The sequence below is a fragment of the Microcebus murinus genome, chromosome 16 (assembly GCF_040939455.1).
Source record: "Microcebus murinus isolate Inina chromosome 16, M.murinus_Inina_mat1.0, whole genome shotgun sequence".
NCBI classification, from domain to species: domain Eukaryota; kingdom Metazoa; phylum Chordata; class Mammalia; order Primates; family Cheirogaleidae; genus Microcebus; species Microcebus murinus.
This window is the reverse complement of record NC_134119.1, coordinates 34329396-34604659: the sequence shown is the minus strand read 5'-3', so window position 1 is coordinate 34604659 and position 275264 is coordinate 34329396. Positions and strand designations below refer to the sequence as shown.

General features: G+C 45.4%; 2 protein-coding genes across 4 annotated transcripts; both read right to left on the bottom strand.

Moving 5' to 3' along the window:
- Positions 1 to 19386: 19386 nt before the first annotated feature.
- VSTM2L (V-set and transmembrane domain containing 2 like) lies at positions 19387 to 55736 on the bottom strand. Its single transcript, XM_012755294.2, has 4 exons — positions 55616 to 55736; positions 31866 to 32035; positions 30420 to 30470; positions 19387 to 20737 (listed from the first exon to the last, which is right to left on the bottom strand). The coding sequence occupies exons 1-4, from the start codon at positions 55734 to 55736 to the stop codon at positions 20465 to 20467; spliced, it is 615 nt and encodes a 204-aa protein (XP_012610748.1). The 3' UTR covers positions 19387 to 20464.
- A 24660-nt stretch (positions 55737 to 80396) lies between these two features.
- Positions 80397 to 245340, bottom strand: CTNNBL1 (catenin beta like 1). Of its 3 annotated transcripts, none has more exons than XM_076011114.1 (17): positions 245209 to 245340; positions 217217 to 217365; positions 211548 to 211736; positions 207714 to 207820; positions 198580 to 198719; positions 190377 to 190474; positions 182397 to 182490; positions 179329 to 179420; positions 169739 to 169811; positions 169444 to 169502; positions 167888 to 168036; positions 144050 to 144231; positions 111112 to 111209; positions 108576 to 108656; positions 92641 to 92778; positions 92341 to 92413; positions 80397 to 80590 (listed from the first exon to the last, which is right to left on the bottom strand). In XM_076011114.1, exons 3-17 carry the CDS (start codon positions 211683 to 211685, stop codon positions 80502 to 80504), a joined length of 1611 nt encoding a protein of 536 aa, XP_075867229.1. In that variant the 5' UTR covers positions 211686 to 211736; positions 217217 to 217365; positions 245209 to 245340; the 3' UTR covers positions 80397 to 80501. The 3 variants fall into 3 exon arrangements, with proteins under 3 accessions (XP_075867229.1, XP_012610329.1, XP_012610328.1); XM_012754875.2 differs by having other exon boundaries at positions 217217 to 217332; XM_012754874.2 differs by lacking the exon at positions 217217 to 217365.
- Positions 245341 to 275264: the final 29924 nt, after the last annotated feature.

Below are 275264 nucleotides of genomic sequence, written 5' to 3'. Positions count from 1 at the left end.
AGGTCTTGCCTGGAGCCACTCATTCCTTAGGGGTTGCAAAGTCCTGCTGTTCCACTCCCTCCACACTTGCTGTTAGCCAGAGTATTTGTGTAAAGAGAACCTTCCCTTAATCAACCATTGGGTAACCTGGTGGTATAGTTTATGTAGGCAAGGCTGGATAAATACTTGATTCTTTTCTAGGTGGGAACTTTAAAACACAGATTATGTAAATTCAGGTATGCAGTGTCCCCACCACCAACACACGCAGGCAGAAGGATCCCAGGAATGGTGAATGCAGCAAGGTAACTTCCTTGGACTTGAGTCATCCCCAGATTAAAAGCCCACAGGGTGGTTGGCCAGGGGGCAGATTGAAGAAAGGGCCCCAGCCAACTCCAGGGAGGCCCCATTGTTTCCTTTTCAGCTGCGCCTTGCCAGGGTGGTGGAAAGTCCAGCTGGGTGGCAGCAGCCTGGCTCAGGTCTGGCCCTGCAACGAGTCCTCAGGGGGCTCCTCTTCTCTTTGGGCTTCAGTCCTCCAGCCTATAAAGTGCAGGGATTGGGCCAGGGGGGTTCTGGGCCCTTCTAGGCATCTAGTGAAATCTAAGGACCCACTCCCCAGAAACATGCTTCTACTCCTTCCCTGTCACCCCCAGGAGGGCACTGCAGCCAGGCACTGGCACTGATTGGAGTTCATCTGCTGGATCTGCTTAGCTGACCTCACAAAATTCTATGTACAATTCCAGAGGCTTCACCTGTGACCCTGCAGGGACCCCAGGTTTAAGACCCTCTGAAAGAGCGATATAATCACTTAACTCTCTTCCGGCTTTAAAATTCTGGGATGATTTCCTTTGGGAGCAGGAGGGAAGTGCCCTCTAATTGAGGAGATTGTAAAAGGATTCACAGCATTGTTCCTAATGCCACTGGGGACACAAAGTGATAGGCTAATTCAGGCTCCAGGTTCTGACAAATGACAAAACAGGTCGGAGAGGTGGCGTGACTTGTGGAGCATTACTTAGCCGCTCCTGGTGAGATTAAAGTAGCCTGCCTTCCCAGAGCATCTGGGCGTGGCAGGCCTGGACGGGGTCCTGAGAGGCCGGGGCAGATGCACACACACGTGATGAAACTTGGGCTCTGGGAAAGCTCTCCAGGAGATGATCCGCATGGGAGGATTTGCCATGCTGTTTCAAACCCACCATCAAAGAGTTAAGATATCCTGAGTTGCTTTTAGATTCCTGCAGGCAGATTGTTGTGCTTGATTAAAAAAAAAAAAAAAAAAAGCTAATTAGAGCACCTCTCCAGTTATTATTATATTCAGGCAACTTTAATTTTGAACCTGTCCAGCTAACTCAAGCTAGTCCTTGTTAACGTAGGCTTTGCAAAGTGATCCTTTCAGTCTTTTACAACTCGCTGGTGCAGTGAGGGTTTCTCCTGTCATTCAGGGTATAGCGGCACCTCAGGTAAGTATTGGTTTGTCTGGTCTGGGGTTAGGGGTAGGTAGAGGATGAAGAGGCTGATGCTGAAGGCCTAGAATGAAGGTGGAGGTATTTGAGCTGTGATCTGCAGGCAATAAAAGGTTCCTGGTGGGTGCAGGAAGTGTAGACCGGGCTCCAGGGGATCCTGTGCAGTTGGCTGGAGAAGGGTCGGCTGTGGTCCCCGGAGGCACCATATCGTGGGAAGGACATGGATGATTTGGAGTTCGTCAGAGCTGGGATTGATTCCTGACTCTACCTCTTAATAACTGTGTGAACTTGGACAAGTCACTTTACCTCTGCTCCATTTTCCCATCTCTGAAATGGAGCTGTTGCCTCTGCCTGTTCAGGCAGCTGCATCAGGAGGAATCAATGCTGTAGGTTTTTTTAAAGCAGCTAGCACAGTGCCTGGGGCTCCAGCAACTCCTTTCCCTCCCGCCTTTTGACCCATTACCCGTGGCTTTGTTAGGAAGTGCATACTGTTATGCAGTACATACTCCTCCAGACAGTTAGTTATAGCTGAGGAAATTTATGCTTAAATCTGAGCATGAACCACCTGGAAACTAAAGGGAATCATAGTAGGGAGAGGGAATCAAAGAAGGCTTCCAGGAGGAGGTGAGGTCCTGTTGGATAAGTAGACTTTTGGCAGGCAGAGAAGATAGAGGGCATTCCAAATGGAAAACAACATCCCCAAAGGCATCCGGGCATACCTGCCCATGTCTGCACTCATCATATCTCTTTCAGTTGGAAGTGACAGGAGACCCAGCTCAAACTGGCTTGAGCAAAAAGAAATGTCTTGGGTTGAAGTACACGGGTTCAAAAAAAGAGGCGGAAAGAAAACAAAGAAATGTCTTGGCAAACAGAACCGAAAGACCCAGCTGGCTCCAGATGCCCCAGCATGTCTGTCTTTTGTTTCTACTTTCCCTAGTGGTGGCTTCATCCTCCAGCTGCCTCTCACTGTAAAGTGTCAGAGATGGCCTCTGGTAGTTCCACGATTCTATTCTTTCGGTTTAGCACACCTAGGCAACTGTGTACCTCCTGTCAGCTCCAGCTGAAGTCCTAGGGTTGGCTCTTCTTTCACCCGGTCCTTTGCCCAGCCCCAAACCAAGCATTGTCTGTCTATAACTGGTGCTGGCCAGGGGCCTTTTTTTTCTTTTTGCTCTTGGTCTTTTGTGTGCCAACTCCCGATCTACAGCATTCTCATGGGCAGGCGTGGAAACAGGGGTCAGGTCAGCTCTCCCAAACCATATGGAGAGAGTTGGGGTAGAGTGGTTTTCCCTAAGAGGAAGCTGTACTTGGTTACCAGGAAAAGAGATACCAGATTGGGAAGGGGCAAAAGTGACAGGCATTCACTTCCCCATATTTGCAGCCTGTGACAGGAGTGGCCTGGCAGTCTGGGAGGGTGTGTGTTGGGGGGCCACATTGATGGAGGGTCTTGAATGTCAATCTGAGAGCATCCCAGCCTTAAGGGATCAAGAAGTGGCCTGGGAGGTTCTTGAGCAGGTGAGTAATGTATTGAAAGCAGCATTTTAGGAATATTCATCTCGTGGCGGCGGGCCGGAGAAATTGGAAGGGAGAGAGACTGGCAGTGAAATTGTGTTTCTGAAAGTCCCAGGACGAGGAAATGTACCTATTCCATCAACCCCAAACTGTTTGACGTGCCGTGGTTCATGGGCACCTTGAGGCACATAAATATGTGCTTTAAAGTTTAAAAGTAAAAAGTGAGATGAATGGGACCTCTGATGAGGCTTCCTCCGGCTCGTTCCAGAGAGTTGAGGAGCCCTCGAAATGATTTTCCGCAGCCCCGACTGTGATGAACAATGCACGGGCCTCTCCCTTTGTGTGGCTTACCCCGTCCTCTGCGTCTGCCGTGATTGGAAGCCAAGTGCCCGTATTGCCTTCCCTCCAGAGCAAGGAAGAGAGGCCAAATTTCGGAAAATAATTCTGAGTGATGGTGGACTGTGTGGAGGCGTTGATTGCTTTATAAATGGCATTCTTCCCTCTGCACCCCCAGCCCCTCCCTTCCACCACTGAAGTTTGGAGGCAGAGGCTTTTCAAATTATGCTTGAAAAGCAGCCTGATTTCCCACAGGAATCATCTCCTAGATGAGGAGCCGTTCTACCTTTTCTGACACTTTTACCCCGAGTACAAAGCCTGTCTGAAAGGACACGGAGGGAGCAGTGCCTCCTCGCTTCAAAGCTTTCATTCAGCACCAACCGTTTAGGAAAATGTCTCCGCAGCCGTAGCCCAGCGTCTGGGGCTGCCTGCTTTTGCAGCAGGAAAGGGTTAAAAAGCACTGGAGAATGGCTGTCTCCACCACCCCCTTCCGTTTTCCCTCCTTATATAATTTGCCATTCTTTTTGCACAACAGCTCCCGGGTCTCCACCTGCTCTCTCAATCAGTACCCTCACGTCCTCAGCTTCCTCCCACACAGGCGGGCTCAGAAGTAAGGAAAGCACCTTTCAGAATCTCGGAGGCCGTTTCCAAGGGAAAGGATGGGCGGGGGGAGGCGGGCGGAAGAAGTAGTAGAGAAGAGTCAGAAGTTTCCTCATGAAATAAAACATGTTGCATCCCCCGGGCGCAGGTGTAGGGTGGAGAAGATCTGGTGCAGCCCACCTTCCGTTGACCCATCCTGTCTCACTTCGTGGACCCCACCTGTGCCCTAATGCCTTCCACCCTGATGGCCCTGCCCCAGTTCCCTGGAGCAGGCCAGAGAGGCCAGAAATGCAAGTCGAACTATGCCACAGCTCACAAGTGACCTCGGACACTCCCCTCCCTGGGCCTCAGTTTGTCCGTCTGCTAGGTGAAGGGTTTGAACCAATCAGTCCCCAAGCATCATCCGCCTCCTCAAACATCTGTGATTTGATAATACAGTGATGACAAGTATGTGGAGAGACAGTGCGTACATTGGTACAAGGTCTCTGGAGGTCACTTGGGCAGTATCTACCAAATTTAAATGTACATAGCTTTTGAGCAGCGATTCTGCCTCTTAAGTATTTAATACTCGCATTTGTGCACAAAGATGAACATGCATAGGCAATTCACTGCAGCGTTGTCCCGAATTTATAAAAACCACCAATATTGAATGCCCAGTATGTGCTAGGTATTGTGCTTATGCTTTACATTAATGTCAAAGACTGGAGGCAAAAGATAGGAAATAACTTAATCACGGTACTTAACCATTCCCGCAGAGGAGACTGAAACACCCCCATCTCTCCCTCACAACAGACACTCTACTGAACTATACTGAAGAGTGGTACATCAAAAGTCATGAAATGTTACTATTTCCTAAAAGTAAACATAAAATTAAAAAGAAAATGAGAGAAGGGATCTGGGGAGGGAGGAAGGAATGGACTCGTTAAATGAACTGTGGTACACCCATATAGCAAAATGTTGTGCAGCATTTTAAAAGAATAAAACAGCAATAGCTATCAGAGTTTTAAATGCACATAGAATTTGACTCAGCATTCCTGCTTTGAGTAATTTACTTGCCCGTGTGCAAAACTGAAGTGTAAAGTGTTCATTGATATATTGTTTGCATCAGCAAAAGATTGGAAACAACCTAAAAGTCCATCCAGAGAGAACTGGCTGAATAAGTGCCACACAGACATGTGTAGTGTACCACGTAGCCTTTCAAGAAGAATGAGGTGGTTCTCTGCGTATAGCTCCAAGACATATTATTAAAGAAAAAGACAAGCAGGACAAAGCTACTACTTATGGGGGGTGGAGATACTTTGTGTGGAATCGCTCTGAGAGGACACCCAAGTGGCAGCCTCTAGGAAGGGTAACAGGATCCATGATAAAAAGTCCTTTTCACAAAATACTCTTTACACTCTTGAGATTTGTTTACCCTGTTTATTCACAAAAAAAGTGTATTCAAAGACAGTTGTGACTCTATAATTCTATGGTAAACTCACATTTGGTGTTAGGGACCTAATATCTGGGATGCCTCGCTTGTGCTTTGCATTTCTCAAGGGGATCCTGGGCTAGGGGAAGGGGAGGCCATGCTTCATGCAGATAAGCAAGGGGATGACCCTCGGGGGACGGGTCATGCCCTACGCAGGGAGCCCACCATGGCCCTTGTGGGCATGCAATCAGATGGTCGCTTGCCCATGCCCTAGTTCATCTGAGCCCCCTCAGAGCCCCAAGACAGGCAGGTCGAGCCTCAGAGGTTCTCCTGACTACCTGCACTGAATTCAGGGCTCTCACTCAGTGCCCTCAGGGCACTGTAATGCCACCCTCTGCCCCAGCCCCCTCCATGGCTCTGTCTGGGGCTTGGCGGCCTTTTCCTCATGGAGGAATCATATTCCTGTCTGTGTCTTCAGCACCTTGGACAGGGCCTCGGGTTGCCTCTCTGCCTGTGACTGAGATAACAAGTGTCTGGCCCAGAGGCATTAAGAGCAAAGACAGGATTCCACCCCGAGGTCTTTAATATAACCTGCTTGGTTACGTGATCAGTTACAACAGGGTTTATGGAACAGCATCTGAAATCTGCTGGTTGGAAACTTAAACAAGTGTTTCTCGAGGCTTCCTATGTGCCAGCTCCAGAAACAAAAAGACATATGTATGTATGTATACATTGCATACGTATGTATGTATGGAGCTGGGCCAGAGGAGAGCTAAACAGGACAAGTCAGCCTGAGAAGACAGCAGTACAAGTCTGCACTGGGAGGAGCTGGGGAGCAGCAGTGAAGCTCGTAGGCTGGAGACAGACGACCTGGGTTTGAATCCTGACTCTGCTGTGTGGCCTTGTGCAAGCCTCTTCATCACTCTGAGCCTTGATGGACTGGGAATAAAAACAGTACATCCTGGCTGGGCACAGTGGCTCATGCCTGTAATCCTAGCACTCTGGGAGGCTGGGACAGGCGGATTATTTGAGCTCAGGAGTTCGAGACCAGCCTAAGCAAGAGCAAGACCCCAGCTCTACTAAAAATAGAAAGACATTAGCTGGACAACTAAATATATACATATATATATATATAATTAGCTGGGCATGGTGGTGCATGCCTATAGTCCCAGTTACTCAGGAGGTTGAGGCAGGGTTGCTTGAGCCCAGGAGTTTGAGGTTGCTGTGAGCTAGGCTCACGCCACGGCACTCTAGCCTAGGCAACAGAGTGAGACTCTGTCTCAAAAAAAAAAAAAAAAAAAAACAAAAAACAGAACCTCCCTGAAAGCATGGTAGACCGATAAAGTGCCTGACTCGGGGCCGGCTGGCCCCTGGGAAGTACTCTGCAGGAGTTGGCCGCCCCCGTGAAGATGATGATAGTCAGGGGTACAAAGGCAGCACAGAGGTTGAACTGAAGGGACACTGGGAGGCTTCGTGGAGGAGGTCATCAAGTGGGCATTGCGGCATCTGCTCATCAAGCACACAAGGGAAGTGGCCCCTGGGCGGAGGAGACAGCAGGGACGGAGGCTCATGCAGCATGTCCAGGCAGTTGCTGGTGTGGATGCGAGGTGGGAGCAGTGGGCAGTGAAGACAAAGAAACGGGGAAGGCTTCAGAAGGGAGGCTGGTCTGTTCAGCCCCCCAAAGCTGGGCCTGGGCTCTGTCTGCTGGGCACCCCAAAGGTGCCTGAGGAATAGGTGGGTGGCAGTGCCATAAAGAAGTTGCTCTCTGGGGCTTGTCTGCAGGGTGGAATGGGGCGGATGAGGGCTGGGGGGCGGAGCTCACCCTTGTCAGGCCACTCTGGGCCACAGCTGACAGGGCGGTTCCCCAGGCCCCACTGGGAGGGAGGACTGGGGTCCTCCCCCAGGGTGCTCCCAGCTTGTGAGCACCTGCTGTACCAACTTCTGGGAAGTCTACACAAAAGATGGGGCACAGCCCTTGAGTTTACACTCCAGTGTGGGAGGCCAGACTTCTCTGAGAAACGTTTTCATTTACTAATGGATTTAATGAGTGCAGAACTTCCTGTTTTAAACAAACAAGTGATTAGCATTGACTATAGACGTGAAAATGGATCCTAATGAATTGCTAATTAGCCTCCTCCTCTTCTTGGGATCTTTTCCTGGTAAATTCCCTCTCTGGCTACTTGGAGGCCTTAGTCGATCAGGATGGACTTCATTCATGATTCATTCATTCATTCACTCAACATACATTTCTTGAGTTCCTACTATGTGTCACTGTGTACAAGACAAGCAAGATCCCTTCCCCACAGTCTGACGGAGGAGACAGCATTAATCAACTACACGTACAAACACATATTGACACGCTTACAGGACAGGGAGCTGAGTGTACAACAGGAGGACTTACCTAGTTCTAGGGTGGAGCTGTGGTGTCCCTCATGGAAGGCTACCTACAGGAAGGTACATTTGAGCCAAGATCTGAAGAATAAGTAAAACTTAACTAGACGAAGGGGGAATGGAAAGAGTAGAAGAGTGGGTGAGATATCCAGAATAATATATGCAAAGGTCCTGTGGTGAGAGGGAGCAAGATGGGTCTAAGAAAAATGGAAGAGGCCAGTGTGGGTGTGTGTACATGAGTGTGTGTGGTGAGGCTGGGGGCCAAGGATGTTAGTCTTCCTCCTTTGTAGCAGGCAGTGCCAAGTGCCCAGCTCAGGTCCCTCTTCGGTGTGCTCCAGCCAACTTCCGGCTTCCCTCTGTTTGCCTTCTTTGCCAGAAAGTAAGGAAGGCCTTCTGTCTCCACACCTGGCAGGCTGGAAGTCCTGACAAACCATGCAGCACCTGGGAGCAGCCCTCAGCCAATGGCTACGGAAGCTGATGTATAAAAGCCCCAACTGCCCAAGCCCTTGGGCAGGGTCACTTTGAGGTGCATGTTCTAGGCTGCCTCCCAGAGCTCCCCAGGAGGGCTGAGCCCCACTTGTGCACAGTGGTGTGACTTCCCTGACCACATTCTCCCTGTCCCACTTCCCACCCTCCTGCTTCCTGGCATCACCTACCAGATAAACTACTTGCCCTCAAATCTTTGTCCCAGCATCTGCTTCTGGAGGGACCCACACTGAGACCTCCTGGGAACCAGACATGGATTTTCAAGCCCCCTACACATCCTTCCTGGATGCCTTCCTCTCTCTTGTTTGCTTCCTTCAAGGAGTGTCGGTCTGGGAACCACGGTGGCCCAGCTGGGGTCTGTTTACACAGCCATCTCGGGTGTGCTAAGCAAGTGAAATTTGGGGAAGGAGAAAAAAGGGTCCCCAAAACTTCCTTTAATTAAATAGAATGCAGTAGATCCAAACTTTGACCCAACCCTTATAAGCTGTTAATGTCCGCCAGAGACAAATCTTTTATTCATTGATTCGTTTATTGGGCGGGTGCCAGGAGCCAAGGCCTGTGCTAGGCTTTGGGATGCAGCAGAAAACAGCACGTTCGCAGTCTGTGCCCTCCGGAACCTTCATTAGCATTCCTGGCAATTTATTCTAAAGTGTTGTTGCAGTCACCTGCAGTCAAGATGGCATTGAGTTCATGCTTTAAAAATAACCTCTGTTCCTCAACTGGAACTCTCATACATTGCAGATGGGAATGCAAAATGGTACGGCGGCTTTGAGAAATTGTTTGGAAGTTTCATATAAAGTTAAACGTACACTTACCATACCAGCCAGCAGTCCCACTCTCGGGTATTTACCCGGGAGAAATGAGAACATGTGCACAGAAAGACTTGCGTATGAATGCTCATAGCAGATTTATAGACAGCAGCCCCAAACTGGAAACAATTCAAATGTCCATCAGTAGAATGGCATAAAATTATGTCACATCCATGCAACAGAATACTATTCAAAAAGGAACGAACTATGGATATACACGGCAACATGAATTTCAGAATCACTATGTTTAGTGAAATAAGCCAAACACAAAAGAATACTTGCTGCATGATACCATTTACGTGACATGCTAGGAAAGGCAAACTGATCTATAGAAAGCAGATCAGTGGTTACCTGGGGTTGGGGTTGGAGAAGGGGATTAGCTGCAAAGGGCACAAGAGAAGTTTTTGGGGTGATGAAAATATTCTTTTCCTGATTGTAATGGTGGTTATATGACTGTCCATGAATTCATGGGGAAAAATAACTTTTGCTTATATACTGTAATAACAGATAGTTTTTATTTTTTAAATAAGTAAAACTACATTCATAGACAAGACAGACTTCTCTTTGGGACAGAAAAGAAACGGAAACACATGGATAAATGGAGGTTGAAACCTCAAGGCCTACTAGATCCAAGGCTCTGGGTCTAGACACATGCTAGAAATGACCAGCAATTCACTTACACAGTAAATGGGGAGACTTAAAGAGACTTACCCATATCTTTATGAAAGGATCACTAAAGCATGTATTCAGCAGAAGGGAAAGTGAAAGAGGGAAAACATTAAGTCCAGAAAGTGATCAAATATATTGGTAAATCTAATTTCTGATTTCTGAATCATAAAGATTCAATTTTGTTATAAGTAGTGGAACTAAAACTCTAGACAATAACAAGAAACATGGGGTGGGTGCAGTTCAATTGGTAGTTAAATAATGTTCAAAGGCCGGGCGCTGTGGCTCACGCCTGTAATCCTAGCTCTTGGGAGGCCGAGGCGGGCGGATTGCTCAAGGTCAGGAGTTCAAAACCAGCCTGAGCAAGAGCGAGACCCCGTCTCTAAAAAAAAAAAAAAAAAAAAAAAAAAAAAAAAAAAAAAAAAAAATAATGTTCAAAGGATTGTCTTGTCAGGAGGAAAATAGAGATACTGAATAACTTTACCCTGTTAGGAAAACATAATTAAGTAACTATGTTAAAAATTCAAATGAAACCACAAAAATAAATGTGTTTTATAGTCTTCAAATCAGTGGAGAGGAAAAGGGATGGGGTGATAAAGAACTCTATCCATCAGAAGTCAAGAAAGAAGAAAAAAATTAAAGTAATCACATGTGCTTCCTATCCTCCCCCACCCCCAAAAAAAATCTCATGGTAATAGGAAATACACATACACACACACACGCATAATAAGATGGTAGAAAATAAGTCCAAACATATCAGTAATCACAATAAATGTAAATGGGTTAAACTTACCTATTAAAGACAGAGACTATCAGATAAGATTTTTTCAAAGAAATAAAAATCCAGCTATAAGCTGTGTATAAAAGATACACCTAAGATAATGACACAGAAATGTTGAAAATAGGCAGAAAAAGATATCCCAGGAAAATACTAACCAAAGAAAACTTGTCTAACAATGTTAATATCAGGCAAAATAGAATATAATGCAAAAAGCCTGGCTAGGGATAAAGTAGGTTATTATGTTTATGATAAAACAAGAATCCCACAAAGAACATAAAAAATGACGAGCTTACAGCATTCTCTAGCATTTGGGTGGAGTCTTTTTGCAGCTACACTTATTCAAGGATTGATTGTTCATTAAACTGAGTCTTCATGCAGGCCTAAGTCCCTTAATGTGGAAAAGGATGAAGCATGAGGACAAAGGGAGATTAAAAAATAAGGTTGCTTACTAAATTATTAACCATAAAGCTATGGGCTAAATCAACATAACTGCAACTAGAACAATAAAGGCCCAGCACATCCTAAATCACTTGTGGTACATTTGCATATTAAATTGGAACATTTATGTAGATATGGCCTAGAAAATGGCCTTTATTAAAATGTGCCCACAGTTAACACTTTCAGATACCAAATTCATTTGGCTCCAAAGGCAATTCAGCAAGCCTGGCCTTCTCCTGTCTGGGGGCAGGGGTGGGGCAGTGAAAGGACTGAGTTGCAGATGAAGCAGATATTGGAGGTTCGAGAAACCTGGGGTATTTGACAAAAATCACATGTGATGATGACCTTGTAGACAAGAAAGACAAAGGAGCTGGATGAGGCACAATTAGGTAAATTCATCTTGAGCCTCAAAGGGAAGCTGATTAGTAGATGCTGTTAAGCAGGAGGAGTGTTGTCAATTGCAGAGTTCTATAACCCAGACTCCAACCAGGTGGATGATCTTGGTAAATTTTTTGTATCATTTTTATAGTCATCAGTCTCTCCAGAAAGAGACCATTGCCTATTTCAAAGGTTACCGTGAGGATTAAATGATACAACTCATTAAAGCCCTCAGCACGCAGTAAGCACTCAATAAGTGATACATCCCATTTAAAGACTAGGGAGAGGGTTTACAAGCCTTGTGTGTGAAATTGGTTTCAGAGTTTTGATTGACATAGATTTCAATGGTATGAGAAAGCAGTTTGTAATTTGGGCTGCAATAATAGGTGCATGTTGTCCATATTGAGGGAGGTGATAGTTCCACTCTGCTTACCTTGAGCAGTGATTGCATTTGCAAGAGCTACATGTTCATAGGGACCTAGACCAATGGTTCTCAAACTGTGGCCCCCAAGACCAGCAGCATCGACACCATGTGCGGATTTGTTAGAAATGCAAATTATTGGGCACCGCTCCAGTTCTACTAAATCAGAAAACTCTGGGCTTCAAACCAGAAGTTTGCATTTGAACATGCTAATTTAACAAACACTAGCATGATTTTGATGCATGCTAAAGTTTGAAAACCACTGACCTAGATAAACAGACATGTTAGGAATGGATAAAGTTCTCAAAACCATGCCTCTTGAGTTAAGTTGAAGGGCCTGAAGATGTTCAACCAATCTAAGTAATTAGAGTCAGATGGAAGAAGGAGCCAGCTTGTTTCTCTCTGTCACCCCAGTGATAGCTAGGACCACGTGTGGAAAACATGAGGGAACAAAAATAGCATGGTGGATTAGAGAAGGTGCTCTAGGCTGCAAGTAACAGACAACTAACCCAATGGCCTCAGTCGTAAGGCATTTAGCGATTGACAACAGGAGTCCAGAGGTAGGGTGGTTCCACATTTGGCTAAACCACCAGCTCAACTGCATCCTCAAAGACCCAGGCTTTTCCCTTCGATCATCTCTGCCGTCTCAAGTCGGTCGGCAGCTGCCCTCGTGGATGCCCAGTGGTGGAAGGAATTCCCAGCCTCACATGCTCAGACACCCAGAAGGAGAGGAAGAGAGTATGTCTTCCTTATGTCTCCTTGTGAGTCAGGAAACCTTTCCCAGGAGGGACTCCCCTTTCCCTCCAACAGGTGTCCCCTCAGTCTCATTGGCCATCACCAGGTCACCACATTTGCTAAGCCAGTCCTTGGAATTGTCAGGACTGGCTTAGATCAGTGGTCATCAGCCTCTTCAGTTCCACGTTCCCTTTTGGGAATCTGGTGAAGCCTGTGGTCCCCGTCTCAGCATACTGTTTTTAACTACATAAAATAAAAGGATAGGATTGCAAAGGAAACCAGTTATACTGAAATGCAGTTTTCAAAATATATTTTTTAAGGCATGACATAGGAATAAATGTGCTTCTTTATTAACACATTAAATAAAATCTAGCAGCTGGTCTAATAACAACCATAATTTCAAAACAGCAATGAGTGTAAACAATGTTCTCAGACACATGCAACAATTGTTTTGTGCTAAGAAAAAAAAATATTTGTAATTTTATTTCTATTGGTGACAAAGTCACCAGTCCTGCTAATGCTACTGTGATTTGTTCCTTACATTCGTAGCAGAAGGAAATGCTAAGTCTCAGTTATCAATTGATAAATCCCTTACTGAAACTCAATGAAAATAAAGATGTACGGTTTCCCGTGCCCTCTCCATCCAAGTTTGCAAATCCTATGCATTCTGTCCACAGACCCTTGGCTGGGGTGATCTATGGATGTCATGTTAAGAGGCCCTGGCTTAGACTAATCAAGATTCACACACTGAGGTCATTTCTCAGATAAGCGATCTGAGTGTGGAAACTCAAACTAATTCAGAACTAAGAAGCAGAAATAAAGAAGAAATAGGCTTGGGAAGAGGGTAGGAGAGGCTGGAGGCAGAGTGGGAGGACATAGCTCCAGGGTCTGCTCAGTGTAGGGTCAACAGGGCTTCCTTCAGACAGAGAACGCCTCTCGTCACTGGAGGAAGAGACATTGTCAGGGGGACTCAGACACCAGATGGTGTACATGCTAGATAGCATTCCTGCCAACCTTGGCATTCTTTCATCTCCCCCATTTTATTTACTTTCGGTGTCCTGATTGGTTCTCTTTAAATATTTATATATGTTTCAAGTTACAGATGTAATCTTTGCCCTTTACAAATAGCCCATTAGGATGTATTTCTTCCATGCCACTTCTCAGAAATGATCACAGCTCTCAGGTTGGTGTCTATCTTTTCAGACAACTTGTTATGCAAGAGTGATATCCCAAACTCACAAACTCTTGCGTGCAGGAAACTTGTCAGTAACGCAGATGCCTCAGACCCTGCACCCCCCACCATGCTGGTAAATGAGAACAGCATCACCGAGCAGATGCTGAGCTCATATGATGCCCTTCAGTTCTCCAAGGAAACTTTGAGGTTCAGGGAAAGGAGGCAGATCTAATGTCATATGCCTCAGAGGTAGCAGAGCTTGGATTTGAACCCATGTCTATAAGACCCCAAAGCCCGTGCTTTAAATGTGATACCTATTGGCTTCTGGAGCTGTGCCTAAAGGTGACTAAAGCAAGGCACTTAGCGTCACTCCAGACATCCTTTCTTTTTGTGGGGAGGTGGTGGCGGCATATCTCTGGAACCTGGCTGGGATGGTGCCAACTTGGAATGAGCATTCACGTTGAGGTGTTTGGGTGCCTCATCAATAAGCTTTGAGTCTTCTAGAACATTCCCAGGAGACTCCAGAAGTATAATATATTCAAAGCCAGCATTGGACACAAAGGAAGCTTTCACAAAGCAAGACAAAGGTGTTCTCTAGCATTGTGGTCCCCAGTCCTTGGGCCAGTACCAGAAATCTCCACCACCACCACCACCACCCCGTCCCCATCTCCCCAGTCCGTGAAAAAATTATGTTCCATGAAACTTAGGAATGCAGATGCCTCAGAAAACTATAATAATTAGGACAGCACAGCAGGAGGTGAGCAGCCTGCCAGTGAAGCTTCATCTGTATTTACAACTGCTCCCCTCCCCATGCCTGGAATCATAGCCTGGGTTCCATCCACCCCCCACCCTCACCCCCACCCCATCTATGGAAAAATTGTCTTTCATGTAACCTGTCCCTGGTGTCAGAAAGGTTGGAGACTGCTGCTAGCAAGTTAACATTGTCTTGGAAATACTGGGCAATGCAATTGGACAAAAGAAAGAAGTAAGAAGTATACATGTTGGAAAGAAATGAAGAAGACAACCTTGCTTGCAGTATCTTGACCTGGTGGGGGAGGATGGACTCAAGTGAAAAAATATTACAAGCAATAAAAATTCAATAAAATAGATGGATACAAAAGTTAAAATACAGAAACCAATAGCCTTCACATTTACACAAACAGCACCTAGTTAGAAGACATTACAGAAGATAGTAACAACAACAAAAAGTGTTTAGGAATTGCTTCAACAAAAATATGCAAGGTCTATAGAAAGAAAATTTCTAAATGCTCCCTCCTCCCTCATCACCTTATAAAAAATGTTAAACATACATAAAAGTTAAAATAATTGTATGAAGAACACCCATATACCTACCACCTTTATTCTATAATTAACATTTTTCTATATTTCATGAATACTATCTATATCAACTTGTAAATCTGTCACATATCTGTGCATAAATGCATCCTTCTATTCAGATAAAAATTCATCTTATTTTTTTAAATACTCTTTGGAGAAGCACACAAGAGAAGTCTTAAAATGAGAGGGGATTGTTGAGACAACAGAAAGACATCATCATAAATGTGTAAGTTTTCACTGTGTTAATTTACGAATTTAACATGATGCTAATTAAAATAACAATAGAGTTTTTAAAACTAGATAAAATTATTGTGATTCACATGGAAAAGCAAAGAAGAATCCAGGCAAGTTCTGGAAACAAAAATTAAACAGAGAGGGGAGTAAAAAAATAGCCTTAGCATATATTAAAATATGCTATAAAACTATAATAATTAAAACAGTATTGTAGTGACCCATGGGTGAGATCAAGGGAGCAGGAAAGAAAGTTGAGAAGTAGTATGTGTATGTGCAAGAGTTTGGACTGTAACAATGGTGGCATTTCAAATCAGTGGGGGGGGGGTGAATAAATGGGCTTAAGATGAGATAGAAAAAAATAAAAAATCTAGAATATACTAAAATTAGGACTCTGTATATTTTAGTTGGCAAAAAAGCACCAAAGCAAAGACAATATAAAATTTTAAAAAAAAGACTGAGAAAAATATTTGCAATTCATCACACAAATAGCGCCCACAAATCAATAAGATGGCAATCAATGAGCCAACAGGAAAACAGGTGGAGATTATGAGCCATCCATTCACAGAAAAGCAAACACAAATGGTTCTTAAACAAGCAAAAAGATGCTCAGTCTCCTCGTAAGAAAAATGCACATTGTAACCATGATTGGATTCTATTTGACCAATAGATTGACAGAGATCATGTTTGACCCCGGGGTTGGCAAGCCTGGGGAACGGGGGGCCAGGTGCACATTGTCACCCACAGCTTGTAGGAGCGTAAACTGGCCTCACTTCTGTGGAGAATAATTTGGCAGTATTTACCAAACTTTAAAATGCACAAACTCTTTGACCCAGCAATTCTAACTTCCAGATATCTACCCTACAAATATATTTTGCATATGTATGAACATGTTTATAATCTAAAAATATTCACTGCAACATTGCTTATAATAGCACAAGATTGGAAACAGCCTAAAAGTTCATCGTTTGGGTACTGGCTAAATAAATCATCATTCATCTAGATAATGGGATATTCTACAACAATTAAAAAGCTCATGTGGGCCAGGCACAGTGACTCACACCTGTAATCCCAGCACTTTGGGAGGCCCAGGTGGGAGGATCACTTGAGGCCAGGAATTCGAGGTTACAGTGAGCTATGATCGTGCCACTGCGCTCCAGGTTGGGTGACAGAATGAGATCCTGTCTCTAAAAATAAATAAATAATAAAATAACATTTAAAAAACCCATGTGGACCATCACCAACACCAAGATATATTGTTATCCTGGGGTCACTAGCTGACTATAGACGCTGGCAGGTGGGAGTTTGAAGGCTAGGAGGGGGTCTGGACATTTCAAATTATAAGAAGCCCCCCTCCCCCATGCTATTCTTACACTGGGCACAAAGGGGAAAGTGGCCTGCAACTACCCTGGGGGTGCACTGAGGTTTTTCTGAGCCTTCTGAGCAGAACCTAGGTACCCCCTTTAGGAACTCCCCTCCCCCAGCCTGCTGTTTCTCTACTGCCCCTCACCCCCAACAGCTGTGCCCTGAGGTCAAGCGTAGCCTGGCTCTGGCTTCACCTAAAAATCACAGCAATATTATTATAATAGGGGCCAGAATTTCCTGATGCCTCCCATGTGCCTGGTGTGGGCATGAGGGCACCGTGTTGGGGTTAGGAGCATCTTGTTTCTTTTAACAGCTTTATTGAGATATTACTCACATACCACCCAATTATTCACCCACTTAGAGTATGCATTCAGTGGCTTTCTGGATATTCACACGATTGTGCAACCATCACCACAATCCATTTTAGAACATTTCCATCACGCTGAAAAGAAACCCATACCCAGTAGCAACCACTTCCCACTGTCCTCTCCCCCCAGCCCCGGGCAGTCTGATTTCTGTCCCTGGGGATTTGCCTATTCTGGGCATTGCATGTAAATGGAATCATGCCATCTGTGGCTCTTCGTGTCTGGCTGCTTTCACGTGGCACAATGTTTTCAAGGTCCATCCGTGGTGTGGCATGCATCAGAACGTCACTCCATTTTATTACCAAATTATGTCCCATTGTCTGGGTAGCCGTTCGGCAGCTGGTGGGCATTTGGGTTGTTTCCACTTTGGGGTATCATGAACGAGGCTGCCGTAAACACTCACGCGCGAGTTTTCACGTGGACGTATGTTTTCAGTTCTCTTGGGTAGAGACCTAGGAGTGGAATGGCTGGGCCGTGCGGGAACTCTATGTTTCACATAGGGAGGAACTGCCAGACTTTTCCAAAGCAGCCGCATCATGTCACATTCCCACCAGCAGCGTATGAGGGTTCCAGTTTCTCCACATCCTTGCCAACACTGGTATGTCTTTCTGAGTCTAGCCTCCTCGTGTGTATGAAGCGGTATCTCATTGTGCTTGTGATTTGCGTTTCCTGGGCACATCCCCATTATACAGAAAAGGAAACTGAGGCTCAGACAGGCAAAGAGCCCAGCCAGAGGCCATGCAGCTAGGACGGGCAAAGGCAGTATTCTAACCCAGACACTCTCCTCTCGCCTCGCCTGTCTTCCCAGCGGAACAGGAAAAACCCCTCCAAGGAGATGGGGGACCCCTCTATGGAAGAAGGGGGCCAGAGACAGGACACAGGCTCTTGGAAGGGTTAGATGAGACCCTGTGGCATCTCAGAGCTTACCCCGGAAAGCCCTTCACTAGTGCCTGGTGCATAGTGGGTGCTCAGGACTGGTGAGTGCTGTTATCACTGGGACCTGGGCCATCCAGGGCCAGCCTTGCACTTGGACATTTCTGGACTGGACCAAAAGTCGTTGAATAAAGGCTAGCTACTGGACTGGGAGAGCCACAGGTCACAGACCATCCAGCCCTGGCACACCTGCATTCCGAGGCAGGCCCAGAGCCCTGCCTGCTTCATGGCCTGGTTAGTTCATGTCCCCATCCCTCCCTTCATCCGTCCTCCAACCCACCTGTCTCTGAACCTCAGTGTCCTCATCTGAAAGCTGACTCCGCAGCGCCTGCTTCTGGGCTGCTGTGGTGTACGAGGCCCGAGGTCTAGGGACCCAGGGCCAGCATCCACCACTGTCTCAACAACTCCCAGCCCCCACGTGGTGCCCACCGTGTCTGCAGGTGCCCAGGGGAGGGACCAGCTGGTGACGCAGGCTATGAGGGCTTGACCTGAGAGTCCAACGTCCACACGCCCTCAGTCAGATTCTCCGCAGGACCGTGGCCGGCAGGACCCCGTGCTGGGATGGGCCCTCCTCCCATGGTGGGAGGTGGGGGGGGTCCGAGCCCGGCAGGACAGGACAAACAGCCTTCAGGGCTTAGGGAGGTCTGAGTTCAACAACCGCATGACCTTGGGCAAGTTATGTGACCACTCTGAGCCTGTTTCCCCAACTATAGTAAGGGGACGATGCTACTCCACGGGAGAAAATGAGACCCTAAAATAAAGTGCTCAAACCTCCAACCTCCTCCCCTCCCGAGACTCCCGTGCTCAGGTGCGCAGAGACAAAGACTGGTGCGCCGATAGCCGCGCTGCCGGCAACGGCGCTCGCTCGGAGCACACTCCAAATGCTTGTCAAACAGGATGGATAAATAAATTGATAAGTCGTAGGATATTCATGCAGTAAGACATTACGCAGCAATAAAAGTGAACAAATTAGACACATGTAGCAACATGGATTCATCTCACAAACATAATATTGCCTGAAAACTAGATACAGTGTGGCTCCATGCATATGCGGTTGCCAAAAATGGACAAGACTCAAATATATCGTTTGAAATGACATACACATAGGCGGTAAGACTATAAAAAGGACATTAAGAACGGGCTTACCTTAAAAGTCAGGACGGGTGGCTGCCTCTGAGAGAGAGGGAGGAAGGGGAGGGATGGGAAGGGGGGGGTGTTCTGCTCTGGGAGCCGTGTGTGGTAGCTGGTGGCTACACAAGTAGTCACTTCATCATTATTCACGAAACTCTGTAAGCATGTTGCATGCACTCATCTGTCGGTGTGGTTATCTCAGAATCAAAGAATAATGCAAGTGCCTGGTAACCAGCTTGGAGCTAAACAAAGGCTGGTTGTTTGTCGCCTGCCCCTGTGCCCCCCCAGCTCTGGTCCCGGCACTGCTGGGGGTGGGGGGCAGAGCAGGAGCAGCAGCTGCTGAGGGAGGCTTGGTGCAGCTGGCCCCCTCCCTCCTCCCGCCACCCGGAGCCTAGGCATACACGCTCCCAGGCACAGAAAGACACTGCCCAGAGGGGTTTTTTAAACCGCTTTATTCAGGTTGGCTGGTAGTCACGGATTCGATCATGTATACAGGGCAAACCCACGCACCCCGAGGCAAAACCCTGGCCCGCCCACCTCCCCCACTCCATCGCTGAGGGGTGGCCAGAGGTTGGAGCCAGTTTGAGGGGGTGTTGGGTGCAATAGAAATATTTACAAATCACCAGGGGGTGAGCAGACCCCTGATCAGGAATTGTGAGGGGGTTGGTACAGGGGGCCGCGGCTCCCAACAGCCCCAGGCCCTTGGGTGGACTTGGCAGGGGCCCCAAGAGGGGGCTGAGACACTGGGGGCTGGCAGAGGGGGGCTCCTGGGAGAGCCTTGAAGACCCCTGAGGGGGTCCTGCTGGTGCGAAACTCTGCACGGGGCGTGGGGCAGAGGGGCAGGGGGGCAGGGGGGCAGGGCCGTCCCTCTGACGGGCGGTGTGCCAGGCGGAGAGTCCCGTCCTCCGCGCCCCCGCTGGCCAGATGGGAGCTGCTCCCAGGTGTACGAAGGCTGAGCAGGAGGGACCCACGGGAGGCACGGCGCATCCTCTCCTCCCACGCCTGTGCACGACCTGCCGCCGGCTACGCCCCAGAAAGGCCCCCGGGAGCTGCGCACCCCAGTCGGTCGCCAACGGAACGGCCCTAGCTCCGCTCAGAAGACTCAAGTCCACGTCCTGGGAGGGGCCACTGTCCGCACCCGCAGGTCCAAGCGGGGGCTGGTGGGAAGGAGGGAGGTAAGGCTGGGAGGCCCCGGCTCAGGACAGGGTGGGGACAAGCAAGCAAAGCAAAACACTGGACTCCACGGAAGCTGGTGACAGAAAGGGGGGCGGCCCGGGCCCCACACGGTCCTCGCCCCAGCCTTCAGGGCGGTTGTCCCCTTGGTGCCCAGGGCCACCTTCTCCGAGCCAGGTAACCACAGGGGTCTGAGAGGGGAGGGGCGGGGGCTTACATGCTGAGCAAGGGGTGGCGGGCAGAGGCCGGCGTGGTGGCCCCGGCGGCCCGGGGTGGGAGGGCGGCTGGACGCAGGCAGTCCGGTCCCCGCGGGCCAGCGGCTCCTCATGCACTCTGTACAGCAGCGCGGGCGCCAGTCTAGGGGCTGCAGGCCTCCTGCTCCAGCGAGCGCTTCCTCAGCTCCTTGCCCGGCTTGGGCGGGGGCGGGGCGGGGGCGGCGGGAGGGGCTTCGGGCAGGTGCAGGACGGAGTTCTCTCCTGGCTGCACCCGCAGGTAGGCCTTGACCTTGTGGTGCCGGGCCTTGCCGTCGCTGAAGTCGATGACCCTGCACTCGTAGGTACCTTCGTCCGTGGGCTTCACCCGGGACAAGCGCAGCTTGTGGGAGATGTTGCTGCCCACCACCTTGACCACCTGGAGGCGACAGAGAGACCGTGACCTGTCTGCCCATGGGGGGCCGGTGAGGGGCAAGTGGGGGGGAGGTGGGGGGAGGGGGGTGGGGCAGGGGGGAGTGGGGGTGGGGCAGGGGCGGGAGGGGGTCCCAGGATCACATCTTAGGGCTGAGGTCCCAGAGACACTCCCGCAAGGGCACGCCAGGTTTGCACGAGAGTGAGTTAAGTAGCAAAAACAGTAGAAGCAACTTAAATGTCCATCAAATGGGCAAATACACAGTGGCTGGTTCAGCAGTGGAGGACTGCAGAGCTGTCAGAAAGGCGGCCTCAGAACCGGCATGGGAGAGCTCAGTGGCGAGGAGGGAAGAGGCCTCCCTGCGAAACTGCCCCAGTGTGATGCCATTTATGTAAATAAACACACGGGAATACTCTACACTTGTTTGCGGTCTTCTGTGTGCAGAAGTTTAAAATAGACAGGAGGGAACACAGTGGATGTCTCTGGGGGAAGGGTCTGGAGCTAGGGTAGAAAAGTGAAGTCTTGGCTTAGTCTGAAAGTTACATTTCTTTCTTTTTTTTTTTTGAGGCAGAGTCTCACTCTCTTGCCCAGGCTAGAGTGCTGTGGCATCAGCCTAGCTCACAGCAACCTCAAACTCCTGGGCTCAAGCAATCCTCCTGCCTCAGCCTCCCGAGTAGCTGGGACTACAGGCATGTGCCACCATGCCCAGTTAATTTTTTTCTATATATTTTTAGTTAGCCAATTAATTTCTTTTTATTTTTAGTAGAGACGGGATCTCAATCTTGCTCAGGTTGGTCTCGAACTCCTGAGCTCAAACGATCCGCCCACCTCGGCCTCCCAGAGTGCTAGGATTACAGGCGTGAGCCACCGGGCCCAGCCTGAAAGTTATATTTCTTAAAAAAAAAAAAGACTGATTACATACATTGCTAGTAACTTATTGCAGTTGGGGGAGCAGAAGTGTTTATTATGTTTATCTTTGTACTTTGGCTTTTTGTTTGTCTGTTTTATTTGATTGGGTTTAAAATGTTTTATTTTAACATGGAAGTTTAACTTACATACGGTCAAGTGCACACAGCCTGATGACCCTTCACTGTCACGTACACCCGACTGACCACCATCCAGAGCGAGGCGTGGAACAGTGATAAGCCTTCCTTGGCCCCACACCCATCAATACCCCAACCCCCCGGGGTTAACCACATTCTGGCTCCTGTCCCCAGAGATTAGCTTTCTTCTGTTTTGGAACTCTACACGTGTGGCTTCTTGCACTGTATGACATCAGTGAGATTCCTCCGTGTTGCTGCCCTTATCCATTTATTCTTATTCCTTGCTGTGTAGTATTCCATCACACGAATACACCGCGATTTGCTTATCTACTCCACCTATTGATGGACACTGGTGTGGTTTCCAGATTAAAGCTCTTATGAATAAATCTGCCCTGACTATAAAGCCACTGTGAACTTCTTTCAATGGAAACAGACAAGACAGTTGGATAGTTAAATAAGATACACCAGTGGGGACGCTGGGTAAAGGGCATGGGTGACTCAATGAGCTATTTTTGCAACTTCTGATGAGACTATAATTCAAAACGAAAAGTTTTTTTTAACAACTTCGGTACGAGCGTCGACTATAGTGGATAGCCACAGATGAACCGAGCATCGACTTTAGCCCACAGCCGTGATATGAAGGTGCACAGCCGAGCGTTGACTTTAGTGTTAATAACAAAACTTCTACAACAGAACTCTGAATCGGGGCAATACAACCTTTGTACTGCATCAGAAAATCTCATGCGTTTTAGAGAAAGACATTTTCCAGCACCTTACAATAGTGATAAAACAAAAAGGAAAAATCTATTAAGAAGATGTATTGTATGCTCAAAAAATAATAAAAGGCGTAGTACTAGATACTATTGTAAACAATGTAATGTTGGCCTATGTGTAGCCCCATGCTTTGAAATTTATCATACCAAAGAATAAAATTTATTTTACCATTCAAAAACTTGCCTTATTTCTTTATGATATGAATGAAATAAACCTATAATTTTGGATTGACTTTTCTAATTTTTCATTTATCAAAATAAAATTGTGAACATTTAAAAATAACGTAATAAAAACATATATGTATGTGTTACCTATTCTGATTTACATTACAAATAAAGCTGCCTGTAACGTAAAACAAGCTTTCAGTGCTTTAAGGCTATCCTCATCACACAAGGGCAAAACGGATTCGTGGTCAATGCACAGCACAAACCGAAGTGGTTAACAAGGGAGGGAGCTGGGCCTACGGAGTGAGGCAGTGGTGGGGGCAGGGGGCGTCCATCCATCCTGTCCCTTCTTTCTTAGAGCCAAAAAGCCCAGCTGCAGGTCCTACAGCCCCCGAACCACCTGGACAGGACATGGGGAGCAGTCCCCGGCTGCCAGCTGGCGATCGCCTTCCCAAACGGCTTTGTTCCCTGATCTTACACCTGCTGGTATCACAGGCTCACCAGGCCCAGGTGAGAGGGCTCAGACCTGTGGCCCCAGAGCTGAGACCTGCTGGTCCCTTTCAGCTGGAGGGACAAGAAGCTGGCCTGTTCCTGCCACGCCCAACTCCTGGAGGCGGAAGCCCTGGCCCTGGCCTCCCTAGGAGGCCTCTGTTCATCAGCTCCGAACGTGAACCTCCGGCCTTTGCACGCGCCGCCTCCTGCCCGGCGCTGCTCCCCGTCTGTCTCCACTGACTCCCGTTCGTCCCAAATGGCGCCTCCTCCAAGGATGCGACTCCCCTGTTGCAACCCCCATTCCCTGCATGGCCGTCGTCTCATTTTGAATTATTTAGTTTATTTGTCTGTGAACTTGATTTTGGTTTCCCTCCCTGGCTAAACCCTGCCCTCTGTGAGGGCAGAGACAATATCTATTTCGTTTGTGTGAGTGGCCATCACAGAGCCCACCCAGCACTTTGTAAATAAAGGTAAACATTTGTTGAATGAATGGACCCACCCCATTACCTCCTTTCTCCAACTGAAGTGGACCCAGCTGTCATGCTGCCCGATTGTAAGTCACCTACACTAGTATGCCCCCTTTGCAGATGGTGAAACTGAGGCTCCAAAGGCAGAAATGACTCGCCCAGGGGTCTGAGCCAGGGAGTGGCAGAACCGGGAACTGAACCCAGGCTTGACTCCACGCACTCTCCCCCTCCCCGTGGTGTGACGGGCTCCCAGAGGGTCACCCAGAGCTGGCAGGGCTCCAGAGGGAGGGGTGCGGGGCGGGCAGCACCAGGGAACCTGGCCCCTCCTCCCTATGCTGGGCTTCCCGGCTGGTCACCGTCCCCACAAAGCAGGAAGCACGGGCAGCAGGAGGCACCGAGGTGGGACACAGGCTGAACTTCCCAAGGCGAGCAGTGGGGCCTCCTCCAGCCGCCCCTGTGGGTGCGGGGCGCCCCCTCCCCAGTGCCAGGCCCAGCTGGGCACCCCCTCCATCCTGCTGGCTCCCTCGCCTCTGACCAAGGGCGCTCAGAGGCCCGTGGTCCTGCCACGCTCTCGGCGCGTGGGGAGATGCTGCTGCAATCCCGCAGCGGGAGCGAATTGCCTCAACATCTGTTTCCCTCACGGATATTAATTATCCTTCATTTGTCAACCCTACAAGGCGCTAATGGAGTAATGATGCAGAGCTCTGGGAGCACATGCGCCTAGGGAGGGGGCCCCGAGTGCAGCCCGCCCCGCCCCCGCGTCCCTCCCATCCGCCAGACGGGACCACCACGGCCTGGACAGTCCCCAGCAGCAGCCGGCTCCCTCCCACTCTGTCACCTCCTCTGCCACCAGACAGATGTGGCCTCTTCCCCTCTCAGAGAGGAGGAGGGCAGGGAGCGCTGCAGGGGGTGGTGGGACGCCAGGCTCTGACCCGGACAAGTCACCAGCACCCTGGCCTCAGTTTCCCTGGGCTAGAATCATCCGTGCATTCAACAGGCATTCAGCAAGCGCCTCCTCTGAGCTGGCCGCCGGGATACACCCAGGAGCCAGCCAGACCCCAGCCATGCCCGACGGCTGAAGGTCTGAGGGAGAACCCAGACCTCACCCCGAACTCCAGCAGCGCAGTGGGCCAGCGTCCGACAGGACGGAGGGTGAGGAGGGTGAGGACGCACACACACGCTGCTGCCTCCCAGCCCCAGGGCTCTATGTCTCCAGGCACAGTCTGGAGAAGGCAAATAACAATGCTTTTAACAAAAACCATAACAGCAGCAATAGAGTGCTAGTAGCTAATGTTTATGGAGCACTCAGCCACTGTGAGATAATATGCTAAAGCTTCATCAATCTTATTAGTATTATTTTTTTTTAAAGAGACAGGGTCTCGCTCTGTTGCCCAGGCTGGAGTGCAGTGGCGCGATCATAGCTCCAGGCTCCATGGATCCTCCTTCCTCAGCCTCTGGAGTAGCTGGAACTACAGGCATGCACCACCATGCCTGGCTAATTTTATTTATTTTTTGTAGAGAGGGGGGTCTGGCTATGTTGCCCAGGCTGGTTTTGAACTCCTGGCTTCAAGCGATCCTCCCACCTCGGCCTCCCAAAGTGCTGGAATTATAAGCATGAGCCGCCACACACCCAGCCCATCAATCTTATCTAAATCTCACAATAACCCCATGATATAGTAGGTATCTGCTAAGATACCCATTGTATGGCTGGGGAAACTGAGGCTCAGAGAGGTGAAGTGATTTTCCCTAGGCCACCCAGCTGGTGACAGAGACTAGACCTTAACCACATCTCTGAGGAGCCTCCTATGAACAGCAAACTACAGGTCTGGCTTCTCACCTTGCCCCCAGGTCCTCGACCCTCCATATCTCGGGGGAGGGAGCTCAGCCCCAAACCTCATCAGAGGCCTCTCCCTGGGAGGGGCCCCACGTCCCACCCTAGCTTCTTGGGGGTGGCAGGAGCAGCCTGCGTGATGTCACCATTCACACATGTACAGAAAGCCCATGGGCCCAGCCCTCCCGTGCGACCGGAGAGCCTGGGAAGAGAGGAGACCCCACACGCGGCCACGGCGGCCGGCTGTAAATCATAATCACCTGGCACGGGCATCGGGCATCGACAGGCCCTAGCAGTGCAATTAAGCACCTAATTACGCTGAAAGAGACAAGGCCAAGTCCTCGCCGTGGCCAAGTTCAGCCTCCTCCCTGCCGCCGTGGCCTGGGCCTTTCCGGCATGGCAGGGGCACCCCTGGGCCAGGTCGCGGTGGGCAGGCTGGGATCTTCCCTGCCGGCCAGGCCAGGAAGAGTGGGTGGTGCCAGTCGGTGCCCTCGCGTGGCCTCCTGGCTGGGGTGGCGGCCCCAGCGAAGGTGCTGGGCTGGGGAACAGGGCTCAGATGGCCCCGCCCCAGGCTGGGCTCTGCTCTGGGCCTCCATCAGCTCAGCCGCTGCCCCGCCTGCCCCTCAGCGAGTTCAGAACCCAGCTTGGCCACACCACACCCTGCACGTCGCCGTCCCTGTTTCCTTCCACTCTCTGCACGCCCCATCCCTGAATCCCTCTGGTCTTCCCTCTAAACTCCACGACCCCTTCCCCTTCTTTCCAGAATCTGCAGCCCCCAGCGCTGGCCAAGGCCAGTCCTGGCTTCTCTCATCCGGGCCATCACCCCGGCCTCCTCCTTCGGACTCCCCAAGCCGCTCTGGCTCCTTCCAACCTCTTCTTCCGTGACAGCCAGACACACCTTTCTGAAATGCCCTCAACTCGAACCCCCAACTTGTCCCCTACCATGGCAGACAGCCACACCGGCCCCCAGCAATTCCTCCGACATGCACACCCAGCCAACACCCTTACTCCTCGGCAACTCCACCACACTTCAGTGCTCACTTCAAACAGCACCTCCTCCAGGAAGCCCTCCCGGCCCCCAGGCTAGGTCAGGTCCTCTCTCATTTGGATGGTCAGGGTTGTAATTCTGCTTTTTCTCATGCATGATGACTGGAGTAACACCCACCTCGCACGCTGGGCTGGGAGCTCCCCGTGTGTGTGTGTGTGTGTGTGTGTGTGTGTGTGTGTGTGTGGCCTTCCCAGAGACCCCTTCCGTTTGGCTCAGCCACCAAGCACAGTAATGACGTCCCCTGGGAAGGCGGCTATGTGTGGAGAATGTCACCTTGTCTGAAAATTAGGAAGTTGGGGGCCATCTCTACTTGCAAAACTGGTAAAGGGAAATTAACCTCAATTCTAGCACAAAGGGCTTTAGTTAGATAAAAAGAAAAACTTCTAGAACTTGCAGATGGCCAGTAAGCAGACACGTTTGCCCGAGCCGCAGGAAAGAGGCCCTGCGGCGGGACCCTCAGCATATGCCAACCACCCAGGGGGACATCTGTAGGCCAGGGGTCCTCCCCAGGCCCCCAGTTAAAGGACATAATTCATGTTAAGTGCTCATCACGGTTCCTAACATATGGGAGGCACTCAATAAATGTTAGCGGCTATATTATTATTATTACTATTATTTTATCCCAGATGCCCGTCCTACCACATATACCATCTCCCTGTGAGATGCTGAGCTCGTTTCCTTTCCTGCCCTCCTGCTAGGAAGGGGAGTCTTACGATTCACCAGTTCACACTAATACATTTCCACCCCAGCAACCACGGTCATTCACACGGCCGAACCCACGGCACTTTACAGTTTCCCACGTGCTTTCATGTGTGCCTTGGACACCAGTGAATGGGGAGACGCAGGGAAGTGGCAGAGCCGCCACCAGGACTCGGGTCCCTGGATGGTAAGTGCTGGCCTCACTGTGTCCTCACAGTCCCCACCCGGCCGTCAGCACAGCTGACTCTGAACCTTCCCAAGGTCAACCTGGCCACCCCGATGGGGTCACGGAGCCCTCCCCACACCCAGCCTCTCCAAGCTGACAGCACTTCCTTCTCCTGGAGCCTGAAACCCCACGGGCTGCGGGGCTCACACAGTGTTTTTCGAAAGATCAAATCGGGTCCCCACCGTTAAAAGTCAGGAGCTATTCCGTGAGAACTGGAATTGTTAGCAGACATGGGAGTCTTGGGGCTGGATTCCTGCCTGGTTCAGTCGCCCCCTGTGGACAAAGGGTCTGGGGCTTCCCAGGGCCCCACTGTCCCCACACGAGCTCCTGCACCCACATCACCCGTCCACACCTGTGTACAGGCGTGGGCTCTACGACGTGGTGGCATGTCCATGTACAAAAACCCATGTACGGGGGTACACACACATTGGCCTGGGCGTTGCATTTGTGTGCGTGATACTTACTCAGTAAATACATACTGGGCACTGACTGCGCCGTGCCAGGCTCTGTGCTGGGCCTGGAAAGGCCAGGGTGAGTCAGGCAGGCACCGTCCTGGCCCCACCGTCTCTGGGGGAGACAGTCGTGAAGCAAATAACGCAAATGCATAGTGACTACAGGAATGCGGCCGGTGGGGGAAAGTGAGGCACAGGGCTGGGTCACCGGGTCAGAGGAGGCTTCACTGAGCTGTGCTCGGAGGGGGAGAGAGAGGAACAGCTTTCCAGGCTGGGGGTCTGGCCGGGGCAAAGTCCTGGAGGGAGGGAGGCAGCCAGGGCTGTGATGGGAGTGGAGTGAGCTTGAGCGAGGTGAGCTGAGCCCGGAGCATGGGCAGAGCAATTGGACAGAGCCTTGAAGGCCACAGAGGAAAGTTTGAGCAGCCCTCCCAGACTGCAGGAGCCCAGGGAGTGCATCTGCATACAGGTGTCTGTGCCCGGTTCTTCAATCCTTTGAGTAGCGTCGTCTGCATGCGGGGCCTGGCGCATGCCTGCGTGTTTGCTTCCCACCCAGACCCTCGGAGCCCCAGCTGGTGCAGGAATTGCAGGGGCTGGGGGTGGGCGAGTGGGGGAGATTGCACAATCACGCTGAGCACGTTTATTTTATTCAACTAATTAGCATCGTTGCATTCCCCTCACGTGGGACCCAGCAGCCTTGAATTCTAATCCCCTAACTCAATTAGATTATTCTCTCCTTTGCCTCTGCCACTCCTGAAACCCCAAACAAAATCACAGGAGAGTTGCCATGGATGGGGTGTGTTAATACGCACACAGATCGCTGCCTGCCCGGGCTTACTTGATGGGTGTTTGGGCAAGAAACGGGGCATTGGATATGGACGTGCCCCTGGCAGGGGGTGGGGCTGGACCCACAGCTGCCCTGAGCTGGAAATGGCTTGAATTTCCAGCCCCAACCGTGCCCCAGGCCAGACGGCACAAATGATGCTCTGAAGGTCCCTCCTCTCCCATCTGCTGGCCCCCTGCATGAGCGGCTGCAAGAGCCTCCCCCCAGCCTCCCCACCTCCGCTGCCACAATGATGCCTGACCCGGCACACCCTGTGTCCCCTGGTGCCCACTGTCTACACCACTGCCTCTGGTTTGAGGGTGGGGCTCCTCTGCTCATCTGTGTTCAATCTGCCTTGGAGTCCTGAGCTCCCTCACAAGTCCTTGAAAAGCTGTGGAAGAGCCATGCATAAAAGAGTGAATTTGGGCCAGGCGCGGTGGCTCACGCCTATAATCCTAGCACTCTGGGAGGCCGAGGTGGGAGGATCGCTTACAGTCAGGAGTTCAAACCAGCATGAGCAAGAGCGAGACGCCCCCCGCCTCCTACTAAAATAAGAAAGAAATTGGCTGGACAGCTAAAAATATATAGAAAAAATTAGCCGGGCACAGTGGCGCATGTCTGTAGTCCCAGCTACTCGGGAGGCTGAGGCACTAGGATCGCTTGAGCCCAGGAGTTTGAGGTTGCTGTGAACTAGGCTAACGCCACGGCACTCACTCTAGCCTGGGCAACAAAGCGAGACTGTGTCTCAAAAAACAAAACAAAAATGAGTGACTTTGGAGAGGTCACTGCCCCAGCACACATGCTCATTCAGCCCCCCACGGGCACCTGCCTTGTCTGAGCATGTTGCTGGTGGACGTCTAGCCTCCTGGCAGGCTGATCTCTCGCCCATGTGCAACTCCCACCTGGTTGCATGGCCACATGCATGTCCAGGCCAGTCCCCTCCATTCCGTGTTCTCACCTCCTTTCTCAATCCTGTCTGCCTCTTCCAGGACCGGCTTTGGGTGCCCCCCTTCACAAAACCATTACTCCCTGAGCTCTCCTGGGCCCCCAGCCACAGTGGGCTCCTGCACAGCTCTGAAGCCAGGCAGCTCGGCAACACCAATCACTCTTGCTGTGACCTCCAGCAAGTCCTTGACCCCTCTGAGCCTCAGTTGCTCCACCCGTAAAATGGGTGAATGCTTGGCCCTGCCTATAGAGCGTGGCTATGACACAATGAATCAATGCATAAGAAGGCCTGGCCAGCTGGGATGCCCTTTGGCTGGAGAGCCCCTGACCTGTCCCTGGGGCCAGATCACAGGGTGACCATGAGATGCTGCAGCCATCCGTCATGATGGGCCAAAAAAAAGCCGGCTCAGTCTCATTAGACCTGTTGTTTCCCCAACAAAAAATGCTGCTGAGATAGGCAGGAAGCATCGGGGCGCGCATAGCCTTGGCCCCGACAGGAGAGAATGCATCTTCTCTCTCCTGTCATTTTTTTGTGCCTGTGATTCACCGAACTTGAAAAATCTCTGGCTTTGAAAAAACAGAGCAAGGCCATATTTTCCCCTTCTGTTTTTCTTCTCTTCCATCTTCTTGCCCAAGCTCCCTGCTGAACTGGACCCCCAAAATTGTTTTAAAGTCACAGCTGTGCCCTCCATTAGAGCCCTTGCAAGAAATCATTTTCAAAACTCACACTTATTTTGGTCGCGTCCTTCCCTGTGTCTTCCTGCTGAGATGCTTTTAGCTGTTGGGAGCGGGGAGGGGCGGAGAGAGCAGAGACACGGTGTTAGCACGGGGTGGCGGGAGACCCACGGGGGTACAGACCACAGCGAAGATTCTAGCTGCGGCAGAGGGCACTCAGGGGCCCGGGGCCTGGAGTCGGGGTCCCTCGGCTCTCTGTGTCTACTCAGGGCATGGAGGGGGCTGGTCAGAGCAATAGATAAAGGAGATGCATGTCAAACTGTACGTGCTGTGCATTTAGGAACGTGGGGTGATTCAGTATATAAGGGGTGTGTCTTGTGAACAGGCAAAAACCTACGTGTCAGTGGGAGTGTGTCTGTCTGCACCCTTCCTTGACTCTGCGTGAGCGTGTGTATGCTCTCAGGTATGTCCCGCGTGTGGACCTGTGGACCTTTGCAGCAGATGCTGTCGGGATCCAGCCCACATGTCCTTCCCCACACACCTGTGGCCGTGGGACCCCGGAGGCTTCGAGCTGCGAATACCTACAGCTCTTTGCCTAAGGGCTGTCTCTGCCCACCGAGTCCCCGCTGAACCTGCGGGTGGCAGGCTGGAGAAGGGCTGGGGCGCTGACACGCCAAGAGCGAGGCGGAGTGGTAGGTTCCTGTCTAAGAGGCTCTTTCATGAGCGCGGGGGCAGTGCAGGACACGCGTGAGTCCTGCCATCGGAGCGCCGGGGAAATCGGGCCTTATCCTCCAGCTCTTGGCGGCTGTTGGTTGGGGCTCCGCCCGCCCACCGTGCCGCCCCAGGCTCTGCTGTCCAGAGGCGACCCGAGGGCAGAGTCACCTCGGGGCTGGTGCACGCCCGGCATGTGGCAGGGCACCCATGGCATCTGCTCTTCGGGTGCACGTGAGAGCAGTGCGTGTGGAGAGGCGGGCGTGCGTGCGGTGACGGGAGCGCTGGGAGCCCGCCTGCACACCTCGTGCGTGCGTGTGGATGAACTTGGGAATGAACTTGGGAATGAACTCAGAACAATGCCGCCCGGGTTCGCGCAGCCCGGCACAAAATGACTGCCTGCCCGTGCAGCCCGGAGAAGTGGTGGAAATGGAGTCACGAGACCCCACCTGACCCCACAGCCTGGAGCCAGCTTGTCCCTCTGGCCTCAGTTTCCCCACCTGTACATGAAGGGGGACCTTTTTGCTCTTCGGAGCACAGCCCTTCTTGCTGTGGCCCTCTCAGGTGCTAGCCTAGCGCAGTCTCCCACCCCCGCCCCAAATAAGCCTCCATTCTGGGGACGGTGGTGTCAGCCACCATCATCCCATAAAACCGCCGCCGCAAGGGCGCAGGGGGAGGAGGGCAGACAGCGGTGTGCTGCGGAGGACAAGGAGCTGGAGCCTGTACCCGCGCCCAGCCTGGGGACCGGGACTCCCCAGCCCAACCGGCGTCTCCCCGGGGCTGTTACCTGGCCGGAGGCCCAGGCCTGCTTGTCAGTCCAGTCCCGGTGGCTGCGCACGTACCACCACTGGATCTCCAGCGAGTAGGAGGGGGAGCCGCTGCCGCGGAAGGAGCAGGCCATCTCCACGTCCTCGCCCGTCCGCGCCGTCATGTCGTGGGGGGTCTCCGTGAACAAGGCTGTGCGAGAAACGGGGGAGTGAGCGGCGGGGCTCAGGAAAGAGCAGGGCGGTGGGGGACCGAGGGCTGGGGGGCGGAGGGGGGAGCGGCGGGGCCTGCAGGGTGGAGCAGGGAGAGGCAGGTGCCCACCGGGAGGCCCAGAGGGCCCGTGTGCAGCAGCGGAGACGGGGAGGAGCAGGTCCCGGGCCCTGAAGGCCACATGGTGACGCCTGGCGGGTCAGGGGAGGGCAGGGCTGGCAGCCGTAGCCAGGGGACAGAGGCCCCGGAGGAGGCTGCCTCCTCAGTTCTTCCCGATCCCTCCAGAAGCCCACTCGGCTCCCTGCCGGATCTTCCCAGCCCCTGTGCGCAGCAGCCAACGCCGTCTTTGTAAAAGCAAGTCAGACACGGCCTCTCCCCTGCTCAGAACCCTCCCGTGGCTCCCGGCGCCCCTGGGATAAAACCCAGACTCCCCTGGTTCCCTCTCTGTCCTGTGATCGTGCCTCGATTTCCCACACCACCTCTGCCCCGCTGTTCCCCGCCACCTGGAACGTCCCTCCCTGACCCCTCTTTGCCCAGCTGGCTCCCCCAGCCCCGGCAAAGGGCAGGGCACACACTGCCCCCCCCAGGGACCGCTGTCCCAGCGAGGCGGGCCCTGCCATTCCCCTCTTCTCACCGGAGGTGGGAGCCACCCCCGCCCCACCCCCACAGATCCCAGGGCAGGCGGTCCGACCCTGAAGGGCCCGCCCCACGCGCTGTCCTGCCACACCGCCAGGTAAATGAGAAAACAAATCCCTACTTAATACGGCCCAGCGCCCCTCCCCGCCATATGTTCTGTCTCTCGTCTCCCCAAACAAATATTGTCCTGAGATGTAATTAGAATTCTTCCCTCTTCTCGGGAGAGATTATCTCGCCCTGGAAAGATGCCTGGCAACGTGCAGGTCACCCAGGGAACACTGTGGCTGTCAGTCCCATCCCCCACTGTGCCCCCTCTGGCTGCCGCAACCGACAGGCACCCCCTGCCCGGAGGGGCAGCTGTGCCGCCTCCCAGCCCCAGGGTCGCTCCTGCCCCAGCCCAGCTCAGCAGGGGGAAGGGGAGCCCTGGGCGGGGAGGCAGAGGTCCTGGATTCGAGCCTCGCTCTGAGGCTACCTGCCTTGTCCCCAGGAAACCGAGGGCTTTGAGCGGTGGGGACGGACCAACGCCTGCACCAGGAAGCTTTGCCCGTGTCTGCTCTGCCCACAGGGCTCCGCGTGCAGCTCTGCTGGAGCAGTGGGCTTCTGGGCTACGAGAAAGTTTGAAATGTCCCTGATCCCCAAGGTCAAAGGTTCATAAAACACTTCACGGAGACGCGCCCTGTCCTCTGAGGTTTGGGGGTTCGGCCACTGTCACGTAAACGGAGCCTGTTTCATAAGAATAAATGCTGTCGTGTTACTGAACACACACCGGGGACGGCGGAGCTGCCCTGACACAGTCAATCAACCTGAAAGCTGTGACTGTCCGTGCCCCACGGGCAGGTGGCAGCACCCGCAGCTGGAGGGAAGGACCTCGCCCACCCCCACCCCCCTCGCAGCGAGGGCCCGGGCTCCCAGGAGTTCAGGCCAGAAACTCCAGCCATCCGTCTCCCTCTTATACCCACGCGGTCTCCGGGGAGTCCTGCGGGCTTCTCCCCACCTCCCTGGCCACCGTAGCGGGGCCACCTCCTCACTGGCCGCCCGGGTCCACTCTTCCTCCTCCATGACCTGATTTCAACACAGCAGCCAGAGGCCACTTGGCAATACACAAATCGGCCCCTGTCCCTTCTCTATTCCAAACCCTCCCATGCACCCGGAGTAAAAGCCGAAGTCTCTAAAATGGTTGACCAGGCCCTCTGCGTGGGGCCGCTCCCCTCTGACGTCCACTGTCTACCTGATCCCTTGCTCACTCTCTTCCTGCCACAATGGCCTCCTCGAGCACTCCAGCAGAGATCCTACCGCAGGACCTTTGCACTTGCTGAGCCCTCTGTCTGGAAGCCTCTTCCCCCAGATTCCCATGGAGCTCCCTCCCTCCTATGCCTCAGGACTCTGCTCGAAGGCCACCTCCTCCAGGGAGCCCACCCAGACCACCTCCCTTAAACCCAGCACTCTAAATCACCCTTCCCTTCCAACACCATCGGTGCCGGCCTATTGCTGTGATGAAGAGGATGTTCTAGACTGAGCTGGTACAGTAGCCACCAGCCACATACATCTACTGAGCACTTGAAATGCGGCCGGTGTGACTGAGGACCTGAATTTTAAATTTTATTTAATTTACTTCATTTAAACTTAGATGTTAATAGCCACTTGTAGGTAATGGCTGCTGCACTGGACAGCACAGCTAATGTGCTTGTTTATTTGTGCTTATTGTCAGCCCTGCCTTCCGGGAGGCAGGGACCGTCCCTGTCTTGTCCACTGATATAGCCCCAGCTCCTAGAATAGCGCCCGGAACATAGCAGGTGCTCAGGAAATACTTTCTGAATGAAGGAAGGAAGGAATGCACATGCATGGCTGGGCAGCAGTGAGCTGGGTCCAGAGCGGGGCCACCCTGAGAGTCCTGGGCCAGGCCCAGCCCTTGGAGCGTTCCCTGACGGGCCTGAACTCGAGGGGGCTGTGCAGAGCCTGAGCCACCAGCAGGGCCAGAGTGATCAGAGTGGGCCGTTGGCCCTGTGCCCCGGGACAGTGGCTTCTGTCTTGACTCACGCCCCTCCTGCCCAGCGCAAGGGCCCCTTTGCAAACAGGGGAAGGAGGGGAGTGGCGAGGCCCCCAGTTGGACCCGAGGTGACCAGCAGTGTGACGCTGGCTGGCCAAAGACAGTGGGCGGGACACAGCGATGACCTCCTCCAGCTGCTGTTGCCTGAGCCACAGAAATCAGAAAGTGCCACACTGCGCCGCTCTGGAGCGCTTGGGGGCTTGCTCGACCTGGGGCACAGCGCCAGGAAGGGCGGTGTCGCCCCTGCAGCCAGGCCTGCGTGACTCGGCCACCGTACTGCCCTGCCCCGGAAACAGGCAAAGGGATGGAAGGAGCTCGTGTGGGGCTCGTGGGTGGAAGGAAGGGCAGGGTGGGCTGTCCTTGGGCAGGGGAGGGGGGTTCCGCCACAGCTATCTGGGGAGGGGCTGGGCCTCCATCTGTCCTCAGTTTCCCCCCACCCCCACGTCCCCCCAAAACTGATGGAAAACCCTGGCTCTGGGCCACCAGCTCTTTTTACTGATGTAGAAAGCAAAGCCCAGAGAGGGCAGTGTGTCTGGGGTGACCCAGCAGCCAGGGCTCAGCGAGGCGAGTCCCCGGGCCCTGAGTCCTTGCCAGGCCCTCTCAGCCCCAAACAGACCTGAGCCTGGAGCCTGCAGGGGACAAGCACATGGGGGGGACCCCAGCACACGGCCGCCCTCCCCAGTGACGGCCACCGAGGGCGGGGCCGCCCAGCAGAGACAGGACTCACGAGGCACATGCAGAACTTTCCATCTTCTGGTAGCCACACGAAAAAAAGTAAAAAAACAAACCAAACCGAAAAAAAAAAAAAAAAAGACAGGTGAAATTAATTTTAATGACGTATTTTATTTAACCTCAGGTATCAAACATTATTATTTCAGCATGTAATGAAAATTACTAATGAGATGTTCCATTCTTTTCTGGTGTCAGCTGTGGGAAACCGGAGTGCATGGCACCTGCTCGCGCACCTCCGGGTCCCCACTGGCCACTTTCCCGGGCTCAGCGGCCATGCGGGGCAGGCGTCCCGGCAGGGGGTGCGCTTGCCAGCCTCAGGTCCCCCCACCACCCCATGGCCCAGAGGAGGCCCAGTGCAGGGAGACACCCTCCACGGCCCGTTTGGCTCCCAAGTCCCTGTTCTTCCCAGACCATTCATGCTCTTTCTGCTTGTAGAGCTCTTTCTGCAAAAGGCACAGTCCCCGGTGGCCAACCTTGCAGAGTCCTGCCAGACAGGGTGGGGAGTCGTTCCATTCTGAGCACAAAGACCTGGAGAAGAGGCATTTCACCCCACCGGGGGCAATCAGGGGAGGCTTCCCTGAGGAGGTGTTGCCCCTGCCTCAGCCCCAGCTGTGCAGGTAGTCCTGAGCTGGGAGCAGGGAGGGGCTTCGGGTTGGGGGACATAGAGGATCAGGTCCAAGGCTGGTGGGAGCCAGGTAAGGCGGCTGTGGGTGCGGCCACCAGCTCTCCCTCCCACAGGGGGCTCTGGACCCGGGGTCTCTCTGATCCCCTCAGACCCTGCCAGGAACTGCCTAGGCAGGGTGGGGAGGTCCCCGCAGGTGAAGGGGACAGCGTGTCCATAGGACAAGTGGGGAAACTGAAGCTCTGGGCATTTGATGGTGAATCTGAGTCCCTCTGGCCACAGGTCTATCCCGGGCCCTGCCCCAAGCAGCCCCAGAGGGAGAAGCCTGTGGGTGCAGGTAAGCACCAGGAGCATCAGACTGGGGCCGGGGTGGAAGACAGAGCCTGTTTCTGCCAGCAGACTCGCTGTGTGGCCTGGGGAGGATTTCTCCCCTCTCTGAGCCTCAGTTTGCTCCTCCATACAATGGGGTCAGTCCTGATGTCCCAAGAGCCCCACCAGCTCAGACGATCTGCAGGACAAGGTGTGTGTCCCGTCCTTGGGCACGGGAAAGGGGAGGGCCACTTCCACTTGGGGGAGAAGAGGAATCTGCGAAGGCTTCGGAGAGGTGTAGGCAACAGGCCAGGCCTTGAAGGATGGGCGGAAACCAACAAGCAGAGGCCAGTAGGAAAGTGTGTCAGGTGGCAGGAACCTTGTGCGCAAAGACGGGAGGAGGGAAACGCCGAGAGTTTTGTTTAAACAAACCCAGTCCAATTACTGAGCGCCCACCACGTGCCCTGCACCAGGCAGACATTGGCTCTGACGCTCTCTGGTCCACGCCCATTTGACAGATGAGGAAAGTGAGGTTCAGAAAGTGACATGACTTGCCCAAGATTCACACACTGCAGGATTTTAAACCTAGGTCTGACCAGCAGCTGTGACCAAGATCCATCGGTCTGTCGGCCCCAATTTGGTCTGAATTATCGGGAAAGTTCAGCCAACAGGCTTCACACTTCTGCATCCCACTTGCACACCTCCAGAGACGGGCAGCTCAGTGGCTCTCACCTCCACAGAAAGTGGGCGGCCCTAACTGGCAAGCAGTTCTTCCTCCCTCTCCTAACCCTGTGAATGAGGACACTGTATCAGCACCAGAAACTGGAAGGTGATCGATATCTATCCTGATGATGATGATGATGATGATGTAATAAGTGTGTAATCTACACGTTTGTGCCGGGCACTGTGCCAAGCTCTTTATGAGCCTTCCTCACGCTCCCACCATGATGCCATGGGCTAGATGTGATTACCATTGAACCCATTTTTCAGAAGAGGAAGCTGAGGCTCCAAGAGGTTAAGTGACCTGCCCAAGGCCACAGAATGAGTAAACAGGTCCATTGACCCCTGTTCTAGAAGGCTCTAGAGTGGGAACCTGTAAGCCAGTCCCCCACCCCCACCCCTTCCCTCCAGCCAGCAGACCCCTAATCCCCGTGTTAGCATCATGGGGCTCAGGACAGAAAGCCCATCTGTCCTCCTCGACTTCCCTGCCCCTGAGCTCCCCTCCCTGCTCAGGTAACCCCCAAGCCCGTCCCCAGGGAGGCTGGTATAATTAGAGATTTTTGAGAAGGATGCAATTGTCTTCTCCAGCCTGAGGGCCTGAGCCGGGCTGGGCTCGCTGGGAAGACAATTAAAACCGGTATCCACAAATTAGGATTCTGCGGGAGAAGGAGAAAGGGGCTTGATTGAATGCAACATCTTCTTCCTTTCTGCTTTTAATTGGGGGAGCGATGTATTAATTAACCCCAGGCTGGTTATCGGTGCGTCAGCGGCAGGAGATGGTTCTGTGGCCCCGGCCCGAGTCACGGGGTTTGGCTTATGGGAAAGGCAGGAGGTGACCCAGGGGACCTCGCCTGCCTTTCGAGACCAGGACCCGGACTCCTTCCTGAGCTCCCAGGCCCTGGCTCAGCACAAACAGCTGGGGATTTGCTTTCGGGCCCGAGTTCGAGTCCTGCTACCCCTAGCTGGGTGACCTGGGCAAGCCCCTTTCCTCTCGGGGCCTCAGTTTCTCTATCTGAAAAAGGGGGAGAAAGAGAAGGCCGGCGAGAGGCTCACACAAGGCAGCATACGCCACATGCCTGGCACACAGTAGGTGCTCAGCAAACAGCACTCCCTTCTCTCCCCTTCTAGCTCAAGGAGTCTATCATCTCCAGAAAGATTTTTAGAGATGTTCCCTGTTGCCCCGTCGCATTAGGCAGCGGTCGCCGCATCTGCATTTATCCTCACGCTTGGGCCCCGCGACGGCTCACCCGCCAGTCCGCCTCCTCTCCGTGCGCATTGGCTCCACGGCGCCACCCCAAAGCCAGGGGACTCAGGCAGGCCTGGGGGGCTTCTCCTGCACAGGCAGCCCCAGCCGCGCCCCCAGCGGCCCCCCAGCTCCAAGCCCAGCTTCCCCACCCCGCTCTCGGGTCCTGCCCGGATCTCCTGTCTCCCTCTGCACAAGCCTCCCTGCCCTTCCCACCTTCAGGTCCCTGGCGCGAGGCCGCCTCCTCCAGGGAGCCCGCCCCTCAGTCTCCGCCAAAGCGACAGCAGGGCTCCCCTTGGGGACTGGCGCCAGGGGCAGCTCCTAGTCAGGAAAACTGAGGCAGAGCTGGGGCTGGAGAGAGGCGAAGGGGACAGAGGAGAGAGAACCAGTGAGGCCCCAGTGGGCCCCTGCTCAGCCCTCGGCCCGGGCCCCCATCTCAGGCTGGATCACACTGCGACACCTGCCGCTCCGAAACCCCCAGTGGCGAGCGGACAAGTGTGGCCCCTGCGTACGGTGGGGTGTCACTCAGCCTTAAGAGGGAATGCAACCCCGGCACACGCTACGACACGGATGAGCCCCGAGGACACCACGGCTAAGTGAAACAAGCCGGTCACGGAACGGCCAACACCGCCGGGTCTGCCCTGCCAGCTGCCTGGCGCTCAGAGCGGCAGACGCGGACAGAGCCGTCGCGGCCGCCCGGGGCTGGGCGGGCGGACGGGAGCTGTTGCTTCACTAGGATGCAGTTTCCGTTTGGGACGATGAGAAATTTCTGGGGCCGGACGGGGGCGATGGTCGCACAGCAACCTGAACGTACTTGATGCCGCTGAGCCGTACCCTGAAAAATGGGGAACACGGTCACCTTTATGTTATGTAGATTTTACAATTTGGAAAATAAGCCTCCGATGGCTGCCCTGGGCTCACGGCAGCAGTGGAGTCACAGCGAAAATCTCCTGGATTGTGCCGAGTGCCCCCAGTACCTGCACGGTGCTCCTCACCTGCCTCACGCTTGGCTGCAAAGTCACCTCCTCAGTGAGACCTTCCCTGCCCCCACCCCCCTTTTCCCTACTCCTTTTTTCCTTACCCCTTGTCACTAACCTATTGTATTTTTGCTTATTTATTGCATTTATTGTCTATCTTCCCACCAGACTGCAAGCTCCATGGAGGTAGGCGATTGGAGTCTGTTTGCTGCTGTATCCTGGGAGCTCGAACAATCAGGCACATAGTAGGTGTTCAGGGAATACCCTGCTGTTCTTGTGCAGACGGATACAGCGGCTCCATGGCAGGAGGAAGGAGGTCCCACTTTCCCTGCTCCGGGGTGCCTTGGGGCCTCAGGAAGCTCCCATTCTTTGGGCCAGGTGGGAAACTGCCAGCCCCCAGGGTCAAGGTTAGGGTCCCAGGCTGGGCATCCAAAGCCTGCAGGCTCTGGCCCTGCCCGGACCCCAACTGCGGCCCCTGCCGGCCACGTACATGTGTCCCTCTTGGGGCACGGCCTGTGCACAGTCCCTGGAATCCCGCTGGCAGTGGCCTCTGCCTGGACGTGCCCTCCCTCCTTGGTGCCCCTCAACGGTCTTTGAGTCTTCCTGTCGCTGCCCTGGAATGTGATAGGTGACAGGGACTGAGGTGTCTGTGTCTCTCCAAGCTGGGGACCCCCAGGGCAGGGGCCCTGCATTGCTGGGCATGCAGCAGACGTGCAGGAGGTGGTAAAGCACGTGCTGAATGAATGAGTGAATGAATGAAGTGAGAAGGGAAGGTCGGACAAAAACCCAAGGGGCTGAAATTAGAAACTGTAGGGAAAAGAACAAGAGCCATGGAGATCATTCATTCACTCCCTATGTATTGGGTACCTACTATGTGCCAGATTGGAGTTTCCAGGCAATTGCGCCCACAAGAGCCGGGAGGGGGACAGACGTATGGACAGTATGGACACAGGCAAACACGGGGGGCCTGAGTCAGGCCCAGCAGGCCAGCACCCCCTTCTTCTGGCCCTCAGGACCACCGGCTGCCCAAGGCCAGCCAAGGGGACACCCAGCCCGACTGACAGGCAGGCTGGAGGCTCCCCCAAGACGGCACATGAAGTCGTCTCGTGAAACGTGACCAAGAATGAAACGGGGATGACAGCGCCAGGAGGCGTGGCTGCTTCACCGCGGCTCCCCGACCCTTGCCGGCCCGGCCAGCACCCCAACCCTGCGGGTCGTCCTCCCGATTAGCCGCCCATGATGCACCAGAAGGTTGATGTGCCTGATTCCACATGACACCCGCAGTGACCCTGCAGGGCGGGGGTCACTGTCCCTTTATTACAGGCAGGGAAACTGAGGCTCAGAGAGTTGCCATAAGGCCACACAGTAAGTCAGGGCAGGAGTTAGGATTTGAACCCAGGCCTTGGGACTCCAGAGTTCACACAGTCCTCCTGTTTCTGCTGGCGCCACTGCTGAGTGAAGACAGAGCAAGGGTGGCCGTGGTCCCTGCGGCCGCCACCCCATCCATACCTGGCCTTTCCCAGCAGCCTGGGAAACCAAAACTCAGAGAGTGTGGAGGCCATCCGGGTGAGCCCCGGCCCCGGCGCTGGAGGGCGGAAACCCTCCTGTATGCCAGGCACCGTACACAGGAGCCTCTTCATCCTCTGGCTTGATGAGGCGGTACTGTTTTCAGCCCCATTTCCCAGGGGGAACACCAAGGCTCAGAGAGGGAGCATCAGTGCCTGAGGTCACACAGCATGAAGGGACTAAGTCAGATCTCAACCCCAGAGCCGACTGCAAAATTTCCCAACAAAAGCCCGAGTCTTCTCTACGCCCTGTCCTTTTCAGCTTGAAAAAGTGTGACTCTCTGGGGCTGTTTCCAGAAGCCCGCTGGGTGCTGGGGCCCCAGGGGAGTGTGGCCCAGGTTCAGCGAGACCTGTGGCCACCTGTACAGTCCGGAAGCGGAAGAGGGGTCCTCCCGAGGAAAAGGCTATGGAAAGAGTACGTAGTGAGGCTCCAGCTCAACCGCATGCACATCTCACCTGGCGCCTAAAATCGGGAGATGCAAGACGCCCAGCCGGGGAGAACCCAGAGGAACCGGATGGAGCCCTCCAGGAACCGGGAAGGCTGGCCGGGAGGGCGAGCCCGCACGCCCCATCCTCCCTGGGGTGGTGCAGGCGCCTGGGACGGCCCAGGTTCTCTCTGCTCTTCCTGGCCAGCCCTTGGCCGACAGGCTGCCTGCAGCACGCGGTGCTGAGGCGCCACTTGACGAAGGGTGTCTCCTCTCGGAGCGGGCAAGCAGGAGCGGACAAGCTTGCTCTGCTCCAGCTGCGGAAAGGAAGGCGTTTGGCAAGAACGAGTAAGGAACTGCAGCGTGCCTGGGTGGCAAGATGGCTGCCTAGGTATGCAGTAGGGGCTTAAGTCCTCCCTGCTGGAAGGAATGAAAGAGATCCGCCCTGATGGACTCCCCCACCCCGGGCCAGGCCCTGTGCCAGGCTGAAGATGCTGCAGACCAGGCCCCGGCTCAGGAGCCTGCAGTACACAGAGGGGACAGACAGACACACCGATGACTATCATATGAACGGTGGCTGGGATCGAGCCTGGACTGCCATGGACAGTTGTTCAGAGCGTGCACTGTTCACACGGCCATGAATCGGAGGGCTCCCGGGGTTGTGCAGGGCAAACCGTATGTAGAAGCTCTGGAAGGAGGTGCAAGTTCTGGGAGGTCCTGGGAAAAGGCAGGCCCACGTCTGCTTGGAGAGTCACGGAAGGCTTCTAGGAGGAGGGGACATGCTTGGACTCCAAGGCTGACTGGGGTTTGGACTCGGGACAAGAACAGGCATGTCAGAGAGAGGTTTCCCAACTCCAACCTTTCAGGGACCACCTTCACCATTTATGCAGGATCTCTGCACCACCTGCACTATTATTTACTTAATATTTATTTTCAAAGCATCTTTCCCTTTTTACTTAAATAAATTCAGCTTAAAAGAAGACTTTTATTACTGCCATAAACGAAAAATCAGCCTCACTTGCCATAAATAGAGGGTAACTGTAAAAATAAACGCTATGAAAATCACACAGCATTCGTAAATTCCAGCCGGAGAACGTTGCCTGCTGGAGTCTATGAGCCCCAGTCTCCATCTTCTCTCATTAACAAGGGAGCTTGGCGAGGGTTAGGTGTTACATTCAGAAAAGCACCAAGCTGAGACTTTCTTCTTGATCAGAAGGGGCTTGGGGCCGAGTTCGGTGGCTCAAGCCAGTAATGCCAGCAAGAGGATCCCTTGAGGCCAGGAGTTCAAGACCAGCCTGGACAACATAGCAAGACCCTACATCTAAAAAACAATTTTAAAAATTAGCTGGGCGTTGTGGTACATGCCTGTCGTCCCAGCTACTCAGGAGGCTGAGGCAGGAGGATCGCTTGTGCCCAGGAGTTTGAGGCTGCCGTGACGTGAGCTATAATTGTGCCACTATACTCTAACCTGAGTGATGGAGCAAGACCTTGTTTCTAAAAAAAAAGATCCTAAAAAAACAAATAAAAAAAAGCAGGGAAGGGGCTAGGGATGCAGGTCCTGCTGAAGTGTGGATGCCAGTGGGCACCCACCACCACCCGCCCTGGCTTCCTATGGCCACATCCAATCCCACAATTCGTCCCGAGTCCCCAGCTCCAGGGCCTCGGTGCTGGGCCATGCACTTGCACCCCACTTGCACGTGGGGAGAACTAACACCCATTTAAGGAGGCAAGAGGCCCAGCTGCACACGTGGAGAGTGAACGAACAGAGAGAGGAATGGACGGCTCCTCTAGGGTCTGTGCCGCTCAAACCTGGGAAGCAGCTTGCTGAGGCATCGGCGTCACTCCAGGAAAATGGGGAAAGAACATTATTTTTGTATTAAAACACACATGAATATATTATGGAATAGAATACTGGAGTCATGAATTTTGAATGAAATAGGAGACTTCAAAGAAACATCGCCCCTGGTGGGCAGCGGTGTGCTCTCTGCGTGGGGCGCACGCCCCTCTTCTCTGCAGCCACGGGCTCCCCAAACCTTCCCCAAACCCCAGAGCCCCCTCTGCCCACGGGAGGGGTTGCGTGTTGGCTACAGTGGGAAGGAGCCGGGAGGAAGGCGAGGATGGAAGTGGCAGCTCCCCTGACCTGCTGGCGGCATCTGTCAGCTACTTGGCTTCTCTGAGCTTCGGTTCCCCCCACCCCCGCCCCTCGTCACTGGTTAAAAGGCGTATTTCCAGGATGCAATGAATGGATGCGGGCGAGGAGCCCGTTTCAGTGTGAGGGAAACAGTAGGTCCACGACGCCCGCTGTCCCTTGGTGGCACCCACCCAGTGCCGAGTCTGAGGCACGCACCAGCACTTTCGGCCTAGGTGAGGGCCCTGCCCGGCCCTGGCTATTGGGGGAGTGGGGGCCGCCTGCCTAATATAAACTTAAATAGCTAACGGTTTTAAGTACTCACTATACGCTAAGTGGTTGGTGATACAGTGCCTCGGTTTCCTCATCTGCAAAATGGGGCTACTAATAGCAACTACCTCAAAAGATTGCTGTAAGGCTTGAAATGTGGGGACATGGGCAAGTCCCCACCCTCTCCACCGTGCTATTTATACAGCAGACTGCCTGGCACATGCTACAGAGGTGTTTCCTATTTATTCATTTACCTTTAATTGAAGTGGAATTCAGAAAACATAATTCAACGGCATTTAACGCATTCACAGTGTTGTACAATCACCGTCTTTATCTGGTCCCCAGACGTTTTCAACATCCCAAGAGGAAACCCCCCACTTCCCTCTCCCACCCCACCAACCACAGACCTGCTTTCTGCCTCTATGGATTTGTCTCTTTTGGACTTTTCATGTAAATTGAATCATATACTGTGTAGTCTTTTGTGACTGGCTTCTTTCACTTAGCATAAAGTTTTCGGGGTTCATCCACCGTTGGTAGCATATATAAGTATTTCATTACTTTTTATCGAGGTGTTTATTTAATATAATAAAACATCCCAACTCATCCCCAAACAATCTGGGAGGCGGCCACTATCATTCTCCTCTTCTTACAGATGAGGAAACTGAGGCACGGTGGAGCGGGTGGGGACTTGCCCATGTCCCCAGCCCAGGCAGCCCCGACAGAGCCCGGCAGACAGTGCTGGCACCAGCAGCTGGGGGCAGGGCGCCTCCCAAGGCCACCAGCACATATTGAGGGAGACAGCAGTGGAATTACAAATCTAGGGAGATTTAAGGAGAACGAAAATATTCTGGCACTTGCAGGATTGTGGGAGTCGAGCAGGTTTCCCCAGTGGAATTCCCGCCTCCTCTGCCCACACTTCTGGGCCACAGCAGGGAGTGAGAGGGTGTGGGAGGGAGAGAGGCAAGCGTGGCAGTGTGCGGGGGGGGGGGGCAGAGCAGACACACAGGCACCCCGATATCTGTGTGGGTGCCATTTCCTCCCACCCTCACCTGCACATCCTGCGAAGTCAGGGGGACGAGCCCACCCCCGATGCATAACGAAGGTAAGAGAGCTTGAGTGGGGGCTGGGATTGGAGCCCCAGTGTCTGACCCAGAGCCCAGCCGTACCCCTCCCTGCTCCCAGCTGGGGCAGAGAGGGAGGGCGATGGAGGTCGCCCCAGAGCCCCAGGAAGGAGCAGCCCCGGCTCCACTGGGAAGGAGGGAGCAGAGGAAGGGCGGGGGCGGGGGGCTGGCAAGAAGGAGAATAGAGCAGAAAGGGGGCCAGACAAGGGCACCCGAAAGCAGGGTGCAGAGACCCGCGGGAGGGAGACAGAGACACTGAGGCACACACTTGGGATGCTCCAAAGCAGAGGTTCTGGAGTGCCCAGTGGGCAGGGACAGAGGGCAGGGTGCCCACGGCCCCACCACTGCCGGACCAAGCCTGGCCCCCACCACGAGCAAGTGCCTGCCCCAGCCCCGCCGCCCCCGCCCAACTGGGTTGGGAGATCAACTCGGGGGCTCTGGGCTCCGGAGTGGGGCTGACCTGGATTGAACCCCAGCTGCACTTGCTCATGGTGGGCAAGTCTCTGAGCCACGGTTTCCTCATCTATAAAATGGGTATTGTGGGGATTCAGTGGGATCCAGTGGGCTGGCAGGGCACTACCGCGACAGGGGGGATTAGGCTGCTACTCCCGCCGCTTCTCACAGCCTGGCCTTGCTCCAGCTCCCCCTCTCCAAGCCTCCATCTCCCTTTCCCTACCAAGAAGACTGGCCTGGCCTGGACTTTTCAAACAGGAGGACTATTCTAGAACCAAAGAATCCCCAGCCAAAGGGGTTCCAACCCCCCACCGGCACCCCCCAGGGCCTTCGCACTTATGTTTCCGCTGCTTTGGGATTTATCATGCCCGAAGGCACGGAGCTGAGATCAGCAAAGGGATCTGGGCTTGGGGCTCCCGCGCCTAGCAGGAGTCCAGGGACCTGCTGCCGGGGTGCCTGGGGGCACAGGAGACCTCTGGCGTTTGAGCCCCGCCCAGCGAGGTCAGCCCTCGCTCTCCCCGCCTGCCGAGCCCATTAGTGCAGCTTTGTTTTGAGCGCTATTTCCACTCCCGTGCGCTCTGGCCGCCCGGCCTCCATTAGGGACCCTTTTCTGGGGCCGATGACAGGCGGCAAACAGCTCCCTAGTGAGCTGGCCGTAATTGCTGCCGCCTCCACGGCCGGAAATGATTTTTTTTAAACCTCACAAAGCAAAACAGACACCCCACCGTCCGCTCTCCGCCTTCTTCCCTGTCGCTGCTGCTGGGGACGCAACCTGAAGGCTCCTAGAAAGGGGGTTAGGTCAAGGCCCCACCCCCACCCCAAGAAGCCCCCTTAAAACGCTGGGCTGGGGGGAGAAAGCAAAGTCTGGGTTCCGCTCTCTTGCTTTGAGCTAGACGTGGGGCCGGAGCTCACGGCACCTCTCTAAGCCTCAGTTTCCACCTCTGCAAGGTGGGCACGTTGCCTGGGGGCCTGCTGCCTGCTGCAGGGCTTGTGGCACTCAGGAGGTCGTGGGCTTCTCTGAGGGGCACCAGGAGCACAGGGACACAGCCAGGGGGCCATGGGGCAGGAAGAGAGGCTGCCAGGCAGAGGGAACAGCTGGGGAAAGGGCGGAGGAGGGAAGGGGCTTGATGTGCTCAAGGACTAGAAAGGAGGTCAGTGTGCAAACACACACACACAGACACACACATACGCCCAATTGTCCCCTCCTTCTGAGCCCACGTCCCCACCCTGCCTGGATACCACCACCAACCTGAGCATCCCGAGAGCCCAGGCACTCAGCGGGGCTCAGACCAAACTCAGCGCCTCCTCTAGAAACAGCCTTCCAGCCTCCCCGTCCTGCCTGGGCTGCCCTCTCCTCTCCCCACAGCCGCACCCCCTACTGCCTCTGCCCTGGGCTGAGACCAAACTCCGCAGCCCGATCCGGGAGGCTCCTCTCACCCCTGCCAGACCCGGGCAGCCAGGCGCAGCTCCACACCGGCCTCTGGAGTCCCCCTCTCAGCCCTCGCGGGCCCTGGACACAGGCCCAGAAGGAGCCCGCCTCCCCCGAGAAGTCTTCCCTGACTGCACCTGGACTCGCTGACCTCCCTCGGGATGGCCGGCCAGCCTGCCTAGCCCCGTCCCCTGGGCGACAGCCCGTCCCTGTTTCACTGTCCGCCTTCTCTCTCCCCTCCCCACGCCCAAAGACGTTCAGCAAGGACTTGTTGGGAAAAGAGAATGAAGCTTTGTGCAGGCGGCCCCGGGTCACGTGAAGGGCTGCAGGGAGGGCAAAGTACTGGGATCCAAGCTCCGCTTTGCCACGGACTTGTCCTGCGTCCTAAGGCCAGCCCTGGCACGTCTCTGGGCCTCAGTTTCCTCACCAGTGAAATGAAAGCTGTTTCCCTTAAACCCTCTGAAACTGTGGGGCAAAACCATGTGGCATTTTTTTTCTGAGGAAATGATCCATAGTTTCCATCGGAATCTCCAGTGGACTGTGACTCCCAAAAAAATTAGGAGCCACTAGTATAGACAAGCTTCAGTGTCCCTTCCAGCTTCGCCGCTCGGTCACTCATTCATTCCTTCAACTGACATTTATTGAGTGCCTGCTCTGTGTGGGTGTCACCATGATGTACGGGATGTGTGCATGTGTGATCCCCAGATGTCACTTGAAGAGCTGTGCGTGTGCGTGTGCGTGTGTGTGTGCGCGTGCACACGTGTGTGTGTGCGCGTGCACACGTGTGTGTGTGTGTGCGCGTGCGCACGTGTGTGTGTGTGTGTGTGTGCTCGTGCGCACGTGTGTGTGTGTGTGTGTGCGCGCGCGCAGAGGGAGAGAAAGGGAGGAACGGGGTGGGGAAAACAAGAGGAGAAAGGAAGATGGATACAGCAAACGCGGCGAGAGGAACAAAGAGAGATGGAAAGAGATTGAAAGGCAGAAATAGAGAGGGAAAGAGACAGAGAAAGATCTGGAGAGAAAGGGAGACGGGGGAGAGAAAGACCCCGAGGCGGGGCAGGCAGAGAGCGCTTCCCACAGACGGCCACTGCCGCCCCTAACTGGAGGCTCTGAGCGCCCCGTCCGGCCCAGCTCCTGCTCTAACCTTCCAGATGCTCCCAGAGCCTCTGCCTCAGCCCCAAGAACACCCCTGGAGGCAAAGGCTCGGGGCAGAGGCCACCAGCCTGCCCCCAGGCCAGGACGCTACAGGACCACCCAGCCTCCCTCCCTCCCCGCCTGCACAGCCCCTCAGACCACACACAGTCACCCCCCTCGCTCCCGCCAGGGACACACAGGGTCCCACGCAAGCCCCCAGTCTCCCCCCACTCCCCTCTGACAGTGCTGGACCTGGATCCGGAGCCTGGACTTCCCGACCCATGTTCTTTGGGCCAGACGAGGCGTTCTCAGCGTTTTGGCGTGAGAGTCCAGAAGCCAGGAGCGCGCCCGGAACAGCGCTCCTGCCCGCACGCCCAGCTTGGCTCCGGGAGCAGGACAGATGCTCGGGTTACGACCCTGGCTCTGTAGCCCCACAGGCTGGGCTCCAGCCTGGCGTGGCCTTGCAACGTTTGTGTCTTCAGGCCAGTCACGCCACCCCGTGTCTCGGTGTCCTGGTCTGTAAAATGGGAGTGCACGTAAGGGTTGAATGAGAGGAGGGAGAAGTGACCGAAACAGAAAATGCTCGGTGCACCCCGCTGCTGTTGGCTTCACAGACCCCCGAGGGACACCGAGAGTGGAGCGCCACGTGCTGGGTGGAATCCGGCCACTGCTTGCTCATTACAGCACAAAAGACAGGGCTTAGGAAGACACAGGTGGGAGAATCCTAGAGGCTTAGAGCTTAGGCAAACTCGTCATTGTTCTGGGGGGGAAACCGAGGCCCAGAAAGCAGAAGGGACCTGCCAAGTCACCCAGCAAAGCAGAGGCAGGGGGAGGGTGGACCAAACAAGTCAGCATCCACAAGCTCCTTCCTCTACTCTGGCACTTTCATGCAGAGCTGAAGTCCCAAAGGAGCCACTGCCCCCACCTGCCAACTCAGAGGACAGAGAAGGCCCCGTCCCTGCCATGTCCCCTGTGTGGGGCCAGGCGTCTCCAGAGTTGGGAGCTCCACCCACCTGGCCCATCACTGAATTGCAGATCTCTATTAACCACCGTGTTCTGGATTCTCTGCCCACTTCACCCGTCTTCGCTCCTTTGGGAAATAAGGGTAGAAATCCCCTCAATAACACTCCCACCTAGTAACTGATTGAGTCCAGCCTGCACACCTTCTGTGACGGGGAGCTCACTACTGGGTACCTTCATTGCCCCAGGGGTGAATGCCCTTCTCCCTGTCAAACACCATCCCTGCTTCCTAAATCTTATCACTATTTATACTTATGTGGGTTTGGCTTTTTTTTGTCTCCCCCACTAGACCGAGAACTCCAAGAGAGCAAGAACCTTATCTGTCTTCTTCACTGATATGTCCCCAGAGGCTAAGGCAGCCTGGCACATAACAGGTGCCCGATCAGAATGTGTTGAATGAATGAAAGAATGAATGAGTAACCGAGCTTCCCGTATATGGCAGCACGTATAGGCTGTCAGTTTCCAGTGTGAAGAGTCTGAGGTGTGCGGGGACCCCCTGTGGGCTGGCACACCCCAAGTCCCCAAGACATCCCCACACCCCGGATCCCCACCACACGCCTATGTACCACCTGTAACATTATGTCCTTAATGTTTTCCTATAAACTAACCCACTATTTTTTAATGCCCCCATTAGTCTCATCCTAAGCAATCATATCTGTGAAATCACAGTTTTGATGTGCTGGTTATATTTCTCCAATACACATTAAAATAAATGCATAACTATTAAAATGCAAGAGGTTTATCTGAGTTCTGCCTAGAATCCTCTCTCAGGCAGGACCCAATCTTGCTGAGGGCCCTAGGGGGTTGGAAGAAGGGTTTAAACTGGGGATGGTGGAACTGAGTCCCAGAGACTCCTCTGGTGGCTTTGAGGAAGGGGAGGGAGGTCCAGCTGGGGGGACCTGGAAGACCGGCACCCCGCTCTGTGTCCTGCAGCGACCTCCCTGCTCCACAGCTGCGGGCATCAGAGGGGGCAGTGGGGCAGGCCCTGGACCCCAGGGTCACTAGCTGAAGAAAAGGGGACTCGTTCTCCCAGTGAGACCACTGCCCCTTCTTCTGATGTTAGGGTCTCGCTGGGGGTAGGGGGAGGGCATGACCCTTGGACCCCCAACACCCTCCTGGCTGCAATATCTCGTATGCACCCCAAGGGGCTGGGCCTGGGTGCACCCACTGCAGGGTGAAATCAGCCTTACCCACCCCAGGATGTCCTCGCTGTGGTCAGTAAGGATGAGGAAGGGCTCTGATTTTGTGATTTTTTTTTTTTACTGCAAACATGGATTTTTATGACATTAAAATTATCTGAATGCTAAAAGTATGTAAAGTTAGAATAAGCAGAAGTTTAAGAATTTAGACCTCAGACCCCTGCCTTGCCCTCCATGCCATCCTTTCATTCATTCCCTGCCACCTCCCTGGGCCAGGCATTGTGCTGGGTGCCAGGACACAAGGGAACCTGACCCCCGTGTGCCCAGCCGGCCCCAAACTCATTTCCCAGAACCTCCTCAGCAGCTGCTTTGGTCCCTAAAGCCCACGGTCACGGCCAAGCCCCTGGGAGTGGCCTTGGTTCCTAACCACCCTTCCCCTCTTCCTCCTGACATCACCCCTCACGGGGGCGCCTATGTCACCATTCTCTCCGTGCCCCTCCTCTCTCCCCGCCCTCTTCCTCAGCCTGGGGGAGGTGGAGGGCCGAGGACACAGGGTGCTGCTCTGGGGGTGCTACACACCCTCCTGGGTGCGAACCGAGGCGGTCACCTCGCCAGTCCCGAGGCCGAGCCCTGCCCTTCCATCCGGAAGACCTCAGCCTCGCCCTCCTCCTCCCTAGGACCCAACAGCATTGTGCCAGCCCAGAGGCCCATGTTCAAATCCAGGCTCCAACACTTGGTAAGCCTTCTAACCTCAGCTGGTCTCATTTTCCCCATCTGTACATTGGGCTGGGGACAGTCTCTCCTTTTAGGGTCTCTGTAAGGATCAAATGAGACAGTAGCACTTCAGGCCCACTCAGTAAATATTTGCTTCCATGTGTGCTTGTTCCCATGTGCACACAGTTGGGTGCAGTGATCCCCAAAGCCAGGAAATCACCTCCCAGGCAATTTCGTGCGAATTCTCCCTTGTCACTGGGTCTTATTCTTCTCGCTGGGGAAGAGAGGGGCTTGGGGAGGACAGCCCTAGGGGACCCGGCGATCCACTGCAAGTGCTCCATCTCCTGCCTCAGTGGCTGGCGGGTCAGAAGGGCCCTTGCCATGGGCGACCGTGCCCGGCACCCTAGCCATCGCCACAGCACGGCCGGGAGCCAAATTCCCCGCGTCCTGCTGGCCGCCTGCAGCTCCTGTCGTGTGCGGAAGAGGCTGCGGGAGCCGGCTGATGGGCAAGGTGTCAAAACCAATTGGTGTGAAGGACTTGGGGAAAACCGCTTGTGAGGGCCAATTCCCCACAGGAGGCCGGGAAACCCTCAGCCCAAGGCGGAGTGTTTACGGGCGTAATTGATAGAATAATCACCCACGCCCGAGACAAAGGCGAACACATTTTTAACATCATAACCTTCGGAAGACAGGACTCAATTTTCTCCATCTTCCAGCCACCAAACTAGCCGGCTTATTGATGGTGAGATACCAACAGTTCAGTAAGGAACACAAGGAAGCCAGAGTCATTTTTCAGTGCACAGGCTGCTTGCCAAATGGCCCGGTGTCCCCTCCCTCCCCCGGCGCCCCGCTGCTCCCTCCTGGCAACAGAGAGAATCTCAGGACAGTGAATCACTCAATGGACGAAGGCCCAGGCCAAGCCAGGATCTTTGTCTGCATTGGGTGTATTAATAATTGAAGGTGCTGGCCTAGGGTGCGTGTATGTGTGTGTGTGTGCGTGTGTGTGCGTGTGCCTGTGTGTGTCGGGGGGTGGGAGGACGATGTCTGCTGCAGTGTGAGGCTTCCTGGGGCTCCTCTTGGCGTTCACATACTTGCGCCAGTCTGGACCCCTCCCGCCACCCAGGACACCAAACCAGGCCACCCCTACATCAGCCAATTTCCCATCCCTGCGTCTCCCGCCGGGCACAGAGGAAGAAGCAAGGCAGTGACTTCCAAACTCCAGGCTGCACAAGAGCCATCTGAGGTGCTGGTTACTATGCAGATTCCAGGGTCGCAGCAATAACCCTTTTGGCCAGTGGGTTTGGGGGGACTCTGGGATCTGCCTTGTGACAATCTCCCCAGGGGACTCAGAGGCTGGGGGTGTGCAAGGATCCTCACCAAGATCCTGCCTTCCAGACCCCTGCCCTGGATGAGCTCTGGAGAGCACTGGATAAAGAGTCCAGTCCAGCTGCCTGTTTCTAACTGGCATGTACCCTCAGCAAGATCCTGACACCTTTATGAACGGCCGCTTCCTCTTGGTGCCACCCACTGCTTTACTGTTCTCCAGAGAACTAGAAGGGAGCACGCCCGGGTTAGGGCTCTGCAGAAGTAGCTTTGTCACGTGACTGGGCCAAGCCTGCCTCGAGGCTGTCCTGGAGGAGGCAGGCCCAGAACTGCCGAGCACACCTTCCTTCTGAACACAGCTTTCGGCCCTCTGCACAGACTCGGCGACCTTGGGCAAATCACTGGCCCTCTCTGAACCTCAGTTTCTACGTGTATGCAACACCAGCCCTGCACGTATGGTCAGCCAGAGTGAGTTAACACCGGCAAGGGCTTGGCAGCACCTAGCACACAGTAGGCATTTCACAAACGTCGGCTCCCTTTCCTCCCACTCTTGCTGGGCGCATAGCAACAGGCTAACAATTTCTGATATGGAAAAATCAAAATAGCTGCCATTTATCTTGCACCTACTAGGTGCAGACACCAACCCTCACCACCCCGCCTCCAAGTCCCCGGCGCCTGCTCGAGAGGCAGGCTCCACGTGCTCCACGTTCGTCGCTCACACCTCTAAAAAGCCCTCTTCGAAGTGGGTTGAGTGGAGGTAGGAGGGAGGTGGGGAGCGAAACAGATGTCCTTGCTGACCCATCTGGCCGCAGGCTTTCCCTGTGACAAGCTCCAGGGCAGGCAGGCGGGAGGCACTGGCCCCGCGGCGGAGCCGGGCTCAGGTGGAGCTGGAGGGGTGAGCAGCCACCGCGCGGCGCGGCCGGGGTCAGGGGCCTCCCCAGGGACCCCTGCCTCCAGCCCCCACCCCCACCCCCACCCCCAGACACCGAGACACCTTCCCGACCCCGCCACATTTCCTGAATCAGCTGAGGACACACAGAGCCCAGGAATAATGAAACGATCAGGCTCCAATCTGCTAAACAGCAATTTCTGAGCTTTTTCAGCACACACAGCTTTTATCAAATTGGTATTCTCCTCCTGAACACAAATGGCTTATTAGACATGACCCACTTATTCGCCGCGTCTCACTATCATTAATAACAGTTTCTTTTTGTGATTAAGTGAGTGGCTCCAAACCCTTGCTGTGGTGGCGGGCGCTTGGCCCGGCAGAGGGGCAGCTGTGGGGGCTCCTCGGCAGCCACTACTTGGTGACTTTGAACCTGGCAATGTCGAGGGAAGGTGGCCTGGCCCCTGCAGAACAGCCTGGCCTCTTCGTTCTTCAGGACGCCCAGAGGGGTGGCTCGCTTGCCCAGAGCCCCAGGGGGGTCCAGAGAGAAGCCAAGTTCACCAGCAGCTGGTGCTGCCGCCCTTCCACCTGGCCCTGCCCCAGGTCTTGGCTTGCCCTCTCCAGGGTGTGGATGGGAGGTTCTGGCTGGAGGGGCAGAGCTGTGACCCCTCGGCACACCTGGCACCAGGGGGCAGGCAGAGACTGTCACACAAAGGGCAGCCGCTGCTTCCCTCTTGGGTGGGGGCCAGCGTGGGGGCTCAGGAATGATGACAGAGTGGCACCCAAAACCCTGGGGTCTGGTGTTCCCGGGACAAAATGACCATAAACCTCAGGGCCCCACTCCTTGTACCTCTCAGGACCGCAAACTCAGGGAAGTCCTTCCGTGGAAAACCCTCCTAGTTTAAGTTCCAACCGTGCCAAGGAACTGAGTGCAGAGAGGAGGAGGGGGAGGCAGGAATTCCCAGTTTCCCTTGAACGGGAAGGGATGTGACAGGGAGATGAATGTCCTGGACAAAGCGCTGTCTTCGCCCGGCAGATCCTGGGGCCTGTCCTGGCTCAGCCACTCTCTCACTGTGTGACCTTGGGCAACTCCCCTCACCTCTCTGAGCCTTGGTTTCCCCATCTATAAGTTGAAGATCAGAATAACCCTTTCCCTATTTGTCGCCGCTCCCGCCAGGCCGGTAGATACCAGGTAAGGGATGGGAAGGGTGCGTGAATGACGCACGTTACTATCAAACGTGGTGAGGCAGACGGTGCAGGGAGTCGTGGTCCCCAAAAACCAGAGACCCTGAGAATGGCTTGGAAGCTGCTGTCCCCCTGGAACAATCTCTCCTGTGCTCACGGCCCAGCAAAGCCTCCCTGACTATCTACCCCGACACCCCTCCCTCATTCCCATCAGAGTACATCACCCCGTTCTCTGCTCTTCGTGCAAACCTCCCCCAGCCTGGGCCCACAGTGCCCAGCGTTGGTGCTGCAGCCTCCCTGGCAGGACTAGGAGCCCGTGCAGGGAGGGATGGATGGAAGGAGGGTCTACTTGGGTGCCCTCGATGCCCCAGCCCCTGTACCAGAGCCTTGCTCACAGGGGGCAGGCAGAGCCCCCACACCTGCCAGCCCCAGACGACCCAACTCTGCTGCCAACTTGGGCTCCTCTGGGGCTAGAAGGAGCTTCTGCCACTCAAGCAACCGGTGCTGGGACCGCTTGCTCGCTCCCGGCTCCCTCAGCGGCTGGAGTTGAATTTCCCACATTTCAGTCCTCTGGGGCCAAAGCTGAGGATGGAGACGACCCTACGGAGGGATGGTCGGGGCTTCCTGCCCACTCCCAGAGGCAGACAAAAGCACCCAGCATTCCCCTCCCACTCCCGTGCCTTTGGCCGGAAGCAGCCACCGCAACTGTTCCAGTGTCTTCCAGGGGCTCCCACCAAGCCCTGCGATGCCGCCCGCCCAACAGGGAGGCTGCAGCCCCAGGCTACCAGTTCTCAAGAAACAGGGTCTTCTGTCCCTGTGCTATAAGGGGCCAGTGCGGAGAGGGAGGGGACAAGGGCAGCTGTGGGGGCAAACCCACAAAGGGGAAAGGCAGATGGGCAGGGAGGAGTGGGCGAGCAAAGTGTGTTCACAAGTGCGTGTGTGCGTGCATGTGTGTGTGCGCGCCAGCGTGTCTGCAGGTGGGCAGGCAAGAGTTGTGGCAAAGCGTGTGCGCCGGGTGCCAGCTGGCAGAGCGTGAGCCACCAGTGCAGAGCTTGCTGTGTGTGTGTGTGTGTGTGTGTGTGGTGGGCATGAGTGTGCGGGCCTAGGAGTGAGGAGGGGTCTGAGAAGGTGTGTGTCAGGGTGCGTCAGGGCAGGAGTTGTGAGTGTGAGAAGGCAGCGCGGAGCCTCAGTGTCTGTGGCTGTGACTGTCTGTGTGGCCGTGGGGGTGTGCGCACCCGTGCGAGTGTGCGTGTGGCCAGGAGGCTGGGGCATCTCCGCGAGAGCGGGAACCGGGGTGCGCACCGGGTGCCCCCTCCTAGCGCCCGGCTGGCCGGGGGACCAGGGCGGGTCCACCGCGCCGGCAGGGGGCGCCCCGGGATTCTCGCCACGGCTAGCACGGGTTCGAGCCCCGGGGCTGTCAAGTTGGAGCGGCGCCCCCCGGGGTGGGGTTTGGTGGGGAAGTCCGTGGGGGCGGCGACCGAACTCACCGTGGCCGGAGACATGGTTGTCCCAGGGCGCGTGGCCGGCGGCCCGCGTGGCGCCGCCGAGTTGCAGGAAAAGTGCCAGGTAGTGGAGGGCGCCCAGCGCCACCGCGAGCGGGGCCCCCATGGTGCGCGCTCGGGCCGGGGGCGCCGCCGCCTCACATCGGGGCTCGGGAGCCCGCAGACCCTGCGCCCGCCGCCCCCTGCCCTGTGCGGCCTGACTGCCGGCTGCGGCCGCTGCCCCTCGCCCGCTGTCCCCGGCCCGGCCCGGGTCCCCGCCGTCGCCCGGCTCCGGCCCTCCCGGCTGCGGGTAGCGAGCGCACGCCCAGCCGGCCGCCTCTGACTGCGGGACTCTTCCCTTCCGCGGAAGGCCACTCTGCTCGGCGCCGCCGCCGCACCCCTCCCTCCTCGCCCTCCCCCCGCCCAGAGGAGGCGGCGGCGGAGGGATCTGCCGCTTGATTTATCATCAAAGTTTTGCCCAGGCTGGGATTTTTAAAGCGGTACCCGCAACTTTCCCTCGCCTGGGAGCGGGGGCGGGGACGGGGTGGAGTGGCAGAAGCCGCCCCAGGGACACAGTTCCCGCAAAGCATAACACAGCTGGCTTCAGAAACAGACATATTATCCAGCAGGGATAAGGAGAAAGACCAATCCACCTGCGGCCAGACCAGAGCGACTCCAACTTTGCCAGCAGGGGGGCGCCGGGGTCAGGGGATCAGGTGGGGGTGCAAGTGGGGGGGGAGGGGGAGATGAGGAAGGAACTTGGGCTGAGGAAGACACAGGAGACCTGGTTATAGCTCTGCTGCCGCCTTCGACTCCCTGTGTGATCGTGTCCAGGTGTCTACCCCTGTCTGAGCCTCAAGGTCTCACCTGAGAAGTGAGGATAATGGCTGCCACCAGGGGTCATGGTGAGGATTTAAGAAGTCGTGTATACAAAGCGCTTAGCATAATGCTGCCTACGTGGTAGGAGCTCAATACTTTTTGTTCTCCCTGGCACTCAGTTTTCGCGTCTGTATAATGGGAGTGCGGCAGCCCAGCTGGGGAGGCTCCTTCCGGCTTACAGATACTGAGCCTTAGGCAGTGGGTTGGCTCGCCCCCTTCTGGACTGTCGCCTCCCCAAACTGCTGAGCCTAGATGGTTGGGGGTGTGTGTGCGCGCGGTGAGAGAGGGGGATATGGAGCCACTCCCATTCCCAAGAGCAGGACTCCAGCGAGGTCCTCCGACTCCTTCTCTGACCGTTTTGCTGGGGCTGATGAGACGGACCTTCAGTAGGGCGGAACTGTGGTCCCGTTTAAAAGATGAAGAAGTATCTTAAATCAGGGAATTAGCTTCTCCGAGGTCCCACGGAGACTCCTGGGCAGGGTGCCGCCTGCTCTCTTCCTTTGCCCTTCCCCAGGCCTAGTTCCCAACTCGGCCTTGTCTGCTGCGGTTTCAGCACCACGAAGGAGGACAGCGCCGATCAGGGCGCCCGCCCCCGCCTCAACCGGCTGTTTGATGCAAGGGTTCAGCACCGCGGACAGACCCTCTGACTTCCCTCCCACCCCCACCCCACCAACCGAACTAGGTCAACCCATCATGCGGCCCACTCCCCAGCCCAGACTGCGGATGGACCCAGCATCCAGCATTGCGAGCAGCGCCCAAGTTTGAGAGCGAGGTTAGAGCCCGAGGAACGTAACCCCCTCTGTCTTTACTCTGTCTTCTCATCTCCTGCTCTAACATTATGGCAGGTAGCACACCGGAAGGGGCCCGTGGTAGCCAGCAACAATCCAGTTCCTTCAAAATTAAGGACACCCCCACCCTCCAAGCATCGAGCACGTACAATCACCGTTTCAGCACCACGGAAGACTCCGCCGGACCAGCAGGGCCCACGCGCTTCCTTCAGCACCGAGGACAGATCCCGGCATCGTCCCAGCTCCTGGACCACACTCACTAGAGGAAGGGGCTGTTTTTGCCTGATTAACTCACTTCTTTCTTCCACTCAGAGGTGGTACTTAGGTTATCCTGGGATGGCCAGGCATCTCAGACTGTACGAAAGCGTTTTTGCATTTATTAATACACTTGAACCTCACTTCCAGTAAATTGGGCGCTATCGTTCCCATTGTAGAGATGAGAAAACCTGGGAATCTTTGAGATCACCTCGCAGCGCCAAGACTGAGACCCAGGACTCTTTCACCCCCAGCCTGAGGCCTCTCCAGGAGACTGTGGTGACAGAACTGGGGCTCAAACCCAGGGCTTTCTCCTCTTAAAACACAGATTGGAAGGAGGGGACACAGGGAAGGGGACAAAGAGGGAGAGGAGGAAAACAAGAGATGCTTGAGGACTGCAGAGGAGGGGGCTGGCGGGATGCACTGCTGTGGTGCCACTAGCCCCCTGACTGACCTTCAGATATCCTTTCTCCTCGCAGTCTGGAACAAGGTTAAGGTTCCTTCAAGGACAGACCTCCAGGGATCGTATGACTTTGAAAAGGCTCATGATGTGATGTTTCTGCTCAAACCCCTTTGATGGCCATGTTTATTCAAGGAATCCTGACTTCTCTAGTTTGCATTCAAGGTCCTAGTCTCAGCTCCTACGCATAGCCTCCACTCCAGCCACTGTTCCCTCCCTGAGCATGTTTTGGCTTTGTTACATCTTTACCATTCCCAGTGCTTCCCCTACACTTGTATGCTGTCCCCTCTATCTAGCCGAGTCCCCCTTTGGCCTGGGTACAGCCTGAATCCCCCACAGCAAGAAGTGCCTGCTGCCTTATCCCAGTCCCCAAGTCTCTTTGTGGCCATTGCTGTAGCACTGTGCTGAGAACATTAATTATCCCACTTAATTCTCAGAACAACCAGGCTCACTTAGGGTAGGATAGTGTGGTTAGAAGTGTGGACTCTAGAGCTACATTCTCTGAGTTTTAAATCCTGCCACTTGCTAGCTGTGTAACCTTATGCAAGTTGCTTAGCCTTTCTGTGCCTCAGTTTTCTCATCCATAAAATAAGGATAATGATATCCCCTGCACGCAATTATTGTGAGGATTAAATGAGTTGCTACATGGAAAACACTTAGAACAGTGCTTGGCACATAGTAAATATGATACATATTTGTTGTTGTTGTTATCTACAGATGAGAAAACAGGCTCACAAAGGTTAAGTTTCTTGCCCAAAGTCACATAGCAAGGCAGTGGTACAGCCATGATATGTTTGATTCTAGAGCCCATGCTTTCAGGGATAATTCCTGAGCACATCTAGTGCAATTTGCACTCTTAGCATCCTATAACACTAAGACCCAGAGAGGGTGAGTGACTTCCTCAGAGTCACACAGCCAACCATGACAAAACTAGATCCAGGTCCTCTGTCTCCCAGCTCAGGGATCTCCCACTATGCCATACTGTCCCACTTTTATTTCCTGCAGCTCTTAAACTGCACATTATAGTTTACAAATCTCATTCACATCCATGATTTCATATAGTTCATACAACAACCCCCGAGGCCACTATTATTACCTTCCTTCCTTCTTTTATAGATGAGGAATCAGAAGCTCAAAGAGATGAAGTAACCCTCACAAGGTTTCACAGTAAGGCAGGGCAGAGGTTGGATTGAAAGGACGGATCCCAGCCCATACTCCTTCCCTGACTAATTCTGTCTCTTGTCTGCTTCCCAATACAAATGCAAACTGCAGGCACTGTGGAACTGAGAGCCTCGTGGAGGCAGAAGGTAAGCAAAGACTATCCAAGGAAATAGACTTTAGGAATTCACTAGGGTGGGTGATTCTCTCACTCATTTCACTCTGGGAATGCTCCGGGAGACAGAAAACCTCCCATCCCTGGAGGCAACTGAACAAGCATCTCGTGGTCATGTGGATGCCAGGAAGCAAATATCACTGCTATTTCCATTACACAAATGAGGCTCAGAGGTGAACATCACGTCAAGTATTTCAGGTGGGGAAGACGATCTTTTCAAAGTTCCCCCCAAGCACGGGATGTTGCATCGTGCCTCACCTCTGAGCCTGTCTCCTCCCTTCCCTTGACTCAGGGAGGCCACCCTCCCTCCCCTCTTTGGGAGGTGTCACTTGAGCACTGTGGCTCTGTCAGTGGTAACAGCGTAAGATTTGTCCTTTTAATCCAGAATCAATAACAAATTTCATTTAAAAATAAATTAAACCAGGCATTGGAAATCATTCACCGTGTGGGCCGGGGCCCTATATAGCACCGTCTAAATGGCTTCCTTGCGCTCATCTGTCAATGCCAAGAGGGGGAAATACCTAAGCTGCCTGATTCATGGAGAAACTACTTAAATGTATCAGCCCCTAACAATGAGCAATGTAAGCTCGGAGTCGCACCTCTTAACACACCAATAACATGTGGAGCAAGGCTTCATGAGAGCTTATCAGAGACCCCACGGTCACTGGCTTCGAGAGAGCCCATTTACAAGGGGGAACAATGGCTTTAGTATGGAGCCACCTAATTTCCAGAATGCATTACTGAGCTCTGAGGAGCAATGGAATTCTATTAAAGTCTTATCTGCCACGGGAGGGTATGAAACCGGCAGGGAAATCCAGTCTTGGCATAGACATGCCCAGAAAGCACCAGGGCTGACCCTAGGAGGCAGGTGAACAAGCCCAGAGGGAGAAGGGGGGCAGGAGGGGCCCCGGATGTGTGAAAATATGTGCATTAATAGAGCTCCAGTTTCCAGCGATTACGTTTACATCAGCGAATAAAACTTGGCAATAAAACATCGGAGCTGCGTCTCAGACAGCATTTCCTTTTACAGCCCGGTGTATTTCACTCATTATAACAGGAGGCAAGGAGCGCGAGGTGTCCCCATTTCTCCCCCTTTAATTAAATTTCCTAAATTACTGCCTAAGATTTGGATAAAGCGAAAGACTTACGACTCCACTAATCGCCATCGAGGCTCCCGCCCCATCACTGTGGTGGCCCTGACTGTACCAGTTCCCAACATTATTAAAGTGAAATACTGTGGGCATTGCCTGCCTGGGCTCTGGTTTGTAAAAGGAGACATAACGTGGGGAGAGAAATTGGCCCACCGTCAGGAAGGAGGCCTGGGTTTCAGGACTGGCTTGGCCATCACCACCTTGTGTGACCTTGGGCAAGTGACTTCTCCTCTCTGAGCCTCACAACTGCCCGTTTACCCCAGACATCCATCTTGAGGCTCTCAGGATTGATTTGGGGCTGGGGAAGTCCTCAGATGCATACTGGCATGACTTGGGGAGCTTTAAAACAATATTAGTGTGCAGGCCACACCCCAGAGATTCTGACATAATTGGTCTCAGGTAAGGTCTGGGTATGAGGCTTGTACAAAATTCCCCAGGCGATCCCAGTGCACAGGCAGGATTGAGCACAGTGGCCTAGGCACAGAGTTACGAGATATTAAAATCCTCTGGGGAGGCTGGGTGTGCCCAGGCCACACTCCTGGGGGGTTTCTTTCAGTCTGGCTGGGGGGCATCTGGGAATCTGCCCACTCACAACACCCCAGGCATGTCCCATGCAGGGAGCTGGTGGGCCACAGTGAGGATTCCGGCAGGGGTGGGAGGCCGGGAGGTCCTACTCTTCTGTTCCTTGCACTGGGCCCAGCCAGCCCCGTGGAATGAGAAAGCCACTCTGCCCAGCGCTCCTCTGGAGGGCAGCCCAGGGGCCAGCTGTAACCTCCCTGCAAGGTCTGGGATGACTGATTTCCTTATCTGCTCTCCTCTGGGCTGGCAGGAGCCTTGATTAGCCTCTGTTGTCACACCCTGTACCTGTCACAGGAGCCTCCGGGTTCTGACCCTTCTGCCCACACTGTTCACCACTGATGCAGACCCAGGTCCTCCATTGTCATGGATTCTGAGTGTTCATGTGCACGCTGCCTCCATCTGCATGCTGCAGGGCTCGTGAGCTGCCTGGGAAGGCTCCTTCTAGGCTGGGGGCCATGCCCAGGCCAGGGGCCAGACACCAGGGCCCACAGGGAGTTCATCCTGCCTGGCCTCTGTCTCTGCCAGGCTGGTAACCCCAGGGAGACCTACGGGGCCTCCCTGACATTTCTTTTCTTTACGCCAGTCCGGATGGACCACAGAGAGGAAAGACATCATCTACAACCTAAAATTTAAAGTATCTCTTTTTTTAACATCAATCACAGATGTCCCCATTGTGTAGATGGAGGAACCAAGGCCTAGAGAGGGGTGGCAAGAAGCCCAGATCTTGCAGGGAGGGAACAGCAGAGCCAGGCTGAGAACCCGGGTCTCCCGACTCCAGGCTGGGGCTTTTCTACCATATGCCATTGCCTGAGAGGGCAGCTGGGTTCCATCTTCACCTCTGCAGCCAGGCAGCTCCTCCAGACATCCAACTCTGAGGGTTCCCAAGGCTTCAACACATGAATTTGGGGGCGCATGAATATTCAGTCCATAGTACCCCTCTAGGCCTTGGCCCTCAGATTTGAACCTAATCCCCAAAATCGTGCTCTATCAAGGCCTGTAAGAAGTACCCGTGGCACGAATCTGTGCTGGCCCAGCAAGGGGCCTGATGGTAATCCTCATCAAAGGCAATTAATGCACCAGGGAGGGGCCCCCTGGGGCCCTTCGCCCTGCAAACCAGGTGCTTATTAAACACAGCAGGACAGCAGGGTCTCTGCTAATTATAAGGCCCTGCTTGTAGGAATGTTTTTAAAATCCTGAACCGACTTTAATGGCATGGTTAATGCCAGTCTAAATATTCCACGGTTGTGAGTAATTAGCTAGACCAACACTGTCCAACAGAAATAAAATGCAAGCCGCATGTGGAATTTTAAATTTTCTGGTAGCCACATTAAAAAAAAAAAGGTAAAAATAAACAGGTGACATTAACTTTAATAATATATTTTATAGGAACCCAATATATCAAAAATATTACCATTTCAACACATAATCAGTGTAAAACATTACTAATGGGAGAGTTTGCGTTCCCTTGTGCATCCCAAGTCATCAAAATCTGGTTGTGCATTTTATACGTAAGGTACATCTCAGTTGGGACCGGCCACCTCCCCAGTGCTAAGTGGCTCCGTGTCACTCATGACAACCACAGTGGACAGCGCAGAGCTAGCCATTCTAAGGGAGGCCTGAGCTTGGTATCGCCATGGACCCCACACAGGGGAAGGGAATGAGCATTGATTGAGCACTTACTGTGTGCCAGGCATCAGGATGTATCTCATAAAACCCTCATGACAAGCATGGGCTGTTCACCTCATCTTACAGCTGATGCAGCTGAGCTTCACAGAGGTGAAGTGACTGGGCAGACGTCACACAGTGGCTGGGACAAAGGTCCACTGCCCCAGGCTTCTGCCATCAGAGCCCTCGGGTGGAGACTGGCAGAAGACAGGGCCTCAGCCTGGAGCGGACCGGCCGAAACGGCAGGTCAATCTGGGCTGTTTGCAAGAGCCTGCAACCTCAGGGGTCCGTGCCCCTCAGGGACACGATGCCTTTTTGAGATTTCCTGCTGCAGGGCACAGGGAGCCTGTGGAAGGGCTGCCCGGCCTCCTCCCGAGCTTCGGAGGGGAAGCAGGGCCCCAGCTCCAGGGTGGCAGCGAGAGTGAGAACTGCTACCCTTAGCCCAATTTTAATGACATAATTAGTTATGCAACTAGCTGTTTAGTGTCGGTCTCCCCTACTTGTTTGTAAGCGCTATAAGGGCAAAACCGATGTCCCTCTCGTCCCCGCTGCATGCTCAAGGCTAGACGTGGCTCCTGCCACAGCCAGCTGCGCCCCACAGGTCAGCGCTGGCCTCCGCTGGCACTCCGCCAGCCACCAGGAGCCCGGCACCTCCGGAGAGAACTGCTTCCAAGTCTGAAGGGCACTGTCCGTTGCAAAGGGCAGCCCCAGACCTGGGCTCCAAACCCAGCTCTGCCATGGACAGACGGTGTGGCTGTGGCAAGTCACTTAAGCCTTCTGAATCGCAATTTCCTCATCTGTAAAATGGGGAGTAAAAGGGACAAGTCCATGAGGTTGTTTGGGAAGGGGAAGGCACAAGGGAAGAACGTTGTCCTCTGTGCGTGTGTTAGTTGCCGCACATGCCCTCGTTGTTATGGGGCTCAATCTCCCTCCTCACACTGACATCCGCATGTCAGTCCTGCGTGGACCCTCTGGGGCCAGAGAACGGGGGTCGGCGCCAGTCAGATACCTGGTGACAGGGACCAGGCCCCCCGTTTCCTTGTCTGAACCCTGCGTGTCCCCAGCTCCCTCCAGCGCCAGGGGCCTTTGTGGGCGTCCTTCCTTCCCAGCATGTCTGAGGCCACCGCGCTGTGCACGGGCGTGTGCAAGTGGCCGGCTCCCGCCCTGGCACCTCCCTGTGCGGAGACCGTCTCCTTCTCACTCGGGCCCAGGCCAGCGAGCTCACCACATCTCACAAGTCCTGCTGTGACCCGGGCCTGTCACCTCTCTGCCTCTCAAATGCTCCAGGACCATCTCATCTAACACGCAGCCCTCGTCCCTCTGAAGTCCCTTCCCCTTCTGTATTTTTCTCAACGTTTACCTCGTCTGCTGCATTTCATGGTTATTTCTTGGCTTTCTGTCTCCCTCGCCACAGGGCAGACCCCACGAGGACAAGGGCTGTGTCTGCTTGTTCTCTAGCAGAGGTCCTGGCCCAGAGCAGGTGCTCAGAAATAATTATTGAGTGACTACATGAACGTGATTTTTTACACCTTTTTGTGCTGGTCTGACCCTCGCACCCCATCAGACTGAGAGCCCACGAGGAAGAATTGAGTTGGTTTTCTCATCCTTTGCTACTGCAGGCAGGGCCTAGCACATAGTAGGTCCTCAGTTACGACTGGCCGAGTGGCGCTGGACTGTCCACATCTTGATACAGGTTACTGTTTCTGCATTGCAATGACCTGCAGGTGTCATTTGCTGACGGCCTCCAATGTATCAGGTCACGTGCCAAGTGTGTACATGTCTTTTCATTGAATTCTCACAGCACTGAAAGGTAGGTATTTGAATTCCCATTTTACAGATGAGGAGACTGAGGCCCAGAGAGGCATCCAAGGTCTGACAGCTGGCAAGTGGCAGAACCAGGATCCAGTTTGGATCTTCCTGGTTCCAAATAGTCAACAACACTTACTGCATTGGCCGAGTGCTGGTCACCGAACTGAGTCTTTTGCTAATGTCTCTCCTTGAATCCTTACAGTGACCCTATGAGGTCACACATACCATGAACACTCCCATTTTACAGGAGGAGCCCGAGACTCTGAGGGTGCAGAGGTGCCCAAGGTGACACGGCTGCTGGTTACCAGACGACCTGTCTGCCGGGTGGAGGGGAGAGGGTCAGGCTGGCCGACTCCTGATGTTGGGGTGCGGTTCCCCCACTGGGGGATGGGAATCAGGCATGCCGAGCCCTATCCAGTCTCCAAGTTCCCTGAGTCCCTGGTCCCCCCCCGGCAGCCTCCTCTCTGCACTGTGGCCTCCCTGCCTCTGGAATGGGAGGGCACAACTCAGTCATCGCTGGGAGCATTTCCAGCTCAATTCTCCAGGGTGCCAGGGCGAGATGAGAGGACAGAGACTTGACCAAAGTGCCCAAGGTGTCCAACACGGATCTCTGGAGCCCCAAGCTAATGTTCTCCCCACCGAAGCAAAGGCCCTTTGCAATCAGGGTGGGGCATTAAACCAAAGGAATGACATTCTAATGGTGAGATTTCAGGCAAGGGTGAGGACGGTGCTGTCTTCTGAGGGGTCCCTGCCAGAGAGGAGGCATCATCGGGCCGCCCAGGTCCCTCGTATTAATGATCTACTGGTAGAATCTGGACGGAGGTGCCCGGAAATTATATTTAAATGGCTGGAACCTGCTCTGGTCTTTCATGGCACTCACGAAGGCCTGTAAATCATGCCACGGCAGCTCAGGGAGGGGACAGATTCCCTTCTAATCCGGGAAAGTCTCCAGCCGTGGTCACGAACGCGGCGCAGTGTGACATCAGGGGCTCTCCCAGCCTCCGCCCCCACGGGAGCAGACGTGGCCGGGGGACGGCAGCAGCTGGCCAAGCCCACGCCCCTGGAGCCCTCCTGCCCCCGCCTCAAGAAACCGGGTTGGGAACAGGGGCAGCTTTGGAGGGAAGAGGGCTCCCAGAGTGTGTGCACGTTTTCACTTCTCTGTCCGTCCACTCATCCATCCCACCAATATTGATCATCCATCCAATACCTGCTCTTTGCTGGTGTGGGCAGTGGTGAGAGCTCACCGCTGGGTTCACATCTTAACCCCGTGTGGCCCTGGATAACTAACTCCCTTCTCCTGTCTGAGCCAGTTTCCTCACCTCCCTCCCCGGACCCCAGCAGCCGCGAGGAGCGGATGAGATAGAATCCAGGCATGTTCACATGTTTGTCCTCGCTCTCTCTAAGACAATCTATGGCCATCAGGGGTTCTGAATATCATCTTATTTCGTGATCTCATTGTACAGGAGGGGAAACTGAGGCCCAGGGAAGGGCAGGGGCTTCTGAGGCCGCACACCCCATGCACAGGCAGAGCCAGGCCTGGGCCCTGGGGCTCCACTCACTTCCGTCACAGGCCTCTACCTCCTGCCCCCATGGGCACTTCCAGCCAGAGGAACCAGAAGCCCCAGCACTGGCCAGGAAGAGGCTGGAAGCCCGTCCCCAGCGTGTGTCCTGGGAGCCCCGCTTTGCCCGTGGCCTCAGTGTCTCCCGCACCTGCTGCTCGGTCACTTAATCTGTACTTCCTGGTCCCTGGTGTGCTGGAAGCAGGAGCCAGCTGGCAGTTTCTTCTCCTGGGCTCCTGTCCGAGGGCAGGGTGTGAGACGCCCCTCTGTACCCCAGCAGGGCTCTCTCCCATCCCCCACCCCCACCCGGCGGCTGGAGAGGCAGCGGAGGACACCCTGCATGTGTGCTGCGGCGTCTGGGTTTGGATCTGACTCTGCCCCTTCCAGGCTGGGTGACCTTGGGCCTTTTCCCTCTCTGAGTCTCTATTTCTCCATCTGCAAAATGGGAACAACAGGGCCCATGGCAGAAGGCTTTGTACAACGTAAACACCCACCACTCGCAGCACCTGGCTCAGGAAATGGGCGCAGGGATCGCTCACGGCCATCGGCCACCCGCGGCCAGTGGTCAGGGCCCGACTGCCCGCGTCACTGGTCTGATTCTCCAGGGGCGGCTCCAGCCCAGGCGTGGAGGAGTCTGGGGAGTGAGGGAAGCCGGGTCAGGCTGGACTCCAGGGCCTCGGGAGGCCTCGGGCTGCACCGGCTGCAACAGGGACGCGGCGTCCGGTCACACAAGGGCGGGGCGGTCTCGGCTCTGCTCTGTGTGCTCAGCTCTGGTCTCCGCGCCCGGACTCCGCCCCGTTTCGCCAGGGAAGGGAGCACCAGGACGGCTTGTTCTCCCCGGTGAGGTCGTCAGCATCGGGGGACAGTGACTCAAAGTCTGCCGGCTCTTGTCAGCCCTGACCCACGTCCTCCTGAACCTGCCCCAGACGGAACTCCTAACCCTCCCCGCGAGCCTGGGCCTCCTTGGATCCCACCCCCGCCGTCTCAGGAGGGGCTCCCCATCCGTCCGCCCATCCCGAACCCCCAGATCGGATCCTTCCCCAAGCCCTGCCCACGGAACCCGGAACTTCTTTCTCACCATCTGCTTCTCTGCGCTCACCCTGCAGCAGCCGCAGGAACCCCCTGCCTGCCTCCGCCCGCGCCCGCCCCTGGCCGGGCCTCCCACGGCCAGAGCGTCCTCTCCGCAGGTGCGAACCTCACACCCGCCCCTGCTGCGGGTCTAGACGCCTCACTCCCACTGCTCAGAATGAAATCCAAGCAGCGGCCTACACACCCCGGGCTTCCCGATGTGACCTCGCCTCCCGCCAGCTCCCCCTCATGCTGTCTTCCAGCCACTGGCCTTCTGGCAGCTTCTAGAATGTACCGTGCTCCCTCTGCCCGGAACACGCCTGCACCTGGCACAGGGCTTGGCTCCGTGCCCTTCCCGGAGGGGCCATCTCGCCCCTCCTGGGTCTCCTTGCAGCTCTGGCCGTCTGCCCGCCGCCCCCACTGGGCTGGGAGCAGGCCAGGTGTGGGTCTGCGTCCCCACTGTGTACTCTCGGAGCCAGCACCCCGTCAGGCCTCCGCGAATCCTGCGGATGAGGGAGGGAGTGAGGGGAGTGGCGGGCGAACAAAGGAAGAGCTGTGACTTCAGCCTGGGGAGAGGATGTTGGGCATGCAGGGCCTGATCCCTGTATTTTCGCCGTAGAGAGGTCCAACCCCTCAGTGACACTGGCTCGTCACATCTTCTCTGGACCTTGGTTTCCCCTGGAGAATGAGGGATTGGGCAGGGTGACCTCTACGTGTCCCCCTCACCCTGGGGGGCTGTGTGCTGGGATGTGAAGGAGGCAGGCAAGTGGCAGAGCTGGGCCCTGGAGGTGGCACTGGGGGAGTTAGATTAGGTCCACACAAGGACAAACACTCCCATGGTCAGGGCTGTCCTGCCTCCTTGGGAGGGAGTGAGCTCACCGTGCTGGAGGCATGTAAGCAGGGGTGCTGTAGAGAGGGCTCGGGCTGGGGTCTGCCTGGAACGCAGAAAGGCACAGGCTCTAGAGCCTGTCTCGGCACCGTCCTCATTAGCTCTGTGACATGGTGACACTGGTGAGTTGGTTTAGCTCTCCGAATCTTGATGGCCTAATCTGGAAAATGGAGATGCAGCATGAGCCTTGCAAGGGTTTGAGAACATGCATAGGGCCTGGAGCGACATCAATGTTTAATGAGCACTGGCGGCTTCCCCGGCCCAGCCTGCACTTGCAGGATGAAAGCTCTGGCCATACCCGGCGACCCGCCGGCCACTTCCGCCCACGTCCGGCAGGGGCCTGGCCCCCAGTTACGGGTCTCGCCATGTGCTCCTCCTGGGACTTCCTGCCCAGGGTGGAGGGGCCGGTTTGACCCTGAAGCTTCGGAGCAAGGGCAGCCGAGCCGGCCTCCCCGCGCCGGCCCCGCAGGTGAACCTCCGTCTCCCGCATCCCGCGCCGCGCGGCGGGAGCCCGTCCTTTCCACGCCTCCCAATCACGGCGAACTGCCTCATCAATCATGTTCTCTCTAATTAACTTCTAATTTACCTCTTTAGTCAAATCTGTTTACAATCAGAGACAAGAAAACACGCAGCAACTCGAGGTGTGGACGAGGGGCCCAGCTCCAGGGACCGAGGAGGATCGATCGGCCCTTGCCCCGGGCGGCAGTCCCGGCTCCCCGCCCCTCCCAGGGAGGGCTGAGGGTGCTGAGGGCAGGGGTGCGTCCAGCCCCCTTCCCCAGCAGCCCCCTTCCCCCAGCAGCCGGCACCCAGCATCGGAGCCCCCACCCCAGCCCCGAGCAGCCCCTGCCCTCCCCGGGCCTTGCCTGTGCCTGTCTCCCGGCCCCTCTGCCTCTCCGGGGACAGCTCCTCAAGGGCAGGCGTCCTGCCCCTTCCTGCTGTGTGGCCTCAGAAGACGGTGCCACAACTCTGAGCTTCTGTTCCCCGTTTGCCACATGAGGGGTAGAAAAACGCCGCCCACCTTGCAGGGCCAGCAGGCACCCAACGAGTCCCCGTCGGCAGCCCGGCCCGGCCTGTCCCCAGGCTGCACACCGCCCAGCACGGATGGAGCTCTGGCCTTGTCTGTTGTTTGGTGTTGGAATGTTTTAATGTTTTGAGATTTCCAACTAATTGCACTTAGAGAGAAGGTGTGAGCACAGTTTGTGATGCGTCCTCACCTCCCAAATGTTCTAGCGTTTACTTTCTAAAACAAAGACGTAGTCTTACATAATCACAACACGACTGAAGAATCGGGACGTTCGTGTGGAAACGTCGCTGCTGCCTAATCCCAGGGAGGGCCTGGGTGTGTTTCGATCCCACTGCACCACTATCGGCCATGCGACCCTGACGGAGCCCTAGCGACCCTCCTGGGCCCGTTTCCGCACCCTCGAAGCGGGTGGCGGGGTAGGGCCGCTGGGGGTTCAGTGAGCAGGTGCAGGGACAAGCACATGGGGGGGCGGTTCTATTACGACCTCTGTTTTCAGAGGCGGAAAGGGAGGCTCAGGGAGGGGAGTCCCTTGTCCCGTGTCACACGGGAGGCTGCAGACAGAGGAACCCCGGGTCGGGGTGGGCATGCTCTCCAGGGATGGGGAACCCGAGGCCCAGAAAGCCCAGGACTCTTCTCTAGGCCTCTTGGCCAAGGCTCCGGGAGCCAGCAAGTGGTGGACGGTGAGAAAGTGGAGGAAGGTGAGCGATCACGGTTAGTTCTGTTGTTGTTTTTCTGTTTTTTGAGACAGGGTCTGGCTCTGTCACCCAGGCTGGTGTCCAGGGCTGTGACCACAGCTCACTGCAGCCTCAGACTCCTGGGCTCAAGGGGTCCTGCCGCCTCGGCCTCCCACCTGCGGGGACTAAGGTGCGTTTGCCACCATGTCCCCATCGAGGGGCAACGATTATGAACGGCTGAGCGATACCAACACTGAAGAGTGGGCAAAGTCACCTTGGAGGGGGCTGATCGTGGAGGGGGTGGATGGAGGTTGCCCCCGGTGCTGGGGACCCTCTGAGGGGCCTGGGACCCACCAGGAGGGGCGAGGGATGGCTGGGTCCCCCATCTTCTCACAGGGTCACTTTTCCCTTAGCCTGCTGATTGGCTGATACATCCCCTCACTGGTTCATTCAGTTTGCACTCGCCCTTCCCTCTTTCTGGAACGTTCCTCCAGGTCCTCCTCCCACAGTCTTCTCCTCAGAGAGGCCTTCCAGAACCGTCTTATCTCAGAGACCTTCCCCTCACACGCACTCACTGTGCTCTTCAGCCCATCCCTTGTTCATGGCCGCCCTGCCACTCACTTCGAGCAGAAGTTGCATTACGGAATTCTCCTTTTGTTGGTTCATGAGGCTGTGCCTGTCTCTGTCCCTTCCTGAGCTCCTGGAAAGCAGGGCCTCTGTCTGCTCCGTGCTCGTCGGTCTCCCCAGAGCCCGGCATCGTGCCTGGCCAACACGGGGACCGGGGAGTGGAACCAGACAGGGCTCTGCCCCGCCTGCTCACAGTCCCAGCCAGGGGACAGTCACAGTCTCACGGAGGGCAGGGACGGCCCAGCCCAGGCCCCTGCACGTGGCGCTGCTGGATGGGCCAGACCTCGGTGGGCTGGCGCAGCGAGGCGGCACTCCCAGAGGTAGGTGCCCGTGGAGCCCCGTCCCCGGAGCCTGGCAGGCGCGGGCCCAAGCCCAGCTCTGCCCAGCCCCGCCCGGCTGTCAGCCCGGAACAGCATCTGCTTTCCGCGGGTTCTTGGGAAGCCCAGCCCAGCGGCCTGCTGTGGCTGCCGCGGCTGCCATCGGGGCTGCCATCGGGGCTGCGGGGCGGAGGGCAGGCGGTGTGCCAGCCTCTGCCCAGGGATCTTATCCGAGGACCGGGCGGCGCGTCTCCTCCGGAAGCCCGGGGGGGGGGCAGGAGTGACAGCTCTGGGACGGGGAGGGCGCTGCTGCTGCCTGGCTGCGTTGTCTGTTCATACTTCTGTTTCTCTGCCCATGTTTCTCCTCTGGGCTGCTGTGATTAGGTGTCCAGGTGCCCTCAACGCGGTTCCAGCGGAACTTGCCTTGGTGAACGGGCGACGGGATGGCTGCCTCCGACAGCTGTTTCTTCCTGGGGAAAAAACAAAGGCTGTTAGAGACCGAGTGAGCTGGGGGCAGCTGGGAATCCTTGGGTCTACCTGTACCAGACTTTCAGGAGACCTGGTGCTTGTCACTTCCCCTTCTGGGCCTCAGTTTGCCCGTCTGTAAAACAGGGAGGAGCTGAGCCCTGACTCTGGGCACAGGGGCTGGCCGAGCCCCTGCTGCAGCCACGACGGACTGACCGAGCGCGGGAAACGCTCACTCCGGTGCCGGAGGGGAGGAGGCATTTGAATCCAAGGTGGCATTTTTGTCGCTGTGTTCTTAATTGTAATTGCCATTTAATTAGGTTAATGATAATTAATAACACTAATACTGTACTGTCCTTTGTCTGGGCGGCTGACATTGCAGATCCATGGTCCCCAGGTGGAGCTGGGCTGCGCCGGCCCCTCCTTCCTCTCCACTCCCGTGTGCCCCTCCCTCCCGGCTTGGTCTCCCGCTCTCACGTGTCATCCCGGGGCTGTGGTCGCCTCTTACCGTGAGGGCCTCCCCGTCACACCACGAGCTGCCCCTGCAAGGGGACGAGTGCACGCTGGTCAGTGGACAGCGGGGTGGATGGGTGAACGGGAGGGTGGTGGGAGGGACGGATGGACGAACTCACGAGCGGCTTTAGTCTCCAGGGAGGCGAGGTGGCCAAGCTCACTGACCGTCCAGGGCGCCCCACCTCTGCTTTTAGCCCCCTCGTCTGCTCCTCATTCACACACACATCTGGCTGTTCCTCACACACGTCACACGAAGGCCACTCCTACCTCAGGGCCTTTGCATTCACTGCTTCCTCTGCCCGCTCATCCGTCCAGTCTCAGCTCCGACAGGCCGTCCCTGACCCTCCACCTTTGACCCTCCACCCCTGACCCTCCGAGGTTGGTCTGGTCGCCTTCGTTGTCAAGCTGCCCCGTGGGCTCCCTGCCAGGCAGCAGGCTGGAGCGTCCTGCCTGTGTGCTGCGATGTGCCCACCGCCCAGGCTGGGCACGTGGTAAGTGCTCAGAAAATATCTCTGCAGACGTGTTGACCGGTGGCCTACGGGGTGCGCTGCGTGAGCGGGCGCGGTGCAGAGGCGGGGTGGGGGGCGAGGCACAGCCCCGCCTGCAGGCAGCCCGCAGGGGGAGGCCGGGGCTGGGGGCGCAGAGGGAGGGGCCGGGGTCTGGGCTTCTCGGGACCCCTACGGTCATGCTCCGGCTGGCGGTGGGCTCTGTCTGCGTGTGTGTCCCCCTGAGGGCAGGACTTGCGTCCCTGCTTCCCTGAGAGGGCCGCGCCCGGCCCAGACCTGGCCTAGAACTCGAGAGTGCGGGACGTAGGGCAGGCAGGGAGCGGGGACGGCGCGGCAGCCTCACGTGCTGCTTAGGAGCAGGCGCCAGCCGGGCTGAAAGCCGCGCTGGACGGTGGCTCAACGCCCCAGGTCCTTAGAGAGCACCTGCTGTATACACGCACACCGCTCCCTCTGCGCTCCTAAGGGCCCTCGCCTTGGGTGTTTGCTGACGGACAAAGTGCCGTCCTCATGGGCGTGTCCAGTCGCTCCGGCACAAATAGAGGCGAATCACCTCCCAGTCTGGGGAGGTGAAGCCGAAAATACAGTAAGACGAGAACATCGGTCACGATGCGCCCGGCGGTCAGGACCTTACAGCTGGCCCAGCTTTGTGTGTGCGTCAGCTCCTTGCCGGTCTAGGCGGTGAGCGGTCCTGAGCAAACTGTCCCCCCACACTGTAGACGAGGAGACTGAGGCTCGGGGCTGTGAAGCCACTCGCCCAGGGCCACACAGCCAGGGAGTGGCAGGCCCACAGGCCAGCCTGGTCAAGTTCAGTCCGCGTATCTTTTAATCTTCCCCAGTGACAGAGAGACGTCCACTAGCAGCTGCCGAAAGCAGGCCTTGTTCCCAAGGGGGCAGGAGAGAGGTGGGGAGGGAAGGCGGCCCAGGCCATGTCCTGTCTTGGCTACTCAATGAGCTTAGCTGACAACCGTGGGCCCAGGCAGGCTGCCAGTGGGCAGGCCCATTGGCCAGGCTTCCCCGCCTTACGCCCACCGCCTGGCAGAGGGTGGTGCTATGGGGCAAGGGAGGGGCCTGAGGGTCCCAAATTCTTTGAGTGCTGGCAGCTAAGGCCAGCATCGGAGACATAGCTGTGTGACTTCGGGCAAATGCCTTGATTCCTCTGTGCTTCCTCCGTGCCTTTCTTATTTGCAAAATGGAAGTGAGCACTGCGAGCTTGGACGGTGCTGCCGGGAGGAGACGAAGTGCTGAGGACAGGGGCCTTCAGTTCAGAGTTACCTGGTGCATAGGAGGCACTCAGAGAATTTTCCACCCCAGTCCTTTGAAAGACTCAGACTTTGATGAGTTGTAGGCTCAAGAAAACATAATCCCATCCTCACCATGCTTGGGAAAAAAGAGAAAAAGGAAGCTTGTGGTAGGTAGAGACCTGGATGCTCATCTGGCTGTCACTAAGTGATGGGGTGGCCTGGATTCTAGTTCTCTTTGGACCTCAGTGTTGTCATCTGCAAAATGGGCCAGTAATAGTCAGGACTCAGTGAGAAGGTGCGTGTCAAGGGCTTGGTACAGAGTCAGGCATTTAGCCAGTGCTGAAGAACGGAGCCGTGTGATCTCAGGACAGTTACCTACTGTCCCGGGGCCTCTGCTCATTTGTAAACTGGACAGCCCCAAGGTATGCTTTGCCCCAGCTCTCCCACTCCAGGGATCCCTTGGTATTGGACGCTGCTTGTGCGGACACTCGTCTTGTCCCCACTAGATGGGGCAGAAGCTGTCGTGTCCATTTCCAGCGGAGGAGAGGAAAGCCCCTGCTTTTCAGTGACAAGCCACACCTGTCACCACTGCCCACTGCTGCCTCCTGCCTGTGCAGGTGTGGGGGCGGGGCAGGGAAGGGTGAGACTCTCCTGGGCCCCTGAAAGGCCTGGGGAGAAGGGCCTGTTTTTGGACTCCACAGGGAGTGGGCTGAGTTGGCTTGGAGTGGAGGCAGGGCTGAGGGTGGGCGGGCAGATTTATTACAGCCATTCCTCTCCCCTGCAGCGCCTGCTTCTAATGAAATTTTACGGCAGGTGGAAATGATACGACTCCACCAGCCCTAAAAGCACTTCTATTTATTCATTAAAGATATTTATATACTGAGCAGCTCTCTCTGCTGGCCCCACCCGACTCCTGCTGGGCTGGTGAAGTTGCTCCCCGCCCACAGAGCCAGGAGAAAGCTCCCTGGGACAGTGGTCCCTCCCTGCACGGTGACCAGCGGGCTCTGCCTCAGTACCTCCCCAATCCCCTTACGCCAACCCGCCGTCCCTTCCTGGTCCAAAGCACCGGTATCTCCTCCTGGGATTAGAACGCAGCAGCCTCTTCTTGGATTTCTCTGCGTCCACCTGGTCGTCACAGTGTGTCGTCCACAGAGCAGTCACAGGCACCTTTCCTAAATCAAATTGCATCCCTTCCAGGCTTGAAACTCCTCAAGGTCCTGTGGGATCTGGACCCTGCCCTCCTCTCCAGCCTGATTTCCCACTGGCCCTGCCCCACCGCTGGGCCCAGCCACAGGGAACCCTTGGCTGTTTTCCGGGGAGGATGATTCTCTCTCTCCTCTCTCTCTGCCTCGGGACCTTTGCGTTTGTGCCTCTGTTTAGGACCCTGGCCTCCAGCTCTTTGGCTGCCTGGCTCTGTGACATCATTCAGAGCTTACCTTAAGCTCCAAGCCCCTCGTCAGAGAGGACTTTGCAGACCCCTCAACCGGAGGTCGGTTCCCGCTACCTAGTCCCATCGCGGGCTCCTCTGCAGCACTCGGCAGTCACTCTTTGTATTTGTGCACGTTTATTGTCTTGATGTCCGTCCCATGAGGAAGCGAGCTCCTCCAGAGCAGGGACAGCGTCTGTTCTGTTCCCCACGCAGCAGTTTAGGGAAGGACGGAAGGACGGTGGTGGAGGATCGGCTGGGCACCCTGCCCTGGGCACCCGAGGGCCACAGACTCTGGCCTTGTGAGATTCCCTATGTCGGCCCCGCAGAGTCACTCAGTCCCTGACGGAAGGAGGAGCAAGACCCTGGGGGCGTGAGGCACGTGCTCATGGCTCGCACCACCTGTCTGGGCCGGGCCGAGGGCCCAGATCCCTCCCCGTGCTCCTGGCGCCACCCGGACAGGGCTGGCTCCATAGGCCCAGGAGCTGCAGCCGGGCCGGCCCTAGCTCCCGCTGTGTCCATCCCCTGGTGCTTCCCCCCAGTCCCCCCCAGGGCCTTGCAGCACAGCCTCTTCCCAGGGGCTGCGCGGACAGGGCCGCACCCCAGCCCTCCTGCTGATGGGGGTGGTGGCCCTTGCTGGGCCAGATCTTGCCTTAGGGGTCAGAATGTCGCTTTGTCACCTGCAGTGGAATCTGTTTCCCCCTCATTGGAGGACTGAAGGAGCCTGGAAGATGTGGAGACAAAGGCTCTTCCTGGAACAAGCCCTGTGACGCTGGACCTAGTGACCTCCACCTCCTGCAGAGCCTGTCAGTTCTGCCACGGCCAGGAGCTCATTTGCCCCCTGCCATGCCGACCGCCAGTGTGGCGGGGAGGCCCCCACATCCCCAAGTTCATAGTGCCCCGGCCCTTTGCCTGTGCAGCTCCCTCTGCCTCGAATGACTGCCTACCTCTTGCTTTTGAGACTCGTGGCTGTCAGTAAGGCTCCGGTGAAAGGCACTCAAGATAACAGGGCCTGCGAGATTTTGGGGACCACACACGGCGGCTCATGCCTATAGTCCCGGCGCTCTGGGGGGCTAAGCTGGGAGGATGGCTTGAGGCCAGTTCAAGAACAGTTAGGGTGCAGAGTGCTGTCTCCCCGTCCCTCCTCTGTCCCGCAGGCTTTGCTCTCTTCTGTAGCCCGCCGTTGCTGTGTGACGCCCTGTTTGGCTACGAGAGCTCAAAGTGCATCTCAAGCTCTGGTGCCCATCTCCAGCACCCAGCACGGGGCTGGCACGGGCAGGTGCGTGGCCAGTGTCGTGGGAGACGCAGGGAGGAGCGCAGAGTGAACGGGGTGTGGGCGAGAAGGGATTTGAGCTCAGCGGGCATCGTGGGCGAGGGGGAGGTAGGTGACGATGGTTGCTGCAGTCATGCTGGACTGTGGCTCGCCTCACGGCTGCAGATGGAAAGCCTAACCTTCCAGATGTTTCTCAGATGGGAGAGCAGCCAAGGCCACATCCATGTGACGGCCCATCCTCAGCCAGGAATCCTGGGCCCAGGGCCCCCACCCAGTCGGGGCGGGGAGAGGCAGAAGGGAGCTGGGCCCCGCACAGCCACACGGGCAACCCCACCAAAGGCTTCTGGTTCCATCCTGTCCTGTGCCAGCCGTCTCCAGCTCACCCGAGCCCCTCGTACCAGCTAGAAGACAGGGTGGCTCCTAGATTAGGAGCGGGGTTGCGCTTAGGCTCCACTCCCAGCTCTGTCCCTTGGTAAGCCACTGACCCTCTCAGTCTGGTTTCCTCACCTGTGAAATGGGGTTGACGATGAAAGTCCCTGCGCTTCGGGGACGAGGCTGAGACGAGCTACTCTGAGGAAAGGACCGAGCCCACAGAAGGAGCCCAGTGCGTGGCAGCCAACACGCACACGCCCCGTACGTGCGCTCTCCCGACACGCTGAGTGACCACGCACGAGAGCAGTGCAGAGGGCACAAGCAGGATGCGCCGCGCCTGCGGGGCAGAGCCGGCCTGCCCACACTGCCGGCGCGGTGCCTGGGGAGGCGGCGCGCACACGCTGCGCACGGAGGGAGGGGAACGTGGCGGCGCACGTCGCGATGGAAAGGCTCCTTCTCTGTGACTTGGCGATTCTGCTTAGGGATTTAAACTCACACAGGTGTGAAACGACGTCCTGTGCAAGGGTGTTCACCGCAGCGTTGTGATAGCCGATCGTAACAACCTGAACGTCCATTAACGCAATTAGCCACATTACCACGCGGCTGCGACGGAGCCCGGCTACGAAGGGAGCCGGCTGACTCTGCGTTTGGGAGAGGTGGAGGGAAATGCAAGGTGCGCAACGGAGAGCGTGATACGCCACCCTTTGCATTAAAAGTACTTTTATTCACTTGAAAACGTGCACGATTGTCTCTGAAAGGCATTTCAGCTAATTGGCAGTGGGTGCTTCTGGGGAGGGGTGTGAGTGGCCACGAGACGCCACCGGCGGGAGATTGTGCACTGCACGCCCCAGGTACCTGCTGGCGTTTACACCAGGGGCAGGTGTCACCTAACCGAGACAAAGGTGGCTGGAGAGATGCTCCCTATTTTTTCCGGCACAGATAACGAAGGCCCCCCCCGCTGAGAAACCAGCCACTTTCCATGTGTCCCAGGGAACAAGACAGATTGAAAAATGTGGGTCTGCTTTTACCGCTACTGTGGGGGAAGGAAATCTAATCAAGAAGTCTTGCCTTTAGGAAAGCAAGTCTCGTCTCCCTGTTGACACTAAATGGACGCCCTCGGTGACGGCAGAAGATGCCACCTGGGCACCGGTGCTGCCGCGGGGGCGGCTGAAGGATGCCTTCAAGCTTCCCCGGCGATGCGCTCCCCCCAGATAAAGGAGGAACGCAGCCTGCATGCAGATCTCTCTCAATTAGCCACAGCCCGCCCCTTTCCGCGCTGAATCCGGGCGTGCAGACCACCATGGACGGAGCAGCAAGCTGCGAGGGGAGAGAATGAAACCCTCACTTCCCTCATGAGGAATTGCGGCACATACTGCTCAAAGGCTATCTTGTTGCCATGTGCAGATGGGAAAAGGGATGCTGCCTTCTGGGCTGCTATGCTCTGGTGCCACTCAGCTGTGGACACAAGGGTGGACGTGAAGGGCTTTGTTTGAAGGTGTGAATCTGTGAACCCCAAGAGTAGGCAGACACAGAAGTCGGGTTCAGAACCACAGCCCAAGGGCAGCCTTGACTGGGAACCCAAGAAGTCCTCCCTGAGAGGCAGATGGCTCCTCAGCCAGGACCACGCCCTGCGCCGGGGCTAGTTAGTAATGAGGGTCTTTACCTGGGACTTAAAAGCTCCTCAGAGCCTCGTGTGGTGGGTTGTTAGAATTGGGGAGCAGAGGTTACCACTCTCTCCTAATCCCATCTCCTTGGTCCCTCAGCCCCCCGAACTGTGTATTCCTTTGGAATCCTAAGGGATTATACCCCATGTTCCCTCCCGCCCTCCTGCCACAAAGCCCGTGGGAGAGGGCCCTCTTCCTCACTTGTAAAGTGATGAGTTCAAGCTTGCTTTTAGTAGAGGGACAAAGTCTCAAGAGGTACAACAACACAAGCAGCAAGCAGAACAGAGTGACGGTGGCTCTGGGGTGAGGGGCCTAAGCCGTCCCCACCCTTCTCTTCATGTGTTGGCTTTTGGGAAACCTGGGCTTTGGCAGAACTGGAAAACCACTGAACAGAGCTCTGGAAGGATGACCAGGTGGCGGTGGCTGCCTCCAGGACAAGGAGGCCTCGGGGATGGGAGACGGGCAGGGAGAGTCCTAATGGCATACCTTCTAGTTAAATTTTGAACTTCTGTACCATGTGCAACCACTAGCTAGTTAAAAATAAACACAATTTAAAAAGAATAAAGGTGAAGGACTAAACTGATCATCTCTTAAGTACCAACCTAAGCTCCGAGAGCCTGATTCTGTAGGTTAAATCTGGACATGGTCTATTCTCTGCAACTTGTTAAACCACATATCAGTAGAGAAAGATCGAAGCGTAGTGCCCGGCAGTGGTCCGAGACTGTCAGAGGCAGCTTGGCAGAAGGGCGGGCATGGGCTGCGGAGTCAGACAGGCCTGGCTTTGAACGTTGTTTCTGCCACTTATTGTCCGCAGGACCTTGTGCAGTTACACCCTCTGCAACCCCGGCCTTGGCTTCCATGAGTCGGGAGAAAAATGGCAAGGCTGTTGGCAGGTTAGGAAGGATGGATGTAAAGCAAGCAGCATGTAGCAGGCATCCAACACGTGCTATCACAGTTCCAGAAAAGTGAAGTCAGAACTAAATCCAAATGTGAGTGTGTAGCAGATTCTGTGACAGGCCTGTCACACGCTCCTGCCCCCCTCTGCCCCAGTGCCGGGACGCTGACCTCACAGTTATCGGGAGCACTGCCCGTCTTCCCAGCAGGCTGCAGGGGAGCCGGGGGCAGGGCCTACCTTGCCTGCTGTCCCATTGCCAGCCCACGGCCCGGACCGAAGCAGGTGCCACCTTATTCAGGGACCTCTTGGTGGCTGCCTAGGCTGGCAAACAGGTTTCATCTGGCATGCTGACTCTGGCCAGATGGCAGTGGCTGCTTGGAGCCCTGCCCCTCGGGGTTCAGCCAGCAGCGGGAGCACGGGCACAGTGTGGCATCCCCTGCCTATGCGCAACCCTGGGCTACACACGTCATTTGAACAAAACGCTGCTTTGCCAGATTTGGTGGTGGATCCTCCCCCTCGTCCACAGGACTCTATTCTTTGGGGATGGACAAAAACCCGCTAAAGCACCGCTGACTTCTGTGGAGGAGAACAACTTTCTCATAGCCCGTGTGAAGCGAGTGAAGTTGCAATTCTAAGCCACAAACGTGTGTGCAAAGGACAAAGCAAGAGGCACTTCCAACGCACCTCCTGTGTGTTCACCGCTGCGCCGCATGCTTAACTGAGCGTCCCGTCCTCGCGGGCGCCACGTGGGCATTATTAGCCCCACTCAGCAATGGAAGGAAGGGAGACGGAGGGAGGTGGAGGTCACTGAGCTGAAATGCCGAAGCTGGTGACGCCACAGCAGGGATCTGGACCCCAGGCCTGTCTAAAGCAGCGGCTCTCACCCCACCGCACTGACCCCCTGGGAGCTCGAAGCAATGCCAGCGCCAGGGCCCGCTGCGGCTCTGATGCCACTGCTCTGGGCTGGGGCCCACACTGGTGTATATTTAATCCTCCACGACACACCCACCCGGCCCCCGTGGCCAGGGCTCGACACGCGGCTCTGATGCTGCGCTCTGTGGCTGCCCCTGGGAGCTGAGCATGAGGCGCAAGCCTTGGTCCCCCACCCTGACTCTCCACGGCAGGGCTGGAAGCCCCGGGAGGTCCCCAGCCCACACCAGTCACAGATGGGTGGCCTCACAGCTGTCCACCAGAGCAGCCACAGTGGGGATGCGGCCACTGCCACGCTGTCTGGGCCCTGGCTTCCTCACGGGCAGAGGGAGGCTGACCGCTGGCCTTCCGCAGAGTGTGCTGGGGCAGTGCTGTGGGAACGGTCAGTGGCTGAGGCTCCGCTACAGAGAACACCGGTTCAGAGATAGCGAAAGTATTCATGGCTTTAATTTGACCAAAGGCTACACAGAGCGCCCGAACACTGCTTCTGGGAGGAGAGCTGACGGTCTGCGATGCACAAGGCGGGGGCTCTAGAAGTTCTCCAGCAGGCCCAGGATGCGCTTCTGCTCGTTCTCCCGGAACTCCGGGCTCCGGCCGTCCCCGATGTTCTCTGCATACTCTAGGGGGACAAAGGGAGGGTTAGGCGGGGATCCCAGGTATGGGGCCCACCCTGGCTGGGTCCCTTCATACCTCTCCTGGAACCCAGCTCCCACCATGCTGCTCTAATGCCCACGGTGGCAGCTGTGGCCAAACCCTTGGCCTTTGAGGCCCTCAGCGGAAAGGGCCCAACTTAGCTTTCCGTGCTCACACTCTTCTCCTAGCCACCCCCTCTGCTCAACTCCCTCATTCATTCACTCGCTCGGCACATACGTACAGGTGCCACTATGGTTTGAATAACTCATGCTGAGACGTCATCCCCAGCACTGAGAGGCGGGGCCTTAGGAGGTGACACGGCTCTGCCCTGTGGGTGGGTCAGGACCCTATGACAGGGCTCCAGGGAGCTAGCCAGGCCTTTGGCCCTTCCTCCTTCTGCACTGAGGATGCGGCAAGATGTCCCTCACCAGACGCCAATGCTGGTGCCTTGATCTTGGACTTCCCAGCCTCCTGAACTGTGAGGAAGTGAATTTCCGTCTTTATAAATTACCCGGTCTTGGGTATTTTGTGGCAGCAGCACGCATGGACCAAGGTGCCGACGGGGCAGGCAGTGTTCTCGGCGGGCGGCTCTGAGCGTGGACCCTGATCAGCAGCATCAGCACCACGCGAAACTTAACCAGCAATGCAAACCCCTGGGCCACCCTAGACCCTCTCATTAGCAACTCTGGGGGGGAGGGGCAGCGATCTGGGTTTTACCAAGTTCCCCAGGTGATGCTGACGCACACCCCAGTGTGAGAGTGCTCACTCTTTGGGGATGCTGAACAGAGGCAATGAGAACAGGAACAAAGTCATGACCAAAATAGAGGAAAACCTCTGCTCATGTGGCCCCTACTTCCTCCCGAGGGTCACGCACCAGAAAGCAAATAACGTATACAGGGAGGCAGTCAGAGGGCCTCACGGACATGGCGCATCTGCTTAAAGACCCAAAGGGAGCGAGTGTGAAAACATCTGGGAGCAGAGTGAGCAGGAAGCCCGTGCAGGGTGCTGAGGAGGGAGCTTACTGGGCCCATGTGAGGGTCAGCAAGGTCATAGGGCCGGAGCCCAGAGCCAGAGGAGGGGCAGTGCCCAGACTGGTGGGGCCTGTGGGCCACTGAGATGGAGATCTGGAGGATGGCTCTGAGCAGAGCAGTGACATGATTTCACTTTTACCAGGTCACACTGCCGTGGGAGACACCCTGAGGCACAAGGGCAGAGGCAAAGAGATGGGACTTGATGGTGGCCTGGACGAGGTGGGCAAGGGGGAAATGAGAAGTCCTCAGATTCTTGATGCATTCTGAAGGTGGGCTCAACAGGACTCACCGACAGATGGGAAAGGGGTATGAGACAAAGAGATACAGATGCTGAGATCACCAAGAAATACGACAGGAGTAGCAGAGAAGGAGACAGTGAGCCCAGGACTCCTCCAAGGCTGAGGGGACCAGGTGTTGGTGCCAACGAGGGGCCATGGATGGCACAGTCCACTGATGGGAGCTTCAAACAGCCAGGTGTTTCAGGGAGAAGGGAGGGAGGGAGAGTGGCCAAGGCGTGCCCCTGAGGAGCAGGAAGACCCCCTCCCCATTTCCCAGGCAGGAGGGGTGGGAGAAAATGGCCACCTGAGAGGGCTCACCCCAGGGAGGGCGAGGTTTCAGGGTTAGAGCAAGAAGATGAGGGAAATATTCATGAGGATCAGGCTCCTACAGATGACACAGATGACAGAAGACTATCAGGGGACAATCCAAAGAGTATTAGGGTAGGTAATCCTATGTTCCAGTCTATCTACCCTGTTGTTCTGGCACAACAATCAGTAAGACTTCGTTCTCAAGTTTTCTGGTTCCCCCAAATAATGGGGTCACCCTGCTTTTAAGAGATGGGGAGGGGTGAGCTGGAAGCCCTGGACTTCCTGTGGTGACTCCCGAGAGCAGGAAGAAAGAACACGGTGGGAGGGGAAGGAGCACAGATGGGGTGACCCAACTCCATACCACCCCTGCCTGCCCCTGCCCACACCCACAGAGAGGAGACGGCGCCACATCTCGGGCCACATTTGAATCCTGTTTCTGACTCACCATCCTAAGTGCCCTTGGGTGGTCTCCTCTTCAGAAAATGAACAGAAAGTACCTGGCGAATACCACGCTCAGGAAACATCAGGTCCCTCCCCGAGCCTCCTTTGCTCTGCCACGTGGGGAAACCCCGCGCAACCTTCGAGGTCCATCTCTAGAGATGCTGTCTCTGTGACATCCTGCCTGGCCTCCTTGCACTCCTCCCATGCTCAGGCCACTCCGTCTCCACCACACACAGGCCTGCCTTCTGGCCACGCTCCACTTGTCCCCTCTCCCTAGACTGGGAGCCGTAAGAAGGCAGGGGCTTTAGCTGAGCCCGGCTGAGAGCAAGCAGCAGGGTGGGTGGCGGGTGACCTTCAGAGTAGCTGACTCCTCTCAGAGAGCTGACTCTGAGGGCTGTGTGCACTGCTAGTCCCCTGGGCCCTTACTGGGGCCTGGCATGAGAAAGAAAATAGAGAACTCTCTGGTAAGAGGCTTTTGCATAATAAAACACCTGCTGATCCAAATCAGACAAAGCCTGGGGAGAGAGAAGAAAGTGTTGACCTTTCACCTCCTACCCGCCCCCCCTTCTCCCCCCTTCAACCATGCTAGGGAAATAATTTTATTCCTGCCACTTCCTTATTTTTCCTTCCTTCCTTTGGACATGTGCTAGAAAATGGGATCTGGGATTTAGACATGTGCCAGCTGTGTGTCTCCCCCCAGAAATCATCTCTGCTCTTAGGCCCATCCATCACGTCCAACAGCAAATGGCTGCGACACCTCCCACCAAGGTCCCTCAGAGAGCGGGCGGGGCGCAGGGAGAGCAGGAACTGAGCCGCAGGAGGCAGCTCTGGGGTCCTGTGTGAGTGGTGTCTCTTACTCACATGTGAACGATACAGTTGTGCCCCAGGAGAGAGAGAAATGACCATCAAGGCATTTACTATCCCCAGAGGCACGGTCTGGAAGCGAGAGTCTTAATGGATTGAGCTAACACTTTGCTCTCCTAATGTCTTATCAGACCCAGGAGGGAGGGAAGTGGAGAAACAGTGTGATGCTTTGGGGCGGTGATTTTCCAGCAGTACAGCCAGCTTCCCTGGAGGGACCTAATCTCTTTGCAGGGACGCACAGAGCAGAGGAAACCCAAGTCTGTATCAGCCCCCTGTCGAGTCACCTCTGCTAAGGCCTTGGGAACAGCGTACGTCCCTGCTGTACACGGAGCCCCACCCTGTGGATGAGTCTCCCTGTCACTCTAACTGGTAAGGAGCAAAGTCAGACGACGCATTCTCTGGAAAGGGGATGTCCGACGTGCACACAGTGCACGGGTTAGTGTGGCCGGGAAGGGGGACCATCTTACACACAGTGGAGCGGGAACTGGCATGCGGTGAGCAGTGCTTACATGCCAGGCAACATACACGTTTTCTCATTTAGTCTTGGCAGCAATCTTATGGGGTAGAAACACCACCCCTGTTTACAGATGAGGAAACTGAGGCCATTAGAGAACGGAAGCAACTTGCCCAAGTCTAGCATGGTAGAGGAGCAGAATTTAAACTGTAGAACACGTGAATAGTGAAAACAGGCACCTAAAAAGCCATTGGGGTGGGCTGGTCCTCACAGCAGCATCCTCTTACCTAAGCAATATGCTGCCCTGCCTGTCCCTTATCATTTTGGGGAAAAACTCTTGTTCTGTGAGCTTTCCAAAGCAGCCTAGCTCTGTCAGGGTGTCTGACTACAAAGTCCTTGTAAACAATAAGACGGAATGTCTTATGGTAAAGGCGCCTCAGGGGCCAGGAAAGATGTGGAGTGTGCTGGCGGGGGTCAAACTCTCTTATGACAAGTCACCAAATATCAGAGCTGGCAGGGTTCTCAGAAACCTACAGCAGCCCTTAGGGGGCAGGTGACTGGCCGGTGTCTCACAGTGAGCCAGCCACGGAGCTGGCTCAGACCTGGCCTAGAGCTGTCCAGTGCCCTGGCAGCCACTGCCCGGTAGCCTGCACCAGCGGGGCACCTCGCCCTCGCCCACTTACTCATTCTTTGTTTCTAGAGGAGAGTCCTATGTGGAGCAAATCTTGGTGGTGCCAGCTACCTCTGGTTATTATAGCTGCTGCAGCAGTTTATAAATATTGAACAGATTCCTCCCAGAGGTCTTGGGAAAGAGTTCTCTTTGCTGTGTGTGCGTGTGTGTGTAAGAGAGGAAAAGAGGGAATGCAGGAAAAAGAGAGATGCTAGAGGAAGGGAGAACTGTGGGGTGGGGGAGAGGGACGAGGAGAGAGGGCGAGAACGGGAGAGGATGAGTCGGGTGGAGGGTGAGAAAGACAGCACACACATCAACTCCCTTCTCTACTTCCCCAGCATTTTCAAATGCTCTCATAATAAAGGCTTTGATGGAGCTCAGAAACAGGCAGCAGTGCTGAACGCATAAATATTAAAGCAAACTTTAGACAGCAGGTTTACTATTCAGACACGGAATACAAGCTGTTCTGTTTATGTTAAGAGGGAGAGGAGGGGGCAGCAAGGCTGGTGGATGGGGAAAAACTGTCTTCCAGGGCAGGGACCTGGACCAGTGCTCACCAGCCTCGTTCGGATCCCTACACCTTAAGCCTTAATGTGCTCACCCTTTAAAAATGCAGGAGGCAGAGGGAGGGGAGAGAAGAAGAATGTCAATATCTTCACACTGAAAACCCTTGAAGACATATAAATAACCACAAAATAGAAACTGGGAAAGGAAAATCCTTTAGGTCTCACAGAGACCTTAACAACAGATTCCTTAACAACAACAATGAACTTGGAAGGTTTAAAGGTTACACTTCTCTAGGAGAACATTTTGCTGGGCTGAGGGATATAATTTCATCAGAGATGTCATTCAAATGAAACCCACTTAAAAGAGAAGGAACCTGACCCTTTGGTTAGGATGCTAACAGGGTCACGCTCCCATAGTTCTGTGCATGGATATTGTAGCTGGTTGGAAAAGCACCCGCTGACACCCACCCACCTCCTCTACAAGGCCCGGGGGAGTCTAGCCTGGGTGCTGGTCCATGGCTGTCCTGCTTGTCTCTGAGTCCAGGCTGCTGCCAGTTACATGGGAAAAGATAAAGTTAGGGAAGGAAGGAAGGAAGTTAGTTCCATTTACTGGGCACAGTAAATGGTCACAGGCCCCCGACTATATTCCAACCCCAGAACCTTCCTGAGAGGGGCAATATTTATTTTAGTTTTTTTTTTTTTTACAGAGGAGGAAACCAAAACTTAAATATTATTTACTAACTTGTCCAGAGTTACACAGAGATCCAGAATGTATGCTGGTCTATGCATCTCTGTTCTACTTATTACTGGGCTAGCTTGGACACTAATTAGAGCAATAAAGATAGCTAACATTTACCAAGCCCACATGTAAGCACTTTATATACAGTACCTCATCTAACTCTCACAGCAACCTTTCAGGCAGGTTCTCCCCATCTTACAGATGACAGAACTGCAGCTTGCAGAGGGTAAGCCGCTGCCCTAGGTCAGACAGCTAGAAAAAGGCAGAGCTCAGCCGTGAACTCAGGCAGCCTCTCGGCAGACTCTACAACCTCTACACAGCCGGCTCTCCCCTTTCCTCCCTCGTGTAACACTGCACTATCCAAGGCAGCCCTTCCCGAGAGCTCTCCTGGAGAACTGGCTGGAAGCTCGGGGGCAGCAGTCCTAAGGCAAATCTTACATCTTTGCTGAAAACATCCCGACATGTCTGTAAGATGCCTCTGCGCCCCATCGAGGCAGCTGGCTATAGGGCTAACACACAGATGGGCCTCGGGCTGGGATCCTTTCCTGCCTCCAAATACCCCAGTGGGCACAGTAGCTATGACCTGGTGCAAGTCTCTATGTCTGTCTGTCTCTCTCTCTCTGACACACACACACACACACACACACACACACACACACACACACACACACACACAGAGCAAAGTGCCATCAAAGGTAAATCCTATCAGCTTCTGCAGCTTTAAAACCACAGAGACAAACTGTATTACCAAGAGCCCCAAATGACTCTGGAAATACATGCTTATGAGCTTCTAAGAAGAGATTTTAAAGCCATAAAGAACACAAGTAAATCAAAGGGCCATGGGCCAATTTCTAAAAGCATTTTGAAATTTTTGGCTCATTCTTTTTGCCCACCAGTGAAAGAGTTTGCATCTAATTGTCTAAGTGCTCCTCTACAAAAAGCCGCCGTCGCGCAGCCGCCATGGCTGCTCCCAGGCACCCATGGGTCTTCTGACAACTTCTGCCAAGAGACTGAAACGTTTACCAGATGGGCCAGAGGCTTCTGCTGAAACCCTTGGCACAAACACTCACATTAAGAAGTATTCCCAGGTCACAGCTCCTATGCCACGTCCAAGGAGATGACCACTCAATTATGCACGTTCCTATCTGCCTACGGAAACCTTCCACATGCTCCCAGAAGCCACTGCCTCACTCAGAGTCATCAGAGTCATGGAGACAGAAAGTAGAATGGTGGCTGCCGGGGGCTGTGGGGAATGGGGAGTTAGTGTTTAACGGGTCTAGAGTTTTCACTTTTGCAAGATGAAAAACAGTTCTGTGGATAGATGGTGGTGATGGTCGTTAATGGTCAAAATGAAAAAGGAAAAAGACACCTCTTCTGTACACTCTCCCTGGATCTTTGAGCTCCTTTTTTTCAATCTCCAGCAGAATGAACTGTGCCTTCTCCATCCCATCGCATCTGTGTCCCAGCACTGACTGCATTTTGCTTTGTGCTACAGTTCAGTTATTTCGCCAAAGTATGCTCCCTGGGGACAGCACCTCCTAAGCCTCTCAATTATCTTAGAAGCCCATCTGAAGCACCCTGTGATGCCAAGTGGGTGCTCTATAAATGTGGATTCCCTGAATTTTCTTTCTTTCTTAAAAGCCTATAGGAGTGTATGAGCCAATCAGCACAGTTACAACTTTCTTTCCTGCAAGATGGAAATGCCACAGTGTTTAGTACTGAGTTTGAATCCAGTTTCCATTACTAGTGACGCAGGTAACATTACTTAACCTCAGTGAGTCTCAGTTTCCTCATCTGCAGAATGGAGATTATCCTGCTTTCTAGGGTTGTAGGAGGAGCGGAGATAACGTACACTAAAGCCTGGCACAGAGCAAGTGCTCAGTAAGCGCCCAGTCTACCTGCTGGGGTCCTGGATTTCTGGAACAGCACTGAGGATGCCTGGAGCACCACCTGCCTCAGCATGCACCCCTAATCAGCAGTAACTGACTCCTCGTCTGGGCCAGGCACCAGAAAGATAAGAGGCAGGAGGACCGTCGCTGTCCCTGCAGGGCACATGTCTCATCTGACCTCCTCTTTGCAGGCATCTCCGTCCTCAGCCCCAGAGCTGCTGCCAGTTCAGGGAAGGCTGGACTTTGGGAGCGCCAAGTAAGCAGTCTGCAGAAAGAGGGACTTTAATGAGCCATCAATTATTCCCAGCTCTCTTGGCACCTCCAATAGAAAAGGAGGGAGAAAATTGTGAGAAAGGGGACCAAAAAATAACGGGAAAAGTCCCCTGCTGGGCTTGCCTCATCAGCGTTTTCCGGAGACCTCAAGGGATACATCAGCTGTCATTCTGCCAGCAAAACTTAGGAAATATGTAGGCCATAAAATCAAAGAAAAAAGCTTGCATCTAATTAGTATGTTAAAGAAAAAAAGGAAGCAACCCAAAGTGAAAAACAAAATTAAAATCAAAGAGGACAGACTGATGAGCTGGTTTTCTTTATGAGGCTTTGTTTTTTCGGGCTTTTTGATGGAAGGGAAGGGGAGGGGGAGGGGAGAGAGGCAAGAGGAGAGGGGGAAGGAGGGAGGAGGGAAGGAGGAGGGAGTGAAAGGAGAACCAGCTGGGCTTGTAAGAGGTGGGCCTGAGCAGAGCCCAGCCTCCCACCCCCACTATAGCCTTTCAACCTCAACACTGTCCTTCAAACAACGATGACTCCTGAGGGTCCCCGCTGCTGCGCTGTGTTCAGGGGCTGCTCCCAGAGGCAGGTCACACTGCACAGGCTCCAGACCCCACAACACTGCAGAGGGCCTTTCTCTGGCAGTGGATGTGAGTCAGGGCAGGAGCATGCCAGCAGGAGGGGGCCACGAACCCTTATTATAACCTTCCATCTGGAGAAAACTCTTTTTAATGGTCAGTATTGTGTTGAGGGCCTCTTCAACCTGAGCAATGGCATCCAATTCCCAGGCTCTAAATATCACCTGCACACTAATGGCTTCAAATTTCCCAAACTAGCATCTCTCCCAAGCTTTAATGAGAATGTCTACTATCTGCTGGCCAACAAAGGGATGCAGTCACTTTCTGTACCCCAAACTCACTGTGTCCCTAACAGGACTCAAAAGCTCTGCTCGGCAACACCCCCAGCCCCCAATGCTCCAGACTCCCACATCCCCGTTTGGCCTCCCTGGCAGGGCTGGAGTCCTTACCCAGGCCACTGACTCCCGTCCTGCCTCTGAGCCTCTGCTCCCTCTGCCTAGGATGTGCCTTTTCCCCAAATGCCCTTCCTGTGGGACACCATTCCCAGTCCTGGGGAGGAGCAGCCGCTCCCTCCCCTGCCTCCTTGCCACTGCCTTGGCGCACTGTTCCCAGCTCTAAGGCAGCACTTAGCACGACATCATTAGTTCCCGGTGTTTCTCCCCACAAGCCTGTGAAGGCCTCGAGGACAGGGCTCTCGCCTGTTCTTGCATGTCCAGCACTGAACACAGAGCATGGCGCCAAGCGCCGTCAGCTGAGGGGTTACTGGAGCGCGCATTTCATTTAGCTTGAATAACGCCAATCACTTAGACATCTATGTTCTCAGAAGACTGTAACCTCCATGAGGGCAGGTTTGCAGACTCCTTTGTAGCACAGTACTTACACTGTGCCTCACTAGCCCTGGGAGAGTCTAAATAAACGTCTGCCAAATAAATTCATTCAAGAGTAGGGTTTAATTCAACCACGTTTAAAACTTTTATTGGGTTCCATCATGAGCTCAGTGTTGCCCTAGGTGCTGAGGAGACACAGTGAACAAGGCAGACAACGTCCCCTTGTCACAGAGCTTGTATTTTAATATATGAGACGGACAAAACAGGTAAGCAAACACATAAATAAAAATAACTACAGATTGTGATAAGGGCTCAGAAGGAAATAAACAGGGTGCAATGATGGAAAATAACAGATGCAGAGAAGTGGACGGATTCGAGATTGGTTTTGGCGGCTCAGCTGGTGGGATTTACTCATGGACTGGCTGCAAAGGGTGATGGAGGGAGACCTGAAGGCTGGACTTGGGCCTGGAAGGATGGGTACTAGAGTCTGGACGGGGGTTTGGGGTGGGCAAAGCAACAGAGAGCAACAGAGAAGAGGAACAGGGTGGCGGGAGTGAAGACTCACTCTGGGCTCACTTGCGCAGACACACTGGATCAACACGCATGCACTCTGCGTCCAGCGTGCGCCTGGCCCTGGGACAGGCCCTGCAGGAGGCTATGACGGAGGAGAGGCTGGGGCTCGCAACAACAGGAAATAACCAAGGTATACGTGGTAGGGTTTGAGAAAGAACAGTATCCACCTACTACGTGTCACGTGCATTAAAAACACTTTTTCTTTCTTGGAAGATCACTGTTTTGATTACAGGGACGGAGGTATAGGGAGAAGCCCAAATGCGAGACAGTAGAGCTGACAGTAATAAAAAGTTCTAATTGAACATGTGGGTGTTAAAAGTAAATGCCATTTAAAGGCTGGCGTTGCAAATCACCACAGCTACACCTTAGGGAGGAGGCGGAATGACACTCTGAGCAGTAACTCACGAGAATCTGACACTGAGAACCAGAAGGGGGCACCCAGGGTACCCCTAGGCAAGGCAAGATGCTGGGCTAGGTTCCTCAGTGGGCTCCCCTTTCCTCTTTCTCTCTTGGAGGAGAAGACAACAGATTCCAAAGCCTCATATTCTCCATCTACAAAATGGGCACAATGGATTTACCATTCCCCTGCCTGGGACGGCTGTGCTGAACATGCTATACCCTGTGCCTTCACTCATACTGCTCCTTCTTTCTAGAATGTTCTTATCCTAGCCTCTCAGACCAGCTCAATGCCACTTCTCTCACAAGGCTTCCCCACAGGATTTTAGCCATGCCTCACCTAAAATAATGATGATGACAACTGTCATAATATTTCATAATAGTCACACTAACATTTACTGGGAACTTAGCAAGGGTCAGACATTTCCCACATATCTCATTTAATCCTCCTGCCTATTCCATGAGGTCACAGAGCAACTAGTGTCCTGCCTGAGATAACACAGTGAATAGTGGAGTCACCAGGATTCAGATCCGAGAGCCTGATCCCAGGGCCCACATTCTTAACCTCTCTTCACTTTATTATGTTTGTTATTCATCTTCACCATTTGTCTCCCACCTACAATGGGAGCTATAAGCAACTTAAAGGCAAACTCTTTGAGAGCAAATGTAGCCCAATCCTCCATCTTAGAAATGGGCAGAACGAGGGCCAGGGAGGAACATGACTTGTCTGCGGCTACCTAGTCCATCCTGATCCTCGCTGAACTCTGGTGTCATCAGCACTATAGAGTCCAATATGGGCCTCTGCCCGCCATGCCTGTTAGTCTGTGCTCTCCACTTAGTCCCCCCAAGTGGCCCGAGGGAGGGGCTGCACCCCAGAGCTCAGTACAGGGGCCCTGCCCTTTGACTGAGGGCTGGCCAGAGCCACTCCAGCCAGGTCAGGTCCAGCCAAAGATCCAACAGCATTTGGGGGACTCATGGGGTGGGTAAGGGAAGGAGGGAAATTCACAGTGACTGAGCTCTCCTGTGTGCCAGGTAGCAGACCGGACACTGTGTTATGCACTACCTTCCCCTAACCTCTGCAAAACTTCTAGGTAAATATACAACTGTAGCCACGCTCACACAGCGAGGGGAGGCAGAGCTAGAACCGGAGAGTATCCATGCTCTCCCCACTACACTGCTCAGTTCACTACACTGCTCAAATTCACTGCTCAGTGCCAGTTACAGAAGTTCCCCATCTGCGGAGGGTAAGTTCCAAGACCTCCAGTAGATGCCTGAAACCGCACCTAGTACCAGACCCTATGCATTCTATGTTTTTTCCTATAGGTACATATGTATGATAAAGTTTAATTTATAAAGTAGGCACAGTAAGAGATTAATAATAACTAAGAATAAAATGATTATATTAACATATGGTAATATAAGTTATGTGAATGTGGTCTCTGTCTCTCAAAATATCTTATTGTACTGTGCTCACCTATTTTTGGACAGCTGAGCACAGGTAACTGAAACTTTGGAAAGCAAAGCCATGAATAAGGGGGGAATACTGTATTTCTTGTCATTTCCTTATTTTTTTTTTCCCCAAGAAAGCAATTTTCTTCCACTGTATCACTATATGCAGTTTGGAACTGAATTTGGTTTTGCTTCTTTAAAAATTTTTAACAAATACTTCCAAGCTATAGTGGTTCTTGTTTGTTACATATTTAAGTTCTGGAATTGGAGGGTGGGAGGCAGGGAACAACGAGGTTAGTTTTTAGTATGTGACAAAGATGGCCTGGACAGCAGTGAACTGGATAACACACTTCAGCTTTTAGTGCAGGAAATGCTATGCCCTGAATGCCAGGGGCACTGAGGGAGATCAGAAAGAAAGCACCTACTTCCTCCCTGCAGCCCCAGACACAGCAGCATCCAACTCACCCTTGATGATGTGCCTCACAATTTTGATGGAGCTTCCTCGCATGTTTAGGATCTGGTGAACCCTCTGGCGAATCTAATAATGAGAGGAAAGAAAGGGAAAAGAAAGAAAGGACATTTGTCCTGGGAGATTCCAGAATGCACCATCTTGAAATTATTTACCTTACCCTCCTCCCTGAAAAAGAAGGCCACATGGAGTAAAGGAATTCAAGGAGAGCACAATAACTTCTGTGCTTGAGAGTCTCTACCTAAGCAGGTGGCGAGGAAGGATGGACAGATGCACCCAGGGGAAGACCCTCCTACCTGGGGGACGTTGGCATTACAGATCTCAGCCATGATGTAGCAGATGTGCTGGAGAACAAAGAGCCCTGCATCCAGGCGCCGCAGGTAGAACTCATCGTCGATGTCATTGTCTATGATCTCTCCACGCCGGACCATGTCCTTTTATTTGGGAATAAAAGCTGGACAGTGAGTGGGAGAAAAGAATGGGCTTCTAGTCTGGCCATAATACCCAAAAGAAAAGCAACTATAAGAACAACAACAAAAAACCCCACCTCGTCTTGATTTGTCTACTTCTTCCATTATTCTAGTGTCTCAAGTTTCCTACGTTTCCTCATTCTTAATGGACTACAGAGGCCCTAAGAGTCAAGCTTAAAGCTCATTTTTCTCTATCCAATGAACCAGGGCCAAAATGATCTCATCCACATATTCAACCTAAAAAAAGAAGCCGAAGGGACACAAATCTAAGCTATTTATCTGCTTCCACACATTCTTTACTCTGGTACAGGCCTTCATAAATAACCTCTCTGCAAGACACAGATGGTCCTGACTTGCAACAGCTCAACTTACGATTTTTCGACTTTATGATGGTGTGAAAGCGAAACGCATGCAGTGGAAACCACACTTCTTGCGTGATGCGGGGCACCAGCAAGCCACAGCTTCCAGTCAGCCACGCAGTTTTGACTTATGGTATTTTCAATTTACAATAGGTTTATCAGGATGTAATCCTATCATAAATTGAGGAGAAATCTGCATATTGAACTCTCTTTCTCTTCCAAATCAACTTATACATAAGGGAAGAAAGGTCCCCTTTCTCCACAACTCTGTCTTGGTGCCCTGGTAACACTCATGGCACCGGCACCCAACTTTTGACACGCATCCCTCTGTCTTATGTTTTGTCAGGTGCAAAGCCTTTCCACTGCATCTCACGAGTTCAACACCCTACTAGGTAGGCCCTGATGAGTGAGGGGAGTCTGCTCTGTAACCCGGACCTGTCAGACTTGCTGTCCCCATGTCTAGTCTTCTCTGGTGGATTCTTTTCCGTTGTTTTTTTTAAAGGTTTATTGAAATGTAATTCACATGTCATACAATTCACACATTTAAAGTATTCAATTTAATGGCTTTTGGTTTATTCAGAGTCGTGCAATCATCACTGCAATCAATTGCAGAGTATCTTTTATCACCCCTCAACCATCCTCCGCCACCCCATCTAGTGGATTGTTAACACTTCTGCCAAGAGACCTCTTCTCCCCAGCTCAGGGCCCCACTGCCTCCCCTCCTGGGATTCTAGGGTGTCTCTCAAGTCTACACTATTTTTAAACTACCTCTATCCCAGAGCCTTTCCTGATTATTTAAGGCTAACAACTGCTCCTTTCTAAAATTCCTGAGAGCAAGGAGACAAGCCACTCCACAGCACAACCTCTTCTTGCACATCATCTTCACACTGACTCCATGCCATTGTCACACTGACTTCAGTCACCGTCACCTCCCTCTGTCTACAGCCTTTATTGCATTGAGAGTGGACTAGGGGCTATGTGAAGGTGGGACCTTAACTTTGTCTGTCTTCTTATTCCCAGCTCAGCAAACATCCATGCGGTGAATGAGTGAAAAAAGACATCTCTGGTTTGGGCCACGGACTCTCAGGAGTGAGAACTGGGTGTGGGAACTTGTTCTGTGTGACCAGCAGACAGGCCTACAACGGCAGGTGTTTATTTAGCACACGCTCCTGATGGCAGCAATCCATTTCTTAATTCTGTCGGTAGTTTTATGGCCACGATCTCTTCTGACAACTCAGGCTCCTGTCACTGACAGAGGCCCTTGGGACCCTGCTTTCCACTCTCCCCAGCTCGAAGGACTCACCACTGTGGTCATCAATCTCCACCAAGAATCCTTCAGAGACTATTTACACGCAGATAATACACTTCTTTATTTGCCCAAGGGGCCAGGCTGTAGAAACAGAAGGCTACTTTTCATCTCGCTCCTAAAGGTTTCTGACTATGAGGCCAAAGACGGCTGCAGATTGCCAGGCCCTGTACTGCCTGGCAAATCAGCACCACTAATTCCTAGCTTCATTTAGTAGCAAATTCCCTGGTAATTTGGTAATAGTGTTAATGTTCACAAGGTAGTCATGGAGCACTGAACTGATGTCCACAGAGTTTAAAAATAGAAGGTTTTCTTTAGTTTCTCATTTACTCATAATCATAAATTCCTGCTCCAGAACTCCTTAAGTGTACAGCAGTTACTACCAAATTTAAAGAGAGCAGGGATGGGATTATTAATCCCATTTTATGAATTAGAAACAAAAGCACACAGAGGTTAAGTTGTTCAGAATTACCAGTTGCTAAAATACGAATTCCCCAGGGACAGGAGTCTTGTCTGATTCAACGCTGATAAGGAAATGAGTAACGTGGTGCACTGTTCAGACTTCTGGCCCTACTAACTGACTAGTGGCAGGAACACCATCCTAAGCATTGAGTTGAAGCAGAAAAAGAAGGCAAATGGAGGTAAAGAGAAGCCCTGGGCTTAGTCCCTGAAGAGCTGAATGTCTGGAGAGGTCAGAGACATAGGAAATGACCAGAAAGTAAAGGGATACAGTGAGCCCACAGTTAAAAATATAATAATTACAAGTGGGAGGTGATCAGGTTTGGTTGAATGGTAAGGATGTCCTGGACGAAGTGATTTAGGGTAAGTTTCCAGGCTCATGATGGGTAGAAACAGCAGAATGAATGCCTCAAAGATAAGGTCTTTGAGTTGTCTAAGGCCTTATGGGAAAGGCCCCTGCTGTCCTTCTTTCTGCTCACTAGTACCCCGCCCCCTACAGACAGGCCTGCCTCCCTTTTCTGGACTCCTCACTTTGCTGCTAATGTTGGTACTGCCCATCCCCCAGTCTCCATCATAATATACTGAAAGTCTAAAATGTGATGTATGCCTCATAAACATTCCCTGAGATGCCCAAGCAGATATGATTTTTCAGTCCTTAAAACCCTCACAACCTGGATTTGAACCTCTGTTATGCCCCTCCTGTGGCCTGCCGTGTACTGCTTATTCAAGATTTGAGCCTCTTCCCTGTGTATGTTCCTTGGAAGGAAGAGTTGTGTTTTACTCACTCACCTTTATACCCCAGAAAGGTACTTTTTGCTTAGTAGGCTCTCAGAAAGCATTTGCCAAACAGGATTGAAAAAAACATAGGCAGAGGTCCAGAGACATTTAATGAGCTGTGTGTGCTAAGACTTGTGTGGCTGGGGTAGAAGTGGAAATATCAGGAGGGCTAGCTGATGGGAGCCTTAGATCCTGGCCAGAGAAGTTAGATATGACGGCCTGTAGATTGTCAGTAAGCGCCATGCAGGAAAATGCCATGAACAAAAATATGCAAACAGCCACATGAGGGACACAGTGGCTTAAAGTATAGGTAGAGTGCATAGCTGGGGGGGGGGGGGTGTCACAGCACCAGCCTACGTGAGAAGGGGAAGGGGAAAGGAAGGGGAAGAGACAAGACCTTTGGAGGTTGCAAACATGGGAACCTGGAATGGATGCATTCATTCATTCACCTGATAAAGATGTCCTGAACAGGCCGGGCGCGGTGGCTCACGCCTGTAATCCTAGCTCTCTGGGAGGCCGAGCCGGGCGGATCGTTTGAGTTCAGGAGTTCGAAACCAACCTGAGCAAGAGCGAGACCCCGTCTCTACTATAAATAGAAAAATTAATTGGCCAACTAATATATATAGAAAAAATTAGCCGGGCATGGTGGCGAATGCCTGTAGTCCCAGCTACTCGGGAGGCTGAGGCAGGAGGATTGCTTGAGCCCAGGAGTTTGAGGTTGCTGTGAGCTAGGCTGATGCCATGGCACTCACTCTAGCCTGGGCAACAAAGCGAGACTGTCTCAAAAAAAAAAAAAAAAAAAAAAAAAAAAAGATGTCCTGAACACATAACTGTGCCAGGCATTACACAATGCACTGGGACAGCAAAGATAAATAAAACAGTCCACATAATTGAGGAGTTTATAATACAATGAGAATAACGAATATGAGCAAATTACTTTCAAAAAATGTAATAATGACTATCATAAGGGACCTCTCAAACTGTACGAGTGCCGTGGGAACCCGGAAGACAAATGGACTAAGTCCATCTGGAGTAGTCAGGAGAGTTCAAAGGAAATGCAACATTTGAGCTGGATTCTGGAGTTTGACAGGCTGGAAAGGACAGTCCAAGCAGAGGAAATAATAGTGTAGATAAAGGTATAGAAAAGTCAACTTGGCTAGCTTGGGAGACAGTAACAGGATATTAATAGCATCACTAATAAAAACATTAGAAAGGAGTAAGAGCATTTTATTTATTTATTTTGGCTCATTATATCCCAGCTATCAGTAGATCATCTTATTTTCGGTTGATTACTACACACTAGGCATTGTGAGGGGCAGTCTGAATAATCACCACCTATTCGCCAAGGATCAGCTGCTAGTGTCACGGAGGGCTGCTATGTGTCAGGCACAGTGCTGAGTGCTTTCCCTATATCAACTCCTTTAGTTCTCATAAATACTGACAGGCAGGGATTCTACCTCATTTGAGATGAGGAAACTGGCTCAGGCAGAGCAACAACCCCAAGGCTAGTGGACAGGGAACTGGGATTCAAACCCAAGTCAGCGCTCCTTTCACGCCACCAAGTTTGCGTAGGCACAGATTTCAGAGCTGTGTGAAGAACAAAGGAAGATGCTGAATAAGAGTGATAGGAAGGATCAAGAACGGAACCTCGAGAAATTGAGTTTCTCTAGTTAGGTCAGAAGTGCCCCTGGTAATTTTTTCTTTTCTCCACAGTCTGAACTTCTTTTAACCGAGCAAGTACACACTGTACCTTCCAGTTTCTCTATATTGTCACCCAGTAAGGACAGACCCAAGAGAGCAATGTCAAACTCTATTTTTTCCTCTTTCCTCAGAACTTCAAGACTCTGACAATGTTCAATCCGACATTCTACTTTTAGACATACGGCCACATGATTTGAAAGTGAAATTCTCAAATGTAGATCTGAGATACGACTATAGCTCATCGCCAAGAAAGGCATCACCAATGCTGCGTTGAACATGCACAGAGATGAAACAGAGATTGGCTTCTGAAGACGAAGTTTCTGCCCTGACAGTTTTAGAAGCGCCATAGAAACCAGCATGCAGTGAAGCTGACTGCTGTCAAGGTAGCACCTTATCTAGCCTGTTACAACTCTGTGGCATGGAATATTTACTGCTGAATGGATTCAGGGGAGCCGAGCACAAATGTGTACTCGCTCGGAGTTTAAAGGGAAATAAAAGAAGCAGGATGATTATGTATCATTCTGACGGAAAATAACGAAGTGAGAAAGTTTGAGTAGAGTTCTTTTAGGTACATCATCTCAAGTTTTGGTCTGTTTTAAAAAGTAAGATGGCATGTGACCTTTATTTTCCACCCCTGTTTCACTATGTATGGACAGGGTCAACTTATTTTAAATGGATTACTAAATTTTTGACTCCTTTTATGGGTTTCCAATACACTAAATAGTTGATAGTTGATCATGAGACTTGATATGGTTCCTTGGATATCTGTGTGCGATGAAGTAGAACTAGACATCTGAAAGAACTTCTAAGGGTGTCTGAAACTTTAAAATGGCTCTCAGTACAGCTCAACCCATGATCATCTGGCTAGGATTCAGTCTTTGGAGAAGTAATATAAAAGTTCTGAGAATTAAAAAAAATTCACCACAATGAACTGCTGCTCTCTACCTTATTTCTTCCCTCATAAAAAGCTCCAGAAAAACTGAAGGAGTCTGATCTAGAATACTCTGATGGTTATGCACTAGGAACATGCAAGTGGACTTGCTTCTCCAGTGGTAGGGAGAAGCCAAATTATACCCAATTGACCAATGAAATGTTTTAAAAATGACTAGACAAAGAAGAAAAGGAAGCAAGCTGGCCCGTGACTAAACAAATAGATCACAAGTATCCCATTCTAGAGAAGGCACCCAACCTCCCCTTGTTGCCTTCCTTCCTTCTCAAGAGACCCTCTGACAGTGCAAGAAGCATTTAAGTTAGATATTGGAACTTCTCCAAACTATGATGTATAAATTCTAAAAACAAGTTCCTTTGCCAAGGAACAAGGTGGGACAGGGTACTAAGTAAATGAGATCAGATTCCAGCTCTAATCCTAACTTACTAGTGTCCTTAAGCAAGTCATTTAACTTTTCTTGGCCTCAGCTCATTTGCTTGGAAATAAGAAGGCTGCGTTAGATCAGGAAGGCACATAGGGCTCCTCCTGAGTGCAAACTCTAACCCACTGTAGTGGCTGCAGAGTACTATATGGCAAAGGGTTGTGAAGCTCAGTGGGAAAGAGGCCTGAAATGGATTAGCAATGCCTGCACTGATTGCTGGATTGGGAGTGGCAGTGTGCCACACCTTTGTTTCCCTGAAGGTTCGTTTTGGCTTTGATAGTCTATGGCAAATCTAGGACCGAAGCACTTTGAATAAGCAGATGTAATGGATTTCTGCCTGCATATGGGTAGATAGATAGATGGATTTAAGATGATGGCTGATGGCACTCCCAGGAATAAGAGCCACTATGAAAAATGCCTCAAGCTGGAGATACACACCACCACCTCAACAGGACATAGTGGTCAACACCGACAAGTAGCTCATCCTTTCATCAATAAATTAAACTTCCCCGTGACAAAGATACAACCCCTGAGTCTGCTGTTACATTAGGCAGGTCATGTTAAAACAATTCGAGCATGCAAATCAAGTGCTATTCCAATGGGAATATGATTAATAGGGATTAAAGAGAAATTTCCAAGAATCCAGTAACCTCCTTAAGTGCTGTAGGTATTTCTCACTTTACAAAACTTCAGAGTGAAAATGCATATGTACATTGGATTGTATTTGAAATAGGACAAGAGAGTGAAGATTTAAAGGAAGTCTTCTACAAATTCATTCATTTAACTCTCACCTTTGAAGAGAGTGAAGGTGACTGCCTTCTTTGTGAAGCAATGACAACTCAGCATTCACACAGCATTTTTTACTTTTCAAATCGGGACACCTGTATTAACCTCACCTGCTATACACGCCCTATATTGGGTATGCACAGCAAATATCATTTTCAGATTTCACAGATGGAAAAATTGAGACAGATGTAAAATGACTATCACTGAGTTGCAGTTAGAAATAGAAATGGAACATAATTCCATAATCTAAGGCCTTTTCTATTAGTCCTTTCATTCTGGCAAGAGATGGGCAGCAAAAATGGATTAATAACAATAGTAAAATTTCCCAAGTCCTTACTGAGTGCCAGGTATCCAGCTAAGCACTTTCATGGATTTTTCATTTTTCCTCACAAGAACACCAAGTAAGAACTATTACTATTTCCACTTTTCAAATGGGAAACTGAGGCTTAAAGAGATGAATGTGTCATAAGGTCACAAAGCTAATGGTGGCTTAAGTGGTGGAAACAGGACACCACACAAGTTTGGCTCTAAACCTGTGTTTACTTTCATAGTTCAAAGAAGGAAAAAGTCTTTGTTTTATGGACCTTTTCTAGTATTAGCAAATAGATGGGATATTTTTCTTTATGCCAAATCTGGGGACTAATGCAAACCAGTAGCATTAAATGTAAGGTCACCTAGCTTCTTGGCCTGTATTTTCCCTAAAAATTAAAGAAACTTAAAGGGAGAAAAAAATCTATAGTTAGACCAGCAAATTCCACATGTAATCTGAGAGAGTTAAAAAAAAATACTCTGGTAGGTTTTGTTCATTCCATAAGAGAGGGCTAGAATAAAAACTTAGATGGTAATTCAGTGAATGGCGCATTAAGTAGAACAGATTGCAATTCACAGCAGCATAAGCCTGTTTGGGGGCTGCTAAGATAAACAGATTCATCTCCAAAGATACACAAGGAGGTGGTATGTGTAGCGTCAAGGTGCCATTTCTGCAGGGTTGTGTGTGTATGTGTTTTCCCCCCTCCCAGCCACATCCTCACTTTAAATGTTAATCTGTCCTCAGGAGCACTACCAAATCACCGCCTTTCCACATGCCTCTGTCTCTTTCAGCAGTCAAGTCGTAAGCCCTCCAAATAAGCATGTGGATGCCATTTCTAATCTGCCCCCGACAGGCAGTGAGCTGCCCCTCACTGATAGAAGGAGACAGTCATAAAAGAGGCTGCTATGAAGCCAATACGAATCTCTCTTGCCTCAATAAGAGGGACATGACTCAGAGCCTGTAAACCCAAAGCCCCAACAGACGACACAGTTACTGTCTGTAGTCATGGGCAGGAATTGCCCCACCATTCAGAAAACACCAGTGCCTTTTTTTTCCCCCAAAGCAAGGGGAGAAACTTAAACTGCAGGAGAGAGACGTAATTAGAGATGGCAGAGGCACAAACATCAGCAAAATAAAACCTTCCTCCAAAAGCTTCTAAATTAGGGCAGACTGTTAGAGAAGGATTCTAGAGACTGCAAATCTTTTTCAACAAGGGAAACTGAGACTGGAGAATAAGTAAAAGGAATTTTTTTTTTGAGAATGCATAGCTAATTGATGGCAGCTCTGATAAGAATGCAAGACTCTCAGGCTAGAGCTTTAGCCATAAAGAAGACACTGACTACATGTTAAGCCCACTTTAGCACATAAGCATATGCCAGGTTTTTACAAAATATCTCATTAATCTTCAAAATGACCCTATAAGAAAACTACCATGAAAATGACATACATGCAGGGCAAAGCATTTTCCAAGAGAACAGAGTTCCTATGTGGCAGAGCTGGCATTTAACCTTGGGCTTGCATGACCCTATGCTCATGTTCCTTCCATGTGTTACTATGATGCCTCCATCACAGGTGTGTTTTCAATGTTTAAATTTACTTAACAGTCCCCTCCTCCCACCAAAGCCCAGACTGCTCATTTGAATTTTGACAACATATATGCCAGCCTTGAGAACCAGAGCTTCCGTGATAGCAGATACAATAACACAAGCCCAGAAAACGACAATCCTGTTGGACAAACACAGAAAGTAAATAAGATTAGTCCTTACTTGTGAAGACTTACAGTTAGAGGGAGAGACAGACAAGTGAGCAGGCCAAAAATACTTGTAATAAATAACTGCTACCATTCACGGCATACTTCCTTATGCCAGGAACTATTCTAAGTGATTTATATGTATTAACTTATTTAATCCTCCCCACAGTCCTATAAGATAGGAGCTATTATTCTCATCCTTTTACTGATGAGGACACTGAAGCAGAGAGTTTAAGTAACTTGCTTATGATCACCCACCCAGCTGGTAGGAGTCACAGCCAAGATCTGCATCTATGCAGTTTGCTCCAGAGTCCCCAATCTTCACGCTAAGGTTGCAGGGCATGGGATGTGCACAGGGTGCAGAGACGGGCTACCGGTGGTCTCAGGGAAGACCTTCAGCAGACACAAATAGTGAAAGACTAAGCAGCATGCTCGGTACATGGAAGACACTCAAAACATATTTATTGACTAATCTGTTTGCCAAAACCCTAAAGGACACAGAGGAATTAGCCAGCTTCAGGAAGGGGATGTGGAAAAGATGGCACGGAGAGGTAGTTGAGGCAAAGCAAATAGGAATGGGCAAATGTCTAGAAGATTTGAGAAAGCACAAGTTCAGGGAAGCACAAGTGGAGAAGTACGGCTTTTGCACATCACAAGGGCGAAGGAGGCAGCCAGAGAGGCAGGTGGGCACCAGACCGGGGCAAGGCACTGTGGGGTGGAGAAGGAGATCAGACCATATCCTGAGGGTAAGTAAGAACCAGTGTCTACTGTGTTTGGGCACAAAAGTGGCAGAACTAATTTTCATTTTAGAAAAATCTCTGGTTACCATGTAGAAAATGGATTGGAGGGCACAAACCTAGACACAGAGAGACTAGTTAGTTAGGAGGGTGTTGCACTAATGCAAAAAAACCAAAAAAAACCCCAACCCCCCCCCCCCAAAAAAAAAAACACATGATGGTAGCTGAACTTAGGTATTGGTAGCGAGGAGAGACAAAAGTAGAGAGGTTGCACAGATGTCAGAGATCAAGTTTACCAGAAGGATATGTGGTGAGAGGAACAAACAGAGGATGCCCAGGGTTTTGACCTGGTCAAACTGGTGAATGGCCCTGGTTTGGGCAGGAAGGGGAAGAGATTACACATGGTTAAGACCATAATCTGGTTTTGGACTTGCTGAGTCAGAAGAGCCTGTGGGTGAAGTCCAGGTGGCAGCTGGCTATATGAGTCTGCAGAAATTTGGGAGGCCCTGGCACATAGCCCTGATCTTATCAACCCTTGCAACAAGCCTGTAAGGTCAGGAGCGGGAGAGCCTATTAGCCCACTGAATGAGGACAGAAAGAATCAGAAAAGCAAAACAGTGCTCAAGGACATAATGCAGGGTAAATGGCAGAGGTGTGGGACCAGAGCTCAGGTCCTTTGTACTTTTCTTCCAATAATAGAAAGGATGATTGTGATTGGCAAGGGGGTGGGTGGGAGGCAGTAGAGGGTAAATGAGCAAATGGCTGAAACTGTAGGTGTTTGAGAGAGAAAAAAGCACCATGATGCCCCCTCCCCCAACATCACTAGTTTCTGTGGGTTATAACCTGTGTTCTGGCAGTTTGTGGACTGAGGGAGCTTGGGAATCACTGGTTTAAAGAAGAGCTGAGAGGAACTCTCAGCAGGATTCTCTTTTTTAAAGCTTGCCCCAGAATCTTCTAGTATAATTAGCAGAAGAATCAATGGCAGCCTCACATTTCCACCATCTACATCCTCACCTGTGTTTTAGGCTCAAGTACCCCACATGTTCACTCCTGCACTTCACTTCCTTTCACAGAAATTTGTAAATGAGTTTCGAATGCTAAGGATACAAAGTCTGTTTAAGACGTCAAGTCCTGTGGATACTGTTTCATTACACGGAGTCCATCTTTTTCTTTTCCAGGATAAAGCCTAGAATGATTTAACTGTGGCAAAATTAGCATGCAATTTGTAAGTCATTACGGTGCAAAGTATGTGGTGAGAACACTTTATTGAATAAACCTGCTGAGTATAATTTTCCCAGGAACTAAAAAAGGGACAACTTCTCTCCAAGGCTCTCCTCCCTCTTTTAGAAATCCCTGCCAGTACCTATATAATTATGTCTTACTTCTGACGGCCAAAAGCCAGGCATGCTCTGTACATTTAAGCAACAGAAACTAGAAGTAACCAAGGAGAAACTGGGGCATCTTCCCAACAGCAGGCACCTTAGTATTTTCTGGGCTTCATGTTGTCTGGGGAGTCAAGTGAAATCTGCTGAGACAAGAACCCTAGATATTTACAGATCACAAGAACTGCTGTTCACTAGATGAGTCTTCAGAACAACATGCCCTTTAAAAGTTCAGGTCAAATCTTGTTAACCAGAACCCCCTAGGGCATGTCCAGATACACAGTGGCCCTGGAATCTCATGGATTCTGAATATGACATAAAAGCATAATGCCACTGCCAAAGACATGGAAGTCTTTGCTAGTTACGGATTATTGCAATACCGTGATTTCCACTGAATGTGTATAAAATTATCTACCAGTACTATAGATTCTTCCAAATGAAAGTATTTTTCCTTATTGAATATTGCTGCAGTTATGCCGCAGAATCCACACAGTTGTACTTAAATATTTTTAATGATGGGGTTAATCACAGAGAAAACAAGAATTAGGGTTAAAAATTAGCATTAAGGAATAATGTGAAAAGCCCAGGGTAACTCTCTATCATCCTTAATACCCACGGACGGATATTAATTTCACACTAATGAGCAGTGGTCTTTCACTTACTGAATGTCAGGCATGATGTAAGTCCTGGGAATATGATGAACAAGAGAGATTACAGTCCCAGAGATGGAGAGTAAACAAATAAATGAAATAATTACAGGTTATGAAGCAGTGGAGGGGGTTGGTTTCCTTTACACATGGTGATCACTGAAACCTCTCTGAGGAGGTGACATTTAAGCTGAGACCTGATGCGGAAGGAGCACCGGCATGAGAAGATCCAGGGCAGCAGGAGAAGCAGATGCAAAGGCTGTGAGGCAGGAAGGCAGAGCCCAGTGGCCCGAGAGGGGGTTGGAGAAGTAGGGAAGAGTCAGACCGTGCAAAACCTTGCAGTGCTAGGGAATGAGGGCAATGTGTGCTTGCGTATGTGTGTCCTTCCAGAGAAAGGGAAACTAAAGGTTCCCTGACCGCCTCCTGTGCGCCAGGACCTGTGCAAGCAGCTTTCACATATGGTATATCCGTCATCGCCATACCCCTATGCACTATGAAATTTCTCAAAGTACACAGATAGGGACATAAACCTTAAGGAAAACAAAATACCACTAAGAAAAAAAAAGGCTAGGATAGTTAGCTATTTGTTCACAGAGAACCAGGAAAAAGCTTGGCTCTAAAAGCTCACATTCTCCCCCTTACATCCTTCACTCCTGGAATGTAACTCTCCTTTTCCCCCAACCTTAACTTGGCTTCCCACTGCCCCTCCCTTGCTGTTTTGCTCCAGACTGTAAATGCCCTATACATTTCTCTCTTCTTTCTTTTAGAGACAAGGTCTCACTGTGTTGTCCAGGCTGGCCTCAAACTCCTGGGCTCAAACGATCCTCCTACCTCAGCCTCCTGATCAGCTGGGACTACAGGCGTGCACCACCATGCCTGGCTGTCTCTATCTTTTAAGGTCCAGCATGAATGTTGACGCATCCATAAAATTGTTTAGGGTGACTTTAGCTGTAGTCAACCTCTCTCTGCTCCATGTATCTCTAGCCCTCATCAGCAGTACCACTCCTGGGCCCCATTCTTTTATTGGCATTTCTGCCTCTCAACCCCGCCAGTGCCTGGCCCAGTGCCTTGCACAGAGCAGACACCTGGTCAACACTTGCCAAATGGCTGGATTCTCGCCAGTGGATCTTGGTCACTGCAAATCATGGACACTTGTACTGCACCCAGGGAAGTCCAAGTTTACAGGGAAGGTGGCGGCTCTGAGACACTAAAAACGTCAATACTTGAGTCTGTTATCTCAGGTTTTTTGTTGCAGGCTTGGCAAAGTATGTGAGAGATTTATTCATTACTGATCTGATAGTCAATGTCACCAAGATGCCTGAGAAATACGCATTCAATTCGAGCCAACAAATATTTGCTGAGTTCTCAATTGGTGTAAGACATTCAAATTTAATAGGGGTTAGGAGACAAACTGTGACTTAAGAGAGAAGACTGCATGAGGGAGAGGTGAAAAGGAGGTCGTGTTGTTCTAAGTCGCTTTACACCTGTGAGGTGACTTCACTTGCTAGGATGGCGCCTGAGTGCTGGCAGCAAACACTGCTCACAAAGGCATCCCTCACCCCTACCCGCCCTGGCTCTCTGAGTAACACTGAAGCTGCTGAGCACTAATGGCCTTGAAACGTTTGCTAGTGCCCAGCAAAATGGCCTTGGCATCAAGGAGACAGATGTTTGTCAGGGAATGGCAGGGCCCTGGTGCCCATGGCACACAGCAGCTCTGCGAATGCCGGGAGAGTGGCTGCGGTGATTACTCTATGTCAGTGCTAATCAATTTCACACCCTCTTCGATGCTGATAATAGATAATCTTGGGGGAGGCAGGCCAAGTTTCCCAGCAGCTACATGCGAGCTGCTCCCTGATGCCCAACCACTTACCCGATCTCTCTCAAAAAAAAGCCTAAGCTTCACTACAAACAAAGCATCTGATGGTGCCAACACTCTGTTCTGCCAGGTAGAGTCCTTCTGGGACAGCTGGCAAGGAAGATGCTCTCAGAAAAAGGACTGCCTGGCTTACTTAAAAGTTATACAATAATTCCAAAGGATGCTAGGAAAATCTAGCAGCAGCAGCTTCCACTTATTGAGAAAGGTACTTTATATACTTTATGCTTAGTCTTCATAATAACTCTGAAAGGGATATGTTATTATTCTCATTTCACAGATGAGAAAACAAAGCTTAGAGAGGTCAACTCAATTGTCCAAGATCTCGGAGGTAGGAAGTGGCAGAGCTGGAATTTAAATCCAGGGCTATTTGACTCCCCACCTTGTGCATACCTTACTTTTTCTACTAGGCTGCTGCTCTTCTATCTAGAAGGCAACTCAGTCACTGAGCAACCCATCATTGTGCTTTTAATTCATTCCACTGTCCAAAAATGGCAGAGTTACCAAAGAATGTTTAACTGAACCTTAGGGAAAACATTAAGCTTGAGGGGTTAGATCCCCTTGGCTAATATTACCTTATAGCTAAGAAACTGAGGCTAAGTGAGGTACAATAACAAGCCATGGCTGGCAGAGGTTTAAAGATGGTGCCTGCACTAAAATCCCAGGTTCCCTGACTCTCAGGTGCTCCTTCCACCCACCAACTCCCAAGAATCTCCTCCAGCAGATAGCACTGGGGATTATATCAGGGCTGGAGTTCTAACTGTCTCACATCTTTCCTTATGAAAGTCTGTCCAGGGGAATTTCAATTTGTTTCTAATTATTGCTCAACAAAGAGAAAAAATATATTACTCTAGTACTTTAACAATTGCTAAGTGTACATCAAGTACAAATTACTGTATGGGGAATAAAAGATAGAAAAAGAAAGTTTAATCAAAGAACAAAACAAAGGGGTTGGGGTATGTGGTATCAAAGAATTGTGTGTGGAACATGCTAGTATCTAAACTCCAGCCTCAGAATTTAGAGTCTCTGCCTTTTATCTTGCAGTAGTATCACTGTATAAAAGAAGAAAGTCCCAGTTAATCAATTCAATCAATCAACAAAGTTCTGGGAACTTACTAGGTTTAGGGATCATGGGGAAATCGCAATCGCAAGAATGAAAAGCACAGTTACCCATCTGCTGGTGTTTATAAATGAAGGTATATTTGGTGAAAGGGGAAAGGTGGATAAAAAGTGGCAAAGAGAAACAGGACACAGACAACAGAGTCACTGTCTTCCCCCTAGCTTTTGTCTTTCACCCTGGCCTGGGGCTAGCCTAAGGGAAAGTACTAACGCTAGTGTATTTCCCAATGCACACAGCTCTGCCCTAGCTGGACGGTCCCAATGTGGTGGGGTGGGGGTTGGGGGGCGGTGCTGAAACTGGCTCTCTTAGTGAGGTTCAAAAACCTCGAGTGTATCTTTAAGGCAAGAAGACTGAAAAGAGAATAGAGTGATACAGCAAATCAAGATCACAAGGTAAATGAGGTCTACAGCCTTGTAAAAAGGCAAGAGAGGGATCATTTTGTAATGTGACCAAAGACTGAGAAGTGTATTGTAGGGGACAGAATACGAACCAGACATTAAATAGCAGATGTGAAAACTTACCCTGATTAAGGAGTACAGATGAGAAAGCTACAGATGCCAGAGACCAAAATGGAAGAATGTGAAAAATACAGAAGGTAGGATGACACCATAGTAAACACAGCCCCTCAAGGGGAAAAAAAAAATCTGGCAGGTTTCACTCCCTCAGCTACCATCAGCATAAGAAAATGAGGGCCAGCCACTGTATTCGCCTTGGCTGCAGTGCATCTGAGCTTCCCTTCCCTAGGTCTCCAGTTGTCCCCCTGTAAATGGGGGAACTGGATTCAATGGCCACTCAGTAGTGATCACCCTTCCTTAAAATGCCTCCCACAGGATTATAGAAGCCACAAGCATTACCAAGACATGCTCTGCCAACATAGTACCAAGCCAACAGCACTGTACTTTGGCCAGATTTTCTAAGAGAAGTCCTTGTCAAGGGTACTTGTGCTATCCACCCAGACTCCCAGGTCAGACCTGGATCAATGCTACATATCCTTCCTCCTAAGAGACTGTCACTCCTGTCAGAAGAGTAGTTATAACCACTTGGCAGACGGTCATCCACTCTGCTCTTACAACACGTTAGACAGCACCTTTGCCCTTACCTATCCTGTGGGGAGATATGACGTACACAAGGGACCCAAATTGAGTGCAAGTCAATAGCTGGCAAAAGAGAGGCGGGATACGTACGTGTTTTTCCCCTTCAATCTTCTTGTCCGCCACCTGCATTGCACTCAGATACTTAAAATGCAACTCCATTAGTCTGTCAACCTGAAAGAGAGAGATTTCACAGGCCTGAGTGAGAAGGAAAGAGAATACCAAGGCAGGAGAACAGTGGAGCACCTATTCATCTCACTGTCACTCCTTACAAAGAGAGATCCACTCTACCACTTCTTACATCCGATATGAGCTTTGCTTAGGGACACATCAGGAACGGATCAAAGAGCTAGGGTGGAACAAAGCAAACACTTAGGATGGATGCACAGTGTGAACCAACAGGCCCATTCCCAAAAGGAGACTATGCATTCTCAGCCCTTCTCTGACTCCCAGGAATTCAAGTTGTTAAAAACAAATAAATAAATGAAAATTCAAGTCCCTTCCTGCAAAAAGAAGGAGCTTGAAGTTACATACTTGATATTCACTTAGAACTTTATAGAAATTTCTTTTTTCAAACTGAAACCTTTCATGTTCGGATTCTGCCCCAGAGCTGATCTTTTTTTAAAAATGCCTGAGTAAAATCTTTTTAGTTGCTGTCGAGTCAGAGGAGAGTGCAAGAAAAACTCCTTCAGCAACTTGAAAAAAGGCCCTGACTTTTGCTCGGCAATAACTTAAAAATAAGTTTTTAAGTTTAGCAATGTCATGCTTCAAACATGGGCTGAGGAATATTCAAGTAGGTTTGAAAAAGTTTCATTTTTCCCTAAGACTTCCAAAAGACTGCAGGAATACTGTGAAGCTAGCCAAAATTCCTAGCTTATCTTTTTATCAGGCTGGCACCACTATGGCTCTTGGCAACTCTGGTATTTATTTATTCAGGAGCTGATATTTGTAAATAGATGTTGCTTCAACATGGCAACAGATGGTCTGGGAAGACTGTGCCCAAACCCTCTTTAGCCAACAATGATGACCCTAAGACCTTTTACATTTTAGTTTACACAGTATTTTCATGTCCATTCTTTCCTTAAATCTTAAAAAACCTGATAAGGTAGGCAGGGAAGATAGACAGCAATCCACATTTTAAAGATGAGGAAACTGAAACATAGATGTTAAATGATGTCACCAGGGTGACATGACACCTAAGATATTCTGTGTCCTAACCCAATGGCCTCCTCTTCATCATGCTACACTGCTAGTGAGGGTAGAGAAAATCAGAGGTAGGCTCAGAGACACGGTCTTAAACCTCTCTCCAAAGTAAGGAATAGCTTTAGCTTTACCTTGGACACAAGCAGGAAAGAAGTTACTGTAGGTTAAAAAGGGGGTTTTGACCCTTAATTTTTCTCATCTGGAATTGCCTACTTATATCGGGTATGATAAAATACATAGGCTTTCTGGACTCAGCTGCCTGGGTTCAAATCCTAGCTCTATTACTTACTAGTGATGTGTTCTTGTGCAAGTCACATAATGTGTCTAAGCTTCAACGGCCTTATATGTAAATATGAATAATATCCATACAAGGACAAACCACACAGTTTTGTGAGAATATATGCAATAATGAAAGGTACCTGCTCTATTACTCATTTCAAAGCAGTCACTTAGTAAATGGTAGCTCTTGGTTACTGTTAAAAATCTTAGGGTTTGGCAAAATAGATAATGATAGAAAACATCCATCTAATCTCATTGACATGCTCATTCCAACTTCCACAGCCCTTCTAAGGTCAGGCTCTACCATTTCCTTATCATCTTCATTTTTTCATCACCATTCATCTAATTTACCTCCCACTGACTTTCAAGATGGGTATTAATGTCTCCATTTTATTTATTTATTTATTTTTTTGAGACAGAGTCTCGCTTTGTTGTCCAGGCTAGAGTGAGTGCCGTGGCGTCAGCCTAGCTCACAGCAACCTCAAACTCCTGGGCTCGAGCGATCCTTCTGCCTCAGCCTCCCGAGTAGCTGGGACTACAGGCATGCGCCACCATGCCCAGCTAATTTTTTGTATATATATCAGTTGGCCAATTAATTTCTTTCTATTTATAGTAGAGACGGGGTCTCGCTCTTGCTCAGGCTGGTTTTGAACTCCTGACCTTGAGCAATCCACCCGCCTCGGCCTCCCAGAGAGCTAGGATTACAGGCATGAGCCACCGCGCCCGGCCTAATGTCTCCATTTTAAAGCAGAGAAAGTGAGGCTCAGAGTGGCCTGGAAAGTAGCAAAAACAAATTCAAATCTAGATGTCTGAATCCCAAGCCAATGCTCTTAATCACTTTGCTACGCCATGAACCATCCCCGAATCAAAAATCTTATTATAATCCACATTCACTGGGTCTAAAAATCTCCTTAAAGTGCTAGTTAATATCACCTTGAGGTGCTACCATTCCCAGAGGAATGCATTTAAAGATGAAAAGCAGAATAACCAGAAAAACCTTTGAGATCCATGGAAATGGGGCCCAGCTGCTGGAAAAGAGATTTTAGGGCAGGAACATTCAACCCAGTGTCCCTCAGATCACATCAGGTAAAGAGCTTTTCTAGCCCGCCAGTCCTGGTCCCATCCTTACAGTCCAACAATCACCCACCTTCTCACTGTCATTCTCAGTGAATTTATTCAGAAGCCGGGTTCGCTGCTGCCCTCTCAGGTTCCGCAGGAGGGAAGCCAGGATCGAACAGACATGCTCTGGGTTGGAAAGGAGAAAAGAGAACATGCTGAGATCAGAGCAGTAATTATTACCTCTCTTCAAACCTCGTCTGGTTCTTTTGAGGGGGAAATACGCAGGCCTCTCTGACTGCTGCTATTGATTAATACAAGCACCTAAATTGTGTCACTAGAAAACTGAACTGATCTCCACACACTGTACGAAAACATATTCAAAAGGGATGATATCCTCAAGGACAACTTGAGCAAGTGAATCAAAGCTAAGTCAGAATTTCCATTCTGCCTGAGAATTAATTGATTTTTATTGTCCACAACAGAACCTCAAACAAATCCCCCATTTACAGAAATAACCTGTGAATAGAATGTGAATACCAGCCATGACATGGGCATGTAACGAGTAAAACATGTTCTACAGAATTCTCAAATAACCTTATAACTTTGCCAAGTGAATGCCCCTGGAATTAAATAAGAAATATGACAGAGTCCCAGCATGACCACTTACATTCTGGTGTAGCCCAAACCTCCACTTCAAGTTTAAAGGTGGCTTGGACCATGAACACTTCAAAACAGTGAACAATGCTTTCTGAGTTCACATAACCCGGTGGCTTCTCTTATGAAATACTATTCTCCTATTCTTGGAAGAAGAGGGTAATTGAAGGGTATATTATAGGCTTCAGTTATAAAAAGATTCTTTTCTTTAAAAAGAACTTTTAAAAATCAAGAATAATGACCTTGAAAGGGAGGTGACAGAAGCCTACTCATGGAGAAAGGGCAAAGCAAAGTTTATGTTGAAATAAAATGCTCATAGAGTGAACAACATTCTGTTTGAAAACTGAAGAGTATTTTCATATGCTAAAGTTACCTTGAGTTCTCAAAAGGCCACTCGACTATTGAGGCCACATGTAAGTCTCTTACTTCTCTGATCATAGCATAGATGGAATTCTATACTAGTGTTTTTTCTTCACTTCTACCATGAGCATTCCTCACCTCCTCATTTCCCCAATCTCTTAACACCAGAGTGGTTCAGTCCTTAGGCTTCTATTTTCTATCTATATTCACTTCCCTGGTGATCTCATCTTGTCCCATGGCTTTGAAAACCATTTACACACTGACAACTCATAAACGTGAATCTCTAGGTCAGTCCTGTCCTCTGAACGCTGACTCAGACATTCACTTGTCTACCTGCCCTCTCCACTTGGTTGTCTAACAAATTCTTTAAACGTAACATGTCCAGAATCAATCTTCCTCCCAGAACCTGTTTCTCACAGTCTTTTCTGTCTTGTTAATTGCAACCAGGCTCTCCAGATTCTCAAGCCCAATACAGTGAAGATGACCTTGATTCTTTTTTTTTTTTTTTTTTTTTTTGAGACAGAGTCTCACTCTGTTGCTCCAGCTGTAATGCAGTGGCACAATCTAGCTCACAGCAACCTCAAACTCCTGGGCTCAAGTGATCCTTCTGTCTTAGCCTCCCGAGTAGCTGGGACTACAGGCACATACCACCATGCCCAGCTAATTTTTCTATTTTTTTGTAGAGATTGGGTCTCACTCTTGCTCAGACTGATCTTGAACTCCTGGCCTCAACTGATCCTCCCACCTTGGCCTCTCAGAGTGCTAGGATTACAGGTGTGAGCCACCATGCCCGTCCTTATTCTCTTCTTTCTCACATCCCACAGGAAACCTCATCAGCTCCACTTTCAGATTATCTCCAGTATCGCACTGCTTCTTACTACCACCACCACTGCTAGCACCTGGTCCGCACCACCGTCAGTTCTTGCTAGGAATATTCAATAGCCTAGTGGTGAGTCCCCCTGCTCCCACCCTTGCCACCTTTGGCCTAATCTCCACAGAGCAGCCAGAACGATTCTTCAGGCTAAAACCTAGAGCTTCAGAGCTGTTTAAAACCTTCCCATGACTCCCTGACTCAGACTAAATGCTGCTTGTAACGTCAGGCTGTTCCTGCCTTGGGGCCTCTGTATTTACTATTTCCTCTGCCTGAAATGCTCCTCCAGATTATGTGCATGGCTTACTCTTCAAATCTAGTTTTACTCCACTGTCCTCTCAGCAAGGCCTTCCTCTGACTATCCTGCTGAAAAAGGTAATACTCTATGTAGCTATTTTCAAGTCCTATCTGCTTTATTTTTTATCATGTATTACCTTCTAAAATACTATATTATTTATTTTGTTCACCATCTCCCTTCAATTAGAATATAAGTTCCATGAAGGCAAGGATTTTTGTCTGCTTTGCTCAATGCTATATCCCCAGTTTCAAAACAATGGCTGGCACATAGTTGGTATTTTGGAAATACCTGCTGAATAAATGGGAAGAACCTAAGTTTTCAGTGGTGGGGTGTGGGCTGGGGAACAGACCACCTTTGAATTTGCATATCTTTCAAATGCCTTTAAATAGTGTTCACACTTTTGTAATACTGCCTATCACAAATTCAGAGCAATATTATCTTTGCATTGCTAATATTCTTTCAAACTGTCCATTACAAAATAGTCCTTAGAGTTTTGAAGGCTTCTCCCTGGGGAGCTATCAGTTTCAATAAATTATTTCTAATTGGTAGATTCCATTTGTTGAGTATATAAAAATATAAAGTTTTCCTTAAACTATGCTGTGGACAGGGGTATTATACACCTTCTCAGGACTTTGGGTTCATCCCAATATCTTTCTTTAAACTCTTGTGTAAAGCAGGGACTAAGGTGGTATAATCTCCATCTACTGCAATCACCTACAGGGTGGGGTGAGGTGGGATGAAGTAGGGTGGGGTGAAGTTGAAAGTGGAGAGTGGAAAGAACAGGCCCTACCCCCATGGGAAGGCTAAAAACATCATGAACCCAGGGTAAGGACAGTGAACTAAGAGAGCTCAGCTCAGGGTGAGAAAGTAGGATAAGAAAGGGACGTCTTTCGAGGAACACATCAGGGAAAATCTTCTGACATCTGGACATGCCAAGAACAGAAAATTAGAGACAAGGAAGAGTCAGGACATCATCAGTTCTGCAATCTTTGGCCAAGCAAGTTGGGTATGGCTCTGAGCTCTTCAGCTGGTGAACAGACATGAGATAGGCCATAATAAATGCAGGGAATTCTAACATAATCAGTTCTGAAACTTTGAAATTACTTAGCATGACAGCTGGTTAACAACCTCCAGGTATATATATGACAATCTGGCAACTGCAGAAGAAGAAAAAAAACAATCAGAGCCAGCATTCTCAGATTATCTGAGGAAAAATCTCTCACTGTATAGATGAAAAAACAAAGGCCCAAGGAGAAGTGACTTGTCCACACAATTAACTGGTAGAAGTAGAACTCAAACTTCGGATTACTCACTCATTCACCTCTGTGACTGTAAAGTGCAGGGGGTTCAGGGTCCCAAACAAGTAACACAGTATTCCTAACCTAAAGGGGCTCCTTATCTAGTGGAGAAAACAAAACAATAACTATAGTGCTGTGTGGCAAGTTCCATTACTGAGGTAGACAAAAGGGAGTTAGCGAGCACAGAGGAGGGACAACTGACCAGAAGGATTCCTACTGGAGGTAGCAAACAACTGAAAACCTTAAAAAACAAAAAGCACAGCCAACAACTAGGTAGAGAAGAGGAGAGAACATTCCAGGCTGAAGGAACAATATTTGCAAAGGCCAGTTTGGATGGAGTGCCACATATATGTGGGAGAGGGGTCAGATGGGCAAAGGCTGGATCATGGAGAAAAGTGACACAGTTCTACCAGTGAATTTTAAGCTGGGGAGAAACAAGATCAGATATGAGTTTAGACCAATCTCCTTAGAAGCTACATTCCTTTTAGAGATCAAGATCAGGAAAATGTTTCTCTTTCCTAATGAATTTTTTTGTACTTCCTTATCAAGGTTTCCTCTTTGCCTTGGCTATTAGGAAGCTCAAAGATGAATCTATACTCAATCATGAGAAGGAATTTCTTTTATTGTTTTATTACTGATTTCCTTCACTCCTCCACCAATGAATTTTAAAATAAAAGCAATGGATGATGCACATGATAAAAATCAAACTATACAAAAAGGTATAAAATGTACTCAATAAATATTAATTGAGCATCTATACTAATATTTTTCTTTTCCCATACTGCTTCTACTATCCCATTCCTCTCTCCCACGAAAACTACAAAATACCTTGTGTACATTTTCAGGGGAAAATTTATATTTCTCACATATATGTATTTCCTAATATATCTTTCCATATCAGCATCCACACTTTTTTTTTTTACTAGCTATCTATAATTCCACTGAACTTATTTATCATAATTTAACTAGTGCTCCATTCATGGGTATTTTAGGTAGCTGCCAGTTTTTAGTTGTTTGTTTTGTTTTTGCTATTAGAAAAAAAATGCAATGAACATCCAGATTCATGTATTCTGGCATACTTTTGCACATTCCTAATAGTGGAATTCCAACTTACGGTGAGTTGTATAATTATTTCATTATATATTACAATGTAATAGAAATAAAGTGCACAATAAATATAATGGACTTGAATCATTAAGAAAACATGCCCCCACTCCCCAGTCTGTGGAAAAACTGTCTTCTATAAAAATGGTCCCTGGTGCCCGAAAGGTTGGGGACTGCTGAATTAGAGGACCAAGAGAAATTTACATATAAAATGTTGAAAGATACTGACAAATTATCTTCTCAAATGGTTGTAGCAATTACACTTCCACCCTCAGTATGAATATCTGTTTTCCTATATCTTCATGCAGATTGCAAGAAATTATGACAACTCAGATGAAAAATAGGATCTTCTTCCGATTAACATGTTTTTGTTATGAACAAGGTTAGGCAACTCTTCCTATGTGTATTAATCAAGTTCTCCAGAAAAATAGAACCAATAGAATAAATATAAATATTTAATATATACAAAGAGATTTATTATGAGGGATTGGCTCACATGATTATGGGGGTTGAGAAGGCCCATGACCTGTTGTCTGCAAGCTGAAGATCCAGGAAAGCCAGTGGAGTAGTTCCAACATAGCCCAGAGGAATAATGTTTTACCGGTTACCTGGGCATCCCTTAGCCCAATCAAGTTAAAAAGTAAAATTTACCATCGCATTATGTATATTGATTATTTGTTTTGCTTTTTCTGTGAACTGTTTTGGCCTTATCCTTTGCTCAATTTTGATTTCTATGAGCTCTATCTTTTTTTTTTAATTTATTATTATTATTTTTAAGCCAGTCAAATTTAGCAGTGGGGGGTTGAATACCAACTTTAGTGACACTAATGTTAATAAGTTCTGATAACTCACTACCACTGGACCAGCCTATGAGCTCTTTCTAAATTAAGGATATTACTTTTTCCCATATATGTTGCAAATATTTTCCCTAGTTTTACATTTGTCTTTAGACAAATTCTTACTCAAAGCTAAGATTTCGTACCACTATATTGTTTTGCTGTAAGCTGCTTCAAATTCCTATTTGAAAGTAAGTAGGGTATACTAATAACTGTCATCATTTTTATTGTTTATCTATGCCAGTAGGCTTACTTGAGTCTGTATACAATTTTTTCATTGAATACTCACAACTAAGCTACAAGAATGGTACTATCCTCACCTCCATTTTATAAATGTGGAACCTAAAGTTCAGAGAGGTTCATTAACTTATTTAAGGTCACATACTCGAGTAAGTGGTTGGATCTCAGATTTTGATCCAAGTTGTCTGACTTCAAACTGTTAAGCTTTCCCTACCATGGTATAGGTTTCCCACATGTAAAAGGCAATCATCAATGCTGTTGAGATAAGAGACCAGAAACTAAGCCATGGAAAACCTGCAAATATGCCTCATATTTAGGCTCAATGTGCCCAAAGGACAGGCACTATGTAAATATGGATTTAAAAATTAATAGTTTTAATAAGAGTAGAATGAAGTAAAAGGCCATATGGAGAAAGACATGAATAACAAATGCTCCTCTATTTTACTGAATTAGTCTTTGCAGAAGCAATTTCTACCAGACTCTAAACAAAGAGGAGACTTTGGATTTCAGGCAGTTGCACAAATACTGAACCAGAATTTCTCAGTAATTTTCCCTTTTAATCTTGCTGATTAAGATGGATGAGGAAGAGTTGCAAGAGAATGTTTTTTATACACCACTACAAGACCAGGGAGGGAGGGCTGGGTGCTGGTGGAATGGACAGAGGGTATCAGGAACTATAATTTTCAAAAAAGAAAATGTAATAAATAGAAGAATCATCTTTTTTGGCACCAGACCACATTAGCATGCATTTCCACAGCTCACCCCAGCCTGGAGCACGAGATATCTTGATCAATTGGAATGGTATACTAAGAACAAATGACATTTACCTATTTGTTTGGGACTTTAAGTAAAGAATAAGTTGCCAGTTTCAGGAAACCTGAAGCTGCCTATGTCCCTTCCATCTCTCTACCTACCTGGATGTTGCAGCCTGCCATAAGCCACTGGTGCCTGTCAGATAGGAAAACACTTCAGCTACCCCAAGTTTTACACACACACACACACACACACACACACACACACACACACACACACACACACACACACACAGTTTTATTAGCTACTAATAAATGTAGCTTCTCTAAGAACAGATTTCAGCCCAAGGTGGTGTCAATTTTTCATGCACCAAGGAGATGGGGAGAACTGCTGGCACAGAGAGCAGAGGAGATAACAGGTTTATCTGCTGGCCAACACCGCTCAGCTGCTCCGTCATTTCGACAGGATAAAATGGAGGTGAAAGATGGCTATGGAGCTGTCAACACAGACGGGTTGGATGTGGTAGCTCCTACTCCAGAGAACAATCTCTAAGGGAGGACCCAGGAAGTGCAGAACACAGACACACAAACAGAGACAGACAGACAGACAGACAGACACACACACACACACACACACACACACACACACGGCTCCACAGAAGGGAAGGTCAAGCAAATCTATATTTTCAAATTACTAGGCAGAGAGGTAGGCACCCTGGCATCTAGGTGGAGTGTCAGAGAGCCAATATTGAAATTGTGCCAGTGTGAGTCCTGCCTGCTGGGTTCCCTGCTCCACAGTTAAACAATTGGCTGCCTCAGACACTAATTACTGAAACTGCCTGGAGGGGTGGCTCAGGCCCGCCCTTCCCCTAGCTCTCTCTTCAGGGTTTTTCAAGGGTGATTAGCAATGAGTTAGACCCTTGAGTCTATGCAATGGGGCTAAAAGTTTGGTTTTCCTGGGGCAGTTAGAGTTCTATAATTTTCAGAGCTGCAAAGAGAGTTAGAAATCTTTGGTCTGACTCCTCTGGGGTTCTGAGTATAGAAATAATAGCCCAGAGAAGGGACGTGATTTGCCTCAGGTCAAAAGTACCTCTGTGGGCCACTCCCACTCAAATCTAGATCTGCAATTTTTTTCCCATGCAAATCACAATAGATACTTCTGAGAATCTGATGAACACTTATGTATGCTATCCCTCCCAAAATACATACATAAATGTAACAATTTCCATGGAGTTTCAGCATTCTCATCTGTTAGTGAAGGCTCCTTAGTTAAGAACTCTGATTTAATATACCCAAATCAGAGGTCTCTGCAAAACAGCACAACCAGACTGTGACAGTCACTCCAACCTCATAGTATGTGCCATTTTTGTAAGGAATGGGATAAACTAGCATCTTATCCTTACTCTTACAAAAAAAGGTATGGTCCAAATTCCAGTAGATATTTAGTTAATATTACCCTTTCTCTGTGAGAATTGCTTACAAGTAGGCCTTTTGGGATCCCACTTCTGAGACAGACACACAGAGAAGACTAACTCATAGGATCTGCTCCAGATATGCCAATGAGTGAATTAACTAACCTTATGTGAGGCTTTGGGATCAGAGAGACATGGATTCAAATCTTGTCTCTGACACTCACTAGCTGGTTAAGCCACAGGCATGGCACTTAATCTCCAAGTCTCAGTTTTTTTATTTATAAAATGGGGCTGTCCCTCCCATCTATTAAATTGTATTGAAGGAGGTATAGACACAGTAGGCAAGCAACAGACAGTAGTTTGAGATCTGCTGTATTGAAAAAGAGCATAAGAGATTCTCTCACCTACACCTATCATAGATCACCAACTAACTCCTTCCATACTGCATCCTGATCACATACATGTCTGCCACCGAACATGTTTCAGTCTACCTGGGTCATCCTAACTAGTCCCTGCTGAGTAAAACAGGAACCTAGATCACTTGGCTTTCTCAGCCAGTATGGCTATTTTCCATAAATCAAGGTTTGTTCTAACTGTAAAATGGAGTAAGGCCAACTTCACTCAGGCTCATTAATCCCACAATAAATTAAAATAAAGTGCTTGTGTGTAGCTGCCTATAATGCCAAACAATACAAGATTCTGGGAGACCTGCAGACAGCCCCAAGGCCAGTACTGACTATTCACTAGTAAGGTGAAGGACACAGCATATCTCAGCAGAGATGGTCCTACCTTTTAATCAAAATAAATACACTTGGCTATGATAATCATTTTGCCTTTTGATCTTCCTGCAAGAACTGAAAATTTAACACATGATCTGTAGAGGAAATGAAAAATAGCTTCTCTTTCTTGAATTATATAATCTAAGGACAATTAAAGAGCATGAGGTGGTACAAAACAGCAGCCATTTATTTACTCAAAATTCTGAGTACCTACTATGTGCCAGGCATGTAGCAAGTACAGGGACTGTAGAGATGAAAGACAGCCCACTCTGAAATAGCTCATCATCTTATGATTAAGGCTAAGAAATAAACTATAATAAGATACCTAATTAACTGGCACACATGTAATATACATAGCATATATATGAAGGGCCCCTAATTCAGTGCGGGTAGGAAAGAGGAACGCATGAGTAGAGGCAGCTATACACATGGGAGGTTAAGAGATCAGAATTGAGACAAAGGGAAAACATTCTCCTCAGAGACTTCCAGGAGAGATGCAGAGCTGCGTGTGTTACACTGCAAGCGAGTGGCTGTGTGCTCACAGCTTCACGTTTTTGGTGGTAAAGTTGGTAGACAGAAAGAAACCAGGATTTGCGGTTCTATGGGCACAATTAATTCTTGAAGCACGACCTGGACCGTATTCTTGAAGTCACAGATAAATGGAATATATATGGTCCCCAACTTAGGATGGTTTGACTTACAATTTTTGATGTTACAATGGTGCAAAAGCGATATGCATTCAGTAAAAATCATACTAGTACCCATACAACCACTCTGTTTTTCACTTTCAATAGAGTATTCGATAAATTACATGAGATATTCAACACTTTATTATGAAACAGGATTTGTGTCCGATGATTTTGCCTGATTGTAGGCTAATGTAAGTGTTCTGAGCACACTTAAGGTAAGCTAGGCTAAGCTATGATGTTCAGTAGGTAAGGTGTGCTAAATGCATTTTTGACTTATGATATTTTCAACTTATGATGGGTTTACTGGGATGTAACACCGACGTAAGTCAAGGAGCATACGTACTATTTATATTAACAAGTCTTCCAAGGTGAGGAGTGGGCAAACAGAAGGAAGAAGGTAACTAGGTTCATAGCAACAATTCCTAAATTTGACTTCTTCATTCTTCTGTACCAAGAGAGGTACCTCCAGATTTCAGGTATCCTGCTGGAATCTCTGTTGAAGTTTTAGTCTGGCGAACAAGGGATGACTATGTTCATCACCTGGGCCGCAGGAGAAGGCTTCTAGGAATCTTTGGCATAGGATTCACTCATTAATTCATAAAACAGGTATAGGAATACTACAGTGTATAAGACATAGTGTTTGGGGACAGAAATAATCAGATCCTGCCCTCCAGGTGTGGTCTGTTGTATCTAAAATTACATGACAGAAAATACTACATGAGGTGATGGATATGTTAGCTTGATCATGGTGATCATTTCACAAGTACACACGTATCAAAACATCAAGTTGTACACCCTGACATGTACATATAATTTTTATATGTCAATGATAGCTCAATAAATCTGTTAAAAATTTTTTTAAAAAATAAAGTTACAATACAGAAAGTAACAATGAATGGGACAGAGGCAGAAACTACTGATGGAACAAACACTTTCCCAGCCAGGGGAGCTGGGATGACTGGTAGGAAAGGTGGCATTTGAGCTGAGACTTGGAGGATAGGTACAGGGAGAAGGGCCAATAGGAGCATGGGTATTCAAGCAGATGAATCAATAGGAAGCAAAGAAATTAAACTGGAAAGCACAGGATACGAGCAAAGAGCTGGAAAGAGATCTGTGTGGCAGAAGGCAAGGGAGGATGAAAGGCAATGAGGTTGAAAAGATGGGGTACAGATCATAAATGCTGGACTATGAAAAATAGACCCTGACCATCATCCTGATGGCCTGGCATTTCACTACTGGCCCAGCCTGGCTGGCCACTCTGCCCACCCAGCTTCAGAGCCTGCACCTGCCTTCCAGCAGCCCAATGGTTAAGAGAGACACACATGGGTCAGCCTGAATTCTATTCTTAGGATGGAAATGGTCCCTTGTCCTTCAACCATCAGCCCATATCTTGGCAAGATCTTGCAGGGCCACTTTAACATTCAAGGCCATGCTGCAGAGCTGCCTTTGTTTCTACAGAACATCTAAGGCCATTAGCTCTTTTGTTTTAAGGAAATCATACAGCAGTGTTCTCTCACTTCTAAAATTACAACCATCTCTGTGTTACTGTTGAACCTTGCTGCCAACCTCCTCCCAGCTCCCCCAGATGGACAGACATCCTGGTTTCTGATAAGACTCAGAATGCAAACAGGACGTTTAAAATACCCTAATTAGATCGATCTTGACTTCAGCAGTGGAGTACTAGAATACAGATTAATCTGTTCCATGCTTGGCACTGGCAGCTAACGTAGCAGGAGGCCCTGTCAAATCAACCCATAAGATTATACTCCTCTGCCTTTCTTATTATTTTTTCTCTTTTTACATTTCATTATAATGGACATCTGCCTAGCAGGGGATGTGGCAACCCAAGAAGAGTCACATGTGTGTGCTCAGCCACTCCAGTTGAATATTGATGCAAGTCAACTCAAACACTCTTTTCAAGACAGATGGATCTCTGTGAACATCTATATATAGCCTCTTTAACCACACACACGATATATTCCTATTCTTCACAAACATTTACTGAACATTACATATGTGGCAGACACTGGGCTAGAGAGACTGGAGACTTAGAGGCAACATTTATTGCAAACCTACTATGTGCCTGTGTGTGCTTTGTACACATTATCTAATTCTCACAACAATCCTAATAAACACATTTTACTAGTCTCTCCATTTGACAGATAAGGAACTAGAGTCAGTTGAGAAAAGAAATTTGCCTCCCAGGGTCTCACAACCAGGAAGTGACCTAGTTAGTTCCACTATAACAAAACTTGGTCATTTCCCTCAAGAGTCAAAAAATATCCAATACGCATATGAAACAAAAAAGCATTTATTAACCTCACTAGTAATACAAATCAAATCATGACACAGTTTCATTTGATGAAGCTTTCAAAATACTTAATGCCTAGAAGGCTATGCAGAGGTGAGTTCTCATACTGTGCAGCACAAGAGTACTCATATTACAATGAAACTGTGCTGCCACAGCAATCTCCCCCATAGATGGTAAGCTCCTCAAAGGCTGGGCCCATGGCTTAGTCATTTATGTACTTTCAGTAGTTAGTCCTGTGCCCAGGAGTTCAACTAATGCTGAATTTGACATTGTAACAAAACATCATGGTATGAGTTTGCTTTAAGAGGTAACAGATGTATAAAAAAGAGAATGCATGCCTATTCTCTGACTCTTTGAGCGAACAGAGAATAAAAGGAATAGCTGACTCCCTGAGAGGTTTTGGATGAACCAAATCCTGAAGAGTGAGTAGGAATGTATCAGAGAAACAAAGAGGCAACGGCAATGTAGACAAACACAGGAGGTTCAGAGGCAGAGAGATATGAGGGACACAGCACAGGGTAGTGGCAGGTAGTGAGTGGTGGGGTGGAAGATGAGGCAAGAACCGTGTATGCTCGACTGCAGAATCTGGCCTTTACCCTATAGGACTTACAGGACCGATGATGGAGAATAAGCAGTAAGACCAGATATGTGTTTCAAATACTGTTCTGGAAGAGGTGCAGGAATGTACACTGGAGGAGAAGCAGGTCAGATCCAGATATTACAGAAACATAAGCAACAAACAACACACTACATTTAAGGTATATCTAATATTCAATTCTCCCTAAGCAAAACCTGAAATAGTTAAAGACCTTTCAGAAAGAACCCCTATTCCCTTCCTTCTTTCTCAGGGGAAGGAAAGTGTAATATGCTACAGCAGAGTAAGACGACATGGATTTCTAGCATTTAAGAAAAATCTCTGTGACTTTGAACAGGTCTCTTCTCCACCTATTCTTGGGGTCTTGACATCTTTGTCTATAAAATAAGAGAGATGGCCTAGGTGATTGATAAGGTCCTCCCTCAATTCAATTATAAGATTCCAGTTATCATAAAAAGATGTGAACAGCTACTGAATGACTTAGCAATTCCACTCTTGCGTGTTTACCTGAGATCATGAAACATATTACCACAAAGACTTGTATAAGAATGTTTATAGTATCTCTATGCATAATGGCCAAAAACCTGAAACAGCCTGTCAACAGGAAGAATGGAATAATAAATCCATACAATGGAACACTACCCAGCAATAAAAAGGAATTATCAATGCATACAACGGCCATGGATGAATCCTAAAAACAACATGCTGAGTGAAAGCTTAATCCCATAAGAGTATATGTATATATGTATATATATGTGTGTATGTGTGTGTGTGTATACATATATATATATACTGTACAAGTCCACGCATAGGAAGTTCTAGATGAGGCTAACCTAATCTATGGTGAAAACTCAGAACAGTGGTTACCTTTGTGAGGTAGGGGGAGGAATCTGACTAGGGAAGGGCATGAGGGAGCTTTCTGTGGTAGTAATGTTCTGTATCTTGACAGAGTACATATTTGTCAAAACTTATCAAATGGCGTACTCAAGATCTGTGCATTTCACTATGCAATTTTATATAAAATATACATATATATGGAACTCTAAGTTAGTGATATGTATGCTGAAGTGTTTAAGGGTGAAGTGTACTGTTGTTGGCAACTTCTTCCATCAAGAAATAAAATGAATGGATGACAGAGAGATATGGATAAATATGTGATGATACACATACAGCAATATATTAATTATAGAATCTAGGTGGTGGGCACATGAGTATTCAACTTTTCTGTATGTTTGAAATTTTTCTTAAGAAAATGTTGAGAAGGAAGTAAGAAAATAGTGAGTGATGTGAACTTGGAATATAAATGATAAAATTCCCAGGGGCTACTTTTCCAAAAAGCAGTTTTTATATGTCTGTTGTTTGAGATTTTAAATGCCTTTTCCATTGAAATAGGCCCACTGAAACCTATTTAATGTGAAATACAGTCAAAATTAACTCAGCATTCTCATTTTTCAGTTGTGACAACATTCCACAAACATTGTCTAAGCACCTACTGGGTGTAAAGCAGTAAGATAGGTGTTGTCTTTGGTTAACTCACTTATTTTCATCATTCCCATGGGATTCCCTTCTCTCCTTTCAGAATGTTCCAGCAGCATTATGGATTTAAAAAGTGTTTAAGTGCTATCTTAACTAATTTACAGCCCTGTATCTGTGGGAAAATGTGCCTTGCAGCAAAAAGTGGATATGCATGCTCTGGAAATGCTTCTTTGTGCTATATTACTTTTCTTTAAGAGCTTTGAGAGAAAAGACCAGAATGATGTGGCATCTAGCATTCCCTCTCAGGGTGTGGAGTGAAAGCATGAAGTTTCCTAGGTCAAGTGTTCATAAATCAGGGAAAGCCCATATCTCAGATGGGTTGAAGGAGAGGTCCACGAAGCTTTAAGTGCCTGCCATGTATGTATACAACCATCTCTTGTGGAAAATAACTCCAACCTGTACTTTCCTGTCTTGTTTTCTATGGCTCCTGTAATGTGCTTTGTCAGTGAGACCAACCCTATCACTCCAGCAGCAGCAGTGTGGACTGAGGAACGATGCTGGTTCTAGGGAGTACCACTGAAAAATGAGCTGGGCACCAGTGACCCGAGGAACTTGGAGGAGGCCTGGCTACACTCTGCCCAAGAGAGATGTTCTGTATACCAAAGGGCAGCAATCAGACTGGCTGAGATTGCCAGTTGCCTACCCAATACCCATTTCTCCTCTTATTTCTTAATAACAGAACCAATTTTATTTGGAGAAGTAATGTGACCAGCTTTAAAATACAAACAAAACAACAATCACAGTTTTCCTTATAACATGGTATAACCATGTGATTAACTTTGGGTCAGAGATTTAGGCTGAACTGGTATTTGGGACTTCCTGGAGGGGATACATCTTCTTCTGCCTGCCTGTCTCCCCTTTTTGTTTTCCTGCTGTTTGGAATATAGACATAATAACTGGAGCTCTAGTAGCCATCTGGGACCATGTGGCAATCTAGAAAATAGAAGCCAGGCATTTTTATAGGTGCTTGGGGCACATTAAAAAGCAAACAAAGATCCTGGCGCTGTGATAAGAATGGCAGAATAGAATGACAGCAGGAACCTGGGCTCCCGGTGACACCATGAAGCTGCCAGTCTAGACCTGCTGACCTCAGGACTTGTTTCACCTGAGAGAGAAATAAACCTGTATGTGTTCTATTTTGTTTAAATCATCATTATTTCTAGTCTCTGTTACTAGCAATCAACTGCAATTCCTAACTGATATACTTATCCAATAAGTTCTTTTCTAGGAAGTCCAAAGTGGGGTCAAAAGGGAAACTGAGAGTCCTGAGTTCAGGTATCTACTCCAAGCAAAGCTGAACGTATAATCTCACTCATTTCTGGAAGCAGCCACATATTCCAGTAGAGAAAGTTCTAGAACTGAAAGTAACTATTGGTGCAAAGGCACATTCCTTTCTTCTCACCTCACTGTCTCAGGGGTCTCCTTAGAAGACTTTTCTGTTATTATACATAGACTCTGGAGAACCTGGCTGCAAGGACAGTTACAGTTTTTGTTTTTTTTGTTTTTAAATTAACCTTCATCCTTATATTGGCAGAAATAAATGTCTGGAGTTTCAGCACCTTATTTTATCTTTGTATTTCCACAAATACTCACCTTAGCAGCACCTACACCAGCAGCATGTGAAGAACTGCCATGAGACTAGTTTCTGACTCACCAGACTAAGATGTTTAATGAAGACGGCTATACATCAGCATGGCTGGTTCAGTTCAGCTTCCTACAGCATATCACTTTTAGGAGTAGTTCATCTCAATTAATTTAAACTGATTTTGTGGCCTAGAAACCTTTTCAGGAGTTAAAAAGTACATTATGTAGTTACCACTCCTCTCCCTACACCCACCCAACAGAACACATAAAAAATCTTCAGATCCTGAAATGAGACAATCAGCCTGAATATTCATACTGTGATTTTTTTCCTTGTAAAGAGTCCTTTTCAATGATTAACTCACTGTATTCTCAAACAGCCCTAAAAGGCTGGGAAGGCAGAGCAGAACCCTATCAGGGCATGACACACCAGGGCTGGGTCCACACATCATGCCTAAGCACGGATGCCAGGATCTCCCACACTCCAGCCTCATCAGCAATGTCTCTGCTCTCCCGATTTCCCACTTTCCAAGCATCAACCTGCCTTGGTGCAGAAGAGATCAATGCCACAGCCCTTAAAGCAGGCATCCAGGGAGGACTTCTCACACTCCTCTGAAAGTCCTCCCTGGATGCCTGCTTTAGATAGAAATTCAACTGGGGGGGGGGGCTGTTTCCAGGGCTTACTGGGAACGATCTAAACCTACCTCTTCACTGCTTTCATCTTACTCAACAGTCCTGCCTTTGTGCTCTTCAAACAGTCACTACGTATTCTCCTATTCCTCCCACATTAAGCAGCAAAGTCCTTCCAGCCGCTGCAGCCTCACCGACTGTTGAGCTCCACATACACTTCCCTCAGGCTCTAGGGCTTCTGCGGATTTTCACAGAAACCAGAAAAACCTGCTGCAGACCCAAGGCGGCCTTATGTTCATTTTCTTGAAGTCTGACTTCTTGACCCTTCTTCCTTCTGAGTGAAAGGACAGAAGGAATTTCAGTGCTGCACTAACATATTCGTTCATTCCTAGCCTGAAACTAACACACTTAAACCATTCTATAATCTTTCACACAAAAAAACTACTGGAAAAACATGCAGGCATTTCTGTTGTGAAATGCTTTGGGATCATATTCTAACAGGGATCGGACTCGTCGCAGGGAGGAGATAAAAGAACCCAGTTAATCCTAAAAACACACTGCATTTGTGGAGAACGATTCCATGCTCTGTTTCACTGACAGGGCATAGTCAACAGCATATATTGCCAAATACATTAAGTATTTTGTTACCATTTTCTCACAAGTTAATCTTTCTATGCACCCAGTGCAACCATTTCGCAGTTATGCAAATGAAGAACTAAAGGCCTGTGAGATCTACACGCCTTTCCCAATAGGTCTTTCTTAAGAGAAAAAAACATTTATTAGTATTACGTGCCAGATTACCATGCCAAGTGCTTCACATACTCTTTCTCACTGAATATACATGACCACCCTTGGAGTGAATCATTCTCCCCATTTTACAAATGAGGAAAAATAAGGCCCAGAGAGGATATGTGCCTTATTCAAAGTTTCAGAGCTAAAAAGAGCCAGAGACTCATGAATCTGACTCCAAAGGCCAGCCTTCTCTGTACTGCCCGCAATCTGCCATTCTAGTGGTGAACTAAATTTACTAGCACCCAACTTTCCAGGATCCTGCTTAGCCGAATGAATTGTGAGAAATAAGCAGAGAGTCTATTTTGAACAAAGCTATAAACTGAAACTCCAATGTCCCTTTTTTATACAAAACAGATGGTTTCTGGCAAAAACTGACTTCAAAGTAATTTCTGTGAAACAAATCCTACTTGTCTACCACTATGGAATTCGAGATGCATTCCCAAGGAAACAGTTCCCCAGCCTGCTTCATCATAAATATCTGGTAAAGGGGAATGGTGAGCAGCCTCGGCAGATGCTAGGCATGGTGACAAATCAGGAGCAGTGCGCCCTTGCTGGTAGCTGTACTCTACAACTCCCCTCGCCTGGCGACGTAATCTTCCCTGTTCAGGGAGATGCCCCCACCAGGACTAGAACTCTCTGACAACACCCTGCTAGCTCCTAGAGACTACATGTGGTAGAGTGTCCCACACACTGGCTCAGGGAGTAGAAAACACAGACTTTATTCTCCAGCAAGATAATTAAGTGCAGTAATAATCAGAAAGGCACTCTTTCTAGGACTCAGTTTCCCCACCTGTCTACTGAACATTCTTCCCAGATCTCAACAGCTATAAAATTCTTCCCTTTCTCTATGTTTGTGTTTCTCATGAGGGTCAGAGGGCAGGGGGTGGGGGGTGCAGAGGATCCCACTGACTGGGACAGTGTGTGTGTATTTGTGATGACTGGAGGTTGCCACTGGCATGCAGTGGGCACAGACTGCACAGGATAGGCCAGGATTTTGTTATCCTATATAACAAAAAAAAAAAAATACCTGGTTCAAAGTGTCAACAGTGCTAAGGGTGAGAAATTCTGATCTAAGCTATTTCTGATATCTAATGGTGTGGGGCTGAACTATCAACAGATCCTAATGTTACCCTATATATTCCAGCTAGAAAAATGCCCAAATCCAAGGTTCTCATTCATATCAGTTATCAATTTTATAAATTAAAAATTCCACATGAAGTAAAATTACATGATATCTAGGGCTGCCTTAACATATTCCACAAAAAAGGGGGGAGGGGATGAAACAAGATTGGCAAAATGTTAATTATTGAAGTTGGGTGATGGGTACATAAGACTTTAATATACGATTTTTTTCTATCTTTGTATATTTTTGAAATTTTCCATAATAAAAAGTATTTTTTTTTTTTTTTTCTGATTGAGTCTCATTGTGTCTTTTGGGATTAAGATCCCAATTTGTTTAAGAGAAGCTGACCTGGCCCAGATCCTCTGCACGCCGGGTCCCCCTACTAGTCTTGACAAAGACAGCAGTCTGGCTCATTGAGCTTATAGTCAAACTCCAAGACCACAACACTGAATACCTGCTTTTCCCAGACTCCCATCACATTTTCTTTGCCTGTTTATGTGCTTTCCCCCCTGACTACAAGCTCTTGCATTTCCTGTGCACTTAGGAAGTTCCTACTCACTTTCAGTCTTTCTATCTCCCCAGGGAAGCTATTGAAGCCTCTCCCTAAGTAGACTGGAAGTCTACTTTTTCCTTCTGTGCCTCCAATTGCAACTTGTACCTACCTCTTTTATAACCTCTAATGTATTTACTGAAATCATTATTTATATGTTGCCTCCTCACACAAGGGTGAGTGCCTTCATCTGTGTCTCTCAGGGTCTAACACCTTGCCTGGCATCATTAAGTGTCCAACAGATAAGGGCTGAAGCACTGAAGAGTGGATGAATGCATGGAAGAGGTCAGTTGAGGTTCCCTTTGAGCCAACTTACAAAGGTTTTCACTGAGACTTCCTAAATGACTCCTAGCTCTGGGTTAACTTCTTAGGATGAGCCTCCAGTTATCAGGCAGTGTTCAGATGTAGGCATCTTTCATCTTAAAGATTAATCCTCAGCTCATTACTTTCAAAATGCCTTCTGTTATCTGGGACTCTTGACAGAGATAAGGCATGCTAGGAATTGATATTTCCAGATCCTCTCCTTAAATAAAAAGACCATCCCCAAGAGGCTTCTAGGTATGTGAGGAGAGGAGAAGAAGGTTAACACTTGTTAAGCATCTACTACATGCCACAATACATCTGTGAAGCAGACACCACTATCCCATTTTACAGATTCCTATGACTCAAGGTGTGGTTGAGGACCAGCAGCAGCAGCAGCATCACCTGGGGGCTGGTTAGAAATACACAATTTTAGGTCTCACCCTAGATCTACAGAAGCACAATCTGCATTTTAACAAGATCCTCAGGTGATTTGTCTGCAATATAAACTTTGAGAACCACTGTTACAGATGAGAAATCTGGAATGAATTAGCTAATTAACATATGCCAAAGGTTACACAGCTGGTGTGAGCTGGGATTTGAACTCAAGTCTGCATTTTCCAAAAGACTGTGCTTTTCCCACTACACTGCTACTGAGGCCCATGCCAAGTTTATAATATAGGAAAACACATGTAAATACACTTTTAAAACTTTATTATAGCATGGTTCATTATCCAAAAACTAAAAATGAAGTTATAAAAAAAATTACATATCCCACATTACCAAATACCAAAAAATCTGGTAATAGAGATTTCCTGCCTTGCCATGCCAGAATTATAAATTTTTTGACTTTATTTCTACGAAATAGCCAATGCTACCAGATTGTTGCTTTGGTGATTAAGTCACTTAATTTTTGCTTTTCGGATGTCTTGTTCAGAGACCAAAGTACAGTATCAAGAATATGGGCTTTGGGTTCTAGGAGACATTAAACTGTCTGCACAATTTGAGAAAGTACTTAGCTTCTTTGGGGCTGTTTCCTCAGTGATAAAACAGGCTAATGATATCCCACACAGAGTTAATGTTGGAGATAATGGCATCATGTATATGCTGAAACACAGCATATACTCAGTAAATGTGAGACACCATCACCACCATCATCATCGACAGTAACCTCAGAATGGCTGATATATCAGGAAAATCAGCCTGTTAACTCGGCTAGCAAACATTGTTATTCCAAAAGTTTGTCGGCCAGCAGGCATACTTAACATAGACATGATTTATTAGTAATCAATACATTTAAGAAAGTTGTAAGCATTTTTTTAGTGATTATCAAAATGATACGCTTAATTTATTTTATGGCAACCCTGCAGCAAATGTGGACCAAATTAACAATCATTTTTTTTCTATTTTGGAGCCAGGGACAAGAAAGAAAAGTGTTACTTGGAAAAAGTATAAAGAATATAGAAGAGAAAGAGGGAAAATACTGAATGTAATACACACTACAGCACTGCCATATCATATGTGTGGATAATTTTATAGCATACAAAGCACTTTCCCCATACATTATCTTATCTAATTCTCACTGTGAAATACTGTTTCTATCTTAAAGGTGAGGAAACTGAGGTTTAGAGAGTGCAAATGATGCTCAAGTCACAGAGCCTAAGCGTAAGAATTATGGCAGAAATACAAATCCAGATTTCTGAACCCAGCCCAGGGGTCCCTTCCAGTAGGCTACTCAAGGGATTTATATATACTCCTCTCAAAAAGAGAGATGCTCAGATGTAGAAAGTCACCCCCAAGACCAGTTTCATTAGCAAGGGTCTGCAACCCCATCCCCAGTGGTGACGTACCCAGCCTAAAACATATATCCTTTAATAGACTGCATCTAAAACAGAAAAGGGCTGCTCCTCTTGAACCTGATACCTGAGAATAATTTCTGTTTGGGGATCCTTTGTTTGGCTACCTGGAAAGAATGTTCAACATCTTTCTAACCTCCTTCTCATACTAATTACAGCTCATCAGCATCTGGACACCCACAAGCAAAATCAATCTGGCTACAAAAGGAAGCCAAAGACATTTTCTTACCATAGAAAAAACAAACAAGTAAGACTGCAAGATGATTAAATACACAGAGCATTCCCCCGCAACCTGCAGGCTGCTGCATATAAAAATCACACCCAGTATTAGCAGAGTCCAGGAAGGTAGACACTAACAAACATCTCACACATGTAATTATATTCTTTATGAGCAGTGAAATGTACACAAGCTTATTTTCAGTTTATTCCCTTCCACATTATATCTTCTGTTAGATGCCAACATGTCTACCACATCCAAATATTTACACATTTAAAAAAATGCCATTTGAAAGGCACCTTCACTTCCCTTTCTTATGTTACAACCAAGTGAACTCAGACACATTAGTCTTCCTTACTATCCCAGTCCCAGCACATTCACAATACTTGGAAGAGCCAATATCACCATCCAAGCCTAGCTCACCTCTCTAAACTGCTATCACCTCTACAATCTAATCATTTAACCTGAAATTTATCCTGCCTTCTAAAAATATAGTCTAGCTTAATAACTGTATTAAAAGGCCCACCTCTGCAAAGATGCCTAAGAAACAGTGAGCAAAAACAGTAATTACAAAACAGCATATAAATCATGATTCCATTTATACAAAATTTTATGCACATACATGTCCATGAAGTTCCCAGCAATTAACTCTGGGTGGTGAAACTGGGAATGATTTTTACTTTCCCTCCATCCTTTTCCACAATTTTTGAATTTTCTACATTAGTTTATTTTATTCATATTCAGAAAAAGCAATAAAACTGTTTTTAACAAGCCTCCCCAGAAGACCCACCATGTCAAAATTCTAGCACAGAGAGAAAGTAACAAGGATCTGAGCACTCTGGCTGCTGGTTCTCAATACTGGCTGAACAATAGGATCCAGAACTTTTCTCAAAATACAGATGCTCAGAGCCTGATTCCTCAGAATTTCTGGAGGTGGGGCCAAGGCATGTGTATTTTGTTAAAGTTTTTTGGGTGATACTAATCAGCCAGGGTCAAAAACTACAGGTATTTATGTCTCATTCTCAAGAGAACAACAGGAGGAGGAAACAGGTCAGAGAGCTAAGGGAAGTGTTTACCTAAAGGCAGGAAACTGCAAGGTAATCATGCAAGGGGATGTTGAGGAACAGAGACTGGGGTTTGAGCAGCGCTGGACATCAGGCATGGATGGCCATGAGTAGAGAGGAAACAGTGAGCAGATATATCTTAAGGTCTGAAGTCAAGAAGCAGCAAAAAAAGTCAGGCAGGGCAAAATATTTGGGATTCAGAGATGGAGGTCATTTATGCAGTACGGGGCAGGGAAGAACTATCGGTAACTTAAAGAAATTGAATAAGAAAAGACACCAAGCAGTTTAAATGAGGCCCACTACAGGTGACTAAACTTGATTGATTTATGGCTTAAAAAAAAAAAATAGAAGAAAACTGCTTGTGATTCACTTTTTGGAAACCACAGGAAAATCCTAGGTTCAATTCCTAGGAATGCCATGTTCTAGCAGTGTGACCTTCAGAAAATGACAAGTTATCTATGCCTCAGTGTTCTTATCTGTAAAGTGTGGGTGATGATACACAGCTCATAGGGTCATTGTGAGGCTTGAGTGAAACGAGATAGTATATATAGAGCCTATTGGAGTACTAAGAACAAAGAAGGCCCCCACATGGTAACATTAGGAAGCACATCTCAGTAAAGATTATGTGTTAAATCTTAATAAACCAGAGCCCACAGTTAATTACTGCCTAGTTCTTAAGTTATTTCCCCCTTTTGGCATCACCTAAAAATGCTGGAGAATTACCTAAAGAGGTCTGGGTATTTCTCTACTGTTGCTTCTATATTGCTATATATATATATATATATATATATATATATAAAGGAGATACACTGTATTATAAACTATTTCTATAAAGTTTAATCAAGATTATAAATGTAAACAGAGTCATAATAACAAAATAACAAATGTATTAGTGGAAAATTCTATTTCTATAATAAGAACTGTGGTAATGCTGCCGCTAAAGCGCTAAGTTTCTACCTGGCAAAATGCAAAACATAAAAGAAAGGCAAGAGTGATAAATGTTTTTCTTTTATCATCCCATTTAAGCCCTCAACATCAAAATTGAATTTGTGCTAAATTAGCTGAAACAGTCAAAGAAGCTGAAATTAGTACTATATCTATGACCTGTAAAAATCAGAGCAAGTCCTTTTTTAGTATAACATAATAAAATAACTGGTCATGACAGCAATGACTACCGATATCTTATGAATGCTTACTAGGTGCTAGTACTGTTTAAACACTTGTCTATAGATTAACTCAGTCAACCCTCCTCACAACAGCTCTGCAGGATCCTTCCAATCTGGCTTCTGCTTAACTATCTAATCTGCTCCAGGCTCTACTCACCAACGACTGATGGCAGATTGGTCTCAGAGGATATTCCTGGGGAGCTTGGTAAAAATACAGATCCACTGATTTTATGCAGACTGGAAGAATTGGAAATTCTGAGAAACTGTCCCTGAAGACTACAATTTCAACAAGATCTTAGATGATTCTGATGGGCAGCTACGTTAAAGGCTCACTGTAGTCTGTCCCTCCCAACTTCTGTTTTATACAAGTTGCTTTTTCCACTTGACACTCCTTCACCTGGCTAACTTCTATCAAAGGTTTAGCTCAGGAGGCCACGTTTCTAACATGGAGCTGTTTCTAATCTCTATCTGTTCTCTCATCACCCAGGTTAGATTAAGAACTCCTCCTCTGTGCTCCCACAGTGCCTTATACTTTCCTCTACCTCTTTATCTTTTTATATAAATGCCAGTTTCTATGTTGTTTGTCATTCTAGCAGGGCTGCGAGCTTATTCGCCTTTCATTTTTACTCTTGTAATATAAACGCAGGTTTCTAAGTCTGCCTAGCAGGGGTGTGAGCATTTTCACCTTCCACCTATAGCACCAAGCCTGACACAAAGCAGGAACTAGTGGTTTGTTTAATAAAAGAATGAATGAAGCCTCACTGATCAACCTTTGGGGCTTTTATCCATAGAGATAGACCCTTTGCAAGGGTAGTCTAGAATGGGAGCCTCAAAGGGAAACAGAAGGGACCAGTACCTCATTCAAGAAGTGATGGATTTTAAGAGGGCTAGCATAATCAGGATCTTAAAGGAAGGTCCAGGTTAAAAGACCATTATGATAAACGGTGGCTGTCTCATTTCTCTGTTAGCTTTTGTTATGACCCAGCCTGTCCATATAAAAAGTATCGGTTCACAGCTGGCCTTCACACCCACAAAAGCCAAGGAAGCCGAGGTGTTCACATCCTATGTGTAAACATGAAAACTGGGAGAGGTAGGAAGGACTATTTTTGAAAGGAGGCTAATGTGCAGTAACTATACTACCATTTTTTAAATGTCTACATGCAAAAGACTATGTCGGATACTCATGATTATTCTCCACAAAACATTCTGAGAAAGGTTTTATCAGGCCCATTTGACTGAAGAGGAATTCAAGGTCCAGAAAGAAGAAATAACTTGCCCAAGGCCACCAGCTAGTCTGTGGGCAGAGTTGGGATTTGAAACTAGGCCCACCTGCCTACAAAAACAGTCTTCCGTCCGTAACTCTGTGCTGCCTTAGGATTACCAACTACTGGAGCTACCTTGGTGTTGGAAGAAGCTTTAGAAGTAAACCTAGGCTCAAATTCTGCTCTGCCACTAATTTGCTAAAGGGTACTTGGTAACTGACAAACTCTGAGACTCACCTGTAAAAAGAAGGTAGAAAATGCCTAATTCATAAAGGCATTTCTGTTCACATGTAAATGCCCTGAGTATATCAGCAGATGTTCAATAGATGTGAGCTGGCCATTATCCAGTTTTCCCAGCTCCCCCCAAAAGAAGAGTTGCTTCCTGGATGGCAAATACATCCTCTGTTTCACTGTCTTCCTCAATGACAAACAACTATGTTGTGCTCTACTTGGAAAAGATCTGTGGGTAAATCCTTAATATGACTTGAACCAGTTAGCAAACCAGATGTGCAACACTCAAAATCATCCCTCAAGCCTGATGAGAAGAACCCCAGATCCAAACACGTTTATTTCAGCATCCCTACAATTGTTATCTGAGGTCAGGAAATAAGACAAACAGCTGGAGAGAAAGAAAAGGAATTGATCCAGAAACTGTTCAATCATAAGGTTTTCAAACAGCAACAAAAGACAACAGCAAGACATTTTCATCCTTACTTAACATAAAGTGCTATTAGTAGTACATGGCTTAATGCCATTCTTAAAATTAAATAGTATTCATTCTTCACTTGCTTGTTGTTCTGACCACTATAATAAACTCTGGTTTTCAAAGCTGGAGAATACAAAAATGAGGAGAAAAAACCTGAATTCTCTGTTTATAGGTTATACAGAGAAGTGGAGACCTGGGGCATCCTGGTATATTCTCTGGGAAAATTTTTGTTTTATATTGCACATAGAACTGGCATGTTCACAGTCCACCTCTAGGACTGGCAGATTCAGAGAGGAAAAGCATTTCTTCAGGCAGGTATTTTTAAAATTACCAACATATAAGGAAGAAGTATACAAATTAGAAACCCCTCATTCCAGCTAATACTAGTGAAACTGTGTTAAGCATTTGACCTGTATTTCATTTAATCTTCACATGTCACCCTTGTGAGATAGATCCTCATAGTACTCTAATTTTACAATTGAGGAAACACAGGCTCAGAGAGGTTAAATAACTTTGCCAAAGTTACACGGCTGGTAAATGAGAGTACTGGGCACCAACCCAAATCTTGTCTTAATCCAAAGCCCATGTTCTTAATCATCCATCACAATAACTAGCTAAACATGCCTAGTACCACTGTCCCTTCTGCCACTCCCCTTACTGGTATAAGAATGAAATACTATCCTTCAAGGAACATACAAATGTCATCTCTTAAGCCTTCCTAGAATCCCTAGGATACTCCTTTCTCTGGGCTACCACAACCTTTAACATAACATTTATTACAGTGTGATGTCTGGGGTCAGTATTAAAATAATGGTCCAAAGAAATTAACCTTTATAAACCCCTCATTATGGTTTGGATGTGGTTTGTCCATGCCAAAACTGAAGCTGAAATTCCACTGCCAAGGCAATGGTATTGAGAAGTGGGGGGACCTTTCAGAGGCATCTGGGTCATGAGGGATCTGCCCTCATGAAGGGATCAATGGATCTGGTGGGAATGAGTGAATTCTCACTTTCCCTGGACTGATTAGTTACCTTGAGAAGGGCTTGTTATAAAGCAAGCTGCCTGTTATGTTTGTTCTCTTGGCACATACTTGCTTCTTTTATGCTTTCTGCCATGAGTTAAGGCAGCATGAGGCCCTCACCAGATGGACTGCCTAATCTTGGACTTCCCAGCCTCTAGAATCATGAGTCAAATAAGCTTCTTTTCTATATACTTTACTCAGTCTGTTATTCTGTTATAGCAACACAAAAGAGACTAAAACACCCCCATACTATGTTAGACTTCAGTAAGTCACCTCACCTCACTTGATTCTTACAATAACCCAAGAAGGTAGGTATTAATCCTATTCTTACAGGTGAAGAAACAAATTATGTACTGACCACTACTACGGGATAGATGCTGAGGAGCCTTTTATGGCAGAACCATAAACTGGTTACACATTAAGAATACTCTGAATTCCACAATGCTCTTAACTATCTTGACTGTAGCCAGTTCATGATACAAAGGTCTTAAATAAATTCATTTACCTATTCACTCAATATTTATTGACTACCTACCATGCATTAAGCACTGATAGGCACAAGAACAATTTCACCAAGTCATTTTGCCATGCAATTTAAACTTTTTAAAAGAGTAAGAGTCCTTACCACCATGACAATATGTCAAAGCACCAAGGTTAGAACCACGGTCTTCTGATTAAGAATTCTTTTGACCAGCAATACAAAGAGCAAGCTAGTTTGGACCCATGACAGCAAATACCAATGGCAATGACTTTGTGAAATGAGCATGAGGATTTGTAATCAGAAGCTGAGGGAACTGACTCCCAGGTTAGCCACTTGTCCACTGTAGGACACGAAGCCATGACTTCATTGAGTCTCAAATTTTCCCCATCTTCAGAATGGGAAATAACATGAACCTTGTTGAGGCTGTTGTAAAACTCAAATATGATCAGATGTGTTAGGATACTTCTACAGATGCTGAACACAGGTAATAACAAATGAACTGGTTGGCTAAAATTCCAATGCCCTTCGATTTAACCCAGGCATTCTCAAACTACGGCACTCAGGCCACAAGGGGTATTTTGGCCTGTTTGTTTTTTCACTTCAAAATAAGATATATGCAGTGTGCATAGGAATCTGTTCATAGTTTTTTTAAACTATAGTCCGGCCCTCCAACTGTCTGAGGGACAGTGAACTGGCACCCTGTTTAAAAAGTTTGAGGATCCCTGATTTAACCTGTATCATCATCTCCCTCCCACCAGAAGTGTCTACCTCTCTAAGCATATCTGTTCTCTTGTTCCATTTAACAATGAGGTACTCTCGTCTGGTATGTCTCTGTAATTGCTAATATGGTTTTATGGTAGATATTTGTAAAATTGCTTTTTCCCCTATGTCTATTTTCCCCCTTCCTCAAACTACAAATTTATTGAGGGGTGGGAGTATCTCTCTTACCCACATGATGGCTGTGAAGCTTTGAGGGCACAGGAAAATTGGGTGACTAAAGCAGAGAAACTTGTTAAAGCTGAACGAAGTTCAGGAGAGGTAATGAGGGCAGAGAGGGTGGCAATGAAGAGGATGGAGTAGAGATTTTTCTGAAGTAGAATTCATAGGCCTTATGATCAATTACATGTGGGGAATATTAGAGTTAGGAATGGTGTGTGGATTTCTGAGGTTGTTGACAGTGTGGAGGGCGGTGCCATTTACCAGGACAGAGAAGCAAAAAACACTGGGACAGTGAAGGAATGGGTATGGGTTTTGAACAAGTGGAGTTCTCTGCTGGTTATTAGCTGTGCCCACTAGAGCAGCTGTCCCTAACATTTTTGGCACCAGGAATTTGGTTTCATGGACGACAATTGTTCCCTGGACCAGGCAGTAGGGGAAGATGGTTTCAGGGTGATTCAAGCATATTACATTTATTGTGCAGTCAAACCTCTCTGCTAATAATAATCTGTATTTGCAGCTGCTCCCCAGTGCTAGTACCACCACCTCAGCTCCACCTCAGATCCTCAGGCATTAGATTCTCATAAGGAGTGAGCAACCTAGATCCCTCGAATGCGCAGTTTACACTAAGGTTTGCACTCCTATGAGAATCTAATGTTGCTGCTGATCTGACAAGAAGCAGAGCTCCGGCAGTGATACCAGCAATGAGGAGCAGCTGTAAATACAGATGAAGCTTTGCTTGCTTGCCCGCCTGCCCACCCGCATACCACTCACCTCCTGCTGTGCAGCCTGGTTCCTAACAGGCCGTGGACCAGTACTGGCCCATGCCAGGGAGTTGGGGACTGCAGCATTAGAGCTTGGGAGCAAGAACTAGGTTGAAGATATGGGAGTCAATGGCAGACAGGTGAAGCTTAAAGTGGCAGGGAGGAGATGAGATCACCCAAGGAGAGTGTCCAGAGTGGGGAAAAAAAAAAAAACTGGGAGAAGACACTGCCAATCCTCTCAAAAATGAATGTCTGAGGGATAGGCAGAGGAAAAGGATCAGGAGATGGAACACTAGGAAACAGCAGCCTCCCCCAGGACAGGCATTCTGTTTTGTTCTGTCTCCACAGGACCTTCCATATACTAAGGTTCTGTTATATCTTGAACACTACAGGACCCCCAATAAAAGTTGTCTTCAAACAATGCCATGTCATTACCACAGCTTACCATGGAGATTTTTAAAAATATTTCTTTTTTGCCTATGCTCGCTAACCTCCCTTCTTTTCTGACTTCAGCAAAGGTTCTGGCATTTCCCTCTTTTAACCCGAGTAAGTGGCGTGGGAGCTCTGATCCACACTTCCTCGCTGTTAGGAGGAAGCACATGAGGCAACCACATGCTTCTTGACATGTGGAGCCCACCAGAATCACTTACAATCTTCGCTGATGACAGAAAAGTATTGTTTAAAGCGTTGACCTGTTATCAGCTACTATCACTATTGAAAAGGTAAAAATGTGTGCATATACCTAGCACACACACCGCACACCTACACACTGCTGGCTAGCTCACCCCCTTAAAGCTCTTAACAGCCTCCAGGGGAACCATGTTAAAACAGTGCAATTAACTAGAACTGCTACAAACTCAATAACTCATCTACCTAATGAAGCAATACAAGGAAAACTGGACCTATTTTAATAAGAATTTTAAAAAGAGACAGAAGTAAAGGTCAGATGCCATTTCTGGATCCCAGCTCTTTTCCTCCTCCCTCCTACTCTGAAGCAGTTAATACCAAGGAGACAATACATACTGCACTATTCTTCATAAAACCAAGGGAGCAGCTAATCATGCTATTGCACCCAAGGGCAAATTATTTCTTTCCAACCCATCCTCCAAGCTAAGTGCCTCCCCTGATCTATTTCTGAAGATTTTATTATGCAAACCTGAATGGATTTCAATTATAATAATTCTTTTCCTTCCCTACCCCAACTCACAAAAGAGGAACGAAATTACTAGCAATTCTAGGTTATAAGGGTGGTTTTTGCTTTTACCCCCCTCTCCTGAGTCAATTTAATCTAGGTTCTCCTCTCTCAACCTCTTGTGTTGGCTTTGGGAACACAGCAGTTTTCATGCCACCCTGCTATTTAGCACAGCATGACTCCTGACATCCCCATCAAGAATGAGTTTGCCCATTTCCACACAGTTCTTATAGAGCAATTAGACTGCAGGCCAGTAAAACCTACACACCCTCCTCTGGCCCTCCCAGTGACCTCTTAGAAGGATGTGAAGGACCTCTTAGATACATGTGATTAAGGCCCACAGTGGGCAGAAATGATGACAGTTTTGCTAGAGGAGAACTAAGACTTCTTAAGGTGCCTACTTTATTCTGGGTCTATTCTAAGTATATACATGGCATCTCACTTGATGTGTGCAACCACCCTATGTGGTAGGCTCCAGTCCTACTATTTTACAGATGGGGCAACTGAGGCTCAGACAGCTTAGGAATTTGCCCAAGATCACATAGTTCATAAGAAGCAGATCCACCTGTACCAACCAGGTCATACTGTTACTGTAGTAGTTTGGGGAAGGTCCTAAGAGATGACAGGGGCTGAGATTGGACAGGATGTACTTAAAGAGGGTAACCAGGATGTGTGACGAGCCCCTGAGGCTTGACAAGAATCAAAGGAGAGAATGCAAGGCAGCTCACTAGAGCTTCTGGACTGGCGAGCTAATTCCCAGTCGGTAGTGCTTAGTTAGAGTTGGATTACCAGAAGAAGCTTGGCACAGGGTGGCCTCATCTATAAGGAAGTTCTATGCACAACATGGCTCTTAAGGGTGTGGCTCTAAAGAGGGGCCTCTGCCATAATCTCCAAGCCAATGTGACAAAGTAAAACTGATGGCTAGCAACCCACTCGTTTTTGTTTCCAAAAATGCTGGGAGAAAGACCATTCAGTCCAGGTGTTTGACTCCCAACCAGCAATCTGATCTGCCTTGTAGGGTTCTTAGGAGAGCCTCAAACCCGTCTGAATTCAATGAGCAGTCTTTCAGGGAAGTGGCTGTTCATTCATGCAGCCGATAAACATTTACTGTGCATCTACCACATGCCAAGGACCTTGCTAGGCAATATGACTCAGAGGTGACAAGGCCACTGGCTTTATAATTTTAAGAGCTTCAAAGGCAAAGTCTTGTAACCAAGAGTCCATTGAATAGAGAAGGCTCTATCCTAATCTAGGGGTTCATAGTATGCTTCCCTGATAAAATGACATCAAAACTAAGGAGCTGGAGGATGAACTAAAAGGTAGCCAAGCAGACAGGTCAGAGAAAATCACTGCAGATGGAGGAAAGAGCACAGTGGAATCCTGGGGGCAGGAATGAGCTGGGCGTGTTCACCAATATTCCCAGCAGTCTGAAGCTAGTGTGCCCTAGCTTAGTACACAAACCTGGCCCAGCTATGTCAGAAAGGCTGGCATGCAGAGAGCAACAGAGAGCACAAGACTTACTCAAAGGATGACATAGGATGAAGAAACCTTGCACCATGTGTCCTGCCCTGCTCCATTCTCACCCTACCATTCATGGCTTAGGGCTGCTTTGCCAGCAGCAGTTGGCAGGGGTGGCAGGAGGTGTAGGGCTGTACTTTCTCCTTGGGGTTCACTTCTGCTCTCAGGGTCCTGGTGTACTCAGGATGCAGAGCTCATCCTCACCAGCTATTACAGTCCAAACATGCCTTCGAGGAGCTGTCTTACCAAGTCACTGCCCTCACTAATATCATGTTATCGAATTTCTAATATGCGCACTCTAAAGCGAATGTACTGTTACCAGCACACCACTGGGCACATTTGTCAGAAGGAAAACAGATGCTCACTGAATCTGTCACTTCTTCCTCTTCTTAGTACCATGCACACAGAACAAGAGCCTGCCAAGGGACGTTTTCCTTCATATTCTCTTCATGCATGCTCAAGACATGGCATCAGGTCTCTCAGCAGAACCCAGCAGGTCAGCCACAGCATAGTCCTGGAGGAGTTTCCTGGATCTCAGGGCAACCTCAACAACTAGGGCCTGTGCCCCAGAGCCTGAAGGGGCAGGTATCAGAACTCCTGGTTCACTAGTCTAGCTCCCTCATTTTACAGACAGGGAAAGAAAATGCAGGGCAGGGAAGTTAGGCAAAAGGTTTAAAGTCACACAGCTAGTTAATCATAGAACTACAGCTTGGTTTCTTTCTTAGCTCATTTTCTCATCTAAAAAAAAATAAGAATGTCACCAACTACTTCATAAACTGTGAGGCCTAAATATGATACCAAATAATGCAGCAGTTCCAGCTACGTGGTAGTGAATGGATGGTGACTGTCTGAAAATTTTTATCTCCTAGCTCTCCAAGACTCCCCAACCCCCAATTCCCTCTCTCATGGCTTCATTTTGATGAACTAACACTGGGTGGGTGGAATCCAACAGTAGGATTAACATATTATAGCTAGTGTTTGGTCAAAATCTGATCCGAGTTAAACTGAAATCGCTACTTGTTCTCAGCTCTCCAGCTTTTGCACTGCCAGTTCTTTCTTTGCTCCTGCTAGACTTTCTGTTGTTACTGGAGAGCTGATTTTATCAGAGAAGATATCATTAGAGGTGAACACTGAAGACATGCTACCTTCCCTTTAGCCACTCCAAGTTGGAAGAGACTAAGCCCAGGTCAACTGACAAGAGACAGAATCTCTCAAACTTTCATCTATGAGGGCAAGGAATGCAAAAGATCCTGTAAATATCGATGCCAATTCTACCAATTACTGACAAAAAAAAAAATCACCCAAACCATGGAACAAATATTGCTTCTGAGAAGACAACCAAATCAGTCAGCTAGTCAGCTTAGGTTCTCCTCCTCTCTCATACATGCTACCTCCTCACCTCCCTCCACCTGCTCCCCACACTTTAAAATAACCATCCAACCATGCAAATTCCCTGGTGCAAGTGTCTGCTAGCCTCCAGCAGACCTGTCAATGCTCATAAATCTCTGGCTTTCCAGATTGCACTGCGGCTATTTATAGGGGGGAGGGACACAGCAGGCCACTAGACAATAGTAGGAAGAGATTGGCCTAGCAGTAACTACTCCAGTTACAGCATCGCAATTCATGGCACCAATTTGCTGGGAGTGTGCACCATCAGGGAGGAGAAACATAAAAAGGGGAATCTGGGCTGTAAATAGTTTATTTCGGCAATTCCTGATGTTGGCTGAATCATACTTTAGTACAGAAATACATGAAAGCACCACTCCGGAGGTGACATGTGTTGCCATCTCATTACTCTTTTCAAAAGGGTCTTCCATCAGAGAGACACCTCGCTACAAATTATAGCAAAGAAAACAAAACCCTCACATGTAGGCTTATTAACAGTCCAGAAGGAATTGGAACTTCCAGGATTCAAACAAGCAGGGAACTGGTGCAACAAAGGCCATCAGAGACCCGGGGTCTCTGGGTTGCTTTTCACACATAAAAAATCAGAAGATAGGAAAGAAAAGGGTAGCATGCTTCCTATCAAGAGCCCAGTCCCCAAATGCATGTCAGAGTTTTTCAAAGTAACTTTTATTCATCCCTTTCTCCTAATATACTTAAATTAGGCTGACTTCTCTAGGGAATCTTACCTTCGTGTTCCTTCTCAGTGGTCCCCACTTTCCTGATATTCCTGGGAGATTTCATGAAGAGGGGAAAGATGGTTCGTAAGCCAAGAATGTCAACAAACTTATGACAGTTGTCCGTGCCCTCGGGCCCAATCATAGCATGATCCAGCACTTTTAGGGCACTACTCCGGGAGATCTTCTTTTCCCTGTGAAAAAAAGAGATTGCACATAAGGCATTTCACAAAGAAATTCTAGTGTTAAAAGAAAAAGTAAATTTACTGAAGTACTCATTATAATGGGAAAAAAGAAAGAAGGAAAAAATAAAACCAACTTAAATGCCCATCTATGAGAAAATGGTTACATTATGGTATATATAAGTAGATGATATACTTGTTAAAAATTAGGAAAGTCTGTAATAGGATGAACAAATTCTTATAGTCAGAATGATAAACACAAAAGGTAATATTAAAAATTCTACATGAAGCATTACCATACCACAATTATATGAAAAATATGCATTTAAAAAGACAGGAAAGAAATAGATCAAAATGCTATGAGAGATTATTTCAGGGTGGTAGAATTATAAACAACTTATTGGTCTTTTTTCTAACAGCTTTATCAAGATATAATTCACATATCTTAGCCATCACCAGTGTCAACTATAGAACATTTTCATTACCCTGAGAAGAAACCATGTAGCCTTTAGCTATCACCCCTCTACCCTCCCTATCCCACTTCAGCCCTAAGCAACCACAAATCTACGTTCTGTCTCATAGATTTACCTATTCTAGACATTTCAAGTAAATGATATTATATAATATGTGATCTCTTGTGACTGGCTTCTTTCACTTGGCACAATGTCTTTAAGGCTCATCCACATTGTAGCATGTGTCAGTACTTTCTTTCTCTTTATGGCTAAAGACTATGTGCCACAATTTGTGTATCCATTTACCTGTTGATGGAGGACCTTTAACTATTACAAATAATGCAGCTACAAACACTCGTGTATAAGTTTTCATTTCTCTCGGGTATATGTAAATACCTAAGAGTAGAACCCTAAGTTTAACCTTTAGAGGAACCACCAGACTGTTTTCCAAAGTGGTGGAACCATTTTATATCCCCATCAACAGTGCAGAAGGGTTTGGATTTCTCTACATCCCTGCCAACGCTTACCATCTGACTTTTCCTTCCAGTCAGTGGTGTGAAGTGATAGCTCATTGTGATTTTACTCTGCATTTCTCTGATAACTAATAATGCCAAGTATCTTTTCATGTGCTTCTGTATACCTTCTTTGGAGAAATATCTGTGCAGATGCTTTGCTAATTTTTTTTTTTTTTTTGAGACAGAGTCTCGCTTTGTTGCCCAGGCTAGAGTGAGTGCCGTGGCGTCAGCCTCGCTCACAGCAACCTCAAACTCCTGGGCTCGAGTGATCCTTCTGCCTCAGCCTCCCGAGTAGCTGGGACTACAGGCATGCACCACCATGCCCGGCTAATTTTTTTTATATATATATCAGTTGGCCAATTAATTTATTTCTATTTTATAGTAGAGACGGGGTCTCGCTCTTGCTCAGGCTGGTTTTGAACTCCTGACCTTGAGCAATCCGCCCGCCTCGGCCTCCCAAGAGCTAGGATTACAGGCGTGAGCCACAGCGCCCGGCCGCTTTGCTAATTTTTAAATTGGATTAATTATCTTTATTATTCAATTGTAAGGGTTCTTTATATATTCTGGATCCAAGTTGCTTAACAGATACATGATTTGCAAATATTTTCTCCTGTTCTGGAAGCTGTCTTTTTACTTTCTTGATAATATCCTTGGAAGCATAAACGTTTTTAATTTTGATTAAGTATAATTTATCTATTTTCTCTTTTGTTGCTCATGCTTTTGGTGTCATATCTAAGAAACTATTACCAAATCCAATGCTGTGAAGATTTACCCCTGTTCTCTTCTAAGTATTTACTGGTTTTAGTTTTTACATTTAGGTCTTTGATCCATTTTGAATTAATTTTTTTATGTAATGTGAGGTAAGGGTCCAACTTCTTTTGCATGTGGATATCCAGCTATCCCCCCATCATTTGTTAAAGAAACTACTCTTTCCCCATGCAGTGGTCTTGGTACTCTTGTTGAAAATCAGTTGACCACAGACACTGGTTTTATTTCTGAATTCTCAATAATATTCCATTGATTTAAATGTCTGTCCTTGTGACAGTACCTCACTGTCTTGGTTACCATTGCTTTGTACTTAATTTTGAAACTGGGAGTCTTCCTAACCTCCTTTATTCTTTTCAAGATTGCTTGGCTATTCTGGGTACCTTGCAATTCCAAGTGAATTTCAGGATCAGCTTGTCAATTTCTAAAATGAAGCCAGGTGGGGTTCTAGGGATTGTGCTGAATCTATAGATCACTTTGGCGACTACTGAAATCTTAACAATATTAAGTCTTCTGATCCATGAATGTGGGATGTTTTTATTTAGATCTTCTTTAATTTCTTTCAACAATCTTTTATAGTTTTCAGAGTATAAAATTTGCACTTTTTTTGTTAAATTTATTCCTAGGTATGTTATTCATGATTCTATTGTAAATGGAATTGTTTCATCAGTTTCATTTTTGGATTATTCATTCCCAGTGTATAGAAATACAACTGATTTTTATATATTGATCTTGTATCCTGCAACCTTGCTTAAACTCATTTACTAGCTCTAATAAATTTTTGGTGGACTGATTAGTATTTCTCTACATAAGATCATGTTATCTGCAAATAGAGACAGTTTTACTTGTTTCTTTCTAATCTTTTATTTCATTTTATTGTCTAATTGCCCTGGCTAGAACCTTCAGTACCATGCCTAATAGAAGTGGTAAGGGTGAACATCTTGTCTTGCTGCTATCTTATGGAGAAAGCACCCAATCTTTCATCATTAAGTATGATGTCAGCTGTGTGTCTGTACATGCTCTATATCAATGGTTGAAGAAGTCTCCTTCTATTGCTAGTTGGAGTATTACCATGAAAGGATACTGGATTTTGTAAAATGCTTTTTTTCTTTTTGCATCTTATTATTCCTTTTTCTACTTTTCAGTATCTTTTATTTTCCCATAATGAACTTGTAGTACTTTATAACTAAAAAAGATAAACTATTTTTCAGAAAAAGAAAAAAAAAACTAGTTTTTTCCCTTGAACCCAAAGGTCACAGAATAATCCTGCCACTGGTTATTGCTTTTGCAGATACTTCTCTAGGAGCACTATTTTCTACAATCTTAAATTGTTTTCCTTAACACTATGAGGTAGAGAGGAGCACGTCAGTCGTTCCCTATTTGGGTACAGCTGGTCTATCAACCAACCAAGCCAATACACACTATTTACTGAGCACTTACTCAGCAACGTGTTAGACAAAAGAGGAAAAAGAAAAAGTAAGACATGGCTCCTGCTTTCAGAAAACTTTAAATCTATTTAGGGAGACCAAATTAATATTAATTAATATAAAATTAATATAAAATGATCAGGGAAAAGTATAAGCCAGTATATGATTTTTCCCCACATATTACTCATTCTATAAATATTTATAGGATATCTCTCATGTAAACAGGAAAGATCAAGTCCCAGTTCTCAAACAGCTTACATCTTAACTGTGGGAGACAAAAAGAAATCAAGATTCTTGACAGTGGTAAGTGTCAAGGAAATAAAACAAAGTCATGTGAAAGAATGACTGGTGTGGACATTTTAGATTAGGTTATTAAGGAAGGCCTCTCTAAAGGGTAACATTTGTGTTGAGACCTGAGTGAGAAGATGAATCAGTTATATAAATTTTAGGGGCAAAACATTCAAGACAGAAGGAATAGTAAGCACAAAGGCCCCGAGGTAGAGATGAGCTGTCATAGTCAAAGAATAGACAGAAGACTGACATGTTTGAAGCATACCAAGGAGCAGAGTGTTTCTAGCTCAGAGCAGAGAGGGAAACATAGGCTATAGCAAAGCCCATGCCACCTAGTCTTGTAGGCAACAACAAGGCATCCCAGTGAAGAACTGATAGTAGGAGTAAAGAAGATGCGATCCAACATGTTTGTTCTAAGACTTTTATGTGTTAGTTATTTTATAGTGAGAGGGAGAGATTATATGTATTTGGGAGTATATAGGAAAAGAAAGATACATATGTAAATATTTAAAATAAATATCTGATTGGCTAAGTGCCAAAAGAATAAATTAAGTACAGTGAGCACACAAGGAGGTAATAATTTATTCAGAGAAAGAAAATTTCTCCAGAGGTTCCAGTCTGTCATAGAAGCAAAAGAAAAAAAGAAAAGGCCACCAGATTCCACTATCAGGAAGCCACTAGCAATCTTCCAGAAAGCAGTGGTAGGACAGAAGTGGGTTGAAAGGTGAAAGGAAGTGAGAAGAGGGGTGAGTGTGAGCTACTCATTAGTAAAGAAAGCCTGGAGGACAGACTCCATCAGCATGAGATGGAAGCCAGGTTAAGACTTTTTAAAAATTACTATTTTTAAGAAAATGAACAGCTTAATCATATCTTAGGGTGTCAAGAAGCCAACGGTGATGAGGAGACTAAAGATAAAATGAAGGAGAATTAAACAGCTGGAATAGGTAATTGGTCTGGCAAGAATAGGCAAACCTGATCAAAAGGGTAGTCATTTGCTCATGCCTGTAATCCTAGCACTTTGGGAGGCCAAGGTGGAAGAACTGTTTAAGCCCAGGAGTTCAAGACCAATCTGAGCAAGAATGAGACCACACATCTACAAAAAATAGAAAAATTAGCTGGGTGAGGTAGTGTGTGATTATAGTCTCAGGTACTCAGAAGGCTGAGGCAAGAGGATCACTTGAGCCCAGGAGTTTGAGGTTGCAGTGAGTTATGATGACACCACTGCACTCTAGCTGGGGTGACAGAGTGAGATCCTATTCCCCTCCCCCCCAAAATGGTGATGTTAACCCAAAGCCATTCATCCAATTTCTCATGTGAAAGCCAAAGAAAAAGAATTAGAAATAATATCCCCATTGGACAGTCTACTGTAAAGGCAACATTATTAAAACACTGCACTATTAAAGTACTACTGATCACAAAAAATGCTACACTGGGTCAGACTAGCCAGCCAGGATTGGGTACCAATGGATGAAGGAAAGGAGAGTAGGTAAGAAGCTCACTGAGTCCCTTTGATGCCAGACTGTCCTGGTTATCTGGGACTGTCCCACTTATAGCACTAAAAGTACCACATCCAAGGGAATCCCTCAGTCATGAGCAAATCGAGACAATCAGCCATTCTACTTCATGCCAACCTATTCCTGCCTTTATTCCCTTTGCTATGGATCAATCAAAACAATCCACAGATAGTCACGAACGACCTTCAATCCAACTATTGAGTTTAAAAGAAAAAAAAAGGCATATACTACTAAGTATATGCCTTTATGTAGCAGGCACTACACTAGCTTCTGGGAATTGTCTTAAACCAATTGTCCCTGTCTTAAGCCAATTTAAGGACAGGTAAATAAAAATAATTTTGGAAGCCTGAAGCAATGAAATTAAGTCCAAGAAGGTAAGAGGAGGAGATAATTAATTTTATTTGGCAAAAGTCAGTGAAGGTATCAAATAGCAGGTGACATCTGAACTGAGACTGCAGAATGAGTACTTGGCAGGCAGAGAACGGAGAGCAGTGACACGGGTGGCAGTGTTGGGTGTGCAGCACGTGCAAAGGTATGGAGGCCTGGATCCTCCAGTTCCAGCTGGGGGCACTAGAGGTGGTTATGAATGGCCAGTGGTGGAAGATGACTGTGGAGAGGTGGGAGGAACATAGTCATAACTGGGCCTAGATGTGTTACCAGTGAGCCCAGGCTCCATCTCATAGATGGTGAAAAGGTGTGAGAGGTTTAAGCAAGGAGGTGGATACATTTCAAAAGGCTTAATCTGGCAGCAGTGTGATGTAAGGACTGGAATGACAGAGTTTGGGGGCATGGAGGACAGTTAGGAGACTATGGCAACAGTGTAAATGAGAAATGACAAAAGATTCTGACTATGGCAGTGGTGTGAAAGAGGCATATTTGAGAGCAATATGAAATCTTAAATATCAGAAGCACGGTAAACAAGGTTCCAAATTCAGCAGGAAAGGATTTTTTTTTGTATTAAGATGAAATTCTAATAAGAAACTAGACAAATAATATATTTGTTTTCACTGTAGTTGGACTTTAGCTTCCTATCCTACAAGCCTGAATTTACAAAGGTCATGACTAGAGCAGACAATCATGTGAGTAAAAATTAGGAAACTGAGATATAATGTCCTCATTGTTTAGTCACTCAGGAAAAGGCCTCTTGAAATGAATGACAGTCATATGATAGTGCACCTTCAGTTACCACTCAGCATACATTCAAACCATTTCACAAATAACAAAGAATTGTTTGAAATACAATTCATAGGATTCTGGTTTAGCTGCCTAAGCAAATTCAACAAACAAAAAAAATTTAAAGTAAAACCCTTCTTTAGGTAGGCAGTGTAAGACACGTTTAAAGGGGGCAGTAATTGCATATTGATCACCATTTAGGCAAGCTGCATGGAGGTGAACTTTGGAATATTCATTGGGCTTGAGTTCAGGCTTTTAGCAATCAATAGCTGTTTGGCCTGACTTTCTTAGGTTGACTTTATTTGAAATATTTATTCTACTGGAGGACAAGTAGTTTATCTTAGTCTTGTCTGGGTTCATCAGGTTGTCGATCACGCCAGGACCAGTGTGAATGCCAGCCTCTATAAAACTGGGGAAACAGCTGAGAGTCAAAGACTGCTCCCTATTCTGCTCAAGTGGGCCTTCTGATGTCGGGAAAAACGTTTAATTAGCTTATTCTTCTTTATTATACAAAAACACTTTTGCAATGAACATGGATTCTGAGTATGATTTTCTTTGTTCGTTTGTTCTTTCATCAAATATTTATGAGGTAGCTAACAGGTGCCAGACATTAAGTCAAGGATGCAGAGACAAAGCACAGCTCATTGTTTCTGAGGAGTTTGGTCCACAGGGGAGACAGACATGCAAAGAATGGGCAGACTGAGAAGAGTGAGGTCCTGCAGTGGAGGTATATACAAAGTAGAGCGTGAATGCAGGAAAAAGGGCTGATGACATCTGAGTCAGGGAGGCCTCACAAAGGAGACAATGCCTTCTCAAACAGGCAAAGAGGGAGAGGATATTTCAAGCAGAAGGAAAAGTACATGCAAAGAGAGGCGGAAGCATGGGACATTCGGGAAGTGGTGGCTAGAGTACTCCTAGAATATAAAGAGTAAAAGGGGCAGCATCAAAACCTCAGACAGGCTGATTTCGCGCATCAAAAGATCACACCTGCCACAGTGTGTAGGACAGTAATGGGGGGGAGGCAGAAGAAAGAGGGAACAATACTAAAGGCAGACAGACTGGTAAGAAAGGCAAAGGAACAGCAGACTAGGGTGAAAAGGGTCAAGTTCTGACTGAACCTGAGATGCCTGTGGGACATGGCAGTGATGTCCAGCTTGGACTTCTGGGTCTAAAGTCCAAGAATGAGGTTAGCAATAGAGAAAAATTTAGAAGAATCATTAAATCTATGTGTAGTAATTAATCCATGGTATGAATAAGACTACCTTGGGAGGGTGCAGAAAATATTCAGAAAAGAAGAATAGAATCTTGAAGGAAACTTATTTGAAGGGCAAGTAAAAGAGGTAAAGTCCTCTCCCTCCCTGATCAAAGAAGACTGAGGAATTAAAAAAAAAAAAAAAAGTGACAAGGCACTCTTTAGAAGACACTGTGTGGCTGGGTGCAGTGGCTCACACCTGTAATCCTAGCACTTTGACAGGCTGAGGTGGGAGGATCACTTGAGCTCAGGAGTTCAGGCTGTGGTGAGCTACGATAATATCATTGCACTCCAGCCCAGGCAACAGAGCAAGACTCATCTCAAAAAACAAAACAAAACACAACTGTGAATCATAAATTAATCCTGGCAAGAAATTTGGATAATGCTATGTGAGATTATTTTGTTTGCTTTACAATATGAATGATAAAGTTCACTCACTTTAGAGCCCCAAAAATGTAAGATCATTTTACAGGATCCAAGATTTCTGTGAATTAGACAGTGAGATCAATATGACCAAAGCCCATTTCAAGTTACCAGCATGACGCCACTAAACGCAGTGATAGAAGAGATGTGCACAATCAGGTCTCATGAGCTGGCCCCAACATGTCACTGTTCACACCATTCCTCCTCCCATCACAGATTTGGTCATGTGACTTTGCACAGCCAATAAAATGAGTGTAACGTATGCACTTTGGAGGAGAAGTTTTAAGATTTACTGCATCATGCAGCCTTTTCCTTCTGCCTTGAGAGAGGCAATGTACCATTAAGTACTGCTCCTGTGGCCCAAGTCCCGAAATAAAGAAGGTGTGGAGCAGAGCTTCTGATGGCCAGTGATGGATGTACCATGAGCAAAAAATAAAATTTCAATTTGTCATTGAAAGTCCTCGAGATTGGGGGGTGTTTTTGCAACAAAACCTGACTGATCACTGATATATGATATAGCAAGGTTGCTTAATATGAGACCAATACACAGAAGTTAATTACATTACTATCCACCAGCAATAAAGAATAAGAAAATGTAGTTTACAAAATATAACGTACTGCTGGACTTCCACTCTGGGCCAAAATGGAGTGGCAAGGACTAGATTTACATGCTCCCTACTGAAACAAATTAAAAAAAAACCAAAAACCAAAAAAAAGATGGACAAAATATACAAAACAATGGTTTTCAGATACTTGACATCAGGCAGCACCAGACAGTGATCTGGGTGAGAAAGCAACACATACAATGAGCCCAGCTGGCTGCCTGGAGAGTTTCCAGGCCTTGGAGCAGGAAGGAGACAACTGGGAGTCTGGAAAGACCAACGTGGCTAGAGTTCACAGGACAGGGTGCCAGAGCAGAGAGCTGCACAGGTATCTGCAGAGGGCCCTTTCAGGCTTTGGTACTGCATGTGAGGAAACTAACCACTGCTGCAGAAAGGAACCACCTGAGAGAAGTAGTGGAAACAATCCCTAGAGCTCACAGAGGGCTGGGAATAGTTCGTTTCCCACCAGTTATAGCAGAAAAACCTTAATTCACAGTGCGGCAGGTAGACAGACTACTGAGAAGAATATTGCTTCAGGAGTGAGGTGAAATTAGCCATAGACTAAAGACTGGTTTAGTTCTGCCTAACAGAGCTTAAAAGTAAGCCGCAAAAGAATCAAGCTATTTCCAGGTAACTTTACAACCTAGAACAAAGCTCCAGAATATTTAAGGGAATACAAACAAATGAACAAACAAAATCCAATGTCCAGGTAAAATTCACAATATTTGAATTTTAATAAAAAATTAGCAGGCACTCAAAGAAGTAGGAAAATATGATCCATAAAGAGGAGAAAAACCGTCAGTAAAAATAACACAGATGACAGAATTAGAAGACAAAGACACTAAAATTGTTAATATAACTACAATTGATATGTGAAATGAGGAAGGTAGAGAAAAGCTTCAGCATAGTAATTAGAAACATGGAAGATAAAAAAAGACCAAATTTGGCTCACGCCTGTAATCCTAGCACTCTGGGAGGCCAAGGTGAGCGGATTGCTCAAGTTCAGGAGTTCGAAACCACCCTGAGCAAGAGCGAGACCCCATCTCTACTATAAATAGAAACAAATTAATTGGCCAACTAATATATATAGAAAAAAAAAATTAGCTGGGCATGGTGGCGCATGCCTGTAGTCCCAGCTACTCGGGAGGCTGAGGCAGGAGGATTGCTTGAGTCCAGGAGTTTGAGGTTGCTGTGAGCTAGGCTGATGCCATGGCACTCACTCTAGCCGGGGCAACAAAGCAAGACTCTGTCTCAAAAAAAAGACCAAATTGAACGACTAAAGAAGAAAAATACAATATCTGATGAAAAATACATTGGATTAGATTAACTGCAGATTGCCCTGCAGAAAAAAAGAAAAGTGAACTCAAAGACAACAATAGAAACTAACAAAATAAAGCACAAAGAAAAAAAGACTGAAAAAAATGAATAGATTATCAGTGAACTGTGGTTGTACAACATCAAATAGCCTAATATACATATAATTATATCTTATACATTTATCATATAATAATTTATAATTATATGTAATTTATAATTATATTATATACATGTAATTATATTCTCTGAAAGGTGGATGGGGGCAAGAAAAATATTTGAAATATATCATGACCCAAACTATAAACTACAGACTTAAGAAGCTCAACAAGCCTTAAACACATAAGACATGAAGAAAACTATGCTAAAGCACATCATAATGAAATTACTCAAAACCAATGATAAAGAGAACATCCTAAGAGCAACCATAAAAAAAGGACAAATTACATACAGAGGGGCACATATATGAATGACAGTAGACTTCACACTGAAAATCAAGAAAGCCACAAGGCAGTGGAGCAACAGAATATTGAAAGACAAAAACAAACAAACAAACAAAAACCCCTATCAACCCAGAACACTATAGCTGGTGAAAATATCTTTCAAAAGTGAAGGCAGATACTTTTTCAGATATACACAGGCCACAGAAGTCATCACCAATAGACCAGCACTACAAGAGATGTTAAAGGCAATCGTTCAGGCACAAGGAAACAGATACCAGGCAGAAATCTGGATCTACGCAAAGGAATGAAGAGCAATGGCAAATATGTGGGTGAATATAAAATACTTCTTTTTTATTAAAAAAAAAAATCTCTCTTTAAAAGACAACTATTTAAACAAAAAGAACAAAAATACGTAACAGAATTGATAATATGTTGAAGTAAAATGTATGATAACAGTAACACAAAAACCAGTAGGGAGAAAGAGAAGTTTACTCTTTATAAAGTTCTACACCATAGGTGTGTGCAAATACTTCTGGTGTCTCTACATCTTCTTTGAAGAATACCACCCCTACTGGATTAGGGCTCCACTCATATGCCCTCATTTAACCTTCTCAAAGGCTCTATCTCCACATGCAATCACCTTGGGAGTTAGGGTTTCAACATGAATTTGGATGGGGAGGGGGTCACAATCTGGTCCATAATAGACAGTAAAAGATATACCATGCTAACACTACTTAAGAGAAAGCTGTAGTGGCTATATTAATATGAAACAGAGAACATTACCAGGGATAGTTATTTCACAATGATAAAAGAGTCAATCAAACAAGAAAACATACGATGTTTAAGCACCTAAAAGAACATCAAAATACATGAAGCAAAAGTTGAAATAATTAAAAGGAGAAACAGACATATCCACAATTACAGTCAGAGGTTTTAACACCCCTGTCTGAATAATTGATAGAATAGGCAGACAGAAAATCTGTAAGAATACAGAAGACTTGAATATTATGATCACCAACTTAATCTATTTGACATTTATAAAACACTCCACCCAATAACGGCACAATACATATCCTCTTCAAGTACACAAGGAGTATTTAGCAACATAAGACTATATTCTGGGCCCAAAACAAGTCTTAATAAATTTAAAAAGGTTCACATCAGACTATGTTCTCTGATCACAATGATATTACAGTAGTAATCAATAATAGAAAGATACTAGAAAATCCCCAAATACTTGGAAATTCAACAACACACTTCTAAATAACTCACTGGTCAATGATGAAATCAAGAAAGAAATCTGAACTGAATAAAAATGAAAACACAACATATGAAAATGCATGTGACAGAGCTAAAAAGGACTCTTAAAACGGTAAACATATACAGGTTGAGTATCCCTTATCTGAAATTCTTGGGATCAGAAGTGTTTCAAAGTTTGGATCTTTTTGGATTTTGGAATATTTGCATTATACTGGTCAAGCATCCCCTAATATGATAATCTGAAATCTGAAATGTTCTAACGTGTCATTTCCTTTGAGTGTCACATGAGCATTCAAAAGATTAAGATTTTGGAGCATTTTGGATTTTCAAGTCAGGGATGGCTCTGTCTGTTTTAGAAAATAAAAAAATCTCAAATTGATGATCTTAAATTCCCCTCTTGAGAAATCAGAAAAAGATTAGCAAATCAAATCCCAAGTGATAAGAAAAGAAACAATTGAAGACTAAAAACTGGGTGCAGCAGCATGTACCTGTAGTCCTAGCTACTTGGGAGGCTGAGGCAAGAGGATAGATTGAGCCCAGGAGTTCGAGGCCAGCCTGGATAACATAGCAAGGATGTCATCTCAAGGAAAAGAAAGAAAAACGAAAAACAAACAAAAAAAGAAATAATGAAGACCAGAGCAGGAATTACTGAAATACAAAACAGAACTGTAATCCTAGCACTTGGGGAGGCTGAGATAGAAGGATTGCTTGAGGCCAGGAGTTCAAGACCAGCCTGAGCAAGAACAATATCCTGTCTCTACAAAAAAAATAGAAAAATTAGCTGGGTGTAGTAGTGCACACCTTAGTCCCAGCTACTCAGAAGGCTGATGCAGGAGGATGGCTTGAGCCCAGGAGTTCAAGGTTGTAGTAAGGTATGATGAAGCCACTGCACTCTAGCCTGGGTGACAGAGTGAAACGCTATCTTTTAAAAAAAAATTCTATAGATATAAGAAGGGAACATTCATGAAAAACTTTCTGCCAATAAGTTTGCCAACAGACAAAATGCATAAATTCCTGAATGATACGAACTACCCAATTTACTCAAATAGAAAAAGATCATTGGAACAAATAAATTACAAATCATCAAAATTCAAAAATTTTAAATGATTGTTATGAAATTAACAAGGCAAGCCATGGACTGGGAGAAAATATTTATAAAACACGTTTTTAAATATTGAACTGTTACAATTCAATAATTGCCTAGCCCCAACGGGCAAAAGAACAGACACCACCAAAAAAGATATATGGATGGCAAATTAGCACTTGAAAAGACACCCAACATCATTAGTCATGAAGGAAAAGCAAATTAAAACTAAAAGAAAATACCCCATACTTACTCACTAGTAGGGCTAAAACAAAAAATACTAATTACCCAAATGTTAGCAAGGATATAAAGGAACTAGAACTCTCATATACTGCTAGGAAATTTTACAACAGTAAAACCACCAGTTAAAATGGCTTTTATTCAAAAGACAGGCAATAACTAATGCTGGTGAGGATATGGAGAAGGAATCCTCATACACTGTTGATGGAAATATAAAGTGGTACGGCCACTATAAAGAGAACTACGGAGGTTCCTCCAAAAACTAAAAACAGGACTATCATATGATCCAGCAATCCCACTGCTGGCTACATATCTGAAAGAAAGGAAATCAGTATATTGAAGCAATCTCTGCACTTCCATGTTTATTGCAGCACTATTCACAACAGCCAAGATACAGAATCAACCTAAGTGTCCATCAACAGATAAATGGATAAAGAAAACATGGTACATACACACAATGGAATACTATTCAGCCATAAAAAGACTGAAATCCTGTCATTTGCAACAACATGGATGGAACTGGAGGACGTTATCCTAAGTGAAATAAGCCAGACACAGAAAGATACATTTTGCATGTTCTCACTCATGTGTGGCAGATAAAAATTTCAAAAATTGAACTCATAGAGATAGAGAGTAGAATGATGGTTACCAGAGATTGGGAAGGATAGCATGAAGAAGGGATAAAGTGGGTATGATTAATGGGTACAAAAATATAGTTAGAATGAATAAGATCTAGAATTCACTAGCATAATAGGGTAACTATAGTTAATAATAATTTATTGTATATTTAAAAATAAATAAAAGAGTAGAATTGGAATATTCCTAACACAAAGAAATGATAAATGCTTGAGGTGATAGATATCCCAAATACCTTGACTTGATCATAACACATGTATGTCTACACCAAAACATCACATGCACCCCATGAATATATACAACTATTATGTACCCATAATTTAAAATTTTTAAAACCCTCCAATATGGCACACACACACACAAAAAGGTACAACCATTTTGTAAACAGTTTGGCAGTGCCTTAAAAAGTTAACTTGGATACTCAAAAGTCCATCAACAAGCAAATAAACAAATTGTGGCATACATTTTATGTATTTTTTTTTAGAGACAGGGTCTCGCTCTGTTGCCCAGATTAGAGTACAATGGTGTGACCACAGCTCACTGTAACCTCAAATTCCTGGCCTCAAGTGATCCTCCCACCTCAGGCTCCCAAATAACTGGGACTACAGGTATGCACCATGGGACCCAGATAATTTTTCAATTTTTAGTTTTTTTATAGAGATAGGGTCTCACTACTCTTCCTAGGCTGATCTTGAACTCCTAGCCTCAAGCAACCCTCCTGCCTTGGCCTCCCAAAGTGCTAGGATTACAGGTGTGAGCTACTGCACCCAGCTACATTGTGATATATTCATATAATGGAATGCTACTCAGCAATGAGAAAGGAACACACATGTTAACACACAACATGGATAAATCTCAAAATAATTAGTGAGTGAAATAGGCCAGACTAAAACAAAGTACACACTATAGGGTTCCATTTATACAAAATTTTTTAAAGTGCAAACTAATATATAATGGACAGAAAGCAAATTTAGTGGTTGCCTGGAGACACTGGAGTAGGGAGAGAGGAGTTATAGAATACAAAGGGGTACATGGAAACATTTGGGTATGATAAATATGTTCATTGTCATGCTTGTGGTGAGTATATGATAGGTCTATACATATTGTATACTTTAAATGTGTGCAATTTAACTACGCTGGAAAGATGAACAGCTATCAAGTCTGATAGAAAGGCTCACACAGTTCCTGCATCATTTTCTGCCAGATAACCTTGCTTCAGTTAATCTGCCTTCTCTGCCACAGCACTTTCCCATTTATGAAGAGGTAACACCAGCCTGGAGGACTGTTGGAAGGATTACTTTGTGCTTTTAAAGCTTTTTTTTTTCTGGTTCCTACAGAACAGGTGCAAACTGCTATTATCCATCTAAGAGAGAACAGTAATATTGAGCTTGGGAAAGAGAATGCTTATTGTTGGACAAACAAGCAAGATCCATGTGTGCAGCCTGGAACACAAACTGTATACAGCCCTATCAGGAAGCACAGGTGACTTCTAATAGATTTGCATTATTATTTTGCTTTTGCAACTGAATCCTGAGAGACTAGAGGTTAGAAGAAAAGACTCTAGCTCTTAAAAACCTATAAAGGACCACAAGTAAAAATGCAACATAGTTTGGACCTTCAAATGTTCAATAGGAAGAAAACCAACATAGAACAAGGTACAAAACGAGGGAATAAAAATCCAATGTTCCCTAGACTAACCTATCTATCCATATGCTTTGTCAAAAGCTCACAGTCCAGAATTGGGCCTGCAAAGGCTTACTTTGCAAAAAGTATACCATCACTATTTTATTTTTTTTCTTCGTCAGAGACACTTTTCCCTGGTTACGGAAAGCCTTCTGAAAAACCTCAAAGCATCTCATATTTTCTTGAAATAAAGAAACCTCAGAGAAAAAAAAAATTGCTGGTTTCTGAAATGGAAGTGTGTATCCTTCTCTTTCTTTTCCTTTTTTTTTTTTTTTTTGCCTTTACAGTTAATACCCAAGATGGGTTCATCATATTTATGCTACACAACCCAAAGTTGTGTACATATCCCTTGGGATCACAGTGCTCTCTTCTCTTTCTAACTGAAACAGAGTTTTACCACAGAAGTAATAAGTTTCATGTCAACATTTTCAAGGAAACTGACAATGTAATTCTTTTGTCTCCCACTGGCTCTGTTGCTTCTTAAAGAACACTGAACTATTTTGATACAAGGTCATACTGTTAAAAAATGCTTTGTGGTGGCAAGAAGCAAATGATTTGGATTGCACGCTATAATTAAGCCTGATATATTGGAATCTTCTATTTGTAGCAACCATCTTACCAAAGAGAGACATCTGTAACCAAGAACATAGAAATGCCAAACCAGTCTCCATGCAGGCACAATGAGGGCATTGTTATAGCTCCATCCTCATTTCCTGTCAAAATCTAAAATGGCCACCCCTGGTGAGTTTAGTCTTATTTCTGTGGATTGGACTCTTTGAATCTGATTACTATGTTAAACTGTACAATAAATTGTGACTTTGCTGAATTTTATTTTCCCCTCAAACATCCCTGAGCATAAAAATATCACTTGGTTCATGTTCGTATCTTAGCTTGCATGCTGCTCCCCAAAGACCACCCAAACATCCTCTCTGTAACCTAACTCTTAGACCAAAACAATGAGGCTGCACTGCCTGACACACAAAGGAGCAGTATTTTCTATACCAGGGACTTTGGTTCTCTCTGCCTTTCAGGGCATAGTTCTCTATTGTCCCTCCTGGTTCTAAACCTTTTACCCTTCCCTTCTCTTTTCTCTTTCCTTATCAAAATGCTAACATGACCAAATGAGAAATTCCTTTTCATTCTTGGGCCCTATACTCTAGGATGGCTACCTGCTGCTTTTTTCATAGCATGAGATCCACTTTCAAATATCACCTCAACTATCTTTTCTTCTTTTCCAAGATGTCTTCATTTGTCCTTTGGCAGAAAGGAAACAAACAAACAACCCCCCCCCCACCTTTTTTTCTTATTGATTCTGTCAAGCACTGTGAAATCCAGACACTCTGAACACAGGAATGAAAAAAAATGTCACCTGACAACTAAACTAAGACCTGGGTGATAGGGTAAATGAGTGGGGAAAGGCGGTGAGGTGAGGTAAGGACTAGGAGGTACTAGTGCTCTAAAAACATCCCCAGAAACAAAAGCTGAAATACTATAAATCTGCATGAAGAACTTCTTTGAACACTGAGTAGAAAGGTTATAAGAAATGAATACCTAAACCATAACCCTGACATACTTTAGAGGATGATGGAAGAAGAGAGTTGAAAGGCTCAAGTGCCTTCAAGGGGAATAAACCAGAGTGGGGACACTTGTGCTGGCTTCTGCTCTGAGGCCCAGTTTGGGCACAGGCCAAACAGGGCAGTGAGCTCAGGACTAGAGCCGACTCCCAGCTCCCCTGAGGCCTAAAGATCACAACCACCCTACAGCCTGTTTTGTGCTCTTCATGCGCTAATAAATTTGGCAGGGGAAAACAGGACTAAATAATGTTCAGGCAAGAGACTGAGTTCTCAGCTATACAGCTTTTTATAAGTTGCTGCTCCTTCTCTGGGTCTATCAATGGGAGTCTCCAGAAATTCTATTAGACAATGATTTTAAACAGTAAAAATATTCCTCAAATTTTTCTCATTCATTTAGAAAGTATTTACTGAAAACCAAGCATGTATCTGTTGCTAGGTACTGGCAATACAATGAGGAAGACCTGGTCTCTGTGCTCAAAAGTATCAACACACAGTCGAAGACATAGACAAACATGTTTCCCATACAGGGTGGTTAAGTGCTCTGTTAGAGGTAAGCAAAGGATGCTAGAACTCAACCCTCAAAATTTAGAGGTCAGAGTATAAGGACAGAGTTGAGGGAAGTCATGTAGGGGCAAAAGACTGCTTAGAAAAGTTTAAGCCTAAACAACAAGGGTGAGTCACCAAGAAAAAATAATGAAAAGTGTCAAGGGGTCTAAAATAATTTGGTTTAGACAGCAGAGTATAAATGTGTGGAAAGGGAAGAATGAGAAGAGATGGCAGTAGGAGAATTAGGCAGAGGCCAGATGCTGAAGGGACTTGAAACCATTTCAAATGTTCATAAACAAAGAAATAAAGCTGTATTTTTCAAAAAGTAAACGTAATCACAGATAAAAAAGAAATAGGAAGAATAATTGCCAAATCTCCACAGAAGGAAGAAAATACTAAAAGTAAAAAAGGACAAGTCAAAAAAATGTAAAAAACGACCAAGGAAATCATAAAATAAACAAGATAGGAAAAGGCTAAACATAATAGTCATTACAATAAAAACAAATATGCTAAATTCATCTACTTAAAGTCAAACTCTCAGATTGGACTAATAAAACAGTTGTGTGCTTTAGCAAGAGTTACACGTAACATAAAATGACATAAAAAGCTAAGGGGATGTGGGGATGTGCACCTATAGTTTGAGCTACTCAGAGGCTGAAGCAGGAGCATCATCGAGCTCAGGAGTTTGAAAAGCATTAAGCATTTAACTCAGAAATTTGTAAAAAGAACAACATAATAAATGAAAAGTATGAAAAGGAATTGAAGGTAGGGAAAAAATGCCTGAGAAGGCAAAAAGCATACTAATATACAAAATGCTGCCCCAAAATATAAATGTTGTAGACCATAAACACATACGATTTTTATTTGCCAACTATACTTTAATAAATAAATATATATTTAAAAATTAAGAGCTAGTTCTCTAAGAAAAGATGCACTCCAAAAAGATACCCTCCAAAAAGCAAATCCAGTCACTTCTAATCAAATCTGCTGAGGAAAAAAGCAGAGAAATTTAAATACAAAACATTAGAAATTATAAATGGCATAAAAGGATAGAAAATTAAAATGAAAAAGAATTATAAGAATATGAGGACAATTACATTTTAATACACTTCAAAGTGTATATGAAATTGACAAATGTCCAGGAAAATACAAATTATCAAATTGTCTTCAGAAAAATTAGAACATTGATTTAAAAAAAAAATCAAAGACTTAAATAATTAGAGATATCTCCATGTTTGTGGATTGGAAGACTCATGATTACAAAGATATTCTTTCTCACTAAAATGATATATACATTCCATATGATGACAATCAAAATCCCAAAAGGGTTTTTGCAGAAATTGACAGGTTAAATTTAAATTTCATATGGAAAGATAAAAGAATTAAGAGCCTAGAATAATTAAAGCCATTTCAAAAAAGATGAACAAAGCCAGTGGATTTAAAGTACCTGATTTCAAGACTTAACTTTTATCTTTATAAATCATAATAATCAAGAAAGTGTGGAATTGGCAAAAAAGATAGACATATAGATCAATGGACCAGAAGAGAAAGCACAGAAATAGAACCACACATATATGATATATTAATTTCTGACAAAAGTATAAAAGTAATTTAATGGAACACGGATATAGGCTTTGCAATAAATGGTGCCATAAATGGACATCTATATGCAAAAATACATAAGAAAAATAAATTTAAAAATCTAAGAACCTTGTTTCATACCTCACACCATATATAAAACTTAAACTTAATATGGATCACAGACCTATAAATGTAAAACCTAAAACTGAAAACTTCTAGAAGAAAGCCTAAAAAGAAACTTCGAGATTTTGGGTTAGGCAAACATAGTTCATAAATAATAATACCAAAAGCACAAATCATAAAAGAAAAGACTTATAAATTACACTTTATCAAAGTAAAACTTTTGCTTTTTAAAAGACATTTTTAAAAAATGAAAAGGCAGACTAGGGGTAAATATTTTCAAAACATATTTCTGATATACACTTCTATCTAGAATAAAGAACACTTAAAACTCAATAAGATAACCCAAAATAAAAAATGGACAAAAGGGTTGAACAGAGATTTTAATAAATGATGTAAGAAAGATTATTATGCAAATGAAAAGATGCACAGTATCATTAGTCATTAGGCAAATGTAAATTAAAACTACAATATACACTCACTTAAATGGCTGAAGTTAAAGTCTGACAATACAAGTGTTGATGAGGATATGGAACAATTGGAGTTCTCATACTTTGCTGGTGAGAATCATCATGATACAATACATAATGACACAAGGATAAATAAGGTTTGGTAGTTTCTACAGAAAACATACACTTACAATATGACCCGGCCATTCTACTCCTTTGTATTTACCAAAGAGAAATGGAAATATATGTTTATCCAAAGACTTTCAGCAGATTTATAATGGCAATAAATTTGGAAACAACCCAAATGTTAAACAGGTGAATAAACTTATATGCTAGAATGTAGAGATATAATGGAATACTACTAAGCATGAAAAAGAAACATTCGTTTGATACATGCAAAATGAATGAATGTCAAAAACATTCATTCATTGAATGTCTGTTGAGTGAAATAAGCTAGAGGAAAAAAACATACTGTAGGATTCCACCTATATGAAATTCTAGAATAACAGTGGTTGCCTGGGGTTGGGGTGGATAGGGGGAACTGACTGCAAAGGGAACTTCTTAGGGTGATAAAAATGATCTATATATGCATCATCCAATATGGCAGCCACATCCAATACTGACTGTCTGAAATGTGGCAAATGCAACTGAGGAACAAAATTTTAAATATAATTTGAATAAATTTAAGCTTAAATTTAAAAACTGATACTTGATTCAGTTAGTGGAAAACATTTATGTATGTTAGGAAAAATCTAGGTATGTGAATCTACTTTTCAACTGTAAATTTTATGAAATCTAAATAAATATAAATCAAGTACTTTGAAGAAGATTTAATATCTGAATTGGGATGTAAATGTAAAATACACACTGGATTTAGAAGACTTACTATGAAAAAAAGACTGTAAAATGGTTCACTAATAATTTCTGTATTGATTATATATTGAAATAATTTGATATACTGAGTTAAATAAAATATATTATTAAAATCAATTTTCTTTTAACCTTTCAAATATGGCTACTACAATATAGAAAATTATCTATTTTGCTCACATTACAGTTCTACTGGACAGTGTGTTCTATATGCTCATTGCTGTAGCAGAAATAAAGGTGTATATATCTCTCAAAATCAAAACTGTACACTTAAAATGGGTGCATTTTGTATATAAATTATGCCTCAATAAAGCTGATAAAAACATTAAATTGGTAATGTATATATCTGTGTGTATGTACATAAATCACTATCTTGTTTGCGACCTTATCAATAATCAGAAATGAAAAAAATTCAGAGCATATACATGTAAAACTAGTAGTTCTTAATAATTACAATATTAATTTATATTACAGTTATTTAACATCTGCCTCTCTCACTAGTGTTTGAGCATTTCAAAGGTAGGAACCCTGTTTTTTTCATCTCTGTATAAGCCTAGGACTTAACACAGAAAGTTAATATAGTACCTTATCAATGTTTTAGTCACTGCAGAATTGTCTCAGATGCTTTATGTAGTTTAGATCCTTCAAAATCCCTATGAATCTGGCATTATTATCCCCATTTCTCAGATGGAAAAAACTGAAGGTCAGAGGTCTGAAAGGTTAAAGTAACTCACCAAAAATCCAGAGCTATTAAGTGAACAAGGTATGTTTCAAACCCACATTTACAACTCCAAAGTCCAATCTTCCACCCTATACCACACTGCTACCTCTCCAAGTAGGCATTTCATAACTGCTTTAAGGATGACTAAGTCAAAGTAAAGATCTGTATTTAAGGGCAATGGAACCACAGAAATTTTCCTAAACTTCTAGTGTTACAGCTTCCCAGTCTTGAATGGGCCCTCTGTAGACAGAGCAACCTGGCAGCTCTTACTAGAAGATCAGGAAGGGTGATATAGTAGGGAAAAAAAAATTCCCTCCCAATTAAACTTTTCATTTGGGAATCTGAAGGAAAAAAATAACACAGAACAAAGAGCATGAGAAAGAGAAAAAAGGAAATACTGAATCTGCTTATATAGCTAATTAATGCAAAAGAATGAATCTAACAGCAACTTCAGCATTCAAAAATGAAAAAAGTTAGGAGATTTTAGAGAGGTACAGCTTCTAAGTCTTTTGGAGCTCTTCTTTAATTAGCCTCCCTGAATCTCAGCATTCCTGTTTGAATAATCTATATTTCTGGTTATTTATTCAGCTCCCTACTGCTACACATTACCAAGCCATATGCTATAGGAATACATCACTTCATATTTGCACTAAACCATCCAAAGACATTGGCAGTTCAGACCTTTAAGAAGCTTAGGGAAAAATCCCTGCAGAATGTAGTGTTAAGGTTAGAAGGCCCAAGAAACCAAATGCATCTTCTTTATATGCTATTTGCTTGAGAGAAGGTGGGTCATTTCAACAAAAGGACAGGCAATTAGAAGGGTGAGGGAGATAAACAAACAAAAGACTCAAGAGAGTAAAGCTAGGAAAAATCAGCTAAACACAAAAGGCCTCTAGGTAATTTCTGAAGGCCCACTCTGCACTTTTAAAAAAAAATTGTTTTTAAAAGCACTTCCTCAATGGAAGACTTTCGATCAGTCCAAGGTTTTGGCATGCACTAGACAAATGAAGAGGTCTACTGTGACCCCAGCCCTCTCACAAGACTTTTAAAGAGAAGGTATTTTAGAAATACATACAGTAAGTCCTCACTTACCATCACAGATAGGTTCCTGGAAACTGCAACTTTAAGCAAAAAGATTTATAGGTCAAGTCCTTGAATAACATCACTATAATGTTGATAAGGAAAAAAAAATTGGTTTTGTTATACATTATTTCACTTAAAGTCACAGTTTCCAAGAACCAATCAATGACACTAAGAGAGGACTTACTATACTATATATTTTAGGATAATCCTAAAATCATTTTAAACACAAAAATGGTCACAGCAGAATTTGTTAGAATAGCAAAACATTGGAAATAACCTCAATGTGAACAACAGAAGAATACTAAGTAAGCTATAGTCCCTTAGAGTCCACTACGCAGTCACTGAAAACTCATGCAGAATATGTCACAGAATGGGAAACAGCATGTTAAGTTTAAAAAGAAACAATATAAAAAATTATACATGTGGCAGTCCTAAAAAGTTGTTAAAAATAAGAAAATGATTACTGAAAAAAGACTAGAAGAAAATATACACTCAAAGACAGGCTGTGTTTGGGTGGTGGAGTTGTTTTTCTAACTTCTTGGAGGCAGGTAGTCTGTCTTATCTATTTCTGTATGAGTCTATGAACATGCATAGTCTCCCATCAAATTCTGTCTTATCTATTTCTGTATTAGCCTAGCACTTAACATGCATAGTATCTTATCGATGTTTTAATAGCAGTTTCGGGTGTTTATATACTAAATTATATTTAATAGATATATATCAAATTTCTGAAAAAACTTTTCAAAAAAATCTTAGTTTAACAGAGTTTTCAGTGTACTTGAATAGAAGTTTCAAGATAGCAGACTGACTCAGTTTCATAATGAATAATTTCATAATGATTAGTCTTCCAACCATGCAACCATGCTCCAGTGTCTGTCAATTTAAAAAACTGTCCCTTGGCCCTATACCATGCTCTGACCATACACTTCTCTACCCCTCTTCCTAGACAGATTTCTCAAGAGAGTTGTCTATACAAGCTTCCTCCCCCCTCCTTTTGCTTCCAACTTAGCGACTCTGTGAAATAACTGTGAAAAGAACGTGATATTCACTTTAAGGAATTAGTGCATAAAGAATAATATATACAGGGAAAGTACTATTAACAAAAGTTCTAGAAATGCCTTGCATTTTCATACTTTGTATGTTAGACACATTGCATATGCACAACTCATTACTGAATGTATAAATGAAAAATATCAATGATATTCTGTAAATAACAAAAATAGAGACAAACATATGACATAGATAAGCCTATGTGATACATAAGGAAAATTGAGCTAAGTTTAAAAATTAATATATAAGTTTAGAAGTTAATGGCCAGATTTCCCCATAACCAGTACACTAAGGGAAGGAGCAAAAAGACATTGCCCATCAATGGAGTGGCCATATTACCAACAGACACAATAATGGGGCATAGACAGATCATTTGTTTACTCTAACTTTAGAAAAGACCACACACACACACACACACACACACACACACACACACACACACACACACACACACACACCCACCCCCATACCTGAAGACTTTACTCGTCTATATATCTAGGAAACTCAACAGAATAAAAGATTGTAGCTACACGTTCATGAATTCAGGCTAGTGAGGAGTTGGGCAAAGGAGATGGGGGAGCTAGGAGGTTAAAAACATACCTAAGCATGAGATTCATCAGCTGAAGACCCTCGCCCTTCAGGAAGCGCTCACGATTGGAACTGAGCATTAGGCAAGAGCAGAGTGAATCAAACAGATTCTCCATCATCTCCTGCTCTTCAGCTGTGCTGGGATTATGTCTTTTAAACACCTGTCAAGAAAAGCCAGCAGAAAGCACAGAGCCATATGAGAATGTCTTTTCATCAGCCACCACCCTCCCAAAGCCTGCCTGTCACGAAAACTTACAGTTGAGGAAACAGAAGCTTATCAAACAAAATTCTCACTGGTTTCCATTTTAGAGAAAGTAGGCTTTCTATCCAAACATATTTTTAAAAATGGATATTAGTTATGCAAAAAACCAAAACACTCAACTGACCACTGGGTTTATAAGTGACTGACAGTTTCAGGCAGGCAAATTTTTTAACAAAGCAAAACCAAAAAATAGCAACACCTTTTTACCATGAAATATAACACAGATACAGAAAATTCCACTAAGGACATGTATAGCTCAATGAATAAAGTGAACACCATGAAACCATTATCCAGGTCAAAAAACAACTTTGCCAAGGGGCAAATCTTGGCTCAGTACAAGGAAGAGTTTCCTATTAATCAAGGCCACTGAACTGCCTCATAGTCGGGGCTCCAAGGCATGGGAAGGGCTTACAGCAGAAGTTTTTTCTTTGCCAGAGATGGATGGCATGTTAAGAAGAAAGCTTTTTAACAGTATATGCATAAAGTCTCCTATGGGAAGATCAATAATCTCACAGGAAAAGGACTAAGCATCTTCCCAGAACTGAATCAGATTCACATTTCAAAGCTCTATTTTTGGGGTGGAGGCCAAGCTACTCAGGCTGCTGGCACCAAGACGGAAGCTGTATGCAAACTGACATCTCAGACACTTCCAACATTCTTAAGATTTTATCCAAGTGCTCTATTTTCAGTCCTGTTTTTAGAATAACACAGATGAGGTTTGTTAGAAGAAATCTTAACAGTATTTTCAGAATGCCAGCAGAATACAGAATAAATCCAAAATAACTGAATTTAAATTTCTTATAGTGAGAAAATGGCAGTTTCCAATTTCTCATTCCAGCCTTCAGTGCCATGTCCTCCCCTATTCTCCTCTGTGACCTCTATCCCACTGCCCTGGAACTTGTACTCCTTGAGCGTATCCAGATCCTAAATGAACAGATTCTGTTCTAGTGGCAGACTGAAAGGAAAAGAGGTGAATAATCTTGGCAGAGGTTCAAATGAAAATTTGGTATTCCTGGCTCAAGAACATACACTTACACAGGAAACACATCTCTTTTGGATTGACAATATATAATATCAGAAGATGGAGAAAGTCCATACCCGATACACAGTGATATCTGGTCATAAAAAGCAAATGACTAAGAAAAGGGGGCAAATCTTGTCCCTCCAATGTAACCTCAAACCTGCCAACATGTTCCATGTGGATTGGATCACATGGCTTATTCCTTCCCACAATTTTCAGCTCCACCTCCTATTCAAAGCAGGCCCTGTATCTTCATGGCAGACAGAAAGCATAAGAATTACTCACGGATAACTGCTGAAGAAGCACATCGATTCCATCCAGTTCCCCAAGCAATTCCCTGTTTTCTAAAAGAGGAAAAAAACACAGGAAGAAAAAAATGAAGCTAACTGTCAGATTTTACAGCCGTCTAACACAGATACATCAGCAAACAAAATCAATACAGCTTGACAGAGTACAAAAGCTGCACAGAGAGCAAGAGGGAGAGCAAGGGGATGCCAAAGGCAAGAGAGCTTGCTGTCATGATCTGAAACAAGCCTGGCTCCTATCCTAACAGAATATCAATACTGAGAGGGTGCCTCACCATCATTGTCCTGGAGCAATATGGCCAGCACTTCACTGCAATACAGTTTGTTGGCATCGAAGGGCATCTTTGCCTATGGGAAAAGAGGAAAAATGAGAAAAATGTTAAGGGGTCTTAATTCCTTCCTAGGACAAATGTTTCACAAGTACTAGGATCTGAGTTAGGGAGAAGAGAGGCAAAAGTTAGAAAGGGAATAGGCAGGTTAAAGGTAAAAAAAGTCTGCCTCTGCTCTCAAGATACCATAGACCAGACTATGGTTCCACATAGTAGAACCATAAACAGCAGATGGATACAATGGCTCTCATACCCCTAATGCCCAGTTATGGATGTCATCTCCTCTGTGAAGCCCTCCTAGATTCCCCATTGTGAGTCCAGAGGCTATGTGTGCCTAGCATACATACTCAAATTTGAACTAGATGAATGATAGAGAATTTTGAAGTTCCAAGACTAAAACTCAGCATGAAGCTTCATTTGCAAGTTATAATCATAAAATAAGGCTATAAATTAATTGATATATCATCAGAGAAGCTGAAAAGAAAGCAGTTTCTTGTTTAGATCTGCTGAATGTATTTAGAACAAAGTAGTTCCTTTTGGGTTTTTTTAATGCTTAAAATTTAATTTGAAATCATAAACCTATCTGCTTGTATGCCATAATCTGCCTACTATTTAAAAAGGAAACCACATTAAATATGCAAAAATGTGTTAATATTTTAACACCCAAATTACTACCCACAATTCTTTCCCTGCTGCATGCTTTGCTACTTGGAGTTTCAGAGGGGACACATCTACTGCAAATACTATCTTTCATGGCTACCCACATTGTTGCTGCAGTAGTGAGACTTAAATATCTCACCATTAACACTGCCCCTTGGATAAAGGTGAACAAAGAGGAACAAGCCTCACCGATGTGGTTTTATTTATGGTTTCCATGATTGCATAAATAAAAATGATTCTTAAAATGCAGTCACATAAATGACTGTTAATCAACAGTAGCATTTGCTACCTAGCCAGGTTTCTGAAATGACAAATAATTTCTGTACCAGGAAAGGACAGCAGAAATGTTTATCTTGGAACTAACATTTCCATCCACCATTTACAGTAGTGTTTGGACACTGATTTTGTATTTAAGAAGGAGGAGTAGCACCTAATCAAGTAACACCCAGCATCATTTCAGTTTTCTGTGCAAGTCTTCCTCGTCAAGCCTAAGCGCACGCCACAAGGTTTCAGGAAGTTGACCAGGTATGACCATCTTAGGTTAAAAGATCTATAAATGTGCAGTCTTACAAGTGCTGACTACAAGGTATGCTCCCTGGGCAAGCCTGAAGCCTTGTTTCAAGAAATTCAGTCTAATAACCAGGGTTCAAATGTAATCTGTGACATGTTTCACTTTAAGAAAAACAGTTTTGTAAAAATCAAAACACAAAGGTGAAAAGCCAAGGAACTGAGGCCTCTATAAGGACCAAGGATTTGCTAATAAAATTTTTCACTCAAATTATTTAAGCTCCAAGAATTGCTATTACATTTTAAATGATCTAAGCCATCGCCACTTATGTGCAGCTTTTCAAACAAGAACAAGTGCCAGGGTTCTTGTTTGAAACAAGATACACCTCACTGAAAGAAGCCAAAAGACATCAGGCCTCTAAAGCATGGCCTTTCTATGGTTCCAAGGCCTCTTATCCTTTAAAAACTCCTATTTCCAAGTTAGGGGGGAGTTTTTCTCTTTCTTTCAATAAATATTTATTGGGCACCTACTATATGCAAATCACAGAATTAAAGCACAATAGCAAAGAGAGGTGTGTTAGACACAAACCCTGTCCACTGTTGTGGCATTTTAAAACATTACACTGAATTAAAATTAATTTTATTCAGTAGTACAGTCAAGTTCAAAAGAAAAAAAGAACATAAATCTGGCATCAGACACACCTAAGTTTGACCTATGAGCATGCCACTATCTGTGTGACAAAAAGTCTGTTGCTCCCAAACTATGTGCTGAGGTAACTGGGGTGCCATATTGAATTCACTGCAGGATATTTTAAAGTTTCAAGGAAAATATGGCGACACTTGACATCTGTTAAGCACTGCAACAACTACTAGCTCGAGGTGCATTTCTTTTGATGACATCATATCTTTGTGGAGCTGGGTTTTGACAGTTGCTGTGATAAAAACAATGGTGTGAAAATCCATGTGAAACAGGAATAAGGGTGGTGGTGTTCAAACTGATTCCAAGGTCTGAGAAGTTGTGCAGTACCCAAAAGGCACACACATCCATTAGTAAGTAACTACAGTATTTAAGAATGAAATAAAAATATTTTCCCTACACTTTATGTGTATTATTTTTTCAAATAGCTAATAAATTATTAGGGCATAAATACATATTAAATTATTTGGATACAACTACTTAATAAACGAGACTCTTGGGTACTTTTTGGCATAGGGTGCTGTAAAAACAAAATTACTGAGACACTAATCTCACCATGAACTGATAATGGCAATCCATGACTCAGGTGACATTTCTTGGTCTCAGTTTCCTCATTTGTAAAATGGAAATAAAAAAAATAACACTCCACTGGAGAATTACTATGAGAATTAAATAAGATAATATGAAAGTGCTTAACATACAGTAGGTACTGTATGTTTTTCTGATGATTAAAATCAGAAATATCTGAGTTAGGATCTCAGCTCTAACACTTACCAGCTCTGTGATCTTGGCCAAATTATTCTGCTCCTCTAACCCAATTTCTCTTATGTTAAATGAGAATAAATAATATCTTCCTCATGGGGTGGTTATACTAAACGAATTGAACATAAAAGGCACCCAAGAGCTGAGTTCCCCTCTACTGAGAATTCCTGGTTCTCCCAGGCAATCTCCAGCTTTTGCTGTATGACACTACAAAGAGTTTCCAATTTACCCAAAGTAAATTTTTAAGAATCAGAATCATAACTTTGTCACTTTTTCCTTAAAATATAAGCCCTTTGATTGAACAACTGGCATGAAGGAAGAATATAGTGAGGAAACCAAATAGATTCAGCCCAGTAACTCCCCAACACTGAGTCCTGCAATGCTTTAGAACCTGCAAGTGGTGCCAGCTGGGACACAGCTTGGCAAGCGATGGCAGCTTCAGAGGAACCCAGGCCCAACTCTCACTGGCTCTCTCATGTACTTTCCATGTGGTCTAGGCAAGGCATTCCCCCCTCTCTGGGATTCTCTCTTCACCTGTACACTAGGGATATATCGGCACCCTCTTGGCAGGGCTGTTGGTAAGGATTAGAAATAATGTATGTAAGGTATTCTAGACGAGAATAACACTTTACATGCAGTGGACAGTCAATCAGGAAACTCATAGTAGATGGGAAGAATGTAGTGATGATGGTGACAACCAAATATATTAATTTAGTAGAAAAGAAATTTTAAAAAATTAGGCCAGGTGGGAAGGAGGGAGACTAATCTTTCATGTTTTGACAAAGACAAAACTTTCCAAGGAAATTTTACTTTTGTTTGAATCTCTGCCAGAAATCGCATAATACCAAACTGCCAAATTACAAAGACATTTAATCAAAATCAGGGGAAAGGAGACTTCATTTAGTGGGTATGTAGTCTGTTGGATTTTGCAAAGTTAACCAGTGGGGCTTGGAGCTCGTAGGGCTGTCTCCTATCCAGGAGCCTGGTGATCCTAAATCTTTCAGCTGTCGGAGTAATTATAGAGTCATGCATAGATGTGAACTCAGCATGTACTAGCCTTGAATAAAATTAAACGTCACCTTTTGGGGAGCTGCTGCTTTTTTGGAAAGTACAAAACAATTATGCTATCACCCACAGCCAGAAGCTGCAGGTTATGTCTGCAGCTCACCTCTGGTACCTGGAACACATGGGGCAGGTTCAGACATACCTACAGCCCTGCACAACTGTCAAAGCAGATTGTGCCCTGCAAAATCTTAACCTCTGGTCATCAGAGGCTAAGGACTTTAGCATCAACCAGTTGTACATATAGTATAACTTAGCCAATTTTCAGTTCATTAACTCTTTGCTAAAGTTGCAACTGTTTCTTGAAGCATTGATTTAACTGGAAAACAAAAGAGAATCTTAATTTTTTTTCCTCTAGAAAAGAAAAATAAAACGTGGTTTTGGTGTTATTTTCAATAGTACATAATATACTAATAAGTTGCATTCCCCATTAAAAAAATGAACTGTGATGCAGTGTCTCTCACACTACTGTTATCTCCTATCCATTTAATGCAATCATCTGCAATGGGTTTTATCCTCATTAGAACACATTAGTGAGGTTTCATTTGGTGGATGAAGAGATCCATAAATATCTCTATATAATGCTAGGCTACAAGTACAAAAATGAGAAATCCAAGACTAAAATGTCTGTCACCAATGTGCCACTCACTCAAGAATTACTCAAAGATTACTAAAAAATATGGGATGATCAAATTGTAAGGTTTTATCAAGCAATCTAGACATAAGCCTCTAGGACATTGGTTCTCAGACTTTAGCTTCTATCAGAATCACCTGGAGGGCATGTTAAAGCAGATTGCTGGTCTCTACCCCCAGCTTTGCAGATTCAGTGGGTCAGGGTAGACAGAAGAATTTGCATTTCTAACTAGTTGCCCAGTGATGCTGACACTCCTGGCTGGGAAACACATTCTGAGAACAACTGGGAGGTAATACAAATAGAATAGAAATCCAGTCCCTGTTCTTATGAAATTTAAGGATATTTGAAAAAAGAAAATGAGCACACATAATATTAAAGTCTGCCAGGTGATAGAATCATCTCCACTTTGCAGAAAAAAAAAAGGTGCTCCATGATGGTGAGTGTCACACAATTACAGGTACACACTGGAACTCAGGCTAACTTCTGCAAGAGAACCATTAGGAAAAAAATGAAGGGGTTGATTTTCAAAAAAGAAAGAGGACAGTGTAGGCTGGGGGCAAAGCAGTGCTATGGAAAGAGTGCACAAAGAAAATTCTGGAGTCTTTAGTCTTAATCCTAGTTCTATCTCTCTAACTAGCTGTATGGGTTTGGGCAAGGCACTTAATACCTATACATCTCAATTATTAATTTTTTATCCACAACAGGACTTATAAATTTCCTTTCAGTTCTAAAAATGATGGAAGCTATATAGAAGAGTAGGGATTCAAGCTGTCTTGTGGAGGTCGTGTATAATTTATAATTTAGAAATACAGAGGGAAGAAAGTAGTGAGTCATTCCTGGTGGAGGCAGAAGTATAAGCAAGCAAAGCCAGACACAGAGGTCAAAATAATTTTGACCTTTGTAGAGCAAGGAATACATAAAAAAGTTATCTAAAAGGTAATAAAGGCCAATATTTCAAAATTGAGAAATGTCAGACAGGGACAGGTTAAGAGGTCTTAAAAAGTAGGCAGAGAAGGTGGGATCCAACGTAGAGGGCATTAGCATTACTCTAGGTTCTTGAACAGCGAATGGCATAGTGAAAATGGAGTTTTAAATCAGTTTGCAGAATAAAAATGGGTAACAAGAAGATTCACATTTCTAGACATCAGTGGCTCTTAGTGAGGGCTATACATTAGAATCATTATGTGGAACTTTTCTAAAATATACCAAAGACAGAGACTGAAACAGTAGGTCTGGGGCAGAATCTGGGAGTCTGTATTTTTTAAAGTTCCACCGGTAATCGTAATACAAATCCTCAGCTGAAACCCACTGCTATATACATCTTTACAATTTAAAAGCATTATCACATTTGATCTTCACCATAACCCTGTGAGACTGGAAGGGCAAAGAATAGATCCCCATTTTTTCAAAGAAGAAAACAAGAGGCCAGACAAGTTAAGGGACCATTGCCCACAGTTACACAGCTAATAAGGAAAAGTAAGCATTTGGGTCCAGCACTCGCTATTATTCACCATGACGTTGATGACAGTGAAGATTATATTATGATAAGCACTTTCCCTGACTATAAGAAATAAGGGCAAGGCGTTGCTTTTAAAGACATGCCTTCTTGCTGACCTCACTCTTAAGCAGAACTTTCTTTCCATTAATGTTCTGGACAGCACAGGCTTTTTCTAAGGATACTTGCTTACTAGTAAAATAACTAAATAGTATTTTAATGTTTAAATACCCCCTAAACCTTGAAAAACTGTTATAGATACAGCAACATGGCTATTTATGCCCTGAGGATTACACAGATGCAGAGCCAATAAGGCAAGAGTTAATAGCTTTCTAGACTACCAAATGAGTCTCTTTATTACTATCATAAGGTAATGGAATCCAAGTCAAATTCAAACATCCAAAAGTCAATTTCCCTTCCTACGTTACCAATTCAAAAAGGAAAAAAAAGACTAGCAAGTTTCAGCACCTTTCAAAAGGCAGTGGTTTCTTATATTCCTACATTCTGGTTTAATGAAGGATTCCTGAATCAGCTTTAAGTCTCAAGGAACTGAGAAAATTTTGTCTAACTTCAGAGACAAAAACTGTTGGATTATTTTATATATTTTAAGGCTGAGGCTCCAACCTGTGGCCACCCCACCAAACTCAGGGCCCTGACATCTATGACAACCCCCAACTTCGTATTCTACTTTTCTGTCCCCCATTCCTAGCTCCCAAAATGTCTCAAGGCTTTGAAGAACAAAAATGTGTTAATTTTTATTTATTTTAGTGTGCTTTCTATACAAACCCGCCCCCCCCTTCTTCTTTTGTTTTTAGAGACAGAGTCTCGTTCTGTTGCCCAGTACAGTGGTATGGTCACAGTTTTACTGCAGACTCAAACTACTGGGCTCAAGTGAACCTGGAACCTCAGCCTCTCAGACAGCTGGAAGTACAGACATGTGCCACCACACCTGGCTAATTTTTAAATTTTTTGTAGAGACATGATCTCATAATGTTGACCAGTCTGCTCTTGAACCCGTGGCCTCAAGTGATCCTCCTGCCTCAGCATCCCAAAGTGCTAGGATTATAAGCATGAACCACCACATTCAGCCAAAAATGTGTTGAATACTGAGAAAAGAAGAAACAGAATTTAGGGAGATGTAAAGGGAATTAAATGGGAAACAAGTCTAGTTCTAAAATCAAAGGACATCTAGACTCAAGAGAGGAGATCAAAAGGAAGTTGCAAGACAATGCATGAATTAACCATCTGCTGAGTGCAGGCATGAAAGAAAGAAGAGGTGGAGTTTGAAGGAAGTCACAGTCCGCTGAACTCTGCCAGGCAAATGTGCCCATACCCACCAAAGGTAATAACTGGGCTGAGTATCCTCAAGTAAATGTGTTATGTGACTTATGGTATAGATTTAATGGGAACAACAGGTTAAATAAGTAGGACTGGGGAAGACCTAGATTTTCAGAGGGAGGGAGTCATGTGGCATATGACAGTTATCTCAGACATGACCTTCTCCCTTAGCCCTGCCAGGACAGTGGAAGGCCTCACACTCCCCAGACTTTCTGGATCTCTGTGACACTCAAGCACAGCAAGGCCATAACTACTTAGAAAATCACTCTAGCAACAAACAAGTGCCTTCTTCTCACCAAAAAGCTGGCATCCTTGCCTGACAGAAGACCATTTCAGAAGCATACAAGCAGTTCCAAACTTCTTCCTATCACACTTTTGGTTAAAACTATTTTGAGAGTTCTTACCCCACCCCCTTTTCCTCATTCACTCTATGGGACAGCACTGATTATTAAAAAGACACTGAGAAGGACTATGCTAAAAAGGAAGGAGAATGAACAATCCAACAGATATACAAAGAATATAAACATGGGCCGGGCGCTGTGGCTCACGCCTGTAATCCTAGCTCTTGGGAGGCCGAGGCGGGCGGATTGCTCAAGGTCAGGAGTTCAAAACCTGCCTGAGCAAGAGCGAGACCCCGTCTCTACTATAAATAGAAAGAAATTAATTGGCCAACTGATATATATACAAAAAAAATTAGCCGGGCATGGTGGCGCATGCCTGTAGTCCCAGCTACTCGGGAGGCTGAGGCAGGAGGATCGCTTGAGCCCAGGAGTTTGAGGTTGCTGTGAGCTAGGCTGACGCCACGGCACTCACTCTAGCCTGGACAACAAAGTGAGACTCTGTCTCAAAAAAAAAAAAAAGAATATAAACATGAAGCTAAAAGAAATGAATACAAATGGCTAATAAATAACTAGAAGCCAATATACTTCACTTGATTTTATAATTCCAAAATAAAACAATAATACTAGTTTCCACTACAGATTAATAAACATTCAAGTCTGATAATTCTCAATGTTGTTAGAAATAGAGGGAAATAGTCTCAAATCAGTGGGCAGCCTTTACAGAGGACAGTTTTGTAATACTTACCAAAAATGGTAATGTGCATGCCCTTTGGCCTATCAATTCCACTTCTAGGAATTTATCATACTGATAAGCTGTACAGATAAGCCAAGACAAAAGTCTATGAAAGACTGTGGTCTATGAGGATACAGCAGTACCCTCTTATCCGTGGGGGATGCATTCCAAGAAAGCACAGATAGTATGGAACCCTTATATATACCTTGTTTTTTCCTATACATACATATCAATGATAAAATCTGATTTATAAATTAGGCACAGTAAGAGATTAACAATAACTAATAATAAAACAGAACAATTATAACAATATACTGTAATAAAAGTTATGTGAATGTGGTCTCTTTCTCTCTCAAAATGTCTTATTGTACCTTACTTACCTATTTTGGACTGTGGTTGACTGTGGATAACGGAAACCACAGAAAGCAAAACTGCAAATAAGAGGGGACTACTATATTCATTGCACCATTGTTTATAATAGTAAAAAACATATATAAATAGGAGAATGGTTACTTTTGGTACCTCTGTACAATGGAATACTAGGTTACTATTAGTTCAGTGAAAAAGCCAACTTGCATAAAACATTACTCTGTTTATGAAACACATATTTTCTCTCTTACATATGCACAGTAAGTTTCCAAGAGAATAGATATTAATATAATATTGTTAACAATGGCTGTCTGGGAGAAGTAGAACTAGAAGGGATCAGCAGAGGGGAACTTTTACTTTCAGTTTCATACCTTCTGTATCACATGAATTTGTTTGTATTTATAACACGTTTGTATTTTCAGAGGTACCAAAGGCTATTTTTAAAGCCTCTTCTTTTTTTTTTTTAATTGGATTTAATATTTTTTTGGAGACAGGGTCTCACACTGTCACCCAGGCTAGAGTGCAGCAGTGCAATTATAGCTCACCATAACTTCCAACTCCTGGGCTCAAGGGATCTCCTGCCTCAGCCTCCAGAGTAGCTGGGACTATGGGTATGTACCATCACACCTGGCTAATTTTTTAAATTTTTTGTAGAGATAGGGTCTCACTTATACAGCCCAGACTGTTCTCAAAACTCTTGGTCTCAAGTGATCCTCCCACCTTGGCCTCCCAAAGTGCTGGGATTGCAGGCATGAGCCATTGTGCCCAGCCTCTTCTTTTAAAACAAACAAAAAAATAGAAGAAAGAGGCAAGAGGTAACAGAATCTTTCCAAACTAGACCATACGCCTTGGTCTAACAGTCTATACCAATAACCCAGCATCAACCATGCCCAGAGCAAAGAGAGATTTGAGCTGCAGTCCCACAAAACCAAACTTACCTTCAGCCTCTTCAACAGCCACTGCAGAAGACCCTGCTGGGCACCGTCTGTACACATCTCAGGCCGGAACTCAGCCATGTTTTCTATAATAGCTGAAGGGAGACAGACACCAGTCATTTGGGAGGGCCAACTTTGTTTCCATCTGCAACAAGCTTGCTTCTCATGACAGGCATTTGATTCCTCTTCCCACTTCTCTGTATTCCTCCCAGCCAGATGCTGTGTTGTCATTTTTAGATTAACCAGGGAGTTGCTGTGGTTTTATTCTTCAAGTTATATTATTACAAGTAAAAGTCATAACTAAAAAACGATGAAATTCACAAAAGGGATAAGTGGTAGATTTTCTGTGCTATTAGGGAACAACACTAGAGCAGAACACACAAAAGGGTGTGCCTATGACTCACTAAACTCACTAATTCCCTATCCCTATCGTACTAGAGCTCCAGAAACCTGCAACTGAACAGACATGAAGGTAGGCAGAAGCCTTAGGGAAAAATCGGGGGAGGATAAATTCAGAGTCTCTTCCTTCCCTGATCCATTTTCAGTTCCCTTTCTCTGAATCATGTGGAAACAAGGATATTACAAGGTAGGCAAGATCCTCTTAATTGAACAAAATAATGTGCACAGAGGGGAAAGGCCATGCTGGCAGAGGTAAGTGCCAGGTATTGGAAAGCAAATATAATTGGTCCTGCTATCACCTACAATAGCCAAAGTGTTGCTTAATAGAAAAATTAAAAAGTAGGAGACAAAAAAACAGGTTATTGTATGACTATATTAAAAACGAGGACTTTTTTTTAAAAATCAGCCAGAGTCAGTCCTTAATACATCAAAAGCTTTCATTTCCTTCAGGCCCCCTCCCACTCCACGCCCTGGAGTATGTCACTGTCATAAAGCAGATACAGTTCTGTGTTCCCTAAGCATGATGCCCAAACACACTGGGTGTGAATTTTAGAAAAGGGGCAGAAGAAATCACCACATCACCTCTCTTCTTCCTCACTCCTTCGCCCATGTCAGCCTCACAACGGCAAATTAAAGGATGACTGGGCAGTGGAAATACAAAACTGTGGCAGCAGAATGGCAATGAGACCCTGAGAGATAAAGATTATTATAATACCCTGAGTTACTTTCTCAGATCTTCTAAGAAAATTAACTCATTCATTTTAATCTCCTATGTCTTCATCTTATCCTTCTGTTTATAGTTTAGATGGTTTCCTATTGTCCACTAGAACAAAATCCAAACTTCTTGCCATGAGTTCCAAGGTCTTCCATGATCCTAACAAACTTACTCCTCCAGTCTCATCTCCTAACACTCCCACCTGCCACTGTCACAGACATTTCTATCTTTCCCCAAAGTCCACACCCATTCATGATTTTACAAATGATACTCCCCTGCCTGGCAGCCCTTTTCCCGCTCTTCCACCTGACAAAATGCACCTACCTTCATATCCAGCCCCAGTGAGCTACCTGCATCAACCAGCAATGTGGAGACCCTTCCTTTCGCTCCTACAGTGTTTTTCACTGACTCCTATTATACTATGTGTCACCCTGTATTGTCTTTCCTTTCTGTTCAAGCCTTTCCCAATAGTCTGCCCGTAAGGAGCAGAACCATGCCTAATTCATCATAATCTACCCTGGCCCAGCACAGTGTCTGACAGACATCAGTCACTTGATAAGGGCGAGTAGGATGAGTCTCCTGAGCTGTTGGTAGCTGACCAAGCTGACACTAGACAGATCTCTGCAGACTGCCAGGCTGGCACTTCTTCCATTATACCAGGCCCTTTTTATTAATAGTCAGGTAAGACTTTTGATAAGCTTTTTTTGAAATAGTCTCTCTCTCTGTTGCTCTAAGTAGAGCATAGTGACATCATCATAGCTCACTGCAACCTCTAATTCCTGGGCTCAAACAATCCTCCTGTCTCAGCCTCCCAAGTAGCTGGGACTACAGGCTTGTGCCATTGACACTCAGCGAATATTTCTATTTTTAGTAGAAATGGAGGTCTCACTCTTCCTCAGGCTGGTCTCAAACTCCTGACTTCAAGCAATCCTCTCACCTCAGCCTCCCAGAATGCCAGGATTACAAGCGTGAGCTCCCAAGCTTGGCCTCAATAAGCTTTTGATTCTGTGAAATCCAGCATTACACTAACAAACAGCAATGCCAAATCCTGGCTCTAGACTAGAGCCAAACCCCAAATTACAGAGTGTTGTGTTCTCTCCTCTTACTCCCTAGTTGCCCATCTTCCCCCTTCTTTATGATAATCCTCACTGAAGAGAATCTAGAACTTTAAGAGAAATCTGTGGTAAAGACAAAGGAGCTGAGAGAAAATCAAAGTTTCTGCTTCTGCTGGGCCTCATTCATTCCTCAAGCTGTGCTTATAGATATGTCACTTCTGGTTTTATAAGACAGTAACCAGTGACAAACACAACTACCCCAAAGCACAATTTTATATAGGCTATTGGTTCAGTAACTTTGCAAAGAGAAAGACTGGGGAGATTCAAGGAGGAGAAGGAAGAGAAGAAATACCACAGAGAAATCCACTTAAATGAACATATGATGTAGGGGCAGCCAAGTTAGTAGCAATATTTCAACTCATAGTTTACACAGCAATCTATACATAAGAAGAGAAAGAAACACTCTTTTTCAGATAAAATGCCCTATAAAGGTACACAGTGGTCTGAAAGTTTGTAGTTCCACTGAAGTTAAGTAATAAAAATCAAAATGATTAAAAATGTTTAAATATATACTTTCCAAAGCAAAAAAAAATCACCCTACATACATAGATTTTGTCCTAAATTTTGGAGGCAAAGGCCTACTAAAAGGAGCCAGCAGCTCTTATCTAGTAAGGCTACCTACTTAGTGGATTTCTGTTTTTATTACCAGCAAGCCAAACTAAAGCTGCTGTTTTATGAAATTTACACAAAGGTTTTCATTTCTGAAAAGACAGTTTGAGAGCACAAGGAAGGAAAACACTCCTGCTGCTGACTCTATTATGAAGGAGGAAGGGATATGAGCACCAAGCCCCAAAACCAACACAAAGAAACTCAGGCAAAGGCGGCCGGCGCCTTCCTCTCACCCAGAGTATTATGGACACCGTCTGCCTCCTCTTTCACAGACTCATCCAGGCGCTCCAGATTCTGCACCAGCAGTGCTACCACCTGCCCGTCTACCTGCAGGAACAGGGAATCAAAAGGAGAGAGGATGCATGTCACTAACAGTCCCCAAAATGTTCCCATTCCCAGGCTCACTTCTCTATTTAGATGAATAAAGTAAATAAATAATCCAAATAAACCACAATTTATGGCTTAAAATGTGCTCTCCCGCCCCATTATCTCTTTTGAGTCTTAAATTGGCCCCGGAGGGAAGAAAAGGGGAGGCACCATTATCCTTAATTTAAGATGAGTAAACTGAAGCTTAAGGAGACAAAGTGAAATTCAAGGTTAAAAAGTTAATGAGTGACAATTCAGCTAGCACTGGGACACAGACCATCTGAAACCAAGTCTGGTGCTCTTTCTCCTTCTCTGTGGTACTTAACACCTTACAAGAATGCCATTTTAAGTCAGGTCAACAGTTCCGTCAAGCCAGAACACATTTCTAGACCACAGAACCAGGAGATGTTTACTTGGACTGTTTATTAGGCACATTTCACACTGACCTCAAAATTTTGGGTTAAACTCAAAACATTCCTAACTTTCCATGTTAAACTTTTATGAAACTATTACTTATGAAAAAGTTCTAGTTCCCACTTAAAAAGAATATATTAACATAATAAAATACTTCATATCTGTATTATGTTTAATGCATAAGAAGCTATTGTATTTATTATTTAATTTGATTCACACACTTTGAGATAGATAGGAAACTTTTAGTAGCCACATCATACAGCTGATATTCAAGAGGTTGGTGACTTAACCAAAACCACACAGCTACTGAGCAGTGGCAGCAAAGGCAAAAACCAGGCTTCCTTCTTCTCAGGTGAAGTAACACTTTCACTACTTCATGCTACTTTCTGTGCACAATTTGTGTTCTAAGGAGACTGCCCTTAGGTAAGTGAAGATAACCAAGGAAATACCTACTTTTCTATTACCAAGAAGTGATTATCCATCTGGTAATACATTCCTAAGCAGACAGCCAACAAGCAAAGCTGTATCTGAAGTTAAGGTCTACTGCATAATTGTGGTGTAACCCTCCCTCTCAGTGTCTCAGTTTTCTCACTTATGAAATGGGGATAAATTATAACGATTAAATGAAAATATGTGACATCTCTTACCTTGGGTCTGGTTCATTCATGGTAGCTGCTCAAAGAATCCAGTAGAGTGTGTGCATCTAGCCCTGTACCCCTTTTGATACCTGATTATTCACTGTTCATATCGCCCACTGCCTAAGAAAAAACCAAGTTCCTTGAAGGCAGGCACCTCACCTCATTCAACTTGGTATATACCCTTCAAAGTCTCATACTTATGCTATGTATAGCAGATATTCAGTAAATTTTGCTAAATTTAAATAACCTGATGGAACACTTACTTTGTGCACTGTAATTGGCTTGTTATATATACTGCCCCATTTATCTTCATGCAATCCCCACAACTTTTATAGGTGAGAAAACAAAGGCTCAGCGAAATTAACTAGCCTGACCAAAGTCCCAAAGCTGGTAACATAAGTGATCAACTTCCAAACTTTACTTCTTTTTGTTAGAGATGGAGTCTTGCCCTGTTCCCCAGGATGGAGTGCAGTGGTATGTGATCATAGCTCACTGTAGCCTTGAATTCCTGGGCTCGAGCGATCCTCCCACCTCAGCCTCCTGAGTAGGTAGGACTACAGGCACACACCATCACAACTGGGTAATTTTTTATTTTTTGTAGAGATAGGGTCTTTCTATGTTGCCCAGGCTGGTCTCAAACGCCTGGCCTCAAGCAATCCTCCTGTCCCAGCCTCCCAAAGTGCTGTGATTATAGGTATGAGCCACCATGCTCCACCCCAAACTCTATTTCTCTCCATAATGCTCTATTGCTTCAGGCAGGGGAGAGAAAGGAGAGAGAAGGAAATGATCTCATTCAACAGACACTTCCTGAGCAGTTATGTGTAAGGCACTCTATAGCTACAACTCAAACTGAGCTAGAGGATGGAAGTGATGGCAAGAGAGACCAATCTTGAAATACTGATCTTTAATCTCTCTGGGTGAGATTTAAGGGAAATATTTGGATAAGTGGAAAGGGTGAAATTATTAACTGATTTGCAATACCTGAATCACGAATGATTTAGATTTTTTCAGGCTCTCCTTTATGCCCTGGTGTGAGAAACAATGAGGGGCTACTATTTGAGGAGATACTGATGTTAGAATTGAGAGCACCTGTAAGTGCAAGAGCAGTTTTTTCCCTCTTATGCCGGGAGATGTACAATCTTGTTCTCAAATCTCATAGCCAGCAAAAGCATCACCAAAGAAATCCACTGTAATGTTTTCCTTAATTAATTAGACAATTTGGGTATGTGAAAGAAAACAGAAAAACATCTAGGGGAAAAATATGAACCATGTCACAGTATATTTTTCCCTAAATCACCCTGATTGACTTATAATCTCCCTGAATCCTAAAGCAGCAGACACTGCAACCCCACAGGGTATCACACTGCTTGTCAGTTCTGCGAACTGCTTCACCAGTTTCAATTGCTTATTGCTGCTTTATCTGCATTATTTTTCTCCCCTTTTCCTTGATTCTTAGTTATGTTTCCCATCTCAGCTGTCTGGAGAGTGGTGAGGGCAGAGGCAGTGAGCAACACGCTTGAATCTTGGAGCTGAATGGTTATGGATAATGGGTGTCTGGCTGGAGGAAAATCTTTTTTCTTGCTACGGAAATCTAACTTCTAACAGGCAGCCTTTTTAAGCTTGCAAAGTGTGAAACTTTATGTTTAGCTGGGTTAAACGCGATTTTATCTGATTGCAGGAAGGCCAAAAGCAGTCAAAATACATTTAACTCAGAAAGCCCTTGGAAAAATATTTATATTATGCATAGCTCTGATATCGTTTAGAAAGAAGTACAGTTTAGCATTCTGTCCCACTGCCTCTAACCCCATGGGGTTACCTTCAATATTTTGGACCCGTGATGAGTCTGCAACTAAAACCGAATTCTGCTTAAGGATTAAATCATCAGTGAGAGAAGCAACCCTGGCCTTGGAAATCAGGACTGTGTTAGGCCTGATGTCTTCTGATAAGTCACCGGTTATTTCTGCTTATTAGCAGGCCTCCCAAACAATATTCCAGCAGGTCCTACTGAGATAAAGTTCAAGGGTATGATCAGACATCTTTTTCCACTTGACCAGAGAGGATGGATATAAGAGAAGAAAAGGAAATAAAAAAGACAGATGAGAGAGTTTGAAAGGATTCTTTTTCTATCTGGTACAATCTGCCAATAAGCTTTCTCAAGAATCAGAATGGAGTTTTTCTACCTGCTACTAAGAGTTTCAGAAATTTCATATATAAAAAACAAAAATAATCCTCCCATCCACTGAATCCTGATCAAACAAGTTTTGAGGATACGTATGGTAGTATGATCATAATGCAAAACTCAGGTCTGCTGCAGCCAACCTAGTAATTTTTTAGCTTCCACTCTTGCCCTTCCAATCCATTATCCACACAGCTGCCAGAGCGGTCTATTTAAAACGTTTGGTCAGACTATGTTACCACTTCCCTGCTTACAATCCTGCAGTTACTCTCGACACTGGCAATTCCACCCAAACTTCTTATCAAGGCCTACAGAGCCCAGCACGGTCTGGCCCTGACTCTATTCTCTATCCTTCCCTCAGTTATACTCTAAGAGGACTGGCCCTTTCTCTATTCCTTGACTACGTCAAGCTCAGCCTTGCCTTATTGCCCTTGTCCTATCTTGCTCTTGATCATTATGAATGGCTGGTTTCTTCTTGTCACCCAGAACTCAGGCCTTGCCCAAATATTTAATCTAACCTGATTTCCCAGCCACTCTACATCACATGGACTCTATTTTAAATCTCTATGTAATAGAGAATCACTATCTGATAGATGCGAATCACTATCTGATAGTTTTCTTGTTTACTGTTTCTCCCTATACCAGAATATGAGTTCCACAAAAGCAGAGGCTTTGTCAGTCGTGCTCACAGCTATAGACCAGCTTCCCAGAATCATGAACATACCAAGCACTCAATAAACATTTACTGATGGAATGAAGAAAAGAATTTTGCTTAGGAACAAATACAGACGAAGGCAAGAATGTTAATGGAAATGGAAAGAATGGGATAGGATCCAGAAATTTACATAGTAAGTACCCTTCCAGCAACATAAAACCTGCCAACCTCAGCCTCACCTGAGCGGCACAAATACATTGCCAACCACGTCTAAGCCAAACCAATATGGGACTTCAAAGTTTAACATTTAAGTAGGGTTAATTGAGGGCAAGAATACGTATGGAGGGTATTTGCCCAGCTCTTTACATCAAAGGCACTTTTGTGAAACTCTTTATAGCAAATCATGGCTCCTAGCCACTCTGGTCAGCTTCATGACCCAGTGATACATCCACCTCCTCTGGTTGTGACACCTCCACACACTCTTGTATTAAAGCCTCCCTTCCGAGGCCATCACCAACACCTGCAGCTCCACAGCGCTTCCTGATTATTCCCCATCAGACATGATTGCTCCCCTGTCTTCATTTCCATGGAAGCTTGCCTTACAGCTGTTCTAAACATTCAGCTTTGTATTAGCATTACTTATTTCTTCCTTTTTAAAACTGAACTTCTATCCTTCATGTCTTATTTAGGCCAACACCACCCAAGTGTGGGTTTTTTGTGTGTTTTTTGGTATTTGTTCAAAATTATTTTGCAACATTTTTTGAACTGAAAAATGTTGAACTCAACATTCACAAACATCTCACTGTGTGGCAGATGATACATATGATTTTAACTTGACATTTAATAAGCCTTTAATATCTGCCAGGCATATCTTTACAATGATAATGGCCAATATTTATTGGGTGTTTACAGTGCCAGACTATTCTAAAAACTCATTAAATATTTCACTTTTTCCTCACTTCGGTACTGTGTGACAGGTACTATTGTCATCTCCATTTTACAGAAGAAGAAACAGCATGGAGAGACCAGTAACTTTCCTAGGGACACACAGCTGGTGAGTGACAGAGCCACCAGTCTGACCACTCTCCTGGCGGGGATCACAACTCAGGACAGAAAAACTTATAGATGCCTATAATCCAAGTGACAAGTGCCAGGATGTACAAAGTGCTCAGGGAACACAAATTCTGCTGAGGTGATGAGTCTCAAAAATACTCAAGTGAGAAGAGATAAGGTTTAAGTTAGGCTTCAAAGGACAAAGAATATTCCAGGTAGCTCCAGAGAAGCAAGGCATGCCCAGCTAAGGCAGAGCATGAGCAGGCGCCTGGGACTACCAAGCACATGGCAAGTTTTGGGACAAGCAGAAAAATGACTGCAATCTAATCACTATTCTCATGGAGTCCACAGTTGTCTTTGGAGAGGTAAGCCAGAGAATTGCCAACAAAGCAATATTCCCTCCTCATGTTTACTACTCTTCAGAAAAGAGTCCATTTTGTAGGCTACCAAATCAACTTGTTACAAAGCACAAATACTCACCTTTTACATAAGTAACAACAAAGGATATGAACAAAATGTGAAAACCCCCAAGATCCCTGAGAATACCAAGACAGCACTCCTTTCCCACAAATGTGCTATTCTATTGCTCAAGACCTCCAACTGGGAAAAAGACCAAAGCAATAACTGCAAACTGCACACCACAATAAATTCTGCCACATGCCCTCTAGCCTCTGCTCATGCAATTCCAGGCCTCTGATATTGGCCCCAAATTAAAACTACAAAGACAACTCAACCCTTGTAATATGAGAATACTTATAAAACTTCTTCCCAAATGCAGCATAAGGGTAGAAAAAGATAAATGGAAGACCACCCACCAGTTCTGCTCTCTGGTATTTACTAATGGCTTTTGACTGGTTGCAGACAAGCAAATAATATATTGGAATTCGGGAATGTTCAATGTTTGTGATTTACACCAGCCCCACCAGGATAAAGCTATAAGAGCCAAAATCTTAAGATAATAATAAAAATCTAAACAAAACAAACAGAAAACCCTGTATAGCAGCTACCTAATGGCTCCCCAGACTGAGGACGAACTGTTTCTTTCCAAATAAACAATAAAATCTGCAAGACCCAGCTTTTGTTGGTGGGCTTGGCAACACAGAGAACACAAAGAGCTTTTGTGTGAATTGCTGTTTCTGAGTGCATTTTACATGCAACAGCTAGGCTAGCTGTTCCTCTCTCATCTTTTCTATTCACACAGGCAAAGGATGGTAATTAAAATCAGCCCAGGGACCAGGCAGAAAAGCTCATACAGGGCCACTGTAATTAACCTCTGGAAGGTAGACTGCACAAATGACACTGTGGGGACACAGTGCAGGAGCAAGTGCCACAGCCTTTCTTCAGATGGTCCTCAAAACAAAAGGACACCCCAACATCATCCTTTTCTTCTGCACAATGGTTCAAAGGAAAAATAAAGGCCCTAAATTCTACAAAAGTGGCAGTGTGCTCCAGGAAAGAGCTTAAAAGAAAAATAGCCATAGAAATTTTCATCATACTCAGTCACAAATGGCCCTGCTGGATCCAGCCTCACTCTCTGTAAGAAACAGTTCATATACAGTGGGTTCACAACCCCTTCATTCATACCAAATGCCAGCAGTGAACATGGCACATGGGAAATTTCTAGTGTTGAAAACATTAAGAGAAAGGATGAGGAGGGGGTGGGCAGTGTAGCAATGGGGTTTCAGAATCATTTGGGGCCCCAGTCCCACCCATTCTGATTCAGTAGGTCTTAGGTAGGGCCAGAAAGCAGCCTAACAAGCAGCCCAGGTGCTTCTAATACAAGTGTCTGCAGTATTTTTGCAGTTTATCTTTGATAAACTCTGCAACCTGGATCAAAACCAGTACTTATAACATTCTTACCAGAGAGAAAAGGTAAGAGAAGACAATAAAAGGGAAAGGAAATCAACAGAGGCTTGAGGAGAGACAGAGAGCTTAGCAGGTTAACAGAGCTCCACAGGTGGTATCAGGGTAAGAAGTTGGACTAAACCCACTTCTGCCACTGGCCAGCTGTTATGCCTTTTCAGCTTTGTTATTCTGATCACCAGTGAGTGAGGGAAGCTGGAGTGGTAGGAACAGAATTGTGGTGGCAATTGGAACATGCAGACTCTTATCTCAGCTGTCACAGGACTGGCTGAGTGACCCAGGAGAAGGCTTCACTTCTGCATCTAAGTTTCCTTACTTGTAAGGTGATTAGACTAGATGAGACCTGGCCAGCAGGCTTCCCCTCCTTTGGATTGGCTGCTGCCTGGAATAATAGCTGAGGGAGATTCAGAGGCCTTTCCTATGCTCAGCAAAAAGGAATGCAGAAATCAAGTGGCCCTGTCTTCTACAGGCAAGGATGTAACTCTGTCCTAGATGTTCTCCTTTTTACCATTCTCGGATTCCTCTCTGATGGTCTATCTGTAAAATAAGTAATAATAATACCTGTCTTCACTGGTACTTGGGATTATAACCCAGAAGAGAAAACAAGTACCTGTGAAAGCTCTTTGGAAAAAGATCAGTAACAACAAAACAGACAGGGAAAGGGGACGAGAATAAGAACATGGAGTCCGAGAGAACACAAGTTTAAATCCAATCTATGTGACTATGTCAAGTTGTTTTACCTCTCTGACCTTCCGCTTCATGGCTATAAACGGGAATAACAGTAGCAACAAGTAGACATGAAAGGAGAAGAGAACAAGAACAATAGTGGTGGCTGGGTGTGGTAGCTCATGCTGTAATCTAGCACTTTGGGAGGCTGAGGCAGGAGGATCCCTTGTGGCCAGGAGTTTGAAACCAGCCTGGGCAACAGTGAGACCCTGTCTTAACAAAAAGTAAAAAAAAGAGAAAAAAAAGAAAAGAAAGAAAAACCATTGTGATCATGCCAGTGCCTTACACAAACCTGCAAACCCCCGGGAGAATGTGCACTTACCAGAGCATCGATGAGTACTTCAGCTCCCTCTTCACTCTCATGGAGGGTGTCTATATCGGTTAATTCCTGAAGCAAATCAACCACAGCTATGGACACATGTGAAAATGTTAAGGGTATCATGTACATGCTGAAATCCTACCAACATTTTGTTAAAATCTTTGGTTCTCTTCCGTTTCCTCATCAACAATTGCTTTATTGTTATTTACCTTTAAGAGACTCTGGTTTTATTGACATCTCTTCAAGAAGGTTCCACCCACAGTGGGTATTCAATAAATGTTGCTAAAAGACTCAACTCAGTCTCTTTCCTTATGCTGCCTTCCTAACAACTTATTCCATAGGTTCACTACCTTTTCACAGATTTCAAAACTTCAAATAAATCACTTAGGAGGTCGCTTTTTCAGTGAGAAATAGGCCAACAGCCTCAACCTTATCTCATAATTTAAATTCTTGGAACTCAGTACAATCTTTACTACCTTGTACAGTTCACCTTCAAAGGCAGTAATGATTTCTGAGAGGAGGTAGCTGATGTTCATCAGGGAGTCTTCAGAGATCAGGGCATGACAAAACTGGTTGAAAATGTAGAGGGAAAGAGTGACATGGAAGTGGGCTAGGCCCCACCAAACCTCCATCCCTTTCCAATACCACATTGCTTTGAACATAAAAGGAAGGCAAATGATGAGAATTAAACACTGAACAAAAATAGAAGAGAGAGAAACGGGAAAGGAGACATAAAATAAAAATTAAAAAATCATACACCACAGGCAATAGCCAACATGTAACAAACGAGGAATACAGACAACACGACCAGCAGATTCCTAAAAAGGAACAATCAAATTGAGCTGAGAAATTAGGAATGACTTGCTAGAATGGTCAGAAAACAGGCAACTAAAAAGATGAGGATAGACTAGCAAGCAAAATCACAGGGATACATGCAGAGAGACTGGAATGTACAAAGGCATTTGATAAGGAGAGGAAAGAGGACTGCAAGAGGGGAAGGACAGGGAAGAGAGAGAAAATTATAACTATATGAAGAAAATAATATTTTAAAAACAAAATGTTAACACTTCTCCCTTATCCGTGAAACTCCCATATTTATTCTCTCAAAAAGTTCTTACATGAGATGAAAAATCCTATAATCCATTCACATGCTTATTTGATATGCATGGTAACATTTCATCTATCATTCATCCATCCATCTATCCATCCATCTGCTGTAGAGTCAGATGTCTATAGGACAGGAGCTGAGTCAGGCACACACTAAGCAGTATTAGCATTCCATCTCTTGTACAGTATCCACAGTACCATGCATGACTGAATACTTATTAACTTGCATGTGATGATTATTAATTAAACAATAGTCATAAAAGACAAGTGGAGAATATCTGAAAGAGCAACAGATGAAGAGTCACAGCAAGCTTGAGGACAGGGGTCATGTCATATTCAAGTTTGCTTCACATCTTTAGTGAGGCGATTGGTCCCCAAATTATCACTAGCCATGTAATCCTGCCCCTTTATTTCCTTACGTTTAATTTCCTAATCTGTAAAATTGGGATAATAGTCTCTGTCCAGCCTATCTCACTGAATAGTTATAAGGAATAAATGAGGTCAAGTAAGGCCAAGTAAGTGAAAATAATCAGAAAACATGAAAGCCCACTATAATGCAGATTCTTAGTCAAATCTTTCCACAGAATGCCCAAAGTCTTCAATATTGCCTTCATTTTTTCAAAAGCCTCTAAAATCTAAAATGTAAGCTAATAATTACCTGGTCCTCCCTTTAAGGGTCACAGTGGGTTAGAAGATCTAATTTTATATTTCAGATATGCCACAGAGATTCAGATTGATGAAGTCCATTTTCAGCCTGTAGGGTCTTATGAACCAAATATCACATTTTTCTTTGATTAGTCTTACACCATGCTATAAATGTGTCACATTAAATCTAGGAACTTTTTTAAAAAGGAGGGAAAAAATTTTGACGATGGTGATTTTATATATAACAGCATAAATGTCTAACTTGTACCAAGAAAAGTTGTTTTAATGTTCCAGTAGTTATCTCCCTTGCCTACTTTCCTGCTTCAGTTGAGAAGTCAGATGAGAAATCAGCAACATACCAGGTCTGATAAGCATCTCATCAATCCTACCACTAATTGATTTTACATAAATTCTCAACTTTCAAAAAACGGCATTTCAGCAAGGCAGTAATGACTCCATAATTGTAATCATCAACTCCTGAGTAATGTAATATGACCCAGAAGACAAAAGGTCATTTGAAGACCAGAAAGAGGAATGAGAACCAAAACCAAAGACAGACGAACTCTCAATCTTCATAAGAAAATTCACCACTGTCTGCCACCCCTCCAGCATTTCTTCACAAGCAGACTCTGGGCATGGGTGATGGGTTTTTCCACTATAGTTACAATTTCATTTCACAGAGTAAAAGGCTCTCCTGTCCAAGTATAATAGGAAAACTGAGAGCATGTCTCTCTGCGAATTACTAACACACAGTTTTTGATAGCCTATTTTGTCACATCGAGTAGAAAAGCCACCCCACACACTCCCTCTGTACCTGTCCACTACTGGGACAATAAGTTAGTGTAATAATAGGTGAAGTAGAAAAGACCAGCTGGGCACAAAATGGCCCATAACACAATGGCTCTTGGAAAAAGAGTGATGTTTACTTCTATTTTTTGGCTCTAGATATTTGTTTTTTGGCCTGATCCCACTTAGAGTCTTGTGTAAAGATTCTGAGTCTTGGTAAAGAAACTGAGCATTAATCTAATTAATCTCCAATGAGATGTGTCCACAAGGAACGAAGTTATTAAAGAAAAAAAACCCAACAGAGAAAGAGTAAGATGCATTAAGCAGATGGCTTTTTTAAAAAGTCATTTCAAAAAGACTTTCCTAAGACAAATGAACCAGTATAGATTCAGAGGAATTAACTGATTTAATGCAACAAATGTGGGCTTTTAAAAAAACTCTTCTTTAATTCCTAGACTAGGACAATGATTAGACATAGCTCAGTTGATGCAGATGAATTTCAAAACACAGAAAAAATGGCCTTTTTCTCCTTTTAAAAGAGCTGACATAAAGCTACCTAGAATGATCCTGGACACTTAATTTTATACCAATCCTAGATAAAACTAATATTAAGGAGAAAATACACTCAATTCAACATTTATTAAGTACTTACTAAATGCCAGTGGGCATTATTATGCCGTAGGGGAAATGTCTAAAGCAGGCTACAAACACCCTAACCTTTCAAGGACATGAACTTCATCTAAACCCCATAAACAAGATCAAAAGTTACATTAAGAGGTCCTTCTGTTACGCTGCTATTTGGGCACTTTTTACCTAATCTGTTTTTCTCCAGAGAATATTTAACCGGCTCCAAAAAATGGGTGCCTCATCAGTACATATTATCAAGGAAGTCAGATGACAGAAGAGAAAGGGAGTACATTCTTTTAAATGTAATTCTGATTCTGGAAGTATAAAGACAAGAATAGCCCCTAGCAAAACAACAGCTCAAGATACGTAAGTCTTGTTAGACAGTGCTTGCAGAGAAGCAATGGAGCAATAACCAGCTCCCTCCCAGTCCAATTAGAAGAAAGACCCTTAGGAGGCCCAAACCCTCCCCAGCTCTATTCTTACTCATTAACACTGGGTCTGCAACACAAGGCACCCTCTACTATTGTACACACCCTCTGGGATAATACGATATTTCTCGGTTTGTTCCACTTTAGCATTCTCAGACCTAAACTGCTTAAGTTCAATTGATCTCTTTTGGTCTAAAAAAACTGCTCATTATTTTCCAAATTCCCACAGTAATTCTTCACAAAAACCAAATGGACAACTCTGCAAGTTGTCCTGACTTCCTAGAATCTGAGGAAAACTAAACAGTAAGATAAAAGCACTAATGACCACTCCCTAAAATTATCCCCCCCCACACACACAAAGCTCTCCCATCAGCACCAATGATCTACTCTGTAAATGACAAAGTTTTCCTTTCTTGTGTATTAGTATGCAACCCACTGTACTGACGCTTTAAGTTAACATTACCATGAGACCTTATTTTTCTAAATCACAAATGAGTGAAGAGAAAGCAGATTTTGAATAAACAAGATTTAGATTACTTGATAATTGTTTATTAAAGAATAGTGCACTTAGCTGGAAAGTAGTCATGATTTTTTTAAAAAAATAAAGCCATGGACCTAATATCCTAATAAGTTTGTAGTGACTACTTGAGCAGCCAGCAAGACCACATCAGCTTTCATCCAGCATATGAGGAATCGCAATTTCCATTGCAAAGAGAGAGAACATGAAAATAAACCTGCAATGCAATCTAATCTCTACATCTATCAAAAGTTTACCCACTTCCAATCCACAATTCCCTGACCATCCCCAAGCCAGAGATGACCCACACCTCCTCAGAGCTCCACTGACATCTGCTAAGCATGACATTCCACACACACTGTGGGGAGTGTTTTTGCTCTTGGCTGGAGTTATCATTTCTTATTTCCCTAATAGCATCCAATACGCTCATCATACAAAGGAAGAATCCAGTAAATAACAGTGATTTACCAAAAATACTTTAGAAAGGGCTCCACTGACTTGCCATGCAAATTGAAAACAGGAGAATGACATACAAAACAGGATAAGTATGAATTTGGTGCCATGTGATTTTTTTTTTCCTATTAGCAGAAGAGGTGATCACCCACTATCTGAGGTTTTATCTTCCTCTTGTTTCATTCCTCCTTGTTCCTTTAGGAGAATTAAATAAATGTGGCTTAAACCAGGCCAAAAAAACTGGTTTGTTTTTAAGCAATACCTTTAAAAAAAATCTTTAAATGTACCTGTGGTCTTATTTTTCTGTAGAAACACTCCAAAAGGCTCACATAAAGGGGCTCTAAACATGTTTAAGTGATTTACTTTAAACAAAAAAATTGTTTTAAAAAGCATTACTTTGAAAAGGCAGCAGCTGCTGGATCCCACCTTCTGCTCCCTCCTAAGGCATTTAGAGTATCCCTTCAACACTGCAGGATGTGTGTGCCCCTCCTCTCTCCCCCCACCGCCCAGAGGTGCTCTTCACAGCCCAGAACTCCGGGCTGGGCTCCAGCTCTCAGGGGGCAGAGGAGGCGCAGAAGCGCTGACAAGCCCTCACCAGCGGCAGCGATGCAGAGCGCCAGAATACACTGGGAAGCCGCTTCTCACGCTTGAAAGGATGAGGCACAAGCTGTTTTCTCACATCCTCTGCCTCTTAAGGTTACAACAAACCAGCCTCTGCTCCAATTAAAATCCCTATAGTTTATGTTTTCTCAGAGAAGGACAAAGCAAAGATGACCTGTGCTTGCTGGGAACATAACCAGCCATGTATGGTCTTGGTTGATAAATGAAGAGTTAAAAAAGATTAAAAATTTAAGTCATGACTGCCATGAAATTGTTTATTCATGGTAAGGTGTTTGGGGCAGTTACAGCTGTACAACAGTAAATTGTTAACAACCGTTTCCTGAGGAAAAATTTCCATTATAGATCACAGATAAGACAAGAAGCAGAGTGCAACGCTGCAGGGAGATCAACGTTCCAACCGATAGAGGGTATGTCAGATGCAAGTCAAGAGGGCCTACCCTTTCCTGAAATCACTTTCAAGAAAAATTGTACTTTGAGGAAGATGACATTTACCCTAATTGCTTCATCTAATTAAAATTAAGGTAATTAAAAAAATTCCAAATGCACTTTAAATTTGATGTAGGATATAATTAAAAATCAGATTTAAAAAAATATCATTAGGGCAGTTGGGTGAAGGTTGGCAGACAAGATGGGGGAAAAAACAGTTTAGCTCTCAGAAAACAGGAGGGAAATGGCAGTCTGTCAAAGTTATTATAGGGGGACGTGTTTTCTTCCTTTTTAAAGACCAGAACTTAACAACTTGGAACATCTGTGCCCTTGCCTTTCCCAAGTATGCTGATGTCGAACAGCACTTCTTGTGTCAGTCTTCTCCCCAGCAGGAACCAGGCTGGTGAATCAGCAAAATGTCAGTATCTTTGGAAAGCTGCTACTATTATTTTGAGTTAGCAGGAATAGAAAAAAGAACGAGAGTGGTATTTACAGAAACAAAATAGGCAACTTCTGTATTAATACACAGGTAACCGGTGACTATGCAACTGTCAGCGATGTAGCAAATCCCATAGGGAAGACCTCAAGGTGCACTAAAATGAACATTGGACTGAAAATGAGGGACCTGAAGTGCCAGCCTCAACCTCGACAGTCCAATATCTGAACCTCAGACTTGTCATTAAATCAATAAACAAATAAGGCACTGGGTTACATCATCTCTAAGGTTTGATCAGATTCTAAAATCTCCCATTCTGTAGGTGAACTAAAATGTGAAGTCACAATTAGAACTCTTAGTCACTAAATCTGCAGAGACCAGTTAGTGCCTTGAACAGGGCTAGTCATATGACAGATACCTGCTAAAGACTAAATGTTTATAATACCCCCCAAATTCATATATTGAAACCTAATCCCCAGTGTGATGGTACCTGGAGGTAGGCCTTTGGGAGACAGCGCCCTCATGAATGGATTAGTGCCCTTATAAAAGAAACCCAGTGAGCTCCCTCACTCCTTCTGCCACGTGAGGACACAGTGAGCAAATGGCTGTCTATGATCCAGGAAGCATGACCTCACTAGACACTGAAACTGCTGGCACCTTGATCTCAGACTTTCCAGCCTCCAGAACTGTGAGAAATTAATTTCTGTTGTTTATCAGCCACCCAGTTTATGGTATTTTGTTACAGCATCTCAAGCAGACTAAGGCAATACCCAATATATGCTTACTGACTGATACTTAAGCCTCCAGTACAGCTTATGGCTCCTCAGGGCCTAGCACAGTGCCTGGTACAGAACAAGCACTAAAGCACGTCTACTGAATGAATTTATGGGACCAATACTGAGCTCACCCAGAAATAAGCTAACTGACCAGGGTTCTCATAAAGCCCAGAACCCCACTGTGAGCCCTGGCAAACACAGTCATCAATCTGGGGACTGGCAGATCGATTCTTAATACTGTCTAACATTACATGAAGCATCATAAATGTCTTAAGATTGCCCTTCAAGAAGCCTGCATTAAAATTATTCACTGATTTATTTCTATGAGAATTATCAGGTAGGAAAGAACCTAGTCAGACATGCTCTCAGGAGAGAGATTACCAGAAAGATGAAAATAACATGAAGCAGCAGCAGATTCCCCATGAATATCACTCAAGCAGACTAACTACATTTGTCTCTTACCTTTGGAAATCTGGATTCAAACAGAACAACTAGCGGAAGTGAATTTGGTTTAATGAACATAATACTGTCCACAGGCACATCAAAAACCCTTTGGAATAAAGCTATTGGACATCTGATAGCAAAGACAAAGTATAAAATGGTTTTAGAAGTCATGATTCAGATTCAGTTACAAGTAACATTTACTAAGTGCCTACTATATATCAGAGACTGTGCTTAGCACTTATATGACACATTTGATCCTCTCAATAACCTGAAAGGCAAAAGTTATTAACTCTACTCTTGCAGATAAGAATACCAAGCCACAAAGGGCACCACATTTCACACAAGAAACGAAGCTGAGAGTCAAACCTAGATTGTCTGCTTAGGTCTAATGCTCATTCAACAAATATTAAATGCTATATATTATGCATCCAGCCTTTTTGGGAATTGGGAATATAGCAATAGACAAAATAGATAAACTCCTCTATCCTCATGGACATCCCAATGTGCTTTCTACCACGGTTCACTGCCTCCTCTAGTTTCACTCCACTGGGCCATCTGTTAACAGAAAGATGTCTGGATCAAGAGATTCAAAATTGTCTGGCCTTGCCCCTAATAAAAGGCCTCCAAATCCAAATCCTGAAAATTAATTCTATTGGTATATGAACATACATATCACAATGAATTCTAGTACTAATAAGAATTAGGACAACTAAAGATTGTCCAAATAGGACAATTAAGGATTGCTCAAGATTGTTAACAGATAAAAACCAGATTTTCGAATGAATAAAGAGCACCCTGTGTTTCAAGACGGAAGATAATTAGAATGGAAATAGAACACCAGACGTGACAGCACACATCAACAGAGACAGACAGGAGAGAGAGTAAACAGCATTTCTCCACCATGTCAGCCTTCCTACCAAGGACAGATCTGAAAGGATATCTGTATTATCGTGTCCAAGCAACCCGAGAAGCGACTGCACAGCATTCAGCTCCACCAGAAGGTGGTACAGGTCTGGCATGGTGGCCACCACGTGCATCTCCTGAATGATGTCATTTAGGTCCAGCTCAGATTCCATGAACCTAGAAGGGGAAAATAAGATAGCATCATTGAAAGGAAAGGGGCATTGTCTGCACTAAGAAGCAAATAGCAACACAATCCAGACAAAGAGACAATCTGTCAAAGTGTCTACAACAGACCAACCAAGAAGTACACTCATCCAAACATCATACTGTCACACAATTTCCTTGGGAAATCGATTTCCTCATTACAAAAATCAATCTTGGATTCAGATCTCATTACAGGGTTCCCCTTACTCTTGCAGTCACAAGCTGCCTTTTAGAGGCTCCCAAAGCATTTTGCAGCATTAAATGATCTGCCCACCAGTCCTATAGATTAGCTACCATTACCCTTTGGTGTGGCAATTCACTCTGTTGTCTTCAACATAGTTATGCTAGTAATCCAAAAAGGGTTTCTCCCCCATAATATGCCGAAATAATAAAAAAAAAATGTCCCATAAAAAAAAAAGGGTTTCTCTTACTTCCCACTTGATATCAAGGGCCAATTTTTCCCTTCACCCAAAGGAAGTGAGATTCTGCTGCTATCCAAAATTATCCTCCCCATTCCTGTAACCCCTCCAGTGAGCTGATTAATAGGCAGGTCCAAAAGTAAAGCAGACCTAGTCTCTAGAATCCCATCATCACCACCATACCTTACACAGCAAGATACTTCATCCACACTTGCACATCTGAAGCTTCTGACAAACCTATGCCCAGGCACTAAGGACAGAACCGCTATGCATTCACTTTGCATGCCCTCCCCCAGTGTTTGACATATAAGAAATGCTCATTAAGCCCTGAGTGAACAAGACAGGAAGGTTTGTTCTGAGAAGGAAATGAGCTAATCCATGTAAAGCAATTGAACAATATCAATACCTGACTGAGAGTGTTTGAGAGGAAGCAGTGGTTAAACAGACTCTGGAGCCAGACTACCTAGGTTTGAACTTGGTTTAGCCACCTACTTAGCCTATCTATGCCTCAGTTTCTTCATCCATAAATGGGGACAACAATGTTACCTGTCTCATAGGGCTACTGTAAAGAGTAAATGAATAAAAACATACAAAGCGCTTAGAACAATGTCTAGCATATAAAAAGTACTATATAAGTACTTGTTAATACTACCACTGCTGCTATTGTTATTACTGTATCTATCTTCTCTTCTAGAATGTAAGCTTCATAAAGGCAGAAACTATAGCTTTGTCTCTTATATCCACAGATGTCTACTTAGCTGAAATAAGGGTACCAAGAAAAGAAGCATAAGCAGGGATTCTTAGAGTCGTACAGGACTCATCAACTTCCAGATGCTGAGGTGCTGGGCAAACGCCACCTCTCCAGAAATCTGGATTCTGTAAGAAACAAAGTCTAGAGACTATAATTTTTTAAAACATGCCTATATCTTAGACAACATCCCTTACTATTATTTTTTTCCTCATACTGTTTTTAATTATAACACTTACGTTTTTTCTGATTACAAAATACTACTCTTTGTAGAAAACTGTGAAAAGCCAGTCCTCAAAAGAGTAAACAGATATCATCTATAATCCTATTAACCAGAAATAGCAATTACTCTGGTATGTTTAAGTCATTTTTCTCAACTCATAGACTTCTCCCCCAAAATTCTGTAAGTTGAGTAAAATGAATATAGTATATAGTTCTAAATTCAATTTTTGCTGTTGTTGCTAATATAGACTGAACAATTTCCCCCACCATTAAATATTCCTCTACAACAGGAATAGCCAACATCTGACAAACTGCTGTCAGTCATTCTCCTTCTCCTTCTCCTCCTCCCATGGCAAAATCCCTCATTGACAACAGCACTCTTTCCTGCTGAACCCAGACAAGGCTTCAGAATCCTTCTCCACATGGTGTTCTAAGAAGAGATTACCAATCAATCAGAGAGTAGACATGACAGATTAAGTTTATCTGCAGTTCCTGTTCTAAATCATACATTTTTTAATGTTTTTTTTTATTTTAGCGTATTATGGGGGTACAAGTGTTAAGGTTATGTATATTGCCCATGCCCTCCTCCCCCTGAGTCAGAGCCTCAAGCATGACCATCCCCCAAACATTGCACATCTCACTCATTGTGTTTGTATATACCCATCCCCTCCTCCCCCTCCCACTAAATCATAAATTTTTAATAGCTACATAGTATTCCCTTGTGTAGATATAATTCATTTAATCAATCCCCCTAAGACATTCAGATGGTTTCTAATTTTTTCCCCTATAGCAAATGACAGTTAGATATATGCATTCATAATTACTATGTTAGAATAAATTCCCAGGAAGGAAAACGCCAAGTCAAAGAGTAGGTATGACTTAATGCAGCAATCCCCAATCTTTTTACCTTTTTGGCACCCAGGGACCAGTTTCATAGAAGACAGTTTTTCCACAGGACCAGGGGATGGAGGGGGTGCTCAGGTGATGATACGATTGGAGTGGCTGTAAACACAGATGAAGCTTTGCTTGTTCACCTGCCACTCACCTCCTGCTCCCCCCACCCTTTCCTAAGTTTCATGGAAGACAATTTTTTCCACAGATGGGGGTGGCAGCAGCACAGCTATTCTGCCAGAAAGGTACCAATAGTATATGAAGTGCCTATTTCTCCTTACTCTCTTCACAAACAGTATTATCTATTTAAAAATCTCCTCTATTTCAACATGGAAAATAAGACATTTTTTATTTTGCATTTCTAATACTAAGATGGTTAAAAATTTTTTAATGTTTACTATTTATATTTCTTCTTTGTCCACTTTTATATCAAGGTACTCACCTAATTTGTTGATTTTTAAACACTCTGTGTATTAAGGCAATAAATCTCTATCATGTTATAAAAAATAAATCAGCGAAAGAGTGAACATCATGCCTTTTAACATAAAAGTCTTTATTTCTTATTTTTTAGACAAAGGTTTTTAAAAGTTCAAGTAGTCAAATCTTTACCTTTATGAACTCTATTTTACATGTATCCTGAGCAAAGTCTTATCTATGCTAAGATCAGATATATTTTATGGTGTACTTTCCTGTTTATATATATTTAAATGTTTAAACCATCTGAAATTTATTTTAGCATATGATATAGGGCAAAGATCTAACTTTATTTTCTGTAAATATTTGGCCAACAAGTTCAATACGATAATCTATCCTTTCCCTACAGATTTAAAGAAATGTCATCTATCATACACTAAATTTTAATGTGTGCTTTAATCTGTTTCTGGGCTTTTCACTCTACTTCATTGATTTATCTGCAAATTCCTAAGCCAGGACCACACTTCCACATTGTTATGGCTTTACAGCATGCTCTACATCTGTTATTGCAAAACACCCCCTAGTTATTACTCTTTTTGAATGATTCCTTGCCTATTTTCACCTGTTTATTATTCAAAGTAAATTTAATAATTATTTTTTCAAGATTCTTCCTTAATACCACTTTTTTTAAGGCTCCTTCCTCAGTGCTTACAAATAGACTACTTTTTTAGATCCCTAATTCCCTATCACCTGAAGTGTGGAAACCAATTCAGAATCATGACTTAGAGGGCTGGCAGAGAAGGATTTAGATATCCCATGGGGCATCAGATCTATGTAATCCCTGAACCCAACAGGCTCAGCAAACCTCTAAGGCTTATTTGCCTCACATGGGTACTTTTTCACCTGGAAGAACTGGGAAGGGAGACTGGCCACTAAACGGCAATAGACAAAAGCATGCTGAGTACAAGGATAAGATTTGGGGATCTGGGTGACAATCAGGGAGTAAATGTCAGCCTGGAGAGAAGCCTCAGACATTATCCTGCAGAGCTCTGTCCTTAGGCCTACTTAGATCAACTATTTTATTTTATTATTATTTTTGAACAATAACTTGGGTAAAGATATATCAAAGGTAAACTTAACAAATGTCATATAACACAAAGCTTAAAGACACAGTGTCACAGCAGCTCACAAAATCAATTCAAAAGTTCCTGACAGGCAATAATGATGTGCCAAATCTAACCAGAGGAAAATTACCTGGGATCCACATAGAAAATTGCATTGAACCAAAAAGACAACTACAAATATGTGGAGTTGCAAAGACACAGTTTCATAAGAGCACATGTGTAGAAAGGACTAGATGGTTTTAGTCAACTGTAACTGCAATACAAAACAGAAACATAGGATAGTTCTACCAGGACAGAGACTATTTCGTATTCCTTTCTGGACACACAGTACCCTGCACCTTCCTTGGTCCACCACAGAAACTCGGCATGTGCCTGCAAATTAAGGAGCAAACGAAAGTAGCCGCTACAAATGATATTGCAGCTTTAGACTGCTTAGAAGAAGGCAATACAGAGTTATCATGCTGATTAGATGACCCTAAAACTTTCTGACATCTGTTAGAGGAACCATCCTTTAGGGGGTTATGGAAACTAATTCAAGGAAGCAACCTAGATTTTAAGGAGTCTAGATATCATCTTGTATTAGAATTTGTTGAAACTCTTTCTCATTAGAAATCTTAAGAGTCAGAGCTGCCAGATGATGAAATGGGTTTCTTTGGAAAGTTAGATCCTTATCATTGGGGGTAATTAAATAAAACGTGATATTAAGAAATACCAAGAATTAGATGGTAGAATGGACTATACCTCTCAGTTCCTTCCAACTTTGAGATTCGTCTTCCAAATATATAATCTTAACACAATGTTTTTAAATTTAAAAAGCAAAAATTACAAAATAAGCAGAGAATCACACTATGAGCAGGGAAATATCACAAAAATATATTGAGTTCACTTTTACATGAGCAATAAGGTATAGTGGGAAATGCCTGGACTTAGGAATAAGATTTGACCTAAGTTATACTCCCAACTGCACTATTTACCATGTGACCATGAGAGATGTGTCAACAAGTATTAATATTTATAGGTGCCACTCACCATGCTAGGTACTGAGGATATAAAAGATAAAAAATAATTCCCGTTTCTGGCCTCATGGAGCTCCCAGGCTGGCAAAAGTATAAATAATCTATTATACACAATTAATTGTATATACTGTCCAAAAGAAGTGTCACTGGAACATACAGCATGGGGTCCCAAATTGGTCAAGGAAGAAAGAGAATATTAACCAACTTATCTTTCAACTTTGATCTTCTTATCTCTCTAGCTGAACTATAGTGAGGATTAAAAGAGATAACACACACAAAGTACCTAATAATAGTTGGCACACAGTAGGTGCTCAATGAATCTATGTACCCTCAAATTTGCTACGCTATAATAAAGATAACTGTCTTCTGTTTTTGCTGACAAATTACAGCCTACTCATTTGAAGCACACACTGCTATTTGCAGAGGGCTGTCTGTAGGGATTAAGCATACCTTCAGCAATAGATGACTCTCAGCTAGGGGAAAGGATCAAGTTAGAGGTGATGGGAAAGCAATAGAGCAACATATTAAAACAGTAACCCAGGCTGAGATGGGGTCATCGATTCCATTTCATATGACAGAGAATATTTAACTAGCCTGCCCACGTACATTTGCTTCAGACCAGCAGGATATTCTCCTTCAACCACAAGAGTGAATATTAGCAAGTGACCAGAAAGTTCAAAAATACTGGAAAAGCAACAGAAGCTGATGAGTCCTAAATGCAACCACAAAATCAACAATCAGTGCTAGGGGAATATGATGCTCCTTCTACTCAACTAAATCAGCAGTTCTCAAGGTGTGGTCCTAGGCTCCAGGATGGGGGTAGAGGGTGGTTGGAGATCCCTTTGAGGGTCTATAAGATCAAAACTATTTTATAATAATTCTAAGAATTATTTGCCTTTTTCAATCTCACTCTTCAGATGTGTACAATGGAGTTTTCCAAAGTGCTACAAAACGTGTGATGATATCATTGCCCTGAAGACTAATGGAACATGTATGTGCTTGTGTATTGTATTTTCTAGAATTTTCTTTGAGGCATGTAATAGTTTAAGAGTACAGGGAGATCCTGAGACCAAAAAGGTTGAGAATCACTAAACTAAATAATTTAGTCTCTGCAAAAATGAAAAGAAGAACTATTAAAGGACTTACTAGGGAAATAGCACACTCTTCTCAACGTGATGTTTGGGAGAAAGATCACAGTGCAAAGTGGAGGTTGCATAAGGAGAATTGTCAATTGAATCTGAAATGCAGCCAAATGAAGAGAGGCATTTCTGGGTATGCGATCAAAATGACAACTGCATATGTGGGAAAATAAATTTGAAGGTTTCTGATCTCAACCGGAAAGTTTCATTCAAATATGCTCTAGCAATTTTCATCTTAATTGCCCCTTGCTGGTGTAGGGAATTATGAAAGACATTGCACCAGTAAACATTCAAGAACTCAAGGTTAAAACACAATATAGTTTCCTAACTGCTTCTGAGGTGAAAAAAAGTTCTTTATGCATAATTTCAATTTTCATATGTTCAGATTTTGAAACTAAAATAGTATATGAATTTTGTCGGGACAGAAAACATTGTCGATTTCTTGTAATAAAATAAAATTTTCTTAAAACCAGTTTATGAACTGTAATACAAAGGTACTTAAGATATAGTTGGTGAAGATAGCCTGCAGAAACTCACTGCTCTAAATTGAGAGACGTACGCCTACCAAGTGGGCAAAGGCAATGCTGGTATTCCAAGATGTAAACTGAATTTCTTAAATTTCCAACGTTATCAACCTATAGCATAGCTTTCTCATGATGCATCTTTAGGTTCCAAGCAATGGGGATGTATAAGGATGATATGGACAATATAAGATCTCTCATGTTTACTGTGCACATACAGCATGGCATGTACTATGGTACGCACTACAGAGACAAACAAGACACAGTCTACCTCCTAAAAGGAACAGAGTCTAATACAGAAACAGTTGGTAGAGAAATAATAAAACAAATGACAAAGACCAATCACACTGTGGGCAAGACCATAGAAAACGAGATGCTTCTGGAAGGAGAAAAAAGGATATAGTGGGAAAATTGGCAGTAGCTATTAAAGTATTAAAATGTACATTCCCATCAAGCTGGGAATTCAGCATTTAGGTATCTATCCCATAGAAATACATGTATGCAAAGACACATGTACAAGTAGGTTCACTGGAACATTGTTCACAAAAGCCAATATTTAAAGTAACAAAATGCCCACCAATAGAAAAATAATTAAATAAATCATGGTAGTTCCAAACGAAGAAATGCTATGCACCATGTTAAAAAAAAAGGGGGGGTAGATATGCACACACTAACCTGGAAAGATCTCCTGTTATGTAACCCCAAAAAACCAAAGTGCAGAATAGATACAGCACAACTTATATAGAAAAAATATATATTTGCATAATTAAATGCTCACAGAGTTATCTCTAGGTAGATGAATGGAAAGGTGGTCAACGCAATGAAGGAGAACTTTCATTTTCTACTCATGTACCGCTGGTACTTTTTATAATGACAATCTCTCATGTACGACTTGTGTAATTTGACACACACAAACAAACACACAATACAATGTAATAAGTGCTACTATATGGTGGAGGTCAGTATAAAACCTGACAGGATTCTGGTGTTGGGCAAGCTGAGCTCCAACCTAGCTACTCCTACCATCAAAGAGGGTGGTCACCCTAAGTCCAGTTGCCAGGTCCTCCCCACTCCACTTCCTCATCCACAGTACAAAGAGAACACAGTGGACCGCACTGGGCCTCACTAGGTTGCGTGAAGACTCTGTACCCTCTGTCACCTCTGTGTCTTTGTTCATGCTCCTCATATTGCCCAGATCAAATACTACCTTTTCTGTGAAGCCCTGAATACCTTCCAACTTGATATTTACTGTTTCTTCTTCTATGCTCCCACAGCACTCTGCTTATATCTCTCTTAAAGTGTGTATTTCCTTTTACCGTGCTTGCATTTATAGTCAGTCTCCCTAGTAACCTATTATATAAACTTGAGTGCAGAGATTGTACTACTCAATTCTTAATTGCCTAGGGGCCTTGGGCACATTAAGATTCATTAAAAGAATATGTCCTGGGAGGGAGAAAGACAGGGAGGGAAAGAGATTTAGAACATTAAAATCTGTATACATATGAAAATCCCTTTCGTTAGGATTCAAGACTGACAGAAAGATACCAGATTTCTCATCATACCACTTCACAGTGCACTGCGGTGCCAGTAACCATTTCGTGACCACCTACTATGTGCCAGGTACTGAGCTAAACACTTGCCATTATTCTCATTTAAACTCCATAACAACCCTGTAAGGGAGGTATTATTTCCTTATACAGATGAGATACCTATGGCTAAGAACAGGGAAATGACTTATTCAAGGTCATGTGAAAGTCACACCCATATTTGTCTGACCCCAAAGCTTTTGACATTATCTCAGCAGTAAAGCCATTACTAACGGCAGCCATGGTCAGTTTTCTTTGGGCATTGAGAAGAATAATGCAAGAAAGAGTTAACACAGCAGGCTTGGTCTTTAGAAGGGCCTGCCTACAAGGCTGGCCCTAGGCTGGCAGCTGGGAACTTGGCTTTCAAAATGTTCCCTAAGTAAGAAGGTTGCTTTGCCAGCCTGAGGCATGAACAGCAACTTTTTTTCTGGGAGTTCAGAATTCTGGTAGCTGTTACTGGCAAAGAATGCATACATGACCAGTCCCCAATAAAAACCCTGGACTCAGAGTCTCAAATGGAATTCCCTGGCCAAAAACACTGCATATATGTTGATGCATTTCACTACTAGAAAAAAAGAGCATGTATGTCTGACCCCTCGCAGTGGGAAGGAGAAAACATAGGAGGCCTATACATGAATTTATCCTGATACAGCTTGACGTCTTTTTCCCTTGCTGACCCTGTTGTGTATCCTTCCACTGTAGTAAATCATACCCATTAGTACCACTGACTCTGAGTCCTATGAGTCCTTCTAGTGATTTCCAGAACATGAGGGTCATCCTGAGACTCCTGACCCAAATCACAAAAGCCAAAGCAAACAAAAAAACAAAACAAAATTAGCAAACAAAAACCACAGAGAACAAAGGATATCAGCAAAACAGAGCCTTACTTCTCTGGATTGTCTGGAAACTTAATCCGCAACTCTTGGTTTTTATACGATCTCTTTTCAAATGTGAGGATCATTTTCTTCACTGAGCTTTCATCCAATGGCTCCTCCTGGTACAAAGGGACAAATGTAACAACTTCAGTCCACAGGGATTTCACATTCACTGTCACTACTCCTTTCCTGTGGCTCTCACACTCCACCTCACTTTGCCATTGACCTTTCTGGGTTAAATGTATACATTTTATCTTCCCCACTACAATCAATGAGGGTTAACAGTCCATATCACATGCTTCTGTGTATCACTCTGGGTGTCTCACATCATGCCCAATATCTATAATACAGGAAATTCAGTTTAAAGCATTAAAGACTTACTCAACAAATATTTCTTGAGCACACTATATGGCACAAAGGTGGCAACAATATTAGATAATATTATTTAATATATATATTTTATCCTTCTTTTCTATTGTACAAGTAAGACTCGGAGGTTTAAAAAAGAACATTTAAGATGAAATCCTGAGTCAGTAACAGTGGGCCTTAATCTTTTCCCTATACCAGGGGTTGGCAAACTGCAGTCCACAGGCCAAATCCAACCCACTGCCTATTTTTTATTTTTGCAAAGCCCATAAACTAAGAATGATTGCTAATTAGCTATAGTCACTGCTTTGCATTTCTTACACATTACTTTGCCTGGTTCTCAGAATTTAGTAATCTTGCCCAGAGGAAGCATAAAAAAACTAGTAGACTATAGAGAATTTTCTTACTTCATATACTAGAATAATACTTACAAAGGTAAATAAAATGAATATTTGAAAATTGAATCATTTTTCTCCAAAAAATCTATACTAAAAATTCAGAATTGTTTTATCTTCTGTTTACTTTCCAGTTTAAATTAATGTGCTGCAATGCACCGTGCCTCTCTAACACGCTCCCAACTCCCAGCTTCATTGCTTTGTAGTCATTGACCATAACTCACACCTAAAAGCAATAAAGAAACTGCTATTAAGAGAACTTCAAATAGACCCATTTGGAAAGCACTGAATCATCCCATAATTTTGTAAGTACTCAAAAATGTTAGCTATTATTTTATTATTAAATTTCTATTTCCCTATACTGGCTTTTAAGTGGGAGATACTTATAAATTCATTTTGAGTATGAGACATTTCTTAGATTATATCAGTGACTCCTGGATCCTGAGGGGCTCTATTCGACCTCTACCTCCTTTCCCAGCGTCTAGAGCTTACAGAGACATGGCAACTGAAGCCAGTGTCCTAACTCAGTCAGGACTCAGAGCCTAGTTTCACTACTTACCAGCCATGTGGCAAATGCTATTTTGCTGAATATACTCTAGACCCTCACCAAGTCCAGCTGATTCTACCTTACAAGTCTTTCCTGAACTCATCTATTTTGCACTTAGAATAAAATCCCAAATCCTTCACATGACCTATATAAGGAAGGTCTGGCAAGATCTGGCCCAGATAATCTCTCCAACCCCAAACCAGAACAAACATCCCTGCTGCTGGCCCATGTCTACTTGTTCATTGCTGATTCTCCAGTGCCTGGCATACAGCAGCTACTCAGTGGAGATCTGCTGGAAGAAGAAAGGAAGGGAGGGTGGAAGGAAAAGAGGGATGAATGAAAATGTTACCTGTATCTTTCAAGGTCATAGAGAGACCTAAAGAAATGATGTACACAAAACTGCTTTGTAAACTATATTAATGCAAGCTGTTATTGTTCTTATTAGCAGTTGACACAATGTACCCAACATACCTCTAGAATTTAACTAAAATAATCAAAATTTCTAGGAAAGGGTTAAATCACTTTCAAGCAACTTCAACATCCACTGCTTTTCTTTCCCTTAGCTAACATCTTGCCCACCCGGTAGAAAAATCATATGAGTGGTAATAAAGTTCTCATAGGATTTCCAAAGTTCTGGCCTCTCCAAGGTTTGGCCTTCCCTCCTTTAATTTCTCTCCAACACAGGGGGAAAACTGAATTATCAGTCTTAGTCATCGGCCACAGCAGTATCTCCAATAGCTCAACGTCAGAAACCAGAGGGAGATTTCAGAAAGATGAATGCTGGTGATGTAGCACAAAAAGGACAATAATATTTTACAAGTTCACGTGACTTTACAGGGGCAAACATCACTTGTTTTTCATCAAATGGGACTTCAGTGGCAGTGAGAATATAACTCCTGGACTTGCAGCATTCCATGTGTCATTTTTACAAAGTGATCTCTTTTTCCCTGTCCCTTAACAGAAGGGCTGGTCCCACATTACATTTCTGTCTCCCAGGCTAGAAACCACTTACCCATGACAGCTACTATCCTAATCCTCCAGTACCAGCCTTGCCCTACATGGGAATTATACCTGCCAATTAACTGCTGCTGCAGGGCTAACAGATTGAGCAGAGGCTGCTGTAGAGAGAAGGAGGGAGAATGTGCTATACACGCTGTTTGTCTAACCCCTGGCAAGGCTGCTCCTGCTCTCAGAGAGAAAATTCAGAAATTCAAGACTGACTACCATCACAGATTTCCAAAGTGTCATCCTCTTTTAGGGGAAGACCCCCAAATTGGCACTGGTGCAAATCCTACTGAAGAGAGAGCTATTGTCATAACACACAGTAAAGACCTTTTTGGAATATGAATCAATTTTTCATTCTTCCCAGATTCACATTCCAGCCTCATTTTTTAAAATACAAACTTAGCATCATGTCTTTGAGGGCACTGAAAAACAGCTGGCTCTTAAGAATCTATTTCCATAATTCATCATATTGAACAAAATGCCACAGTGAAATAACATGCAAGATAACACGTAAAGATTTAAAGAGACACAAAGGTAAGGTCATTTTGTTTTTAATCACTGATATAATACCTCTACTCTTCTCAGCTTCATTCATTCATTTAATAAATATTTATTAAGGGCCTACCAAGAGCAGGTATTGCTCTGAGTGCCAGAGATATAGCCGTGAACAAAATAGAGCCAGTCCCTGTTTTCATGAGAGGTTGGGAGAAGGACACCAATGAGTAAAATAAACAAGAATTTCAAATCATGATACGTGCTGTGCAGACAATATACAGAATAAAGTGATAAGAAAATGAGAGAATGGCTTGCAGTATTACCTAAGAGATAGGAAAGACTTCGTAGAGGAGGGAATATCTGCACCAAGACCTGAATGAGAAGAAACCAGCCGTGCAAAGCATTCAGGAAGAAGAGCATTCCCAAAGAGGGTATAGAGGTCAAAAGGTCCAGAGGTCCAGGGTGCAAAAGCCCTAAGGCATCTTGAGGAACAGAAAACAGAAAGGCCCCAAGGCATCTCCTTCCCTAAACTGTACTTTTTCGGTCACATCTAAATATCCCCTTGAATTTCTCCACCTTTGTTGCTTTGCTAAGGTTATTTCTTCTGTCCCAGAAGCCCTTCCATTTGTTTGATAAAATTTGACTCTTTCAAAAGCTATTAACTATATTAAAAAATGCAAGTGCCTTCTATGTGTCCTTGGCATGATCTAGGAAGCCTTCCCTAATCCTAGACACACAACATCAATAGTCCCTTCCTCTCTGTTCCCACAGCTCAGTGCCTGGGCCTTGATTATAGCACATAATGCAGAATAATTTAAAAACTCTACCTGTGATATCCTTTACACTTCGCAAAATGCTTTTCCAGCTCCATTATCCCACTTAACCTTTACATCAACACTGTGAAATAAGAATGCTTAACCCTGTTTTAGAGATGGAGATGGTATGCTCAGAGAAGCTAAGTCTTTGGCCCAAAATGATACTCTATAGATACTATGTCAGGGCCAGACACCTCAGCTGCCACCAGCTCGGCCACATTACCTCTTCCTCTTCCTCCTCTCCCTCTCTGTCAATAATCTGAAGCAGCCTTTTCTTGTCGTCATCTGCTTCTTCCACCACACTCATTTCCTCTTCCCGGTAGCGGCCACGTTCTCGAGTACCAGCTTGCTTCCGACGCATTTTCAGCTCTTCCTCTTCATCATCCCGGGGACGTTTTGTGCCCCTGTTGGGCTGAGAAAGAGGGAAAAAAGCACAGGATTTTAGAGCTGGAAAAGATGTAGAAAGGCATAGAAAGCAAATATTCTAAAAGCATTCAAGAATTCCCTGACTGAAAAGCACCACAGCATATAATTTCTCCCACAACACAGAGTAAGTAAAGCTCTACACGGTCATTTTTCAGACTCTTAATGATTCTGTAAATACACCGTGAAAATCAGAGGCTTTTTTTAAACAGAATTTTTTTAATATGCAGTTTTACCACTTCACAAAATCTGTCTATACAGAAATATTAAGGAACAAAGGCCACCTCGAGATGGGGACACTGGGTCTCACTTATTAGGAAAGACAACCCTTAACACCAACCCCTTAGTACATGGTTTCAATTCAAGTGTAAGAGAGATCACAAAGCTTTTTATACAGTCACTCACGAGCGGTCCAAACAGAGAATATTACATAGCTAACTTCCTAGAGTCAACTCTATTTTACAGAAGAGCTGAATAAGGCCCAGAGGCTGGGCAAAGAACCTAAATAGACACCTCTTAAAAGAAGATACACTAATGACCAAAATATATGAAAAATTGCTCATCAGCACTAATCATCAGGAAAATGCAAATGAAAACCACAATGAAATACCATGTCACACCTCTTAGAATGGCTATTATCAAAAAGATGAACAATAACAAGTGTTGGTGAGGGTGTGGAAAAAAGGAAACGCTGTGTACTACTGGTAGGACTACAAATTAATATAGCCGTCATGGAAAATAGTATGGAAGTGCCTCAAAAAATTAAAAACTAGAATTACCATATGATCCAGCAATCTCACTTGTGGGTATACATCCAAAGGAATTGAAATCAGTACGCTGAAGACAAACCTCCCCTCCCATGTTCACTGCAGCATTATTCACAATAGCTAAGATATGGAAGCAACCTAGGTGCCCAACATTAGATGAATGGATAAAGCAAATGTGGTACATATACACAGTAATATACTATTCAGCCTTAAAAGGGGGGGAATCCTGTCACTTGCTACAACATGGATAACCTGGAGGACATCAAGCTAAGTGAAATAAGCCAGGCACAAAAAGGCAAATACCACATGATCTCATTTACATGTAGAATCTAAAAAACTTAAACACATAGTAGAGGGTAGAATGATGGTTACCAGAGACTAGGGGAAGGGAATACATGAGGAAAGGGGAGATGTTAATCAAAGGGTATAAAGTTTCAGTTAAATAGGAAAAATAAGTTTTAGTGATCCCTTGTACCATATGCTGGCTACAAAAAATTAATAATGCACTGTATATTTCAAAATTGCTAAAAGAATAGACTGTAAATGTTCTCATCACAAAAAAAATAAAGTATGTAAGGATATGCATATGTAAGGTGAATTTGTTAATTAGTCTGATTTAATCATCCCACACTGTAAACATATATTAAAACATTACATTATACCCCATAACTATATACAACTATTATTTGTAAGTTAAAAATAAAAGTTCAAAATTGTTTTTAAAAAGGCCCAGAGGCCAAGTATTATCCAAGGTCACAAAATAATTACCACCACTCAAAATATTATAGAATTGGTACTTCCTGACTCCTAGTCCAAGGCTCTTTCCATCATACTCTGTTAGGACCTCATTTTGCCTTTTTTTTTTAATTAATTATTTTTTTTAAGAGAGGGGGTCTCACTATGTTGCCCAGGCTGGACTCAAACCCTTGGGCTTAAGCAATCCTCCCACCGCAGCCTCTTAAGCTGCTGTGACTACAGGCATGTGCCATGGCACCCTTTTGCCTCATTTGCACTCATTTTGCCTTTTACGATGCAAACCATGAAGGAGTTCTTACTGTTGATTTCTATTAAATTAGAATAAAACAGGGCAGTACTGATGTGGGCTTCAGAGGTGAGGAGAAACAGCACTGTACCAAACATCAAACGGCCTAATGTCTCCATTCAGCTCAACTTACCACTGGTTTATGTAATTCTGGGCCCTTCATCTGCCTCGCTAAACCTTAGTTTCATTATCTGCAAATGAAAATTATAATTCTTTTTCCTGTGAACTTCAAAAGGTTGCTTTTAAAGTGAGAGAACTCTAAACTATAACAGTAATAAACAACTACATAAAATAATCACTATGAGGTAATACACATGACTCTGTCTTCCCCAACAAAACATTTGTATTAGGTTCTTCAATAAGCTTTTCTTTGTCTGACAATAACTGCACCCACCAATAGTGTGCTAGGTGTGATGTGGTATGTTACTACTAAACAGAAGAAAATGCCACATTTACTGCCAGACTGCTAAGTTGTTTGGTAATAACAAATAAATTTCTATTATACATATTACACACCTCACCTTTTGACTTTTACTGAACTGCATGCACTACACCAGTGGTGAAAAAGTCATTCCCCTCTACAATCACCTTTCCTGCTCATTCCACATACCAGGTGCTTCAGTAAGTCTGAGCATATGACACTGCTCAGAAAACTCACATTAGACAATTTAGTTTGTGGGATATCATCTGTTATTTTTCACTTTCTTCCTAGTCTCCCTAGGATAGATTATAATTTCATATGAACACACCCTATTTCCATAAGGACAAAAATTACTATAATTACTGTTCTACAAAAGAAAGGGAAGAAAAAGAAGGAAGAAAAGGAAGGAAGGAAGGAAGGAAGGAAGGAAGGAAGGAAGGAAGGAAGGAAGGAAGGAAGGGAGGGAGGGAGGGAGGGAGGGAGGGAGGGAGGGAGGGAGGGAGGGAGGGAGGGAGGGAGGGAGGGAGGGAGGGAGGGAGGGAGATGGAGGGAGGGAGGGAGGGAGATGGAGGGAGGGAGGGAGATGGAGGGAGGGAGGGAGGGAGGGAGGGAGGGAGGGAGGGAGGGAGGGAAAGGGAGGGAGGGAAAAGAAAATCAAAATGCCAGTAACCACAGACTACAAGAAAAAGGAGGTGGTGGCTTCCATGTGAGAAGAAGGGAAGGGAGTTCCCTCCTAAAGGAGAGGAGGCTTTGAGCCTGAAATCTGTAGCTCCCCAGCAGGTATAGAACTTCAGCCCCCTGGGAACACTAATTCTTTCAAGCTCATAAAACAAGCCCTGCTGTGATTCTGATTAGCGTGAGCCTATTGGAGCAGCCAAGTCAAGGCATGAGCTCCACAGCTCTCAACGGAAAGGAGATTTCTGGATTGTTTATCTCTGAGAGTAGACAGAAAAGGCAGTGGACCACAATTAAAAGGAGAACGCTAAATACTGCCACAGTTAAGAAATGCAAAATAGAGGTCCTTGCCTGCGAGAGTGGCCACTGCGTTGGTGCTCTGGGGCTTGGACCCTGGCTAGCCAGAAAATAAACCTCCTCTTGTGTGATTGCAAAAAAAAAAAAATAAAAAGAAATGCAAAATAGAAATAACTCTGGCAATGTCTCTTTTGAGCACATCTTCCAATCTGCTTCTTTAAAACAAACATTTCAGAAGTCAGGAGAGGAATTTAATTTTTACCTTTAATAATTTCCACTGACAACAGCACTTTCCTTCTGCAGAATTTTAATTTTCACCACATCTCTGGGGAGAAGTAGGTAATAGTTCTATTTTATAAGTAGGAAGACAGGATGCTGGAGATCTTTCAATAAACTCTCACAAAGACAACCTGGTCCCTTCTAAAAGTTGAACATGCTCTCTGGAAAGCTTGTTAATCTACCATGATTCTAGGACCCTAACTGAGACAGACCTGAGGAACTTTCAAGCAAGAACATATACCCACATAAGTCATACAAGACCTTGTTTAAGTTAAACAGTATTTGTTAAATCATTAATTCAACAAATAATTTATTAAAGAATTCTAAGGCTTGAAGCATCCTCAAGTAATCAGCTGGTCCAACAGCAGTCTCAGGCTTCCACTAAGGTCATGTCTCAATGAAAACACAGGATGGATAACTAGGGCCAGCCAGTGTGAATCCTTTAAACAAGAACAGCTCTTTAATAACTTTTATGAATAGTCTAAGTATACTATCCCTAAGAGAGCAAACTTCAGGTTCACCAACTGTTTCTCCAACCTTCTTCCCCTTCACACACAGTATTTCAGCTTTAGCTCCTCTTCTGACAGCTCTGTGGCAGAGCAGAGCAGAACCCACTAAAGGCACTCTGATACGGCTCCTTTACCAACACGACAGCTCCCATCTTCCTCTCCAAGAGATGGGAAAGCTGTGCAAAGGCCCAGAATATTTTATTTCTGCATTTTCCCCACCCAAGGCACAATTTTTAAAAACTTCTCTTCTTTACTTCTCTTCTTAACCCTCTATGGTATCTCTTTAAAACACTAACACTACACATAGAGAGGTTTCCACCCATTCCTGAGATATGACCACTCTGAATAATAAAGGCTAAGATTCATTTCTTCAACATTTATTAAGTGCCAACTCTGTGCTGAGGACTGGGCACATGAGTATGAACAGGACAAACACTGCCTTGCTACCATAGCTTAACAATCTAGGACAGTATCAAATTGAAATGTAATGCAAGCCACAGAGTAGTCACATTTTTAAAAAGTAAAAACAGTTAAATTAATTTTAATAATATATTTATTTAATCCAATACATCCAAAATATCACTTTAACATGTAATCAAATATTTAAAAATTACTAATTTGATATTTTACATTCTTGTTTTTGATACCGGGTCTTAGGCATCTGATATGTATAACACTTCACACTTACGGTATGTCTCAATACAGACTGGCCCCATTTCATGTGCTCAGCAGCCACAGTATGGAACTGCACAGGTCTAGGGCATTTCCATCTGAGGGATTCCTGTTCCCAGATAAAGCCAAAATGGAACTGTCTTTCCAGCAACATTGAATGAAATATGGACTCTTATAAAGCTGAAGTCCTGACTGTCCACTCTAAAAATTATGACACTAACTCAACAACCTGACACACAAATAAACTTCTTGATTATATTTAACCCAATATTCACCACTGAGAGAGCCATTGCTTATATAAAACAAAAGAAGAATTGTAAGCAGGGAAGAAGCTCAGAGCTGTCAAACTGATTTCACGACAGAGGAGCCCAAGGGCTTTTGATCCAGAAAGAGAATATAACACTCTCAGCCTGTCAGAGAGGTCAGCAGCTCAGGCCAAGCTCTCCCTGTGTCTTACACAACCAATCCCAAGAGGCTTAAGCCATGCTTACCAGTCACCTTTGGAGATTAATTTGTTTTGGTATCTGAAGGTATTTGGAATCCCTCAAGATGAAGGAATGACAAAAGCAACTGTGCTTAATAAAGTCATTTCTCTGCTTCTGCTGCCCACAGAACTAGAGGAAAAAATGATTAACTCTTAACTTCTGATGTACCAGAACATCTGCCTTTAAGGGTTTTTACAATCTTCTACGTTCCCTGCTCTACTCCCAATAGGTGATGAGAGGTATAAAAGCTCACCAAGCATTTGCCACCATGCAAGCACACAGCTGGTAGCCTTTCTAGGATACATAAAGGAGTCCTACTTACCCAAAGCTTATAGTAGGCTTCAAGATAATATATATGGTGCCTTTACTTGCCAATAATCTTGAAGTCTATTGCATATGGGGCTGTGTGTATATGAGTGTGTGTCTCCATCCATCCCCCTGGAAATTGAAATGAAGACGTCTTCATGAAAGCTTTGAAAGAGTTAAAAAATTAAGTAAGCAATCTGCCTAGGATACTCCCTGTGTACCCAGACAATATCCAACCTAAGCTTTAGGTTTCATTTTTCCCTCTATTTTTTTTTAATTAAAAAGCAGTGAGAAGCTGTAGCTATAATGAGGGGCTGTGGGAACATGCAGTTATATTGGGCTCAAAGTAATGTACCATAGGAAGAGGCTACATCACCAGAACGAATCCTAAATTAAAACTCCACTATGAAACCAACTCCATTTCCTCTGAGCATGCAATCTATATTATTGCATTTATGGTCTGTCTCGACCTCAATTAGACTCAGGGGCTGGGGGAGAAAAGGAACTTCTATAATAAGCAATAATGGTATCATTATGATAAATTATGAAAACACTCAGTACAATTATTAATGTGAAGAGCACATTTGTATCAGAATATAACAATGTAATATTAACAATGTAAATGTCTGTGTTTCTAAATATAGCTGAATATTCCAAGTTTCCTGGCTAAGGGGATAATTCATAAAAGACACTTTCACATTAATAGATGAAAAAAGATATCCAATTCTATTACGGAAATGAAAAAAGTAAAAGGAAACCTCTACAACCTTGTAATAAACCAGAATTCTTCACCTAGCACTAAGGGGCTCAGCTAACTTCAGAAAAGGGTCTTCCAAGTAAGGCATGAAGTGCTGTTTCCTAAATATCAAACAATAGGAAAGACTCAGAAATTTGAGCTGGAAGAAAGAAATAATTTAGTTTATTTCTCTCTTTATAGAATAGGGAAATCTGAGCTCAATGAGTTTAAGCAACTTGTCTGTAATGAACAAAAATATAAGGCTTTTAATTCCCAGTCAAGTGTTTTTCCTTTTTCTCCATACTAATTCAAGATTGGTTGGAAAGAAAGAGGATACTGAAGACATAACCTGTAAATAAATAAACAGAGCTATTAAAATATATGAATACAGACTAGTCCCTATGTTAGACAGGAGAGTTATAACTAGAAGCCCTCAACAGGAAAAGGCTCCTAACCTGCTTGAATGTGACATCCTGTACAGACAATGAGTTCTGAATACAGATTTTCCACCTTTGGATCAAATCCTGGCCCCTCTATTCAGCATCCCTGAAAAGTAGCTTACTCTCTCTTGGCTTGAGATTTCTCAGTTTAAAAACTGGGAACAATAACCATTGTCATACAGTTATTTGTATATATATGTATGCATGCACAAAAAGGCTTAGGTTTCTGAAGTATAAAGCACAGTTTGGCCCATAGAAAACAACACATGGAGCTCCAAGAGACATACTTGATTAAAAATCAAGGAGGCTCAAGGTTGGAACGGGCTTTGATCTTTAATAGTTAGCTTTTAGGCCAGGCACGGTGGCTCATGCCTGTAATCCTAGCAGTTTGGGAGATCAAGTCAGGAGGACTGCTTGAGGCCAGGAGTTGAGACCTGCCTGGGCAACATAACAAGACTCCATCTCTACAAAAAAATTAAAAATTAGCCGCGCATGGTCGTATATGCCTACATTTCCAGCTACTCGGGAGGCTAGGCAAGAGGACCACTTGAGCCCAGGAGTTCAGGGCTGCAGTGAGCTACGATCATGCTACTATACTCCAGCTTGGGCAACAAAGCAAGATCCTGTCTCAAAAAAATCTTTAAAAAAAAAAAAACAGTTGGATTATAAAATGTGGTAGATCTCTTTTTAATATCAAGATATTTGACAGCACCATCTCCCCCCACTGCCAGTTAGTTGTACTCTTTAGTACACGTGATTGAGGAAAGACACAATGACAACAAACAAATAAATTACTATTTATTTTCAGTAATACTTTTCACTGAATTTGTGTTTTTAATGTCCAAGTGTACAAAAACAGAGGGAGAGAGATAATGTATTCATTCTTCAGAAATAATTCCAAGGCACTAGAGACAGTCCAGACTCTGGGTACCCTTGTTCTAACAAAATCATCTACTTGAGGTTTAAATCTTCTTTAAAATATCTCTGGCCAGGCATATATTAGGGCTTTCGTAACACCAACAGTGACCAGATACTCACCTCCTCCCTAAACTGCGCCCCCTCTACCTTTGGATCACTCAGTTAAAGAGTTTATTAAATAGAGAAGAAACCTGTAAACTTACAATTTCCTAATCTTTCTCCTTAAAGAGATATAAAATAGGTCTAGTCTTGCTCTCATACTTAAAAAAAAATTATATTATTTCAAGACAGCAATCCTATTTATTTCTTCCTTTCCTATCTGTCACTTTTTCTTTTTCAGTATAAACACTTTCAATGGGAAAGTGGGGTGAAGGGTGTGTAATACAGGGCAGAAAGGAAAGTATACATATAATTAAATTCCTTCCTACCATTATTTTGGGATTTCATAATTTTAAAGCTTTCTAATACCTTTTGAGATAATTAGACATATGGAATGTCACAAATCCAAGCTTGCGAATGGACTGATCTAACCAATTTGAAATGCTCTGAAATCATCTGCTGTTAACCTCTTCTGATTACTTTCTCTCAGAATAAAAGGGAGTTTTCAAACATTCATTTTTACCAGATGGTAGTGAGTGGCCTGACCCAGAAGTTACAGATGAGCTGCAGTAATGAGTTTTCCCTTGCCTTTACTGGCTGCACATTCACTGGTGACATTTTACAACTAGGACTTCTGGCTCAATCAATATTTGCAGGCATGAAACCTGCCAAAGTTAACATCAGGGCTCCCCTGCAAATTTGCTTAAGGCACCACAACTGAAAAAGCTCACAATCTCTAATGCTGCAACTACCATCAGCCAAACTTCATAATTAGAGATCAAAGTAATCAGAGACAGGAAGTGCTACCTGCCTCAAAGGACTGTTGTGATAACTAAACAAAACACCTTACAAAGGGGCCCTATGTAAACTATAAAAAACTATACTAATGTAAGGGATTATCATCATCATATATGTCAGAGATATCTGAGTAAAAATTCCAGATATTCACATATAACTTTACATTATGCCTTTGCGAATTTGCAAGACTTAAAGCTTAAAAAAAAAAAAAAAAAATCAATGAATCATGACAATCTACTATCTTTTTTCCTGGAGGACAAAAGAGGTACCAAGAACTCAAAATCCCAAAGCAAAATCATTGCAAAATATAAAACAGGACTGCTATTTATTCCCAATAAAAAAATTATAAGCACTGAGACTACAGTATTTACTGAAGAATGTTTTTTATCAACGTCCACAATGAGGAGGAAAAATGTCAATGCATCAAAGAATCAAAATTACCAACAGTCTCACTTATGATCTGTAATCTGATTGGCTGACAAGATGGATGTGACTTATGATTTAAATCACTAGTCACTCTACTTAATCAATTTTTCCTACCAAAAAAAAATTCTTATTCCTTGTTAATTCTGAAGATATATTCATCTCATCTTCAAAGGGTGTATAGATGTCTTTTTTAGAAGTACAAACTATAATGTCCATAATTTACTTTGACATCTTCTGATTGATTCTGCGGCTCCATCAGAAAGCTAAATGTTGATTCAGTTTCTTTATTTATCAAAACTAACATAGGCGGATACTTGTAAAATTACTGGAAGGTAAAGTATCTCCATTTTAGCACACTTATTATAAATATGTTCTGTCAGCTACACCAGAACCATCATCATTCATTCATTCATTAAGGAAGTATTTACTGAGCTAATAGAACCTAAATATCACTCTATTAGGTACTGGAGGGAATATTAGATATCAATTCAACAACAACAGAATACCACTGATCTAAAAGAAATAACACGGTACAATGTAAAGAATCTGGGTTCTAGTGAATCACTTAACAGTCATGTGACCTTAGATAAGTCATCTGACTTACCAGTGCTGCATTTACAAAAATGCTCTGCCCTTGCTCTGCTACCTCACAGGACTGCCTTTAGTTAAGATAAGGAAATAGGAAGATTAAATAAGATAAAGACATAGGACTTTGAAAAGAAAGCCTAGAATTCAATTTCTCTTAATGACTGCAAACTGCAAAGTCCTGTATATACAACAGACTTTAAAAATTACTTAAAACCAACTTTTGACAAAGAATATAAGCATATGATCTCACACACACACAAAATACTGAGTAGCCCATAAGCATATAAAAAGTGGCCAAACCTCATTATAAATCAAGAAAATGCACATTAAAACTATGAGATAACATAAGATTAACAAAAGTAAAAAATAAAAATAAGGCAATACCAAGTGTTGGTGAAGATGTGGAGAAACAGGAACTGTTAAAACTTGCTTATAGGAGTATAAATGAGAACAAAGCTAATTAGTGATGCCTAATAATAGTGAAGATGCATATATTCTATGATTATCCCAGAAGTTCATATATATATACATATATATACATATATGTATATATATATAAGAAATTCTCACACATATACACAATGAGATATTTGAAGAATGTTCACTGGAGTATATTTGTAATAAGAAAAAAGTTCGATGATCAATGGATGTGTGCATAAGTAGTAACAGTAAAAAAATACATGGGAATAATCACTAAATTCAGGATAGATTATTTACTTTCTAAGGAGGGAAAGAGGGAAAGTAGATGGGGGGTGGATACAATGAAATGGGATTATGGAAGGGTATGCAGGAGACTTCAGCTATGTTTATAATAATTTATTTCTTCAAAAGGATCTAAAGTAAATTTGGCAAAATGGTATGGTTAGGCACACACTGAAGGGAATAAAGAGGGAGGGACCACTAGAAGCTAGTAGGGGATCATACAGACCAAGTCATGCCCAACTGTCTGTGATTCTTTGATATTGCTACTGCCGATTAAGGTTAAGGGTTTACAATACACACAGGGTACCTTAAGATCAACGAGATATTTCACAAAGTTATTCAAGTGGACAAATAGAAGAGATGTGGGCAAATGGTAGCACAGATAGGTAGATCCATAACTGGTTGAGGAGCAGTACAAAGTCATCTGTTTAAATTCAAAATAGCAAACATAAAAATAAAGTACCTTCCAAGGAAAATGTGACTCAAAAACAGTTCATTCAAAAAAGAGCTGAGGGTTTTGGTAAACCTCAAATTCAATGAGTCAAAGGATAACCAGCTTTAAATTTTTTTAAAGCTAATGCATATTAATGGTGCACTTTCAGAAGCATAACATCCAATTCAGCCACAGTCCCACAGCACTGAGTTAGCTATGGCACATTAAAAGAGGCACATTACAAACTAGAGAATGCATGGGTAGGATAGCACAGGGCCTGGAAACCTTGGTATAGGAAAAATGGATAAGGGAATCAGAGATGATTCAGGGAGGGACCCAGGAGTCACTGTCACTTATTTAAACAGCTCTCTTGGAATAGGGTAGACGCACAGAGTTCCACAATGAATGGCATATCACCTTCCAACCCCTTCCATTTCAGCTACAGAAATCCTACTCAGCCTTGTACCCCAGATCAATGTCACCCCCTCCAAGAGTCCTCCTTGTACTCCAGGAAACTTCTGAGCTTCCTCAGCAGATCTCTACCAGCACATAACATATGTACTCATATTCATCTCCTCTGCTAAATCATAAGCTAGACTCTCAAGGGTAGGAACCCTGGGATCTGACCCTTGCTCCTAACACACACACACCTCAGCACCTAACAGTGCCTTGCTCATAGCAGGCACTTAATGCATACTGCTAAATCAATGAGAGACAGACTTCTGGCTCCACACACATTAGCACATATACAGCCACTAAAGTGAATAAGAACAGAAAAAGCTCCCCATTCACGGAAAGTGTCCCAACAGAGCCTGAACTACGTCATGCTGCTGTCAACAGGCCTCTCTGGCTGGACTTTCCAGACTTCTAAGATTCTGGCATTCAATAGCTGAGCCTTAAACCAACTTAAATGAAAATTATATTTTCACTGTCTGTTTTTCAAAATCATAATTTATCTCCATCTTTTTTAAGTTAAAAAATAATTTATTTTATCCACCCTGTTGATAGGCTTTAAAGATGTGTAAATACCAGCGATGAACAAATGCAGGATGAAAACAAAACAAAATCTTTCTGTCTACAGATTATACCTTATTTCAAGAATGAAACATTTTCTAACATTTTCTAAGGTTATTAAAAAAGAAATCCCACTTGATAAATAAACCATGAGTGATATGTACATGGGTCCTTGTGAACACATGGGGAGAAAAGAGAGAAAGGAACTGCCCTTCTGGAGCTTACAGATGTTTTCAATCTTGTGAGAATCACAACATATACACACGAATGGAGGAGTTCTGAACCTTCTGGTTGGTGCTGTGGCTGAAGTACGCACAGGAAACAAAGGGACCATGGGATGGGCATCTATATCATACTGGTGATCAAGGAATGCAGCACAACAGGAAAGGATGGCTAAACCAATGAACTAACCAGGAATCATAATTTATTACCAGCAAATGAATGCAAACTCTCAAAGTTCCTTGGATCATTGGGTGACTGCAGCCCAGCAGAATTCATCTGTTCTGCACCTACATGGTTCCTCACTTTATACCACCCAGGGCTATACTTTATATTAGCTTAGTAAATTCTACAGTGGTGGCACCAAGTAATATTCAGAGGGTAAGCATGGTAAAACTCAGATCCAGATAAAGAATATTAGTCCAACACTGATTTTAAGGATGAGTAAACTGAGATGGTAGTGATAAGACTGGGGCCTGAAGCCACAGAACTGGGCTGGAATCAGCATTATACACAACCTCCAGACTCCATTCCTTAGTCACCTCCTCAGAAACTATCATCGTAAAGGTATACTTTGCATCATCTCTCCCTGCCACCTTTCAGCCAACACTAAAATCCCTTTGCTGCTTTTCTGCCAATGCTTTTAGTTGGGCGAGCTTTATTCCACAGTTGGTCCTTATCTGTTTGCAATTCTGCTACCAAGAAGAGCCCACTGCCATCTGCCTACATGGAGATTTCAGTAAAAACCTACTCCCTTTTGAGGTGATACTCTTGTCAAAAAAAAAAAAAAACCTACTCCCTCAGATCATTTGGAGGAACCCACACTGAGCCCCAGGACACCTACCATCAACACCAATCCATCTGAATCTTTAAATATTAAATAATAAATTAATACGGGAAAGCTACTGAAAATTACTTATAGTTTTAAACCAAGGCTCAGATACAATAAATTCACCTTACTACTACTTAGGATGACACAAAGGCTACAGGTACTTTACACTTATCTGACAGGGGGGTAATGTATTCAGCAACCAGCAGCCCCATAGAGTGTTACACACTTTACATGGCACACCTGTTACATGTAATCATGACGGAGAAGTATCCAGCCAGTGGAATATTGCCTCTAGCAATGGATTATTTCATTAAGACTAAAGTGGGGCAAGGAAATCTTTAATTACTTTTTCTATAAATTGTCTCTGAGGTCACTACCAACACTCAAAACTGCATACCTCTTTCAACAGTAGTTGAGGGGAAACAGTGTATCCTACCAAGAGGACAGATATAAAAAAAAGCAAAAAAGATGTTTTGAGAAAATGAGAAGGGGAGAATGAATGATCCAGGGCTGAAGGAGTGAGAACTGGATCATATATGAGAAACTAACCATTTTATTCATTTATAAACATTTGTTCATTCATTCCTTAAGGGTTCTGACATGGTTTTCGTCTCAAAAGCCTAAGACTTTAGATACTGCCACTGTTTCTTTTAAAGCTTAAGACTTAGTCTGTTATACAATAGTTGCCACATTTACTTCAAGGAAGATAGAACTCACACGGAACTTTACCCTGAGTATCTTGTTAAAAAGAATATTTTTCAATATGATGGGCAATACTTTGGAGTCTGAAAATGTAGCATGATTATATAATATACTTTGCAGCACTTGAGTGCTGATTTATCTGTCTCTCTCAGCTTGAATGAAGTAGCTGGTGTTAAGGCCTCAATACATGCCTGTTGATGAGTCCATCAAAGACAATGAAAAAAGATGGTTTCATGTCTGCTTTTGTGTAAGGTGCACTTTATTTTCCTCAACTCAAAGGTTTTACTATTTCTAGAAGCTTTACAAACCACTAGAGTTGGAAAAATACCTCTGTCCCCAATAAAGGACGGTGAATGAGTTATTCTTAGATGAGACAATTCAGTGTCAGAAATATTTCCCCCATCTGGAAAACAAAAGGAGAACCCTGACCACCTGGCCATGTAGAATACGATCAAAGGAATTCTCTGGTAGCCTGGGTAAATGCTTCTTGGCCACCTACAAATTCCCCCTACACGTTCTACCCCCATCATCACAACTCTCTCTCAGTGAGGCTATAAAATTGATTTCTAAGTGATTTTAAACCAATACCTGCTAACTTCAAAAACATTTTAAGATACTCAATTTCCCAGCAAGAGCATCTAATAGACAAGATAAGCAAAATGTTTACTTTGCTGGAAAGGAAGAAACTCTACCAAGAGTAAGATAAATAGGTGTCTTATACACAAAAATAAATAAATACCATAATAAAATAATTGTCTTGAATCATCTACCCCTATTTAAAGTTTGTTTTGAAGCTTGGCTGCATAGTGTATCAAAAAACTTTAAAAAGCTATCTAAAAACAGGGCAAAGACAGTATTACATATTACTATAGCTTTACTTCCTCATCAAAGAAAGTAAAGTGAGTTTTCATAAGCAAGTTTCCTATGTGGGTGAATCTCTAGTCAGTTACAACCAACTCAGAGAGAGCCATCAAGGCAAACTACCCATTAGCTGTCAATTCAGAATGACTTCAGAAAGCTAGCCCCAGAGCACCACTGATATCTTTTCAACAACCTCTTAATCTTGTTTATAACACCTGTGTTAAAGCAGCCTGACATCAATTCTACTCACTTGTCTCAGAATGAAATTACTTAGAAACCTGAGAACTCCAGTAAACATACCAAAAAACACAAAGACACCGAAAAACCCTGTACACAAGGGAATTTAGTTGCCTCTTTTAAACAAAGCTGCCTAGGTGAGCCAGAATGGGCCTCAAGAGGCAAAGCCAGACACAAATATCACAAAGAACTTCCTAGGAGGCACTGTGGTCACAGAATCATGGGGTTTAGAGAAACTATATAGAAGTCCTTCTCCAGATTCCTTACCAAGTGATTATTCAAGCTTTATAATAGTTACCATTAACTGTGTGCATACTCTGTACCAGGAATATAACATTTCATTATCTTTTTAGTCTTCTTCACACAACTCTTCTAGCCCCATTTCTACACGTGAGGAAACCAAGGCACAGGTGGCTTGCTTAGCGAACCGCCAAAAGCCAAAGAGCTAAAAATTAGTAGAGACAGGATTTAAATATTGCCAGTCAAAGCCTAAAGCTTTTACTCTTCCTATATCATATTTCCACCATGTGACTGGGAAATCATCCTGCCTTAACTGGTTACTATAGATGTGTTTCCTGAGGCTCCTTAAACTCAAGTGAACTGTTAGCAACTCTAGTTTTGGAAAACCATGTTTGTCCTAGGCCTGCACAAAACATAAAACACATAAGAAATTAATGTTAAACTAGTCCCATTAATAGGGAATGCCATATAGTGAGAAAAGAATGAAATTTGGTAGTCAAGACACCTGGGCAGCCGGGCATGGTGGTGCATACCTGTAATCCCAGCTACTTGGGAGGCTGAGGCAGGAGGATCACTTGAGCCCAGGACTTTGAGGTTGCTGTGAGCTAGGCTGATGCCATGGCACTCCAGCCCAGGTATCAGAGAGAGACTCCATCTCAAAAAAAAAAAAGGACACCTGGGTTTATTGGTACTAATAGTGTGTGACCTTGGACAAATCACCACCATTTCAGCCTTAGCTTCATCACTGCAAAAAGCCCTTCTAGTGTTGTAGGATATTATGTAGAAGTGACTAACCCAGAAAAAGTAGTCAATAAATGTTTATATATATATATATATATATATATATATATATATATATATATATATATATATATATATAATCAAATGGAAATGAATATGCCAGATCCAACCAACACAGAATAAAAACTCATCTTGTTGGCCGGGCGCGGTGGCTCACGCCTGTAATCCTAGCACTTTGGGAGGCCGAGGCGGGCGGATTGCTCGAGGTCAGGAGTTCGAAACCAGCCTGAGCAAGACCCTGTCTCTACCAAAAATAGAAATAAATTAATTGACCAACTAAAAATATATATACAAAAAATTAGCCGGGCATGGTGGCGCATGCCTGTAGTCCCAGCTACTCGGGAGGCTGAGGCAGTAGGATCGCTGAGCCCCGGAGATTGAGGTTGCTGTGAGCCAGGCTGACGCCACGGCACTCACTCTAGCCTGGGCAACAAAGTGAGACTCTGTCTCAAAAAAAAAAAAAAAAAAAACTCATCTTGTTGTTCTGTATGATCTCTTATTTTTGCCTATGAGGCTAGGTGGAGAGAAAACAGCAATTATGGCCCACAGTAGACTTGCAGTAAAGCTTTGGCAAATAAATGAAACCAATCAATCTCTTGCTTTAGAGTCAGATACAACACTGGTCTTTAAAACATATGCCAACCAACTCTCAGGTTACTCCAATAATAGAATCAGGCTTTTATGAAGATCATGTGTTACTTGAGGCAAGATTCACTCAACCCAGAGTTTCTTATGACGAGGGCCACCATCATTCACAAACATGACTTAACCTACTCCCATCAAGAAGAGGCAAGAAAAAGACAGCAATTGGGGAGGTGCTAAGCCTCAATATAAAAAGATATCTAGAAGAGACACAAATTCAGTCACCTAATCTTTGATTCACTGCTTCATTCATCCCTCATTCTTTCCTTTATTTAGTCAAGAGACATTTATTGAGCATTTACTCTATGGCAAGCACTGATCTGGGCACTGCCTTGAGGAACTCACAGTCCAATAAGAAGAAAGGCATGTAAACAAGTAATTCCAATAAAGAATGAGAGGCATAGTAGAATGGAGGCCAAGTACAACGTAGAGTGATGGCAGCATTCTGCTGCAGTCTATACTCTAAGGCAGGGGTCCTCAAACTTTTTAAACAGTGGACCAGTTCACTGTCCCTCAGACCGTTGGAGGGCCATTGCACAGTGCAGCTCACATTCCACGCACGCGAATTGTGGGCCCGGGACACATCGGCTGCTAAGCAGGACAGGCAGCGGCAGCAAAAATACCCAGCGGGCCAGATAAATGTCCTCGGTGGGCCACATGTGGCCTGTGGGCCATAATTTGAGGACACCTGCTCTAAGATTTTTTTTTCAAAGCTACCTATATCCACAGGAGCCCAATTCTAGAAAGAAGAGTCCACCATCTACTTCCAGGGTGTCTTTGGGCAAGTTACTAAACCTCTGGGAGCTTCTTTCTTCATCTGCAAAATAGGAATAAGAGTACTGACTTCCCAGGGTCCTAAAGGTTTAGGATGAGACGGAATAACACACACAAATCAAATACCACAAAGCCTGGCTCTCAGTGGGCTTCAATACCTGATAGTCTCCAGGCCTTTGTTTTATTCTTTTAAGTAGGTGGCATGGGGAGGAACAACATATATTCTTCTGTTTCATTAAAAGTATGAAAATGTCCACATTCCTCTGTGAGCTGCTTTTCATTCCCTTCAATTCAGGAACACACCATCCCTACACGTGACCCCCTGCTCCCACAAACACAAAGTCAACCTATCAACTGAAGGGCAAATCTGCCATCAATGCAAAGGCAATACTTCAAGGCCAGCTGCACACCCACCTCAGGATATTATCCTGTTAGGCTCCATGGGATGCTCCTGAGAAAAGCTATACTCACTACACTCAGCAATCAGAAAGTTCATATAGTCAGAAGTGCCTCTGCCTCACACAAGGTGAAGTATGGCTAACAATTGCATTTTTAATTAAAATAAGATTTTCTCAGCCTCCTCTGACAATCACAACTAGAACATGGAGCCCAATGTCAGGCAGTTAACCAGTCTTCATACTGCTCCAAACAGTGGTTTGAAGCACTCAGAGAAGGGAGAGGGAAAATTACCAATTTAAACAAAATGTTTAATCTTCTAATTATGGGACAGGCTCCAAGAGGACAGGAAGTGATTTGCAATCTTCATTATGGAATCCCCACGCGATCACTGGCACAAGTCATGTCAGCCAGAGGCAGATGCCATCTCTTTATTCCCCCACTGAATCTTCTGCGTCCTTGCAAGTTCGATGGAGATGGAAGAAATCTTTGGCCAAAACAAAAGAGGCAGAAGAATAAGGATTTCTGTCTCCAAGTTCATTATGCTGAGTGAGGTGTAAGGATCCCCAGTGAGGAGACAGGGAGATAATACTCAGTGACTTTACATTGGCAGGCTAAGCAGCCCGAGGCCTTTGAAGTTCTAAAGTCTTATAAAAACTGCCCAGCTCAGGTGGTGCTTAAGCAATTCTTTTTATTTGCTGAAAAGTCTTGTCATCAGTGGTAAGAGATGCATCGAAAATTAGGGTGGTGGCCACCAATGGCACTTCTGGTCAGAAGGAAATCTGTTCTTCTACAGATATGCTTGTATCTTTGCTAATTTGTGTTATCTCTGCCTGTTCAGATCTCTATGTGCTAACTCAAGAGAAAAAGTCCCTGCCAAACAACTCTGACAAGTCTGATGGCAGAACTCCCACTGGAAGAGCTGCAGAGACAGCAATAGCAGGCAATCCCTTTCATTAGAGAGAGTTCTTTTTAAGTTTTGTGGGTTTTTAATTTTGAAAACAAAAGTAGCCATTCACAACCACTGCTCACAGCAGTCACTTACACAACTGACAGAAACTGAAATTTCCCCCGATGTCGACTGAAAACGATGTCCTGGAAGTAACCAGAAATGGCTGTGCCCCCTTAATTACCCACTATAACATAAAACCAGATATGGAGAAGATGGCCACAGCAGATCTGGGCAATGCAGCAGTGATATTTAATCATCAGTTCAGACCATCTGCAATTGTTTTGCAGAAGCAATAAAGTCTATGGATTCCAAAGCTTCCCACAAGTTAGCAGGTGCTAGGGTCAGTTGCATTGTCCTAGGGTCCATCAGGGGCTGCTTTCTGCATTCTCTCTAGGCCAGGGTGCTCAGCAAAAGGCACCATGCCCACATTTTCTGAGCCAAGCCTGGCAACAGGAGAGAGCTGCTTCTTGATTAAGCCAGAACACAGATTAAATGTTTAGAACTAAAGATTCTGAAAACAACCTAGGTGGGAAAGCAATTATCCCCGGGAAAGTACAGCTTCAGCTGCGGCCCTCTGCAGCACAAAGGTGAATTCTATACCCCCTTCAACAACTAAGCTGGCCAGATTGCTCCCCTATAATCTATTCTCTAATCTGCAGATGCAGTGATCTTTTAAAACATAAACCAAATTGTCTCACTCCACAGCTTAAAACACCCAATAGCTTCCCATTGTGCTGAGAATAAAGTCCAAGAATGTTAGGGTTCTACCTCCTCCCCATAGGTAACCTCTCTGTCCTTATCTCAACCATCCCTCTTCACTGACCAAGCTCTAACCATACTGACTCAAATGTTTGTTCCCACCTCAGGGCTTTCGTAATGGCTTTTCCCTTGGACTAACCTACTTTGCTATTCCCACAGCTCTTCATATGGCTGGATCTTTCTCATCATTCTCAGCTCAAAGGTCCCTTTCGGAGGGGCCTTCTAGAACCTTCTGATGTAAATAACCACTGCTCCCCCATTACTCTATTACATTAGCCCATTTTTTCCCTGCCTATCCATATTTTAAATTATCTTGTTTTTGTTTACCTTATATGTTTGCTTCTTTAGACATTCTTATTTATTTGTATTGGTTTTTCTTATTATTGCCTGTCTTGCTTCCCTGGATATAAGTTTCACAAAGGCAAGGACTGTGACTATCCTGTGTATCACTCTATTTCCACCATCTAGTATAATATCTTACATTTAGTAGGCATTTAATAAATATGTGTTGAATGATTAAAGAATAAAAAGGCTCAATATGGAACACTAATCCAAGTGAAATTTACTAACCTCCAAAAATCTGGATTGGCTCACAGCCTGACTGTGACCATATGTCACAATGCCCAAGAAACAAAGTAAACAACATCCTATTTCTTCGCCAACCCCTGGTGAATGACTAGGAAACAACGGCAGAGGGAGACAAGACCAAGATAGAGAACTCATAGAATGTCAAAGTTGCAAAGTTGGAAAATCTGCAAGTCTATTGGGTATGGTTTTGCTCAAACTGTCCTTTTACAGGAAGATCAAATGGACTGGACAAAGTAATCACTAATGGGCTAGGGCCAAAGTGTGGTCTTAAAGGTCTGTCTAGGGCAAGATACACATTATGAGGCACACTATATAAGGCAGCTCCAGTCCCTGCCATCCAGAGTCCTTGATAATGTGAGTCAGCAGGTGGGAGCCAGAGAGTACATACCAAGTCTAAAAGAAACTAGTGTTGTGTTTGGGAGGCAAGGGAAAAAGGAGAGACAGGATATGAAAGAGAGAGCCAAGAGTCAAGCACAAGATAGGAACTAGGCAGAATCATAAATAGGTTGAGAACAAGCATGCAGGGTCTCAGGTGACTGATAAAATCTAGATTTCATGGGCTAATGAATCTGTGAATTTGGATATAAGGCTGGCTGAAAGATTCAGAGTTAAGGCAATTAGATAAGTGGCTACCCCCCAGTAAAATAAGCAGGCATGAAAGAAAGGGGCACTGCAAGGAAGGCCAGGGCAAGCCGCTATTTGTTGAGTGCTAGTTTCTCTTGAAAGATTCATGATTAGTGGGCAACAGTAATTGCTCAGATGTTCTCAAGTTCCCAAGATGGCAGTGGTAGGCAAAGAGGTTTTAAATGAAATGCTACATGGAAAATAAGACAAGTCAGGTTGATGTGATTTCTAGAATCTTACAGACTTCAGTATCTAGCAGATGAGCTCTAAAATTTTATAGTTCAACCAAAGATAACCAAGAATACTAATGCCTCATTCATCCAATAACCTCCACTTTCATGAAACCATTAAAAGAATGGGGGGAAAAGGCCTTAGAGGTTAGATATAATTCTATCAAATAAACAATAACAGTAAGGAGTGGTGGCTGACACCAAAGAGAGGAATGAAAACTATTAAAAAGTAGGCACAAGAACTCAAACTTCATAACATTCCTCAGCACAGAAGTAAAAGCTTTCCACACTTCAAAAGGTCATGAGAGAATTTGGGCACAATTAACATGTACTCATAATGACGATCCTGAGACCACTATGTGACCTCCTGAGAATGGTAAGAATGTACGTTTTAGAAAGATCTGCATACAGTATGATGAAAAATACAAGTTCTGTACAAGTCAAAGAAGAGGTGGCATCATCATGCACAAAGCACTACTCTGAACTCCATTTTGGCACCAAGCAGTTTGGATCATGAGGCAAGTTACTTTCCCTCAGGGCTATGGCTTCCCCAACTGTAAAAAAAAAACAAAGGAAGTTGGAATACATCATCTCTAGGTTTCTTCTTGTTTTAGCATTCTCACGCTACTTATAGGCTTCAGTTAGCTGGAAAATCTGTCTATGACGAAAACTGTATTGTCCAAAGACACCAGGTAAATGAGGAGTTATGTACCACCTTTTTTAAAAACGAACCTCATTATGGGTTTCTTTCAGCTACCATCCTTTGCCCAACAGAGTATACTTCTGGCCAGAGCCCTGCTCCATGTTGCAGCTTCTCTGTAAATAATCATGTAACCTTGAGATGCTCAAAACTTTCTCTCATCATTAGTCTGGTAAGCTATTAGCTCTTCCAATGTTCAGAGAGACTGTTAAAACATGACAAGCTGTAACTATAATTCTTTTCTTTTTATCCAAAGCTGCAAAGAAAATAGCATTCCAACATTATACAGCAGCAAAGGACTGATGTACTATTAATGTTTATGTCTATCAAAGATCCCAAAAGAAATTTTAAACTCAGATGCTCTTGGGAAGAATGGGGGGTCAAATAAAAAATGTAATCAACCCTCAATTTTATGTATTAACAGAATGAGCACATGAATAATGCCAAACTAACTGTTCAATAATCATTCATACTTGCTTTTGGAATAAAGTCAGATATATTCCAAGAGAAACAACACGACACTCTGCTTGGTTTCTCAGTTCAGTGACTCTGGACATTACTGGGTTGTTAGCTGAAAGGAAGTCCAAGGAGTCAAAGTAGATAATCTGTTTACAAGCAACTGATAATGTAAAACAAGTTAAAAGATGGAAATGCACTGTGGTAGTCTCACTGGATCTTTCACTGAACTCCAGGATGAAGAGAATCCAGTTTCTATTTACCAACTCACAAATTGAGCTGGAGTCCTAAAGTTTAGGCCAATACTTTCAGATGAGTATTTCTGGAACTCTATAGAAAAGAAAATGGTTTTGAACCACAGGCACACTTCATTTTATTGCACTTTACAGACAATGCACTTTTTAGAAATTAAAGGTTTGTGGCAACCCTTCATCAAGCAAGTCTATCCGTGCCATTTTTCCAATAGTATGTGCTCTCTTCATGCCTGTATATCACATTTTGGTAATTATTATAATGTTTTAAACGTTTTCATTATTATTATATCTGTAATGGTGATCTGTAATCACTGATCTCTGATTTGTGACAGTGACTCCTCCACTGACTGGCCAGTCCCCCATCTCTCTCCCTCTCCTTAGGCTTCCATATACCCTGGGAAACAACAATTGAAATTAGGCCAATTAATAAGCCTACAATGGCCTCTAAGTGTTCAAGTGAGAGAAAGACTTGCATGTTTCTCACTTTAAATCGAAAGCTAGAAATGACTTAGCTTTAGTGAGGAAGGCATGTCAAAAGTAAAGACAGACTGAAAGCTAGGCCAAAAGCTAGGCCTTTTGCACTAGTTAGCCAAGTTGTGAATGTAAAGGAAAAGTTCTTAACCACTTCAGTAGGAGCGTCAACTATAGTTGATAGCCACAGATGAACGTACACAGCGACTTTAGCCAACAGCCATGATGACTTTTCTAATTTTTCATTTATCAAAATAAAATTGTGAACATTTAAAAATAATGTAATAAAAACATATATGTATATGTTACCTATTCTGATTTACATTACAAGTAAAGCTGCCTGTAAAGTAAAACAAGCTTTCAATGCTTTAAAGCTTTCCTCATCACACAAGAGCAAAAGAGATTTGTCGTCAATGCACAGCACAAACTATGGTTGGACTATGAGTGCCGGCTGTGGGCAAGGTTTCGTGGCTGGGTGAGCGCCGTACCGAAGTGGTTAAAGAAAACTCAAAGTGCTACTCCACTAGACATATGACTAATAAAAAAGTAAAACAGCCTTATTGCTCATACAGAGAAAGTTTGAGTGGTGTGGATAAAAGATCAAACAAGCCACAAAATTTCCTTAAACCAAAGCCTAATCCAGAGCAAGGTCCTAACTCTCTTCAATTCTGTGCAAGCTGAGAGAGGTAAGGAAGCCACATAAGAAAGTCTGAAGCTAGCAGAGGTTGGTTCATGAGGTTTAAGGAGAGAAGCCATCTCCATAACATAAAAGTGCAAGGTGAACCAACAAGTGATCCAGAAGATCTACCTAAGATCACCAATGAAGGTGACTACACTAAACAACAGATTTTCAATGTAGACAAAACAACCTTAGCTAGAGAGAAGTCAATGCCTTGCTTCAAAATTTCAAAGAACAAACTGACTCTCTTGTTAGGGGCTAATGCAGCTGGTAACTTTAAGTTGAAGCCAATGTTCATTCACCATTTCAAAAATCCTAGGGCCCTTAACAATGATGCTAAGTCTACTTGGCATGTGCTATATAAATAGAACAAAAAAGCCTAGATGACAGTGCATCTGTTTGCAGTATGGCTCACTGAATATTTTAAGCCCACTATTGAGACCTACTGCTCAGGAAAAAAGATTCCTTTCAAAATATTACTGCTCATTGAAAACATACCTGGTCACCCAAGAGCTCCAATGCATACGTACAAGATTATTACTGTTTTCATGCCTACTAATAACAATATCCATTCTGTGGCCCATGGATCAAGTAGTATTTTGTCTTTCAAGTTTTATTATTTAAGAAACACATTCTTTCTTTCTTTTTTCTTTTTTTTTTTTTTTTTTTTGAGACAGAGTCTTGCTTTGTTGCCCAGGCTAGAGTGAGTGCCGTGGCATCACCCTAGCTCACAGCAACCTCAAACTCCTGGGTTCAAGCAATCCTACTGCCTCAGCCTCCTGAGTAGCTGGGACTATAGACATGTGCCACCATGCCCGGCTTATTTTTTTCATATGTATTAGTTGGCCAATTAATTTCTTTCTATTTATAGTAGAGGCGGGGTCTCGCTCTTGCTCAGGCTGGTTTCGAACTCCTGACCTCGAGCAATCCGCCCGCCTGGGCCTCCCAGAGTGCTAGGATTACAGGCGTGAGCCACCGCGCCCGGCCAAGAAACACATTCTTAAGGTTATAGCTGCCATGGATATTGTTTCCTCTGAAGAATCTGGAAAATGTAAATTGAAAACCTTCTGGAAAAGATTCACCATTCTAGATGCCAGTAAAAACATTTGTGATTAATGGGAGGAGATCAAGATATCAAAATTAATAGAAGTCTGGAAGAAATTGATTGCAACCCTCACAGATGACTTTGAGGGGTTCAAGACATTAGTGGATGAAGTAACTGCAGATATGGTGTAAATAACAAAAGAACTATAATTAGAAGTAGAGCTTGAAGATATTGACTGAAATGCTGCAATCTCATGATAAAACTTGAACAGATGATAAGTTGCTTCTTATGTATGAGCAAAGAAAGTGGTTTCTTGTGATGGAATTTATTCCTGGTGTAGATGCTATGAACACTGTTGAAATGACAACAAAGGATTTAGGATGTTACATAAACTTAGTTGATAAAGCAGCAGCAGGGTTTGAGAGGATTGACTCCAATTCTGAAAGAAGTTCTCCTGTGGGTAAAATGCTATCAAATAGCATTACATGCTACAGAGAAATCTTATGTGAAATGAAGAGTCAATCAATAGAGCAAACTTCATTGTTGTCTTATTTTTAAAAATTGCCACAGCCACTCCAACCTTCAGCAACCACCACCTTGATCCATCAGCAGCCATCAGTATCACCAGCAAAATAAGGACAACTCACTGAAAGCTCAAATGATTGTTAGCATTTTTTAGCAATAAAGTATTTTTAATTATGATGTGTACATTTTTGGACATAATGCTATTGTACCCCTAATAGATTACAGCACAGTATAAACATAATTTTTATATGCACTAGAAAACCAAAAAATTAATGTAACCTGCTTTATTGGAGTGGTCTGAAACTGAACCCTCAGTACTTGGAGGTATGCCTGTATTCAGCTGAAGTACTAAAGAGCCAAATGGCTGACCTTGGAGAAGGTAAATGCAGTATCAGAATTCCTGCTATAACTTCTCCTAATTCCAATTCCTCTATAGCTATACAAGACTCAGACCAAACCCAATCACTTCCTTTCGGACACTAAGGGGCGGGGAAACAAACGAGAGGAGAAATTTGTAAATGAGATTCCTGGTACTAGATGAGAGGAAAACAAAGATGCCTTAGCAATATTACAGAGATCTGGGGAAAAGAATTATTGTGTTGATGTAATAATTCTTGATATCAATGACTGCTAACTGTGGTACAACAGGGTTGCGCTTCAACCTACTGAGAACATTTCTATACTGTGGGTGACAAACTACTCTCATTTCATTGTACAGCATTCTAAACCTTACTCTGCAAGGGACTAATAACCTTGGGAATACTGAAGCAGTTTTGCAGGATTCAAAATAAACCTTTTTTATTCTGTAGCATGTGTGTTGTTTGTAACGATATCAATAATGAAAATTAACAGCTAATATTTACTGGACACTTACTATGTGTCAGGCACTATACTACTTGGCATTACCCATGTTGTCTCATTTAATCCTCTATTTTAACAAAACATGGTAAAGAGGAAATTTTTAAAAGATGGTACAGCAAAGATAGATACTTTTATACAATATTCATTTTAAAGATGAAGACCTGAGTCTTAAAGAGGTTAATTAACTGACTCAAGGTCACACAGCTAGCAAGTAGCAGAGCTGGGATTCAAATGCAAGCAATCTGAGCCAGAGTTTGTGTTCATCCACTACACTAAACATTAAGAGACCCCCTCATAGGCACAATTCAGAAGGGCATATGCTTTGAATTATTTTCTCCAACGTGCTGACAAGCCATTTTGAACCATCCATATTCTCAATGTAGTCATTTTTATACAGGAAAACTTCTCATGGGTTAAACCTTACAAATTCAGCCCCCAATTTAAATAGTGACACCTAATGAGAGATCACAGAAAGGTATGGCTGTCTTCCTCAAGTTCACCTCCAAAGTTAGGAAGCCAACTCAATAAGACCTATCTCCAAGGAAGCTGGAATGGGTAAGGCTGAAGTCTATGACTGGAGAAGTGTTCTGTTAGCCTACAGAGGAAATAAACCTATATTCACCAAGCCTATATGAGATCCACAACAACAAAAAGTAAGACCTCCTACCTGGCTACTTATGTGACCAAGTCTTAAGAGTCTCAACTAAGGTGGTGGTGGTTGGAACAGAAGGAAGGGATGGAAAGATGACTCCTGAAGATGTAGAACCTCCTCCATGAAGCCTTTCCCAACTTCTCACCAGCAGAGCTGCTCGTGCCTTTCTGCCACGACATCTTGTTCATGCCTCCAAACTTTCAAATATGTGGTATACCCCCATTACACTAAAAGCTCCACAAGAGTAAGAAGTGACGTAATCATTGCCCTATCTAGACTGTGAGTTAATCATTTTCATATCCTAACACCTTCTTAATTCCTGAGAGAAGAGCTGGCCTCTGTTCATGAGCTTGTAGGATCCATGAGGAGAGAACCTTGTCTTTCATCTTTGAGCCCTTTCATCTTTGAGAAATAGCTCCAAGGCTTCTTTCAAGTCTGCTGAACATCGACACCCCTAACTAAAATGCAAAGTTGCCACGGGGACAGGCACAAGAGGAAGCAGAGAATTATGTGATACCGGAACACCTAGCCAGAATGTCCAATAGACATATGAAACATAAATCAGGGCTAGGGAGCTAAGAGCTGTCTACAAAAAGGTGTTGAAAGGAAAAGAATGAATGAATTCTTCCAAAAAGATGAGGAATAGGCTCATAGAGTGAAATTCTAGTGAAGAGTCAAGAATAAAGAGTCCAATAAAATCTTTGGCAAAAAAACACTGGCAACCCTCAAGAATGTAGGTTTGGGGCATTGTACAAAATAACTGACCAGCATGCTTCAAAAATGAAGGACAACGGGAGAATAAGGAAATATGACAATTAAATGCAATGAAGGATCCCAGAACAGAAAGAGACCATTATTGCAAACACTGGTGACATCTGAATTAAGTAAGTGTGCAGTTTAGTTACTAATATTATATGAATTTTAATCTCCTGGTTGTGATCATTATACAATGGTTATGTAAGATGTTAACTTTAGGGGAAGCTAGATGAGGAATATATGGAAACTGTATTATTTTTGTAAATTTTCCCTAAGCTTAAAATTAATTCACAATAAAAAGTTAAAAAAAAAAGAATATAGGTTCTGTAGCAAGAGTAGCAATATATGACAAGGAAGAGGAAAACAATTCAGAAACTGTAATGGTGTGAATCAAATTTTCTTGAAGTCTAACACAAAAGCAGAGATACAGGCCAACAAACGAACAAGGTAACAGCGCAAAGGCTTTCCAAAAGATGAAACAACACAGCATATTTGAAGGCATGTACTGGTTCATTCACTCAATCACTAAACAACCACTTAATTAGACATTGACTGTGGCTGACACTCTGCTAAGTGCTGGTCCCTGCCTCTAAGGCTACAGTCTAGTAAAGAACATGTACAAGGAGGCATATAAATACAATACGTTTTGTGAGTGTGAGAAGAATGAGCCAGAGGCAAGGGAGAGGATGACAAGGATGCAAAGGGAGGAAATGAACTTAAAAAAAAAATCAGTCAAGAGGTGAAACAGAAAACACTCTGAAATGGAAGTATCAATGAGAATAGCTCTTTATTATTTATAGTCACACTTCTAACAAAAAGTAACTTTGAAAAGTACTAAACTCATGCATAAAGAGCCTACTTCATGATGCTATAAAATGACATTATGATTAGAATAGCATTCTTAGGGTTATAGGTAAGATGAGACTACCACAGAATGAAAGATATATTTGAGCACCAGTATTCAGGCTTTCAATAATGTTTCTTATCCACACAACGACAAAAAGCATAACAGAAAAGCTCAATTACGAAACAACTACTACCTTAAGAGCCAGATAAGAAATACAAATGATAAACAAACACAAGAAAAGAACATGGCTATTAAAGCAACCTTGAACTAACATTTTATAATCCTACTAGATTAATAGGAAAAAAATACAACTAGTATATCAAGATAGCAATTACAATGGAATACACACAGTTTACAATTAGCACTATAAACTGATAAAGAATTAACTCCACATAAGCACTATGGATCACTTAACATATCTGCAGCTAAGAAGACCCCATCCTCTCTTGTCACTTCCCTCCATTTACTCAATGCTCTGAACATTTCACTCCCCTGCTTTTGCTTTTAATCCCAGTCAAAAAGGACCATCCCCAGCCTACTTTACCACCCACAGAAATTCCTATCCACACATCAAGTATGAGATTCTAGTATCATCTCTTTTCTTTAATGACCAAACCAAATCCATCCCCACCAATACGTGCCTCTCCAGGCATATCCAATCTTTCCTTCCATTGTGCTCCCATAATGCTTTTATTCATACAGTTAGTTGTTTAAATGTCTGTCTCGCTCCTTAAATTATGAATTCTTTAAGGCCCAGGACCGTGTCTTAATAATTTTAGTACATGCAATACTTAGCACAGAAGATGGCACATGGTAATTACTAATGACTATGAGAGGGAAAAAAATGCCACATGAACAAAGAAGTTCACTGCAATATTATCTCCAAGAACAAAAACCTAGAAACCACCTAAATATCTAATTATAAGGGAATACTTTAGGGAAAAGTGGTCTATCATGCAAGCAAAAAGTATGTAAATATTAAAAATAGCATGAAGGCTATGTTATATTTAATAATACAGAAAATATTTCTGGCAATGTTAAATTAAAAACATAGAACACAAAACTAGCTATACGATAGTTACAGCCACACAAAATACATAAGGACTATGGTAATATAAAAAATATTTATTGGATTAGGATAGTAGTTTTCCTCCTCTCAAATATTTCAATACTGTTCCTGTCAGTTTATTATCATTAAAAAACTTCATTTCAAAGAAAGAAAGAGAGGGAAAGGAGCAAGTTTAGAGACTCCTCTTAGCCCCTGCAACCTAAGGGAAATGCTAAGATATTACTGATAAGTGACAAGAGGAGTGGGAGTCTGCAATATCACCAAAACCTAGGGTCCCTGACCCCAATCTGCCTCAAAGAGAATTCCTCTCATGTCACAAGCTGCATTAAATGTGAATTCTTTATTGCAAAACTTCGGAGGCAAGAACTTTTTCCAGACATCTGTGGAATTAGTATTAATGAGAGTGCCCTGGAGTTCATATACGTGCCTATGCAGCAGAAACTTCTCAGCCAAAGCACTGCTGGGCACACTTCTTGATGAGATGTCTAAGCCTGAAGGCATCAAAAAAGTGAATTTCCATATTGGGAACATAACTAGTTTCCTCTTGAAGACTTTTTCCATCACCTCCTGTCCACATTGTAATTCTCCAGTCTTCTCAAATGAATAGTTAACATATGTCAAGGATATAAGGCATATACTGAGGCACTTAGTGCCTAACTCTATTATTCATAGAAGAACCAATCTCAGCAGAAAATTGGAATCTTCCCAACAAGTTGCCCCAAAAGTGAAAAGAAAAAAAAATGTTTTTTAAAAGACAGGGTCTCACTCCATTGCCCAGGTTAGAGTGCCATGGTGTCATCATAGTTCACTGCAATCTCAAACTCCTGGGCTCAAGTGCCTCGGTGACCTGAGTAGTTGGGACTATTTGCACACTCCACCACACCCAGCTAATTTTCCTATTTTTTGTAAAGACAGGGTCTCACTATGTTGTTCAGGCTGGTCTTGAACTCCTGGCCTTTAAGTGATCCTCTTGCCTTGACCTCCCAAAGTGCTAGGATTATAGGCATGAGCCACTGTACCTGGCCCCAAGATGAAATTTAATAGACACCCAAAAAGAAAACTTCATTTCTTTCTTTTCTTTACTAAAAATATTAAATATTTTAAATAAACATTTTCTGACACTGCATGATATTTTTCCTTGCTTAGTCTCTGAATTTTAGGAATGGAATTCACCTTAGTCTCTCTATATATTTTAGGAATGGAAAGAACCTGAAGCCATATAGTCCAGTCTCCTCATTTTGCAAGTGATTAAAAAAAAAAAATTATTTACAGAGAGGGAAAATGACTTGTCCTGAGTCACCCAGATAAGTAATGATAAAGATGGGATTACAACCCAAATCTCCCAGAAATGCAAAATCTAAAGTACCATTGGAGACTTACTGAACCAAACTCCAAGGGTGGGGATATTCAAATCAGACAACTTCATATCCACATGTCTCCACGAAGTGAACTTCAGTGGTCCCACTGAGTCTACTTCATAAATAATAACTATAATCAATGGCTCTTAAGATTTATGCATTCCTCTACATGTGTACTATACTTCAATTTTTAAATTTTTTTAAAATCTGAAAACAAAATGTAAAACTACATTTGGGTGTTCAGTTAGTTTCAGTTCTGGCCCTGCTCCTTACTGGCTGTTTGACTTTAGGCACATAACTTGACCACTCTAGCTTGAATTTCCTTTTCTATAAGACAGGCATGCCAATTTTATAGAAAATAAATCCTTCCATGCCCGCAAAGAAGGCCTACATAGTGAGTCATCTGCCTACATCTCCAGCTTCATCACCTACCATTCTCCTGGTCACTCTCCATGTTCCAGCTACATCAATTCTCCTGCTGGTCCTCTAATAGGCTGTTCCCTCCACCTCCACCACTGTGCCCCCTTCACATGACTGGCTCCTTCTCAACCTTGAGAGAATTAAACACGAGAACTTGTCTGAAAGCACCTTGGCTCAGCTTCTGGCACACAGTAGGCAGGCAACACAGCACAGTGGTTAGCAGTGCCAGCTATGGAATAAGACTGCCTGAGAACTCTGCCCATGACACACTACCTGGCTAGATGCCTTAAGGCAGGGACTTTTTTGTACCTTAGTTTCCGTATCTGTGCAACAGGGATTAAAAATAGTACTTTCCTCATAGGGTTGTTAATAAGGATTTAGAGAGATGCTGCAGGTAAGTAAAGCATCTTTCATGTCTATAAAATGTTACTGTTTTCAAAGAGTTTTTGCATCCAAAAACTCATCTGATAGAAACTCATCATGACTTTCCACAAAGGGATAGGTGCATTTGACTAAGTGTGGACTAGATTCCAGACTATACCATCTTTTAGGAAGAGGAAGACTGGACATAGATCTTACAGAAAGGAAATCGCATGAATAACACACGTAAGAAATGAACAGAGCTGGAAATAAAGAGACTAGGACTCTGATTTTCAACTCTGCCCACCACCTTGGCCTACAACCTCAGGTAAATTCCTTTATCAGACCAGCATTCACTTTTCATCTGTAAACAATGTGTTGAATGAAGTTATCCATAATATCGCTCAATATAAAATTCAAACTCTTTATCATGGCCCACAAGGAAGGCCTACATAGTGTGTCATGGGCCTACATCTCCAGCTTTGTCGCCTACCATTCTCCTGCTCACTCCCCATGTTCCAGCTACATCAATCCTCCTCCTGGTCCTCTAATAGGCTGTTCCCTCCGCCTCCACCACTGTGCCCCCTTTACATGACTGGCTCCTTCTCAATCTTCAGTCCTTCAATATCCATTCCTCAGAGTTCTTCCCCAACCACCTTATCTAAAGTAACAGGGCCTCGACCCCATCCCGAGATGTTATTTTCTACAGCAGCAGCGCTGTCCAATAAAATAAAATGAAAGCCGCAAACGGACCACTTATGTAACTTTACATTTTCCAGTGGCCACATTAAAAAAGGTTTTTAGGCCGGGCGTGGTGGCTCACGCCTGTAATCCTAGCTCTCTGGGAGGCCGAGGCGGGCGGATTGCTCGAGGTCAGGAGTTCGAAACCATCCTGAGCAAGAGCGAGACCCCGTCTCTACTATAAATAGAAAGAAATTAATTGGCCAACTAATATATATACAAAAAATTAGCCGGGCATGGTGGCGAATGCCTGTAGTCCCAGCTACTTGGGAGGCTGAGGCAGGAGGATTGCTTGAGCCAGGAGTTTGAGGTTGCTGTGAGCTAGGCTGATGCCATGGCACTCACTCTAGCCTGGGCAACAAAGTGAGACTCTGTCTCAAAAAAAAAAAAAAAAAAAAAAAAAAAAGGTTTTTAAAAGGTGACATTGAGGCCGGACGCGATGGCTCATGCCTGTAATCCTAGCACTCTGGGAGGCAGAGGCGGGCGGATTGCTCCAGGTCAAGAGTTTGAAACCAGCCTGAACAAAAGCGAGACCCCATCTCTACTATAAATAGAAAGAAATTAATTGGCCAACTAATACATATAGAAAAAATTAGCCGAGCATGGTGGCGAATGCCTGTAATCCCAGCTACTCGGGAGGCTGAGGCAGCAGGATTGCGTGAGCCCAGGAGTTTGAGGTTGCTGTGAGCTAGGTTGACGCCACGGCCACTCACTCTAGCCTGGGCAACAAAAACAAGACTCTGTCTCAAAAAATAAAAATAAAAAAGAAAGGTGATATTGATTTTAATAATATATTTTCTTTAACCCAATGAATCCTAAGTATTATCTTTTCAACAGGTAATCAACATGAAAATTAAGATATTTTACATTAATTATTTTCACCTATTAATATCTTTTAATCGTTATTACCAATAATCAATGTAACTGACATGATCAGGATGATCATGTAATCAATATTTTAAAATTTACTTTTTTCATACTAAGTCTTCAAAATTCAGTGAGATTTTAAACTTACACTACTTCTCAATTCAGACTAGTCACATTTCAAGCATTCAACAGCCATATGTGGCTAGTAGCTACCATGCTGGACAGGAGTCAGGTCACCTGAGCTCTAATCCCAGCTGTTGGTTTCTGAGTGGCTTTGGACAAGTCCTTGCCTGTTGGGACACCGTTTCCCCACAAGTATCCTGAGCAAAAGGGACAAGAAGATTCCTAGGAACCTATCCTTTGCTAGAGTTCCAAACATCTCCCAAAAGCCACAATTACACAAGCACAGCCTTCTACACTTTACAACCAGCTCTCACATGCATTAGTTGGTACTGCCCTCAAATAACCCTACCAGGCAGTTACTACTGTCTCTACTGTATAGATACTACAAAAACTGAGGCTCAAAGAAAGGAAAATGACTTGTCCAAAAGCCACACAACCAGTCAGTGGGAAGCTGGGGCTCAAATCCACGAAAGACCCGTGCTCTCCCACCACACCTCAATGACGGGGGGAAAAGCGAGCTGAGAGGGGATGGAAGGTTGTGAAAAGAGAAACTGGGGCTTCAGGGGAGTTGAAGGAAACCAGGCCCCAGGGTGAGGAAGAGGAGCTGAAGGGGTTCAGGCCTTGAAAAGGAATGAATGGAAAGAGCCCACGAGGGCCTCGGGAAGTGAAGAGAAATGAGTCTGGGCCCCCGGGTGGCTTGAGAAGTGAAGGGGCCTGGGAGTGGGGTAAGGGGAGGTCAGATGAAGAGACTTTGGCCCCGCGACCCCTGCCCGGGTAAGGGGGTGGTCCCCCGGCCCTTCTCGCCCCTCATACCTGGTAGCTCAGAAGTTCGCCCACGTCCATGGTCCTGGACCCAGCCAACACCAGGTACGCCGGTTCCCTCCACCCACACCCACACCGCGGGGACCCTCAGCTACAACTACAGCCACACTGCCGTAAAGAGCCGCGAGCGGGGTCGCAGAGCCAATGGGGTAAAAGGGAGCGCGACGGGAGAACTGGCCACACTGCGGTAAAAGGCAGCGCTACCGTAAAGCGCGCTGCAGTTGCGACTGTACCGCTTCCGCCCGAGCCTGAAACGGGCGGGGAAAGGGACGGAGACTTAGAGGAGGGAAGGGAGGGGAGAGGAAGGCCCAAAGAAACCTACGTTTTATTGCGAAGCCCTTATGTCTAGGGCGGAGTGCTGGGTGCTTGACCTGCGCTCTCACAAGCTTCCAGTGATTTATCCTCATTTCACTCTCATTTCACAGGTGAGGACACTGAGGCTCAGAACATGGTTTAATACATGAGCTAATCAGTCTACTGATTGATTCACTCATTCTGGCCATAATACTATAAAATACCTTCAGATTCCCACCCTAAATCCTATAAATACTATACTTACTAGCCATACTATACTAGACTCACTACTGAGCGCTTGAAATATGGCTAGTCTGAATTGAGATGTGACATAAGTGTAAATAAAATACACACTGGATTTCTAAGACTTATATTGATTACATGTTAACATGACATTTTGGATATATTGGGTCAAATGAAATATATTATAAAATTAATTTCACCCATTTCTTTTTACTTCTTAAATATGGTTAGTAGAAAACTTTAGATTGCACGTGTGGCTCTCCTTTGTGGTTCCTGTCATATTTCTAACCGACAGTGCTGGATCAGAAAGTGACTTGTCCGAGGCCGCACAACTATTACTTTCTTAGAGTGGCTTCCTCAACTCACCCTCAGTCCACGTAAGCAACCCCTCTTCCCATTATTCCCTTTCCTAGTACCTTCTCCACTAAATGTATGATTCAGTCTATAATTTTGTACTTAATGATTGTTTACTTGTTTATTGACAGCCTCATTGACTGGACTACAGGCTCCGTGAGAGCAGGGATTGTGTATGTCATGTTCACTGCTGCATTATCATCAAGCCTAGTACAGTGCCTGCTAGAGGGGAAGGTTTCTCTATCAGCCTTGTGGGCCATGGTAGGGAGACTGGATTTTATGCAAACAGCATTGAGAAGATTTTAAGCAGGGTAGTTTTGTGATGAGATTTATGTTTTTTAAGGATCACCTATACAATCTGCTTTGAACCAAGTTTATTTGGATGTCTTTTTCCCTGATACTTAGGCACGAATATAGACTATGCCTTGCTCAAGAAGATGGGACAGAGTAATGGTGAGAGTGTACCCTTTGGACACAAACAGATCCGTGTTCTATTTCATGGTGTGTGCTGGAGCCAACTTGTATAGACAGGCTTACAAAAGTCCGTGGTTAAATTTTCAGAAAGTTTGCAAACTGATTGACATCAAGTTGATTGCTTGAAATCACCATGCCAGGAATATTTACACCATATAAATAAGCAAATGCTACAAATCGGGGCTGTTACTGTTGCTTTTCCGGAGAGCCAGTTGTTAACCATCTGCCAGCACACCCCTGATTCTGGTTCTAGTCAAAGCTCCACCACATCTGGCTGTGTGCTCCTTGGCAAGTTACTTTCTCTCTCTCTCTCTCTAAATTGCACTTTCTTCATCTGTAACATGACTCATTCATTCATTCAACACATATTTAGTGAGAGCCTGCTCACGGCTAGACACAATTCTGGGCTCCAAGGATATAGTATTTTATAAAACAAAGTTTTATAAACAAAGTTCCTGCCTTCTTGGAACCCACATTCTAGTTGGGGAGAAAACTCTATTGTTATGAGTCTCATTTTATGGATGTGGAAACAGGAGAAGCAACTTCACCTCTGCATGCCTGATGTCCTTACCTGTAAAGTGGAGATTCAACCAAATCTCCCTCATAAGGTTGTAGAGGGAGACCTACAACTTCAGTAGGTTGTAGAGGATTTACCTGAAATGCTGCATGCAAATCACTTAGCATAGTACCTGGCACAGAAAGGTGCTCAACCAATGTTTGATGTTAATATTATGAGGAGTTGAGTGGGATGGGAGCAAGGAGAGGGCAGGAGGGATCAGAGCATTTCTTACACACTTTCCTTTTCAAGCATTCTGTCTTGCCTATGTATTTTTAGAAGCAGCCTTAAAACATAGAATTATTAGGCAAAATCCTATGAGAACCAGGTTTGGTGAGCAAATGAGGATAATGTGCTCTGCCGGGCAGGTTTCCCAGAGAAGGTGCCATTTGGAGTAGGGTATAAAGGATGAGAAGAGTTGGCCAAGAGGATGTAGTAGAAGAATAGTGACTCTGGCAGAGAGAACAGCATAAGCAAAGACACGGAGATTGGATTATTTCTTGTAGACAGGGCATAGAATGTATGGAGGAAATGGTGGGAAGTAGGCAAGGGAAGATCACAGATAGGGTTAATAGATTTAGCAAATAAAAATACAGGATACCTGGTTAAATCTGAATTTCAGATACACAATGAATTTTTTAGTATAAATATGTCCCATGCAATATTTAATAACCTACTAAAGACTTCGTTGCTTATCAGAAATTCTGATTTAACTGAGTAGTCCTTTATTTTATCTGGCAACCCTAATATTGGAGGATCTTGAATGCCATATTAAGATATTTCAATTTTATCTTGATGAGAAGGTTCATTAATAATTTCTTGGGAACCTCCCCAGGGATGAGACTTGGGGTACTCATCTGCCAAGTCTCAGCTTAATATCCCACATCACAGGAACTTTCCCTGGATACAAGATCTGAGACAGTCCCGCCCTGCCTTCCAGATTTTCTACCAGAATTCCTCACCATTATCTTCATTTATGATTTCTGTTTCTATAATTATTTGCATTTAACTCATTTGGGGGTCTGCTTTCCCTTTGGGATTCTAAGTTCCAAAACAGCCAGAGATTGCTGTATCGTGCACCATGATAACCTCAGAACCTAACACAATACTTGGCGCTTAATTGGTATTCACCAAAAGTTGTTGATTGAATACATGAACCAGTCTATCTACTGATTGATTGATTCATTCATTCATTCCTGGCCATAATACTATCAAATTCCTACCCTAAACCCAAACAATGTGACTGTTTCAATTTTAAAGATAAGGAAATGAATGTTCAGAAAAGCTATGTGCAATGCACCAAACAGGCCAAAAACATGTGATAATGATGATTTCAGAGTGACATCCACAAGAGAGCTGAGAGAAGAGCACTACCCAGGAGACCAACTGCTGGGATGTAACCTTTTAAAGAAATGTGGAAGACTTATCCCTTCCAGAAAGTTTTTAAATAGCTGTGAGCTGCCTAGGTTCCTTTAGCTTTTGATACTGTAAGATGTAATCGGAGTTGCCTCCTCCATTTTTCAGTGCCCTAGTAAATTATTTATTGGAAGAGCCTTTAAGGAAATATCCTCAAAAAATACTCATAAAGTATATTTATCACCAATATTGAGCTCCCACCCTGAGAACTTGAGCTGATTTAAAAAAAATAACACTGCCAAAGAAATTCCGACTCCTCCATTTAGGCACTGAATAGGTGGGGAAGAGTTACAGAGTGGGCAGTGGGAAGGGGAATATGTTTTCTAGAGAGCAAAATGCAATTTCTGGGGCTCAGGAAGAGTCTGTTCCTTCTGCTTCTCCTTCCCAAAGTCCAGGTCCCTAGATCCTCTGTATTCTAATATTTGTAAATAATTGTGAACACTGAAATGTGGGGAGTTTAGTTACTTGCCCACAGTCATAGTTAGTAACTGGCAAGGCTCCAATCCAAATCTGTCTGACTCTGCATTTCACAATAGGGATTTGGGCTCAGTTAACCTTTCAGATAGTACTGACACTTATGATCCAGGCGCAGGAGATTATTGACTGCTAAAGAGTAATTATCTCTCCCAGCAGGTCTTGATTAGACACAAGGAGAATTTATGTTCCTAGATACACTGTGAGCCAAGTACAAACTCAATAGTCATGGATATGTGATGAAAAGGAATTATTTGGCAGAAGAGAGAGAAGGGGTTTGAGGTGTGATAATGGAATTGTGATGATGTTAAAGGAGTCCTCATCTTTTAAAGATGCATACTTTAATTTATGTAAGAAATAATAGGATGACTAGAATTTGCTTCAAAATAATCAGAGGCGGGAGTAAGTATGAATTTGAGTGTAAGAATAGATGATAAAATTATTGTTGAGTTAGTAGTTGTTGAAGGTGAATGACAGATAAATTGGAACTCATTCTTCTGGCAACAGGGTGGCGGCAGCAGTTCCAGGTACAACATCGAGAAGAATAAGAGAGATCATTTTTTTTTGAGGCTCTTTCTTAGGATGAAGGGAGAAGGAAGAAAGGATGCTGGTAGGGAGCAGATGTGTCCCTTGCCTAAAGAAAGGATTCTGCAGTCAAGTATGTTCAGCTGGAAAAGCCATAAAACCAGCTCTCACAATGGCCCATAAGAATGTAACAAATTTCATAAGCCCCTAATTCTGAGAAGCAGTTCCCATCAATGCCTCACAACAATGACCCTCATGAGTGAGGCCTTCCAGAAATGCTTTAGTAATAATGGATAGAGAGAACTATTTGTGCTATCACCATTGGAGGCCAGTAAAAAGGACATTGGCCAAAATCACTTTGCTCTTGGGAAGTAAGCAGATTCCCTAGCAAGTAAGCAGAAGCAGTTGTTTATTATGCAGCCTTAGCACTAAGGATGTATATTAGTTATGTCTTGCTACCTAACAAGTTACCCCAAAACTTAGTGACTTAAAATAACAACGAACATTTATTATCTCACACAATTTCAAAGAATCAGGAATTTAGAAGCAGCTTATCAGGATGGTTCTGACTCAGAGTCTCTCATGAGGTTGCAGTCAAGATGTCAGTCACTTCCAAGATGGCTCACTCACATGGCCAGCACGTTGATACTGGCTGTTGGCTGGAAACCTCAGTTCCCCGCCACATAGATGTCTTTATCAGGCTGACTGAGTGTTCTCACAACACGCTGACTGGCTTCCCCCAGAGCAAGTGACCCAAGAGAGAGTAAGACAGAAGCCACAGTGCCTTTTGTGACCTAGCCTCAGAATTTAGTCCATCATTTCTGCAGTATCTATGGATCGCACAGTTCAGACCTATTCACTGTGGGAGGGCACTCCACAGGGCATGAATACCAGGAAGTGAGATTCACTGGGACCCTCTTGGAAGTGGAGCCTCTCCAGCCAGTCAAGCCTTCAGATGACTGTAACCTCATGAGACATAGAGAGCCGGAAGCCATCCCTAAATTCCTAATCCACAGAAACAGTGAAATCATAAATGCTTGTTGTTTCATCCTCCTAAGTTTTAGGTAATTTGTTGTGCAGCAAGAGATATACAAAGTCCAAGCAGGTTAGGTACCAAAGAATGAGATTCATAGTGACTGGTAGTCACTATGACCTATTGATAATCTGAGCATTTGATTAACACCCATTAGATGCCCTGAATCATTCACAGCAGATATCAATGAAATTAACACCAGCAACAATGAAGGCAAAGAATGTTCCTGCACCCCATATCAGCAAAAAGGGAAACTGCTAAATTTGCACTTTCCCATAGAGGATCATAATGCACATTAGTATATTAAAAGCTCTGAGCAATCTTATATGGCGGAAACTGTTTAACTTTGTTCCACCCAATGTTTTCCAAGTTCATTTCACCACAGAAGCCACTTTTCATGTAACACATTAGTATCCTATGGAACCGGTGTTATGAAAGACACACCTTCAGAGAAACTGATCTACTTCAACCTTCTCAGAAGTTTCAGAAAATCCCCTACTCATGCTGAAAACACAAATTTTTGCTTAGAAAAAGATACATACATACCCATGTCTATATTTAAAAGATCTAAATTTTTCTAAGCTTGACGTCCTGAGCATATAAACGATGCTACATTGACATTAATTAACTGTCTCTGACTCAGAGCTTCCATCTGCACCAGTGCACAAATCTCAGCCCAGCTCCCATGAATGACTGAATTATTTCTCAGCGTACATATGTTCACATATACTCCTGGCTGATCCTCTCAAGGGATCCTCTGCTCTGGCCCTTTTTTGGCACATGGTGCCCCCATGTCACATAAAAGGGGATCCTCTCCCCTGCCACTGCTGCCCTGCCTGGGGCACTGCTCTACGGCACTCCAGTAACTCAGGCCCCTGGAGGTACCATGGCCTACTGCTTGGGTCCTCATAGCAACAGAGAGCCATACTGCACCCTGCAGAACCATGGGGTACAGGCAGCTGTCCTCAGTGCTGGGTTGCCCTTTTCTGGGCCCCAAGGCAAGTTCTGCTTGTACCCTGTTTCTCACCTCTTCTGTACATAAGACCTCACCCTATGAGGGTCAGATCTCATCCCTGACTGAGACCAGACGGCAGACGCTGTCTTCTCCCAATTCCCTCAGATGTCCACACTCAGAACCTCAAAGACTCTTTCCTTTCCATAACTCCCTTCTCCTTCTCCTCTTGTCCTCCTCTTCTTCTTTCCCCTTCTTCTCCTCTTCATCATCATCCCCGTTACCTGATGGGGGAGGGGCATTAATCCATCAGACAACAAGCCCTACTTTAGGATCTGCTGGGATACAACCCCCCCTCCCCAAATCTTACATAAAGAAGATGAAAAGGCTCTACAACTGCATGTTAGTGGTGATGTTCTCTGAGAAGTACGATGTGGGTGGCTTTAATTTTTTCTTTTTGCTTATTTCTATTTTCTCAATTTCTATCCTGAACAAGTATAACATAAGTAAATAATAAAATGAATATATAAAATAGATAAGTATAAAGGTAAATAATACATATAATATTTTATCTTCATGGCATTTCTTCAAGTTATTTGCAATACCCATACCTGGGGCTTTGCAAAATTACCTGCTTCTGTCCCCTTTGGATGCACACTCCCCCCTACATGCGTCTAATCACCTTGTTTCTCTCCGGATAAACAACCACTGTTGGCATTTTAGGAATAGGCTTTTACAGAGCTTGTTACATTTTATATTTATGTGTTATATGTTGTATGTTTTTATTTATGCCCCTACCTTATTCCAGAAAGGATTTAAGGTGGCTTACAAAGATACATAAAGCACAGCAAGGTGGCATAAATGGAAAGAAAGCAGGAAAAGCTTAGAGAAGAGCATAAAATAGAGACAGAAACGAAGCTAATACAAAAACACTTGCACAGAATCCTGTTGGCTAGCTCTGGGGAGGCCACTAGTTGGTTTAAAGCTGCTAACTAGCAAATGTGAAAACAGTACTTTGTCCATTAACTGGTCCCTCCTACCCCAACCAGCTCATCTAGTGGTTTTCAAAATATGCAACCAGTGGAATAATTAATTCTGTGAATGGGACCCAGCCATTCTACCACTGAAATCCAGTTGTGAAGGCCTGGTGGTCTTAGGCCAATTCACGGTAGGGAGAATTGCCTTCATTTATAATTATTCCTCCGTGCACTCTCCCCAACTTTGGCCCCTGTTTCCACTTCTCGTGGTAGAGTCTAGTACAAGATGGTATTTGATTTCACACTAAATTATATATTCACTCATTTTAAAATTAATTTGTCCATATTCCATGGTATTCTGTGAGAGGGACAATGATTTCAAGGCACTTTCCACCATCTGAAAAAGTTGGGGCCCCTAGTCCATGCTATCTGTGAGAATTCAGCTGAGCAGCCATCTTTGTGCACCCACAGTGCACCAAGTACTATGCCAGCCATAGTGAAGAGGTTAAAAATGAATACCTAAAAAGCACATGCCTTACAGAAACTTACAATCTAGTGGGGGAGACCAATACATCTTGCCCCCCCCCCCCCGCCCCATCACTCTGTTATTTATTTTTGAAATGCTTTTTCCCTGGGCTTTTCATAGAAAGGCTAAAGGATTAAGACTCTTATTGAATTCATTCTGGAAACGTACTTTGAAGGCCTGCAACATGGAAAGCAGCAGCTTTCTGGAGTCCCAGTCCCAGCTCTGCCATGCTCCGGCTGTGCAAACCTGGGCAAGTCACTCTCTCTGAGCCTCTTTTCCACCATCTGTAAAATGTGGGTAAAAATATTGTGTCAGTTACAGTAGTCTAGAGCAATGAACAACACAATGGGTGTTTATTTCTTGCTTATACAATAGTGTTAGGTATTAACAGATGCTTGGCATGTGGCCTTCTCCTCGTGGGATCAGCCATCAGGGTTCTTCTCACTTTGCAGCTTCACCATCCTCCAGGACCTTGGAGACTTTTGCTCCCAGTCGGTGGGTGGGAAGAGAGGGCATGGAGGATCACGTGAGAGGTATACAGCCTACAAGCTTTGTGTTCGCTCCCACCCTCATCCCATTGTCCAGAAAGCAGTCACACGGCCACTCCTGCATGCGAGAAAAGTTAGGAAATGGAGTCTCTCGCTGGGCCCGTGGAGGAGAGGGAGTGGTGAGAGGCAGCACATTTGTGGAGCAGAGAGAAGGCCAGGAAGGCTGGGGCCCGGAAGTGAAGGGGAGGGTGGAGGAGGGGAAGAAGCAGGGGTGGGCAGGAGCTGGCCCACGGGGGTCTGCTAGAATGGAGAAAAGGATCTGGGTCTTTAGCCCAAAGAGCAGTGGGAAGCCATCAGAGGCTGTGTCTGGCAGAGAGGTGCTGCCAGCGCCCCCCTTACCCCTTCTCCAGACGTTTCAGCTTACAATAGGCAGCCTTCCAGCTGCTGGTACCTGTCTCTGACAGCGGGAACACGCTTTCCCTGCCTGTGCAGCAGGGCAGACGTGTCAGAGAATGAACAGCCCCTCCCTGATCCGTAATGGGCTTAGCAAATAAATACCCAGCCCCCTCAGTCCTCAGGTGGCAGGACTCTGAGGGACCTGTGGCTGGTGCCATTGACCTCCAAGTGCCCACAGGATAACCGGCTTGAAAACCCCTTTCCTGCCTGCCTTCCCTTCCCTGACTTTCCCACACTGGGTGTTTCCTGGGATCTCCCTCCAAATAAACTCTGTACATTCAAATCCTCATCTCGGTCTTTTAGGAGATCTCAAATAAGAGTCTATAACAAGAACAATCAGTTTGAAGGCAGCAGGGGAGGATGGGGGCAGACCGGTTGTCTAGACAGGGGATGCCTGGGGCTTGAACTGAGTAGCATCTGGTACGGCAGAGTGAAGGTAAAATCAGTTGGACCAAGAGAGGCGGTGATGTGCAGAGGAAGGGACAGGGCATTGTAAAGGCTGCCTCCTGGGCTTTTGTGCCCCCTAGAAGGGAGGGCGGGAGGGAAAGGTCAGGAATACATATGTTAATATTTGTGTGTGTGTCACAGAAAAGCTTGTAACCACCAGAGTTTCTGGAGCTCTCTGCTGTCTTCTCACCCTGCCTTGACTCTAGAACAACCCAGCTGCCATCGTCCGCGGAGGCCAGCGTTTTCTCCTGCAGGGCAGGATCCAATAACAGTGTTCTCATCCAATAAAGGAGGCTGGCGCACAGGGACAAAATATTGAATTAAAAACAATACCAGAGCTGCCGAGCTCGTGCCACCCCTGAACCGCCTGTGCGTGCCTTTGCTCTGCAAATTGGTAACTGCAGCCCCAGGGAAATACTGTCCAGGAGAGGGAGGAAGAAGGAAGGTACAAGGAGCGGGGCAAGGAAAGTCAACTCTTAGCCCCAGTTGGCTGAGCCTGCACCAGCGGAGTAGAGAGCAAGGATTCAGCTGCCAGAAACCCAGCCCTCAGCTCTGTGCCCTGGTTTTGGTCCTGGCTCCATGAATCTGCCTTCCAGATTTATTTAATTCTAATAACCTCTCTATTCCCATCTGACAGATGATGGAGCTGAGGCTCAGAGGAGTTAGGTAACTTGCCCAGGGTCACACAGCCAGGTATAGTCAGATTTCAGACCAACGTAGTGTGGACCTTGCACATGCCGTCTGCCATGGTCTGAATGTTTGTGTCCCCCAGAATTCATATGTTGAAATATAATCCCCAATGTGATAGTATTGAGAGGTAGAGACTTTGGGAGGTGTGACATTCATTCTCTTTACCTCTTCTCATATCAGTCAGAATGCTTTGATCTGCAAAAATGAAACCACCAACCTAGCCAGCTAACAATTAGACAAAGGTATCAACTCAAAGACTAAGTTCTGAGGTATGATGGCTGCAAGAGTCATTAATTCAACCACTTAATGATGTCCTCTCTGTCTTCCCACTGTGTCATCATCAGTGTTAGTTCTATCCACATGGTCACAAGATGGCTGCCACACCACCAGCCATTGTGTACAGATGTCACCATGTTCTGCAGAAGAGGAGGGACTTTTTCTTTCTGGAAAAAAAAAAAATCTTTTCCAGAAGCCCTTGAGCAAACATTCCTGATATCTCATTGGGCAGAATCGTTCCCATTCCTGTTTCCAAACCAATCACTCATAAGGGAATTGGGGCTCTATGAATGGCTTTGCGAAGCCCCTGGCTATGTGTAGAAGGATGGATTGCCCCCCCAAAATCTAGGTTCTTTTAGAAAGAAGAAAGGGGACAGCAACTGGTTTGGGGTAAACAAACAAAAATGTATGCAAATCCCTTCTTTTCTCTTCTCACTCCCCAATTCTCCCTTTTTCTAAATTGTTGCCTTCTGTCTATACCAGTCAACATTTATTCACCCTTCAAGGACCAACTCAATTGTCATCTGTTCTGGGCAGTCTCACCTGCCTTTCTCCTGTCAGATCAACTGCTCTCTTCGCTGTGTTTCCAGGGAACTTGGTACATGCTGCTTCTGTGGCCTTTATCGCATGGTTGTGGAAAGAGGTCTGGCTTTGGAGTCATTGGACCCAGGTTCAAATCCTGGGTCTTCGACTTCCTTCTTGGGGAACATGGGTATGTTATTTCCTCTCTTCAGGCGTCGGTTTCCTCATCTGTAAAAGCATATGCTCTTTTCATGGCAGTTTGGAGAATGAAAGTAGGCAATGTGTCTGGGATTATTACCAATAATCTGGGAAAGAAGGGAGGGAGGGAGGGAGAAAGAAACTACTGGACTAGGCAAAAGTCAACTCTCAGCAAGAGAGAAGCAAAAGTCATTCCAAGGTGCCAACCACATGGCTCCCTCCCCAGGAAGCTCCCCTCCCCTTGGTTCTCCCAAGAAAGTCATTTTTCATCCCCAAAGTCATTGGCTTAGAGAAAGGGGAGAGAGGCAGTGGCAGGGTCTGTATTGTGCCTGCCCTGCCGCCATCCATCACCCTGCCGACAGGAACTCACCTCCCACAAATAAAGTTATGACAAGCGTCCCCAGCCCATTCTTTCAGCCGTTGCCTCCCTGTTTCCATCATCCCTGACATTATAAGCCATCAGCCAAGCTGTTTGTCACGTCCCTGACAGGGCCTTGGCAACGCGGGCAGGAGGGCTGTGCTGAGGTACGGCTGGACCCTAGGACGGGTGTCCCACCACACCGGCCATTGGTGACCTTGAACTCTGTCACCTGTGCCCTCTCCCCTGTGGGGCAAGCGTCCAGAGCTGGCGCAGAACCGGAGGGGGACATTTATTCATGTACTCATTCAGCAAACATCAGCGAGTGTCTCTACCATGCCTGAACCTGCGTGAGGCAGAGCTGCCACCACCGAGAGGACTGCCCTTGCCCTTGAGGAGCGCCCAGGCCGCCGGGGGAGCGGAGAACGAGCCAGGTCTGCAGGCGATGCCAGCACAACTGTGCGGGGGCAGTCCAGGGACCTGCGGGAGCGCAGAGAAGGGCAGGGACACAGGGAGGGCATCTCGGAGGAGGTGGCATTTGAGCTGAGACCTGAGGGACAAGGGGGAAAGACACGTGAGGGGGAGTGAGAGCAAGTCCTTAAAAGGTCCCCTTTCTTCTCTGCAGGTTTGTCTACCTATACGCACCAAGGGGCAGAGTAGGGAAGATGTCTGGGGAAGAGAAGAGGACCGTGTTCCATGCACAAGGAACAGCATGTGCAAAGGCTCTGGATTAGCCTCCTAGGGCTGTTGTAACAAATTACCATAAACATGGGGACCTAAAGCAACAAAAATATATTCTCTCACAGTGCCAGAGGCCAGACCCTAAAATCAAGGGGTCAGCAGGGTTGGTTTCTCTGGCGCCTCTGAGGGACAATCCGCTCCATGCTTCTTTCACAGCTTCTGGGGGTCGTGGGCCAGCCTAGGTGTTCCTTGGCTTTTAGGTCTGTCGCTACAATCTCTGCCTCTGCTCTCTGTGTTCACGTGGCCTTTCCCTGTGTCTCTGTCTCAATTCTCCTTCTCCTTTCCCTTATAAGAACACTTGGCATTGCATTTAGAGCCCACCCTAAACCCAGGATGATTTCACCTTGAGATGCTTGACCTCATAACATCGTTAAATACCCTATTTCCAAAAAAGGTCACATTCACAAGTACCCAGGATTAGGACTTTGACATCTCTGTAATGGGGGATGGAGGCACGATTCAACTCACTGCACACCGAGAGACAAAAGAACATGGCATCTTCGGGGGACAGAGAGAGCCTAAATGTGGCTGGAACATGGAGGTTGGGCCATCTTTAGATCCCATCTCTGCAACTAATGAGCTAGATGGCCTGTCCTAGACCAAGTCCCTGAATATCTCTGTGCCTCAATTTGCTCACCTGCAACATGGCATTGCCCTGCCAACTTCTCAGGATTCTGGTGAGGGTGAAATGTAGTCATTCCCTTAAAGGGCCAGCTCCTCCATGGGACTATATGAGTCAGGGACTTCTTGGTTGCAAGAGACAGAAATCAACCCAAATTGGCCTAAGCAAAAAGAAAATGTATTAGCTTATATAGCTGAAAATCCCGGGAATAGAACTGCTGCAGGCTCTGCTGGATTCAGGGGCCCAGATGATGTGCTCAGAATCCAGTTTCTTTCCATCTAACCTCTCTATGTTGTGTTGCACTGGCTTCGTTTTCAGGTTACTCGAGGACAACTCTGAGTGCTGCGTATCTTCCTAGGGCCCTGCAGTTCTGCTCTCCAGCCTTGGCTACCCTGCTCTGAGGCTTGGAGGCTGACCCACATGGACTGCACCAGCAACTCCCTTGGCCTCTGCCTTCCAGTGGGGTTCGGCCAATGGGAAGCAATGGCAGGTGATCAGAGGGAGGGAGAAGGTGGGTAGAAGATTTCTCCCTCTAGGTTCTCCCTCCCAGGTTCTTTCCAAAGGCCCCAGCTCCTGACAGCACTCCTTCCTGGAGCCACAGCTACTCTCTCTGGGTTCTGGTAACCACACCATTATTGTCCTTGCCCTTTAGGCCTAGGGGTGATAAAGGCACCCCACTGTTTCTAGCCCAGAGGAACTGCAGCACCCTTTGTTGCATTCCCTAAACTCTACCAACACCTTTACAGATAGCCCCTTTATCATACTCTCCTGAAATTACCAACCTGAGTGCATGTGATTTCGGTAAGGACCTTGCCTGCTACACCCTACAGTTCCATGGCTCCGGTATAGGCACTCTTCATTTTATTGCACCTTGCTTTGTTTTACTCTGCAGATATTGAGACTTTTTTTTATTTGAAGGTCTGTGGTAACCCTGCACGGAGCACCATGTATCCAACAGCACGTGCTCACTTGGTGTCACGTATTGGTAATTTTAGCAGTGTTCCAAACTGTTTCATTGTCATTTTATCTGTGATCAGTGATCTTTGACATTACTATAGTAATTGTTTTGGGACACCACAAACCATGCCCAAACACGGTGGTGAACTTGATTGATAAATGTTGTGTGTTCTGACTGCTCCACTGTCTCTCTCTCTCTCTCCTTGGGCCTTCCTATTCTTTGAGATACCACATTATTGAAATATTAACTGTCCAACTAACAATAGGTCAATTAACAACCCTATAATGACCTCTAAATATTCAGGTAAAAGAAAGAATTTCACATCTCTCTCCCTTTTTTTTTTATTTCAGCATATTATGGGGGTAAAAATGTTTAGGTTACATGTGTTGCCTTTCCCCCCATTTCTTTCTTTAAATCAAAGGCTAGACATGGTTAAGCTCAGCAAAGAAGGCATGTTGAAAGAGAGGCTGAAAGCTAGGCCTCTTGCACCAGTTAGCCGAATTGTGAATTCAAAGGAAAAGTTCTTGAAGGAAATTAAAAGAGCTACTCCAGTAAACATACAAATAATAAAAAGCAAAACAACCTTATTGCTGATGTGGGGAAAGTCTGAGTGGTCTGGATAGAAGATCAAACCAGCCACAACATTCCCTTAAGCCAAAGCCTAATCCAGAGCCAGGCCCTAACTCTCTTCGATTCTATGCAAGCAGAGAGAGGTGAGAAAGCTGCACAAGCAAGTTTGAAGCTAGCAGGGGTTGGTTCATGTGATTTAAAGAAAGAAGCTACCTCCATAATGTAAAAGTGCAAGGTGAAATAGCAAGTGCTGATGTAGAAGCTGCAACAGGTGATCTAGAAGATCTGGCTAAGATTACTGATGAAATGCCAGGAGAGGTGGCTCACGCCTGTAATCCTAGCACTCTAGGAGGCTGAGGTGGGAGGATCGCTCAAGGTCAGGAGTTCAAAACCAGCCTGAGCAAGAGTGAGACTCCATATCTACTATAAATAGAAAGAAATTAATTGGCCAGCTAAAAATATATACAAAAAAATAAGCCGGGCATGGTGGCGCGTGCCTGTAGTCCCAGCTATTCGGGAGGCTGAGGCAGGAGGATCGCTTGAGCCCAGGAGTTTGAGGTTGCTGTGAGCTAGGCTGATGCCATGGCACTCTAGCCTGGGCAACAGTGAGACTCTGTGTCAAAAAAAAAAAAAAAGAAAGATTACTGATGAAGGTGGCTACACTAAACAACAGATTTTCATCATAGAAAAAAACAACCTATATTGGAAGAAGAAGCCATCTAGGACTTCGATAGCTAGAGAGGAGAAGTCAATACCTGGCTTCAAAGCTTCAAAGGACAGGCTGACGCCTTCTTGTGAGGGGCTAATGCAGCTGGTGACTTTAAGTCAAAGCCAATGCTCATTCACCATTTCAAAAATCCTAGGTCCCTTCAGAACTATGCTACATGTGCTTGGCCTGCACTATATAAATAAAACAACAAAGCCTGTATGACAGTACATCTGTTTACAGCCTGATTTACACACACATACTAGTGCTTCTTGGCCCTTCCAGTCCAGCCAAAGCTGAATGCAGCCACATGAATGACCCCAGATGGCACCATATGGAGCAGAAGCCCCATTCTGTTAACCTACAGAATCGTGAGAAATAATTAACCATTATTGTTTTAAGCCAGTAAGTTTTTTGGGTGGTTTGCTATGCAGAAATGAATAACTGAAACATGCCTAGCGCTCCAGTTCTAATTGTTGCAGATTCAAGTACAGCTAGAAAAAGTAAGACTCTTTCCTGGCAGCTTTGGCAAATGTCCTGGAATTCACTCTGATTAGTTCCCCAAGGGTCATGTGCCAGCTATGAACCAATTGCAGAGCCTGGGGAGCATGACGCACTGATTGGCTGGGCCTGGGTCACATGCTTTATGCTGGAGCAGGATTTGGAGCCTCCCTTGGACCATGTGGACTGAAGGTGGAGGAGGAATAGATTCCTAAAGGAAGATGAAGCAAAGAGGGACTAGATACTAAGGACGCTTTGTGGGGGTGAAGCTCAGGGAAATTATCCTTGATGGTCTCCTTCCAGTGACAATTTGCACCTAAAAGAAATGGACAAGGCCAGGCATGGTGGCTCACACCTATTACCCAGCACGTTTGGAGACCAAGGCTGGAGGATCGCCTGAGGCCAGGAGTTTGAGATCAGCCTGGGCAACAAAGCAAGACCCCGTCTCTACAAAAAATAAGAAAAAATTATCTGGGCATGGTGGTGTGTGCCTGTAGTCCTAGCTAGTGGGAAGAGTGAAGCAGGGAGATTGTTAGAGCCCAGAACTCGAGGCTGCAGTGGGCTTTGATCATGCCACCACACTCCAGCCTGGGCAGCAGAGTGAGGTCCTTAAAAACAAAGGAATGGACAAAATGGATCCCCAGTGCAAAGGACCCCAGTGGTATGGCGAAGAGATCATAAAACGTTGGCCATGGACATAATCTGGGTTCAAGTTGTGACTCTAACTTCCTTTTTGGAAGCTGCTTTGGCTATGCCACCTAACCTCTGTGTACTTATCTGTAAAATGAGTTTGTTAATTGCTACACCCATGAGTAGGTGAGGGTTAATCAGATAATGGCTATTATACTGGCTTCCCAGACGCTCCTTCAAGGAAGGGCTTGATGCCTGGAGTGGGGATACAGTCAGCCTCCACTGTCAGCAACTTCCGGTCTGCCTCAGCTGGGGAGAGCCACCTGGCCTGAGGCCACACTTTTCCCAGTGCAGCCTGCATCCGTTGCGCAGATGTTGATCCCTTATACATATCTTGCACCCCAAACTCTGCTTATGAGATCCAAATCTGTGTTCAATGCCAAATGCTCAACCGGCACTTGGCACTCAGGGTGCAGCTGGTAAAAGTTTGCTGAATGAAAGTTGGCTCCTTGTTCAGGAGAAGGAGAGGGAGACAAGGGGGTGGGCGAGGGAGGCTGGTGCGGGGACTGCCGGGTGTTAAGCAGCTGTTGCCATGGAAGGGACCTGCAGGCTGGCAGAGCAGCTCCTTCCTCAGAGGGGAGAAGAGGGTCTCTGGGGAGTATCCTCTCCGCCCCACGCACCTGCAGCCCCTGCTTGCCAAGCAACTGGATCAATTATGAATGAGAATTCATCTGCCACGGCAGACCTGAAGACAGGGGCAAGTCGGGGCTTTCCTCCAGGCTGGTCCTGGCCCCAGGGGGCCTGTCTGGAGTCCTGAGGCCAGGTGACCCCCGGAGAGGTGGCAGAGACCAATCACATCCTAAAGCAGAAGCCCTCTCCCTTGTTTGCAGAATCTCAGAGTTCTAGAATCTTAGAAGAGGTGAGTCAACATTCCAGGGCCAGCCATCATCACAAAACTTTGAACAACTCTAAGTCTTGGAACAAGGGAGTCTCTGGTTGAATGGGTCCTACTGTTCTCAGGCTAGGAGGGGCCAGGCAGGCTCTTCCTTTGAGCTTTTTATCTCTCTGAACTCTAAGTGCAGATCCTAACCATGTGGCTGGGTACAATGACCACCTTCCTCTGGGGCAGGCAAACCCCCAGGCTACTAGGTCCTGGGTATGGAGACAAGCACACAAGAGGAACCCAGGAAGAAACAGGCAGGAGGAAAGGTGTCCCAGGAGGGAGAAATGGCAGGATCACAGGTGTCATAGCTGGAAAAAGCAGTGTGTGTGTAGGGATGGGAGTTATTGTGGGAGAGGCCATTTTTAAGTAAGGGCTTCACATGAAATAACACACATGAAGCACCTGACAGGTGCATTATAGAGACTCAGTGAATGTTACTTCACTTCCCTTTCTCTTCTGCTCACAATCTCTGCTCCCTGTATTTCTGCATTATCCACATTTACACTGAGGAGTTCTGGGAAAATGGAAAGGTTATCTGGAAGGGAGACACAGGACCGATTTCCCCCACCCAGAAAACGTCGTCCATCACAATGGGTGGGGCCGTCAATACAGGCCGAGACTCTGCTACAGGAACAGAGAAGACAGATGACTGACTGCAGAGAAGCCCAGGGAGGAGATGTTTGAAATGTGTTTTGAGAGGAGAGGAGTTTACTGGGCAGAGAAGGTGGTGGTGGGAGGAAGGGAATTCTATGTAGTTTCTGTGCTATTAAATGAATCCCTAAGGTCTTCCTTGAATTTCTAGTCCATATCTTAGAGATGAATTTAAGCAACTACCCACCCCAACTTCACAAATGGAAAAACTGAGAGACATGGGCATATCCATGCAATCTTCACACTTATCTCCTGTTACCAAAATCCCCGAGCCAAGAAGACAAAGGGAGCACCACTATGTCCCGAGCCCAGTTAGACTCAGGACGTATTGAGAGATGCTTTCAAGAGTCAGGGACCAGCCAGGCACTGTGGCTCATGCCTGTAATCCTAGCACTCTAGGAGGCTGAGGCAGGAGGATCACTTAAGGTCAGGGGTTCGAGAGCAGCCTGAGGAAGAGCGAGACCCTATTTCTACAAAAAATGGAAATAATTAGCCAGGCATCATGGCACATACCTGTAGTCCCAGCTACTTGGGAGGCTGAGGCAGGAGGATCGCTTGAGCCCAGGAGTTTGATGTTGCTGTGAGCTATAATTACACCATTGCACTCCAGCCTCTAGCTGGGGTGACAGAGTGAGACTCTGTCTAAAAAAAAAAAAAAAGACAAAAAATGAGTCAGGCCAAAATGAGGAAAATAAGGGATTTTTTGATAAAGTTAAATTTATTTTATTTAAAGGACAGTCTTTTATTCTGAGATCATATTCTTCCAACTTCTGGAATGTTTAAAATGTCCTTTTACTGATGAAATCATGATGATGACAAATGATCGTTGTTGGTTGGATTCGTTTAATGTTTTTACTTGGCAAAATAAAATGTTAATAACCCTACATTGGTTCTTAAAAAGTTTTTTTATATCGCATCACTCCCTGAAGCCTCAAATTTTCAGAACCATGGAGTCAGAAGCCATTGGTGGTGGGAGACGTGTGGCCACTCCTTCCCAGCACGTGGTCTCTGCTCAGGGGTCACCTACCCAGAGTGACCCTCCCTGGCAGCCCATGCTTTCTCCCTGGTCCATCTTCCTGTTTCTTGCTTTGGGAAAACTCACCACTCTCTGAAAGCATCGTATTTATTTGCACATGCACTTATTTATTGTCTGCCTTCTAAATGTGAATGTGAGCAGTGCGGGGCCAGGGGCCACGCCTGTCTTGTTCACTCCCCCCAGTGCCTAGCGCAATTCTTGGCACGGCGTAGGTGCTCAGGAAGTGTTTGTTGAGTGAATGCAGGAAGGAAGGAATGGCCACGGAGCCCGGGGACTGGACTCAGGCTGGAGAACATCTGGGGCAGTGTGGCGTGGTAGATGTTGCAGGTGCCCCTGAGCCACAGCCCTGCATCCCCCTCTGACCTCAGCTGCAGCCGCTGCACCGTTCCAGCCACAGTGACAGCATCCCACCTCCAGTGCCTGCCTACTCTCTCGGCTTTTCCACCTCTGGCTGTCTTGGAAGCCCTGGTCCCTTGCTCAGCAGACCCATGGGCACAGCCCAAAGGTGTGAGGGAGTTATTGTCCCACCCGGGGCAGTGGGAGCTGGAGGATACATACTCCAGCCTCCTACCCTCTGGGGGAGCAGATCTGAGATGCATACTTCATAGCACTCAGGGGCTCTTCCAGAACTGATCCCCAATTACCCACCCGGGCAACCAGCTCCTTCCCTGTCCTGCTCTCCTGCCTCCCAAGTCCTTGTTTTAGGCTCTGCTTCTCAGGGAACCCAACCTAAGACAGGCTGGGTCAGTCCTTCACATCTGTAAGTTTCCCTTTCACTCATTCTCCCACGGTCCTCCCTCCCTTCTAGAGAAATGTCCCCTCCCGCAGCCCTCTCACCTTCTCTGGCACACAAGCTGGCGGGCCTTGACTGTCTTCCAACTCAGCCCTAGTTCTGAGGAATTTTAATGAAAGGACTTGGCTGGGCACTGAGGGTCCAGGTGCTTTGGAGGCAGGAAAGGAGGGAAGAGGCCTCTCTAAATGAGCCTGCGTGATTAAATCATCCACTGGGCCTCGCGCTCCTCCCTGCCTTTTGTTCTTGGGCAAAGCCATTGCCTCCAATCTCTGTTTTCTCTTGGCCTCCTGCCCCTTGGCAAAAACGCTGAGCTGGGATGAAACAGGACAGCCCAATGAGAGCACCGAACTTTACAGTTTACAAAGAGGGTTGCAGGCTTAGAGCTCTTAATATAAAGCCCTTTCCTGTTTGCCAATCACTTCTTTAGTAGTAGTATTATTGTCGATATTGTCTTAATACAAACGTTTGTTAACCTCAAGGAGCAATTCTTTCCCCTTATGCCTCCTCTCTTTTGCTAAGCAAGAGTAGAGGTGGCTAGACAGGTCGTGTAATCAAAAGTCTTTCATTCATTCATTCATTCGTTCACCTCTGGAGAGCTTCTCTGTGTCCAGGCCCTGGGGATGCCAGATGGAGGCCTTCCCACCCGGAGCTCGCAGCCCGGCAGGGAATTGTATTGGTGAGTGTCTAACCAGGGAACACTTGAGTGTTTTCAAAAGGGGAACTTTAATCTAGGGAACGGTGGGTGATGAAAGAGCTGAGAAGCCAACTGGAGGCAGTGAAGAAGCCCAAAGACTAGCAACAGCTGGAGGCTGCCAATCCCATAGACCTGAGGGCCAGAAGGAGGAGGTGGTGTTGCCAGCCCAGGAGCAAGGTCACTTGGTGGACTATGGGACCACAAGGGAGCTCCAGGGGAGCTGGAGACATGGGGAGATGCAGCCACTGCTGCAGATGCTGCCCAGGCCTAGAGGAGAAACCCCTCTCGGCCCGCAGTGTCTCCTATTGGCCAAACCCGGCCCCTGCGTATAGAGCAGAGCAGCAGGAGGGTGAGAACTCGAGACAGACAATACTGCGCAGGCCAGACGGTACTCCACGAGAAGTCTGAGGACGGGGTAGGAGCACAGTCCTGGAGAACACAAGGAAAGAGCTGTGGCTTTGCCAGAAGTCAGAAAATTGGACAATTGGACACTTGGAGCTGGGCTTTGAGGATGGACAGGGGTTAACTGAGCGTGAAGGTAGAGGGAGGGGTGCAGTCCAAGTAGAGGGGATAGCTGACCCAAGGTGTGTCAGAGGAGGATGCTTTGGCCGTAAGTAACAGAAGATCCCCATCCGCCAGGCCTATGCGCCTGCTGGTTCCTCTGCTCAGAACACTCCTCCCATTCACTCTGGCCCAAATTCTTCTTGCCCCAGATGCCAGCCCTTCAGCCACCTTTGCCTAACCCCTTCCCAACCTTGGCATTTGCCGAGGTGCCTGTGACTTGCCTTGCTGTTTCATCTTTCATGTCCGCAGGAGCCCCTGGGCTGAGGGAGCTGCCTGTCCTTCCCCTCTGCTCCCTCGGAGCCCAGCACCAGGCCAGGCACCTGCCTGGGGCTAATGAATGCATGTTAAATGAATGAACAAATTAATTAATGAGTGAGTTAACAATACATATGCATGCCAGTCCCTCTGCCTGGGCTACTACCCACCACATCTGCCACACCAGTAGCCCTTTTTATTAAGTTTATGAACTAGCTTCCGTGCTAAATTGCATAACGGACCTCGCTGGGTCCTCCCTAGCAATCCAGTAGGTGACCTCCATTATTATTCCCATCTCACAGAGGAGGAAACTGAGGCTTGGAAAAGTCAAGCAACTTGCCAATGTCATCCAACCTTCAAGAAACAAAGCCAGGACTGAGGCTTGACCTTACTAGCCGTGTGAACTTGGAAGGTCATTTCAAGACTGAGTAGCACCTCCAAGCCCAGGCTCCTCTGGGTCCGCCTATGCCCGCCACAGTTAGCCCTTCTGTGATCCGACACGATTAGAAACAAGAGTAACGATAATGACAGCATCTTATGTTAACCGGGTGTTTATTCCATGTCAGGTACTGGGCTCAGCACACTTTGCACCAGAATCCTCTGAATGCGCTTTACGATGATAATGCCGATTCCTCACGGCAACCATGCAGGATGGGTATTCTTAGCTTTATTTTGATAAGGAAAAATTTTTGATAAGGAAATGAAATCTTGATAATCAGTAAGTCAGTCAAGGGGTCAACAAATATTTGCCAAGCATCTCCTCTGTGCTGGGCATTGACAGATGCTGGGGACACCTTAAGGCCAGGAGGACAGCCGTGGGACCTGCCTCCATGGAGCTGGCAGTCTCCTGAGAGAAACAAAGCCTGAAAAACTAATCGGAAACAACTGTGTGGACAAGGTGCTGTGACCAAGCCCATCCTGTTTTTTGTGATAGGAGGTGTATAATAGAACCTAACCTAGTCTCCGAAACCTGGCAGAGGGCTGATGGTGAGCAGGCATTATTTAAGCCCATGTCACAAACTCTCGCCTCTATATGGGGACCTGATCAAGTGTCTGTCCATACTGCGTGTCCAGGCTGGGCCAATAACCCAGCCTTTCCCGGTGGCCCACCTCTGGCCGGCCACGCTCTTAGCTGGGACAGTGCACCTGGCTCACCACTGGGCCTGGTGACACCTCCTAGGCCACCATCAGTGAGAGATTCCTGCCTGGGCCAGACCACCTGGAACACACTCAGCCCAGGCACAGGCAGTCCCTGCAGGAGCTGCCCAGCCGGCACCGCGGCTTGTCCTGCAGGCCCCGTGGCCGCCTGGAACATTGGCACGCAGTCAGGAGGCAGCGGCGGCGAGAGGAGGACGAACAGAATTCGATTTCCATTTTGCTCTTGGTTCCCTGTTTCCAGTCCAGATGCCTCCAGATCTAATTCCGAATAAATAATTGTACTGAGTAACCCGGGTCCCTTGGTGATTAAGTAAACACGCTGAGGCGGGTGGAAATTGAATTAGTGCGGTGTGCTCAGCCATTATTACCCGCCCCTTCTCATGAATATTAATGAGGGGTTATTAAGAAATGTAAATGCTGCCTCAGGGGGTAGGAAGATGGGGAGGGGGTCAGGGTGAGAGGACAGAGTGTTCAGAAGGCAGCATGATTGAAGGCGCTTTAAAAATTATGTCAGATCTTTCTCCTCTGCGCGGTGGCAATGTTTCCGGATGCTTCATTTTTATTAAAAGGAAGGTAAGGGGAAAAATTTTAATTCGAGGATCAAATTAGCATTTTTCCAAGCATCCTTGTCCGCGGCAAGGACATATTTTGCCAGAAAATGGACATTCAGGGCGGGGCGGCGCGAGGCTGGGGGAGCCGTGGCTGACGGACGATTAGTTCTCTCCGCTCATCTCCAGGCGAGGGAGTAAACAAATTAATCTCTGCGCAGGGAGCACCCTGGAAGATGACGGAAGCCTGTAGGATCCAGAGGTGCCTTTGCTGGGAAGCCAGGAGGGGTCACCGAGGCCTACGATCGCCCTCCTGCCCAGAGAGGTTCGGCACTCGTCTGAGGTCACACAGTAAGGTGGGGTGCTCTGGCAGGGTTTGGGGGGCAAGGTGAAAGTTGAGAGTGGCGCTGCTTCCCCACCCGTCCTGGGCATCTCACCTCTCCGGCTCCCGGCATCTGCAGGCACCACTCCTTCCCAATCTCTGCCACCTAGCTCACTTCCCCACTTTCACCATCCGTTATTTCTGCTCTGCAACCTGCAATGGCTGACTATTGCCCTTAGGCTGAAGATCACACTCCTTCCCCTGACATTCAAGTCCCTCCAGAATCTGACCCAGATCTACTTTTCCTGTTTACACTCCCGCTGCTTCTTGCAGTCACCATCAGATGCACCTCGGAAAACAGGAAGGCGAGAAGGAGAATAAAAGAATTGAGGAGACAGGAAAGACAGGAAGAAGGAAAATAAGGAGGGAGGGAGGAAGGAAGCAGAAAGGAATATTAAGTACCAAAATATTCCAGATTTGCTAAATATTTTATGTCATAATGCTGATGGCGATGTGGCAATGATGATAGTGATAATTGCGATCATCTGTGGAGTGTTCCCTCCATGCCAGCCACCGGCTCAACACGACTTCACCTTCCAGCGCTGTCCCTATAAAGTAGCTATTGTTATCTCCACTTTACAGAGAGGGAACTGAGACTCACTGAAGCAAAATGATTTGCTCCAGGTCACACACAGCATAAGTGACAGAAACAGCCTGTTAAACATCAAAACCTGAATTTCTAACTCCTGTACCTCCCACCTCATGCGGGCAGTTATCATCATGCCCATTTTACAGAGGGAGACAAGGAGGCTCCGTGAGGTTAAGTGATGTATCCTCCAAGCCCTGAAAGAAAGAAACAAGAAAAATCAAAATTCTCCAAACCAGCCTTATTCCATCTTCATAAGCACCTCTTCCGGAGAATACAAGCAAGATTCACTGAGCAGCCTGGTCCCTGCTTTCTGTAGTTGATAGTGTCAGGCACCCCAGAGACTCCCAGAGACCCAGCCAAGCCATGCCCCCAACCCTGTCCACCAGATGAAGCCTGCAGGGTAATCCTTCCATAGGCAACCTTGCCCGAGGCCATGAGCCCCAGGCCTGCCAGACGAAGCCCAGATGTGGGGCCCAGGGACTTAGCTCTCTATGCTCTGGACAGGAAAGAGTGAATATGATCAAACTCATGCATTTTAACGACTTCTTCAGCACGCCTCGCTCCACCCGCTCGCAGGAATAAAGGCTGACAGGTGCAGCTGAGTTAATCAGGGTGGATAATAGAGGGAAAGACAGGAATTGCTGGCCAAATTGCAGCAGAGAAAAATGGGGCAAAATCATGAGACACAAGTCAAAAGTGTCCAATTAAAGTGCAATGGTGTTTAAAGGGCAAGAACCACATTCTCAGCCCCTAGGAAGTTCTAATGCAATACTTCCCACAGGGGGATGTGTGGTCCCAGTGGTACATGAGATTATTTCTGGTGGTATGCCAATGATTTTTTTTATATTGGAATAGATGTTTTTAATGTGTATTAGAGAAAATGTAGCTAGTGCATAAAACCTATGATTTGATGTACATTATTAACTAGAATGAATCTGAATTCCACCCAAAGAAGGAATTTAATTTCTAGTCAATTAAGTGAAAAAAATTTCAGAAAATTATATAGATGGAAGAAGAATATAGCAAAAAATAAATAAATAAATAAATAAATAAATAAATAAATAATGAGGTTTGCTCTTATGTGACCAAAGCTTGGGAAACAATATTCTAGTTCCTTGTTTCTCAAAGTGGGGCCCATGGAAGAGCAGCTTCAGCATCACCCAAGAGGTTGTGAGAAATGCAGAATCTTGGGACCCTCCCTAGACCTACTGAGGGGGCATTTGCATTTTAACAAGATTCCCTGGTGATCCAGATACACGTTCATGTACACATTGCTTTGAAAGCACTGGTGTACCTTACTTATCAGCAGGATAAAAAGACATTTTCAGACTTAGTCCCAGGGCAAGAGCACTGGACTGGGCATCCATTCTAGCCACACAATGCCATAATCTTGAAGAGTTCACAATCTCATAATTACAGAAGAGGAAACTGAGGTCCAGAGACTACAAGTTCAAGATTGCACTGTGTGATTTTGTTAACATTGGTTCAGGTTCTGTCCAGGTCTTCCAACATATTGGTCATTGCAGGAGGGAATTGCAGACAACAAACAAAATTGCTATTAACAGCATGCTGTGGCTTTTTTAAAAATGATTTTTAAAGACATCTCAAGGAAAGAAAATCACAGAACAATTTCTTTCATGAATATACGGGGGGAAATTCTCAATAAAATACTAGCAAAGCAAAGTTAGTAATATATGAAAAAAGTATACACTGTGACCAAGTGGGATTTATCCCAGGAATGCACGGTTGGTTTAATATATGAAGATCTATTAATATAATACATTGGCCGGGCGCTGTGGCTCACACCTGTAATCCTAGCTCTTGGGAGGCCGAGGCGGGCGGATTGCTCAAGGTCAGGAGTTCAAAACCAGCCTGAGCAAGAGCGAGACCCCGTCTCTACTATAAATAGAAAGAAATTAATTGGCCAACTGATATATATATAAAAAAAAATTAAAAAAAATATAATACATTACATCAATAGAATAAGTGACAAAAACCTCCTGATCGTCTCAATAAATCCTGGAAAAGCATTTGACAAAATCCAACACCCTTTCATGATAAAAACATTCAATAAACTAGGAATGGAAGGGAATTTTCTTAATGTGATAAAGGACATCTACAGAAACCACACTTAACAAACATATGTGACTAAATGCATTTTCCTCCTAAGAATAGGAATAAGACAAGGATGTTTGCTCTTACTACTTCTATTCAATATTGTACTGGAGTTCCTAGCCATGGCAATTAGGCAAGAAAAAGAGATAAAAGGCACCTGGATTGGAAAGGAAGAAGTAAAACTATATCTATTTTCAGATTACATGATCTTGTATATAAAAATTTCTAAGAAATCTAAAAAAACTATTAGAGCTAATAAATGTGTTCAGCAATGTCGCAGGACATAATATCAATATACAAAAGTCAATTGTGTTTCTATATTATAGCAATTAACAATATAAAAATGAAATTTTTAAAAAATTCCATCTACAATAGCATCAAAAAGAATAAAATCCTTGGTGAGAATTCAACAAGTGAAAAAAAAAAAAAAAAGAATAAAATCCTTAGGAATAACTTTAACAAAAAAAGTACAAAACTATAGTCTGGAAATCACAAAATGTTGTTGAGAGAAATTTAAAAAGACTTAAATAAATGGAAAGACATCCCATGTTCATGAATCAAAAGACTTAATATTGTTAAGATGGCAATACTCTCCAAATTGATTTTCAACAAAAGGGCCAATGGAGAAAAGAAATCACCTTTTCCACAAAGCGTGCTGGAATAACTGGATGTGCACATACAAAAAAGCAAAATTGGATCCCTTCCCTGCACAATGTGCAAAAATTAACTCAAAATGGATCATCACCATAAGTGTAAAAGCTAAGACTGTAAAACTCTTAGAAAAAGTCATAAGAGCAAATCTTTTTCACCCCAGGTTAGGTAATGGTCTCATAGATACAACACCAAAAGCACAAGTGACAAAAGAAAAATAGATACATTCAATGTCATCAAAACTAAAAGCATTTGTGTTGCAAATGCCACCATCGAGAAATTGAAACTACAATCCATAGAATAGGAAAAAATATTTGCAAATCCTACATCTGATAAGGGTCATATCCAGAATATATAAAGAACTCTTACAACTCAGTAAGGTAATGAACTCAATCTATTAAATGGGCAAATGGTCTGAATAGACATTTCTCCAAAGAAGATATACAAATGGCTAAAAGCACATGAAAAGATGCTCAACTTTATTAGCTGTCAAGGAAATGCAAATCAAAACCATGAGAAACCACTTCACACCCACTATGATGGTTATAATAAAAAAGACAGAGACCAAGTGTTGACAAAGATATGAAGGAATTGGAACCCTCATACACTGTTGATGGGGCTGAAAAATGATGTAGCCACTTTGGGAAACAGGGTGATGGGTCCTTAAAATGTCCAACACAGAGTTACCATATGACACAGCGATTCCAATCCCAGGTATATACCCCAGAGAAATGAAAACATATGGTCACACAAAACTTTACCCACAAATGTTTATCAGAGTATCATTTATAATAGTCAAAAAAAGAGAACAACCCATAGGCCCATAAAAGGATGATTGGATAAATAAAACGTGGTATGTGCACACAGTGGAATAATATTTGGCAATAAAAAGGAATAAAGTACTGAAACAGGCTGCAAGTTTAGGCTAAGTGAAAGAAACCCATCACACAGAACTGCATATTGTATGGTTTTGTTCATGAAATGCCCAGAATAGGCAAATCTGTAGAGATGGGAAGTAGACTAGCGGCTGCCTAGGGCTGGGAGACGTGGAGAGATTGTCAGGAGGGGGCTGGGAGAAAAAGGAGTGATTGCTAATGGGTTAGGGCTATTTTGGGGACGATGAAAATGTCACAAGTGATTGTGGTGATGGTTGCCCATAACCCTGTGTATATGCTAAAAACCACTGAACTGTACATTTAATGGGTGCATTGTGCGGTGTGGTAGGTAGAACGGCCCCTCGAAGATGTCTATGTCTTAATTCCCAGGGCCTGTGAGTATGTTAGGTTATAAGGCAAAGAAGGATTAAGTTTGCAGGTGGGATTAAAGTTGCTCATCAGTTGACTTTAAAACAAGAAGGTTACCCTGGATGATCAGGGGGGCCCAGTGTGATCACAAGGGACCTTACAAGTAGAAGAGAGAATGGGAGGGAGAACTGGAGAGACGGCAGCATGAGAAGGGCTCAGCCCTGTGCTGCCGGGGTTGAAGACGGAGAAAGGGGCCCAGCCCCCACAGGTGCAGGCCGGCTCTAGGAGCTGGAAAAGGCAGGGAAACATTCTCCCTGGGAGCCTCCAGAAAGCATCAGCCCTGCCAACCCCTCGATCTCAGTCCAGTGAGACCAACTGTGCACTTCTGATCTCTAGATCTATAAGATAATACATTTGTGTTGTTTTAAGCCACTAAGTATGTGGTCTTGTTTGTTGTAGCACTAGAAAACAAATATATATGGTATGTGAGTTATACGTAAATAAGGCTGGTTTTAAAGTGATTGCTGTCGCAGGCTACATAGAGGTGTGATGTACATGGAAGTCTGGAAGGATGGAGGCGATAGTCTCCTTGCAATCTAAGCAAGGCTGACTCCTTCTGGAGTTTAGCTCTCAGTGCCACACTCTAAGAAGAATGTGAAAAATCCAGGGTGGCTCCAAAGAAAGGTCGCAAGGTCACTGTGATGGTGAAAAGATTTGAAATGATGTTGGGCGAGGAGGAACCGTCGTCGTCGAGGGCCCTGGGGTGGTCCACTTGGAGAAAGGAGGGCCTGCCTTCCTGATTCACCATCTGCCTGTCCCTAACGGCCACTGTGGGGCGCCAAAGTGGGGCTGTGTTTTGGGGGGGGGGTACAAGAGGGCAGATCTAGGGACAATGGGGGAGATGTTACCTGCAGGCAAGGTTCAGCTTGGGATGCAGATGAACTTTCTTCTTTGTTTTAAAAGATATTTTGCTCCAAATACATATTTGTGAAAAAGTAGACAATACAGATAAGCAAGAGGAAGAAGAAACAAATAATCCCTCCCTGTTGTGTTGCAAGTTATTGGTTCTAGCTGTCCCGCTCTGAGAAGGTAAAAACCACGTCTGTATTTTTCATGGCTAAATTCTCAAGAGTCTGGCTCAAGATAGGCGACCGTGGGGTGCTTGTTGAATGAACGCACAATCCACACACACACAGACATTTTAAATTTACAAAAATGGGATCTTACTGTACACATTGCTTGGTAACTTGCTTTCCTCCATTACTAATATATTATGATCTTCTTTCCAGTTCAATAAATACACATTCACATCAGGATGTGATAGACACTGCCAGACTGCAAATAGAATTCAGGGCCCATGAACTCGAATGGGAAAAAATTATATCCTTATTTTCACTAACCTCTAACTGAAATTCCTCATTTCCTTCCCCGTGAATGTGGGCAACCAGCCGGAGTAGCAACCGCAGCATCTGTGACTTCACCACTGTAGTGATCGTAGATATTTTAGGAACAAATTCCATTATTGCAGCTATCTCGAAATACCGTTCACGCTCATCACCGCTTTGAAATTACAGTGGTTATTACACCTGCTGCTACATCTTGTTAGGGAGTATGTTACTAAAGAAGCATGTATATTTCCATATCAGAAATTTTAAAATATTTGATAACTGTATTTTAGGATAATTGGTCTTCTTGGAAATCTTCAACATCTTATTTTTATGTGTTTAAAACCATTATGGTGAGAAAGGGGCCATGGTCCTCACCCAAAAGGTCCATGGCACAAAGAAGATTAAGAAGTCCTGGTCTAGGCCGTGTGTGGTGGCTCACACCTGTAATCTCAGCATTTTGGGAGGCCGAGGCAGGAGAATCACTTGAGACTGGGAGTTCAAAACCAGCCTGGGCAACATAGCAAGACCCTGTCTCTTAAAAAAACTAAAAAAAGAAAAATTAGCCAGGCTTGGTGGTAACACTTTTAGTCCTAGCTATTTGGAGGCTGAGGAGGGAGGACTGCTTGAGCAAGGAATTGCACCATTGCACTCTAACCTACGTGACAGAGCAAGACCCTGTCTCAAAAAGAAGAAGAAGAAGAGGATGATCTATACCATCATCTTTGCTTTAAACTTTTTATTTTGAAATAATATTTTAATAATAATATTTTGAAATAAATTTGTAGAAAAGCTGCAAAAGATGGTACAGAGAGCTCCCATGTATTCCTCACCCAGCTCCCCCAATGCCAACATGTTACATAACTGAAGAATATTTACTAAAGCCATAAAAGTAACATTGGTACAATGTCACTAAGTAATCTTCAGATCTCATTCGAATTTTGCTTGTTTCTTCCACAAATGTCCTTTTTCTATTCCGGAGGCAATCCAGGATCCCACGTTCCATTTCAGGGTCATGTCTCCTTGGTCTCCTCTAATCTGGTGAAAATTCC

Bases quoted from the DNA above. Each gene is read 5' to 3' on its own strand.
- VSTM2L (XM_012755294.2), bottom strand. From the start codon at position 55,736: ATGGGGGCCCCGCTCGCGGTGGCGCTGGGCGCCCTCCACTACCTGGCA. The intron at 30,471-31,865 runs GTAACAGCCCCG...CGCTCCCAACAG, and splicing joins AGGCCTGGGCCTCCGGCCAG to CTAAAAGCATCTCAGCAGGA. The intron at 20,738-30,419 runs GTGAGTTTTGAA...TGTCGCCTCCAG, and splicing joins AGGACGCGACCAAAATAAGT to GTGGTCAAGGTGGTGGGCAG.
- CTNNBL1 (XM_012754874.2), bottom strand. From the start codon at position 245,238: ATGGACGTGGGCGAACTTCTGAGCTACCAG. The intron at 169,812-179,328 runs GTAAGTTTGGTT...CTTTTCCCATAG, and splicing joins GGCTGTTGAAGAGGCTGAAG to GCAAAGATGCCCTTCGATGC. The intron at 92,779-108,575 runs GTACGTATCCCG...CCCAAATAAAAG, and splicing joins AGATTGAAGGGGAAAAACAC to GACATGGTCCGGCGTGGAGA.